This window comes from Oculina patagonica, chromosome 12 (assembly GCF_052425735.1).
Source record: "Oculina patagonica isolate OP01 chromosome 12, crgOcupat, whole genome shotgun sequence".
NCBI lineage: Eukaryota > Metazoa > Cnidaria > Anthozoa > Scleractinia > Oculinidae > Oculina > Oculina patagonica.
The window spans coordinates 23,837,842-24,084,606 of NC_135769.1; the positions used below are offsets into that span (position 1 = coordinate 23,837,842).

Sequence of the window (246,765 nt, forward strand, 5' to 3'; positions counted from 1 at the left end):
CAAATATTAAATAAATAAAATGAAGTAAAAACTGTTTTCAGGAATTTACAGCATGGAAGAGCAGTTTTATGAGATTAAATTTTTTGACTGTGTTTCAATGTTTAATTTTACCACGGTTTAATTCTACCACATACATCTGTTTTACCCTTTTACAGTTTCTGTTTTCTTATCATATATCTATAATCATATTATTTGACCCATATCATTTTAAGGTCATTGCCCCGAAATAAAACTGAACATAGATTTTTAACCAAACTTCGCCTACTGGTTTATTACTTCAAGGGAACTTAAATTTTGAAATAAAAAAGGGGGTCACCAGATTCGTTTAGGAGCAGGACGACCATGTATATTCCATATAATTCCTTTATAATTCCTCTGCGAGTACTGGCAAAGTACACTTTTTTAGCAATAATTTATTTTTCAAACACATGAATTGATCTGTTTTCATTTTACAGAAAGAATTTGATCGCTACACCCAAAATATGAGAAAAAATTGATAGGTCACCAGGCTCGTTTAGGAGAAAGTGACAATTTACTTCTCTCACGGACTAAGCCGCATAGAAAAAAGCCGCCATTTTGTTGTTGTGCTCGCGCGCGCGCTTATTAAGCGTAAAATTCTGCGCAGTAAGGATGCGCAATGCAAAACAGGGCAATGACCTTAATTGGTATAGTTGAATTTAGTCAATGAATCAATAGAATGATGTGGAATTAGTCAGGATATTAAAGCATTGTTTTTGTAACACCATTTTGTTGTACATGTATGCACTACTAGAATGTCCATAGCAGAGAATTAGACTCAGATAGGAGTAATAGCTATATGATCAGCTCTAGGACAGTGGATATGTAATTTAACTTGGGAGAAGTTGGTTTATGACCAGAACTGCATTAATAGTTACAGTCAAACTGGATGTCATTTCCATACAACTTAAATATTGATTGACAGTTCAACCCTCCAAGTTTATTTTTTTCCTTAGTGGCTATTTGGCCACCGACTGCTCAAGTTTGGTCGCCAGTGAAAATTTTAGTCGCTAAATTAAGGCTACGCCTTCTATCCTTCTTCTCAATTTTAGTCGCCAGGCTGGCGACTTTAGCTACAATTTAGTCGCTGGCTTCAAAGTTTTAGTTGCCATGGCGACTAAAGTGGTCTTAACTCAGAGGTTGCAGGTTGCTTAAGCAACCTGCAAATTCAATTCAAATGTGCTTGCTCAAGTTTCAAAGTTCATAATTTTGAGTTTTGAGTTCCAGCTTGGTGTATAAACTGAAATAACACCAAGTGCTTCAATAGCCCTATGGTTGACTTTTCATCAACAGATCATGAAAACTAGTAACAGGGTAAGTTCACATTACCAAACTGAGAACCACATTTCAAAGTTCAAATTTGCTCTGCAAGTTGCAGCTTATGTTTTCAAATTCTGAGTGTCGTTATATCCTTGTTTTCTTTTGGTGTTACCACAGGCAGCCCAAGCTAACGACGAGAGTCACAGTACTCTAAGACTCAATTTTGCTGTGTCCTGTTCTTTCTTGTTTGCCGGCTTCTCAAGCCAATTTAAAGTGATTTGGATGAGTTATTGCTTTGCAAAATTTTCAACACGTGTACTTTATTAAATATTCCAAAGGCTGGAAACTATTTTCAACAGCTTCTCACTCGAAGCGAAATATCTTCCGTAAAATTGGTCAAATCGCTACAGAATTTCCACCACCGTAATCCCCGGTAATTTTTCTTTCCTACTGTTGTCGCTTTGGTTCCGAGTGCGCTAGTGAAGCGTAGAAAATTCTTCCAAAGTGCGACTTTTGCTTTTTTTGTTATGCGCGGCCCATCAAACCAAACACAAAATGGCGTCAGGTCAACAAAATTGACCTCAGCTGTGGAGGGGCAGGAAGTTATCGTTACTTACTCCAAAATACGCTGTGAGACCCGGAGAGGTCAATTTTTACAGGAAATAAAAATCGGCGTTTAAGAAATCAGTGCCGGTGATTTTCTATTTCCTGTAGAGAATCGACCTCTCTGGGTCCCACAGCGTATATTGGAGTTAGTGATTATATCGCCATGCCCCTCCACCGCTGAGGTCAATTCTGTCAACCTGCCATTTTGTGTGTGGTTTGATGGGCCGCACATAACAAGAAAAGCAAAAGTCGCACTTTGGAGGAATTTTCTACGCTTCACCAGCACACTCAGAACCAAAGCTACAATGATAGGAAAGAGAAATTACCGGAGATTACAGTGGTGGAAATTCTGTAGCGATTTGACCAATTTTACGGAAGATATTTCGCTTCGAGTCAGAAGCTGCTGAAAATAGTTTCCAGCCTTGGGAATATTTTATAAAGTACGCATGTTCAAAACTTCGCAAAGCAATAACTCATCCAAATCATTTCAAATTGGCTCGAGGAGTTAGCAAACAACAAAGAACACAACACAGCAACAGTGTAAGTCAATTTTATTCATAAAGCGTTCGAATTTATACATCGTAAAACAAAATTGTTTTATTTCCATACAAATCCTCATAAATTGAGTCTTAGAGTACTGTGACTCTCATCCTTAGCTTGGGCTGCCTGTGGTGTTACATTGTACCTGTGTGGAATTTATCCACCTCAATACGGAAAGAGATAATTTTCTGTTTTACATGAAAACCGTTGTCATTCAACAGTTTTGTGTTTGTGTTATTGATAGTGATGGTCAGGACAGTCAGATATTAGAGATTAAGTAAAGAGATAAACAGAATTGAAACAGAAGACACCAAGAGACTTACAGAAGTTGAGGAACAGGAGGATTAGAAGACGTTTGTACAAAGAATCTTCCAGGGCGACTACGACTACGAGGAGTGTTAACCTGCTGAGTAAAATATAACCATGCCACAAAGAACTGAGACAGTTAAAGACAAAAAGACTCAAAGGTTCCAAGAAGCACCCCATAATTTAACAATGGAAGGAACATGCTAGAGAGGAACTCAAGAGATGTTCTTTATTGTAATATATTTATTTTATCTTAGTGGCAATCTTTACAATAAACCGGTATTACTCTTTAAAATAAAAAATAACATCACCACTGGTGGCCTTTTCTCGCATGCAACACATTAGGCCTTAGAATGCAACATTTAGTTTTGTTATTATGCACCTGAGAGGGAAAAAGGTTTTAGTTTTTCCTAACAAGGTATGGCCAGACATGGCCATACAGAAGACTAAATTTTCTTTAGTTTTATGCTAAACACTTTTAGACCTCACAATATCATGTAAGCTTTCACAGTTCACTATGGATGATGACATAAGTGATCTGCAGACAGTTTAAACCACATCTACTCTAAAAAAACAACATCATTTTGCTTTTTATTTCTTATACTAACAGTGGCATTGTTTAATGGGAAAAAAGCCCTTTCAGTCAGTATCCCTTGAGTGTGGGATGAAGGGTGGGGTGGAGCACGGAACCTGGGAATAAGGGGGCAGGAATTCTACAGGAGGCAGGAGAAGAGCAGACAGGAAGTGGGATTCCACTGCAGAAACCAGAAAAAAAAAAACGGAAAAGATTTTGCAATATTGCACAACATTTGCAATAGGAATAGCACCAAGTGGTGGAAACAGAAAGGGTGGGAACCAAGAGTTGAGGGAATGGAAAGCAGAATTCAAAAATTCAGCCCCTCTGTTTTTCATACTTCAGTGAGGACAACATACCTGATTGAGAAGTTGCCTTCCTAAGAAGTTTCCAGCAAAAGTCTTGATCTTATTTCCAGCATCCTTTTTACAACGGACGTAACCAATCAGGTTTGCAATGTTTAGAGAGAGACCAACAGCAACAACCAGCTGTGAAATAATCAACAGAATGTGTTATGACCGCTTTTCTGTATTCCATGCATTTAATGCAGTGTACTGGGTCACACTGGGATCCACTGATTATAAGATGAATGATCCTGTTGAATTAGCACAAAATCTTTAAAAGCCAAGTGAGCAAGTGTTCTGTTTCCATCTCAGGAATTTGATATTTTTAAAGTTGGAATCTAGTAACAAGCATGAAACAGTCGCCAGTCTGTCAAGACGTTTCTTAACTTATTATAACTATGGTAACCGTATTCAAATAAAAGCGATTCAAAGACTTTTTTAAACCAAAATTAAGGGAATAACATGTACCGGTTATAGAATATGTGATAGACACTGGTCATGTTCTATTCCAAATCTGAGTTCATTTGGTTCTTAGAATATAGATGCACACACAGGCTTGAAAGGGAAAACAAATCTCTCTTTTCAGCTAACAAAATACCTAAAATCTTAGGTTTTGGACTGATATCCTTGAGTCTCTCCTAAAACAAAATGATAAGGCTACTCACCCTTGTTTTTTTATGAGCGAATAGTCAACTTACTCATAGAAAACTCAGGCATGTTGTTAATTGTTAAATATTAATTCCCTACAAACATCTTTTAATTAGTAGTTTACTCACCAGCCACTTAAACTTCAGTGAAAACAATGCAGCAACCAGAAAGAACATCCAAATGAGAGGACAAATCACCAAACCCAGCCAGAAAACACGTGACTCAGCAGTGGTCACATTTTTATCATTCTAGTAGTCCAACACAAAAGATTTTTTTATTGTGGTGTTAATAAAAGCAATTTTAAATAGAATTAAAAAATGATAATACTATAATTATTTCTACAATAAGTTCATAAGTTAATTTCCTTTGCCACTTGGTTTAATACTACAAAAATTTAGCACAAGCATTAACTTGTCTGAACTTTATTTTAAGGTAACAAAACCAAAATCAAAATTCAGGCTTATTTAGACTAAGCATAATCATACCTAAAACAACTGGGTGCAGTGTATTTTTAAGTTGTTGTACAGTTATTAACAATTCGCCATTACCAAACAATTTGTTCTTCTAGGTAAAGTAACATACTGAGAGAGGAAAGTGTTTTTCTCCAGAAATTTAGAACGGCCCTAGCCAGTGTTGAATCTAGTTGTGGAGGCAGTGTGGCAGAGTGCCCAAACACAAAAAACCAGAGGTCACGGGTTCAAGTCCCGTTCCATTTACAAGTTGGTGTTGTTCTTGGTAGTCCAGAGTTCAAATCCTCGGCTACATTTGTAAAAAGCCAACTGGACTCCCTCCTGCCAGTTGGGATTTTTAACCATGTTATGTTTATTTAAAATATTTGTTTCAGTGTTTATTCACATTGGCCCTGAAAAGCCTCGGGGAGTGGTCAATTAAGTACCGGTATTTATCTTTAGAGCAATTTTCGACTGAGTGTCGTAAAACCAAAACCAAAGCAATCACTCTGGCCAATCACAGAAGACAAAGACAATCCAGTGAACCAATCAAAACTCAAAGCAAATACATGTAGCCGGCACGAAACGCGGGGAAACTGGCGCGAGCAAGTCACAATTGGTTTTGGTTTTACTTCTGCTTGGTTGAGAAAGTGGCATGAGTTTGTTAAACCAATCACCAAGCATAGTAATGCAAAACCAAAGTAAATGAGAATTACTTTCGACAGTCAAGTGAAAATTGCTCTATCTTATCTTTTCTGCCTAATGACTAACCATCAGGCTAAAGCATAGGTGTACGAGGCGGGAGGGGAGGGGGGCTGCAGCCCCCCCAGTGCCGAAATTTTTCGGACAAAATGCTTAGAATTCGGGCAAGAAGACTAGAGAAAAATAATAGAAAATAACCTGACATATCTTAACATTACATTCAAAATGAATTGCATCAACAGAAAGAGTACTGGAAAAATACCGAACTTTGTGGTTCAAAAGTCTTAATTTCTTAATCAGCTTTCATTTCCTCTCGCAAATTGCTATAATCATGTTCGTAAATTCTGTATGACACCTCAATTGGATTCAGTTGCGATCATTTTGAAGTGAGTGGGAAATTGGAGAGGGCGACCAGAAGTTAGGATTTTCCATAGCTTGAGCGTTGAGTAAACTGGCTCCCTAAAAATACTTCAATTTTTGCTGAACTAGAGTGAATAAATAATTTCCGAAAAAGATTCCATAAATTGCATATTGACATATTCGGGAAATGCCACGAAATTAATTAAGGAACTATCGTTTCCTTTAAGCAAGCAGGCAAGGTTTGTTCACAACTATTTCAATGCACGTTTTATTGTCCATTTTATATGCCCATTTATTCGGCTTTCAACGCGTCAATTTTTTCGGGCAATAAGGTCTCCGCCCCTCCAGGTCCAAAGGTGCCCGTACGCCTATGGGCCAAAGTGACAACTTATCAAAGGCCTAGCTAGAAATATAAAATGCACCTTTCTTGACTCAAACACCCAGTGGCTGTTCCCATCTTCGTCCACATAGTTCCACCATCTAAGCCCCACTAATAATCGACCAGTGACATTCTTGACTGTCCAGAAGTCAAACGACAACAGCAACACTATGACAATAAAGTTTGTTATAAAACTCTCACTGAACCATCCACATAGGAGATATGCAATGATTGCCGCCACTCGGAATAGAAGGTGAAAGGCTGTTACCACAGGTCTTCTAAAAAATTAAATTAACAAAAATTGTTGAAATTAAAGTTGGCAAAATAGCTTTAGAGTGAATTACTGCTGGTCATTAAAAATATTAAAATAAATAAAGAAGAAAGAGAGAAATTGAAGTACCAGGTATTCCTTAATCATTTCTAACGTGCCCCTTTTACATATCAAAATCTGTCAGATCTTTAGAAAAGAATTACTGTCCTTTCTTTGGATTGTGTAAGGGCGTGTGTAAGGGCGCTTACACACACATTTATTTAAATGTGACAAAACATAGCACTTGTTGTTTCATTTTTCTGTGCTGCCAAAAACGTGAAAGTCTGGGAAGTGAAATCTGCAGACTGCAGACCATTGCTTAAAATCCCATACCCATTGTTTTGCGAGATAAGAAGCAACAGTCTTAATTCACAAACAGTCAAACAGTAGTTCCTCCATAAAATATTCTAACCATTATTTTGACATTTTGTTGATCTCTTGTCATTTGATGCTTCATGCTTCATTTTGAGTATTAGGAATAGCGATTCAAGGTGCAGACAGCTTACAGATTTACCCTTTCGGACAGCATTTCGGCTGAAATATGCAGATTGTTTAAATGCTGAAGTTCCCTGATAAACAAGTTTATTTTATTTTATTTTTATAATATGAAGCCGATTTGTTTGCATTAAAGACACAAATTTACTACCTTATCTTGCATTGTAAACGAACCTTACTATACAAAATGGCAATTCCATTTAAAACCTCACTACTACAAACCTAAATTTCTTTTTTCTGTTAAAAATTTCATCATCGTCTCCAAAATTTAACGCTACATCCTCAGTAGCGTCTAAATGGTCCTACAAAAATGTAAAGAGGAATATCTTATTGACATTTAGATCTAAAATTATAGATAAAAGCATAAACAAATTCATAGGAAAGCATGAAAAACACAAAAACATGCAATTTACACCCACCGTGTCCGCCATCTTGATAGGTAGGTACTTCATATATGGTAATTATAATGTACCCAAATGTGGTGTTTATAATGTACTTGAGATACTCTGCTTACTCGAGAATCTTTGCTTACTCGAGATTCTTTAGATTCTTTACTTACTCGAGATTCTTTGATTACTTGAGGTGCTTGGGTTACTTGAGGTGCTTGGCTGACTTTAGGTGCTTTGATTACTTGAGGTGCTTGTGTTACTTGAGGTGCTTGGCTGACTTGAGGTGCTTGGCTGACTTGAGGTGCTTGGGTTACTTGAGGTGCTTGGCTGACTTTAGGTGCTTGGCTGTCTTGAGGTGCTTGGCTGACTTTAGGTGCTTGGGTTACTTGAGGTGCTTGGCTGACTTTAGGTGCTTGGGTGACTTGAGGTGCTTGGGTTACTTGAGGTGCTTGGCTGACTTTAGGTGCTTGGGTTACTTGAGGTGCTTGGCTGACTTTAGGTGCTTGGGTTACTTGAGGTGCTTGGCTGTCTTGAGGTGCTTGGCTGACTTTAGGTGCTTGGGTTACTTGAGGTGCTTGGGTTACTTGAGGTGCTTGGGTTACTTGAGGTGCTTGGCTGACTTGTGGTGCTTGGGTTACTTGAGGTGCTTGGGTTACTTGAGGTGCTTGGCTGTCTTGAGGTGCTTGGCTGACTTGAGGTGCTTGGGTTTCTTGAGGTGCTTGGGTTACTTGAGGTGCTTGGCTGTCTTGAGGTGCTTGGCTGACTTTAGGTGCTTGGGTTACTTGAGGTGCTTGACTTACTCGAGGTGCTTGGCTGACTTCAGGTGCTTGTGTTACTTGAGGTGCTTGGCTGACTTGAGGTGCTTGGGTTACTTGAGGTGCTTAGGTTTCTTGAGGTGCTTGGGTTTCTTGAGGTGCTTGGGTTACTTGAGGTGCTTGGCTGTCTTGAGGTGCTTGGCTGACTTTAGGTGCTTGGGTTACTTGAGGTGCTTGGCTGTCTTGAGGTGCTTGGCTGACTTTAGGTGCTTGGGTTACTTGAGGTGCTTGGGTTACTTGAGGTGCTTGGCTGTCTTGAGGTGCTTGGCTGACTTTAGGTGCTTGGGTTACTTGAGGTGCTTGGCTGTCTTGAGGTGCTTGGCTGACTTTAGGTGCTTGGGTTACTTGAGGTGCTTGGGTTACTTGAGGTGCTCGACGTACTCGAGGTGCTTGGCTGACTTCAGGTGCTTGGGTTACTTGAGGTGCTTGGCTGACTTCAGGTGCTTGGGTTACTTGAGGTGCTTGGGTTACTTGAGGTGCTTGGGTTACTTGAGGTGCTTGGCTGTCTTGAGGTGCTTGGGTTACTTGAGGTGCTCAACGTACTCGAGGTGCTTGGCTGACTTCAGGTGCTTGGGTTACTTGAGGTGCTTGGCTGACTTCAGGTACTTGGGTTACTTGAGGTGCTTGGGTTACTTGAGGTGCTTGGCTTACTTGAGGTGCTTGGGTTACTTGAGGTGCTCGACGTACTCGAGGTGCTTGGCTGACTTCAGGTGCTTGGGTTACTTGAGGTGCTTGGCTGACTTGAGCTGCTTGGGTTACTTGAGGTGCTTGGGTTACTTGAGGTGCTTGACGTACTCGCGGTGCTTGGCTGACTTCAGGTGCTTGGGTTACTTGAGGTGCTTGGCTTACTTGAGGTGCTTGACTTACTTGAGATGCTTGGGTTACTTGAGGTGCTTGGGATACTTGAGGTGCTTGGGTTACTTGAGGTGCTTGGGTTACTTGAGGTGCTTGACTTACTCAAGGTGCTTGACTGACTTGAGGTGCTTGGGTTACTTGAGGTGCTTGGCTGACTTGAGGTGCTTGGGTTACTTGAGGTGCTTGGCTTACTTGAGGTCCTTTATGTACTTGAGGTGCTCCATATTTTTAAAACCGACAGACGACAGATTTTGATTTTGTTCATACTCTATCAAATAAGCTTTTGAGCTTTAAAGCTTTAAAGTTTAGTACCTGCAGGTTTCATTTCAAAATTGTCTATATAACTCACTCTACAAAATGATTTTAATATTTCCTTCAAAAGCGCAACGATAGGCCCGTAGCCTTTTTTTTTTTTGCCTCGGTAGGTTCTTTTTCTCTTGAAACTGACCAAACAGTTGTAGACGTAATTTCGAGGATACAGCAGAGTGTTTGCTTCCATGGGGAACTTTATTTTAGATACAAACTCTTGAAAAGGCCTTCTTTTTTTTACTATATTGAGATTTTAATAGCTTTGGCAGCACATAAAGTCTTATTCCAGTCCCTGAACTCTCCCTTGCGCATGCAAATTTTCCTTTACTGTCTCTTTGCGCGCCTGGGTTCAACCCCTATAAAGGGCGCTCGGAATGGAAAGTCCAGGGACTGGACTATAAATGTCTAAGATTTCACAACAAAGCAATGCACTTTTTTTCACTTATTTATATATGACTGGATTTTTGAAAAGCGGGTCAACAACACACAGCCCTGCCTGGCACTCTACCAGGAAAATCACAGGCTTTATCAGTCAATCAAGGCAAGTCAGGCGAAAAAGCTTTGCTTCAGCCGGAGACCACGTTTCCAAAAATCCAGTCATATATATAAACGAGCTTTTCTTTAACGTCACATATCATTGTACATCAATTACATGTTAAGCTGCATTTTTGACAACTTATACCTAGGGGCACCCCACTCAAGCTTTACAAGGCGTGCATTTTACCGCATTTCTACTATTGCTCCTCTGTCTGGCATTTTTGTTGCGCGCCCGATGCGGACAAGCTTGAAGCACTAAATAAAAGATTCCTTGGATTCATACTTGTGGATTACTTGTCCCCATACAAGCAGTCTTCTCAAGAAAGTCTCATCCACCTGACTCGCATCCACCTAACATTAGCCAATGAACGCATTCAAAATTTCCTGATGTTATAATACAAAAGCCGGTTTCCCCCCATTCTCCAGCTTACATGAAAAATATGTTTTCACTTCGGTCTTCCTGTTGCGATCTACGTGGCAATAACATTTTGTCCCTTTGTAAGCCAAGGACAACGAGTTTTGGCCTTAGTTCTTTTTCATATTTCTCAGCTAAACAATGGAATGCGGTACTTAACTGTATTAGAACAAGTGACTTTACAGAGTTCAAAAGCAACATTCAGGGAATGACTTTTGTTTAGACATATTTTGCTTATTTATTGGTTCTTTTTCCGCTATTTATCTGTAGATTCTAGTTTCTTCAATTTTTGTAACGTATTTTAGTGTATTTTTTTTAATTTATCGAAGATATTAGCTACTTATATTCAGTACATTATAAGCTACTCTAAAATTTGAGAGAAAATAGAGTCTATGTATGTATGTATATGCTTGCATGAATCCAGAGTTTTCACTTGCGCAATGCGCCTTGAAATTATCGCGAAAGGGTAGAGATACCAGTAAATATTGCTTTTCATTCTACCTTGAAAAAAGCTCCAGAACGGAAGAAAATACGATTGCTGAAACGTTTGTATGCCCTAGAGTTCTAGCCTATAGGCTGGGTACGCCATTACCACTGTTACGTATCATAGGTTGTTGTCTAAAGGGTGTGAGTGAGCTCAGCAGCCTACTCAGTTTCGCGTCAAGGTGCACAGGGGTATGATAATGGGTGCATAGAAGAGCAAGGTTATACAAGCGACATTTCCCATCAATGCTTGCATTGAGTTGCCACAACATGCAGATGTTGATAAGTTCAAAAATGTGACTTTTGTATACTAGAATTAAATTTTAAGCGTTTTGCTTAGCCCTACCCTTCCGAATTCTCAGAACTTGTTGAAATTTGTCAATCGGGCTGCAGTATATATTGAAAACAGTGGAATCAATATGAGATGCATTTGTGCCAAGTTCAGCCTTCGGTAATATTCTGAAAACCGAAAATGAGGGGAATACAGGTGAAAGGCTTACTAGTTTATTACGCGTTTTTTCGTGTAAATAAATACAAATAAAGACAGTGAAAATTATTTAAAGCGGACAATATACTGTATCATTCCGCAACCCCGGACCTTTTCAGTCAACAATAACGTAATCGTGTCGGCGGACGCACAAATAGCAGAATACTGCAGCCAGGCTGTCGCTCATCTGAATGGATACTGCTTTCTATAATCCTAAAGCTTTCTAAAAAACCCTCTTAGTAATCAGGACACTTTAGCAAAGAAATGCTCCTCTTAATAAACAACAACAACAACAACAAGCAAGGTTTTGTTTCGTTTGTTAAATTTCGGCTTTTCATTGAGTATTTTATCCTGAAAAGTAAAAATAATTCACGATGCTCGTTTTTGTATGTGCGCGCGGAAGAAAATTTAGTGGTGAACAGTAAAGACAATAGAGTGTTTCTGTATCGGAACTATCGGTCTGATAGTTGCCCCTTTGAAATTTGATGTTCTTGAAACTAGCATATTAGCCCTCGAAGCTATTTGTTTCAAGAACATCAAATTTCCGCGGGCAACTATTTAACAATTAGACGGCGAGCTCGAGGTTTCTAAAGCCGGTAGAAACCGAGAGCGAGCCGTCTAATTGTGTTAGCATAACCCACTGACCGATCTATTAAACACAAAATATAGCTAGAGTTGATTTATTGAAGGTTTTGATTGATAAAATCAGCGAAGACTAAGCGCGCGCTCCGAGAGCCTTCTACGGATCGATAGTATGCACCTGTTAAGCCAATCAGATTGCGCGATTACCAATAGTAGGTTAGTGTGGTTATGCTAACAGCCGATAGTTCCTCGACAGAAACACTCTATTGTTAAATGGTATATTAGCTCATATGCCATTGACCACAGAGATCCACGATTTCGTAGCCGATACGCGTCAACGAAAACAGCTGGGGAGCTTAAATATTGCAATTCTCTTCGGTGTTTTTAATAAAACAATTATTCCATTCGCGCTTGTTGGATATGAGATCGTTATAGCCAACTCTGCGCTACGCGCCTCGGTGGCTATCTACCATCCCATATCTATCGCGCGGTCGTGGAATAATTGTTAAATACGATGGGCATCTTGTAGGGTAAGTGCTTGTCGCTGGGTTTATATTTTCCGATTGTTTTTGTTCCTCGGCCAGCAACTGAAATAACATTTTTAAAACATATTGCGTAAATGGCCAGCGTCAAGTGACCTGCATGTAATAAAGGTTTTCTTGCACAGAAGTAAAAGTGAACATGATGAAGTAGGATGGGATAATACAATACAAAAAAGAAAATACAATCTTTCTTAACGTGGTCAGCACGCTTAGCAAAAAAGCTAGTTTGCTGGTGCACCACGAAATAAAAATACAAAAAATAGAAAAATAAAAACTTCTTGGAAGTGTGGTGAACAAATTATTCTATGACACGAGCGTAAATTAAATAATAACGCTTCGCCCATTCGGAAAAGTGTGTTTCGGTGTTCCCGGTTTTACTACATGTCGTAAACGTTAGAGTCGTTAGAGCTCTTGAACCAAATTTTTGAAGATAAGAAAATAATAAGGCTTTACATTGGAAAGAACCCAAGCCGAATGTTACTGTGAAAGGCAACTTCAAACACTGCAACACACGGGTGTAAAAGCAGCTAATAAAGAAAAAAGACAAGTGAACTGATAAATGTAGAGAAGGATAGGTAGTCGTTTATGAACTGTATATAGGTGTGTTTTGTTTGGCTACGGACACGGTGGGGTGGGGTGGGAGGGGGCGGTAAGATGAAATGAAGAGTTTAAATTAATCTTTGAGACAACACCCAAAGACAGATGCGCGCCAACCGTTACATTAAAAGACACCAACTGTCTCTTGGTGATGTTACGAAAGTAGCTAAGAATATTTTCTTTGTGTCTGGGTGTTCAGGTTTAATGCATGGCACGTGAGTAGTGAGAATTACTTAACTTCCGCTTCCTTGTCGCAGACATGTGTCCTGCGAACACAATGGCTTATACGTATGGGCTAATCAGACGAAAAGCCTAATTGTGTTTTAGGCTTGATCCTTCAACATTTAAAGCGAAAACGGCATAACAACAATATAAATGACCAACTAGACTGAACATGATTTTTTTCTAATAAACCAGTAGTTGATGGTGTAGCTTTTATGCGCGGTAATCGCTCAATATATTTTCATATAATCGGCAAAGAAATACATAAACAATTACTGATTTGACGCAGACATCATCCCTCCCGCCCACTTTTCATTATTGGCGTGCCACAGTATATCAGAAGTTAACGTCATGAAAAGTGCGTTCAAACGAAGAGGCATACTTAGGAGAATGGAGACACTTTTTCTTTTCTTCTTTTTCTACCACTGGCTTTAGTTTTATTCCACATTCCAAGCATCAACAGACCCCTCAACAGTATCCAGGTTGATTCTCACACGGCAAAATATGTAAATGATCTTGTGAAGCAGTTCAGAAAAACCACGACTGTAAGTCAGTTTGACCACGTGATTTGTCCACCACGAATTGGGAGAAACCTGGTTAATTTTTTTAAATAAATAGAACGGACTAAAGACTAAACAAATTATACAAAAAAAGAACTTGCAGGCCTTGATGTTTAATATATTAATATACAAAACCCTTCTTATCAAAGGCTTAACCCAAAATCAAACTGTAAATCGTGTTCCTGTGGAAAAAAAACGCCCCACGGGGAAAAGGCATCATGCGTCAAGGACAGCAAGGGACAAACCCGTGGTCCATGAAATGTTGCAGGCCATTCATGTACAACGTAACAGATTGCAGATGTAAAGGGTGCAAAAACTGTTCAGCTGAACTGGACATTTCTACTGTTTTTGAAACAAGTATCCCTGAACATGTTTCAAACGTGTCTTGCAAATGTGGGCAAAACAAATCAAAAGAATTGCCAGAGTTCGTAGCGTGCAAGGATGGTATTAGGAAATCCAAGTGCCCCTGTTGACGTGTTAAGCAAAAGTGTGGGTTTCAATGCAAATGCGTAAAATGTGGGAACCCCAATGAAAGGATAATGAGAAGGCGTGATTGAAAAAATAATAACATCCAACAGAAAAGAAAGCGCGAGAGAAGGAGCGCTGAGTTCTCGGCCTCCCAAGACATTCTTCCGGTGACCATGGACCACGTACGAGACGTGTTAATTATACAGCGTATTGTCGCTTCTAGGAGAAACCACAGTGCCGCGATCGCTAGAAAATATAACTGGTTTGTTCTGAAACAACTTGTTAACACGAAAATTTGCAAAGAAAGCAATTATACAGTAAGCAGAAAAAGAGAGTCACAAGTTTCTATAAAGCTGAATACATTAATCGAAAAGCCAAAAATTTGAATGTTACTATCAAAGTGACAATTAATTTTGTATTAAAAAAAAATAAGAAATATACCATTTTATAATATTGTTGATTTATCTTTTTAAATGGTCGAGGAAATGCGCGCGCTGTGATTGGTCAATTCGAACTCATTATAGTTCCATAAAGCACGCTGCATACGTCACGCGCGTGCTTTATCGAGTCAGCCAAACACCTGAAGTAACCCAAGCACCTCAAGTCAGCCAAGCACCTCAAGTAAACCAAGCACCTCAAGTAAGCCAAGCACCTCAAGTAACCCAAGCATCTCAAGTAAGTCAAGCACCTCAAGAAAGCCAAGCACCTCAAGTAACCCAAGCACCTCAAGTAACCCAAGCACCTCAAGTAACCCAAGCACCTCAAGTAACCCAAGCACCACAAGTCAGCCAAGCACCTCAAGTAACCCAAAGCACCACAAGTCAGCCAAGCACCTCAAGTAACCCAAGCACCACAAGTCAGCCAAGCACCTCAAGTAACCCAAGCACCTGAAGTCAGCCAAGCACCTCGAGTACGTCAAGCACCTCAAGTAACCCAGCACCTCAAGTAACCCAAGCACCTAAAGTCAGCCAAGCACCTCAAGTAACCCAAGCACCTCAAGTAACCCAAGCACCTCAAGTCAGCCAAGCACCTCAAGTAACCCAAGAACCTCAAGTAAGCCAAGCACCTCAAGTAACCCAAGCACCTCAAGTAACCCAAGCACCTCAAGTAACCCAAACACCTCAAGACAGCCAAGCACCTCAAGTAACCCAAGCACCTCAAGTAACCCAAGCATCTCAAGAAAGTCAAGCACCTCAAGAAAGCCAAGCACCTCAAGTAACCCAAGCACCTCAAGTAAGCAAAGCACCTCAAGACAGCCAAGCACCTCAAGTAACCCAAGCACCTCAAGTAACTCAAGCACCTCAAGACAGCCAAGCACCTCGAGTAACCCAAGCACCTGAAGTCAGCCAAGCACCTCGAGTACGTCAAGCACCTCAAGTAACCCAAGCACCTCAAGACAGCCAAGCACCTCAAGTAACCCAAGCACCTCAAGTAACCCAAGCACCACAAGTCAGTCAAGCACCTCAAGTAACCCAAGCACCTCAAGAAACCAAAGCACCTCAAGACAGCCAAGCACCTCAAGTAACCCAAGCACCTCAAGCAACTCAAGCACCACAAGTAAGCCAAGCACCTCAAGTAACCCAAGCACCTGAAGTCAGCCAAGCACCTCGAGTACGTCAAGCACCTCAAGTAACCCAAGCACCTCAAGTCAGCCAAGCACCTCGAGTACGTCAAGCACCTCAAGTAACCCAAGCACCTCAAGACAGCCAAGCACCTCAAGTAACCCAAGCACCTCAAGTAACCCAAGCACCACAAGTCAGCCAAGCACCTCAAGTAACCCAAGCACAACAAGTCAGCCAAGCACCTCAAGTAACCCAAGCACCTGAAGTCAGCCAAGCACCTCGAGTACGTCGAGCACCTCAAGTAACCCAAGCACCTCAAGTAACCCAAGCACCTAAAGTCAGCCAAGCACCTCAAGACAGCCAAGCACCTCAAGTAACCCAAGCACCTAAAGTCAGCCAAGCACCTCAAGACAGCCAAGCACCTCAAGTAACCCAAGCACCTCAAGTAACCCAAGCACCTAAAGTCAGCCAAGCACCTCAAGTAACCGAAGCACCTAAAGTCAGCCAAGCACCTAAAGTCATCCAAGCACCTCAAGTAACCCAAGCATCTCAAGTAAGCCAAGCACCTCAAGACAGCCAAGCACCTCAAGTAACCCAAGCACCTCAAGTAACTCAAGCACCACAAGTAAGCCAAGCACCTCAAGTAACCCAAGCACCTCAAGTAACCCAAGCACCTCAAGTAACCCAAGCACCTCAAGTAACCCAAGCACCTCAAGTAACCCAAGCATCTCAAGAAAGTCAAGCACCTCAAGAAAGCCAAGCACCTCAAGTAACCCAAGCAACACAAGTAACCCGAGCACCTCAAGACAACCAAGCACTTCAAGTAACCCAAGCACCTCAAGTAACCCAAGCACCTAAAGTCAGCCAAGCACCTAAAGTCATCCAAGTACCTCAAGTAACCCAAGCATCTCAAGTAAGCCAAGCACCTCAAGACAGCCAAGCACCTCAAGTAACCCAAGCACCTCAAGTAACCCAAGCACCTCAAGTAACCCAAGCACCCCAAGTAACCCAAGCATCTCAAGAAAGTCAAGCACCTCAAGAAAGCCAAGCACCTCAAGTAAACAAAGTATCTCGAGTAAAGACGTGGCAGTTCGACGGGCACTACGTTATGTAAGTTTGAGCAAAACGTCCCTAGCTTCTTGGCGCACAATATACTTCCCCAAAACCAAAAGAATTAAAAATGTAATGATTAATTTCCTTTTAAATTCAGTTTTCCAGTGAAGTACTGTTTAGCATTGCAACATCGCTTCAATTGAGATTATTAAAATCGGACAATTTATTTTATTTCTTTAGACTTTAAAACATCTCAGTGGAAGTTGCAAGTGCGGAATATAAACTATTTCCAAAAAATTGGGGGTTTCTTTATGGAGTATACGAACTGAGTCGATACTAGGGTATACATGGTGGAGTACTGTACTTAAAATAGTTCATGGTCAACCCCAACATGTTTTTTATCCATTGACACCTGGAAATTTATTTTTAAAAAAATCTCACTTAATCTCCAACCTACTTAAAACGCCACTTGCAACATGAAGGCATGCCTTCCTTTCCACTGACACAAATGTAAAGACAGTGCTTCTCTCTGGCTCCGAAAGCTGGAAAACAACACAGGACGTAGTTAAAAAGTTGAGGGTTTTTATCCACAAGTACCTCCGTATTATATTGGAAATAAGATGGCCACAAAAAAAATCCAACCTGGAAGTACGAAACATCTGTAAACAAGAGGACATCATGGTGAGCTTAACCCGCAGGAAATGGAGCTGGATTGGGCATGTGTTGAGAAAAGAATCGGGGGATGTGGCTAAAGATGGGTTATTTTGGACACCAGAGGGAAAGCGAGCACGGGGAAGGCCTAGAACAACCTGGCGAAGGTCGGCCGAAAAAGAACTTAAGTCCCTGCACCTGACCTGGAATGGGATCCGGAAGGCGGCACAAGACCGCTCCCGCTGGAGAGAGACTGTAGAGGCCTTATGCGTCCAATGGCGCGAAAAGGATCGATGATGATGATGTTCAAACTGTGCGATATTTTAATAAGATAATTTACAAAATTTTAATAATACTGTATGAAGTCTAATTGATTCGTTCGTGCAAAACTCCAGCGTGACATATTAATTTTGTGTATTTGTTCACGAGTTCGATCTATTGTTAATTTTTAGCACTCGTACAATTGCCGATCAACGACTTTGACTTGATAATGACATTCGGCTACCGTCTTGAAAGTGTTTTATTCGGAATCCATAGGAAATCGATTACAGTCAACTCTCTCTAAGACGGACACTGTCGGGACCGGCCCCAACTGTCCGTCTTAGAGAGTTGTCCGCCTTATAGAGAGTCGAAGTAACCTGACACCAGAAATTTTGAGATGATAAAGCTAAACAGCTATGCACAACGGATACACGTCTGTTGTAAGTCGCTTACTTTAGCAAAACCTAAAAAGTGGAACAAAAATACTATCAGACTGGGATGAATTCGACTCATTTGCTCGTTACAAAGGGTAATACTGTAAGTATAAAACTACCTCTTTACTGCCCATACGCAGAGAAGTAATACGTTATAGTGGATTGTTTTGGTAAGTTTAGTATTCTAAAGGCGCTGACTTACTATGCTATATGTGGATACCATGTTTTGAAGTATTCACTTAAAAAATAACTTTTTGTGCGTGTCCGTTGTCTGTCTTAAGGTGGATTTCCACTAACGCATTTTTGTTTACGCACGTTAACGCGCATAAAAATTATAAACGTACGTAAAATGAAATTTTACGCGCGCGATTACGTGCGTCGAATTTACGTTGTCCAATTTCCAATGCCACGTTGTTTCCAGGTATTTACGCACGTGACGCGCACGTTTACGCACGTAGCGATTTTGGGGTTTTGAAAAAAGTTGAACCGAGTTCAACTTTTTTCGCGGCTGTCTGCGGTTACGCAACGATTTACCCAATCATACTTTTGGATTTCGTCACATGATACCACTTACCATATGTGGAAAACCATTTTGTTTTAAATCGCCCATCGATTTACTTGGGAAAACATTCAGATGTAGAAACACTTCTCATCGAGAAAGTCTTAACATTTCAAGAAATAATCTATAGAACTGACTACAGAACCAAATTACACGAACGCAGTAGTGAAAGAAAACGCCTGGCATCAGGTCACGTAGGCTTTGAACCGGGAATCCGGGAAGGTCGCCTCAAATCTTCTTTTACTTGATGGTGTCTTTCGGAAGTATTTATAAAATGCCTCTTGGTCATATTCACGCATTTCTTTTTCTAGCGTGTGGTACAAAGTGTTTTCATGGCAGCCATGTTGGAAGAGTCAAACAACAAGATATTTGCATAAAAATGTTAATGATTTTTTCCCAAAAGAAAAACAATTTATTGTTTCACTCCTCCAATATGGCCGACAATCACGCACTCTATTCACCAACTTGATAATTCAGTATGGCGGGCATTTACGCACGTTCAACGCGCGTAAATGCCTCAAGAGTCCTCATGGGCTCGATGAGGATGAGTGAGTGAGTGAACGCGCGTAAAAAGGAAACGCTTTTTATTACTTTTTACGCGACAGAGGAAATTTGCCTACGTATCTTTTTTTACGCACGTTTTACGTACGTAAATATTTACGCGTCAGTGGAAATCCACCTTTAGAGAGGTGTCCGTCTTACAGAGAGTTTTGTTATAGTAAAATGACTGAAAAACAGCAGGGACCATAACCAGATGTCCGTCTTATGGAGGTGTCCGTCTTATAATGGTGTCCATTAAGAGAGAGTTGACTGTAATATGAATTTTAGTTGTACAAAAGTCGAGTATCAGAATAATTAAATCCTTTTGCGTTATTTTCTACCCTTTTTTAAAAAGCTTTTAAAAGATGCAAGTAATTATCCGCGATAACACCAACCTGAGAGCCTAAGAAAGTATTAAAAAATTATAAAAACTGTCAAGAACCATGAGGCATTTAACAGAATTAGTAAGGCAAGAAGCCTTTTTCAAGAAAAACAAGTAATTAAAATCCTTCTGTCGCATACCCCCCCCCCCCCCTCCGGGCAATTTCAAGTGGCTGATGAAAAATTGGACCTTCAAAGCATGAGACGGGCGTCGGCCGTAGGCGGCTGGGTTGCCAAATAACCTTTCCGCGGATGGAGTTTGATTCTAATGTGTGCGAGGTTTGATTCTATGGACAGAGGATTACTCTCAATCAGGATTGGGGCCGAGAAATTTCTACTAGAGAAATTAATATGGGGCTTTGGTTGCCATTATCTTTGCTTTTTGTTTGTTTCCTTCATTTTCTGATTATCTTTTTTTCTCAGTTTATCTTAGGCGCATTTGCTGTGTTCGCAGGCTAACTTTTTCTTGACTTTAGTTCTTTCATTCTGTTTTTAAAAACTAATCCCCAGGATTTTATCTCAGAAAAAAAAAAATTCATCGTCATTTTTTTTTAATTGCACGAGAAAGCATTTTGCGGCATCTAGGCTTGAATATTAATGAAACAGGCTAAACTCAGTCATGTCACTCGAGTGACACAGTCCTTACATGAGATGGTCCCGAATACAATTTTAAGCACCATTATGAGGAGTGATAATGCAGACTTTGTAATGCATGATATACAGGCAAGAAAGGGAAATTCACGAACGCTTTTAAGCTTCTTGCAAGTATAGTTATTACTTATCAGTCAAATAGAGAGATGCTTGTAGCCTAACTGTCCAAGGCAAACAAATAAATCCTGTATTATACCGAGGAAACGGTTCTTGTTCCGGAATCTCGCATTGAATGACTTTGCAGCAGTGTTTCCCAGCCTTGTCTTACTCTGTTAATCAACTTCTTTACGTCATGCAGAGTTCACTCCTTGGTTGCATGGTCGTTGCAGGAATGTAAAATCGCTCCAAGTCTATGCTACTCCTGGGGGGGTTGGGTACTGAACCTTCTGCTTCCCGTACCTTTTCTGCCGCTTCCCGCCCGTTTCCAAAGTTGTTCCCTCATCTTTGTCCCCTTCTTTTGCAAAATATGACGAAATGTTTCGAATTGGGAATTCTGCTTCCTCAACTCTCTTCTCCCGCCCCCGCCACTTTTCTCCCGGGCTCCCGCCCTTCTGCCCCCCCCCCCCCCCTCCCTCCACACCTTCTGGCCAGGAATTCCTCTTGAATATTTACTTCCAACAAAAATTGTATAAACATCGAATAATATAAGAACAAAGATACGGCTATAGTGCACATTACACGTCAACTATCGTGGTAGCCTATGTTATTAGAAGTTAATACAAATTTTCCCGGGAATATGGAGCAGTACGAGCTCGGTCTTATTAAATTAATGATTAAAATGAAATAATTGCAGTAGCCTTCCACCGAGTGGGTCTTGGTTTTTGCAGAGGGCGGAAACCCGAAGAACACGGGGGGATACCCTCGAAGAAAGGACGAAAACCAACAACAAACTCAGCCCACACATGACAACGGGTCCAGGAATCGAACTTCGGCGGGCCACATTGGTGGGAAGTGAGCGCTCTCGCCATTGCGCCCAGCCTAGTCCCTTGGTCAAACCTGGACCCTACTGTGAGTCGTGACGTCACCGACAGACACTTTTTCAACTGAGCGATAAATATTTCCACAAGAATGTCACGTCTACTCTTAGTTGGTTAAAAATCTTAAATATCTCTTTTAATCCATGTAATTAAACAGCTTTTTCTTTCTTGCAGCGTTTTTCCTTCACAAGTGTTAGCGTTAAAAAGTTTACACTTTTACACGATACAGTAAAACCAAATACAACCAACGAATTCCATTGCGGTCGTCACGCAATTGCGTTCAAAGCGTTGCGTTACGACAATAATAACAGTCTCCAAGTAGGCTTCTTTTTCAATGGCTCTGATAACAACGCCAGTGTAAAGTAGTCCAGTTCTAGCCCTCTCCCCGTCACGCAACGCTACGCTCGAGCGTAGCGTTACAGAACTAAAAACAATAGCAAGTATTTCCAATGTTAGAGAAACCATGTTTTGGTCTTGCATCTACTTAGATCAGAAATAGCAACTGTGTTCGGACTAGTTCAATCAAAAATTGCAACTATGTTGATTGGTTCAATCTAACTAGCAACTCTGTTCTGATTGGTTCAGTCAAAAATAGCAACTCTCTTCTGATTGGTTCAATCAATAAGCTAAAACGCCGTGAAATCAAGTGGCCGAGAGGGTAGAAAGTTTTCTCTGATGTAAGCCATGTTTTCGATACAGTCGAACCGTCCGTAAGTGCAAGCAACCACTCGAAATGTCAAGCCTTTGAGGTCGCTTACGGGAGGCGATCACTAACGCGAGGTCGAACCACACGGGATCTAATTTTTGAGTCAATTGAGAGGCTGATTCCATACACAAATGTTTCCATAAATCTAAAACACATCTAGTAATGGTTAAAGAGATTTCAGTGCGGCCAGTGCAATTCCCAAATACTAGCAGTGTCACGATAAACCAACAGCCACTCGCGAACATTGAATATGAGAAATAAATATTCTATAAATTCCAAAACAAACTTTGAGCCAGAGTTCGGATTATATGAAACTGTCGCTTACCGGGCGTTTAAAAACAACAGAAAATTTTAAACCCTCAGCGTTAGAGTGGTCGCAGTCGCATACGAGACATTAAGATTATAATGTTTTTACCAGAAAATTTTGGGTATTTTGGAAAGCGGTCACACACGACAGGGAGGTGGTCGCACAGGGAGGTTCGGCTGCATTCGATAACATGAACTTGTCAAACGTCACAGCAAATGAGAAATAAAAAAAAATCACTTTTAAATGTCCTCTGTTCCGAAAACAACAAAACAAATCATTTTCATTATCGAAGAGTTCTGAATCACAGAATATAAAGCAGTGACCATCACAGAAATTGTCACAAGCTGTCACAAAACTGCGCGAAAACCGGCTAAACTGGAATGTCTCAGAGCTTCAGCAGTACAAGAACCAAGAACGACTGACAATTTGATTCAGTCTATAAGCGACACATGGAAATTCTCGTTAAACGTTCCCGACGCAGCTTACTTTTTGCGCAGCAACTGATATCTCGACTACGAAAAGTGAAACTTCAATAACTGTTGTACTTCAAAAAATATCTCAATCTGCGATCTCTACATGAACTGATACGGTTCATCATTAGTGTTTCCATTTAAAAGCAAGCCATTAAATAGCGCAGCTTTTACTTTTAAGATCATTTCACGGGTGGAAATTCCGTATAACAGTCTAGAAAGGCTGCCATTTGCCGAGAATAATGTCTTTAATGGCATCAACGTATTGTGCAGGAACCCAGTAGATCCAATACCGAGAAGCTTCTGTTGGTCCCAGCTGAATGGCCTGCAACAAAAACAACAAGTCCGTTTAAACACCAGAGAAGGAATACAGCCGCTTGCTAGAGCGATTTTCACATTATTGTACTACACTTAGTGAGTTAAAGAACTCGCGCCACTTTCTCAACCAATCAAAAGTAAAACCACAACCAATCGTGACTCGTCACACACGTTTTCCCGCGCTTCGTGCCGGCTTACCATAGTTAGTAGACTATGGCTTAACGAAGCATACATGTAGCCCGGACATGTAGCCGGCATGCAGTGCAAGAAAACGCACGCAAGCGAGTCACGATTGGTTTTTGTTTTACTTCTGATTGGCTGAGAATGTGGCCCGAGTTTTTTAAACCAATCACTAAGCGTAGTAAAGAAAAACCAAAGCAAACGCAAATTGCTTTCGACTCTCGTAGAAAATCGCTCTATAAGTCTATTAGCGGGCTTTTTGATTGACTAAGATAAACCTTGATAAAAAGGTACGTCTTCGAATAATGTTGGGTCTTGTTGCAATATACTGTGGCCCAAGGAACGTAACATACATGTTGGACAGTTCCACACGGTTTTTCAAATGTTGGAAAATATAAAAAGAACAATTGACTTGAACAAAACTTGCTACCAACATTTTCCAACAGGGTCATCAAACGGTTCCAACATTTTCACTCAACACTGTTCCGTAACAATTCGGTAATTGTGAAGAACAACCCCCCTTTCCGCTGTGGTGCTTTGTGTTTGTCGGTCGTTTCGGCCGCGCGCCTTGTCGCCCCCGCGGCGGCGGCCACCCTTCGCCCCCCCCCCCCCCCGGGGGGGAGGCAACAATTCTATTGGATGAAAAATTCTGTTGGGACGTTTGAGCAGGGCTTTAGGAGCTCTTCTTTCTTTTCCTCTTACCAACATATGGTATCCATCATGGTCCTCAATTGGTTCTGATATTACATTTTTTATTGATCCCATTGGTATCTTTTCTGTTCGCTCTGTGCAAATAAAAGAAAAACAACAAATATTAAGTAACTTTTGTTTTTCATCACGAGCTTGCAAATTTGGATGTACAGTATATACTAGTATCATATTGAAAAAATGCGTCTATTGAAATGTAATGCAACTCCAATTCTGTAGTTTGGTTCAAGGAAATATCTGATTTCCCTATTCACTGAGGGACATCAGAAATTCCAATAAGGAGGGGGGGGGGGGGAGGGGGTCTCAAAAGGCCAAAACTTTTATTAGGAAATTATGAAACAAAATGGAACTTTTAGAGGGGTGGGGATTAAAGCAAAAACAATTTTCTGTAGGGGAAGAATGGATACTTTTTGGAGCAATACATTATGGAATGTGAGTATTTTTTTTCTGCCAAACCTGAGAGGAATAAATGTGAAATTACCCACTTCCTGTCATGCCCATGATATACTATAGTCCCTAATTTGGCATTTGGCACTGTCTAATTTTATTAACACTGGACCAAAGCTTAGCATTGGTTAGAAGTTCAGAGAGCCTTTAACCAGGAAAGACAGCCAGCAAACCAATGTGACATACCTTTTGTTCCAATCCAAAGTTGATCCAACTCAAGTTTGAAAGTTAATCTGACTTTTCCTCCATATTTGTTGTACATTCCAGCAATTGGAACAGTTGGTAACTTTTCCTATAAAAAGCGAATGGTACAGATTACACCTGTTCCCTATACCTCTTCCCAGCTTTTGGTCAAGCAGAAAGGTCACTGTAGTCATTTTGGATGCACCTTTTACAGTCACACAAAAGAACTTTGTGTCATACATGAGTTGATTTTGTTTTTTTCTGATTCCTCCCTTCATCTTGCGATCACATGGGGAGAAAGGACTTCATATGTCACTGACTCAAAAAAAAGATTTCATTAAAGCTACATGGCATAGGCCTGTATATTTTGCTGCTTACTCTGAAATGAGGTAGAGCCCTTTGAAAAACTGAAATAGAACATGCTCAGTGGTAAATACAGGATTTTCAGGCATGAAAAGGCATGATAAGCTTTCCCATTAGTGAGATATTGAGGGTCCGATCCAGGGCAGTATTCTATTTGCGGGCCCAACAGAGGCCCGCAACCCTAATCTTGACAGTGACCAGTGGATTGCATTTTACGCGTGCGCGCCACGTTAATAATAGGCGAACAGAAACCGGAAGTTGAAAATTTTGTTCTTCTACTAAGAACGATCGGAACGCGAAAAATGTGTCAATCACGATAGTTTGTCATAACAACAAAAGAGAAAAATCTCTTCTCCAAGGACGATAAGAATGCGAAAAATGAGTCAATCTCTCAACAGTTTGTCACATAAGATCTATGCTTCTGTCACATGGAAGATTGCAAACATTACAATTTGTAGACGTTGTTTTATAGGTGCTGCTTTTGAGAAAATTTGCTGTGATTCTATCACAGATAAAACAACGGCAAAGCGAATGATTCCAGCAACGGTTATTCTCGTGGAATTCGTTGTAACACTGACAACATAGCGAGTTTATCATCCGAGGAAAATCACATCTCAATTGACACCACGTGCTCGACTACACTTCACAATCAACTGTCAATCAAAAAACAACTCTGACTGGTTCGCAGCCAGTTCGCGGCAATTATTAAAGCGTGACGCGTTGCTCGGAATAATTGTCTTTAATTTTGTCCAGTGATTTTTCATTAATCGCACCACGTTAACAAAAGGCAAGCACAACATAGCGAGTTTACCAACTGAGAAAAAACACATCTCAGTTCACAACGAGTGCTCGATTACACTCCACAAAACTGTGTAATCAACAACATAGATTGGTTCGCTGCAATAGGAAATGATAAAAACATGCATTCCTTGCGTGACGCGTTACTTGGAATACCATTGTCTTTTGTCCATTTTATCATTTATTTATTGACACTGCCATCTAACATTACGCACTCTCGTACCAGTCAGTGCCTTTCAGTTCTAAGTGCGTCAAGGCCCGCACTTTCTAACCTGTGGTTACCACTAGTTTAAGTATAAGGTGCCCCTAATATGGGAGGCACAGTGGACTAATGGTTAGTGTGCCGGACTTCGAATCCAGGGGTCCAGGTTCCAGCGCTGGCCGGGGTCACTGTGTTGTGTTCTTGGGCAAGACACTTTACTCTCATAGTGCCTCTTTCCACCCAGGGGTATATATGGGTACCAGCGACATAATGCTGGGGAGGATACCCTGCGATGGACTAGCATCCCATTCAGGGGGAGTAGAAATATTCCTAGCCGCTTAATGCTACAGAAACCGGGATAAGCTCTGGCAGTATGGGCCGCATGGCTTAAGACTTCCCTTTTTAAATGGAATTCTAGTCCGTCGCAAGGCCATTTCAGCATTTTAGAACATGGAGTCAACAAAACAGAATTACTTTTTTATTCTTGATTCCTGGCATAACGTCATCTGGTTTTCCTTTGTCTAAAACTTTTTTATGCATCTGAAATGAGACAAATGACACCCATTTCTCAGTGTGCCTCTTCAACTAAAACATACATGCAAAATGACTGGTTTGTTATTAATAAAATTGAAAGAGAAATTAAAAAATGGTTTTAATGACTTGAACCTTTTGTTTACACAGAGGTTCCTTTGTGGAAGCTGTTAAAAAGGAAGAAAAACAAAATTAGACAATGAAAAGATATGCATTGGGTGAATGATTAAATAAATTCACCTAAAGCAAAAATTTAAAATGCTAAAAGGATTTTCATATGAAGTGTCAGCATGTGCTCGATCTAAGAAGTACATTAGTCTGGCAATTATCTCCCATCTCACCCCACCCTACCTGAGGCTGTTTTCTCTTCTTTTAAAGCCCCTGGGGGAGGTGGAGTGACTTTCATGACATCATTAATGGTTGAGCCTACAACCATCATTTTCACTCCATTGGTGACATTTAATTCTCTTAATGTTTTGCTGCCATCCTTGACAAGCCCTGTAAAACAAAAAGAAAGGAAATAAATAAATGTTTCTCCCCTTAAGGGCCCGATTATATGACGAATTTCAGCCCGGGCTGAAATTTCAGCTCGGTTTGCCGGGCTGGAATTTTGTTGCTATTACATGGAGAATTTCAGCCCGGACTGCACACTTTTTAAATTGAATAATTATCATGGCCGCCATTTTCTTTCGTTGAAAACCACCACTGCACATCCGCAAGCTTACTTTCAGCCCGGGCTGAAATTGAAAACGCGATTACATGAGGTTTTTCAGCCTGTTTGCCTGGGCTGAGATGTCTAGCCCGGTTTCAAAAACCCAGGCTGAAATTTGCCAGGTAATCAGGCCCTTAGTAGGTTACTACTTGAAGCAACCCAACAGCGTTTTTCTCATATTACCATTTACACAAGACCACAACACTGTGACTCCAGACAGTGCAATCAAACCCAGACACTAGATCTGGAATTCAAGACACTGACCATCAGTCCACTGCATCTCCCACACTTGGAGCCACTGATGGCCTATCAGTGCTAATGCTCTCATCTCTGTAGTATGCTACCACATTACAGTAATTACTTGCACAGAGAAAGAGGTATTTTTAGAGTTAAGTGTCCAGTTCAAAGGAGAATACCACAAATTAAAGGACCTAGCCAAGTTAAACTAGCAATCAAAAAAACTTAGGAAACATTTGACTTATTGTTACTAGCCATTACCTTTGTACATCAGCTTTTGCATTGACACTGGTAAACCTGTTTTAAAAATAATGTATTCATCACATATATAACAAAAATGTGAAACTCACTCACAACACAGGAATGGGGAAGCCTGGGTGAGACTTATATAAAAGTAACAAGTAGGTCAAGAGTCGGCTTATTTTCTTTCTTTTTTTCTCTGGGACTGTTGCCCTAATTCCAAGCATTTTACCAGAAAAATGGTTAAAATTTCCGCACTGGGGGGACTGCAGCCCCCCTCGCCCCCCACCCCTCTGCAACCTCTGCCTATGTTCAGCACTGAAGTGTGGAGGGGGGAGAGAAGACCCTGAGACCTTCTAAATTTTCATTTTCTTTTTTTTTTTTTGGGGGGGGGGGCTACAATCCACTCCCCTTGCCCCTCTGCCCCCCTACTCCACCACCTATGGCAAGTAACTTTTCATCTCACTTGACCGACGAACAAAGATAAGGCAAGTTGTCTGCCGTCTAAATCATAAAACAGTAAACTAAGACATGCAAGCAACAGCCCTAGGCAAGCAGAGAGCTGCTTAACAAATTTTCATAGAAAATTATGAGGATTGAATTTTATAGAACATCTAGCTGTCATTTAAAATAAAAGTTAATACTTGACTATCAAATCATATCCCAGGCCATTCTTCAATGTGTCCTGTTGTTGCCAGGCAACTTAAAAGAATGTCTGCTATTTAAATTAATAACATAAATGATTGACCAGAACAACAATTACACAGACCTTAAACCCTTTGAGAGAGAACATTTCACAAAGAAAAGTTTAAATTGCTGACACATTATCAAAACAGATTTTGTCTGATATTGATCTAGATTTTGCATAGATCTGGTAGAAGTTTAAAAATACCTGCAGTGCCACCCAACCCCTACCCATGTCCAAAAATCCACCCCAAGTCCTGTCCAAAAATTTTCAACACCACTTCTGCTTTCATAGTCACACTTTTTTACCGCAACGTGTTAATCCAATAATAATTTTAGTGTTTTGACAGGTCTAATTTGACTGTTAAATAGGAATGACGTGTAAAGACTGCGGATTTAAACAAAAAAAACCGTGATATTTACGTTATTATATACATTCAAAAACAATGTATAAGTGTGAGCCCAAATATAATCAAACCTGTGAGATTTTCGATGTGTTGTTTTAGACTATCAGCTGTTTCGTCGACGGGAAAAGTAACTTCGTAATTTTTCTTGTTCCAGACCACACGGAAATTTGCAGTTTCTCTACACGACGTAGCTTGGTCTTCTTCTGTCGTGTCTTTTTCTTTCTCCTCCACGCTAAAATCCTCTTTTGATTTTTCGTTCATGTCTTCGGTTTCATTTTCGACATCAGCACTTTTTGGACAACATTTTGGCCGACAAGGGTCCAATTCCGAAGATCGGTCTGGTTCTGCCTCTAACTTGTCCTCCGCATCTGGGACTAAAATCAAGAGAGAAAACATTTTTAAACAGTCTGTGTTAAAAAACGTTTAAATTATACAAAATGACGATTTTTGCAATTCATTTTAATTCAGTGCATCGGGAAAAAAATCAACAAAAAAATTACCAGAGCCTTCTTCCGCCATGTTTGTTCTCTCTCAAAAGGCCATGCGCGAAAGGGACGTGTTGATTGCGGGCGCGGATAAGAATCCAACATGGCGGACAAGACGGACGTTCCGGAAAATGCACCCGAACGTAAGCTTGATTTTGCCTTGTGTTTCATGATTTTAACCAATGTAATACGTGATTTTTTGTTAACTGACTTGACTCTTTTTCCTTTTAATGACAGACTGCCCAGGAACGGGGAGTGAACAGGCTGGAAAAAGCAGTGCGTGTCAGGGCTGTCCAAATCAAAGTACTTGCGCCTCAAGCAAACCGCTAGGACCAGATCCAGGTAGTATATTGACACGTAGTAACATTTAGAAGTGTAATCTATATTTTACGTTACCGAACTTACGTGTTACATATTATGTGTTCCCTTGAAAAATTTTAAAACTTAATAAATGCATTGTCACTGTCGACCCCTCGTTTGATGTCGTTTTAACTTCATGGGGGAGGGGTGGGGGTTAGGGCGTGGAGGTGCTGGAGGGACATACCTTAAACACGTGCTGATTAGACTGATTGCACGCAGGATGCAAGTAAACATGATGATTTACCTCTAGTCAAGAAAATCTGCTCTAAATCCCCTAATATCTGGCCAGGCTGCATTTTATGGGGACGCCAAAGATCTTTGGTACAAATTTTATAGGGCCTTGGCATAGACTTAAAAATAAAATGTTGGCATATTTTCAGTGTGGGATGTACACAAGGCACTCTGGCTAATATCCCAGTGATATCCCTAGGAATTCTATTGGTTACAATACACCAGGTTATAGTCTGTCATATATCCCTGGGGGGGGTACTCCCATATAAGGGCTAAACGGGTATGTGCTACTCAACAGGGTACCATTACAACACAGCCACGGATTATTTGTGTACCCACATTTTGTGGGTCGATTATTATTCATATATTCGTGCTATTGTTCTTTCTCATTGATAATTCATAATTCACAGACCGATGCCTTTCCGAAGGTTCACGAGCGCAAACGCTTTGATGATAGGTGCGATGTTCTTGTTTTGTCTTAGATTTTCACTTGATTGATTTTTCAAACCCTATTTGTAACGCAGACGTAAAAGTATTTTAAACGAAAACACCGCAATGTGTGGCGCGAGCTGTCGAAAACACGCAAAAACATTCCAGTACTAGATGATTTTCGTTGATAAATTAGCTTTTTTTACGTTGGCGCATATTCCACGTTTACCTTTAAATATATTGTTGACAGTTCACTTTGGTCATGTCGTAATGTCGGCATATTTATATTCAGTTCATCGAAGTCAAAATAAACATTCGCAAGCGAAAAGCGATTGAGATCGGTCGATTATAAATAAACCTGTTGAATGTCAGGATATTTATATTCAGTTAATCGAAGTCAAAATAAACATTCGCAAGTGAAAAGCGATTGAGATCGCTCGATTATGAATAAACCTAGTGAATGTCGGCATTTTTATATTCAGTTCATCGAAGTGAAAATAACCATTCGCAAGCGAAAAGAAAATAAATAAATTCATTTGACAGTGTTGGATTGTGATTTTGTGTACCAATAGTTTGTTTATAATTGAAAATAAGCGAGTGAGCCACGCAGAAGAATGTTCGTTATTATTTGCATAATAACTGATAACAAGAATTTGTCTGTTGTTATGACAAGTGCAGTCAATCGAATCCAAACAAACTTATTTCTTTTTCGTTGGTATCTGACTGTAACGTAAACTAATACGGCGATGATAGACAAATAACTACAATAAATTTTGGTTTTTCCGATTTTTACTCTGACTTCCAGTTTGCAAAAAGCGAAACTCAGTCAGACGTGACGGATCCCCGGAGGCAGTAAGTTGCGTTTGTAATTTACCGAATAAATCGTTTCTCTGGAAATACTGAACGCAAAATTACGTTTAAATGCTCATTTTCAAGCTTGTAGAACACATCTCAATAATAAATCAATATAATCTTTCCTAATCTTGTGCGAAACGTTTTTAGATGGAAAGAGATGGGATTGCGAGGTGAGATTTTTTAGGGAACACACCACTTGAAAGAACAAAAGGATACGCACTTTCGGGACCATAATTAAGCGTCATTGTCGAGTTCTTTTGAAATGCATGCAAACAATTTCCCCTCAAAAGTCACAAGTCCTTTTCATTCGTTTGAACCCGATATCTCCGAAGATTTTCAACAATTACTTCGGAGCAAACCCGAAGCTTGCCGACAAGTAAATTACCGAGTCTTCGGTGTCAAAGACCAGCGGTATGCCTCATTTCTGAACAACACATTTAATCCGTGGCTGAGATGTAATGCTATGCTTTTTGCCTATCTGACTCTGGAACTAGGGTATAAAAAACACCCTGTTGACTCTGGAACAGGGTCAATTTTTCCCCAGAATCCTGATTTAACACGATCAAGCTTCCCTATCGCTTTATCTCCAAGCCACAGACAAAGTCAACTGAGCGCTTTGTGATATATGCTAATGTTTTTTTACTTATCTGTATACATTTCTCACCTCAAAGCATCAATAAAATATGTTTTCTAATATAAAAAATTGTGTTTCATAAATACTTTTCACTGTTTTAGCTGTAGCAGAAGTAAAGGAACGAATGTCATCAGTCAAGCACAAGATCCTGGTACTGTCTGGTAAAGGAGGAGTTGGAAAAAGTACCTTTACTGCTCATCTAGCACATGGGCTTGCAGCTGATGACAGCAAACAGGTAGAATTCATTTGATACTCATATCATCATTAGTTCATACTCGCAAGTAAATATTTATTCTTTAATACTTTTAACTAAAATTGGTGACCTTCTGTGTATTTCAGATTGCTGTGTTGGACGTTGATATCTGTGGTCCTTCTATTCCCAAAGTGATGGGTCTTGATGGAGAACAGGTAAGATTTGTTGACCACTGGGCCTAAAACATGTGATATACATACAGTTGAATCCCGATAACTCGAACCCTCGGTAACTCAAACCTCCTGCTAACTTGAACCTTTTTCGATTCCCCTTCGAGTCGTTTTCTTACTAATTTTACCCTCAGTAACTCAAACTCCCAATATCTCCAACCTTTTTCGATTTCCCTTGAAGGTTTGAGTTATTGGGATTCAACTATACATATGAAAGATATGGGTAGCAAAAGTGATCTTTGTGGTTGTAATACTACTTAATGTGAGACAGTTCTGTGACGTTATATTTAGGTTCTAAGTAGAACAAAGGTCATTGCCAATGTTGAGCCAGTATGTCAAACTAATTAAACTGGAAAGTTAATCTTATTTTTTTGTTCACAGGTACACCAAAGTGGCTCAGGATGGTCACCTGTGGTAAGAATGTATTTCAATGTAATTGTGTTAGGTATTTTTTTTCTTTGAAAGCTTTTCACATATATCATTAATACATTTTTATAACCTTTATGGTTTTAATCTGCCTTGACGAAAAATTTGGTTTCTAATGAGTTACTGCTGTTGTGTTGTTTGTACATGTTGTGACTGGTTTGTTCCATTCAGTATGTAGAAGACAATCTTGGTGTTATGTCTGTGGGGTTCTTGCTAAGCAGCCCTAGTGATGCTGTCATCTGGAGAGGACCCAAGAAAAATGGTAAGTCTAAGTCCTTCTATATTCTCATGGGAGGCTTGGTGACTTAAAATGGTTAGTGGGCTAGACTTCACTGGGCTTGAGACTAACTTTTTAACTCACTGGTTTACTGGCTAGTGACATGTCAGATTTTACTAGCCAAAAGTTATTTTTCACTAGTAAGGTATATTGATTTCTATCAAGAACAGTTGACTTTTCCGAGTTTTTCACTAGCCAAATGGCTAGTAGGAATGCTAAACCTGGTAGCCAAAACCTAAATTTTAGTAGTCTTTGGCTAGTTGGCTACCGTTAGTCTTGAGCCCTGCTTCAGATTGAGTGTCTGGGTTCAAGCCCAAGCCAGGATCATTGTGTTGTGTTCTTGGGTATGATACTTTACTCTCACAGTGCCTCTTTTCACCCACGTATATAAATTAAATGCTGGCGTTTGGGTCTAGTGGCCCATCAGGCTGTAGGTTATCCTGGTTTTGGTCAAGTGGATTATGCAATCAGAATGCTGTAAGCAGCTTCTCAACAAAATCAATTTTTATTTGGGCGGGGGGGGGGGGTTGCACTCTTGCTACAATTTCTTCAGCCCCCTCTTTCTGAATTTTCAAGATCTACCCTGTGGGAGATTTGCAAATGCAAAAGCCTCCTTTGATCAAAAGCCAAGGGTAATTTAACATACCCCGGTATTTAGACTAAAAAATAGATTCAATTTATAAAATTTATATTAAGAAAAATGGTTGCATTTTTTATTTTCTTTGAGTTGGAAGTGAGAAAAACTTGGGTCAAATTTACCTAACCATATGATCATTGTCATATCTGTCATTATAGGTTTGATTAAACAGTTCTTACGTGATGTTGACTGGGGTGAAGTGGACTTCCTTGTTGTGGACACGCCCCCTGGCACCTCTGATGAGCACCTGTCAATCGTGCAGTACTTGAGTAACACATATGTCGATGGAGCTATTATTATCACAACTCCACAGGCAAGGACAAAAATCAGTTATTAACCTTTTATCTTTAAATGCGTGTCTTTCGGAAACTCAGAAGTTATTCCTGTGTTTTTTTTTATGTTTCTCCTGTCTATGTAATGGTTAAGAAAAATTGAACACCAGGCTGATTTAAACACCATTTACCACAAGTGTATTGCCAGATTTTTAAACTTTTGTAGGTTGTCACACCTTTGTTTTTGCTGCAGCATTTATGCCCCTTCCCTCCTGCAAAGTTCATTTAATTTGTAAATAAGCATTTAATAATTAGAAATAGCTTTTTCATTTCAGGAAGTATCTTTGCTTGATGTACGTAAAGAAATCAACTTTTGCAAAAAAGTGAAAATGCCTGTGATTGGAGTAGTGGAAAATATGAGTGGTTTTGTGTGCCCAAAATGCAAGGTAATGGTGTTAAACACAAAAACACTTACAGCTGAACAGTTTTAGGTTTAGATCCCTTATTTATCTTTATGGATCACTGAAGAAAAAAACAATGTGTGCAATGTTGTACACGACAAATTTGCAGCATGCCCACCCTGAAACTACTATTGCAGTCTTATGTGCAAGGTGCAACTTAGAAATTTAATGCAATGTTGCACCATGTGTCCAGGCCTTTAGTCTCAATTTTCCTCAGTGTTAACTTTTCTTACATTATATTTCTTTTTTGACTCATCATAACCTCTGTAGTGCCGGAAGAAGATATTACTAATAGGCTTGCTTCAATTTAAAAACAGTCACGCTAATGTGAACAGTGTCAGAGAAATTTTTGTCATCTTGGCTGGCTTCCTTGTGTTGTGTCTTTGGGCAAAAACTTTTTTCTCTCATGCTGGCTCCCTTTACCCAGGTGTATATTTTACTGGCTTATCTTTGTTGGCGAGTTCTAACAAAAAATGTGGGGGAGGGGATAAACCAGTGAGATAGACCTACATTTAAGCATCCCATCCAGGGGGGTGGGAGTTTCAGTACAACATATAATTTTAGGATATGGACACTGGATTAAAGCATCAGCACTGTTGAGCCTTCAGCTCCCCCAGATTTATAGGATTGCAAAAATGTAACCCTCCCAGAATAAACATGTTTTTTGTTGTTTTATATTGACACAGAAAGAGTCGCAGATCTTTCCACCGACCACAGGAGGGGCAGAGAAAATGGCGGCAGATATGGAAGTACCTTTCCTGGGCAAAGTTCCTCTTGATCCTAGGATAGGACGCTGCTGTGATGAAGGGAAATCATTTCTGTCCGAAGTACCGGAGTCACCGGCTGCTGATGCTTACAAACAAATAATTCAAAGTACGTGTTTGTACTTACAGTTTAAATAAATCACTCAGTTGAAGTGAAACTGGAATCGTTCTAGGGTCAGACGAGTTTGCAAAACCTATTTTCATACGTTACGTAGTGAATCTCGCTCTCTTCAACTAGTGTGTGATTGTAACGTGAATGAATCTCGCGCTCTCTTTGTTTTGTGTTGGTTTGTCATGAGTAAATCGCACGCTCCTGTTTTGTGTTTGATTGTTACGTTCAGTTACTAAATCTCGCGCTCTCCTTCAGTTGAATTGCGCTCTTTGTGTTTTGTGTTTGTTTGTTACGTTAGTGAACCGCGCGCTGTGTTTGTTCAGTGTTTGTTTGTTACATTAGTGAACCGCTCGCTGTGTTTGTTCAGTGTTTGTTACGTTATTGAACCGCGCGCTGTGTTTGTTCAGTGTTTGTTACGTTGGTGAACCGCGTGCTGTTTGTTTGTTACGTTAGTGAACCGCGCGCTGTGTTTGTTCAGTGTTTGTTTTTTACGTAAGTGAACCGCGCGCTGTGTTTGTTCAGTGTTTGTTTGTTAGGTTAGTAAACCGCGCGCTGTGTTTGTTCAGTGTTTGTTTGTTACGTTAGTAAACCGCGCGCTGTGTTTGTTCAGTGTTTGTTTGTTACGTTAGTAAACCGCGCGCTGTGTTTGTTTGTTTGTTTGTTACGTTAGTGAACCGCGCGCTGTGTTTGTTTGTTTGTTACGTTAGTAAACAGCGCGCTGTGTTTGTTTGTTACGTTAGTGAACCGCGCGCTGTTTCATCAGCGTTTGTTTGTAACGTTAAGGAATCACGCTCTCTCCCTTTTTTGTGTTTGATTGTTACGTTGCTGAACAGCGAGTAATGAATTTACGTTACTTTCCTTTACAGAAATTGTGGATTACTGTGGAAAGACACAGGGAGAAAAGTGACTTGATATCGTTACGGATTGAGGAGAAAATATCCACCGTTTGGTGATATTGTGCGAAAGTGATTCTCAGATCGATAGCGACATGGACATCAACGCGGAAAGCTTTCTTGGCCGGGGATAAAGAACACCAAGAAATCGCGGCGAAAGAGAAGAGGAGACAATTGGAAAACCGGTTTACAAACTACTATTAAATACTTCATGGACTAAATTAATAACTGCCCAAATTATAACAGAAGTGAGACGTTTTCCTTTAGCCTGCAGCAGTTCAGTTAGGGAGGTAGACAGTTGAAAAACAACTTCTCATTCTGAAACACCCATGAACTGATAAGCTCGATGAAGAAACACTTATCCTCCAATGCCCACCGGATTTGAAATGAAGCAATGTACAACAAAGCTGAATGAGTCTATTCACTAAGATGGTGCTCAATGAAATTTGGGTGTGCAGTTTGCGTTCTTCGGTCATTTCTAGGAAGGTAGGTAGTGATTAGAATGGTTAAGAGAATACAGAGAGGTCGTGCCATCCAAAGTGCTTATACAGTTGTCACGCTATATCTGAATATAATTTCATTATGACAGGTGATGGCAGCAAAGAACTCCAACTAGGGGATATTGTCTAGATGTGCTCTCAACTTCTAAGGCCTTACGTTTAAATGTGTAACACTGTAAGGAAACTCTAGATTTTAAAATTGGGACTGTTAGTGCAGTGGCATATTATAAGAAATCATCTCAAAGAAAAAACTGAAACATACAAATGCAAAGTTAAATAAAAAAAGCTCGTCTTTTGATTCACCTTGAAGAGTTTCTTTCTTATTCTATAAACAAGAGCTAGAGCGCCCGCAAGTTTTACATGAAACTCTAAGATATAATTACTTAAGTGCATAATAATTATGTAATCCGAGTATATATTATGTAGTTGTAATTTGTAATCCGAGGGCCGCTTGTTTGTCAGTAGTTTTTACTGTTTGCCGTTACCCTCTTTTAATAAAGTTGATTGATTGATTGATTGATATTATCTTTAGGGGTTTAAAATTATTTTGTCAAATCTCTGAAAAAGGGCAGTTAAAAAATGTCAAAATGCAGACAAGATGTGGAAAGACAAAATCAATGTGCCATTATCCTAAAACACGTAATTATACAAAACGACTAATAAAGTGGGATGATTCATTAGCACTTTCCACAGAAGTCATTACTGATATACAAGTAAATAATAAAGATGGTAATTTTGTTTTTCTTTAAGCTCGGCGATAAATGATAAAGATGATTTTTTTTCAACAATGACACGAGCATAAGACAAAGAGAAATTCTGAGTCCCCGACGGGAATCGAACCCATGGCCTCCCAAATACCGGGTTGGCATCTGGGAGGCCATAAGTTCGATTCCCGTCGGGGACTCAGAATTTTTCTTTGCCCCATGCTCGTGTCATTGTTGAAAAAAATTCATCTTCATCATTTATCACCGAGCTTAAAATTTACCATCTTTATTGTTTACTACACACTTGATGATTTCGACATTGCTGATCCTAGCAGTATGCAGGACGCGTGTCACATATCAACCTAGTAAATGGCCCAGCTCACCACGAGTCTCTCGTAGCTCAGTTGATTAGAGCGCCCAACCGGTATCTGGGAGGCCATAGGTTCGATTCCCGTCGGGGACTCAGAATTTTTCTTTGCCCCATGCTCGTGTCATTGTTGAAAAAAAATTCATCTTCATCATTTATCACCGAGCTTAAAATTTACCATCTTTATTGTTTACTACACACATGATGATTTCGACATTGCTGATCCTAGCAGTATGCAGGACGCGTGACACATATCAACCTAGTAAATGGCTCAGCTCACCACGAGTCTCTAGTAGCTCAGTTGGTTAGAGCGCCCAACCGGTATCTGGGAGGCCATGGGTACTACTCTCGTCGGGAACTCAGAATTTTTCTTTGTCCCATGCTCGTGTCATTGTTGAAAAAATTCATCTTTATCATTTATCACCGAGCTTAAAATTTACCATCTTTATTATTTGCTACACACTTGACTTAAGTGCATACCTGAAGCCGAATTCCCGGTTATATTGCCTAAACCTTGTCAGCAGTTTTCATTTAAGGGTTATAAAGACTTTTTAATTTATCAAACCTCTAAATAGTGCATCTAAAACTGTCAAAATGCAGACAAGATGTCGGATGACAAAATCTATGTTCCTTATCCTTTTTCACGTTATTATACAATCACAAAACGTGTAGGATTCATTAGCACCTTTTGGTTTCCTCTCACATAACTTACCACTAAAGTCATTACTGATATACTCATTTCTGAAATGGCATAATGAACTTATTTTAAAATTAAGGCCAAGTAAAAATAAAAACAAATGTTTCGCGTCCCCGCCCGCTTCATTTTTTGGGGACCGCCTCTCTTTTTTATTATTTGTTATTGGATAAGTTGGAACGAACAAAAACCAACGGGCGTTGATTTCACTTTGTACCTAGTTCTTCTCAATTTTAAAAGTACAAAGAAAATTCTGTAAGACATGGCATCTGTCTGCGTTTTATTACGAACTCAGGGCAAAATTTTAAAGCCCCGGCACGCTAGGTCCGTACTGGACAGGTCAATTACCTTGCAGGATTTATTTTGCAAGTTCGCTTCTGGAGAATTTGACGATGGATGAAAAATAATAAATAACAAAAAAAGCGCTCGCCCGCTCTCTTTTTTTTACAGAAATCCGGACGAGAAACATCTGTGTTTTTTACTTGGCCTAATGCAAATCGTTTTGTACAGCCATTTCAAGCACGAAAAAAAAATATGCTGAAGCATTTTCTACACAGTGTTTCCTGCACGGTTATAAACATTTGAAGCTCTTCTTCACAATGTTTCATCGTAAAAAAATCCTACTCTTATTGAAATGTACTGTTTGAAAAATACCCATGGTGACCAAATCATAAACCCCTGAATTTCTGCTGCCTTCTCTGGTCGCTTACTAGTAAAGGAGATGTAAAGCCACCATGAAAAAGACTGAGGCGGCTCAGAGGTGAAAGCTCTGAGGCGGTTGAAGTCACGAAGACCTTTCTCGTTTCCAGGGTCCTTCTGCATCCCGTCTTCCTTTAACTTACGGGGATAGGATGGAGAAGGATCCTAGGAACGAGGATTTCCTGTGATAGGAAGTTTACGTTTGAGCTGTTAACCGGCTTCACCCCGTTTCAGGACGACGGGAAGTTGGTCGGTAAATCGATCCTCTTTTGCTGTCATCTTGACTTCCGGGATATCCAGTGTCTAAACACTGCTTCAGCCATGCAGTGAACATTTCCGCCATCGCTCTATGACCTGAGAAGAAAACCAAGACGAAAATAGCGAGTTTGATCACGTTCAGCTTCAAGTTTGTTGATATCGATCAGTTTTGCATGCTATAAATTTATTGTTGGCATGCGGATGTGAAATGTGAGCAAAAGGAACACGAATTGAAGTTTGGTAATCTTTGAACTTGCCAGTCTTGTTTGAAATGCAGACGAGACGGAAGTTAAAGACCTAAAGGTAAAAAAGTTTTAATAAACGGACCAGTTTTAAGATTGCACGGTCACTGTCAGTATATATTATTAATTCAAAATAGAAATCAATTTGCATATATAAACTGAAGTTTTCAAATTGTTCGTTTTCATATTTTTTTTTTGTAACTTCTAAGCTGCAAACTGGCCAAATTTTTAATGGTTTTAAACATTATAGTTAAAGTCGTTTTGTTGCTTTCGGCTGTTTCGTTCATTTCATTTCTAGTTTAATTAGTTTCATTTTGCTATTTCGAGTTGTACAAGCCCATAAGGGCAATTGCGATGCCACTTTTCCGACGCCAATTTTGCCCGTTTATAGATTGGTGTTTATTCAAATAACTATAAATTTAAATCAATCTGGCGGTGTGTTTTATTGTGACAACTTCCATTCCGCTTTCCTTCCAAAAAATGCACTCTTTTAAAATCAGGCACCGATCTTTGATTCCCCAAAACCCCCAAAAACGCAATCTGCAAAAAAAAAATATTAAAATAAAAAGACTCCCAAAAATAAAACCCCATCGAGTACGTGTCCTTCTATTTTATTTAAAAACTAAAAATAAAAGCAGTAACTTTGTTCTTTCTAACAGTGAAAAACACATGTTAGGTTTACACGCCGCTTTTGGTCTGCAATTAAACCGTCACAGGATATTTTTTTGGCCGCAATTGCTAAGTATTCACATTTCGCAATTGGGAATAACGCAGGTGGCGGCTGTTACCAAGCGGCCGACAAATCCCGGGGGGGGTACTGAAAAAGTTTTGTACGGGGAGGCTCCGCCCGGAGATCCAACCCCTTACCCTTTTATATACCATTTTGATAGAAAAGGTACCCCTTTCGTATACCTTTTATTGCAAAAAGGCACCCCTTACATATACCTACACGACATCACATTTACCTAAAACGGGAAGTTTTCTTGCAAATTGTCATTTTTATGTAGCGCTTAATAAATTAAGACGATACAGCCAAAAGTTGCGTCTGCTCGAAATATTTATTGTAAAGGCCTTTTAAAATATCATTATGGCAGATTTCCCTACCCTTTCATATACCTAAATTTGTGAAATCTCTACCCTTTTATATACCTGTAGCCTGAAAAAGGTACCCCTTTCGGGCGGAGCCTCCCCGTATAGGCCATTATAGGGAGTACCCCCCCCGGGCGACAAATAGACCGAAAATGCATACAACAGAGTTTTTGACAGCGCCTTTAAACTTTTTACAAGTTCACCTTTTTAAAATTATTTTTATTCTAGTGTATAGTTCTGTCTTGTCGGTTTTGTACGCTTGATAGATTTAAAATGATTTCTCCAGCAGGCTTCGGTTAAAAAAGAAAAGCCTTTCGTTTTCTGACATAATTTATTACTTGCAATTTATATTTTGTAGTTAGCTTAAAAATCAGTGAAAGTCTTTTAACCTGATTTAGTATTTTCGAATTTCTTTTGATATAGAGCCGATATTTTTGCCCTAGTATTTTAATTAAGTATAAAACGACCTAGAAAAAAATGTATTTTTGTTAATGAAGAAAATTTTTTAAATCGGTTGTGTTGGTTGGCCCATCTGGGAGGCCATGGGTTCGATTCCCGTCGGTGACTCAGAATTTTTCTTTGTCCCATGCTCGTGTCATTGTTGAACAATTTTTCTTTATTATTTATCACCGAGCTTGAAATTTACCATCTTTATTATTTACTGTATTTTTGTTGTTAAAATGGTTTGTATTATTGCGTGACGCCTTATGCGGCGGGGAGCAGGGATTAGCACCAGAAACTTTCACTTTAATATTTTTAAAGAAACTGCCTCAAAGCTTGGACTTTATCATTAAACATAACCTAAACGCAAGTTTTCGTGTTAGCTTTTACTCTAATTGCCCCGAGGACATTACCTAGGCCCTGTTAGGGTAAATTCCGACAGGACACGGCTCTGAAACGGCGACATGAAGGAGCTGAAATGACGACGAACGACAGGATGCTCCCGTGAAATAACGACAGCGACAAAGAAAAAACAAAATCGACAGCGACATTAATAAAATTCACTCCATGTTCTCTTTGTACCGGCTCAGAATAAAGGAAAACCCGTCTTAGCTACTTCAGTTTTCTGGGGGGAGCATCTCCCCAGACCCCCCTACGAAGGTGTCTCCTTCGGCGTCCCCAAAACCTCCCAAATCAGAGTCAAAGTCTCGCTCTTTCCCAACAAATCTAAATGAGAGATCCACGAATAGGGAATATTATGGTGACAAAATTATGAGAACGCATTATTTCGTGTTATGCACTCCGGACTCGAACATTTCCTACACTATCAGTGGCTATGGACGAATTCGAAATTCCGACAGCGACATGCGAACCTTTTGAAATTGCGACGTGAAAAGATTTGAAATTCAGACGGGGGACATGAAGACCCCCCCCCCCCCCCCTAACAGAGCCTCATTACCTGCTGGTAATGGAAACTAGCTCGAAGCATCAATTAGCCCTATTGTCTTCAAATAAGCTGTTCAATAATATATTTGAAGAAAATTGCCGAGAGCAGATCAGTAGAAGAAGAAGAAGACGAAAGATCAGTCTAACTTAACTGCACCAGATCCGAAGGAAAATATTTACGCATTGCTAATCGGCGGAAGTGGATATCGTGCCTCCTTTGTTTATTTTTATTTTAAATAGCTAATTGGATTGTTCTCAGCGGCCAATCAGCAACGCGTTAGGTCCTATATCTTTGGTAAATACATCTCTAAACACGAATAATTTCGACTTGGTGATTCAGTGAAGACATATAGTGCGCTCTGAGTCCACATTAGTCACAGAGAACACATCAACTTCAGCTCTATTTTGCTATCGCCGTTTCCCCTGGACTTGTCATTATATGATGCATTGCTTAACCAGTTTACTGGCGATTTTCGTTTCGTGTTTGTCGCTGGCGAAGTCAACGGGAGAAGTTTTCCGCGAATATTGCGTTGTCGGCGCAGGGCCCGGAGGTGAGAATTGACTTTAAAATGTTATCTAAATGAAAGTTCTTCCTTGTATTTAAGCTTAATATGATATTAAACTAAAACGCATTGGATAATTGTATCGTGCTTTGTAAATTTCGCTCGTGCACTTGTTGATTATTTACATTTGTTTAATGTTTTCCTTCAGGTCTTCAAATAGGATTTTACCTTGAGCGAGCTGGCCGTGATTATATAATCTTCGAACGGGATGGACTGGCAGGTATAGATCTAATATATTTTACTAAAATATACATATTGATACTTATAAATCACGCTTTTAATGTTTAAATACGAGCTAGTCTAAAACCCAGCTTGATCACGTTCGGCATGGTTGTTGATATCGGTTCGTGCTAAAAACGTCTTATCGGCATGCGGATGTGAAATGCGAGCGAAAGGAAACTGAGAATTGAAGTTTGATAATCTTTTAACTTGTCAGTCTTGTTTGAGATACAAATCGTGACGGAAGTTTGACTGTTAAATATAAAGGCCTAACGGCAAATTAGTTTTACTAAACGAATCTCGACCAGTTTTAAGATTGCAGCTCACCTTCAGTTGTATTTAAAATAGAAATTCAATTGCACAAATTGAAGTTTTATCTCTTCTGGCTTGAACAGTTGGTGATCATTTCTGGAATATGCCTCATAATTGGACTGTATAGAAAAAAGACACGCTTCAATTTAGATTTGAAGCCAAAAAAAACAGCTGCAATTTAGAAAGTGATAGCGTATTCATATTATTATAATTTCAACATGTTACAGATTCCACGCTTTAGCAATCGTTTCCTAAGAGCTCTTTACAATGAACTCATTAAAATCTGCTTGGATCGCTATTTTGTGCATCACCGTTTTGTTTTATTGTAATGGCGACAAGCCACAATTACTTATTTGACTCCGTGGTGGCTAGTTTTCTCTGGATGTGTGAAATTAATACCAGCAGCTGATCGATCGATCGTTCGATCGAACCGAGATCAACCGAAGGCCTTGGTAACAAAAATATCAATTTCATTTTTTTTTCTCACGGCGATAATTGTTTCCTTCAAGTGGTTTCTCTATAAAACCCATTTTTATCGTAGATACTATAAAATAGAAATTGCTACTCTGTAATAGTTCTTGAAGATGAAGATTTTTATGTTGTATCGCAGTCAGCAAAAAGTGACGTGTTAGTAAATACAGCACTGACAATTTGCATACTTAGGAAAGCATTCGTACCGTGAAGATATTAAATATAATTATCTAAACATTTTTGATAATTTACAGTCATTTTCTCTCTCCGTGGAAATTATTAAAAAACCAAAAATTGCTTAGATCCTCTTCAGAAAAAAAAATATATGCCATTATCATCAAAGATTTTTGGCAGATGTTTCAGTGAAAGTAAACAGTTAAAATTCCCTAGAGCATTTCAATTATTAAATAGAACCAGCCTCCTCAGGCTCTTTGCGCTTTTGCAAAGGCCAGCTAGAGCAAAGTGTGAACGACTGGGGATGAGCGCAAACTGCAAGGGACCATCGCCATTTTCCTCGCAATATATAGAGAAACATCTGGAAATAGGGCAGAATTATAGAACAGTATACACATTATTTTTCTTCATACAGAAATTTTAGTAAATATTGTATTATTAGCTTTCTAATTTTTTGAAGAACAAAAACACCTGCTTCTATGTTATCTACACCTGCACAGCTGCTGTTTTCCCTCACTGTACAATTTTTCTTTTTATGCAAAATAATAACAATAAGTTTCAGAAAAAAAATATTATAATAAACTCTAGTATATTCTTTGCAAGATGATAGAAATGACATAAAATTTCTCCCGTTCAATTCTTGCATGACACTTGAGTAGAGCAAAATATAAAGAACGAGCCATTTGTTTGATTACTTTTTTAATTTTAGTTTATTACTTACCCAGTATTATTATTTACTTTAAATTTTTTATTGTTCTTTGGTTTGTTCACAATAAAGCAAGCTCAAAATATCAATTATCTTTAGTGAAATTAGCATAATTTATTATTTCTTTTCAGTTTTATTTCTGAAATATGAGACAATATCTCTTTCCACTTTCAGAGCCAGATAATGTTTTGGAAAAAAATTATTTTGTAAAGATGATATACTAGATGCATATCCGTGTTGGGGGAATTGAATAGAAAAAAAGGCAATTTAAAAGAACACATATTTTAGGGCGAATTTACTTGCAACATACACATATACATTTTATACCGGTAGCCGTCACTTTTTTCCTGTTGAGATGTTTTATTGTTTTTGAGCAAAAAAAACAATAAAAATTTCTTAAGGCAAATGCGACGGCTGTATGCATATGCTGCAAATAAATCCACCCTCAATAGTACATGTAAATTGTTTTAAATTACACTTTTCCTAATTTTCAGGGGCATTTTATGTGAAGTATCCCATACATAGAAAGTTAATATCCATCAACAAAAGGCATACAGGTATGCAAAAGGTCACAAAAATCATTGAGGTTCATAGTTCATTTTAGTTGAAACTAACTTCAAGCTAGTTTGATATCCTAGTGTATTTTTCTTTGTTGAATAATTATGGTACCGGTTACAAAAATCTGTAACAAAAGAGAAATACAAATCAAGGTAGGTCAAGTCTCCGTTAAAGCCTGTTGGCCCATCTGGCCAGAGCTTATCCTAGTTTCCATAGCAAAATAATAATGCATGAAGATCCCAGGGGGGGTACTTGCAGTATACATGACGGGGAGGTCCGACGTATTTTTTTCGGTTGAAAATTTACACCCTCGGTATTTTTTTGGGTCAAGAGATCTGTCATATATTTTTTTAGGTCTTAAAGTCTGTTTTATTGAATAAATCAGTATAGAGGTGCTAGGTCTTGTACTTTTTGGGGTAGAAAATTTTGATGTCAGGTATTTTTTTGGGTGTAAAATTTCAGGCTCATGTATTTTTTGGGGGTCGCAATATGAAGCTCCGTCGGACCCCCCCCCGTCATGTATACTGCAAGTACCCCCCCCTGGGATGAAGATACTAGGAGTATTTCCACTTCCCCTGGATGGGAGGCTAGTCTGTTGCAGGGTCACCCCCAGCATTAAATTTGCTGTTACACTTTTATACACCTGGGTGGAGAGAGGTACTATGAAAGTAAAGTGTTTTGCCCAAGAACACAAAGCATCACCCTGGCCAAGGCTTGAACCCAGACTGCTCAATCCAGAGTCCAGTGCACTAACCATTAGGCCACTGTGCCTCCCATGAATACAAATCACTGAATCTTAGTTTAGTGACGTGAAGTTCATTTAAGCTACAACATTATAAGGCCCTAGTAATATAACTGGGGAGGGGGGCTTATTTGTGGTTGGGGTGGTCTTATTTATGTAATATTTTACAGTGTAATTTTTTAACTTTTTCTGTAAATATTTTGACACTTTCAGGAAAAACTAACAAAGAATTTAATATGCGGCATGACTGGAACTCCCTTCTAAGTGATGACGAGTCTCTTCTGATGACACGCTATTCAAAAAAGTTCTTTCCAGATGCTGATGACCTGGTGAGCTAAATTCAGTTCGTGTCTTATCCTAAAAATAATGATATTGCAGTCTAATTGTTGCCACAGAAAGATGTCTAGTTCATGTACAACACTTACTGTTTCACTGATTTTGCTGTCCAGTTCAGAACTGTATGCAAAACATTTTAGGGGAAGCAGGGATGGCGCAGTGGTGAGAGTGCTTGCCTCCCATCAATGTGGCCCGAGTTTGATTCCCAGACCCAGCGTCATATCAACCCTCCAAGTTTACTTTATTCCTTAGTGGCCATTTGGCCACCAACTACTCAAGTTTTGGTCGCCAGTGAAAAATTTTAGTCACCAAATTAAGCTGATGCTTTCAATCATTCCTCTCAATTGTAGTTGCCAGGCTGGCGACCTTGGTTCAAATTTAGTCGCCAGCTCCAAAATTTTAGTCGCCATGGCGACTGAAATAGTCTTAACTTGGAGGGTTGCATATGTGGGTTGGTTCTTGGCTTTACTCCAAGGGTTTTTCTCCGGGGTTTTCTGGTTTTCCTCCCTCCACAAAAACCAACACTTCTAAATTCCAATTCGATTGGGAAACTGTGGGTCACAGGTTTGTTAGTGGCAAGACTATGAATTACCTGCACCCTCCTAAAATAAAGAGGATTTATATACATTGGTACTGTACAAAGATCTATACTCATTTTGGTTTTAGAAAGATACCCTTTTCATGTCTTAGACTATAGCTGCCGAACATTTTTATATTTCCCTCTTTATAAAACCCAACTAAAGTATCAAAAATAACACCCCCAACCAATAAAAGCCAAAGAGATCTGGTTTTCATCTGAACCCAGTGTCAATAAAACTTCCATTGAGTCTTCTCTCTGTAAGTTAAGTTAGCTTGTGTAAAGGGGAGAGGGGGACAGGGGGGTCTGAACCTCCCGCGTCTTGTACCTCTTACTCCCGCTTTCCATACCTTTTTTCCCCTCTTACCCCTTTCTGTATTGTTTCCCTCCTCCTTGTCCCATTTATTTTCCGAAATACAATGAAATGTTGGAAATTTTTTCAAATTTCTCCTGGTTCCCACCACCTTAGGAATCCAATGCCTGCCCACTCTTCTCCTCCCAGGGGGGGTACTCCGGGATCAAAGTGACGGGGATGATCGAATGGAGGCAAAACTCAGGACCCAAAAAATCCCTAAGTCTCCCGACATTACCCCAAAAAATCCATGGACCAAAAACAAAAAGGCCCCAAAAAATCCCTAGTCAAATTACCCCTTAATTGCCAAGGCCACGCCAAGGCACTTTAGTTTGATTTTAATACCCAAAAAATCCCCTATTTAAATCAAGTCACCCAAAAAAATACATGCAAAAAAAAAAAAAATCCCAGAATCGAAAATTGCGACCCCAAAAAAATCCTTTGCACATCCCCGTCACTTGGATCCCGGAGTACCCCCCCCCCTGGGCTTCTCCTGCCTCCCACCTCTTTTTTCTTGGGATTCCCCCCTCCACTGTTTAAGCCCCTCCTTCCTATTCACTCATAATTATCTAGTACCTGACCCTCACATGGTTGATATAAACCATGTTTCATTGTAGGTCCAGTATTTGAATGACTATGCCACCAAACTTAAATTAAAAGTCCAGTACAACACAAACATTCAGCATGTGTCAAGACAAGGAGAAGGCGAGCAGGCTCTGTTCTACCTCAAGGATCAAAATGGCACTCAATACACATGCAGGAATCTTATTATCAGGTAATGAAAACAACAGTTTTCATAATTTATGTGGGTGTAGTGTGGTGGCTTTACTACATTGTCACGAGCCATGGGAGGAAAAGGGACTGCTATATGAATTAAGGGATGCCGTTGCTTGTTGACTTGTTGTGAGAATGAGAGATCAAACACAATTTTCTTTTAAAAATATATATTTTATTTACTTAATTAAGTTGTTTTTCTGTTCCGTTAGTACTGGTATATCAGTTGAAAATCTTCCCAGGAAGTTCAAGGGATTTGAGTACACAGAGGTATGCACATTGCTACTGAAGAATGATCATGATTTAGCCACCTCCACAAGAATTTCACATAAAATTGTGGGCTTAATTTTTGACACCTTAAAACTCCTCTCCTAGTTATTGAAAATGGCAAAAAATTATCACATCACAGATTTGGTGTCCTTTTAGTTGTACTTTGCTGCTGCTGTACAGTAGTTCAAATATAATGTGGTTTGGTTAGGTTGCCCATTGATCTCATTTGGCTGCATGATTTTGTGGACACTGATGGTGAATGTACTTTGCAAATAAATGGCTTTTTTATTCTTTAGAGTTACTCTGACATTTCAATAAACCCAGATGACTATGAGGGACAAACAGTGCTTATCATAGGAAGAGGTGAGACAGTAATACCATGTCATTGTTAAGTTGTTCATCATGAGTCTTACAAATGTGGGAGGCAGCGAGGCATGCAAGGCACAAATCCCTACTCCAAATAAAAAGACTAACTGCAAGCTACACCTTAGATATCTGTAGGCTAATCGGAGTGCCATTTAGGCTAACCGAAGTGTTATTAAGGCTAACTGGAATGGATCGCATGCCTTGCTGCCTTGCTGCCTTGCACTTTGTAACGACCTGTTTATCATGCGTTGTATTATAAAATTATTAAATTTTCTTCTTTTTTTAGCTTTGCTAGAAAAAGATTCCTATTATCTGCATACGTATTCTGTTATCAATAGTTTATACATTTTAGTTCAAAAATCAAAAGTTAATAATAGAATAATAGATTAATTTTATTCTATTATTACTAATTGCAGGTAATTCAGCATTTGAGACAGCAGACAGCATAATGGGAGCAACCAATTTAATTCATATGTTTGCCAGGTTAGTTGATTTTAAAAGGTAAACTTGCTGCAATTTTATCAGTAGAACCTATAGCTACAAGCAAGTTTAGTTTTCAGATTAATTTCCTGTGCAATTATTAGCCATTTGCTATAAAATTAATACAATTAAGTACCAATATTATTTTTCACTTCACTATAGATCAAGGGTTCGCTTATCATGGGAAACACATTATGTGGGTGATTTGAGGTAGGTTCTAATCAGCTGCTTGTTTTTCAATTTAAGTTCACTTATTACTGAATCGTGGGGGGGGGGACAGGGGGTGGGAGCCCGGGAGAAAAGGGGCGGGAAGCGGGAGGAGAGAGGGCGGGAAGCGGGACTCTTAAGGTGGTGGGAACCGGGAGAAAACGAGTGAAATCTCGTAACATTTCATTATATTTCGCAATAGACATGGAGCAGACAGGAGAGAACAGCTAAGAAAAGGGGCGGGAGGCAGGGAGTAGAAGGTACGGGAAGCGGGAGTAAAAGGTACGGGAGGCGGGAGGTTCAGACCCCCCCCCCTGTCCCCCCCCACTGAATCAGTGCTTAAATTGACCCCTGCCTGGTTTTCAGCATTTTTGTCAGTGGCGTAGCAGCTCTAAGCTTGTAATTCTACTGGTCCTCTAGTGTGGCAGTTAATATTGTTTTTGGGCTGGGGGCATTGTTCCTGTTGTTTGTTCTATTGTTCTCTCAAAGAGTAGTAAGCCAATCGTGTAAGACCTTGTGAGAGCTGCTACCTGACCCATTTTAGCAGCAAACCCCAAAATATTACCAGCACTAAATAAAAAATTACAGTAACATAAATATAATTATAGATTACTTTATAATATATTTTTAATATTTTTGAACAATGCAAGTATAAACTGTCCTGAACAACTTATAAACACAAGCTTGAACCCATTACCTCCAGATCCAGAATCTACATGAAGTAACTGTAGCAAGTTAACTCGGTACAGCAGTTTAAAACTTGGATTTAATGTTGTGATGAAATAATAAAGACCGACTTATTGCACAGGTCTCCACTGAATAATTATTTGAGGCCTATAAATTAGAGTTACATGAGCAGGGCTGTCGATCAGGTCAACCTTTTTGGACAGCTCTTTTTCTGGTGCATGCCTGTCCACTCTGTCAGTCTTTATGCATTATATAAATCTATCCACTCTATAGAGTTGTTAAAAACTAAGTGAAAAGTTTATTCCCTTCTTCCAGAGCTGTGAACAATGGAATATTAGATACATATCAACTGAAATCTCTTGATGCATTGTTGGGTAGGTCTTTGAATTTGACTGATTTTTCAGACTTCTTACATTACTCACTAATATCAAGTGAAACCCTTTCAGTCCCATACCATAAATTCTGTATTTAGCCTCCCACGTTGAAATAAGCCACCCGTAATAAACATATTACCTTCCTCTCTCTTTTAAGCCCTCTCCCCCCATCAAATTTGCTTGGCATAAAAAAAACCCTGAGGCTTATGAATTCCAGTACCTCTCTTAATTGATTGCTAAGCATTTCTAAATTACAAAGATATATATATCTGCTAGTTATGATTTTCTTTATTTTAATTACTCTCTGGAGAAAATTTAATCCTTATGGTCACTGAAAGTTTGAAGGTAATGAATTCTTTTTTGAATTTTACATTGCTAACATGTTCTGTTTTGATGAAATGTTTTTCTCACAGAGGCTCCTGTAGAGGAGATTGCAGTTATCAAGAAAGATGGAAAGCTTTATGTTGATGCTTTTGATGGTACTGGAGAGAATATTGTAACCGCTGAACAGCCATTTTCAGATAGTGGAAGAGCACGTAAGTAAACTGCACTATCACATTGTGTATCATTCTATTTGTTGCACCTGCTACAACATTTATTACACTCTGTGGTGATAAGAAAAAGAAAGACGGAAATTAAGCTCAGTAGTGAAATGAGAAAAATGTTCACAGTGTCGTATTGAGCAGAGAAAAAAATCAAGAAACAAAGTAAAAAAAATCTGAGTTCCTACTGGGAATCTACAAATGAGAATTCATGGATTTATATAGTCATGTCACAAATGTGCGTACATCTGGCTTAACAAATTTTAATCATTTCTTTTACCAGCTGACAACTTTGCTGTGCGAGAACCTTATGATCGCATTATTAGATGTTTGGGTTTCAAGGTAAATGTGACTTTGATTTTAAAACAGGACCTTATAAATGTATGTATGTGTATAGCCAATATTTATGTGCAAGTCTTATTGTCATAAAACACCTGTATGCCTGAGGGGAGTCAATGTTTGAATGTGCTTCTTTTGTTTGTTCTTAGTTTGACTTCTCAATATTTGACAACACAACTAAACCAAGACCATCTAAAGGAAAACGTTCCAAAAAGTATCCAGCTATTAAACCAAGCTATGAATCCACATCTATACCCAGACTTTATTTTGGTAAGTTGAACCATCTGTGAATGCACATTATATAATTCTCTCTTTAGCTAGCTATTTTGGGTGTGTCCATCAGAAGGTTCAAAGAGACTACCCCATCCCCTTTTTATTTACTGGAGGAGCATGCCCCAACCCCTCCCCCCCCCCCAAGGGACCTATGCATGTCCTTCAGAATATGATCACCATCTAATTCTCCCTAACAATTACAATGCTCTCAAGAAGACAGGTGACGAGAAAAATAAAATTTATCGACCAAGGATATTGTCGTTTGAATGACACGTAAGTAACACCAAGTTTTCAGAACTAACATTACAAAACTAATACTGGTTTAAAAACTATTAAGACGGATTCCGCTGAAAGTTCGAGCAATAAGTGCGAAAATTAAGTACCAAAAATCTACTCATTGCACGGCAACATTATGTATACTATTTAAAAGGTCTAATCGAAATTCATTTGTCTTAGTGACCCCGCAATTAAATTCTAAACCATTCTCGAGAAAATTAAAGTCAAACCTCGAAAAAATGTATTAAACGCGCGCCATTTTGTTTTGAACTGGCGCAAGACGTCCGTTTTAACTGAAATAAAGACAACTTCAAATCCATTTTTCTCTCGCTGGGTCAGCTTGAGTGCTAAATTTTTGGCAGGTTTTTGTTAGCTGTACTAAAACTGTTGCCATGCTAAGAGGTCTTTTTGGTAACTTCATTTTTGCCTGTATTGCTCGAAAATTGTGCGGAAACCATCTTAAATTTTTTTACAGTACATTGTGGCTGACTTGTAATTTTGAGTCCAGTTCTATTGTCTGTTTTCTTCTGGAAGGTGCAGTGGCCTAGTGGTTAGCAATCTGGGCTGGGTTGTTTGAAAGGCGATTAACGCTAACCCAGGATTAAAAGATGATCGAGGTTTTAATTTCTCTTGTTAAGAAGGGTTTTCCATAGCTAATGTTTTGTGAAGTTTGAGATTGGTCCACGTCAAAACTGGGAGAGAGATAATATAAACAGAAAGCCTCAAAGAAATGTTAAAAAATTGAAACCAAATTTCACACTAATCCTGGATTAGCTTAATCGTGCTTTGAACAACCGGGCCCTGGTAAAGATCAAGTGGTTAGGGTTCAGCCCTGGCCTGGGTCACTCTCACATTGCCTCTCTCCACCCTGATGTATAAATGGGTACCAGCATATTTAATGTTGGGGTATAACCCTCCGATGGACTGGCGTCCCCTCCAAGAGGGTGTAGAAATACTTCTAGTCACTTAATGCTATGGAAACTGGAATAAGCTCTGGCCTGATGGGCCGCTTGGTTCAAATCCAGATAAACCTTACCTTTATTGTCTACTTTACAGCTGGTACAAATACTCACTCAGTTGACTTCCGCAAGTCTGCAGGAGGATTCATTCATGGTTATCGATACACTGGTACGTGGAAATTTCTTGTTGAATGAGCTAGATAACAGATATTAGATATTATTGATTGGCTATGCCACTAGAGAACTATTAGTAATAGTCATTGAGTAGCAATCGAGCGTGACTCTTTCTTTCATTTTATTCCCAAATAAATCTTTCTTCAACTTGCATTTGCTAACTTTATTATTGCTTTTTCTGTCACACTAGTTGGGTGATTCTTCACCCTCAAGGGCCACGGGTCCCGTAGCCCTTGCGGGCTATGGGTCTAATTGTTAAGTAGACGACTTGCAATGAAGTGTAGATGACTTACTAGAGAATGCATCAAGGATACTATGAAAAAGAAAAAAGTAGTGGACACTATAAGGTTCTTGGTCAAAATGGTGGCCAGTCTTCCAGGAAAAGGCACAGAAATAAATTATTTTAAAATGTAATTTTGTCATTGTTTCTTTCTTTCAGCTCGTACACTTCATCGTGTGTTGGAGTGGCGTAATCATCAAGTCACGTGGCCTTACATAACAGTTCCGGTGGCAGAGGTTGTGAATGTGATTATCAAAAGAATTAACGAAGCCTCGGTTAGTTTCAAAATAATGTCTTTTTAGTGCAGAATGCACTATTGTGATGGTTTGGTGGGTTGGCGTTTGCTAAACCCCTAAACCACTAAACCACTAAACCACTAAACCACTAAGCCACTAAACCGCTAACGCGGTGTAAACTTTTAATCACCAATTAATTAATTAATATCAATTAATTAATTATTTCTGTAAAGGGGGGAGGGGATGGAGAGCACCTGACCGTGTGCCCTTGGTAAATCGGGGAGTCCATTACGATACTTACAATTGAAGAACTCAAGGTATATATTTGTTTCAGAAAGCACTATGCTCTCCTTGTGGTACAATTCTTTCTGGAAAAAATACTTTGTGCTAAACGCATGCGCAGATCAGTCTTCATCACGAACATTGCGTTTTTCTTCTGCAGAAGGATTCGTGTAGACTCCGTGGCCCCAAGTTAAAACCACAAATTAATTGAATTAGACAGTAAGGCGTCATAGCAGATCATGTGAAATATTTCTTGATATGGCAATGCTGTTTTCTTAGAAAAGGTGATCTAGCATCTCATAATTAATTGATAACCTGATAACATCTGTGTTATAATCAATGTCGCCTTCTTTGCAGAAAATAAATCACGTTACCATAAACATCATGTTACATCCGTTTTTGACAAAAACAAAAGTATCTCGTTTGCTGTTTCAATAACAAACTGAAATTCAAGCTATCGAAAATTAAAATAACAGTGACGTGTTTAGAAATTTTGTATTAAAGCCTAACGTGGTGTGCTTTTCAATGCGGTTGAATTCCTGTAGAATCCGTGGCGTTAATTTAATTAGACTTAAAAGGCATCACAGCGATCTGCGAGAAAAAAACAACAATATCATGTTACATCCGTCACTTCCTTTCCTTTTATTTGTTCTCCATCGGTTGAACTAACCTCCGTTTTATTTTGTAAAACCTCTGCCGCTTTAGTGTTTGAACATGCTTTCGTGACGGTTCCGACATTTCTTGAAAGAAATCTTCACACTACGTGCTTCTCGGCTTCATGCTTGAGTGAGCGTGTGACGTGTTCACAGCGCTTTCGTAAATCGTAATTAGGTATGCAAAAACTTGCACCGGGATTTTCGGCGTGAACACCTGATAACCAGGAAACAAATATCCTAGCTGTACTGCGTTTTAAAAACCCTTTCGAAAAAGATGTTTTTTGATTAGATTTGTTCTTTAGTTTTGAGAATCGTCTTTCGTGCAGTTTAAACCGTAACTTAATTAAATTAAACAAATGTCATCGATGTCGCCGTAAAACAAACAAAAAACAAGAGTTTCATGTTACGGCATTTTCAAGGAAAACAAAAGTATTTTGTTACAAACGAACGAAAGTGTCGTGTTACGTTTGCAAAGATTAACGTAAGGAACACCTAGGAAAGAATACAAGTAGCCTGTGAACAGTTTTTCCGAAAGTAAAGTAAAGCAAATAAACACGAACATATATAAAACATCATACTTTCAATTGTTCCATATTGCATTCTGCACTTACCAAATCATCGAGATTTTTTTCTATTAGTCCCAGGAGTATTTTTTTGTTTGGATGGATGGCTAGTATTATAAGCTCAAATCAACTAGCTTATTACACGAAAATTTCACGAAATGATCAAATCAAATTTCTGCATTTTTCTTAAAAAACTTGAAGTCGCAAAAAAGAAAGTGGTTTGTTTAAAAAAGAAAGTGTTAAACCGACTAACCAACTTTCAAAATCACGAACTATGCAACTTTCACATTAGTTTTGTAACCCTGTAAGTGAGTTTCAATTTAAATCAATAGCCCCTTAGTTAATCGTAAGTAAGTGCTTGTTTAATGTATGACTAACTTTATTCTAATGACAGGGTATTTATCAAATGTTTGGAGTTCTTGGAGAAGTCATGATTTTACGTGAGTATGATATAATTCAGTTTGTGAAGGTTTTTGAACCCAGCTTTTATATTCTCGGTAATCCGACTTTAACGAAAAGTCTTTAACTGAAAGGATTTTCAAAATGTTTGAAAATTTTAGTTATAATTTTAAGTTTCTCTCGTTTTGTTATAAACGTCCTCACTTCACTAGTAAATTGCGATTGCCTGAACTAGAAACCCCCTAGCATTTCTCTCCAACGCAATGCACCATCAAAGGTGTTGTAAACTTTAAACTTTTGTTGTTGCCTAAATTTATTGAATTTTTGGAATTAAAAATAGGGAATCAGTGTAGCACAGTTGACCACAAACTTGATCTTGCATTGTGAACTAGAACATGCGTGTAGTGGTTCAGTTTTCTACGGCATTTCTAATGACATTACCAAATTATTTTGCAAAATCCTTCCTTTTAAAAGTTTTAAGAAAACAAAATCCTCACTGTTGGCTTCAATTCAAGTATTTTTTAAATCTTTGAAGTGAGTACAATTAAGTAAAGGAGGATATATAGGACTAGTAAATGAATAATAAACCAGCATTGAAGCATTGACAAATTTCTCTCTCTGATGTGTTCGTCTTCAGGCGAAGATGGAAATGTAGAGTATTATGAAGAGTTTCCTATTAGACTGGTACATCAATTTGAAGGTAAGTGATAGTGGTCTGCCATAAGTAGCCTTATGCTCCAGTCAGAGGAGCGAAGAGGATGAGTGAGTGTGAGTGATAGTGGTCTGCATACCATACCATTCGGTGTAAATAAGAGGCGTGCATGGCTAAGGGAAAAATAGGTCAGAGCTATTTTTCCTCAGAAAAAAGGGAAGCAAAAAAGAAAAAGAACGATCGCAGCTTCTCCTTTTCCCGATGCACCCATTTCCCTTGTATGCTTCTGGCAACCACCACCTCTATAAACTCGACGTGCCCCTGCTGCACGCTAGCCTCAAGCTTCGCATACCTTTTCTTAGCTCGTCTGCATGTACTAAAACCCGAAACGAAACGAAACCAAATCTAACCAAAAAATAAAAGCAAATTGGAGAGGAACTAACCGCAAGGAAACCGGAGTGAAACTAACCGCAAGCAAAACGGAGTAAAAGCTAACCGCAAGCAAATGGGAGAAAAAGCTAACCTTAAGCAAGTCGGAGTGAAATACTATTGTTTCGTTTCACTTCGTTTTGGTTTTTCACAGTACACGCCTCTAGCTGCAGGCTTATAGGTTGCTGGTCTGTCATCCACCAGTATGCATTCTTAAAATTCTTTAGTTTAGTTTTGTTATTTTTTAATTGTAGCCCATATCACAAGGTTGAAGCATTTCATGTGAAAACTATCAAGTTGTTAATTACATTATAAATATCAATCTGTTCTGTTTATAGAGTTCACTGGCCGTCCAGCAGGTCCTATGATTGTACTCAATATGGAGTATGGCAAGGATTTCTCTGGAGCTGGGTGAGTGAGAAGTACAGAGAAGATTCAGAAACAAACTATTCATAATGTTATAATAATAATAATAATAATAATAATAATAATAATAATAATAATAATAATAATAATAATAATAATGGTTTTATTGGTAACATTTCTACAGAGTAGCTCTTCGTTTACCAAACTAACCCTAACCTAACCTAACCTAACCTAACCTAACAAATAAAATGATATTTACAATTAAAACTCTATACTGTACTACTATGCTACTATACTATATACATTTCTACATTTAAAAAATACTATGCTATATACATCTAAGAAAAAATAAATACAAATAAAAATAAATACAAATAAAAAAGCTACAGGAGATCAATCTGTTGGTTTAGTTTTTTTTAAAAGGGTAGCGCTTTGCTTCCCTGCAAAATGCATCATGGTCCACAGTGTTTTTAAGGCTCGTGGGAAGTTTGTTAAATAGAGTAGCGGCATGATCTTGAAAGGTGTTAGATATGTACTATGTTTGCAGAACAGAAATGTAGCTAAAGACCATGAAGTATTTCATTGAAATACTTCATAATCCCAAAATAATGTCGTCTCCCAGAAAGACGACCAAAAGTAGCGGCCCCTTTTGCCTGCTAGCTGGTTTTTCAATAGCGACGGAGTCGGAGTTGTAATTGGAATAGTAGGAGCGTTTACGGCCTAGTGAAAATCAAAACTCAGAGTCATATAAAGCTCGACAGAATCGGAGTCGCAAGGATCAGAAGCGACGGAGACACTAGCGGAATCGGAACATTGCTTACGACTTCGTCGGTTTGATTTTCGCTTGATAATGATATATAGCGCATTTTTCATATATATATGTTCAAATGCGCTGTACACATACTGTAATTCACAAGGCCAGACCACAACACCGGGAGCTTCGTGCCCTACTCTTTGCGAATAGCGTGTGGGTTCTTTAACGTCCCCTGTGATAAGACTGAAGATACAGAAGACGGGACCTACGGTTTATCGTCCTTTTCCGAGAAGACTAGAATGTCTAACCATTTGCAGATGTAATTACAAAGGCAGCACACTCTCCTCAGTTATTTTAAGACCCTGAGTGTTGGTCCGGTCTGGGGTTCGAACCCACGACCTCCCGCACAGCAGTCCGGCGCTCTACCAACTGAGCTAACCAGGCGGCGGTCGTAACATCGTAACACTCTGCGCTTCTGCAGATTATGACTCCGACTCTGTCGCTTAAATCAGAAAGTAACGGGGCCATTGCTTTCGGATTCTATTGTACAGTGGAACCAGTAACGTACCTGGTATAACGAACGATATTGTTCAGCCTGGCCCAACGGCGTTACTAACAGTACAATGTATGTAAACAGAGCCCCGGTTTAGCGAACCACCCTTAAAGAACCCGTTTTCCCAGCCCCTTGTTATTTCGTTATATCGAGGTTTTAATGTACTTCCTTCAGCTAATGGAAAATGAATACTTTTTGTTTGTGTGTGGTTAGTTTGAATCTTTCTTCTCTTATATTTGTGTTGTGATTTGTAGAAAGGACACATTTAAAGCAGATCGTGCCACAGGAGAACCATCTGAGGCTCACAAGTCAAACTTTTTGCATCCTGTGCTTTACTTCTACAAAGAACCTCCTACAGGTACTATCAGCAACTGCGTGCTTTCTCTTCAACAAGAGATGGCTATTTACGATTTGTTCACCAGCTTTATAGTGAAGTGCAGCATACTTTTCCTTACTAGTGTAGCTTTTTGGTTTTGTTTCAGCTTACTGTCACTGCTCTTCTCATTCTTTTCCCTCCTCTTTCCTTTCACTTTCCTCCTCTGGGTTACTTTAGATACTCTTTATCAAAATTTTGATTCACCCAAAGTGAGTTTCGATGCTACTAGACAGCTTTCTTATATTCTTGCTAACTCAAACACTAATACAGTACCCGTAAACCCGATTTCTCGAACCTCCCGATAACTGAAACCAAAATTCGTTTCCTTTGCATTCGTTTTACTCAGTCGAAAACTGCAATTTAACCCCCGATATCTCGAAATCCTGATTTCTCAAGCCAATTTTCGTTTCCCTTGGAGGTTCAAAACATTGGAATTTCACTGTAGATTTTCCTTGAAATGAAGTTGAAGCAAGCACACTCACATATCCACAATTTAACATTTTTTTTTTATTCTTCAGCCCTGCCCAAGGAAACAAAAGAAGTTGTTCTTCCCAGACCAAATCGCATGCACCACATCGTGGAAGACTTCTTGACACTATGGTATGCTGACACAAAGTTGTCTAGCGTTGCACAAAGCAAAAGAAAGCAAACGCTAGTTTATACAACTTTTAAAGTTGTTGCTATTGTTGATATTGCAGCTGCCATTGTGATTGCTGTTGGTTGGTGCCCGGCCGCCCTTAAATCTTTTTCTGTGTTGATTTTTCCCCAGGACTGCACCAAGCTCACATATTCTTCCTCTGCGTCGATTTATTGAAAATGTTGTTGACAGTGATCTTCGTTCATTTTTTGCTTCATCCTGCTTTAAGGTGAGTGTTAGTTTCAATTAACGCGGTGTGTAAGAAATTTCATAGCCCCTCTACTAACTATGGTATTACTTAACTACTGAGAACGTGGTGACACACCTATTTCCTTGACAGTGCCTTGCGCAATGAGTAGTACAAAATACACTGACACGTAAATTAAGTCGTTTTTTCAATCTTAAAGGGGCTATGTTACGCATTTTAGGCAATTTCAGCACTGACCAACTGGTCATAGAATTAACTGAAATATCACAATAACGGCTTAAAACTGTAAACGAATTCAAAAGAAACACAGAAAGGCCAAAAAGGTCACGAATGGGCAAAATTAAAAAACACGGATTGCGTTCGGGTAAACTTGAAAAACGTCGGCCCAACTTTTTTCAAGTTTATCTCAGTTTGTACGGAAAGTGTTATTTACAATGCTAGAGAATCATCCTCACGGCTTGTTTGTTATGTGGCCGTGATTTTGCCATTAAAAAACTTATGATCTGCCAATTTGAAGTTTAGAGTTCTTAATAAACGAAGATAAATAGAATTACCTAAAGTACCGTGACCTAGCCCCTTTACAGAAAGGCGCCCAAAAGTGTGACCACTTTTAATTTATTCACATCTTTCGTGCAGATTTAATCCAATCAAAAGCCGTGGATAGCTTGCAGTTGACTTCTGATTGGATTAAATCTGCACGAAAGAATGTGAATAATTAAAAGTGGTCACATTTTGGGCACCTTGCTGTAAGGATAAATTTAATCATAATGATTGTTTTGAAAGTCAAACTGTGGAGTAGGCTCACTCCCCTTTTTGAGATGGCTGATTATGGTTGCCAACGACAACACGTGGACGCTTTCGTGGACAATTTGAACAAAGGCATAAAGAACCTCTGATGCTTAAAGTGCTAAGCAATAGGCAGTGCATTTCTCCGGCTTATAGGAGCCCATGTACCGCCCATGTAGGATGTTGAACGAACAGTTGTAAAGACTGTAAGTTACTCTCTTGTCAGAGTGTTGTAAAAACCTGTGGTGTACGTTTTCGCATTCCGCTTTGGGGTTTACAAACTCTTCTCTAGAGTACCGGCACATCCTGCGCTTTTATCCTAGTAATAGTCAACAGACACCGACCAATCATAACACGCACGGAATCTAGTTTTATTTTATAAATGTTACATAACCCAAAGCTATCATTCCTTCCGTCTTCCAGATCATGATGACACAAGAATCTGTGCCAGTAAATTGCCGTAAACATTACACAGAAGGTAGGATGCCTTACGAGATGATTTCATTCTCACTTTTGCTTAGACAGGCATACTTAACTGTATGTCAACTTAACTTTGCCCTTCAGAAATCAGAGCTGTTACTTTTGGTGGACTTAATTAACGTTAATTGACGTTATCTCGTCTGGATAGTCTTTTACAGTATTTGAAAGTAATCCTACATGCTTGATAAAATTCTAGTAAGCCTTGAACTTTGTTGTAAGATTACCATTTTCGATTGCAACATCAACAGAGACTAAATGTAGCCGAAAGTTTTATTTTCCGTGCAACCATTGTTTGCAGTGTCTGTATCTAACGTTTGTTGTGTTTTGTGTTATTTTCTAGGTCCAATGTTGCCAACTCCAAAGTTTCTCCAAGACACTTTACTGCGGAGGCAAGGAGAACGAATTGAAGTGGCTTAATGCATAATGCGCACTGCGACCCTCCTTCCTGGAGCCTCTCTGCTTTTGATGTTTTGTTTTTTTTTCTTTTGAAGCGTGGCACTCGATTTAAGATTAAGTTATGAATAAGTCGAAAAGTGCCAGACGAATTAAAATTCGTCTTTTTTATTTTTGTCTGTTTGTTCGTTTGTTTTTTACCCTGGGAAGGAGGTTGTCGCACTTCCTAACAATATGTCTACCTTAAACTCTGACAAGAGCCCTCGCGTCCTAGGTGCAAACGTCCCTCAATTTTGCATAGCTGATATTTAGTTAAGCCTTGAAGAATATGGTTATAAGCTTAGCGGTAATTGTAAGCAGAGAGGCTCGGCATTTTTTTGACTATCGCAGAGCTTGTTTTGCATTTCACTCGTTAACGCAATATATAAACAGCCAGTTTTAAAGGGGCGATGTCACAATATTTTACGTCATTTTTCTGATGAACAAAAGTACTTTAAAAAATTTTCCAAATAATAATTTATTTGGTTAGAAAAGCGCCAAATAACTAACTGTAAACCGAAAATGAACAAGGATGGTTGAAACTGAAAAAGATTAAGACAGATTACGAACGACAAACCGTGAAAAAAAATTCATTGGCAAAATGTTTCAAGATGCGTAGTATGTGAAGCAGTCCCTTTAACTTTCATTTCTAGATTACAGACTAAATTTGGTATTTCATACCGTTACGGTATGTTCAGTTTCGATTTGCCGGATTGACGCTGAAAACGTTATTTGCCCTAAAAAAAGAACATTTTTAGACTCAGAATCCCATCCAAACATTTTCTACACCATTTCCTCTATCGGCAAAAAAATATTTTTCCATATTGTGAATGAAGAAATCTTTCCAGAATCTAAGAATAAAAATTTTAACTTTATATTTCTTCCATGATGGAAGGAATAAAACAAAATCATAATAATTTAACCGGTAAGTTTAAAACCTCTGGTTAATTTACGCAATTAATGAGAGAGTACGCCCATTTCACACTAAAACGTCTTGGAATGAAGTTATTCTAGTTTAGTTTAGTTTAGTTAATTTTCTTTGTCGCACAAATTTACATTTACGAGAAAAAAACAAAAAATTTAATAGCAAGAAAAAAAGATACAAAAAACCGTGCGACAGGAGGCAGAAACAGGGCAAAGCCCCAATTGACATCGACCCCCTGAGACAAGTATCAAGATATAAAAATGTTTCACACTATAAGAAGATACAAAGAATTTGAGAAAGAAGCCTAATAGCCAGAAGATTATTAGTGGGCTACGTCAATCAATTGAAAGACTATCTAAATAAATAATTTTTGTTTCTCGACTTATTTAACAGTTCATGAAAATTAAATACATAGCTCCAAACTTAAGTTAAAGTATTCATACTGCTATAAGCTCAGAGCTCCTAACATAAGTAAACATTATTCACTCGAAGCTAGTAACTTAAGTTAAAGTATTCATACAGTTCACCAAGAGGTATCGAGATAATCATAACTTTGACCATTTCAAACGAAACACAAGAAATTCGAAGAAACCGATCTTCCAGTTTTAAAGTATGTTTTAGTTTATTTCACGTTTATACCACCAGCTTATAAATCCCATGTGATGAAATTGTGTTCTTGGTTTTTCCACATGAATCAAATGGTCATTATTTTGTCACTCTTTCAAAGGATTTGTTTTCCTAAGAAATGGTTTATTACTGAACGGAAAAAATAAAGTTTATACAGTAGACTTGTCGTTATTGTACTTCTCTTTATTAGACTTGTAAACAACAGAGAGTGTGAGTTTCTTCTCCGGGGGGGGGGGGGGGGTGCTCCTTATAATGGCCTACACGGGGAGGCTCTGCCCGAAAGGGGTACCTTTTTCATGCTTCAGGTATATAAAAGGGTAGGGATTTCACAAGTTTAGGTATACGAAAGGGTATAGAAATCTGTCATTTAGGTTTTTGAAATGACTTTCAGGTATATGAAAGGGGTACTTTTCATTAATAAGTATAAAAGGAATTTCTGGCAAAATGGTATATAAAAGGGGTAAGAGCTCGGGGAGGAGCCTCCCCGTACAACAAAACGTTTTTGAGTACCCCCTCCCCCCCCGGGGGAGTTTCTTCAAGAGAGTATGAAGCAGGCAAAAGCCTTGCGAATGTGGCCTTGTCATTCTCGTTCCCTCGTGACGACCACTATGGTTGGGGAAACCAAGATTCCAGTGACGAGCTTTGCCGAAAAATAATAGGAAAACGCATTGAAGTAATATATCAAACACGAAGGCAGTGTTTCATCGGGATATCCAAACACCAATAAGAAAGTTGAAAATACGATGCGCAGCGGAGTATTTTTGACGAAATTCGAGGTGCTTGGATAGCCGATGAAACACTGTCACGAGTGTTTGATATATCTTCTCAATCGAAACATAAACCAAGGAGTAAACGGAGAAATAAAATCGTAAAAATCTATGCTTATTAAGATCGGGTATCCAAACCATGAGTTTGAGAAGAAGTAATATATCAAACACGAGAGATGGTGTTTCATCAGTATTTCTAAGCACTGAGATGATGGCATGCAAACTGATCATGATCGTTGATATCTAATTGGCGTTGTGACATGTAGCGCTGTTAACTGCGCAAATTTTTGTTAAGTGAGAAAGCAATTTATTAATTTCCTTTTGGCAAAAACCAGTTTTAAAACAATGACTGCTCGGTTATAAGCTTATTTTAGCTTCTTGTTTATAGTGTACAGTAATCGTCACAATCTCACTACATTTACAAATCGTGACCATTTGGAACGGTAAATTAATAACTCCCTGCGTGGTCTTCAGACTACTTCGGGATTTCGCAAGTCTTCGGGCTATCTACGGAAGCTCAGAAGACTTCAGGCTGACTACGGGAATATCCACATCTTGGGAACACCCCCACCGTGTCAACTTTGAATAGAAAAGTAATAGGTGCTCCTATGAAGTACAATATGGGATCAATTGTACTGCTCTCGTCTCATAATCAAAGTCTCTTCGAGATACCGACGTTTTTGCATGAAGTATGAGTCGAAGGTTTATCCTGTGCATTGTTCTCGAACTTATCATTACAGTTTCTTTGTAGTTTAGTTTAACAATTTCCTATCTTCGCGGAGGAAATGCAGCCATATAATTTTGTCAAAAAGGCTCGTCCGCGCCGGATACACAATCCACAACAAAATAAACAGCAAATTCACCGAGATCTGACATTCTATACTTAAAATTGCAAGGACCTTCGAGGAGCGAACGGCAGGAAAAGCAAAAAACAGAAAATGCGTTCGACGTTTTTTTGCGACGCCATATTTGAATTGTTATAGGTAGACCGCTGTTCAAGTGTTCAAGGCGATCGACGAGCTCCACGAAAAAGACGAAAAAAATACGGATATTTTCGACTACTCGGAGAAAACATGCGCATGGGTCTTGGCGGGTGACGCGGGCGCCGGGGGTGTGGAGGGAAGGAAGAGATCGGTAGGGCGAGGCGTCCTCGAAGGGGGGGCCCGGAGCCCCCAATATGGTGTGGGGGGGAGAAGGTATCGGAGTTGAGAATAAAGTTGAAAAAAGTCTTGAGAGTTAAAATATGTGTTCAATTTTGTTCACTAACCCCTCAGCTTGAAACAAGCAAAAACGTCGAAAAAAACGAGTAATTTTGTTGAGTGTACTTTAAATTTTGGAAGATTTTAAAATACATCGACTAAAAATGTTGCTAAACCATAGATGAAACAATTTTTACCAAATTGGCTTTAATCTCAGCTTGGAAAAATATCTTAAGTTAACAAATTACATTTAAAAGGCCTATCTATTACTTTAAAGTACAAATTACACAATTCAGGATGTATCAATATTTACTACAAGATATATTGTCCAAATGTAACACTATCTACTTCCCTCGCTAAGATGAATTTTTTTTTGACATTTAATTTGACATTTTAATAGCGTACATAAGTACTAATACTCTAGTACTTATGTCCTTGGGTATCTCCCCTTGGGGATTATAACCTCCAGTGGGTCCCCCTGTGGGGATATAACATTTGCTGCCAAACATTATAATGTCTAGCATAATTCTGAAATATTTATTCATTACCCAAAGGGTTACACGCTTAAGATTTTACAATGCATTAAGCTTTTAAAAAGCATTTGCTTATCTTGAAACAAGAAACCACAAATCATTGCTTCACTCATGCAGGTACAGCCCCCCCCCGGGGGGGGGGTACTCCCTATAATGGCCTATACGGGGAGGCTCCACCAGAAAGGGGTACCTTTGTTCAGGTATATAAAAGTGTAGGGATTTCACGAGTTTAAGTATATGAAAGGGTATGGAAATCTGTCATTTGGCTATTTAAAAGGGCCTTTAATTGAAATATTTCGAACAGACGCAATTTATGGCTGTATTATTTCAATTTATTAAGCACTACATAAAAATGACAAGAACACGTCCTATTAGTCCACACCATGTCTCTTAGGTATATGTGGGGCTTTCCACAAGTTGCTCGTCAACTTTTTGGCAACTTTTCATATTTCGAGCAACTCTTTCCCCTTCGAGCAACTTTTTTCCTCTCAAGCAACTTTTTTTCTCTCGAGCAACTTGTTGCACTTAGAGCACTTTCCAGACCGAAGATCTCCGAAGATTATCCGGGTGTTGTTCAAAGGCCATACGAATGTTTCCGAAGATTTACGAAGTTTGCCGAAAAATTTTCGAGGAACATCTGAAGACGTTTCAACTTTCGGCTCATTATCGAGTGCATTAAAATATTACAAAGCTCGTCAGGAAACATGATGTCATCGACATCTTCACGATTTTTCTCAGTTAAAAAAAAACCTTTTTATTTAACAAGTTTTCCCCTTGATATGTTATTTAGATACTTCTTTTGCTGTAAAATTGCAGAAAACTGCTCAGAAATCTAACCCTCAAAGGGAAATTAGCATATATTTAGAGAAACTCTCTCTTGATTAGAAGCAGCGTTTTGGATTTTTTGGAGCAACTTTTGAGCAACTTTTTTTATCAGAAGTAACTTTTTTGGATTTTTGCAGCAACTTTTGAGCAACTTTTTGAGAAATTACGGGCAACTTTTTTGGAAATCTCGAGCAACTTGTGGAAAGCCCTAGGTATATGAAAGGGGTACCTTTTTTCAGTTAAAGGTATACGAAAGGGGTACAATTTCTGTGAAAAATGGTATATAAAAGGGTAAGGGGTTAGAACTTGGGGCGGAGCCTCCCCGTATAAAACCTTTTTGAGTACCGGGGGGGGGGGGGGGGGGGGGTGGTACAGCAGCAAAACTCATGTGGGTTAAAGATGTCAATCTACATTGTACATTACTTCCTTCCTTTTAAGCACTTGCAAAAAATTCAAATATTCCAATATTTAAATACACAAGTTGTATATTTCTCAGCTATGTGTCTTGCTTCAACAGAAAAAAGTTTGAAATAATTATTTTAGAAATATATTATCATGTATCATGTCACATGCTAATGAGGACTGCACTACATACATGAACATTATTACATTTGCCGTTGGCAGTTGTTTTGGTAGACATCATAGTGCTATGAATCAAACTTAACTAAGCTAGTTCCAAAACATCTGCAGTAAATAAAATATTGAATAACTATCAATAAATAACGAAGGATGTTTTGAAAATTCTACTTAATTTTTACGATTAAGCCATAACACAAGTGCAGTCTATTAGGCTTGTAGTGCATCAACTAAGATGTACATTCCAACCTGAACCTCTCTCCTTCGCATAGAGGTTTTCGGTGGGGAGAGTCCGCTGTGCGAAAAGAGTGCAGGCGATCTTTTGCGCCTGCACTCACCTTGCCCAGCGGATTTTTACAACGCCCCATCGGGAACCTCTGCGGAGGAGAGAAAACCTGAACCATTCTAATCTAGGAAGGCCTCATCTTACCTGTAGATACAAATTTATTTCGTTCTGAGTGCACACAAGAGGCCAAGTTCCTGAGAAATAAAGCCAGGATAAATTCCAGTGCAAACACCTGGCAGATACATAAAGCTAGAATAACTTTCTCTTTGCATTCACGCAAAATAGGACTCAGTTGCATTTCACAGGGGAAATTAAAGGAACGATAACACTTTCATTCAATTTGTTGCTGGTATTACATTGCCCTTGATGTAAAAAGGTTGCAGGACAAAATCGTGTCCTGAGGACAAGACTTTTAAATGAGAATTTGGAGGGGTTACAAGTAGCTTATAATACAAGACTTGTGCCACTTGTGTGAACTCAGACCTACCATAGAGTCAGGTGTGAATATAATGACAGATTATGTATTTTCAACTACAAGTTTCTTTAAATTAGCAACATCCTCAAGAACCTCTTGAAATATACCCTTACTGATCGACCAAAAGCAGAAAGATGCCACTAGTTCTAAGTTTATTTCAAATTATGATTGTTTTGTTACAATATTTGCTGATGAGTGGCCAGCTGATAGTGATCTGCAATAGCATTTCTTTCAGCTATATACTGCTGTTATGTGCAGTTCCTTGAAATATCCATACCCACCCCATGAAAGGTCATTGGTTATTCCAATGGGGAGGGAGGGAGGTTTTTGAAGGAAGAATGAAACTTAAATGGAATTTCCAGGTGGGTGGGGTTGAATAAATAAAAACCCTTCCATGTAAGGGGTGTGGATATTTTAGTTAATACATTATATTCCATGGTTGATCAATTATTGATCAGATTTTTTTTTGAACTTTCAACCCTTTCAAAACTAACGTTTTGAAGCTACCTTCTCATTAATTATGAGCTCTAGGGCAAGGGACTGACAACTGAGTTACAAGATCTCAATAATAATAATAATAATTATTATTAATGAGATTAATTAATAATTATTATTATCTAGTAGTAAGAGGTTATCAAACACTTTGTTCCCTGTCTATGTTCCACTTGACCCACAGGCATCCTTGGTTCTTGTTAGTGTCAAGAACAGCAGCCCGGTTTTTCCCTTTGTGACTCAACATACTGTTCAATGTTGAACTTAGGTTCTGTTGGCTTCTTGAGGTTTCTGTGTTTTATGTCCCTAAAAAATATACAATAAAACGTCATGGAAAGTTGTTGTTCATTATGTTTATAAGTGTATAAATGGACTTATGGTACTTTGTTTTGTAGGGTTTTTTTAAATTTGTTTTAAATTGGGGAATTTAATTTTTTTTTTTTTTTTTTTTTTTTTTTTTTTTTTTTTTTTTATTTTTTTTTTTAATTAAAAAAAAAAAAAAATAGGATACAAAATATAATTATTATATAAATTATATTATATAACCAAGTCTAAAAGTGGAGCTCCACAGTGTCAGTCAAAAGCCTGTACTGAAATGCACCAATCACAGTCAACCATAATTTGTGCTCTTATAAATGGTGAGACATAATCTCGACCACATCACTTGATGACTAGCAGTACAAGCAGCTGAAATGTCGTAGTCTACATCTCAAATGGCAACATCATGAGGCAAAAATGTACTACAAAGGTCACTTAGGGGTGCGAAGGTAAATGCGAGACTTTGCGAGATGGGGAGACTGATATCTTCCTGCGAGCCCGAGACGTTTTTAGCCTTGCAAAAGAAATCAAGACTCAGAGAAGGCGTCAAAGAAAAATCGAGACGACGAGACCCCGATGGCTAAATGCGAGACACGCATTTTTGTAGGACCATTCACCACCCCTTCACTTCATTGCCCAAAAAGAGAATTTCATTAAATTGAAACCCATAGCAAAAACCAACATAACTGAATTACATCCCATTAGATTTAAAGTAATTAACCCCTTGAAAAACAAAAAAAGTACTAATTCTTATACATGTGGTTGAACCAAACTTAATAGTAAATTTTTTAAAAAGCTAATATAACATTGTGTTACCTGGCAACAGCCATAAATGCTAAATCAACATTCAGCCCAGACTTTGCACTTGTTTCCATAAATGCTACATTATGATCCTATAAAATGGCAATTATTACGTTTAAGAGAGTGTTATTAGTAAGTAAAAGAGGAAAGTAAAGTCTACATTCAAGCCTAGTGACCCGTCAGGCTAGCTGCACTTATCTCTAGTATTTCCAGTATCTACCAAGTGACTTGAAGTATTTCTACCCTTTCTCTGGATGGGATGCTAGCTTATTGTAGGGTTCCCTGGGCCCGGTGGGGGGGGGGGGGGGGGGGTCCTCCATTTTTTTGGGGGGGGGCCCGTTCTTTGGTTCGGTTTTTTTTTTTTTTTTTTTTTTCCCACCCCCCCCCCCCCCCCCCCCCCCGGGGAGGGGAACGCCCATATGAAAGGGTGGGACACTTACTTAGGGGTGTAAATTTTAGATTTTTGGTCTCATTTAGGTGTTTTGGGCAAAGTTCCAATATTTTAGGCCTTCAAGGTCTCCTTTAGGGTTGCAGGGGTCAAACAAAGCTTGAGCCACGCCCAGATTGGTCTCTTTTGGGGGTTTCTTTAAAACATCTGAGAGCATCCTGCTCCAATGGGGGTCCCCCAACAAGGGGGTTACCCCTAGCATTGAATTTGCTGGTACCCATTTATACACCTAGGTGGAGAGCAGCACTGTAGTTAACACAACAATGTTACTACAGATTAGTTACTACAGTAAAAACTCGCGTATAAGAACCTAGGGCGCTTTTTTTTTTCCTCAAGGTTAGCCTAAACAGGTTCTTATATGGAAATGGTATTTAGTGTTTAAAATTAGGCTAACTAGGTTCTTAATTAGGTTCTTAACTTTTGTTCAAGAAATAAAGTAGAATTTTTAAATGATCTGGTCTTTAATGTCCGGTAACAGTATTCTTGGAGGCTTCGGTAAGCAAAATTCTATACTATTTTAATCTGATCCTGTTGAAATCAAACCCATACTGTAACCTTCACTAGCTATAATTCCCAATAAATCTTGTATACAAAACAACATAACATGAAAATAAGAACCTGTTTTAGAATTTTAGCCTAGAATGGGGTTCTTATGTGAAGGGTGCTTAAAAAATGAAATTTTAGGGCCTTACAGGGTTCTTAAATGTTAGGTTCTTATACGCGGGTTTTTACTGTATAGATCAATATTGTTTTCCTGGTTGGACTTCATACAGGTTAGGTTTCTTCTTTTGACATTAGGATTCAAATTATTCAAAATGCATATTATGTAGCTGCCTTCAATTATTTCACTATTCTAACTTAGTCTGCCAACTACACGTAATAAAGTCACAGACCTTAGCAAGCTTTTCTCCTTGTTCCCTTGTAACAACTCTTTCTTTGTTCATATCCGCCTAAAACACAGAAAACCGGGTTATAAGTGAAATAAACAAACAAAAAATATTTCGTTAAATGAATGAATAAACAAATAAAGGGAAGTATAAACAGAGGAAGATGCGGTGGCCTAATGGTTAGTGCGCTCGACTCCGAGTCGAACGGCCCGGGTTCGAGGCCTGGCCGGGGCGCTGCGTTGTGTTCTTGGGCAAGACACTTAACTCTCACAGTGCCTCTCTCCACCCAGGTGTACAAATGGGTACCGGCGAATTTACTGCTGGGGGGTAACCCTGCGATGGACTAGCATCCCATCCAGGGGGGAGTAGCAATACTCCTAGTCGCTTAATGCTACGGAAACCGGGATAAGCTCCGGCTGTATGAGCCCCATGGCTGGGACACAGACTTTACCTTTTTTTTTTATAAGCAGAGAAAGGAATAAAGTAATGAAGGAAGGAAGTAATGAACAAAAAAGCAACCAAACAAAGGGAAGGGGAAACAAAAAATGAACCCATGAACAAAGAAGTGAACAAAGAAACTAGGAAACACTGAGAAAACCTGAGAGAAGGTGTTTTCAGTAAGAGAGGAAAACAGCTTCATTTTATTTCATATGTTTTACCTTGTTCCCTAACAGCATTATAATTACATCTGATGATGCGTATTCATATATCTCAGCCAACCAAGCCTAACAAAAAGACAACAACAGTTTAATTAAGTTTCATCTACCTCTACAAGGTGACATTGTTGCTGTTTTCTTTCAAAGAAGAAAAAGCATTGCCTGATCCCTCAGCAATGTTACCCTCTAAAAATAGTGGAGGGGGACAGGGGGTCTTAACCTACCGCCTCCCATGCCTTTTACTTCCACTTCCTGTATTTTTTACTTCCCTCTCCCACTCCTTTCCGTAGCTCCTCTCTCCTCTTTGCCCCATATCTATTGCAAAATATAACGAAATGTTGCGGTTCCTGCCAGTTTAGAAATCCTGCATTCGGCCCTCCCTTCTTCCACTTCCCGCCCCTTTCCTCCCAGGCTCCTGCGCCCGTCTCCCTCCACTAAGGTTCAAGAGGGGCAGAGAAGGAACATTAGGGGTGGAGACTTCCTTTAATGAAAGAGCAATGGTTCAGTGGAAAGTAAAATATGTACATGGTAAGCCAATGTTTTATGATCAAACATAGAAAAAATTGTTTTTTCCTCAGGGGGGGGGGGGGTACATTAGTAAAGAAGGAGCTTGAAAAAGGGATGGACACTTACAAATCATAGGGGTGTATAACTTTAGAAACAGAAAACTAGACACTTAAAGGTACCCATAATAAATATAAAATGAAATTAGTGAATTAAAGAAAATAGTGACTACAAAAAGAGAGGCAATTAATATAACTTACCCTAATATTCTCGAAGGAACTTTCACTGGTAACATCATAAAGCAACAGTAGTGCTATAATAGTATCAATTTACAAATATCAGACTCAGCTGAAACACAATGCTTTCAATAAATTTTAGGTAGGTGGCAGTTCTAGTGTCAGGCACCTCTCAGATAGGTAATATAGGAAACATCATAAATTTTTAATAGTCAGCAATTCACAATAGAATACCCACTGAAGGATGCAGAGTCTTGCTGGGAACCCTGAATTACAAGCACTAGCTAATCCACAAATTTGTTGAGGCAGCGTGGCAGAGTGGTTAGGGCACCGGAGGTTCAGGGTTCAAATCCTGTTCTGCCCACTACCAGGAGTTATTTTATGGTATACCAGAATTCAACTCCTTTATTAAGCCATGCTTGTTAATAGCCAACTTGTTCGCCTCCTGCCAGTTGAATTTTTAACCCTGTTTAGTTAATTTGTAATATATTTGTTTCTTATGTTTGAATGCTTGGCCCCATATTAGCACTTGTGCTAAATCAGTTACCGACGGTAAACAATTTTTTTTTTAATGAATTAAAGAGCTACAACAGTTAAGAGTCTCTTAAGTTAACTACTTGCAGATGGAATATAAATTCTGTGTGAGTTGAGTGTCTTTGCACTGTTATGGATCCATATAAGTACAGTGACATTTCTGGAGTATGATACAAATAATGTACATCCATATTATATCATTTTGCTGGGCAAGAATTAACAAGAGTCTCTTATATATATTTAACTCTTATTAGACTGGTCACAGTCCCCTATTTTTGCGTGTTTGCTACAATTGATTGCTGAGTTTGACTTTGTACCATCTTGGTTTTTCATGAGTACCCGTTTTTCATTCCTGAGCACAATAATTTTATTGCAACTTGGGGAGAGAGCAAAATACCTGTGGGGACAGGGGATGGTGTGTGTGGTTGCACTTGGGAATGAAAAACCAGGATGGCAAAAAGACGAACTCAGTGATCCATTGCAACAAACATAAAAAAAATGCGGGACTCTGAAATTCACCTTCACTGTTTAACTCGCATTCTTGTTGGAATAAGACCAATTATTGGTCTTATAACAACATTAGTATTAGCCTTACAAAACACACATTCAGGAGCATGTGACTCTTCAGTGACTTGAGCATTGTGTTTTGTTTATTTTCTAAAAGAAATTGGTGACAGGTTGTTTACAAAATTTATAGCTCGAGAGCCTTGTTATACATACAAATCAAAAGTCGAGTTTTATTCTAGAAGTTCTATTGCATCGTCATGGCAGATGCTTCCTATTATGTGCAAATTTTCTGCACAAAAGGGGGGTATACAAAACCTGGCCATGCATAAGCCCAAGGTCCTTGCATGGCCCACCCTGTGGCCTGCTCTATGGTAGGTAAGGGTAAAGTCTGCAAACCAGCCTGTAGCGGCCCATTAGGCCGGAGCTTATCCCGGTGTCAGTAGCATGAAGCAACTAGGAGTATTTCTACTCTGCCCCCCTCGATGGGATGCTAGTCCATCACAGGAGTTACACACCTGGGCAAAGAGAGCACTATGAGAGTAAAGTGTCTTGCCAAGAACACAATGCAGTGCCTGGCCAGAGCTCAGACCTGGATGGCTCGATCCAGATCTTAACTAGAGTACAGCACACTAACCATCAGGCTAGTGCACCTCACTGTATGGTAGCGGTAAGGTAGACAGTCAGGTAGACTAGAGGTATATGATATAGGGTAGGCCACAGGGTGGGACATTGCCTAGCCCAGATTCCGTATATGCCCCCACAAAAGAGGCATCGCAAGTTCAAGACACATACATGTCACACCAAGCTAGGCTGTCATTACATTCTGGAATTCCCATTGGCTTTTACGTTTTACCCCTAACAGCTGTTGGCAATATTAATTTCTTTATAAACAGTTGCTATCAGCTGTAACAGGTGTTACACTCAGGTTATAACCCATATAATTACAGCCCTATAACAATATTCACTATGTAGTTAAATTTTAGATATGTACATGTATTAACTCAAATAATGTAAACTATTGTGATACATTGTACTAACCTTGTGAGTCCCTGTAGTAAGCGTGAGTTATGCTGCGGAACCTCTCTTGTCCAGCAGTGTCCCAAATCTTCAAATTAAAGTTATGTACATTGTATAAAACAGATCATCGAGTATATCCCTAAGTTAACCAGTCAACTACAATAATTTTTATCATGCTCTTATCACTAAAACTATGGTTGACCAAGAGGTGGTAATTATAATGTCATTAATACAATGTGCAGACAGCTGGTGCCAGCCTGAAAGAAATAACCTGCCTGCTAATTTATTTTTTTTAAATATTAATAGGGCAACTGCTAATATTACGGGACTGTTGACAACTGTCAACTGATAGCCAACCATCTACTGGATTGTGCATTAAGAAGCATGTCCATTTTACATTGAGTGATTAATAAATGTTTTATCATTACTACTTTGACAAGAGTTTTTGATAGCATTTTGAATGGTCCTTTCAAAAATGTTAGTCTCGCAGAATTTAAGCCATTTTAAGAAGCCTCAAACTGTCTTTCATTTTTCTGAGACGCCTTTTCAGGGTCTCGTTTTTTTTTTCAAGGCTAAGAAAGTCTCGGGCTCACAGAAAACTGAGTCTTAATACTTACTGATTGTCATATTTATCATTCAACACCTCTGTTAAAGTAACCCCTTTAAATTCTGCAAAGGGGTTTGGAAACTCTGCAGAATGGGGTGTGTACAAATTAAATGCTGGTGGGTAACCCCCAAATCGATGAACTAGTATCCCATCCAGGAAGCACGAGGGGGGGGGGGGGTAGCAATACTTCTAATCACTTCATGCTACAGAAATCTGAGTTAGGCACTGGCCATATGGGCCACTAGACACAAACTCGGACCCCCTCCATTGATGGCCCCCTGCAATTACAATCCCTGTGTCTAAAATTTTAATAATAGGGATGTACATGTTCTGGTCAATTTTACAATGAACCAAATTTTTTTCATACTTTCACTGAACAAAAAATTATCTTTTATTGTAAAATTATGCGCAAGCTTGAGTGCTCAAATAAAATGACAATATTTTTATTCATTGCTATGAAACGTTAATAACGTTAATAGCTTACAGACACCTGTCTTAATTGAATGGTGATAAATACCGAGAATTATCGACTTACATCAATATTCTTCCGTTTCTCATCCCATTTATACTATATTTGGATGAAAAATATCATCAAGACAATAGGGCGCAAAAATAAACAACATAAAATTTTCAACATTCTATCAAAAATAATCAACGAAGATGATGAGTTTAAAGTTGAAATCAAAAAATTACTAAAGCATACTAGTGTTGCTATACATACACAACATCTCTACCTGTAGTTTTACTTTTGTGCCATCGACTTCCACAATTTTATTCTACAAATAGATAAAAACAGAACTGATCTTACATACAAAGACATAAGATTACATGCCACGAGCAAAATACAGAATGTAGTAGAATTTGTAATGTAAACATCCAGCTGCGTTCAAATACGACGAAAACTGTTCCGTTTTTAAAAGTTTAATTTTTCGTCTTACCTTGTAATCGATTCCTACGGTAGAAATAAAGGAGCCGGACAAAAAAGCCCCATCTTTGAACCTGACAAGCACACATGTTTTCCCTACACCGGAATCACCAAGCAACATAACCTGCAAGAAAAATTAACAAGTTTAAAAATGCGAGTGAGGTTAATATAACTTAAGTTTGTCGGCGAAGTTGTACGTGCATTAAAACACAAGCACAAGATATTAGTCGCTTTTAAAATAGCAGCTGAGTCACTTTATTCGCAGAATGGAAAGTTTTCCATCATTACTAATTTTAAAAACTTTGCAACGGCTAGCGAACAAATCAGCTGGACAAACAGTTTATGGCCATTTGCGTTTCGAATGAATTTTCGAGCGACAGAGAGACTCGAACGCAACTTTTAAAATGCGCGTCGCGACGAATACTGATTAAAGTCACAAAGTCTACGGAAAATAAGCTAAATGAATGAAAATATTACCGCCAGAGAACGAAACAATAACCATTCTCGTTTGTTGTTAAAGATTTGTAGTTTGCAAATCGATTCGAACCATACGTACCTTGCAGGCGACGTCAAAATTATCGCTGGCCGGACGTTTTGGCCCATTTTGCAAGTAAGACATGGCGATTGATGTCACAGATCAACTCCAAAGTGGAGTTCCGGTATTACCGGTGATATTTCTCTGCTCGCTGCAAGCATATATATAAACACTCTCGAGGTTAATCTTGCTTTTGGGTAAATTACAGCATTTTGATCGCCAAGGCATCGCGTTCATATACATTTGCATAATAAGTGACGTCATCACATCCTTCCCGCGCAAATGGGCGCAAATGTGGGCGGGGCGGGAATACGAGAGATTTTGGAAATATTTTGGGGTTCGTCACGCAATCTGTACTCGTGAGGAAAGAAAACTGCGTGACAAGCCCAAAGAACGTCTTCTATTAAAGAGAATCGTTGTGGAATCCCTTTTTTTCTGCCGTTTTAAGTTGACCGCGATCGAGGAAAGGTAGAAATTCGGGATATCGTATTTTCCTGTCGTATTTTCAAGGATTTGTCTCGCAAAAGAAGCATCGCTACTCGCTAGTCTTCCAAGATTTTCCGGCTGAGACAAGCGGGAGACACGCGTCGACAGTCGCTATAAAGTCCTGAACATTCTCTATCAACCACTGTACTAATACCATTAGAATTACAAGATAATCCTAATTTTTAACCGTCTCGGTATTTTTAAAATAAACATTTGGCTCACTTAAGAAACGAGAAGGACCTGGGAAAGAGTAGTAAGAGATTGACTACAAGGACTGGAAGTAATATGGTGATTTTCTGCTCCTTCATTAACAAAAGGCTCAAGTTTATATACTTACGATAGACATGACATACAATGGGCTTGAAGAGTCTTAGACTTTAAATACAATAAAATATGGGGCTTGAGCTTTTTTAAAACAATAGCAGAAAAGGCACAATTTACGGATTCGAGAAAGTTTTAACATTTTACGATCAGAATTGTCAAAAAAGGAGCAAAAACGGTTAAAACTGCAGTATATTACCCAATATGGACAAAAAAGATGCAATTTATTATTTCCGCTGTATAAATAAACTTTAATTTAAGTTCCAGTTTGTTTTGGAGGTAGAGGAGAAAGCTTGCCTTTTGGGCCACCGAGATTCGTGTCCCACACCCGGAAGGGTAAAAGTTCACTTTCCGATTGTTTCTCAAACCTTTTTTATTTTTTTCTTGTTTTTTTTTTTGCGCGTGCTGTGACTTTTTCTCATCGATTAGCTGGTTTCCAGACCGGTTTTGAGCGTTTTGGAATTCAATCCAAAAGAAAGGCATGCGCATCCGTAATGCATGCAAACCAAATCATTTTTGCTTCGTGATGACTTTAGGAGCGTTACAAATTGCCGAAATTTGCAACATTTGATTCACACCACCTCGAGTTTGTCAAAGTTTGTCTTAGCTTTGCAACATTGGTTTTTAGGAGAGAGGGGGGACGGGGGCAGACCAAAAAGATAAGATGGGAAGTCCACAGGAAGCAGACAGAGAAGGGCCAGAAACAGTATTCTCTAGGTGAAAAAATAAAACCTTTTTACAACATAGCATAATATTTTGCAAGAGAAAAAACACAAAAAGATTTGAAGGTGTGTACGGGGTGTGACCGGCTCTCTTATGGTATCTATAAAATCAACATTTATTTGAAAGTAGTGGGAAGAATTTGAATGCTGATCACAAGTCAGAATAGTTTCTTTTTATTAATCGCAAAAATTGCTTTATCTTCTCTGTCTGAAAGGAAGTCTGCACCCCAGAATTCAGCAGTTACCTCCTCTGTTGGTATTTTGTTAATATAAACTGAAACATGCCAAGTTAACAAGTGTTGCATACATTGTAACTTAATATTAACCTTTTTAATTTATTCAATTATTCAAACTTTTTTCTTGATTATTCAAACCGAATGGCCCACCCTCTTGCATGACAGTCAATTAAAATGATCAAATGTTGTCTTGCAACTTCTGTTGTCATGTCGTCCAGAAATCTGTCACGTACAAGGTCCATTAAATCACTGAATGTCCTTGAAAAGTGGGCATGTAAGCGTGGTCCAAGCTCTAACAACCAGTCACATAAAATCTCGCTGATATCAGCTGTTTCTCCAAAAGAGGAAGGTTGCAAAAGGTAGCAGGATGCCATAAGGATGCGAGATTCAAATTGGAGTAACAGCTTCCTCCAACTGATTTTGAGAATTTTATAATAGAAACAACACAGAAAATTATAAATATTGATGGATTCTGTTCTAGCAACCTTGTCTCTGCGAGAGCCAAACTCCTGGCTCCTTTTTTTAAGCTTGTTTGTGAGAGCTGAAAAAAGGTAATCCCTGGCAAAGTCATTTCCATCTTCTGATCCAGTAAAGTAACAACTCTGAATTTCATGACACAACTTTTTGCGCAGTCTGTCATCATGTGCACTTTTGCAAACATCCAGGATGATATTATCGATCTCCAAAACAACAGCATCTAGATCACACAGATCACCTTTCTTCTGGGAACTGGAATGTTTAGTTTGTGAGCCATTTACAATTTTTTTTTGTTTGGTCTGTTTGTCTTGCTTGCTGGTAGAGATGCCTGTCCTATCGTCACAGAGACGTTGATTTTGGATGGTAATCCTCCAATCTCCAGCTGACAGTGAAATTGCTGTAACCTTCATGCTGACAATAAATCATTCAAAACTCATAAAAATTCATGATCCCATGTCTCTTCATAAGTGTAGCAACTCTTGTAAAGTTGTTATTCTGCTGGTTTTTTAGGGTAGCAAATGCTACTGTTTTTTTTTGGGCTAAGGGCATTAGAGCAGGGGGCCGGGGGATCTGAACCTCCCACCTCCCGTGCCTCCGGGGGGGCCCCCCATTTACTCCTGCTTGCCGTATTTTTTACCCCTGCCCCTTTCCGTAGTCATTCTCTCCTCTTTGTCCCATGTCTATTGCAAAATATAACAAAATGTTGCAAAATTTTACTTGTTTTCTCCTGGTTCCCACCACCTTAACTGCTTCCCACCCTCCATTCTCCTGCTTCCTGCCCATTTTCTACTGGGTTTCCACCCCCCTGTCCCCCTTCAGGGCATAATTGTTCCTATTGTTTGTTCAATTGTTCTCTCAAAAGGCATTTTTGCCCCCAAAGTCCACAATCCTTCCGTTCTGCACCAGGGATCAAGACCTCTGGCCAGTCCCAATTTGTGAGCATGCACAGAAGGGGCGCAAAATTATGGTAAATGCGAGACTTTGCGAGACGGCCAGACTGATATCTTTTCTGCGAGCCCGAGACCTTTTTAGCCTTGCAAAAGAAATCGAGACTGCGAGAAGGCGTCAAAGAAAAATTTGAGACGACGAGACCCCTGAAATTTGGCTAAAATTTTGCGAGACATGCAGTTATTGAAGGACCATTCACCACCCCTCACAGAGTATTCATTCTGTTTTTTCAGCCAATCAGATTTGTCAGATTTGACAAAAAGTCCATGAATCACGCACTTCTGGATAGTGGACTCTGGGGATGAGAATGCTTGAAAGGTAGAGAGCATTAAGTGTAAGATCTTGCAAGAGCTGCCACCTGACCCACTAACATGCTTTCCTTAAGCTGCCTTATTATAAAAGAATGACTGGCCCTAGCCACCCTTCTTGAAAGCTTGCGGATCTAAACTCCTGCACTTTTACGCTTATTGATGGAAAGAATTAAGGTGGTCCCACTTTAATTTGTCACAATGTTAATTAAAACTTTCAAGAAATTGACAAGGATTGAGCTGGTGCCTATTTTAGAGGTCATCGCATCTGAAATGACTTATGGCCAAGGCCCTAAGTGGGCATAGGGCCGGATCGCATCTGAAATAAGGCAAGGAAAATCCCCTCTTAGCCTGAAAATAGGAAATGGGTTTCAAGACTCAGGCACACTCCTACAAAAAAGTCCAAAGCAAGGATTAACATCTACACCTCTTAGCAAAATAGCAAGAGGGTCCTGAAGGGGGTGGGGGAGAAATTTAAAAACCCATTTCCCAGCCCAAATTTTACCCAAATCCCATATCCCAGCCTCTTGTTTTCCCGATTTTCCAAATCCCAGTCCCAGTTCTATTATCTTGTTGTTTGTGATTTCCAGTCCCAGTGACCCAAATCCCGTTTGCCTCGGGAAAATTTGCCTAAATCCCAGTTCCAATTTACCCCTACTGAGGTCTCTCTAGCAAGCTTACAGGGGTTTTCTCAACACCAAGATATTTTAAAAAATTTTATCGGACTTGGTGACTTAAATGAGGGGTGCAAACCTTAAATGTTCATTAGCTCATTACAGAAATTCCTGAACAATTATCTGAACACTTTGTATGAATTATACACAGAGTTTCGAAAATTATGCAGGATATTCTGTCGAGGTATGTTACTGAACAGTAGGCTCTATTGTTGTTCTAAGATGCAAATAAAGTTGCGCTGTATTTTGAGTTAAATGCGTTCTTTCCAACCTTTGTCGATGGCTATATAATTTTGTTCAAGAAAACTCAGCTCCGAATGTGGTCATCTTGGCCGGAAAGCCACCTATTGTGCGACTCATTTACAGTGCTTTTGTGTGGTTGTATAAAAATTTATAAAGCCTCAAACAGAACAGCAACTAAATTGAATTAAATACTGCTTTCTTCAACTTACTTATTGAGGTCCCTTCTGAGTCTGATCATGTCAGCTGACATCGGTGCCAGGAATGTTCGGACCTTGAAGTCTTCTCAATATTCAGACGTTGAACTCAAAGCAGTTCCTTCAAAAGCAAATAACTCTGCACTCGTTGTAAGAGAACGTTAAGTGAGCCAAGGAAAATCCTTAGTGACTTTCGCAGCCTCCAAAGTTTTGCTGCTTTTGCATTTTCTTCTAAGCACGCGTTAAAATAAACTGCCGACTTTGTAGTTCCTAGGCCTCTTTGCCGCGTTGAAAGTCAACCGTCCCGTTTGTGACGTCAGAAGCGCGCGAGCACGAAGGGAAGGGAAGGATAACACAATAAAAACTGTTTTTTAAGCTAGAAATTTCTGTAGAAGTTTACCGAGGTTTCGGCAATACCACCTTCATCTAGCCTGAATTTCAGACATCCCTCTGTGCTCGCCTGCTTGCCAGAAGGGACGTCTGAACACATTTGGGCCTAATGCCGTCCGGTGACGTCACTACACTTTGGTTTTAATTCATGCGGAAAAGTTTCTGTCGAGGCCATGAAATTGTGAAAGAAAAATCGCTTCAATAAAAGATTACAGGGTATAAAATTGTTTTAATAGTAAACTATTGAAAACTTGAGACAAATGAATGAGATTTTAATCAACTGCAGGCTATATTCTTTTACGGAACCGATTTAATCGTTAATTGGTAAATGTAGAGCTACTCTGTAGAAATGTTACCAATAAACCGTATTATTATTATTATTATTTTTTTTTTTATTATTATTATTATTATTAATCTGAACTGATTTGCTTTGTCTAGCGATCAAAATATAATATGTTACGCACCCGACAAATACAACACACTCGTGAGTACTTAAATGAATCAATTTAGACAGTTACAGAGGCATCAAGAAACGGAATTCAATACAAAAATATCCTACTTGACTGTGGGCACTGAGTTCAGAAATCACTGGCTCATCGAGGCTGCAGGACATAAGTGTCGAGCGGCTTTGTTGACAAAACAAGAATGCATATAAATTTGGCAAAACACTGCATGTCGAAGCGACGAATGCCGCCAACTTAAAACCTACCGATTTCCATTACTATTCTTCATCCGTAGGTAAACTAATAAAGTAATAAACTCAAGGTAAATGACTATAAATTCATTTCTGGGAAGGTGAACTCTTTCGAACTCTTTCCAAACGTTTTCAAATTACAATCCTCGCGCGATAAAATTCAGTCATAATTTCACATAATTATGCAAATAATTTTTAACGGCATTAGGCCCAAATGTGTTCAGACGTCCCTTCTGGCAAGCAGGCGAGCACAGAGGGATGTCTGAAATTCAGGCTACCTTCATCAGGGTGAGCAAAAAACTAAAAGCACCGATCGTTACTTGCAGTCGTATGCAAACAATACGAAACTGTTCGCGCGCGCCTTGATGTACACGCGCGCGTGAAGACGATTATCGAAAGAAATGCTCCAAGAAATCGCGATAAGTCCCGAGGGGAGCGAAGATTCTGAATTTAAATTTAATACCGCGACATGCGTCAAAAACAGTTTTAGCTATGTTATTTTACGGTTTAAGACGCTAGGCAGTTGTTTAATTGCAAATTTTAACAACGTTTGCCCTAACCCGCGCTCGAACTGCATGCCAGCGCTTTTCCTACTCCACTATATTACTGTACTGTTGGGAAGGTAAGGGAAACGAGCACAAAAATCATCCATACAAAAAAAAATTGATAAAGAGGAAATGTTCAAAGTTGTTGATACAGTTTACAACACATAACACCCTTTGTTCGGGAAAGACATTTGCGGAGGCTCGAGCGTTTTATTTGAGACAAAAAAAAACGATGAAAGGGTTATCCCAGAAAAGTCTGTTGTTGAAGCATTCTGAGGCACATCAAATATACTTTTCGCTATTTCCATTATCTACCGTCGAAAACCCTTACGGGTTTCTCCTACCGTGTGCCGGGTGCCGGTGTCCTAGCCGATTTTGTCCCCCCTGGATTTTGTCCCCCCGGACCAAATCCGCTAGCGGATATTGTCCCCCGGACAATATCCGCTAGCCGATATTGACCCCCGGGAGACAATATTCGCTAGCGGATTTTGTCCCCCCTTCGCGAATTTTGTCCCCCCGTCAAAAGTGATCATACTTCGCTATCGTACTCCTGGAGTCGTAAACGAATAAAAGAAAAGACGATTAAATGTGAATACGAATATTTCATGAACATTGAAAAGACGAAATAGACAAGGTAAGTCTCGGTGTTTACCAAACACCGCATTGAAAAAGCTATGTTTTTCTCAACACGGCCCGAAGCAACGTTTTCCAATCGAAAATCAAGTTTCATTTTTGTTGATCCTAGGCTAAAGTGCAGAACCAAATTTACAATTGCTCTTTTTTGTTAGTTTGTTGTATACGTCTGAAATTATAATAAACAATGTTCGGCTAACAAGTCCCAGTGTCAAGTTTGTTTATTAGAATAAATGTTCGGTTGAGTGAATTTACAAAAACCTGAAAAGATACAGGACAATAAGATTACTGGACTCTAATTACATTGTTTTCTTTTTGTTTTTACTCTAGACAATAGATTTCTTCTAAATAGCTTCCGACATTAAACAGTTTTTCGTTGCCGATGAAACAAAGAGCAGTTTTCTCGACTTTTGCAGCGTAAGAAGTGTTTTTTGTAGCATAAGCTTCGTTAAAAGTTGTAAACTTGAAATAAAAAGATTTCACAAAAAGCGCAAACGCGAGTTTTATCCCTTCTTTGAATTAGGTGTGAAACTAGAGTAAATACGTGTTCACGGTATGATAATTATTCTTATAACGGAAGTGTAAAAACACATTTACTGTTGTGTGTTTAATATTCTCTCGTTGTCTTAAGTTTCAAATTAAATAAAGTTGCTAACAGCGCGGTTTTTTTTTTCTAGTTTACTCCACTTTGAACAAATTATCATTATGGAGTTACTGCATGGACAATTACTCGTTCAAAAAGACTAATTACATTGTCTTTTTGTTTACATTTCACAACTTTTTTTTAAAAGAGATTCCGCGACTTCGTTAAAAAGTTTTTTTTGTAGCAGTTCCGATAATGCAAGTTTGTCGGCTATTCAGTAGCTGCCTGCGCAAGCGTGTAGACAGTGGTTAGAAAAAGAGGTTCGCCTAAGGCGCAAAAATGAAGTTAACTGTTACAGTTAAAAAGCAAGTTAAACAAGTAAAAAATATGCTTACCGCGTATTTTACTGATTTGATAATTCATTTTCATTTTGACTTCATCATTCAAAGCTTAAATAACAATTGTTGAGGGGGGGACAAATTCGGCGAAGGGGGGACAATATCGGCTAGCGGATATTGTCCGGGGGGACAATATCCGCTAGCGGATTTGGTCCGGGGGGACAAAATCGGCGGGGGGACAAAATCCGCTGTGACACCGGCTGACTTCCAACCTATCATTCTTTTATTAAAAGTATCTTTAGAGCAGTTTTCATATTGAGTGTCGTAAAACCAAAACCAAAGCAATTACACTGGCCAATCACTAAGAACACAGACAATCCAGTGAACCAATCAAAACTCGAAGCAAATACACGTAGCTGGAACGAAGCGCGGGAAAACGTGCGCGAGCGAGTCACGATTGGTTTTGGTTTTACTCCTGATTGGCTGAGAAAGTGGCGCGAAATTTTTAAGCCAATCACTAAGCGTAGTAATGCAAAACCAAAGCAAACGCAATTCACTTTCGACACTCAAGTGAAAACCGCTCTAAACGAACAATGCCGAAAATGCTGTATCTACAACATTTTAACAAGTACTGATTAAAGGTCTCGCGGGAGATACAAAACAGGAGGACTTCTTGAAATACTATTTACATACAGACAAAGTCACTCCTTCCACAATAATTGTCGCTGGACATCATTAGCAATATTTCTCTCTTACATGTCTCAATTCCTCCTGGTCTCGTTAAAAACGTTTGTTCATCCGAGCCTTTAATTATGTCTTCACACGACAATCGCTATAGATGACGTCTCTTTAAAATCGAGGCAAAGACTATCATTGAGTTTCCCTCTCTGATGAGAGTATCTGCATTAGGATTACACGCGCATCTTTGTTTCGCGCGCTTTTCTCGAATGACTTCACCACCAAGGCACCAATAGTGTGCAAAGATTGTTCTCACAAATGTTCCAAAGAGCAATCTGTTTTGAGTGCCATGAACTCTTTCCCTGACTGTTCCACCGTTGTTCCCATGGAAGACAAATGCAGTGAGTGAAACTGCAGTTTTGAATGTTTCATTAGAAACGCAGATAGTGCCCACGGTTCATAATTCCAGCATTTCTATGTCGTAAAGTCCAACTTTCTCTGTTTTGGGTAGAGGTTTTCGCTTCTTAAAATGCTCCAAGAAACTATCTAAAGTGCGTAGTTTGTCGTAAGTGCGGACCTAAGGAAAATTAAAATGGTTAGTAAAAAGAGCTTTCAAAAAACTTCAAAATATATTGTAGCTGACCTAAAATGATACAAAATAAATTTTCGGCAGCACTTCTGATGCTTTCGTCAGTGTAAATGACGAATTTTTATATTCTGACAAAGGCAGCAGAAGCGCTCAGGAAAATGTAGTATTTTATATATCACTTCATGTCAGATACGATTGTTTTTAAGGATTTTTATCACAAACACTGACCGCCCAAATAGTATCAAAGAGCTACTAATTACAGCTTCAAACTGAGCCTCCCCTGAAACACACAGACCCTGCCCATTCCCTGACATACAGAAAGCCTAACCTCCTCCTCCCCCCCCCCCCCGCTAGGCATACAGATTCCACTTATTCTCTATCAGGCGTACCACCACACCCCCCCCCCCCCCCCTTCGTCCACACAAAGATTCCACCAATTTTCGGACATACACATCAATACTAAAGGGGATAAAATGCGCCCTTACCTGTTGAGCGACAAGCTTGTGACAGCTGACCAGTAATTCGTGGGCTTCGGGTACGAGAACCAACTGGGTGTAATGAGCGTTTAACAGTAATCCTGCCCAGTCCAACACCTACAAGATTACACAAAACGTAATACTGGTTTAATAATTTAGGAACTAAAGACAGCTGCAAAGAGATCACCAAAGGATACGCACAACCTGGCCTTTTAGCAAGTCAATATCTTATGCAACCATAGTTAGACTATGATGCAACGATAAGGCAATTAATATAGAGCGGTTTTCACTTGAGTGTCGAAAGTTAATTGCGTTTGCTTTGGGTTTGCATTGCTACGCTTAGTGATTGGTTTAAAAATCTCGCGCCACTTTCTCAGCCAATCAGAACTAAAACCAAAACCAATCGTGACTCGCTCGCGCACGTTTTCCCGCGCTTCGTGCCGGCTACATGTATTTGCTTCGAGTTTTGATTGGTTCACTGGATTGTCACTGGATTGTCTGTGTCCTTTGTGATTGGCCAGAGTAATTACTTTGGTTTTGGTTTTACGACACGCAATTGAAAACTGCTCTAAATGCTTGATGCACATGTAATAACATGCAACAACAGCACTTTGTTGAATGGTTACTGACTTGTCCAATAGAAAGTCTGCACAACAGGCTACATGCTATACATTCACGAGACGATTCTGCCAACGAGGGAAATGGTGTTGTGTTGGAGCCAAAACTGACTGCAGACGTTAAATAGAGGTCCCCCGCATCAAGCAACCGCACCTTTTCCACAATAGGATCGAAACGTATCACGTTACGACGAAAGCACAGCCAAAAACTGTAAACAACAGTCTACTTGCGGTGTCACTCAATGCAAAAGTGACGTAAGTTGTCTTTATTAACAGAACGTCGGTTTACCTGTGGGTATTTCAGCGTCTTACAATCAACTTCGTCATCAAAGCCTTTCAGACCATGGTGCATGAGATACATAAGGAACTTTAACAAGAGCTTGAAAAAAAAATTAAGAAAAGAAAGTCAGAGACAGCCAAATAAGCAGACGAGAAAATATTTAGCTTTTATTTCATGCGGCAGATGTTAGAGCCAATCACAAGGCTGGAAAACCATTGCACATTAGGCGGTACGTTATGTGTTGTACGCAATAGTATTTCTAGCCTGCAGTGAAGGCGTTTTCCGTGGGCGCGCGCAGTACTAGTTCGCGATCGAGTAGATGTTGGATGAGGATGAGGGCAGTGAGAGGTTTGGAAGCGAGGAAAAACGCCTCACTGTCTTTTCAGCCTAACCTTAGTCCTACTACCCTAGGACTCACCCTTGGACTCCCTAGGACACGTTTCTCCTATCCCCAATCCCCTCCCGAGTAAGAATCCAAGATGGCGCCCGATCAAACTGCGTTCGAATATGCTCGTTTAATACGCCTGCTTTGCAGGCTACAGTATTTCCCGCCACAATTTCATAGCATCCGTCGTTTCCCGCCAAATGTGTCGCGTCCGTCACAGCTTCTCATCTTTGTTTTCCGCCGAAAGGTCGGCATGGGATAGTTTTAACATCTCACTCGTCAGTAGACAAGAGTTTTTCTTGTACAAATGGACGCCTTTGAATCGCCTCTCTGATAGGTGTGTGGATAGTCAGAAATCAAGTCGCCCGTGGCATATTTCACAGTGCACCTTTCGAATGCATTGTGCACATAGCCCAACGTAGCCAAACAATAAGCTACGTAAAAGAGAAAATATCTAGAAGTAGTACACTGTACCAGTAAACAAAGTTACTTACAATGGCGTCCTCAAAGGAGAGCTTCTTTAAACTGGTCTGAAGGAAAATATCATTTACAGGGTAGCTCAATATTGAGCATCTAGTTATAGGTCAAGGAGAAAAAAAGCTGCAACTAAAGAAATGTTGTCCACGTACCAGTTAATTCTAAAGTCACTTCCAAAATTAATGAATGGCACTAAAATAAAGCAAAGATTTTAAGGGCTTTCCTAAAAAATGACGGGGATGCTCGCGGAATTTTTTAAAAAAAGCCCCAGTCTCGAGACCCCTTAAATAATATATCCAGTGTTTTTTAGGATACAAGTACTTCGCCGTTGTCTTTCCCAAAGGCATCCGGCTAAAATCGTCATCTTCTTGTGATTCTTTTGTGACATTGTTACTTGATCCTTTGGGGAGTGTTGCATCATCTTGTCTGTGGGGTGAACGAAAAAGAATAACTAGATTATTTTAGTAATTGTAAACTGGAGTAGAGAGGAACGTCGCTACATCTGGGTTGTGGTCTCTTGTAGATTTCAAACTCCCTGAACCAAAACCTTAATAGCCAGAGAACTGAGGTTTCTAATTTCTAATGCAAAAATTTCGATCACATAGCCGCGCTTTATCGAAAACTGTTTCTCATCAGGCAAGCCTACCATGTTGTATTTCTGAAGTGTGGAATTATGCACATTCAAGGAAAAGAAACAAACCTTAAAATGTGTCGCACACAATGAACGACGGTCTCTTCAGATATCCCCTTGATATTCTCGTAGCACTCTTTAAGAAGCTCCTAAAAGAAAATCACAGTCAATGCATAAAACCGTCTTAGAAAAAGAGGCGCGGGACTACGTCTAAGATCGAACACGAAGATTTCCACGCTGATGACGTAATTTTACAAAGACCTTTGTGATTGGCTGCGTCTTGCACGCGATTATTCACATCAAAGCAACAACCAATCAGAGTCACTGTACGGGTATCTGTAGAGCTACGTCATCAATTCGTCATCAGTTTGGTATTTTTCGGATCGAATTTCAGGTACCTCTCGAGCGAAAGGAAATTTGAGTATCCGAAGTTAGATAGACCTCTATTGAATTATTCGCAGTTTCCATATGTCTTTAGGGCTCTTTGAGTTTTTGAGGTGAAACTGGTGATAGTGTACCTTTAAGGACTGGGCTGTGCTACGGGCTTTGTAGGCTTGACTCTAATAGCGATTTAATTAACACATAGAGCGGTTTTCACTTGAGTGTCGAAAGTAAATTGCGTTTGCTTTGGTTTTGCATTGCTACGCTTAGTGATTGGCTTAAAAATCTCGCGCCACTTTCTCAGCCAATCAGAACTAAAACCAAAACCAATCGTGACTCGCTCGCGCACGTTTTCCCGCGCTTCGTGCCGGCTACATGTATTTGCTTCCAGTTTTGATTGGTTCACTGGATTGTCTGTGTCCTTTGTGATTGGCCAGTGTAATTACTTTGGTTTTGGTTTTACGACACTCAATTGAGTGAGTGAGTGTGAGTGATACTTTATTTAACCTCGGAATTCCATCAATTACATTGGTTTTCATGAAAGCCGAGTGAGATTTAAAAATTTAAATAGAGTTAAATAACACATAAATATTAGAGTGGGACAAGCTATCAATAAGAAGATAGTAACATATCAAAGTCAATATCTTCCAGTCCTCTTTTAAAGGCTGCAAGAGATTTAGCTGACTTAATTGAATTAGGCAAGGAATTCCACAATTTAGGACCAGCATAAAGAAAACTCTTCTTCAAAAAATCAGTTTTCGGTAATGGTAAATTAATATTTAATTCACTGTTCCTAATATTGTAAGGATTTCTTGCCTCGACTTTGCAAAATCTGTCAGTTAAATAGGATGGGGCTTCACCAGTAGAAATTTTAAACATTTGAGTGGCCTTACGCTTAGCTCTTCGGGTTTTTAGATCAGACCACCCAAGTTCCTTTAAAACATCCTTTGAGCTTACATCATAGGTAGCCCTTAAAATAACCCTACCAGCCCTATTCTGTAATTTTTGTAATCTGGTTGCTAGACCTTTAGATAAATTATCCCATACCAAATCACAATAGTCAAAAGATGGCTGGATAAGGGAATTATAAATAGTTATAAGAGTATCATCATTAACGAATTGCCTTATTTGTCTCAAGCCCCCGATTGCAGATGAGACCTTTTTTGCCACGTGGTTAATATGAGTGGACCATGATAAACGATCATCAATATAAACACCAAGAGATTTAGCAGAGTAGACACGTTTTATACTTGTATCACCTAACCTGATCTCAGGAGAATAGCCAAGGTTGGCAAGATTGTAATTAGAGCCAATAATAAAAAATTCTGTTTTAGTGGTGTTTAAACTCAGTTTGTTTGCTAAGAGCCACTTGAAAACTGCTCTAACACATAAACACATAAACAGGACTTTTGTTTTAAATGAACTTACCAAGTCATTCTTTTCCACAACAAAATTCAGAAGTTCTTTACTGCAACTGGAAAATCAAAACAACACCTAAAACTTCTAAACTGAACGTCAAAACTGCTTTATAAGCAAAGGGAAGCATTCTAGGGTGAAAATTGTACCATGTAATGTTTCTCTTTCTCGACACAGGACGCTTTCTACATTTTGGATCCTTGCAGGATGCATGATTTCCAGCCGTTTTTCGAGAAAATGAGCCCGCGAAGACCGGACTCGAGAAGGCAGCAGAAATCGAGCCTGTAACAGACTGAGTAAAGAGAGGTTTCCCTTTGTGTTCTCAATTCTTCCCCGGCAAGGGAAACGTCTGACATTCGACCTTAATCCCAATTAGTCGTAAGATCGTAAGATCAAAGAAGCACCACAAATCTTCTAGGAAAAGCCAACACTCAACGCGCAGGTCAAATACGCTAGAAAAAACTTTCTGTTTAATTTATTCATTACCATTGTTATTGTTTTATTTATTACCATTATATTTATCATTGTAACTTTCTTAGCTATATATATTCTACTGCAAATTTTGCCCCGGGGGGGGGGGGGCTCTGTATATTTTTGGGTGGGGGTGTGCCCCTGGGACTCTGAAACCCTTACCCTAGACCAGACCATGTTCAGCTGATTTTGCAACCCTTAACTTGATCAGCCACTGAAAATCCCTACTCTATCCCAGACTTGGTTTTTTTTAGAACAGTATCACTATTAAGTGTTTTTAATTGAAAGCCATCTGTCAACAACGTTGTCGCGATGATTTTATTAACGTTTAGGAAAGCCCTTTTCTTTTCCGAGTTTTCGGATGTTTGCGAGGCGGGTATCTACAATACCCATACAGAATCCTGTTCACAGGCTACCAGCGTGGTCACAAGATGAAGCATTTGCGTTGCCTTTTCTCCTTCACACAAATTTGTTTATATTCTTTGCTTATAAGCGCGATGAAGACAAGTCACATAAAGATTGGGCGGAAGCAGATGTTGTTTCCTGCGTGTCCTCTTTCTCTTTGTCATTTTTGTCGAGGAATCCTTTGAAAATCCTCCTTGAAGAGGAGTTAATTACAGAACCCACGCTTGTCAGAGGTATTTCAGTTGTTCTGGCTCCATTCATTTTTGTCAGGGTCATAGCATTTGATCTCTCTCTGGTAAGAAACTGGTCGGCTGACCCAAAAAATGTTTGCCACTTTGGCCAGAACATACAGCCTGTTGTCAACTGACAGGAGTTGGGGAGTCGACCAAGGATATAAGCCCAACTTTGAAGTAAACTGCCATTCATTTGTTGCTTCAATGAACACTTCACATCGCCATGCTTCCGGCAAGCTTCCCATGAGATTAGTGCCACCAGCAATGAAAATTTTTCCGTTCGCTGCAGCACCGGTAGCAGAGCTCCTTGCAATTTCAATGTCAGCTACTTTGTCCCACTGGTTTTTGCGAAGGTCATACCTGTCAACATCTCTGAGGTAGTAATACCCTGTTCGACGCCTTTCTACGCCGCCAATAAAGTAAATAAAATAGTCCTTGGCTACAATGCAGACATCTCGCCTTAAATTCATATGATCAAATGACGATACGTCTTCCCATGAGTTTGATTCGGGTTTGTACTTCGTGATAAAGGAAACATGTTTTTCCTTTTCACAGAACTCTATCTCTGTATCGAGAGGGTTGCACATGCCCGGTCGCAGACCATGGTACTCACACGGTTCAGATACCAAAGCGTACATTTCATCTTCATTTGCAACAAATATTTGTTTGAAATCTCTTTCTTCTTTGCATGGTAATGCCATCCAGTTGTTAGTGTAGGGATTGAAACTCACCATTCGGCATCAGTGGTTAGGAGATGCAGTCTGTATACCATAGATTTTACCATGACAAGGGGTAAAATTACTATCCACAAAAGAAAATGGCATCTTGCCTAAACTGCACCACTGGTCATCACGCGGAAAATAACACTGAATATGTCCACCCTTCAATGGACTACAAGCTACTATAACGGGCACCTCTAGGCACTTTCTAGGGGTGACAGGCAGATTGTCGTACTTTCTAGACTCAATCAACCTTATAGCGTCCTCCACAAGAGCCAAACAGTCCTCATTGTCATTCACAAGGTCATTTGTCGCGATATTACTGCATAGAAAGTCATGCGATACATAAACCAATCGAACGTGACTAAATAACGCGGAAAAATATTTCTTTCGCTTGCTTTTGTCATGATCAATCCATACTAGGATGATCTTAAACACATCTTCTTCGGCGGTTACATTTATTTCATCACTAGAAATCCACATTTGGAATTCATTACTCGACATACTTAAAACCTTTTCGCGGTCGGCTTCGTATAAAGTGGTGAAATTTGCAAGGATGAATTTTTTGGTCTTAGAAACAAGTTCTTCGCATTGATATTTTTCGGAAAAGTGGTAAGTGGAAATGCAATTTGAAGTGTACATTTTCTGTAGTAAAACTCCCACAGCGAGAGTTTTTAAGTTTTGAAGGAATAAATAATCGGCCACAATTATCAGGTCTCGGGCATTATCTTCAGCCAATATCTGAACATTACCGGTGTAAATAAACTCCAGTGCATTTCCCATAACAGACTGGGAAAACATCTCCAGCCGAACAACTCCTTCTTTAGACTCCTTCATGTCGCTGTTTAGCAGCTTTTCGAAGAAAGGACTTGCCTCTGAAAGAACTTGTCTGTGAGCTTTGAACTGTTTGCCATCTTCGACCACCAAAGTAACCTCGCATGGCTGATCGAGTGCCACTGTGTGTTTGCTTGGAGTACCATGCTCAACAGTATTAGTAATTTTAAGCAAGGTCGCCATCTTCATGCCAAAATAATCTTTGTTTAGATCTCAAAGTCTTGTGATGACAACGTTTATGGCAAGAGCCGAGAGCGAAAACCACACGAATAAACTTCGAATGAGGCCCTGTTCGCACTTAACCATGACGAAAAATAGAGTTTGGCGTGGGCAAAAAAATTGAAGATTTCGTGGTGACCAATTCTTCGTTTTTGGAGTCCTGTTCGCGCATTAACATGAGAAATTTTTCGTGTGACTGATACACTCTTTTTTATATATCTAAGAACAACTAATTTTCGTTCGAGGCTGAACGTCCTTAACTTTTTAAAAGATTTGAACCCGAAAATGCTCTTGTTTTTTTAAAAAAAATTTAAACCAAGTGGTAATGCATGCAGTAAATTCATTCCTAATCGATATGTACATGTTCACGTCACCAATGAATGAAGACAATGTAGGTCAGGATTTGATTAAAGATTTGTTCATTTAGTACACAACAAATAAAAAAAAAAAAATGAATTCGTTCTTAACCAAATTTTAGCCTTGCGCATGTTCGTAGGTTAAGGTTCTTATAAAAAAGAATGTATGTCAGTTAAGTTTTAACTAAAAACCAAGATCAATTGATGAGACATTTCATCTTCGCAGACATTAATCGACAGCAATTTATATAAAACTCACGATTTTGCTCCACACTTTACTCTCCAGTTGTTCGAAATTTTCTTTCCACAAATCCACCAAGTACTGCTCTTCTTTATGAAGAAATGTGGACGTCGTGGAACCGCTCGAGTTTGTTTCAAATACCCCCGGGGGCCCCCCCGGGGAAATACCACGGATCGATGTTGTTTCCTCGGATACCTGGCCTGCGAATACAGCCGCCTCTCATCGCTCCCGATCAGAGGCGGCTGTATTCGCAGGGTATATCCATCTCTAGCTCAGACCAAATGGTGGGAAATAGCTGCTATTACAGTTCTCAGTGGCGTGACATACAAACGAGGCGAAAGGGTCATTCTGCAATGTTTTAACCGATGTGTTGACCCTTTCGCCTCGTTCGCATACCTTCTCAACAAATGAATATATTATCGCAGGCTCAACTGCAATAACAGCTATTTCTGTCACGTACCCTGCATATAATTTGTTGCAAATTATGATGCCCCGACGAAGGATGGATGTCAAGAAACAAAGGGGTTTTGCCTGGCAAAAATTCACAGCCTCCAAAGCCAGTCGACGGCATCTTTGAAGCTTGGTGGCACTTCAGAAAAAAAGCCTGACCAACAAACTTTTTGGTATTTAACTTCTGGCAATTTTTTTTTGTTTTTCAAGCCAATCAGATTCCATCCTGCAACGGAACTTTCAAGAGTTGCTCGTTTCGTCAAACTTGCGCAGTAAGGAACGAATACTCAAGGTATGAGATTGCAATGTTCCGGGTACAAAGCGTCACGCATGCGCATAATATGCGAGCGTACTGTTGCTAGACTTGAAAACATTTTTTAACGAGCAGCACTAGAAACTATGGAGGCTATACTGGGCAACATATGTTTCGGAAGAAAAATTTCTGTCCGGGAAGCAAAAATGTTTTTTGACCTGGGGCAGAAGCATTTTTTGCTTCCGTGAAGCATTCTTCCAGAAGCATTTTTTGCTTCCAAACGGACTCGCAAGTGCACGCAAGTTGTCAAAAAAGCCATTTAAATGCTACTGCGCGCGCTACAATTCAGTATTTGAAACAAGCAGCAAAACTTGCGTTGACTTGCGTTGGGTGGCCAAACGGTGAAAAACTTGCGTTCACTTGCGTGCAAATTTGATCTTGACCAAAGTGAACGCAAGTCGTCGCAAGTCAACGCAAGTGCACGCAAGTCCTGGCCAAACGGAAACGAAAGAAAACAAGTTGAAAACTTGCGTCCACTTGCATCTCCGTTTGGCCAGGCCTTTAGCCAGGCCAAAAATTCAAAACCGAGCAACAACCCAACCTCATACCCAGGGCCTCTCTCCTTTTTCTCCCTTGTCCTCGACGACAAGGGAGGAAAAGAAGAGAGGCCCTGGGTACGAGGTTGGCAACAACCAATCACAGACACTACACGAAACTTTGTAGAGCTACATCATCAGTATGGAATTTTTAACATCTGCAGCGCGAGAAGAAGGATTCAGCATGCGAAGATAAACGTCTGTCTTTGTAGGTGACTGACCGAAAAATTCATCCACTATTGTTAAAATGTAGGGTTTAAACTCACCTGGAGGGAACACACTTGGTTTTGACAAGTTCAGATACCGATTTTCTCGCCCAAAACTTTTTCTCGTTGACGCATCTGTTTAGGACACTGGCAATGAAATGTTGAGATAACACTTCTGTCTTCTTACCAAACTACAAGGAAACGAAAGATGAATTAAAAATGTTGCTCTTGAAAATACATTTAATTAATATTGTTTGAGCCCTGAACAAGTTATTTCTAGTAACACTGAGCTTCATTATAAATGGAAGGATGCTTATACAGTCCAACTTTTGCAATATGATCTGCTTATAAGAACTTTTCATGAATTTATTTTTATTTATCTTAATTTTTATGTAAAACACTTTTTCTGTAAAAGTATACATTTTTTCCTCTCTCTGACTGTCAATTCGGTTAAACTTCTACAAAAGTGGATTTGAATAAAATTCAGTTTGTGATTACCGGCTGAAACTGGATGTATTTTTTGTCGGTAAAATAGATTGAACTTGCTGTTTCAGTCAACATTGGGAAAACTTTGGTGCAACTGTTTTAATGGTTAGCACTGTGGACTTCGGCTGGAGCGTCAGTTGGGGTCCCTGTGTTGTGTTATTGGGTAAGACTCTTAAATCTTACAGGGCCCCTCTCCACCCAGAACATAGCTAGTAGAGGGAGTATAAATGTATGTTAGGTTAACATGACGAGATACTGGGAGAATTTCAACAATTATTACGCTGTTTCTAAGGCGGTGACCTACCTTGCCTTCAAATGGCTTATTTGCCGCTTTGATGGATTCTGGTGTTGGATTTGAGCCCTTAGCTTTGTCACCTGAAAGAATGCGTTGGAAAAATTAACAAGCACAAATTAAGAAGCTCGCAAGTATTCTGCTTCTTGCACAACAAAATGTACCAAGTAATATCGTTTTTCTCTCAGACGTTTTGTAGAATAAACACAGATGATATGTGCACAAAAGCACTGTAGAAGTCATTTAGTCTAGGAAATAAGCCTCGTTTTTTTTTAATCCTCCACCGAAAATACAACAACATCTCATAAACCAAAGTAAACTAATCCTAAAAATGTGTCGTCAGTATGATTAAGACCACAAAAGGTACTACAAAAACCGCCGCCTGGTTAGCTCAGTTGGTAGAGCGCCGGACTGCTGTGCGGGAGGTCGTGGGTTCGAACCCCAGACCGGACCAACACCAGGGTCTTAAAATAACTGAGGAGAATGTGCTGCCTTTGTAATTACATCTGCAAATGGGACATTCGCTCCGGAAAAGGAGCCGTAGGTCCCGTCTCCTGTATCTCAGTCTTCTAACAGGGGACGTAAAGAACTCACACACTACGAAAGAGTAGGGCGGCTCCCGGTGTTGTGGTCTGGCCTACACATACAGAATGTAAAGCGCATGAACAATATATATGAAAAATTGCGCTATATAAATACATTATCATTATTACACACCTTGCTTGGACAGCTTTAGTTTCATGTACTTTTCCAGTTCTGTAGAAAATTTATCAAGCGTTGGAGTCTAAAGAAGAAAGAGGAGAACCAAGTTTCAGTTGAAGTCTGGGGATAGATTGATTAATTTCGCTTTATGCTCAACAGACAAAAACAAAGAGGGACTGTTAATAGTCTACAGTTTTCAAAATTCCCGGACTTTTCCCTGATAAAAATAACATTTTCCTGAGCAAATAAATACAAAATACCAGATAACAGAAGTGGCCTCAGTTCAGCCCCCACTTCCAAAAAAAAAATCTCTTAAATCATACTGACCTGAAAAGTTTCTTTAAAGGCATTTCCAGACCTGTGGCAACCCTGATTATACAACAGTCAAGATTTTTTGCCCCAACCATGTGCCTAACCATACACTTCACTCTTATCAAAATGGTTTTATAGTGGCCATCCCCCAACAGCAGCCACTAACGTCTGCCCCATTGAAGAGTTTTAACTGTAATTACTTAATTAAAAGTCGTGTAATGTACCTTAGATGGATCTGTTAACTTTTGTAACGCTTCTTTTTCTTCGTGATCCTCCTTTACAATCGAGTCTGACCAATTTTGAAGAGCCTGTTCAAATCAAACAACAATATCAGCACACAATCCCTAAAACATGGCTTAGGTTAATGGTTGACACAGTCTACTCACCTCGCCTGGCCTTGCAAGCTTTGGTGTAACAAGCAGCTCTGGTTTACAACTTTCATCTCTTAGAAACCTGAATAGAATAATAATCAGCAAGCAGTTAATCAAAGCACACACGTTCTTGAAAGAGCACGAGTTTAAGAGGAAATAAAATTACTGATATAAAATCCCTGTTTAGTTCAATTCAGGAAGTACAGTACCTCCCTCTCTCCCTCCCTGCCTCCCCTCCCCCCAAATTATACCCTCATGGGTTTAAAAAGAAGCACATACCAAGCACTTTCTTTACTGATATAAAATCCCTGTTTAGTTCAATTCAGGGAGTACAGTACCTCCCTCTCTCCCTCCCTGCCTCCCCCTCCCCCCAATACCCTCATGGGTTTAAAAAGAAGCACATACCGAGTACTTTCTTTACTATACATCAAAGTGAATTGTGTGGTTCCAGATAATATCCATAACCCCATGAAATGTCATTGGAAATTTGGAGGGGAGGGGGGGTCTCAAAAGAAAAATATTCTAAAAGACAGTATGACAGGGTTTGTACACTTTTGTGGTTTAGAAATTTCATGACTTTCCACAAATTTTTCCACGACTTTTTAAAGTTTTTCATGACCTAAATTTGACCATTTTCCCTGGAAATTTTCAAACATTATCTTGATTTTGGGTACATTTTTATCCTTTCCTCACAAAAAAATTACCTGCCTAATATATTTTGTACAATCAATACCATTTTCCATGACTGTCCATGACCCACACTTAAATTCCATGACTTTCCAGGCCTGGAAAATGAAATTCTAAAATTCCACGACTTTCCAGGTTTTTCATGATCTGTACAAACCCTGTATGAAGCTAAAATGGAATTTCTGAAGGTGTGGAGGAGAGGGGTCAAACCCAAAAGCCTTTCATGGTTGGGGTATGGATATTTTCTGGAACAACACATTTTTGAACAAGTCAATGTTAAGTACTTACTTTGCAGTGGAATCTAGTTGTCCGAGAGCAGACGCTAATGAGCATGTGTCGATGGAGAACTGACAAACAGCCACACAGTGGCGAAAACCAAGACAAATGAAGCCAGGAATACAACACGCACAGCAAGCTCCATTTTTCCGCACATGACTAACCACTGTGCCCTGTTTTTCTGTTATTTTGTCGAGGGTCTGCCAGGACTGTAATGTACCATACTTAATGTTCCACACCATGATTACATCTAGAAATAAATAGAAAAATGCTAAGTAAAAAATTTTGGAAAAGAGCAGTGAATGAATTATTATAATTTGATAGTAAAATTATCATAATTATTATAATTTGCTGGACTCTGGACTCCTTGTTCTTGAAGCACACACAGCTCTTTCTCATTAAATACCAAACTTATACATAACATCATCGGCTGACAACAACTTTTAACTTGACTCTTAAAATGACTTCTGCTCAGGTTATTGAAATGTCAGTCACAAACTACAGTTCTTTTCAGAACTACTCAGACTCAGGCAATTGCACTATACCAACAACTGATACTCCTGGGTTCAAACCATTTACTAGACAAATATACAAGAAAGAGGACTTAGGGCAGTATTTAAGGATAAACAATCTTGCTATGAGAAACTACTGACAAAAGCAGACATACCATCGTTGTACAACAGGCGATTACAGGACATTGCCATCTTTATGTATAAAGTTAAGCATAAATTGCTGCACGAGAGACTCAGTAATCTTTTCCAATTAGACAGTGGCTTATATAAATTTAGAAAACGTGAATTTGTTCAACCCCGATTCTCTTCGGTAACATTTGGCAAACACTCTCTTCGATACCTCGGGCCCAAACTTTGGAATGCTCTCACACCTAGACTAAGAAATTTACCCTCTTAAAAACAATTCAAATGGGTTATACGTGGTCGGGACCTCACTGCGCTGGCTGCTAATATCAGTGACTGTCGGGGATGCAAACTATGTCAAGAATGACTGGCAGCCAACATAACATGACATAATTTTTACTTTTAACATAATTTTAATTTTTTATTTTAATATAGTTAAAGAAACAAAATTTTAATATATTTGTACTTAGGTTTTTTTAAATGTATATAAATATTTTATATTTTATATATATATATTAATTACGTTTTTTAGTTAGGCAGGTTAGGTGTCCACAATTAGCAGAGGGGACTTTTCCCCTTAGCTACTACAGATTTGACACGTTAATAAAGTTGTTATTATTATATTATTATTATAATGAATCCACTTTCTGTAACTTGAATTGTTTGTATCATTAAAAAGTTACAAAATGTTACAATTATGTCATCCTTTGTACCTTTTAATTTTCCATCAATCACACTGCTTCCACAGAGACAAACGTGATCAGTGTCTATTGCTGACAAAGCAACAGATCCCTGTCAAAACACAAACATGAATAGAGCCGTTTTCACTTGAGTGTTGAAAGTTAATTGCGTTTGCTTTGGTTTTGCATTACTACGCTCAGTGATTGACTTAAAAATCTTGTGCCACTTTCTCAGCCAATCAGAACTAAAACCAAAACCAATCGTGACTCGCTCGCGCACGTTTTCCCGCGCTTCGTGACAGCTACATGTATTTGCTTCGAGTTTTGATTGGCTCACTCAATTGTCTGTCTCCTTTGTGATTGGCCAGAGTAATTACTTTGGTTTTGGTTTACGACACTCGATTGAAAAATGCTCTAATACAGAAATGAATAACAACATTAGTCAGAATGTCAAAAAAATAGACCTCTCACAGCTGATTTTCACACGTACTGGCACTAGCACTGCTCACTGCTTGAATATTGTGCTCATTACTTTCCGGGGATTTCAGAGAAAAACAAAAACTACTCCCAGTCTAAAAGATGTTTGGTGCAAACAGATCTGTTTCTGACAGGAATGAGAATGACATTTCCTCCCTTTGTACATTTTTTACCACTTCAAACAATACTAAACAACACTTCACTTAACAACAAAAGGTTACCTTGTCTTTGTTGCCTTCAGTGTGCATAGGCTGTAATCTATGAATTATTCTGCAGGAAAGTGCTGACACATTTTCACTTTTGCCCAGTGGTAGCACTGTTTCTAGTTCTGTGATACACAGATCTCCATTGGACCCTGTGTCAAGAACAAATACACAAAAATCACATTCAGGATTATATACAAAATGTTGTCAACATCAAGTATTGAAAACAACCAACATAATTGCATTATTTTATGCTTTATACTCACAGTATGATGTGATGTGATGACCTTCCTCATGTATACAGCAAGACAGTGGTTCAGTGTCCTGAAATGAATAATACCGGTAGTTATTATTAACTGAGTTTCTGTTAAAATAATACACAGTTGCAATGATATTGTAGACAAACTGCCATTTTGAATGCTTTTTTCTTCTAGTGTGGACCAATTTCATCACCCCCTTACTTTCAAACACCCCCTTCCTCAACCCCACCCCACCCCCACAAACAAATGCAGAGGTTTGCTTCCTGAGGCCAGTCGCTGCAATCGTACAACACTGGATTTGGGAGGGGGGATAATGTGACAGAATGTAGCTAGTGAATTTGACGGTTAAATTTTGCAACTATAGAAGCAACATCTGCAGGAAGAAGATCATTATTGTATTGATTTTACAGTTTTGTTGTATATGACTTTCACAAATACAGCCCAAAACCTACACATGGCACACATTGTAATAGCCATACCCTCCAGAGCAGATTTTTGTTTGAAACCCTGCACTACACCCCTCCAGAAATTTCTGTCACTTAAGCTTTATATGTTCCATAAAAAGTTTTTGCTTTTGAGATCCCCAGCCCACCCCATCGGAATTTCCAATGACCTCCCTGAAGGGTATAATAAACATTTTTCTAGAGCCACACACTATCAATAATAATTAGGCCTACACTATAAAATGTACCTCTGCAGGAGGGACTAACTCAAACTCCATGGTCTTATTATTTGGGTTAACATGTCCTGATGAGCCATAATTTGTAATATTTAAAGTGTACTTTCCCTAAACAAAAGTAAACATACAAAAGAGAAACATAATTTGTTAAAGATTTCAAACATACAGTATGTTGCAAATATAAACTATTGAGAAGTGTATATGGGGTACTTCTTAGATGACTGTTACCTTTATTTCAAAGCAAATCATGATGCAAGACCTTTCAGATGAAAATGAGTCAAGTCTCGGGAGGAAAGTACAACTCGTTTTCATATGACAAGTTTTGGTTCCAGGCCCGAATTGGGAATTGCATGTTAGAAATTCAAACAAATATTTGATGTAAAATGATGATTAAGACAATGTTTTGGAATTATATCATGCAAGGAATATGAAGTTCAGGTACATATAAGCAGATAGCTATTATTAGAAAGCATCAATTTTAAATACCTACATGTACATGTGTCTTTATCGTTGCAGAATACAGTTGTTTCTGATGATGGAAAACACAACTCCAAACAAGACTGAAACTTTAAAAGTACAAAAACATTACTATTAATAATAATTATGAGTATTAAAAACTGGAACATTGGATAATGTATGGCCAAAAAACTATCTTCTTCTGGTCTTGTTTTCATGGAATAAAATTACCAAGGTTTACTTATATTTCATGGTTATTTTTGCATAAAGTAATAATATATTATATTATTTCAATTACGCTCGTTGGATATGAGATGATTAGGGTCAACATGGCACAGCGAGCCTTACTGGCTGTCTACCATATCATATGTAAAGCATGCACGAGAAATAATTGTCATAATGTAATTACAATTATTAATATTGTAGTTGTTACTTGTTTATAAATGGATCATTGAGTAAATTCTGGGGCCAAGGGTCACATGCTTTCTTATTTGAAAGACAAGATATCAGCAAAAACTTTGTCATGCAAGTTACAGTGAATCCTGTACATAACTGTGCAATTTACAACATTGGCAAACAGGCACCTGAGACCCTTTGAACAAAGAAATTGGAAAAGGTTGCTTGATCTGAAAGTAATGCGGGTCTTTACTTTCAGAATTTCACAGTAAATTTATATCATGTGTCAACATTCTACAAGAAACTTGAAAAAATTTGTGTTTGGTATTTTTCAACGAAACGTACTCTTGTGAAGATTTTGTGGTTCTCCTCCTTTTCACTTTCCTGTTCTCACTGGTACTCAGAAAATCTGCCAAAAACATTGAAGAACCATCTTCAAATATAACAAGTGGATCACTTTGCAGGCTGTTCCATACACGGAGACTGAAGATATTCTTGTCGGACTGAAATAAAGAAACAAAATACTCATCAATTTTACAAAAGGAAATCATAACTATATCATTCACAAGGCTAAAAAAAGGTTATAAAATTTTAAAAAGGAACCAAACGTTTTCGACTTGTTGTCATCATCAGGGTGATGATGAAGACAACAAGTACCCCGATGATACACTGATGATGACAACAGGTCGAAAACGTTCGGTTCCTTTTTAAAATTTTATAACCTTTTTTAGCCTTGTGAATGATATTTTTACCTTTTTAGCGAACATTATGACACGAAATCATAACTGTGATGATGGTTTGCATAATTATCTCAGCTTGATTAGCATAGATTTTTAAGATACCATAAGTTTTTTTCTGTTTATTCCTTAATTTAGTTTTGATTTAGAGACACACTGTGCTTCCCATCTATCAGACCTGAAAGTCAGTGTTTCATCACATTTCATCAAACACCAAGGAAAGAGCTTAAAAATTAGACCGCAAGCTCTAGGTTTCTACTGGCTGAAATTTAGCCCCTTGCCATTTATCAAACTCAATAGAAACTGAGAGCGAGCAGTGTAACTGTTTAAGCGTAATACAGTGACTAATCAACTTAACATACAGTCATATAGAATAGAGCGGTTTTCACTTGAGCGTCGAAATTAATTACTTTTGCATTGGTTGTGCATTACTATGTTAAGTGATTGGTTTAAAACTCTTGCGCCACTTTCTCAGCCAATCAGAAGTAAAACCAAAACCAATCCAGACTCGCTTGCGCATGTTTTCCCCACGCTTCATGCCAGCTAAATGTATTTGACATGAGGCCTTATTCATCCCATGGCATAACAAGGATGGAAAACGATGACACAGTGTCATACATTAATTTCTAACCAACCACACAACTTACTTGGATTCGTTGGCATGATTTCAAATCAGAATCGGTTTCTTTCCAGATAAAAACTTCCTGAAAAAAAGGCCAGTGGGAGGCTTTAGATATAGCACATGCCATACAACAGTTATTTTGAGTCTGGTTTCCAGTGTGTTACACAAATATGCAGGAACAGCTATCATTTCCCCTTTAAAGATGCATGCAACAAACCGTACTTAAAACAACGTACCTTCACTTCAAAGAAACATTTAAGCTTAGGACTAGCTATAATATCACAAATGCATTTTTCTCACCATCTTGTTTACAGCCATTAAGAAAGTTTTATCGACCGGATTATGAACGGCAGCACTTGTTACTTCATCTCTTTGTTCCACGGACCAGCTGTTAATAAGTTTCTGATGTTGAAGCTGTGCAATAAAATACAATTATTAAGATCTCAAACGAAAGCAGATCACATGTTCACAAAGTTACATATTTTTTGTGTACAATTCCGAATATAATTTTCGTCTTTTCTCTAGTAAATACTTGAATATAACTAAACTCACGTTGTAAGCAAGGACTCCCCTGTTGCTAAAGGTAAGAAGAAGGTGATCTTCACTTAAGTGTCTTGATATACCAATAAGCGAGCCATTTTGCAAAACTCTACAAAGCTCGAAAGGTTCTCGGAGGTCCGCCATCTTGCACGTGTAGTTTGTGAGCCTGCTATAGATGTAGTCAGCGAATTTGATATGAAACGTATGCGCCATCAATCAGCGCGCATTTCAAGGGAATCTCCTTCCAGCATTCTGCATCTTCAGTAACTCATAAAATAATGTTTCTTGAATTTTGTTGCAGGAATGTTCGAGGAACAAACTTTTTGACCATAACTTTTATCATTTTGTTATTTTTTAAATCTTGCTTATCAACTAAGACGACATCCTGTGGCCAGGTATTCTTACAGAGAAAACAAAAGAAGTTGGGATTTCACAGGTAATTAGATAAACGGCATGCAGTGCATGCAGAAGCGATGACGTTTCACTAAGGGTCTAACATAATTGAGGACGGGATAAAGACTGTTATCCAATTGCAGTGTACATTTTTTAAACCTAAGAAGCAATGTTCGTGATTGTCTAAATAGCATAGTTAGGATATTATGGAATTCAAATAAATACAGAATTAACAGTAGGCAGGCCAAGGATGCAAAGTTAATAATACATTTTCTTCGTAGATTTGCTCAATTGAACAACAGTAGATTGCGTTATATTGTAGTGTGTGACTTCCGATAAACGACATACGAAACGCGGGAGCTAGCTTTTAAGCTGCGAGAAAGGTCAAACGGTCTCTTGTTCACGACGGCCCTTATAATTATAAATGTTAGAAATTTCTGTTTACTAATTCTAATAGATCCCATCATATGTAATTAGTCTCTTTCGTTTATACATTGTAGTGTTCCATTCTAACTGCACGGGAGCATTTTGCTTTTGTGTTCTATGCAGCGATTTCTTGTTATCAAGTTAAACTTGATTTCTGTTCGACCGAAATAGACAAAAAGACAAAAAGATCGGGTCGGTCTTGCGATGGCAATAAGCGATTTCCTGACGTCATCGCTTAAAAATAATGGAGGTAAAGTTTAGCCCCATACAAGAACACAAATCACAACCACTCAAACTAAGGGGAGCTAAACATTAACTCAAAGAAACCATCGCTCTCAATGCCTAGAGACTGTAGTAGCCATAAAAATACTTGGATCTTAGACCCTCGCAACCGTGGAATAACGAAACGTTATCCTGCAAGCTAACCGCCACTTCAAACAAGATGACAGTTAGAGACCCTCTGATCTGATAAACATTATAGACTACAACATTCTTTTGAAGGCAATTAAGAATCTTTTAACAAACAAGAGCCGATAAATCTAACAAAATATGCCAGAGAGCTAGCAGACACAATGGCGTAAATATCAATGCTGTAACGGCTCCAGAGAGTCAGAGCGAGTGAAATCCTCCGTTAACAGACCGAAGGCTAACTTTTAGCAACCGGCGGGAGTCGTGTTTGGCCTGTCATTTTTAATATTTTCACTAATAAACGTAACCCACGTGACATTAATTCCTGTCGATCGCGCTTTAAATATTTACACACGATAAATGTTTTGGAACAGACAACAGAGAACGGACGTAGATTTGCTCAATTGAACAACAGTAATATTTTATTTTATTTTACTTTTATTTTTACATTTCCCTTTGTGCCTCGACAAAGGTTACGTTATATTGTCGCGTTACATCCGATAAACAACATACGATACACGCGAGCAAGCTTAAGGTCAAACGGTCACGTTATCTCGCTCTCAGTGGCCCTTTGTGGTCCTGTTTATCAAAAGAATAAAGAAATTTCTGTCTTCTAAATCTACTTGAACTAATCAAATATAATTAGTCTCTTTCGGTTATACACTGTAGTGTTCGTTTCTAACTGCACGGGAATATTTTTCTTTTGTGTTCTACGCGGCGATTTCTTGTTAAGTTAACTTGATTTCTGTCCGGGGGGTGGGGTACTCCCATCTATGGGCTATAGAGGTATGTGCCGCTCAACAGTGTATGCTTTTTTGCCACCCTGACTCTGAAACGGGGTATAGAATTCAGCCTTTCTATCTGGAACAGGGTCGATTTTTCCCCAGAATCCTGATTAAGCATGATCAAGCATAGCTACGAAACTCCGTTCCCCGTACAAAATTTTGGGGAGTAACCCCCCGGGATTTTTGTTCGTCGGTGCGAAACAGACAAAAGAACCGGTCGGTCGATGGCATAAAGCGATGACATTATCACTTACAAGTCATCGCTTAAAAATATTGGACATTGACTGATTTTAGTTATTGGAACTCTAAACTGTCTTAGTCATGTTATAAAGCCCCGTCTTACCTGTTCAGGTAGCCAGTCACAGTGCTAGATTTGGTTCATCTTGCCTGCTCACAAAGCTTGCCATCTAGTAAAACTTTTTTTTTCTATGTCTTGTCCATTTTATTATATATTGTGTTGGTTAAAAAAAGTCCATACCTCCCCTATGGAAGGTTTTTGGTTTGAACCCCCACCCCTCCAGAAATTTCAGTTAAGCTTCATACTTTCCTTTAAAAACTTTTGGATTCTGAAACCTCTCAACCCCCTCAGAAATCCTAGAAAAATCGGGAAGAGGAAAAAGACTCTTTTCTCTTCCCGATTTTTCTAGGAAGATTGAAGGAGACTCTGCTTGCAGGGTAAATAGGCCATTTCCGAGTTACCCTTGGCTTTTCCTTCAAAATGATTCTTCGTGCGAAACCATTCATATGAAAATGAGTTTGATTTGCATGAAAATGGACCTGTAGGTGAAACTCATTTTCGTATGAATGGTTTCGCACGAAGACTCATTTTGAACAGAGGCAAAGGGTAACTCGGAAATGGCCTATTAATACAAACCTTGTTTTTTTTCTTAGAGATCTGGTTACATTTGTGGAGTGGGACGTATTTAGCAGTTATGTTGCTCATTCCAATCCACTGGATTGCCAGCTCTTGATGGTTGAACAATTTCCAAGTGGCATTTATATTGACCCAGATCAGATCAAGAATGAAGTGGAGTTTGGTGGTCCTGAGGTCAGATTCATTCACTAAAAGTTCGTGTGATTACATGCTTCCTTCATAGGCACTTCACTTTTGAAGGATTAAACACAAAGCGCAAGGATGGGTTACAATGTTACAAAGCATGGGGAACCATGGGAGGGACAAAGACAATCCGTCAAATGGCTTTTCTTCTTTCTTCTTTTTTTGTCTTCCTTTGTTTTCTCATTTGCATATAAAGAGGGTCCTGAAGGGGTAAAATGGGAACTGGGATTTGCCTATTTTTATTGGGATTTGCATATGTTTTTACTGGGAAAATGGGATTTGGGTCACTGGGACTGGGATTCACAACTAGAAAATGGGAATGGGAAGCACGTCAGTACACGAAAAAAATATATATTTCAGGCTCAATAATATTCGTCAAGGCATAGTTACAATGTTGAAAACTCTGAAACGAAACCAACGCCTGCACGCAAGTGTCTTTCAAGTGGCGGTCAATTTTCCTGTCAGTGATTTAGTTAGTCAGCGGAAGAGCTATGACTGAGCATGCTCAAACTAGCGTAATCCAATATGGGCGAAACACATCCTCGTACCCAGGGTCTTCGTTCCCTTTGAACAGTGGTCTGGAAACGAGCGAGCCTGGAAGGTTCTGATTGGAAGTCCAACAATATCTGACTTCCGGATGAATTGCGCATGCTTAGCTTTAAAAAGCATGACTCAACGATCTTCTTGGTGTTTACTTCCGGCCATTTTATTGTTTTTAGAACCAATCAAAATCAATCTTGCAGCGGAGCTTTTGAGAGTCGCTCGTGTCGTCAAGATTGCGCAGTATGGAACGAAGACTCGAGGTACGAGATTGGACGAAACATGTGACGGCAATTCCTCTACTAACCTAGTAACACACATGGAAAATTGTGAATAAGACATTCCTCTGAACTGCTCACTCAACGAACTGGAGAAAACGTTAATACGGATGTGTTGAGTTGAGAATTTTAGAAAACGAAAGGGATTTACCGATTCAACCAGAAGAAATAAAAACAGGATTTAGGACAATTCAAACAACACAGTTACTGCACGTATAGTGCGTTTAAGCCTTGATTTTTCATGCACTGGGATTAACCAAAAATTTCACTGCTGGGACTGGGATTTGAGCAAAAAATAGTCTGGGAAATGGGATTTAGGCAAAATTTTGGCTGGGAAATGGGATTTAGAACCCCCCTTCAGGGCCCTCTATAAAAGACATGTCTGTGTATGAAGCAAAGGGATAACTTATGTATCATGGATCTGACATAATTATTGCGGTTTTCAGTGAAATGCGAACTCTGAAATTCAAAATACAACTAACGATTGCGTTTTTTGCTGCCGTCAATCATAGTTATGGCGACAACCAACGAACTATGAAAAACAGAAACAAACAAAATGGATCGAAATCTACCAATCATAACTGACGTATTTGACCTTTTGACCCGATTTAAGTGAACAAGTTTCTGTTTCCCAAGAGGTCCGCTTAGATGATTGACGGCAGCAAAAAGCGTAAACCGTTGGTTGAGGATTGAATTGCAGAGTTTGCATTTCACTGAAAACTGCAATAATTTGTATTTCAGTCATTGCATCATTTGCCAGGTTCCAACCTTTGTTCCAACCCATTAGAGGAGCATCTAAATAAGTTCACCTATTGGCAGGGGTATTTTGCAGAATGCAGAATGCAGTATGATGATGACGAAACAGCGATAGTATAATGCCCTAGCCAACAAATAAAAGCAAACTGGAGTGAAAGCTAACCACAAGCAAACTGCTGGCCACCATTCTGCATTCTGCGTTCTGCAAAATACTCCTGCCGTGATGTTGCCCCTCAAAAATGCTTACCAAAAGGCAACTCTAGGTTTTAACTGGAACTTGATTATAGTTAACATATTTTTTATAAATTTAAATCATGCAATATTCAATCAAAAACCTTTCTTTGTGTTTTTTGGATAGTGACATCACTGCACACAATCTGATTAATAATTTTTATGATCATACTTTATGCCATTTTATTATTTGTTATTTCTCAGGTGTTAAGTACAGAGACAATAAATGTTGAATCATTGGCTCACCATTCCTCTTCACACAAGTTCTTTGTATTTCCCAGGACAGCCTTTGATTCTAGGTGAGTCATGGCCAACTTAGAAACGCAACTGTCAAACTTTTATTTTTGTAATTACTTATTTACTACAATCTCATAGGGCTCATCAGAAAAGAAAAAAAAATTAACAAAATATGCTGGAAATTAAATCTGTGCAAGCAGAAGGTGTTTTGGTTCCTTGTAGGGCTGAAATGAACCAGAACCACACCTACCATGTACAAGCCTGGGAACTCTAAGAGGTTCATAGGTGGCGGAGCAGGGGGGCAGGGGGCAGGAGGGCTGTAGCCCCCTCCCCCCCCAAAGAAAAAAACTAAAATTTGGGGGGCTCAGCCCCCATGTTTTGGTGTCGAAAATATCTGGAGCGCAACATCAAATTGGTTTGTCAAGATATTCTGTTTTGTGAGTGAGTTCAAACATCTTCGAAACTTCCTTTCCTGCGGGAAACTTTGTTTATCTTCAGAAAAGTTAGAAAAATGATTGGAAACTTTTGTATGGCCTTTGAACAACAATCAGAGAATTTTCGGAAATCTCTGGTCTAGAAACTGCTCAGAAAACAAAAAGTTGCTAGAATGGAAAAAAGTTGCTCCAAATATGAAAACCTGCCAAGTATTTTTGGGACAGTCTTTGCCTCCCCACGTTTTAAAACAGTCTGCCACCTCTGAGGTTTTGGAAAATGACATTAGTGAGCATCCCAAGCACTTATTTGGGATCCCCCTCCCCTTCCAGAATCATTTGATTTTTTTTTTGTGAATGCATACCGTCATCGAACAAGAGATCTGTAGAGTGAGAATGGGGAGCGGGGAGCGGGGATGGCGCAGTGGTGAGAGCACTCGCCTCCCACCAATGTGGCCCGGGTTCGATTCCCGGACCCGGCGTCATATGTGGGTTGAGTTTGTTGTTGGTTCTCGTCCTCGCTCCGAGGGTTTTTCTCCGGGTTCTCCGGTTTTCCTCCCTCCGCAAAAATCAACACTACTAAATTCCAATTCGATCTGTATAGTCCTACGTCTTATACATGAGCCTCTGGCTCGGACACTGAGGGTAACCTCGTCCCGCGTATGGACTTTAAAATTGTATTTACATTTACATTTTTTTTTTTTTTTTACGGAGAGACACTAAAAACTTTATGGAAAGCAAACAGTCATATTTTGTACCTCTCTCTCCAATCTCACTCTCCGTCTTAATTAAATTCACTCCACACCTTTCGTTTAAAGACCACACATATTTTCAAACACTGAAAGCAATGTTCTATATCTGTGTAGATTGGGAACTGTAAGTGCAAATTATACCATTCCAATTCATGTGCGGTATCATCAAGCAGCTGTTGGTGCTAAATTTGCTACAGTGTCACTCTCTTCTCCAAAAATCCTTGGAAGATGTAATGGTAAGTACAATCTGTTAGATTTGTCTGTTAAAGGGAACCTCTGATGTAAAACAGTTCTGGCCAAAATAATACTTTTACAACAGTGTAAGACCACCATTTTGGTTGTTAAAATTCTTTGTTTGTTTTTTTCATTCCAATACTGGGCCTTTGATTTGTCAGTTTTTGTGCTTGTAAATTTCCCGTGCGCCGCCATTTTGGATTTTATGACATCATTGCATTGCCTCTATTAAAAGGAAGCAGAGGTTCTTTTGTGTGAAATAATTGGGCAACGCACTGACATCATAAATTCCAAGATGGTGCTGTGCGGGAAATTTAAAAGCCATAATCTTTTCCGTCTATGGTTGTCATGTTAAATGCTAATTCTCCCTTGTCTGGTAAAAATTTGAAATTTAGACATTGCCTCAAGAGCAGAAGTTCCCTTAAATATCTAACCAGCATGTGACTGCCTTTCTGCAAGGCACTGGAATAGGGGAAAGGGAATTTGTAACATTGTAAACTGCAACTAAACATTCAGCGATTTTCAGTTGAGGGAAGCATAAGCATTAAGTTAACTAAAACCAGGCAAGTTTTTGACTCCTAAGATTCCCCTCTCCTCAGAGAAAATCTCCAAGTTGTTTTTTTAATGGATGTCCTTCAAAAACAATCACCCTTAAATGTTGTACAAGCTTGTGATTGCTCAGCAATAGAAACTGACTCCCTCTGGTGAGAGTTTTTTAAGGGTGGTTCACAATACATTGAAAGAGCGGCCTTGGGTTTCGGCTTGTGGAACGAGGCAGCGGTGGCTGCCCGCGACCGTGCAGCATGGCGGAGGAGAATGTCCGGCCCTATGCCCACTTAGGGCTTTGGCCATAAGTCAAAGTCACAATACATTGTAGTTAAACGTTTAGATCTTCCCATCTCTGGCATTCTATTACAGCTAGCCCAATGAGGTGAATGGAATGTGATGGAATGTGGTGACCGGAATGTCTAAACCACTACCAGCCACCTTAAAAAGATTTTTTTGTGTGTTTTGTTTCTCTCTTACAGAAATTACCTCTCCTTCAATGAAGTGTGGAACTGCATCAATCAAAGCTCCCTGTGATGCAAAGGGAATGTCGACCTGCAGCTGGATCCTTCTAGATTCAGTTAACAAGGTATTTTGTGGGAATTGTGAAAACAGACCATATTTTTGAAATCTCTTTCCCTTTCCTCAGGCTACAAATGTATTTCAGATCTAAAAAAGCAATTTTTTCCTTGAGTATTATTTTTGTATTCGAATGAGATTAAATTTAGATAAACATTTCAGAATAAAAAAAAGTGACAGAAATACACCACGTTTCGATGTCGTCATGACATCATTGTCAAGTGACAAAAATGCTGTTTATTAGAAAGAAGAAACCTAGCCTGAACACACAATCTGATCCTCTAACCGCATATATAACACTGTTGAACCGTTATTTTTCTTGTCACTTGAAAATGATGTCATGACAACATCGAAACGTTGTGTATTTCTGTCGCTCGTTTTTTTATACTGAAATATTGTTTTTGTTGGTGGGATATTTAATTTCTCTTGTCTTTTACAGGACCCATCACAGTCTAACATACCCCTCGTTTTACATGTGCCTGTTGGACAAATTGAGCATAGATGGCCTATTGTAGCACTTACAATCCTCTCAACTATGGCTGGATGTGGCTTGATACTTTGGAACTCCTTGGCACTTACTTAAAACACTTCCATGTAAATAAGATTTATTTAAGTAAATAATAGGCTTAATGAAAATTTGTTGTAATTTTTTGCCTGGAAATTAAACATTGGTAATAAAATGTGAAAACCATATTTGGTGTCCTAGCCTTTTCTACCTTTCAGTCCACTCCTATTATTTGTTCAAAGAATGGACAGCTTTATTCATACAAAAGACTTCAGTTGGATATCTCACTTATTGGGAGGGGTGGGCAGGGGACTCCCCTATGTCAGACAGTCTTTAAAGGTAGATGTGTAAATTGAGGACTAAATAAAGCCTGTAAATAACATCTATATAATGTTGCTCCACTTTGCATACATTTTGATGAAATTTTCTGCTGGATGAAGGGAAGAAGCAGGCAGGATACGCCAATTGCTGGCTTTTTCCCGCGCGCTGTTGGTTTGTTTTCCCGTCCTTACGACCGGCTACCATATGTTTTCGCGTATTCGAGTTGTGTTTGGTCTATGTATCTACAGCGGCGCAGTGATTGGCCGTTGGCTGTTGAGAAACTTTTAAAAAGCTTCACTGAACTTCATTAGTAATTTTAAAAGAAAAACTCTTCACTTTTGCATATTGCGTCTACTTCGCGGAAAGGAAATTCCCCGCACTGGTATCTAGACTGGGCAGTGCGATGGTTTAATTTTTTGCAAACGGTACGGCAGCAAACCGCCGCAAACATCTCCCTTGCATTTAATCCTCGTGTTCGTGCACAAATTATTATTCAATGTCATTAACCATAAACCACCTGCCCCAAAAACTTTCTTTCTCGATTATTTTCTACGCTTCAGCATAAACTTCAACTCATTGTTCGTGGAACGCCACTTTTCGCGTTTTCGTGTGAAAGAGCAAGTTTCAACATAGTTGAAGACATACCGTACCAAAATCAAAGATCTCTTTGAGATATCGACTTTTTTGCATGAAGTTAGTATGAGTAGAAGGTTTATCCTAGGCATTGTTGTTCGAACATATCATGAAAGAATTCAAACGTCTTTCAGTTCAAGCATTTTTTTTTTATTTTCGCGGAGAAAATGCTGTATTTGTCAGTCGCAAAGATTTCTACTCGGCTTAATGCAGGGTTCCCGATAAAGGTTACGCACGACAGAGTTCCCTTTTGTCTCGTCACGCAATCTCAACCCCACATTGAGAAGTAAATTTTCGTTTGGATATTACCAAAAGCCGCTTCTCCTGGCGTTATTCTTTACCTTACGGCTACACATGCCATTTCTAACGACTACATTTCAAGTAAAACAGTTGCTGTTTTTTATTTTCTAATGGCCATGCATAAACTTCTAAACAGAAGCAAAAATTTTTAACGTTTACTGCTTCTACCGGAAGTAGTTTCACAACAGGCTTCAAAAACACTTGTAAATATCACTTCACACCTGCATTGAATGATTGTCACGAAATTAGTTCCCTTTAATTTGGTTAACTATTAGCAACGTTTTAGTATTATGTCACGTAAGATTTGGGCTACTCACGTTTTTAATTGTTATATAACGTTTGTAAATTTTGACAAGTCACGTTTTTTCTACAAAAACGGAAGTGTTGAAGCACAACTATAGAGTGACACTTTACAAGTCACGCGCTTTGATCACCCACAGCGGAAAGTAGTCCCCTGAGAAATTAAAACAGTCCCTTGAGAGTATACAAGAATGTGGTTCGAGATAGAACAACTTACCCACTATTCTCGAAAAAAGACCCTTTTATAGCATTAAAACGCGTTCCACAAGTTAAAATTCCAAAATTATGCTTCTTAAAAAAACTGAGAAGAAAGAATCCAAGAAAAAATTTCCTTAGTTTTGAAGGCAGGTGTTGTCAGTGTTGTGGATAAAATAATAAAAGTGGAAGGCATTGTGTCTGCTACTGAAACATAAAACACGTTTGCAATAAATCACGTTAGTAAATAAGAAATGTAGGCTTACTAACGGATACAGGGTCGCTCACTATCTTTGAAAACGATTAAAACATTTCTTGCTTACTTACTTTCAGCCCATCGCATCAGTTGAAGCATAAGCCATTGACAAGACCTCGCCAGCAAACTCGAATTTGGGCTTTTCGTTCAATTTCCTTCCAGTTGTATCTCATTAGCTTCTATCAGATTCATTTCCGCGTTAAACAATTGGCTACTAATGACCACAACAATCTGCTTGTTCCTTACTCTAAAAAGAACTGACACTGAGGTCTTCAGAGATGATAGCTTAATTACTGACGAAAACAACGAAGAGCAAGTTAAGTATTGAACTTACAGCCGCCTTCAAAGCAATAACGCCTGATATAAAAATTTCAAGATGGACTTCAACAGCACAAAAACAATCACCCAAAACAGGTCAGTGCTTCAGTGCCCGCTACATCGATCATTCTTTACCTGGGACTTAAACAATACAACTTTTGCCTGGATTTTAGTTGTCATCCTCTCCATTGCATCGCCCGTTACTATTCTCTTGAATTCATTAGTAATTATTGCTGTGAAGAAAAGGAAAGAACTGCAAAAACACTCGAACATTTTGTTGGTTGGTCTGGCTGTCGCAGATCTTCTCACAGGCGCTATAACAATGCCGTCATCTGCCGCAGTTGACATATTAATTCTCCGCCAGGTTTCGTTTGAGTATATTTGTACATTAGACTCAGATGTAAACAGAAACTTGATCATTTTTCTCTCCTCGACTTCTTTATATCTTTTGACTGTGATTGCTTGGGAGAGGTACGTGGCGATACGAAAATGGATGGACTACAAGGTTATCGTCACAAAATCCCTCCTAAAAAAACTGGCTATAGCCGCCTGGCTGTTTGCCGTGTTTACAAAGGTTCCAGCCTTTGGAGTGATTATAGCGGATGTGGACAGCCTGAGCCAGTTCATGAAAATCTGGCGTATCGGTGAAAGAGTTGTGATGGTGGTTTGTTTGGTAGTTATTGCGTATTTTTACGTGATGGTATATACTGGAGTACGCAAACGTAAAATAAACGAAATCAGCAATGTCACCGTGTTGGTAAAAGCAAAACTTCAATCTAAAGTCGCCAAGACGACTGCAATGCTAACTGCTGCACTGATTTCTTCGTTTGTTCCAATTATTGCTATTGTACCGTTGGCAAACAATTACCCAGTGTTTAGAACAAATTCTGCCTTTCGACTATCAAGGGCGCTGGTGCAGTTAAACTCTCTAGTGAGTCCTTTATTGTACTGTTACAGAGACCGTCGTTTTAGGAAGGCCGTGCTGGAACTGTTAGGAATATTAATGAGCAAACCCGAACCAATCCAGCCAGCAGTTGTTGTCACACCATTTGTCAGAAGAAAGGATCCGTTTCGTTCGGTAGAGCTGCACAACATGCAAAAACCGCACTTGACAAGTAGATCAGCTTCCTGTGATCCAGCCGTGGGTTTATATTGCGTTCACCGGCTAGCTAAACCTCATAAAATATTATTGAGGAGATCGCTGTCAGCCCCCGAGCTTTATCGATGCAGTGGTCCTCTCTTTAGTTCACAGCTGCACCAGTCATCGTCGAGCTTGATAACAATTGCTACAATCCAAGTTAAAAGTGGTGCGCCAGCTAGGAAGACCAGCCTTGTATGGCCAAATGATGCGATCTCGTCTCAAGGCGCATCGCACCCCGCCCGTAAAACACAGAGATCAAAATCCTGGGACCATAGTTTCCCCGTGAAATTTGCCAATAGTTGTCAAAACGTACAAGTAAAGACAGTGCAAAGGCCCAAAACAGCGCCATGAAACATCATTCTCATGCTTGAAGCGTAAAAATCGACTGGATTTTCACGGTTTTGAAGAACTATATAATTGTGCGATGGAAGTGTCATAGTCAATCAATTTAAACTACTACATCTATATTTCTTTACTGATGTACTTTGACACGAACTGGCAGCACAAAAGTGTAATATTTTTTCGATAATATCTGTGTTTATAACACCACGAATTTACACCTTAAAACTAATCATAAAGAAAGAATTTAATCGCTGCTTTTGAGCTTGCGTTGATAGGTTTTAGAATCTATTACAAATGTACGGCACCGGGGGGGGGGGGGGTACTCGAAAAAGTTTTGTACGGGGAGGCTCCGCCCGGATATCTAACCCCTTACCCTTTTATATACCATTTTGATAGAAAAGGTACCCCTTTTGTATACCTTTTATTGCCAAAAGGCACCCCTTTCATATACCTACACGACATCACATTAACCTAAAACAGGAAGATTTCTTGTCATTTTTATGTAGGGCTTAATAAATTACGACGATACAGCCAAAAGTTGCGTCTGCTCGAAATATTTAATGTAAAGGCCTTTTAAAATATCATTATGGCAGATTTCCCTACCCTTTCATATACCTAAACTTGTGAAATCCCTACCCTTTTATATACCTGGAGCCTGAAAAAGTTACCCCTTTCGGGCGGAGCCTCCCCGTATAAGCCATTATAGGGAGTACCCCCCCCCCCCCCCCCGTGGTACGGCAGTGCCAATTTTTATTCCCTCGTTCGTCGGTCTTTGGTTGTTCGGTCTGTTGGTTCATTCGTTGGTTCATTCGTCGGCTCGTGTGTTCGTTGGTTCCTCGTTTATTCTTATTAAATCCTTTATTCGATCTATTTGGGTAAGTCTCCATGCTTTCCCTGTGAAATTTACCCCGCTGCAACTATTAATTGAGACAGCTAGAGGGAGAGGCGCAAAAAAGCCTGGAACGTGAAACGAAGCAAAAGAAAAAAATTGTGAGGGGAAAATCAAACCAAATTTGCTTAATACAATCAATTTCGACATAGCAGTTTTCTTACAAAATGATTGTTAATTCTTTTTAGAATTTCCCCAGTGTATAGAGTTTGTCGTTTCCACTTTAATTTTATGGTTCCCTTTCACAACATGCCTGTAAAAGACATGTATCCAATGTTGCTCCATCGCATACGTTTTGATTAATTTTTCTGCTAGGTGGAGGAAATAAGCATGCAAAAACACCAATTGCTGGCTTTTTTCCCGGACGCTGTTGGTCTGCTTTCCGCGCTTACGACCGGCTACCATATGTTTTCGAGTATTCGAGTTGTGATTGGTCTACGTATCTACGGGGGCGCAGTCAGTTGGCTGTTGAGAAGCTTTTATAAAGCTTCACTGAACGCTACCACATCTAGAAAAAAGACAGCCGTGATCACAGGAAATTCTTTTTTAAAAGAAAAACTCTTTACTTTTTCATATCGAGTCTACTTTACGGAAAGGAAATTCCCCTTTGGTTATTCGCGTGAGAGATCTCAAAACAATCCATGGTTTCGTTACGATCCATGGTTTCGTTACGTCACGTGTACCGTAAATGATCTAATAAACGCCCACTTTCAAATAGACGTCTCGTATCTAATAAACGCCCCCTCTAAGGTGTTAAGTTTGTATTAGACGCCCCCTTCTAATATTTAAACGTCTCGTGTCTAATAGACGCGCCCTCCAAAAATCGCCTTATAAACCAAAGCAACACTCCGAGCCATGTAAAATCACGCAATTTATTAAGTTTCTTGCTTGAATCGGACATCGAAAAGGCCAACGATTCTAACATGGTTGACCCTGATGACGATGAAGTCATCGATATCGAACTATGAACGACATCTCCAGGCTTTGCATTAGCGCAGAACAGATTAGTCTCCCACTCACAAACTCTGTTTTCTACCTTACTCCGCGAGCAAACTACGCGTCTTATTTGTTTCGTTGACGTTGCTACAGTTTAAGTGAAATAAACTCCTCTCTCTTATAAACGCCTCATATCTATTTAACGGCCCTCCTAGGACCCCAAAAATTTAATAGACGCCCCGGGCGTTTATTAGATCATTTACGGTGTACCCTTTTCTTCAAATATTCTAAAAGCGTGCTGTTGCTCTCTCTCTCTCACATGTTCTCTCTCTCTCTCGCACTGCTTTCTAGTCTGGGCAGTGCGATGGTTTAATTTTTTGCAAATGCTACTACAGCAAACCGCCGCAAATCATCTTCTTCATTTAATCCTCATGTTCGTACACAAATTAATATTCAATGTCATTAACCATAAATCACCTGCCTCAAAAACTTTCTTTCTCGATTCTTTTCTACGCTTCAGCGTAAATTTCAACTCATAGTTCGTGGAACGCCATTTTTCGAGTTTTAGTGTGAAAGACCAAGTTTAAACATAGTTGAAGTCATGGCGTACTAAAAAAGACCCACTAACACTAAAATGCGTTTAAACGCGTTCCACAAGCTAAAATTCGATAATTATGCTTATAGGCTTAAAAGAACGGAAAAGAAAACTCCAAGAAAAAATTTGCTTAGTTTTGAAGGCAGGTGTTGTCAGTGTTGTGGATAATAGTCCTGAGTTTGATAAATAAAATAAAGGAAGGCATTGTGTCTGCTACCGTAGCATAATTAAAACACGTTTGCAATGAAACCACGTTATAAAAAAAGAACTGTAGAGTTAAGTAACGAATGCGTGGTCGCCCACCGTCTTTAAAAACGAATATACCATTACTTGCTTACTTACTTTGGTCCATCGCTCCAGGTTGAGCATAAGCCATTGACAACACCTCGCCAGCAAACTCGAATTTGAGCTTTTCGTTCAATTTCCTTCCAGTTTTATCCCATCAGCTTCAATCAGATTCGTTTCCGCTGAAAACTGAATACAACTTATGGCCACAACAATCAGCTTGTTCCTTAATCTAAAAAGAACTGAGACTGAGGTCTTCAGAGATGATAGCTTAATTCTGACTGACAAAAACAACAAAGAGCAACCGAATTTTTCAGTTAAGTTTAGTACTGAACTTACAGCTGCCTTCAAAGCAATAACGCCTGATATAAAAATTTCAAGATGGACTTCAACAGCACAATCACCCAAACCAGGTCAGTGTTTCAGTGCCCGCTACATCGATCATTTTTTACCTGGGACTTAAACAATACAACTTTTGCCTGGATTTTAGTTGTCATCCTCTTCATTGCATCGCCCGTTACTATTCTCTTGAATTCATTAGTAATTATTGCTGTGAAGAAAAGGAAAGAACTGCAAAAACACTCGAACATTCTGTTGGTTGGTTTGGCTGTCGCGGATCTTCTAACAGGCGCTTTAACAATGCCGTTATCTGCCGCAGTTGACATATTAATTCTCCGCCAGGTTTCGTTTGACCATATTTGTACATTAGACTCAGATGTAAACAGAAACTTCATCATTTTTCTCTCCTCGACATCTTTATATCTTTTGACTGTGATTGCTTGGGAGAGATACGTGGCGATACGAAAATGGATGGACTACAAGGTTATCGTCACAAAATCCCTCCTAAAAAAACTGGCTATAGCCGCCTGGCTGTTTGCCGTGTTTACAAAGGTTCCAGCCTTTGGAGTGATTATAGCGGATGTGGACAGCCTGAGCCAGTTCATGAAAATCTGGCGTATCGGTGAAAGAGTTGTGATGGTGGTTTGTTTGGTAGTTATTGCGTATTTTTACGTGATGGTATATACTGGAGTACGCAAACGTAAAATAAACGAAATCAGCAATGTCACCGTGTTGGTAAAAGCAAAACTTCAATCTAAAGTCGCCAAGACGACTGCAATGCTAACTGCTGCACTGATTTCTTCGTTTGTTCCAATTATTGCTATTGTACCGTTGGCAAACAATTACCCAGTGTTTAGAACAAATTCTGCCTTTCGACTATCAAGGGCGCTGGTGCAGTTAAACTCTCTAGTGAGTCCTTTATTGTACTGTTACAGAGACCGTCGTTTTAGGAAGGCCGTGCTGGAACTGTTAGGAATATTAATGAGCAAACCCGAACCAATCCAGCCAGCAGTTGTTGTCACACCATTTGTCAGAAGAAAGGATCCGTTTCGTTCGGTAGAGCTGCACAACATGCAAAAACCGCACTTGACAAGTAGATCAGCTTCCTGTGATCCAGCCGTGGGTTTATATTGCGTTCACCGGCTAGCTAAACCTCATAAAATATTATTGAGGAGATCGCTGTCAGCCCCCGAGCTTTATCGATGCAGTGGTCCTCTCTTTAGTTCACAGCTGCACCAGTCATCGTCGAGCTTGATAACAATTGCTACAATCCAAGTTAAAAGTGGTGCGCCAGCTAGGAAGACCAGCCTTGTATGGCCAAATGATGCGATCTCGTCTCAAGGCGCATCGCACCCCGCCCGTAAAACACAGAGATCAAAATCCTGGGACCATAGTTTCCCCGTGAAATTTGCCAATAGTTGTCAAAACGTACAAGTAAAGACAGTGCAAAGGCCCAAAACAGCGCCATGAAACATCATTCTCATGCTTGAAGCGTAAAAATCGACTGGATTTTCACGGTTTTGAAGAACTATATAATTGTGCGATGGAAGTGTCATAGTCAATCAATTTAAACTACTACATCTATATTTCTTTACTGATGTACTTTGACACGAACTGGCAGCACAAAAGTGTAATATTTTTTCGATAATATCTGTGTTTATAACACCACGAATTTACACCTTAAAACTAATCATAAAGAAAGAATTTAATCGCTGCTTTTGAGCTTGCGTTGATAGGTTTTAGAATCTATTACAAATGTACGGCACCGGGGGGGGGGGGGGGTACTCGAAAAAGTTTTGTACGGGGAGGCTCCGCCCGGATATCTAACCCCTTACCCTTTTATATACCATTTTGATAGAAAAGGTACCCCTTTTGTATACCTTTTATTGCCAAAAGGCACCCCTTTCATATACCTACACGACATCACATTAACCTAAAACAGGAAGATTTCTTGTCATTTTTATGTAGGGCTTAATAAATTACGACGATACAGCCAAAAGTTGCGTCTGCTCGAAATATTTAATGTAAAGGCCTTTTAAAATATCATTATGGCAGATTTCCCTACCCTTTCATATACCTAAACTTGTGAAATCCCTACCCTTTTATATACCTGGAGCCTGAAAAAGTTACCCCTTTCGGGCGGAGCCTCCCCGTATAAGCCATTATAGGGAGTACCCCCCCCCCCCCCGTGGTACGGCAGTGCCAATTTTTATTCCCTCGTTCGTCGGTCTTTGGTTGTTCGGTCTGTTGGTTCATTCGTTGGTTCATTCGTCGGCTCGTGTGTTCGTTGGTTCCTCGTTTATTCTTATTAAATCCTTTATTCGATCTATTTGGGTAAGTCTCCATGCTTTCCCTGTGAAATTTACCCCGCTGCAACTATTAATTGAGACAGCTAGAGGGAGAGGCGCAAAAAAGCCTGGAACGTGAAACGAAGCAAAAGAAAAAAATTGTGAGGGGAAAATCAAACCAAATTTGCTTAATACAATCAATTTCGACATAGCAGTTTTCTTACAAAATGATTGTTAATTCTTTTTAGAATTTCCCCAGTGTATAGAGTTTGTCGTTTCCACTTTAATTTTATGGTTCCCTTTCACAACATGCCTGTAAAAGACATGTATCCAATGTTGCTCCATCGCATACGTTTTGATTAATTTTTCTGCTAGGTGGAGGAAATAAGCATGCAAAAACACCAATTGCTGGCTTTTTTCCCGGACGCTGTTGGTCTGCTTTCCGCGCTTACGACCGGCTACCATATGTTTTCGAGTATTCGAGTTGTGATTGGTCTACGTATCTACGGGGGCGCAGTCAGTTGGCTGTTGAGAAGCTTTTATAAAGCTTCACTGAACGCTACCACATCTAGAAAAAAGACAGCCGTGATCACAGGAAATTCTTTTTTAAAAGAAAAACTCTTTACTTTTTCATATCGAGTCTACTTTACGGAAAGGAAATTCCCCTTTGGTTATTCGCGTGAGAGATCTCAAAACAATCCATGGTTTCGTTACGATCCATGGTTTCGTTACGTCACGTGTACCGTAAATGATCTAATAAACGCCCACTTTCAAATAGACGTCTCGTATCTAATAAACGCCCCCTCTAAGGTGTTAAGTTTGTATTAGACGCCCCCTTCTAATATTTAAACGTCTCGTGTCTAATAGACGCGCCCTCCAAAAATCGCCTTATAAACCAAAGCAACACTCCGAGCCATGTAAAATCACGCAATTTATTAAGTTTCTTGCTTGAATCGGACATCGAAAAGGCCAACGATTCTAACATGGTTGACCCTGATGACGATGAAGTCATCGATATCGAACTATGAACGACATCTCCAGGCTTTGCATTAGCGCAGAACAGATTAGTCTCCCACTCACAAACTCTGTTTTCTACCTTACTCCGCGAGCAAACTACGCGTCTTATTTGTTTCGTTGACGTTGCTACAGTTTAAGTGAAATAAACTCCTCTCTCTTATAAACGCCTCATATCTATTTAACGGCCCTCCTAGGACCCCAAAAATTTAATAGACGCCCCGGGCGTTTATTAGATCATTTACGGTGTACCCTTTTCTTCAAATATTCTAAAAGCGTGCTGTTGCTCTCTCTCTCTCACATGTTCTCTCTCTCTCTCGCACTGCTTTCTAGTCTGGGCAGTGCGATGGTTTAATTTTTTGCAAATGCTACTACAGCAAACCGCCGCAAATCATCTTCTTCATTTAATCCTCATGTTCGTACACAAATTAATATTCAATGTCATTAACCATAAATCACCTGCCTCAAAAACTTTCTTTCTCGATTCTTTTCTACGCTTCAGCGTAAATTTCAACTCATAGTTCGTGGAACGCCATTTTTCGAGTTTTAGTGTGAAAGACCAAGTTTAAACATAGTTGAAGTCATGGCGTACTAAAAAAGACCCACTAACACTAAAATGCGTTTAAACGCGTTCCACAAGCTAAAATTCGATAATTATGCTTATAGGCTTAAAAGAACGGAAAAGAAAACTCCAAGAAAAAATTTGCTTAGTTTTGAAGGCAGGTGTTGTCAGTGTTGTGGATAATAGTCCTGAGTTTGATAAATAAAATAAAGGAAGGCATTGTGTCTGCTACCGTAGCATAATTAAAACACGTTTGCAATGAAACCACGTTATAAAAAAAGAACTGTAGAGTTAAGTAACGAATGCGTGGTCGCCCACCGTCTTTAAAAACGAATATACCATTACTTGCTTACTTACTTTGGTCCATCGCTCCAGGTTGAGCATAAGCCATTGACAACACCTCGCCAGCAAACTCGAATTTGAGCTTTTCGTTCAATTTCCTTCCAGTTTTATCCCATCAGCTTCAATCAGATTCGTTTCCGCTGAAAACTGAATACAACTTATGGCCACAACAATCAGCTTGTTCCTTAATCTAAAAAGAACTGAGACTGAGGTCTTCAGAGATGATAGCTTAATTCTGACTGACAAAAACAACAAAGAGCAACCGAATTTTTCAGTTAAGTTTAGTACTGAACTTACAGCTGCCTTCAAAGCAATAACGCCTGATATAAAAATTTCAAGATGGACTTCAACAGCACAATCACCCAAACCAGGTCAGTGTTTCAGTGCCCGCTACATCGATCATTTTTTACCTGGGACTTAAACAATACAACTTTTGCCTGGATTTTAGTTGTCATCCTCTTCATTGCATCGCCCGTTACTATTCTCTTGAATTCATTAGTAATTATTGCTGTGAAGAAAAGGAAAGAACTGCAAAAACACTCGAACATTCTGTTGGTTGGTTTGGCTGTCGCGGATCTTCTAACAGGCGCTTTAACAATGCCGTTATCTGCCGCAGTTGACATATTAATTCTCCGCCAGGTTTCGTTTGACCATATTTGTACATTAGACTCAGATGTAAACAGAAACTTCATCATTTTTCTCTCCTCGACATCTTTATATCTTTTGACTGTGATTGCTTGGGAGAGATACGTGGCGATACGAAAATGGATGGACTACAAGGTTATCGTCACAAAATCCCTCCTAAAAAAACTGGCTATAGCCGCCTGGCTGTTTGCCGTGTTTACAAAGGTTCCAGCTTTTGGAGTGATTATAGCGGATGTGGACAGCCTGAGCCAGTTCATGAAAATCTGGCGTATCGGTGAAAGAGTTGTGATGGTGGTTTGTTTGGTAGTTATTGCGTATTTTTACGTGATGGTATATACTGGAGTACGCAAACGTAAAATAAACGAAATCAGCAATGTCACCGTGTTGGTAAAAGCAAAACTTCAATCTAAAGTCGCCAAGACGACTGCAATGCTAACTGCTGCACTGATTTCTTCGTTTGTTCCAATTATTGCTATTGTACCGTTGGCAAACAATTACCCAGTGTTTAGAACAAATTCTGCCTTTCGACTATCAAGGGCGCTGGTGCAGTTAAACTCTCTAGTGAGTCCTTTATTGTACTGTTACAGAGACCGTCGTTTTAGGAAGGCTGTGCTGGAGCTGGTAGGAATATTAATGAGCAAACCCGAACCAATCCAACCAGCAGTTGGTGCCAAACCATTTGTCAGAAGAAAGGATCCGTTTGGTTCGGTAGAGCTGCACAACATGCAAAAACCGCGCATGACAAGTAGATCAGCTTCCTGTGATCCAGCCGTGGGTTTAGATTGCGTTCACCAACTAGCTAAACCTCATAAAATATTATTGAGAAGATCCCTGTCAGCCCCCGAGCTTAATAAATGCAGTGGTCTTCTCTGTAGTTCACAGCTGCACCAGCCTTCGTCCATCTTGATAACAAGTGCTACATCTTGTAACATGGATGATCCATGTTGAAAGTGGTTCGTCATCTACAGCTAGGAAAACTAACCTTGTATGGCCAAATGATGCGATTTTGTCTCAAGGCGCATCACACTTCACCCGTAAAACACAGAGATCAAAATCCTGGTGTCCCCTTGAAACTTGCCAATAGTTGTAAAAACGCACAAGAAAAGACAGTGCAAAGGCCCAAAACAACGCCATGAAACATCATTGTCCTGCTGGAAGCGCAAAAATCGAATGGATTTACGATACGGTTTTGAAGAACTATATAATTGTGTGATCAGTGTGATGGAAGAGTCTCAGTCAAACAATTTAAACTAATACTTATATATTTCGTTACTGATGTACTTTGACATGAACTGCAGCTGGCAGCACAAAAGTGTAATATTTTTTCGATAATATCCGTGTTTATAACACCACGAATTTACACCCAAAACTAATCGTATTGCGTTGATAGGTGAATCTTAAATGTACTGTATTGATCAATTTTTTTTTTCGCTCGTTTCGTCGGTCTTTGGTTGTTTGTTCTACTGGTTCATTCGTTGGTTCATTCCTTGTTTCGCGTGTTCGTTGGTTCCTCGTTTGTTCTTATTAAGTCCTTTATTTAAACTACTTGCGTAAGTCTTCATGCTTTCCCTGTGAAATTCACCCCGCTGCAACTATTAATTGAGAGTGCGCGAGAGAGAGGCGCAAAAAAGCCTGAAACGGAACAAAAGTAAAAAAAAAAATTGTGAAGGGAAAATCAAATTAAATTTGCTTAATACAATCAATTCGACATAACAGTTTCCTTACAAAATGATTGTTAATTTTTTAATATTTCCCCATTGTATATATAGAGTTTGTCGTTTCCATTTCAATTTAATGGTTCTGTTTCACAATTTAGTGAGACAGAAATTTCAGTGCTGTGCTAAATAGAGCTTTAAATTTCTTTTTAGTGCAAGGATGTGTTAAAGTCAGATGACAATAAACAGAATAAACAATTTAACTATTATTTGATTCAGGGTATTTATTTCGTATCAGGCGTAATTGCTTTGAAGACAGAAATTACTAAACTAAACTTAAAAATTCGGTTGCTCTTCGTTGGTTTTGTCAGTAATTAAGTTATCATCTCGTAAGACCTCAGTTTCAGTTCTTTTAATTAAAGGGACTATATCACGGATTTCACCAGATTTTGAACAGCCAAAATTTATATTTGTGTCGCAAGAAACCTAGAATTAATACTCGATTTTATTAAAAAATTGCTCTATTAGAGCACTGAAACTGTTAACGAACATCTTTGGTTGCGAATGGCTCAGATAGAAATGAATTGCAATTTAAAAAAGTTAGGCAAACGTTTTCAGGTTGTTTCCGCGCGTCTTCGAAATATCGATAATTATAGCCGCAGCTTTATTTCTATCCACAAATTAAGGTTCTATATTCTTAAGATGTTCAAAGACAACGTTTATTTAATTTCAGAACAAGCTGATTGTTGTGATCATTAGTTGTATTCGGTTTTCAGTAGCCAATGGTTTGACGGTTTGATGCGGAAATGAATCTGATTGAAGCTGATGAAATACTGACAACTGTAAGGAAATTGAACGAAAAGCTCAATTTCGAGTTTGCTGGCGAGGTCTTGTCGATGGCCTATGCTCCACCTGGAGCGATGGGCCAAAGTAAGTGAGCAAGTAATGGTTTAATCGTTTTCAAAAATAGTGGGCGACCCCGCGTGTGTACAGTTCTTTTTTTATAACGTCGTTTCATTGCAAACGTGTTTTAATTATGCTGCTACGGTAGCAGACAAAATGTCTTCCTCTTTTAGTTAACAAAGATTCAAAACTATTATCCACAACATTGATAACACCTGCCTTTAAAACCAAGGGAATTAATTACCGATTCTTTTTCTCAGTCCTTTGAAGCTATCTTTTCAAATTTTAGTTCGTGGAACACTTTTGTCCGCATTTTATTGCAATAGGGCTTTTTCGGTACGCCGTGGCTCCAAAAATGTTTAAACTCGGCCTTGTGCACAAAAACGAGGAAAAGGCGTTCACGGACTATGAGTTGAAATTTATGCTGACTTTTTTTTAAAATTTGGTATCTTTTAGGGGTCAAAAGCTTAGGCCAAGCCCAGATTGATCTCTTTTAAGAGTTTAATTCAAAATTTCCGACGAACATCCCGTCTGTTTCATATGGGGGTCGCACTCCCCCACCCCCCGGGCTTTCGGTAGCAAAACACTGTAAACAATAACCACGTTCACCTGCACCTCTCTCCTCCGCAGAGGCTCCTTTAGTGGGGGAAGGCGAAAAACACGGTCCCCCGCGCGCTTTCGTTTCTATTCTCTCCAGGCTCCGCGCGCTTACTTTTCACCTCTCCCCATTTCCCAGCCCGTACGAAACACGAAAGAGGCCTCTGCGGAGGAGAGAGCACCTACACTACTCAGTCCATCGAAAGGATATCAAAACAAGAACGCACAGCCACAAGTCGGGTCATTATTTTTAATACATGTAAAGTTCAGTGGGCTTTTGGGGGGCCTTTGTTCCCAGAGCTAATTTTTAACTGGTAAATTGATCTCGGTACTTGACCTGTTTTGACGTACATCGTACAATAATTTTTAGCCAACACACAGTATTGCTGGCGTAATTCACTTTGTGGCAATCATGTACGCGGCAACAGTTTTTAAGCTCTTCATTTTAAATCTACTTTTACCATCACCTGGAATCACAGGTACTGTATTAAGAGTTTTTAATGAAATATCACCGTGTAGCATTTGAATATTTTTATTATGAGCCTATAATAGAGGAATTTAATAATTTAGCCTGTGTAACCGGGTGTGTAAGGAGAGGAATACAGGAATTTTCTGTACATGCCTTTCGGCCATGCGTTTTGCTATTTCACGTGAATCATTGTTGCGACACTAAAAAACTGATCTCAAATCCTGACCAGAAATCAAGAAAGGTAAATTAAAAAGCGTTTGTGAATTTCCGTGCACAATATCTTTGCATGCTGAGCTTGTGGTGCCACTACAATCTTGGACAAAACTTGTTGACACATACGTATTTCACGCATTTTTTCGCAAATGACTCGACTTGCAAGCGGGTTAAAATATCTTATCCCCCTTCCCCCCTACTCAATGTTGTTTCTTGTGGTTTGCGGCTCCACAGGCTTTGTTTTAAAAACACTAAAGCATTACCAACATTGAAATGGGGGGAAGGGGGGGTAGCAAAACTGAACTTCGTTGGCTAAAAAGGTGGAAATTTGTTAAGTGTTTCAACAGTTTTGTCCAAGATTGTAGCAATCTGTCGTATTGAGAAATTCAACTCTCTCAAGACACGGTCCTCAAGTAGGGACACATTTCGTTACAACGATACCAATTGTTTTTCAATACCCGATTCCCTCTATAGCGCGCGCCTGCAGGGAATCACGGTAGTTGTATTCATCAAACCACGCGCGAGACTCAGCAACGATGCACGTTGCTGAGTCTCGCGCATGGTTTGATGAATACAACTACCGTGATTCCCTGCAGGCGCGCGCTATAGAGGGAATCGGGTATTGATAGATCAATCAACCGTTTTTTGTTACTTTTTCGGACTGAATTGTGAAAAGGTTCACCGCGTTTTTATTAGCAACGATTTATGTTTTTGTCGGTTGAACTGTTTGTTTCTTTGTTTTGCATGGATAATATAAAAAATCATTCCTGTGGTGTCGTCTGCACGGAGTTGTTTTCCTATTCGTTGCGTCACGCACTCTCCTTTCAGTGGAAAGGAGCGTTGCGTGACGGACCAGATGCGCGAAACGCGAGTCACTTGCGTTCGGGAGTGGAATATGCGAACCAAGAGAAAATTACTCTTGGGCAGAGCTCAGCTGAGGGAGCTTATGACATGTAACGCATTTTCGTCCCCAGAGGCCGAGATCCTTCTGGTCGATCCCTGGCGCTGACCAGAAGGATCGCGGCTTCTGTGGATGAGAATGCATGCGCTTACGAACAGCGAGGAAACGCAAAGAGCCGGGTGTTGGCAACTGGACGATATCGTGTTTGCACGCTATGTTGTGCCTGTTTATATAGACTAAAGTTGTCTCTGTTAAGAGGGTTACCCTCCATACCGGGCTATCCTAGGTGAGAGAGCTTTCTATACATTTCTTTCCATTCGCTGTTTTCACCGTTCCCATAATACATCTTGCTTACCCCCCAAAATGTTTGCATAAGCATTGTTTTCAATTTCTCTTGGGATTTACAATGACGTACAATCGTCCCAAGAGCTAAGAAATTGAAAACAATACTTATGCAAAAATTTTGGGGGGTAAACAAGATGTATTATGGGATCGTGAAAAAAGCGAATGCATTTCTTCAGTGTTTCTTTGTCGGCTGATAGCTGCAAACTAGCCTGGGGGGGGGGGGGGGAGGGTGAACCAGGTGCTTGTTAGCTTATATATCAATACACTGTTCACTGATTGTGTGACTTGTGTGTATGACCTACCTTTAATTCCATTACCCCACAGAACCCAAAACAGTGGCAGAAAGAAATGTAAAAAGAATCTTGCACGCAATAAAAGAAACTGAAATTGTAAAATGTTGTGTAACTCTTAATAAAATATGTTGTGTGACTGTTTTTGTCTTTCTAGTCATGTCATCCAAGTGCTACGTGTGCAAACAAAACTGACCCTGCTGTGCTAAACCCCTACATAATTTGTTTGAAGACAGGCACGTTAATCACGCCTTACAAGAAGTGAAAGGGATTGGCAAAGAAATGGACCCGTGGCCCGGTGTGGATAAAAAATTGCGTCTTCAAATACAGATTTGTGTCCTGCAGTTTTGTTACTCTTCTTTGCGTTACGACCAGTTACAAGTCCCATTTCGAAATTTTATTTTAAATTTGCAATGTTATATTGCTCTTTAATGAAGTGTGTTGTGTAACCTGTAGCTGTGTTACTTTTCTTTGCGTTACGACCAAACACAAGTCCCATTTCTTATTTTTATTTTCAATTTGCAATGTTGTGTTACTCTTAATAAAGTGTGTTGTGTAAACTATAGTTGTGTGACTTTTCTTTGCGTTACCGACCAAACACAAGTCCCGTTTTGAATTTTTTTTTAGATTTGCAATGTTGTATTACTCTTAATAAAGTTTGCTGTGTAACATATAGTTGTGTGACTTTTCTTTGCGTTACCGACCAATCACAAGTCAAATTGCAATAGCCAATCACAACCCGACTTAATCCACCAATCACAACAAAGCCCCACCAAAATATTTTTAAAATGTAACAGTCAATATTCAACAAAATGAGCTGATATTACTACTAACACAAATGCTTTTGAAAATATTACACTTTTATACACCAGTTTGTCAAAGTATATCAGTAATAGACGAAGATTAATGGATTCTTTTTTATATATAGTGTTGTATTAGTTTTAACTGTTTGATTGTGACTCTTCCATCCCACAGTTATATAGTTCTTCACATAGGCGTACGGGCAATTTTTTGCCAGGGGGGGCGGTGAACCATTTGCCCAAAAAATTATCGCAAGTTGCCCAAATTTTTACGAAAAAGTCGAGAAAAAACGAGGGTCCTGCGATGCACTAATATAAGCTTCCATAGGCCTACATATGAAGAGAAAATATTCTCGTGCAGTTCTTGCATATGAATTTATCATATGAGCTTATAAATCACCTTAAAAGAAATAGCTATCTGCCATTTCGACGGCCGAAGATTTCAATGATACGATCTTTTCATTGTTGACTACAGATTTGGCATATGCCCTTTCAATGTTAAAAAGTGCGATGTTACTGACACGTTGCCCCATGGTGCTGTTGAGGTATGTTTTTAATCTGCGCAATGCACACAATGATCTTTCTGCAGAACACGATGTAGCAAGTATCATGCACTGCGAGGATATGTACCACATAAGGAAACTTTGGAGACATATCAAATAGAACATTCTCGTGCATTGTCTCCAGCATTTCTGAAACAGTCATGTAGCCTAACCCGCGCAAACGACGAAAACTCGCGTTCATTTTCTGCTCGGCTTTCAGAATCTCGCCGTCGGTTTTGTAAAATTTAGCAACGCGGGAGAAGCTTTCTTTATCAGGGTCGTGTTTCACCGTGACATAAATTTCTCAAATTAAGTGACCATCATTGTTTCCATTATTAAAGGAAATATGAATTTATTTGTTAAAACGTTTAGAAAAGGAAGCTCATAATAACTGCTGGCTTCCACGTACAAGCAACGCTTCTTTGGTGCATTCATCAAACTGTCCATTCACTGGTTCTTTAAATTTAACATCTCACTAGATTCCACGTTCTTTCTGGATGTATCGATTTTCACTGACGCCTCTACTTGAAATGGTGGCCGCCGGAAATTTACGTCCTACAGTTACGAAGATATCAGCGCCTCTCGAAATAAGGAATCTTGGGTAAATCTTGTTAGTGAATCTGGTCTCACATTGTCAAGAAAATAATAACCACGCCGACTTCAGGTTAAAATAGAAAATATCTATCTTTTCGAGAAAAAAAAAGAAAACTACTTTAAAAACTGGCTTTGCCCAAATTTCTCTTGCTGCCCAAAAAATCTGAGTTGCCCAAAATTTGGGGGGGCTGCAGCCCCCCCAGCCCCCCCGGCCCGTACGCCTATGGTTCTTCAAAACCGTGTCGTCAAATCTAGTCGATTTTTACGCTTCGCCCAGGACAACCATGTTTTATGGGGCTGTTTTGGGCCTTCGCATTGTCTTTTCTTGTACGTTTTGACAACTGCCAAATTTAACAGAGACACTATGGTCCCAGGATTTTGATCTCTGTATTTTACGGATGGGGTGTGATGCGCCTTGAGACAAGATCGCATCATTCGGCCATACGAGGTTAGTTTTCCTAGCTGTAGATGGCGCACCACTTTTAACATGGATTGTAGCACTTGTTATCAGGATGGGCGATGACTGGAGAAGCTGTGAACTAACGAGACGACCAGTGTATTCATTGAGCTTGGGGGCTGACAGGGATCTCCTCAATAATATTTTATGAGATTGAGCTAGCCGGTGAACGCAATCTAAACCCACAGCTGGATCACAGGAAGCTGATCTAGTTGTCATGCGCGGTTTTTGCATGTTGTGCAGCTCTACCGACCCAAACGGATCCTTTCTTCTGACAAATGGTGCAGCACCAACTGCTGGCTGAATTGGTTCGGGTTTAATCATTCCTAACAGCTCAAGCACGGCCTTCCTAAAACGACGGTCTCTGTAACAGTACAATAAAGGAGTCCCTAGGGAGTTTAACTGCACCACTGTCTCCGCCAATCGGAAGGCCGAATTTGTTCCAAACACTGGCGAAATGTTTGCCAACAGAGCAATAACAATTGCTGGAACAAACGAGGAAATCAGTGCAGCAGTAAGCATTGCAGTCGTCTTGGCGACTTTAGATTGAAGTTTTGCGTTCACCAACACGGCGACATTGTTGATTTCGTTTATTTTACGTTTCCGGCGTACTCCAGTATACACCATCACGTAAAAATACGCAATAACTACCAAACAAACCACTATCACAACTCTTTCACCGATACGCCAGATTTTTATGAACTGGTTCAGGCTGTCCACATCCGCTATTATCATTCCAAAAGCTGGAACCTTTGTAAACACGGCAAACAGCCAGGCGGCTATCGCAAGTTTTTTAAGGAGGGATTTTGTGACGATAACCTTGTAGTCCATCCATTTTCGTATCGCCACGTACCTCTCCCAAGCAATCACAGTCAAAAGATATAAAGATGTCGAGGAGAGAAAAATGATCACGTTTTTGTTTACCGTTATATCTAATGTACAAATCTGCTCAAACGACACCTGGCGGAGAATTAATATGTCAACTGCTGCAGTTAAAGGCATTGTTATAGCGCCTGTTAGAAGATCCGCGATAGCCAGACCAACTAACAGAATGTTCGAGTGTTTTTGCAGTTCTTTCCTTTTCTTTATAGCAATAATTACTAATGAATTCAAGAGAATAGTAACGAGCGACGCAATGGAGACGATGACAACTAAAATCCAGGCAAAAGTTGTATTGTTTAAGTCCCAGGTAAAGAATGGTAGTCGAGGGCACTGAAACACTGACCTGCTTTGGGTGATTATTTTTGTGCCGTTGAAGTCCATCGTGAAATTTTTGTATCACGCCTTTTTTAACTGTTTTAAAAACAGAAAAAAACTACAAAATTCGGTTGATGCATCAATTTGTTTTTATCATAAATAAAAACCATCATCTCTCATTGAGGAACCTCTATTTTACATTTGTCCTTTAAAATAATTGCGTGTATTGTTTTTAATTGGAAGGGACATGCTGATTGTTATGGCCTGCCAATGGTTTAATCGCGTTGAGAGATAGTGGGCGACCCCGCATCCGTTACTTCCTAAAGTTTTTTTATGACGTAGTTTAATCGGAAACCTGTTTTATACCATGGCAGCAAACTAAATGCCCTCCACTTCCATTTAATCCTATTTGTACATTTATTTATTTATTTGTTTATTTTTCCACAGTTAAAAATACATCAGGTAAAAATACCTATCTAAACATTATAATAATCATTACCTAAACCTGTTTTCCATGAATGCTGTGTCTCTTATTGAATGCCGTGTCTAAGTGAATTTTATATCATTCATTCTCTAATGAATGTCGTGTCTCTAATACATAAAAAATCAATATTAATTATTATCCACAACACCTGCCTAAAAAACTAAGGAAGAAATTACCAAAACTTCTTCCTCGATTGTTTTTATACCCGTTAGTATAATTCAGTTCGGGGAATGCATTTTTACGTTTTTTTCATTATGATTGTAATTTTTAATACTTCATGCCCTTTAAACAGTCTTTAAAACTCCATCGGTCCCATTCCATAAAGAAAATCTTTACTATGGGGAGCTCGGCAAACAAACCGAAATATTACTTGGCTTCACACTAGAGCTCGTAAGTATAGTCTAAGTGCACTTGGAACCTACTTTGAGTGTGAAGGGGTAAAACGTACTTACTTGAACTTTTCTTGGTGACCATGGAAACTTTCGTAGTTCAACGAAGCCGAAGTACGCCGCCAAGTAAGAACGCACTTGACCAATAGGAAATGCATGCCAAATGAAAGCGGCGTGCAGCGTTGTCACGATTTTGAAGATGATTGACAGCTTGTACCTCAAGTAATATACTTTGTCATCAAGTGTGAAGCCAGATTTTGTAAAATGCGACTTGAGATTTTCAAGTGCACTTGAGTCAAGTGCTTACTTGATACTAATATATCTTCTAGTGTGAAGCCAAGTATTAAAGTTGTTACAATGTCATCACAGACAATAAAAATATAGTTGTTGTAGGTCTCACAGATTGTGGAAATTATCTTCATAGTTTTCACAGTACAGTTGTCAATTCTCGCAAACGCATTATAAAACAAAAATATTCACGATGTGTCAAGTTTTAAGGCCCCAAATCTTTGCTGATTTCATTCACAGAGCGAATGCATATATTTATAATGCACCTATCAGTACGAACATAACAGAAAGTGCACAATGTGTACTGAAGTGGCTAGGTGTTTTATCTTATTAAAGCAGAATGCACTTTTGTGATGGTCTGTTAGGGCTGTCTTCCACTAAACCGCTATAGTGTAAACGTCAATTAGATATTTAATTAATGTAATCAATTAATTATAAATTAATCAATAGATTAATTAATTAACAATAAATTTTTTTCATTACATAATTAATATCATATAAATTAATTAATTAATAATAACAAACATAGTACTTTCGTACTGTCGTTTTTTTTAGGGAGGTGGGGGTGGGCGCTTATTCGAGGCTGGGCGCTTAATCGAATAAATTCGGTATCTACAACTAATACTTCAATGTGTCGAATGCTTGCATCGGAGATATAGATGGTCGACAGTAAATAACTAGTCCGTGGAGGACCTAAGAGCTTTCAGATCCTCTTGTTTTGAATTCTTCTGCATGTGCTCTTTGTATAAATTAATACCTCCACCTCCGTTTTGAGCTTTTTTAAAACACTCGTTTTGAGTTGATGCTACAATAATGGTAACAAACAAATGCCCAGCCATTGCTGGACAAAATATGGCCATTTTCTTGTTCTAACTGGTTACCATGGCAACAGAAATCATCTGCTTAAATACCTTTATAGCATAGCTAAACAACGAGCCAGAAGACCCCTATTTTCTTACAAGGGAATGTTAACATTTGATCTCCAAGAAGGAAAAATGCTTTATTAGTTAGATATCTGCAGCTTCAGCAAATTCACTCAAGGAACTTCCTTCCCTATTCATCAGTGAATCAAATTTGTCAAATTCATCAACCTCCCTATTGTTGAAGACCAGATCTTGTCATAGTCTCTGATGGTGTTCAGACGATAAGCTATAGTGATAACTGTGGAGTCCCCTCAGTTTCCCACGCACTACGTTCCAGATTGTTTGTTCTGTGTCTGGATCCACGTGTGCAGTGGGCTCATCCAAGATGATGAATTTGCTTCGTTGCAGCAACACACGTGCCAAACAAATTAACTGCCGCAAGCGGTCTATAAATAAAAAAGCTGCTTTACTATTTTTTTTTTTTTTTAAATGAGAAGAAACCAGGAACACAAATATAACATTCAATAAAAGTTCGTATATCATTGTTCAGGTGTGACTTGGTAGTATATTTCGCAGTATATCCATGATAGCTTGTCGAATTTGTTTCATCTTCCAACAGTAGATTACAGGGTTCAAAGATGAATTTAGAAACATCAGTGTCCACGAATAAAGTACAAGACCCTCTTCAGTGACATGTGATCCAGAGACCATGAGAACAAAAATACAATAAAATGGTAAATAACAAATCACAAATACGAGATATACATAGAATGTACCGAGCGCAGATTTCACGAGCCTTGCAGAATTCGCCATGACTTCTCCACTAGCGTGTATGGCTCTCAAGTGGCGTCGTACAACGAAATAAATCTTACAATAAACAACTGTTGTAATAATAAAACAAAAAAGCAAAATGGTGGCCACAGCTTTAGAAATAATCCCTGGAATCCACAAATCGTTTACGGTAAGAAACGCACTAAAAATCCATATTGAGACCACTGCAGCGACAACGCGCTTGTAAGTTACAAGTTCCTGGTATCTGAGATGAAGATGAATAGCTAAGAATCTGTCTACACTTATCAAAACAACACTGAAGTAGGACGTTAGAGTAAACAACGTCGAGGTTGTAATAAAAACTTTGTAGGTTTCACAAACGGCGGGTTTGCTCTGTTTGAACCACTGGACCAGTGATGCGACATAAAAAGGTTGCACTAATAAACCAACACCAAGATCAGATACAGCCAGACTCAACAGCAATGATTTCAGGGGCTTTGACAAAGACGACGTTTTTCTTACTGCATGGATCGTTACAATGTTCAGTGTTATTGCAGTGTAAGATAGGAAAGCGTTGAAGACAGCATTAGTGATGTACGACGGAGAAAGGGATTTCGCGACAGAAATCAAGGGCATACACGACAGATTTTTCATTATGTTGGTAGAACTTTTCAAAGAACAATCAATGCCTGTGTCGGTTTGAATTGAGTAAACCAGAAGCTGAACAAAATGCCTTTCACTCGGCGATTTTCACAATCTCAGAGTTCGTTTTTGTTCTAGAAATGATAACAAATAAAAGCTCACTGGTCAGTCAAAGTTAATGTTTTTTCAAACTTCGTTTCAAATTTACATAAGAATGATATGTGTCATATTATTGGTCCTCTTGATCACTTTGAATTAACTTTTTAGCTCCATGATCTTTCAAAGTGCCATGATTAAATTTATTTCTGTAGAAAAGGAATAAGCTTTACTGATCGTCCTATACTGAAACGCAAGAGTTAAGTTTTTACAAACACAAGATGGTTTATTGACTTTTCCCAGTTTTAAACCTTAAAATAGTCGTTTTTCTGTATCTAAAACTCCAGATGTCTCCGAAATGATTATCTCAAAAGAAAATTAGCTGACTTTAATTTTGCCAAGTCAAGGTGGTTGCCAGTCTCCCTCGAAGAAACGATTTAAACTTCGGCACTAAATTTTGCATCGCCTGCGAAATGTGGTTGCAATTGCTTATATTCTTCTGTGTCTTAAAGGTAATGGGCCATGCTCTGAACGGTAATTAAAAGCTCTCCAGTTAGAATATGAGAATTTATTTCTGATATTCACCTGACAAGCTGACAAGACAAAGTAAAAGTCAACGCATTGAATGTCCACGCCCCGCTGTTGCTTTAGTGCAGCTGTAGATGGAACTTGTTGAGTCCCCTAGGGCTTCATTTTAGGTCCTGTATTGTTCCTGTTTTATAAATAGGACCCCTGCCCACAACGCATAGGCTGTGTGTAAAAAAAGATCGGAAAACCGTTCACTGATTATCCATAGAAAAATATTCGGAATTGATTGAGGATTATTCTTCATCTATCTAAATATTTATTGATGTTTTAAGAGAGGGTCCATATGAAATCCATGCAATATTAAAATTTGAGTCTACATCGACCCTCTCAGATTTCCTTTATATTTTGCGTGGGGCTACATATTGAGATGATTATGCTGTAGGTAGAATATTATCGCGAAATTCTTTAACGTGTGGAAGATATCGTTGTCAACGTGCCCATGGTCGGTTTTGAGCCAAAAATACCTAAATTTTGACCCATCTTTTGACCAAAATATCTCTGTAAGAATTGAAGCTTTCCATATAAAAATACCACTGTAATTAGTATCACCTAGTACAATTTAAATGATATCATCAAGATTTTTCATCGCTCTCACGTTTAGTAGTAAACCTATTTTAAAAATAAGGTATTTCGGGCAATGCGTGACACTAGAGATTTTAGGGTAAAATTACGTTTGAATATCGCCGATGCGGCGTTATTCTGATGGTTCCATTAGCCATTATTTTGTAAAAAAATTACTAAATAATAAATTAAAGTCAAAAAAGTATGTTAAGTTCAATCGGCACGTATGATTTTAGCGTACAAAAATGTGGTACATGTGAGCAAAACATTACAAAGTTCTGAAAGTTTTAGAACGAGTTTCATAACATGATGGATAGGTCGGCTGAGGACTTGAGAAATACCGCTTACATAAATCCAATAAACCTTTTAGCATCTAAAGTGGTTCGTGATGTTAATTATCCGGCTATTTAGTGCCCATAAATACAGTCTTACAGCGTGAGAAAAGGTAAACAAGCCACTTGACATGTTCATCATCGATCGAATTCAAGCGTATCTTCACGTGCAGATTGGAAAGAGAAAACGTCGCTCACTCCTGTCTACCTGGTAGTTATAATGTTCACAAACAATTCTGCAAGGATTTAGTTTCCACTTGTCTCGTAAGCGATGGCCTCAGTACTTCACATTTTCATAAGCCTGGTAAGTTACTTTTCACCCGGGCGCCATCGGCGCCATGTTGTTTTGGACTAGTACCCAGTCTCTCAAGACTTGCCTCAGTGCTCGATCGAAACGCTGGAATGGACCATTGTTTTACTCGAAGCGTAGTATAGTACAGTACAGACGATTTCTTTCCGTGGCGCTCTCTGTCCAAACAATTTTTCCAGCTGCATCTTTCTGCAGACAATGTTTTTTGATGTCTTCAAACAATTTATGTGGGCATTTTGCTATTGCAAACAATTTTTTTTTTCAGGATTTTTGATCCCACTTGGCCACTCCTCCAAAAAAATAATGTTGCTTCCCTAACTGAATGTTTGATTTATAGTGTGGATGTCAAAACCATTCATGCCAATTGAAAGGTCTTTCAAAGGCCTTGTTAACAAAATCGAACGACCGCGCAGTTCGATTTTGTTAATAACGCGTATAATTACATACCCAATTGGACTTCACTCAATCTTTATACACTGGGGTTATATCCACCATCTCTCTAGCTCCTGTTCGTACCATATTGCAGATCAATGTGATATATGAAAAAGTTAAAGTAGCTTATAAACAATATTACTTTCAAATTAATGAAAACACTAATGAAGTACTAATAAACCTTAAGTGAGGTTCTCTGCGACAAATCGCTTCGTGTGTACTACTTCAAAAAGTCCCTGCAACAAGGCGTTTGTTCGGTGCACCTGCAGCGAATTTGGAAGAGGGAGAATGTAAACTAGTTTTTGAATTCAATACATGAAGCACTCTCATTGGTTAGTTTATATTTTGTCGCAGAAGTGCACACACGCTGCGACAAGGCTGCTTTCACTCATTTTGTCACTGCGATCAGTCGCACGAATTTAAACTGGTTTGAGTTCGTGCCTGGTGCAGCCTCGCCCTCGTGGATCATGTCTTTCGTGCGCTGTCGACATGTCGTCATGCTGACGCGTATATTTGCATTCTGCTCGCTTGCTGCAAGTAGTTTCTTTTTCGTTGCTCTAGCCTTCACTATATCCTTCTTTCTTTCATCCGTGCTCTCCAATGGCTTCGGGCAGTGCGACTTAGGGCTTTCCACAAGTTGCTCGAGATTTCCCAAAAAGTTGCCCGTAATATCTCAAAAAGTTGCTCCAAAAATCCAAAAACGTTGCTTCATATAATAAAGGTTGCTCGAAAGTTGCTCCAAAAAATCCAAAACGCTACTTCTAACCAAAAGAATTTTTTTCTAAATATATGCTAATTTCCCTTTGAGAGTAAGATCTTCAAAGCAGTTTTAAGCAATTTTACAGCAAAAGTATCTAAATAACATATTAAAGGGAATATTATTTTGTTAAGTAACAAGGATTCCTTTAACTGGGAAAAATCGTGAAGATCTTGATGACGTCATGTTTGCTAACGAGTTGTGTAATGTTTTTTATTACACGACTGAGGCGGTCCGAGGGCCAATAACTAAATCAGCCAATCAGATTACTTAATTTCCGGTCCCGCGAGGGCCGATATTTTCCAAGTATCGGACCGGGTTTTGTCCCGGATGATCCCGCACTAATTCCCGGGCGATTTAGCGCAAGATTTTTGCAAGATTTGTTTTTTGCAAAATTTTTTCCGAGTTTTTATTGCTTTGAAAATGAAATGACCCGGCTTACACAGAAATATATATAACTTCTTTAGCGCGCGTAAAAGTTTTGCCGCACATTGTTTTCCACGACATCTACTAGGTAGCAATTCTCACTACACAAAGTTTCCAGTCGTGTAATAAATCTCTTATTAACCAAGCCTGCTTGGGACCGTACTGGGCGAATATTGGCCCTCGGTCTTTTTTGTACGGACCTCGCTGCGCTCGATCCGTACTGTCAAGACCTCGGGCCAATATTCGCCCAGTACAGCCCTCGCGCGTGGTTAATAAGATATATATACAGAATGAGCCGAATGTTGAAACGTCTTCAGATGTCCCTCGAAAATCTTCGGCAAACGTCGTAAGTCTTCGGAAACGTTCGTTTTGCCTTAGAACAGCACTCGTATAATCTTCGGAAATCTTCGGTCAGGAAATTGCTCAAAATGCAACAAGTTGCTCGAGAGCAAAAAAGTTGCTCCAAGGGGAAAAAGTTGCTCGAAACATGAAAAAATGCCAAAAAGTTGCCGAGCAACTTGTGGAAAGCCCTAGTGTGACTTATAAGGGCCTCGATGTGGAGCCGTTTTCTATAGCAACCGTCCAAGCACTTACCTCTCAGTCGGGTTTCCGCTTTCGCCTCGGGGCCACTCCGCTGGTGCCTTATTCCTTTTCATTCCCAGCCAAACCCCGCCTTCAATTCGTTGCATAGGCGTACGGGCCGGGGGGCAGGGGGGGCTGCAGCCCCCCCAAATTTTGGGCAACTCAGATTTTTTGGGCAGCAAGAGAAAATTTGGGCAAAGCCAGTTTTTAAGAAGTTTTTTTTCGAAGAGATAAATATTTTCTATTTTAACCTAAAGACGGCGTGTTTAAGCCAGTTAACTAAATTCACATGAGACAGTGGTTGCTTAGCACCTGATGAGCTTCTGATTAATAGTGAAAGGAACCATTTGTTGATATACATATTTGTAGTTTTTTCGACGGTGAGATTCTGGACGCCGAGCAGAAAATGTGCGTGAGTTTTCGTCGTATGCGCGGATTAGGCTACATAACTGTTTCAGAAATGCTGTAGACAATGCAAGGGAATGATCTATTTGATAAGTTTTTAGAGTTTCCTTACGTGGTTCATATCCATGCAATGATACCTGCTACATCGTGTTCTGCAGAACGATCCGCATTCAGTGCGTTGCGCAGATTGAAAACAGCACCTGATGGGGCGACAACGTTTCAGTATGGCCAAGTAAAAAAACAAAACAAATGTTTTTGTCCCCGCCCGCTTCATTATTTGGGGCCGTCTCTCTTTTTTATTATTTGTTTTGGAAAAGTTAGAAAGAACAAAAAAACTTTAAACCGTGTTACGCTAGTTCCGTACTGGATAGGTCAATTACCTTGCAGGATTTATTTTCTGGCCTAGAGAATTTGACGATGGAAGATAAAACATTGATATTCGAACAACACAGGTATGGAATGCAACTAAATAATAATAATAATAATAATAAAAAAATAAGCCCGCCCGCTCTCTCTTTTATAAAAATCCGTAAGAGAAACATTTGTTTTTTACTTGGCCTAAATTATTACTTGTCATCGCACTTATTAGCATTAAATGGGCATATTCCAACTCTGTAGTCAACAGTGACATGGATCGTATTGCTGACATCTTCGGCCGTCGAAATGGTAGAGACAGCTATTTCTTTTAACATGTTTTATGAGCTGATATGATAGATTCTTATGTAAGAATTTTTCACTTCATTTGTAAGGTCTGTAAGCCTATGTTAGTAAATCGTATGACCCTTATTTCTTCTTGACTGTTTCGCGAAAATTTGGGCAACTTGCGAAAATTTTTTGGGCAAATGTCTCACCGCCCCCCCTGGCAAAAAATTGCCCGTACGCCTATGATTCGTTGCGTAGCTTAACAGACATTAACGGCAGAGGTCTCGATCCCTGGCGCAGAACAGAAGGACCGTAGACTCTGGGAGCGAGAACGGATCATTCCATCTCAAGTCTCCGGTGCATGCGCACAATTAAACCGGAACCATAAATGGCCCAGAGGGCAGAGGACGGCCCAGTTCGGTCAAGGCTGACGGAAAATGCGCAAGTTCTTGGAACGAAATTTAATATCTAAACTCGTTTATCAACCGCTGGTTTAGGGGAACGAAGACCCTGGGAACAAGGATCCAGAACAATTTCAACAAATTTGGAATCACCTGTATCTCTGATAGTGCTCCTACTGATTTCCTAATTTAAAGCTAGAATGACGGACCGACGTATCGACGGAATTAAATGTTTGTATAAGTGTAGATCAGCGTGCCTTTTTACAACTCATGATTCGTCTTTGCCTTGACCAGGTTGTTGAAAGTTCGTTTTCAATGACACTCAAAATCATACTCTTTCGTTCTATTTTATCTTTCCTGTAGGCAATCCTTAGAATAAATGTAAATGAGTGAAATACTGTAAATGATTTAATAAACGCCCCACTCTCAAATGAACGCCTCCCCCTGATGTGTAAAATTTGTATTAGAGGCCTCTACTAATAAACGTCCCGTGTCTAATACACACCCCTGCTCCCCCCATCACTCCCCCCCTCCTCAATAAAAAAAGAAAAAATATATTCGCTTCAAAATTCAAGTAAACGTTTCATGGAGTAAAAAACACGCAATTTTCTTTAGTTAGTTAATTGATTCACTCGGACATCGAAGGGACCAAAGGAGCTAGCTAGCCAACATGGTTAACCCTGATGCGATGACGATGAAGACATCGATATCGAACAATCTGTGAACGACATCTTTAGTCTTTGCATTAGAAAAGATTAGAGTAGTCTCCTACTCACAAAATCTGTTTCCTATCTTTATCCGGGAGCAAACTACGCGTCATATTTACATACTTGTTTGTCTATTTGTTTCGTTACAGTTAGAGTGAAATCATGGGCTCCTGGTGAAATGAATGCCCCTTTTCTACTAAACGCCTCATATTTATTTAAAACTCCCGCATGTACCCCTTAAATTAAAAAGCCCTGGCGTTTATAAAATTATTTACGGTAAGTCGGTATTAAAGGCTAATTTTTCGATTTCAGATTTTCAAAATTAAAAAAGGTGGAAAATTAAAGCCATGGCGATTTGTGGCGTATTGGATCATTTATAGATGACTCAATACATATCCCATGGCCCCTGAATGTCAGGTCCTTCTTGAAAGCACATAAACGAAGCCATGACGATCGCAATATGATCTGAGTCAGAGTGAAATTTGAGACATGAAATTTGAGATAAAATTCACAAGTCGGTCTGTCACGCAATCAACTATTGTCGGTGTTCTTCGAAGAACGACAGCACCAAAAACCACTTGTGCCGCAGATTCTTACTGGATGAAAACGTTGACTACATAATTTCTTTGCAGTGGAAACATTATATGTGAACAAAACACGCGACCGAATTCTAAAACAAGTCGGTTTTCATGATCGGTGGATATTATTTTTGATGCCTCGCCGCCAACTTGTTTTGATAACATCTGTTCTTAAATTACTATGGTGCTGGTAAATACGGCAAAACGCAGCTTACACACCAAGAAGGCGATGCCAAAAACCCTTGAAGGAAATGACTTTTATGCAATGATGCTTGCTTGTGGGGATATCTTTCAAATTGGTGCAGTACGACCAGCAGGTCGGTATGACCTTTGTGTTCGTTTGAATTTGTTTAATTTGCTTATTACCAGCCAACGACTTCCAGTAGTTAAAACTACTAACGATTTAAAAGTATTTTTATGCAAAAAGCTTCATAACGATGTTTTACTTCTTATAGCAACATTCTATTTAGTTTATATTTTACAAACTCTGAACTTATTACGATTTCCGTGCTGAGCTCATTTGCATATTGTCACGAAGTTAACACCATTTATTGATGCGAACCTGTAATTCCTCTTAAACTTAACAGAGATTTTATTTAAAAAATAGGGACACCATTTACTTGGCAATCTATTGATACTTTCAAATTCGATTGAAGAAACGCCGCATGTCTACAAACAACGACTTTTGAAACCCCACTTTTTTGATACGAATTGAATAAGGAGATTTGGAATTTTGCTTTCAGCCAAACGCAGCAAATGACACAAGTTTACTGAACGTTTTTCTATTGTTCGGGACTTGATTTGTCTTATGTAAAAGTTTCGTATCATTTCTTTTTATATTTAGCATGTAGCAGGGGATCAAACATGGTGAATATTTTTAGGTCAAATTTAAGTACTTTCCACTGTCTGACAGTTTGATTGACATTTCTCCAAACAATAAACAATTGAACCAAAATATTGTACATGGTTAATGTACTAGTGAAGTTACACAAGTGTGCCAAATTTGAGGGAAATCAGTGAGATGCGCTGTAGACTCGCCTGCATGGTTCTCGTGCGGACTCACTCTTAATCATATATCTTTTAAGATTTTAAAAAATCAATCTTGCAAGATTTAAAAATCTTGCGAAAGACTGCACAGCTGTCATGAAATTTAGTGAAAACTAGCACTTAATTGAGCATTTCTTTCAACCAGATTTTCTAGGATTTTCGCTCGTAAATTGGACCAAAATTTACAAGGGAACCAGGGTTTTCATTAGAAAGTGGGGCCAGGGTACCAGTACAAGGGTACTCAAGAGTCAGTACCCGCCTACTTTCAAATTGAACGCAAGGAAGTTTGCTTCATTGTGTTCTTTTCTGCCTGCCTGCTCTCCCTTTGCTGCCTCCCTACTTCAAAACTAAATGAAACCCATGAAGGGAACGGTTTAAATAGGAATAATTATAAGGTTCGAAATGCACCAATAACAGCCAACTTGCTTCATATAGCGACACATAATTAAAGAATCGACCTCATCGCCTGATGAAGATTAGTAGTATACAAGTTGAAACATTGCGATCCACATCTCAAAGTGACTACGTTCATCTATCTTTCAAACCCTATGAACACTAACTACATTTTAATGTCATTAACCCAAACACATTAACGAAGTTACGCTGAATGTTTTAGAAGTTACCCAAGAGTGATTGCCAAGGGATGTTCCAAACTACACTGCTGATACTTTTTTCGTAGATGTCTTACTCTCAGCCAATCAAAATCCTTTCTTTAATAGTCTGACACATAAATATTTGTGTCATTTACGTGGTCTTACGACCTACTAAAGCTTAATAAATACAAACAGTGTAAAAATAAATTTGCTTTTCTTTACCTAAGTACACCTTGCACTCATAATATACAACATATATGAACATATATGAACATATATGAAAAGGCCTACGCAAGGGGTGCATAAATAAAGAGCTGTTTTACCTTGATAGATATAAAAAAAATGCGAAAAAAAGCTTTTTAAAAGACGAAACCAGAAAAACAAATATAACAGTCAACAACATTTCGTATATCACTGTTCAGTCGTGCTTGGTAGTATATTTCGCAGTATATCTATGATAGCTTGTCGAATTTGTTTCATCTTCCAACAGTAAATTACGGGGTTCAAAGATGAATTTAGAAACATTAGTGTCCATGAATAAAGTACAAAACCCTCTTCAGTGACACGTGATCCACAGATCGAGAGAACAAAAATACAGTAAAATGGTAAATAACAAATTACAAATACGAGATATACGAAGAATGTACAGAATGCAGATTCCGTCAGGCTTTCGGGATTTGAAATGACTTCGACACTTGCAAAAACTTGTATCTGTTGTATGGCTCTTGAGTGGCGCCGTACAGCAAAATAAATCTTGCAGTAAACAAATGTTGTAGCAATAAAACAAACAAACAAGATAAGTGCCACAACAACAGAAATAATACCTGGAATCCACAAATCGGTGAAAGTGAGAAAAGCACTGAACATCCATACTGAGATTACCACAGCAACAACACGTTCGTAAGTCACAAGTTCCTTGTATCGCAGATGAAGATGAATCACCAAGAATCTGTCTACACTTATCAAAACAACACTGAAGTAGGACGCTAAAGTGAACAACGTCGTGGTTGTAATAAATGTTTTGTAGGTTCCACAAACGGCGGACTTGCTTTGTTTGAACCACTGGACCAGTGACGCGACATAAAAAGGTTGCACTAATAAACCAACACCAAGATCAGATACAGCCAGACTCAACAGCAGTGATTTCAGGGGCTTAGACAAAGACGACGTTTTTCTCACGGCATGGATCGTTACAATGTTCAGTGTTATTGCAGTGTAAGATAGGAAAGCGTTGAAGACAGCATTAGTGATGTACGTCGGATAGAGAGATTCCGCAACAGAAATCAAGGGCATACACGACAGATTTTTCATTATATTTGTAGAACTTCCCAACATATGCGACGGCGATTAAATCTCGGCACCGGCTTCTCCAAGCTTTTTTGTCCTAATTGTCTCATGTGTTTCATTTGTCCGATCAAGCCCCAGCTGTTCTTCGGAGCTGTTTGTTGCTAAGGTGTTAAGTGAGGCGCAAGACACGGGAGGCGTGAGTCACGTGCTCGAAATGGAACTGCCAATTCTCTTGTTCTGCCTGTCGGGGTAGAAAAGAAAGCTTGCAAAAGGTCCTTCAATAATTTTGACCTGCCGATACTCTTGTCTGATCCCGGCAGCAAGTAGCGCTGTAGAGATAAGTAAGACCGCGGCATGGTCACGCAACTTGGAGTGGCTTGTTATCCCAACAGCAGGGATGTGCCCCCCATCGTGCTAAACATGTGGTCGTGCTTTGTTTTCCTTTCTCTACAGTATTTCAAAAGATATTTTAACAGTGACAATGACAATAGATTTTCCATTTATGTGGAACTTTCCAGTGAACACTTAAAGGCTTTACCGATACTCGTAAGCGTTAATGTGACTTGAAGACAAAAACGTGTTTTCACAGCCTTTTAATGAGCTATAAAGATGGTCAGAAACTTTATTCCAGAAACATGCTGAAACTTCGTTTACATTTTATTTAAGTACAATATCAATTGAATTGCTAAAACAGTCTTGATCTTGCTGTTTGGTGATCTTTGATCTGTAAAGTTTTCAGGCCTCATTAAAGTTTTAAATACTTAAAATCCATTGTTTTTTTAAAAAAAAGTACTACGCTTAAGCCCTGTCACAAAGGCAATATGTTTTGCTAACGTTTCCGAGTTTTAAACCTTGTACCTAGAACAGAATTCAGTCTCCGACATAACTAATATTACGAGTCGTTCACGAGAGTGGTCGTTAAAGCACGTTCGGTCTGACGAGGCACCATGCTTAAAAAAAAAACCGTCCAATGAGTATAATTTGGATTTGGTTAACTGGAATATTTCCTTCTTGCTATCTAGTTATACCGTAAAAGATCTATAAAGACCCTGGGCAGGAGGGGGGGGCAAAATGGAGAGGGTTTATTTGAGAGGGGAAAGGGGCTCATTTCCTTCTTATAGTAACCGAAGTCACATTATGTCACTTCAAGTCACTTTTCTCCTTTTCAGTCACTTTTAAAGCCATTTCATGTCTCTTTTTCTGGGTTGAAGTCTCTTTACATCACTATTCTCCACTTTCATCGTCGTGTCGTTCCAAAAACCCAAGCAACCCTTCTGCAGGGCCTAAGAAGAACTCCTCAGGAGCAGTTTAGCCTATAACGATTAATTACAGATTGTCCAAACGAACGGCGACCTCTCCCTCAGTACCCTAACTCCAATAGATATCCATTCGCGTTGGCTGATCCATAATTCTTGAGCGGAGTCTAAAATACTAAGCACGGCACCGCCTTTCCAACAAATCGTCCGGGGATTCATTTCCTGTTGCGAGTAAACAAGAGGAGAAACATTAAACGATTCGCAACCAACCAACAAGCAGAAACACACAGAGAAAAAGGCTCTGAAAAACAAGGAGGAACTCATGAAATTGAGATTCAACGACTAAGTTTGCGAGAACATTCTTGTAAAAGGTTCAGGTAAAACACATGGAGCTGCCGATCGTATGTCAAATTAAGATTGGTTTTCACTAACCACGTAACAAAAGCTCAAGCACAACGATCAAAGTGCATTATCATTGACCTTATACTCGTGAGCTTGCGTCTCTAGTTAACACCAGGCCTAAGGAAGGTTAGGGGGGCATCATTAGTACTCTCCGAGATCCGCCGGCCAAAGTAGTCTGCGAGCAGGCACACGCGCGAGTAGCGAGGCCGCGAGAAAGAGCCTCCTTTTTGTACGCGCTTCCGCCTCAGACTTCTCCTCGCCTGCTCCTCGCCGGCTTGTTCTCGCCCGCTTGCACGCTACTTAGCAATACAAATGTAGCTAAACTTGTCGACTGTTGCAAACACGACAATTTTTTTAAAGACTATCTTTGCGACTGATGATTGACATAACAATCTAATTTCACAAGAGATCCAACAATAATGGCTTGATTTTGTAGACCAATGAACTTAGAAATTTTTTTGAAATTTTCTCAAAATGATATTTCTTTGAAATTGTTTTCCATATTCATTTGGTGTTTACAAAGTTTAAGTTCCGTAAATTGAGCGAACATTTCGTGCTTTTTATCAGTTTAAAACAAATGTCTGATAAAAAGAGAAAAACTTCATACCTTGGGTCTGGCTATCACTTCAACTTGATCCACGAGTTTGCGGTGAGACGCGGGTAATTTGGCCTGTAAACGTGACTGTAAGGCGGTCGCAGCGCCGTTGAACATGAACCCGCCTCCAATCAGAAGAACTGAGCTGTACATCTTACGTTTTGTGTCCTCGGTAGCTGCAGGAAATAGAGTAAGATGTAAGGGTAGAGGTGCTAAATAAGCTTATCTCGTCGCGCGCTTATTTCTGTCCTTTGCTAAGAGCTGAGAGCAAAAACGTTCCACTGTGAAGACGTTGCACTACAGAGGATCCGCGTATAGTGTCTCTGAAACAAATTTCCGAGTCCCCTGCAATTATTGATGCAGAAACATTACGGAGCCTGTTCATAAATATTTCGCGCATTTTCGGTGCATACACTTTTCATAAATGCAAACCGATGAGCGGAACCTGTCCCCCGCGACCTTAACTAATACCAGTCAGACGTTTTGCCACTGAGCTACAGGAGACTCGTGCAAGCTAGGCTATAAAACTAGGCGAAAAGTGTGACAATGATTCAAATCTCACTGTACAGCCAAGCTCCCAGAGGGGGAGGGGCGGGAGCCTAAATTTTTTTCAAGACATTTCAGTTAGGGTACATACAAAGAAAATAAAGTAGACTTTTTAATGTTCAGTGTTGTATAGTAACTAATCATCAACGAAATAGTAAAAATAAAAGTAAATGTTCATAAATTGTCGTGATCTACCACCATCTTGGGAAGTGGAGGGGGAGAGGGAAGGCTTAATAAAAAAAACCTTGATCTTCCAGAGGGGGTATTCTCGAGTAAGGGCTTTAATATTTTACGGTAGCTTTAGTACTTGTTACGACACCTACAAGATAGTATGCATCATCACGCTTACTCAAAAGTAGTCTACTTACGGCAGCAATTGATGCTATGCAGTATAGCTTGATCTAGACCCAGGCTCTTTTCAGAAACAAGCTTCATCTGTTTGTTACCAGTCTTCATGGCGGTCGTTAAGTCCTGATCAGGGTCTGGTACTGACTCGGTGGTTGGTCCAGCCTTTGAACCTGATGATTTACTAGACTGATCCTGGCCTCTCTGTGACTGCGGACCACAGGATGGTAATTAATGATATACTTTATTTCACGAGGGTGCATTCACGAGGGCAACATTTGGTAAACACTCTCTTCAATACCTAGGGCCCAAACTTTGGAATGCTGTCACACCTAGATTAAGAAATTTACCCTCTTTAAAACAATTCAAATGCGTTATACGTAGTCGGGACCTCACTGCGCTGGCTGCTAATATCAGTGACTGTCGGGGATGCAAACTATGTCAAGAATGACTGGCAGCCAACATTACATGACATAATTTTTACTTTTAACATAATTTTAATTTTTTATATTTTAATATAGTTAAAGAAACAGAATTTTAATATATTTGTACTTAGGTTTTTTTTTTAAATGTATATAAATATTTTCTATTTTATATATATTAATTACGTTTTTTAGTTAGGCAGGTTAGGTGTCCACAATTAGTAGAGGGGACTTTTCCCCTCAGCTACTACAGATTTGACACGTTAATAAAGTTGTTATTATTATTATTATTATTATAACAATGCAAAACAGGCAGTAATATTTAAAGCACTACATGCTTGTGGGATCGTGTACTAACTAACTAAACTAGCCTTATAGAGCGGTTTTCATTTGAGTGTCGAAAGTAAATTGCGTTTGCTTTGGTATTGCATTACTACGCTTACTGATTGGCTTAAAAATCCCGCGCCACTTTCTGAGCCAACCAGAACTAAAACCAAAACCAATCGTGACTCGCTCGCGCACGTTTTCCTCCGCTTCGTGCCAGCTACATGTATTTGCTTGGAGTTTTGATTGGTTCACTGGATTGTCTGTGTCCTTTGTGATTGGTCAGAGTAATTCCTTTGGTTTTGGTTTTACGGCACTCAATTGAAAACTGCTCTAATGCAAACTTGCTTAGGACTGACTTGGATTAGAAATATGCAACGAATTTAAGTAACTACTAACAAAATTAAAAGTTAAAAATCGGACAGCGTTTTGGCACTGATTGAACAGACAAACTGCATGTTACATGAAATCGAATTTCTTAATTGAGAAATCCATTTTTACTTTTCTACAAAATTGTTTGGGACTACAAGAGTTGCTAAAATAGTCTGAAGCAAAATTCCACAGCATAGCACCTCTGTATGTATTGAATTCTTGAAAAAATGTCTGGAAGATCGCGGACCGAATGCCTATTTACAGAATACTTCGCCATGTAACCAAATCTGAGATCGATGGGGCTGTTTTGATGCTAGCTATGCTGTAGAGTAGTTTGAATGACTGACCAGTTTTGAGTAAAAATGACGATTTGTTTATCCTTTTGGTGAATAGAAATAACAATTGAGTTCATTTTCCTTCCATCCCTGACCCGTCCCACCAAGAGGTCTCTTACAACAAATAAACAAAATCTATAGCATTTCTGGCATCTAACAATTTCTTAATAATAGACGATTAGGGACAAGTTGCTTGCGAGTCAACATTCAAAACTACATGTTAGCACCAAACTCCACCGCGGTCAAACGACAGAAATGTGTAAAAAATAAGAAAGTACTGCAAAGATAAGGTTTTAATTTTCACAGTTCAAAGTTCGATACATAACCGGTATCCTAAGGGTTTACTAAGTTTTTTGGAGCTTTACTAAAAAAGTTCTACGTGTTTGAAAATAGCGATATGCGGACTTGTCGGCGCCATTTGTTAAAGCACCTTTGGTTCGGATGCGAAACATTTAAAAAGTAAAAACACTGGTTTACCTGAGGGAATGGGATTATGCTTTCACTTGGCAACTATTTTTATCTACCCTTGCTCGTAATAACACTTCAATTTGAACAAAAAACGACGAAATGGAAAGAAAACCTGCCTGAGACTTTTGACCGCGGTGAAGCACCAAACAACAGAGACACTGAATTTTTTGGGGTCCAATCTCAGCTAGTCCTCACCTCAAGCAAGTATCTGTCGTCACACAAGTCTTCTGGGTCATCATATTGATGATCTTTAGTGTATACCAACCTTTCACCCACAATGCCAAACAATTGAGGAAAGAACATTCCCTGTGAATAAAGGAACAGTGCTTAGACTCCCAATATACAAAAAACAGAAAAAACAGTCTGTGCTTTCCATTAAGCCAAATATTTCGGAAATTTCGGTTGGAAGTCAAATGAAAATGTCCATTTTGGTTCGGTCTGACCGGAATATTAAGGGCCACCTCTGGAGGTGGTCCACCGACTTTGACTGGACCGAAATTTACCGTTCCATTTTAACAAACTGTCCATTTGTCTTACTTAGTTCAGAAGCTTCTCACAGATGGGAACTTGGAAAAAGAATGCAAAATGGAAATGACCATAAAATGTCACAATGGTCAGTTCCTGTTGGTCTGACCGGTCACACTTAGAAAATGGAAAGCATCCAGTGTCACTTCAAAGACAGGAGAAAGTGTCTTTCACATACCATAGGAGCTTCAATTGCTTCATCTCCAATCTTCAACTGGTACGAACGAGGAGTGTCAAAAGGACGGTGAACTTGAAACTCGTGCACTTGGCCACCAACAATATCCTGAGTCAGCAAAAAAAAAAAAACAGCTTAAGTTGAGAGGGTCTCTCGAAGGACACTTAGCATTGAAGGCTGCTATTGTTGCAGCAATGTGCACAGCATAGCAGGATTACTGGCAGTGGCATCCTTAATGAAATCAAAGTACTCGCTCATGGCACGCAAAATTACATACATTATTTTTTTACCTGACTAAGATGACAGAATGTTTCCTTGAGCTCATGCAGAAGAAGTACATCAAGTCTGTTGTTGATATCACACTCTTTATAGGGAAAACTGACCTTGAAAGGAACAAATTAAAAGTTTCAGTTACAATGTTAACTTTTTACTTACAATGGGGATTTGTAACTTGACCTTGATGGGAATAAACTGTTTCAGCTACAGAAAACTGTTCTTTTAAAACTTAATGTGACTTTAAGACACCTGGCTTCAGAACTACATGTATTTGTACAATATCTGAGAAAATGGGGAGAATAGACCATGAAAATGAAGTAGCATGAAACACAACATGAGGCACATTTTGGGACACTTGAGAAATATTGTTGCCACTTTTCCAATTCCACAACCAAAATTGAATTCTGTCACACATGGACAACTGTGCGCTGATTTTCCATGTAATGTGCAGGTAAATTTTCAATGTTTCTGTATAAATCAAAACCTTCAACATTTTTCCATGGTCTGCACTCTCATAGACCATAGAAATGATACCATAAAATGTCCAAAACTTTACAGTGAACCACTTGCCTAATGGCTTGTGGATCCACCGAGTTTTGAACACTTTATGGTATCATTTCTTTGGTCCATAAGAGTGTAGACCATGGAAGAATGTGGTCAGTTTGTTAAGTAGAACATGTACAAAGCCTTACATCGATGTGGAAGCTCCACATTTTACCTCAGGGATTCCCACCCGTCCTTCCCAAGTGCAAGAAAACATTAATTTTCTGTCTAATGCACATTCAATGACATGGGTATCGTATGACCCATTGTATCATTGCTTTGCAATTGTGACTACCGGTAGTCTCTTTACACTACTTACTCTTCTCAACAGCCAATAGAAGGTTCTTGTGATGTCTCTTCCTCCATACTGAAGCCACAGTCTAAAGCAGAAAGTAAATCACACTCTTAAGATGAAAGCATTAACTCATAGCACGCAAAATGATTGAGTGTGATGATGGAGTGTTTGGACTGCAGTTTAAGGTAATTCCTTTGTATTGCATTGTGCATTCTGTACTGCGCATAATTTTACACATGATTAGTGCATGCACAATAAGAAAATGGCTGCTTTTTGTAAACAGCTTGGCTCGCAAGAGAGACAAATCATCGTTTTCTCGAAAAAACAAGTACCGGGACCTGTCATTTTTTTTACATTTTTTCTCAGTCTAGCAATCACGTTCTTTCTACAAAATGAATATGGACAAATTTCTGTTGTAGAAAAAATTAATGATAAACAAAAATGTGAACTTAGCCAGTACTCATGATAATAAATTATAATTGCTGATATTGTAAAGAATTATGGGGTATATTTAAGGGCTACCTGCTCTAAAATGAATGCCAGGACCCCTCTTTTTTATTTAAAAAATAAAGTTCTCTTAGGATAAATAACCAGTAGGCAAAGTTTGAGCGAAAATCTATTGTCAGTTTTATTTTGGAGGAATGACCTTAATAATTTATCATAGAATGCAAATTTAAAAGATTTTGAAATGGAATTTGAAAGAAAAAAAAGAAAAAATAGGGGGAGGATCTAGAACAGTCACACCTCATTCAGGATTCTGCAACTTCTCTCTGGTGTTCCTGAGCCTGAAATGTCAGTTGTCTCTTAACCCACCCCAAGGGGTTAGGTCCCCTGGGTTTAGGCCCCCAGGGGTTAAGCTCAGCTGGCAGTAGACAACAGACATTTTGGGCTCATGTTTGCCTTAATGCGTCTTTCTATAAGCCAACACTGACAACAGTTTTTCATCTGAAAAAAGCACCCAACCCACCATATGATGTTCAATAGTTACCGTATTTATTCGATAAAGCGCCCTGGGTGCTTATTAACTTTTCGGACCTTGAGAGTGGGCGCTAATTCAGGTGGGCGCTTATTCGAGGCTGGGCGCTTATTAAATTTTCACCATTTTTAGCAAGTAGTAAGTTTACTGTGCTACAAAACAATGAAGAATAACAAAACGTGAAGACATACCAAAGCAAAACTTTAACTGTTCATTGAAAGTTTTTTTGTAAAATACTTGGAAAACTCAGCCTTCGAGGAAGTCTCTTAGTAGTACTAATTCAATTTCAATCGCAATTTCTGTAATAATCAATACTCATCTTGTGCACTTCAGGGGGGGTTGCGGGAGGTGGGGTGGGTGGGTGCTTATTTACTTTTCCTACTTACAGGGTGGGCACTTATTCGAGGTTGGGCCCTTAATCGAATAAATACGGTATAATAAATAATTACCGTGAACTGGGAATGACTAATCCATCTTCTACACAACATATACTTGTCTTCTCATCTCCTACATCAACCACACAAGCAGCACTCAAACCACAACCAAACACTGAAGATACTGACTCCTGTGAGTGATGAAAAAAAGTTGCTGTTATAAAAATTGACTCTGTGATTACAGATAGGAGGAGTCATTGTTTAATGGCTTGTGCAGGGCTGCAAATAACAGTCGGTCATCGGACATTGGCTGACCAAAATTTGCTCATGTTCAACGAAATCCAAAGTGTGGTTGGACATGATGTCTGGACAATTTTTTTGGTCGTAAATCATTTTACGACAACAATGAATAAAATTCAACCTTTTGTTTCTGGTGATGTCCAACCACAATTTTGTTTTGTCTGACTAAGATGGTGTCTCAGTAGGACATTATGTCCTTTCAAGTGAAAAACATTATTTGCAGCCCTGTCGTGGGTCAGGTTCTGGAACAAAAGGTCCAGGCTTGAGTCCTGGCTGAGGTCAGAAGAAATTTATATAATAACCTGAATTCTACGCGCATTTTGATTGGTTCTTACTTATGATCTATCAGAGTACAGACACATGGATGACGTCACGCGGTGGTGTGACTCGCGCGCGTGATCAGAGTTCATAGTCCAAATCAGAGTTGTCGGCAAAGTTTTTCAAACTTGCTGGGCCACAACAAAGCAAAAAAGTTCAGCTTAATTACAAATCTTCAGTGAGAAACAATACGCCAAGCATCGTTCACCTTTCGAAGCATTTAACTGGGCGAAACAAGCTTGAAGAAGACAGTGAATTATTGAACGCTTCGGTTAATGCTTACAGATTTGAACAACTTTCCAAATCGGAATAAAGGTTAGTTTTTTCGTTAACTTTCAATTGACCATTTTTCTGTTTATTCAATCGGATTATAATGCTTCGTGTTAACGAAAACTTAATAGTGAAATCAAAACAACTTAGCTCATCGGTACAGCAGCATTGCTCACACAGAAGTGTGCTGAAGTCTTGTGTTATTATATAAAACAAATAGATTTCATTTTGCCGTGCGTCTGTTCAGTAATAGATCACAGAAGACGTCAAAATGTGGTATGAACATCAGTGACCCACTCGGCTAGCGCCTCGTGGGCCACTTCTCTGTTCATACCACATTTTGACGTCATCTGTGATCTATTACTGAACAGACGCACGGCAAAATGAAATCTATTTGTTAATTAGACAATGATGTGCATAGTCAACTCTCACTATAACGGACACCCATGAGACAATTTGGTCATAGAGAATGACTGTAACACCTACTACTTGACCACATAACACCTACTTTAAAACGTCTTCACTGGCTTCCGGTATGTTTCAGGATCGAGTACAAAATGTTGATCCTAACTTTAAAGGCAATTTATGATGTTGCACCGTCTTATATCTGTAACTTGATCATGATCAGAGACCAAACAAGATTCAACCTGCGATCTTGCAAGGAACTATTGCTGCAGCCATCAAGGGCAAAGACCAAGAAAACCCTAGGAGACAAATCATTTCAAGTAGCAGCCCCTGGACTGTGGAATAAATTACCATCGGACATAAGATCGATAAAAAGCTACGATCTTTTTAAACGAACAATTAAGACATACTTGTTCAAGAAAGCATTTGCGTGTTACAGCTAGAGCCTCTTTTTTAGCATGAATTCCACGAATTTTAGTTTTAGATTTAGTTTTAATTTTAATCTTGAGTTTTTCGATTTTTATACTAGGAAAGTTTTTAATTGTATTCTTATATATCTTCATATAATATTTGTAAATTTGTTTGTTTTTCTTCTTTTTAAGTTTTAAATTAACTTGATGTAGGCGCATTTGATCATATTCACATGCTAATTTGCGCCGAATAAGTATTAAATTATTATTATTATTATTACTGTAACTATAGCAGCAGTTATCTTCAGTATTATTTATTATGTGCCAGGACTCCATCTCCAGTCAATAACAATGGGGTGTCTACGACAGTGAGTGTCCACAAGAAGGGAGAAGGGCTCAAAATAGTCATCAGGGACAAGAAGGTGTTGCTGTCGGGCGAGTAGCTTTTCACACTCACTTCCCAAATGGGCAAGGAAATAAGCAAGGTATCTGCCAACTAAATCATACCAAAAAATCATGCAACAGGCCCAAGCAAGTAAAATTTGAGAGCTGCTTGTCTGAAGGACAATCCAGAATTCAAGTTACGGGTATTTTGAAGCCCTAGGGAGTCGACTGAAATAAACAAATATGTTGCCACTGCAATTTTTACATGCTTTTCTCACCTGGTGAATGATGACAGACGAAAAGCCAAGTTTACAAAGCAAGATGTTCATCATCTCCTTGATGTGATTCTTGTCGAAAGAGTCAGGAATCACCAGAACAGCTCTATAGTACTAAAAAAATATATTATAAGCTGTTAAGGGCCCACTGACGGATTTCTCGCGCGTTGCTAAGGTGCTAAAAGAGCGCGCGCTGTATTGCGTGTACGGGTTACTCACGCTATCTGTACGCGCCAGATGTGCAAAAAAATTTCCTTTCGAGCACTTCTTCAAACTCGCCAAATAAGATGAAACAATAGGAACTACCGAAAAACTTCCTGACTAATAGTTGACTTTACATCTGAGAATCAGTCAGATTAAATTGAACCAGGAAAAGCAGTTTTTTTACACATGCAAATAATCTCAAAAGCGTACGCGTACAACTGTTGCGCGCGCACTGTTCTCTTGTCAGATGAATTACGCATGCGTTAACAAAATGATTTCCGGTTTGCAGAAAAAATCTAAATACTTGGCGGTCTTTAATTTGATTCACTTTTTTTCGACGTTATATTTTTCCGACCTGGGTCGGGAACATAACTAAGTATTCATTTGCTTAAATCATTGTTAATAAAAATTTTATGGACAAATCAATATTTTAAATCTCTCTAAAAAAATTATTTTCCATAATGAAATGAAACCCATACTTACCAAGATACAAAAACAAATAAAGACACCATGAATGATTTTCTGATAACATGCAAAACATCAAAAATTTTAGACTTTTTCTTTATTGGTCACGTGATCATGGGCGTGGTCCGATGACGTCATATTTACGTTATGGACTGAGTAAAAGATTCAACCATAACTAAACAAGAAAAATTGCTAAAACTATATAACCGTGAATGTCCCTAGCAACGGGTCCAAATATATACGTCAGTGGGCCCTTAATGTTTATATAAAAATCTGTAAGACAGATTTTTCGCAAAAAGGAAAATGTTTTAATTTTGCCTATTTCAAAAACAGCTTAAAATCTGTCTTAAGTTACTGATTTTTGTTCTATTTTGCATGTTAAATCAGAGCCAATTTGTAATTTCTGAAATTTTGAGGTGGGGTCGTACATCTAGATTTTGAGAAAATGCCACCAAAACTACTGGTGCCCAGTCCCCTCTTAATCACTTAGTCGTTCATTTTATATTAAAATTAATTTTTATTGTTCAAATGTTACACATGATGGTTGTACACTGCAACAAACAGTTATAATATTAAGAGAAAAATAAAACATTTCTGACCATTTTACATTAACGAGTTAAAAGCTGGGCACATTTATCCTATCAAAACTGTAGAAAGCCACCTTAATTTTGTTCATGCATCACAAGTATTCATACCAACCCCTAGATCTCGTAGTGGAATAGTCAAGCAGGTCTGTATAGCGTAAGCCCACAAGGTCTCCAGATCAGCGCAGACGGCAGTAAGAGAACCTCCAGGTCCATCATGCAGGTTGAGATGCCCTCCTTTCATTGGCCAATGAAGGGAGTATGGTTCATTAGGATGAATGTATAGAGCCTAAAGTAATGCACATAAAAAATTTGCCAAATTATTATCCAACTGCACTCAAATTAGTCAAAAAACAAGTAATTATATCCTACGATATTGTATAGTTAGATATTTTGAGTTAGTTATTAAGTTTCCATGGAAACACCAGCACAAGTGCTTCTAATACATTGTTGAGTGTATGTACTTGAACTGTATGTACTTGCAAATACACGATCTACTAGAGTATAACCCTGCCTTTTTAAAAAATGATCTTTTGTTCTGAATTTTATCAAAAATTCTGTTCACTAAATAATTCTGAATTCTATTCAAAATTGAGGAATTTGGCTGGCAAAATGCCCACTGCACAAAGTAGTAAATTATGTTCAAACTTTTGCCAGCAGAATTTGTCCACGTCAAACCAGTAACAAGGCAAGAAAAAGTGAAAAGAATGACTGACTTACAGAATCCCCAACAATGAAGGGAGGTTCTGAGCTGGTGTCTGTCCACTTGATTGACGACTCATCCTCGTGGTGAAGCTCAGCTGTAACCTTAACATTGAAAGCCGCTACCTGTAAAACAGTGTCCTTGACTCAGTATACAAAAAAGAGAGTAAGAACAAAAAAGTATTTTTTGGGAGATTCTGACTGTAGTGATTTTACTGGGATACCGGAGAACCCGCAGCAAAACCCTCAGAGCAAGGACGAGAACCAACAAACAAACTCAACCCACATATGATGCCGAGTCCGGGAATCAAAACCGGGCCACATTGGTGGGAGACGAGCCGAGCACTCTCACCACTGCGCTATCCCTGCTGTGATGGGGTTCCAAATTTCACTTTTTAGTCTGAAATGGGGTCACTGAATGCCAAAACTATAATTTATCTTTCTACTTATCTAAATCAGGTAGTTTTTAAATGTGCAACAATAATGGCAGATATTGTAGTAAAGTGGAGAGTATTTGTAAATAAAAAGAGACGATAGAATGTGTATTTCCCCTCTGCGTTTTTAAAGGTGTATATGTTGTGGTTTAAATTTTCTTTTTGGTTTAAAATTTTTCAAACAAGTTTGATTTTTATTTTTCATTGTCTCATATTGATTGTCATAATCTGAAACAAAGGGAAATAAAAATCAAACTGGTTTGTAAAATTTTAAACAAAAGACAAATTTAAACCATGTGCAACATAAATAATCACCTTCGGTCTGAGATGGGGTATGTAAATATTATTTACATAACACTTTAGTCTGAGACTGAGTAGCAAATCTGAGCTTTTTTGATCTGAGATGGGGTAAGGGCACCTAGACCTCAGGAGAGACCCCCCCCTCCCCCTGGCCCCATCCAAACTTTTCCAAGTACCCCTCCCCCCTCCCTGGTGTGTTTCGAACTTGATAAAGGGTGGCACTGACCTGCGAAACTGTTGTTTGATGTTTCCGTGATCCAGGTGAAGTCTTCCTTGACCAAATAGCCTGTTCAATCACACTGAGTGCAAGCTCTTTCTGTGTTTCACTGTCGGGATGATCCAGGCCATCCCTGACCAATAAGCTTTGATCAGGGAGATCAACACTGCATTGTGAAGGTTTTCTCCATGCTATGACATGAGGAATGCTCTGCGGCAGATGGTCAGTGGCACGACCCAACCACATGGATGTTGAACCAGGATGAAGAATCACAACAGTAGAGGCTTGCAGAGGCTATAATTATTTAAAAAATACAAAGTAAATTTATTAAGCTTACTTACAGAATTGCGGTCATAACGCCCCCAAGGTAAAACGCCCCCAAGACAAAACGCCCCCTATAAGACATAACGCCCCCTATAAGATATGACGCCCCCATTGTAAGAAAGCAAATTTTATTTGTAATTTTATGATAACAATAGCAGAAACATAATTTTTTAGTTTTCGATCGTAAAAACCGAGTTTATAGTGAGTGGGTTTCACCGATCCGAGGTTCTTGTACTTTCCTATTTTTGTTGTTTTCTCTTTTCATTACCTTTTTATTCTTGCCTCGTACACGTAATTGTAAAACCGAGTGAGAAAACTAAGTGTAACCTAGTTAAACTAGCGTATGCTACATAATGTTTAACAATGGAATCGCACCGTAAAAAGGTGTTACATAGTTATTCATCTTACTACTCGTTGCTCACATAGATCGAGCGATACCGATCAAGTAACAAAAACAGAAGAATCACAATTGCCATTAACGGACGAATCCCAACGCAAACAGGCCATTACATCCTCGGATCCATCTCTTCTCTGATCTTTCTCTGAATATATAAATCGCAATAGGGGGCGTCATGTCTTATAGGGGGCGTTATGTCTCGGGGACGTTTTATCTTGGGGGCGTTATGACCGGCTACCTACTTACATTATATATAATGATACATAATGTATCAGTCATTTCCAAGCGAGATCATCCCCCCCCCCTGGGCAACCCCCTGGGCAACCCCCTGGGCATTTGACTGCTACTGAGGCCCAGAGAGTGAGGAATTTGATTAAACAGAAGCCTGGATGGTCGGGCATTTGACCATCGACAAAATGTGTCATAAACTATAAAACGCTAGCAAGCACAAGGGTGTGTAGTTAGCATTTTGTTACTTTAATGTACAGTAGTTTCAACATACCCTTTCCTATTAAAATTTGCTGATTAATAAGGCACGAGTGTCCGTTTAGACCTAGCATTAACAAGACCATGCAACTGGCCCACATATTGAGGAATTTGATCATACATTTTGAGAAAAGTCAAATGCCTAGGGGTTTGCCCGGGGGGGGGGGGGGCCATGATCTCGCTTGGAATTGACTGACACATGAGCTTATTCAACAAGGATGAGATGATGTTAATAAGTCCTCCTTCTTTTCCCGTAAAGAAATTTGCCGATGTGAAAATTGCCCTTCAGGAAACACTTTGATATCAAAGATGCCAAAGCTTTGATCTCTCTGGACAATGAAACATTTCTCAGAAAGGAGTGGGGTTTGGAAAATGTTTTAGGCCGAAACATAAACGAACCAGCACTGTTTCAAGAGGAAAAAAAATGTTTTCATACCTCAACTGATTCAGCAGGTGGGGGACGTTCAATTTTCACTCCACGCGGCATTTCTGCTTTAATAGTCGTCGTCTACTTAGTGTTCTATAACAAAAGACACAAAACATGCTTACTGACGACCGCCATTTTGTTTTGACACCGTGAGCCTGCGATATTTTGCACTTGTGAAGATTGGATACGTGGTGTAACTAACATATAGTGGTTCTCAGGAAGCTAAATGATTGTTACACCACGTACCTATCGTAAAAAGCTCGAAGTGCTCTAAAATCCAACATGGCGGATGCTGGAGGAGGAGGCGGGCAAGACGAACATGTCGAGATGGTTGAAACGCAACGGAAAATGTCTGAACCAGCTCAGCCTACAAACAATCACAACGCTCAAGCACAGAAAAGTGAAACCTCAAAGAAATCGTTGAAAAAGAAAGGTGGGTATGCACTATGCTGAACCTGGAATCAGCGTAAAGTGTTTGCAGTGGCATGTAAATTCTTTTTTCTATGCATATTCGGTGTTTTAAAGTTCCGTGCCCTTTTAGTGCCATTCAATGTTCATTTGTCCATTACCGTCCTTAATGATAACTTAACTCAAAGGCATTCTTGTCTTGTGAATAACTAGCTGCTATAAAATCTCCAGGAAAGAATATGAAAACATGAATGTACTTAGTAAATAATAAAGATGGTAAATTTTCAGCTCGGTAATAAATAATGAAGATGAAGTGTTCAACATGACTCGAGCATGGGACAAAGAAAAAAATTCTGAGTCCCCCAAGGGGATCGAACCCATGGCCTCCCAGAGACTGGTTGGGCGCTCTAACCAACTGAGCTACGAAAGACTCGTTGTGAGCTGGGCCATTTTACTAGGTTGATATGTGACACGCGTCCTGCATACTGCTAGGATCAGCAATGTCGAATTCATCAAGTTTGTAGTAATGGCCCAGCTCACAACGAGTCTCTCGTAGCTCAGTTGGTTAGAGCGCCCAACCGGTATCTGGGAGGCCATGGGTTCGATTCCAGTCGGGGACTCAGAATTTTTTCTTTGTCCCGTGCTTAAGTCATGTTGAACACTTCATCTTCATGAATGTACTTGTTGAAATCTTGTCCCTGTTTATGTTGTTGTTGCAGTGGAAGTTTTACTTAAAGCTGCTGGAGATGCCCCTATCATGGTTAAAAAGAAATGGGTAGTGGATGGATCAAAACAAGTGGCATATATTATAGAATTTATTAAAAAATATATCAAGTGTGAGCCACAAGACTCACTGGTGAGTTGATACAGGATTTATGCACCAGGCATTTGACAGAAAATTATCTGCCCTGAATGGGAAGTATGGTGGCCTTTTGGTTAGTGAGCTGAACCAGAGATTCCAACCCATTTTGAAGGAAAAAAGGGAGTATTTTTAGCGCTGAAGGTGTGCGCCTCTAGGGGGTCTGGAAGCATGTTCCACAGGGAAATTTTGCAAATTTAGGTTCACTCAAGTGCCATTTCCGGCATTTTGACATCATTTCTGAGTTATTCTATAAAGTCTTTATTCTTTTCACAAACATTTTTGGTACTTTTCTTTACTTTTGCTACACTCAGATCGCAAAAAGTACAAAAAATTAGCAATTTTTCTCTTGTTTTCAGAATTTCATGATAAATCGGGAGAATCTGATATAAATCGGGAGAGTGGGAGGCAACGCATCAAATCGGGAGGGTTGGAATCTCTGCTGAACTCCGGAATGAGTGGTCCGGGTTCTAGCCCTGGCTAGGGTCATTGTGTTGTGTTCTTGGAAAAAACGCTTTCCTCTCATAGTGCCTCTCTCTGGCTACCCAGGTGTATACCAGTAAATGGGTACTGGTGACTTAAAGGGGCTAGGTCATGGTATTTTAGGTTACAGTCGAAGCTCTCTTAACGGACACTCTCGTAAGCGGACAGCTCTACTTACGGCCACCTTGTTAGAAACCCCGTTTTTACTCCCATACAAACTCTGTATTTTTACATTCTCGTAAGCGGACATTCCCGTAAGCGGCCGCGGACACTTTCCGAGTTTACGACTTAGACTTTTTCTTTGTTTTTAAGCTCCCGTAAGCGGACACCGCAAAGAAAATCATATAAAAAACCTCTGTATCTTGTATTAATCAATCAACTTCACATCGCCGTTCGTCACAATGATTTTACTGTAATTACAGTACCATATTTCAGTGTTTGTTTTGTCGTCATCCACGTCCAGTTACATTTCGAAACACCACTAACATGCATATTACCATTATGTTAGCTGGGCAAGCTCCCGTAAGCGGCCATCTATCCCCTACACTTCTAGTGGCCGCTTACAAGAACCATTCTCGTAAGCGGCCAGCTCCAGTTGCGGACACTTTTTTCGCGTCCCGAGGGTGTCCGCTTATGAGAGCTTCGACTGTAGTTCTTCTACAGATTTAAGCCGTTATTGTGATAATTCAGTTAATTCTATGACCAGTTGGTCAGTCCCAAAGTTGCCTAAAATTGCGTGACGTAGCCCCTTTAAATGCAGGAGTAACCCTGCGATGGACTAGCATCCCATCCAGGGGGATGCTACTGAAACTGGGATAAGTTCCAGCCTGATGGGCCACTGGGCTGGTATGCAGATTTTACTTAATGGGGACTTTTGGCGATCTTAAATAAACTCCCTAGCAATATTCTTCTTTATTTGTCTATTGATATTAAAATGTCCTGGAATGCATGCAATACATTTGAACGGAAAAACTTGGCTTTAATGTCCTGCCTCCCCACCAAATGAAATGCCCCTTCCACCTCCCTTTAGGTGAATTAAAATTCCTATGATCCCTGTGGTAGGCAATTTGCACTCTATCATTTGAAGTTACAGCAACCAGAATGCCTCAATTTTTATAGAACACAAATCATTTTTTTAAAAAAATAGTTTTAAACTCATCAACAATAGATGAGCTTGGGGAATGGTGCCTACAAGGAGGGTGGAGCCACGAGTGCAGCTGAGCCGAAAGGGAAGGGTATCCATTACAACCCTGTGAGGGGCAACCACCTACCCAGCACCGTCACGCTGAAAAGACAGTGGAAACACAAATACTTACCGCATACTTACCATGACAAGAGGGAGGGATGGGCCGGGAATAAAAGCACCGTAAGAACTATCCGAAGCGAAAGCAAACTCAGAATGCCTTGACATCTGAAGCCACACTGTAAGCCATGTGGGGCCCCTGCACAAAACCCCTGGCCACCCCACGCCAAAACCCTGAGAGAAACTGCTGGCCAGCATTGTTTTGCGTTTAACCTAGCCTAAATTACAAATAGCCACATTAAATGTAAAAAAGTGTGGCAGTTTTGCATTTAAAATTTTGTACACACTGGAACGGTATGACTTGTTTAATTTTAGTTTATTTTAAACTTGGTGATACAAGACAAGTTGGCACAGTGTTTAGGGCCGCATAGTATTGATGCTAACTCTGTCTTTTATTTCAGTTTGTTTATGTAGGTCAGTGCTTTTCACCAACTCCTGATCAGACATTACAGAACTTATATGACGTGAGTAACTGTTACTATTTAGAAAATGCCCTGTAGGTCTGGAATACACATGCTAAAAGCTTACTGTATTTCTGTAACTCTATAAAACTACAGAACTAGCATGAGAACTAGCATGCTAGCCTGCGCCACAGACGAAACTAAATCCTGATTTAGTCTGTCTGCGAGTCAGAGCCAAATTCCTTGTTCTCAGCCCCCAACTGTGTACCAGGATTTGAGTATGCACCATGATTGGCCAGCTTAAAAAGGCCATTGTCATATGAGCTGTGATTAGTCCCAATTGGCTAAAGAATGTCACGTCTTATTGCACCAGAAGCGAATAGTCAGTGAGAAGAAAGCGAACGTGACGGAGATAGCGAAGATAAATAGAAAAGAGCCTTTGAAGCAGTGAAATCGCAGTTTGAAATCGCTGATCTGCTTCCAGATAAAAAAAAGCCATCAAAGCTTTCTTTAAAGGAAGCGATGTGTTTGTAAATTTAATTGTAAATAAAGGTGACAGACCTATACGTACCTTTGCCAGTCTATGTTAAGTTCGGTCTTTCGACCTTATTTGCTTCTGACTTCTTTCTGAGGGTACTGTTTTATTTGGAGGCATGATGTTTTGAATAGAGCCGTAAGATTGTGGCCAAGGAAGTATTTAGAGGTCATTAGTCAGCACTGCTTGGTTTCCGTTTGTAGAGTTGAATGACACCTCTAAATCTATACTCTGCTACATGTTGTGCTAGTTCAGTTTGTTTTGGCTCAATGCTATTTGCAAGATACCGGTATGCTTTAGGCTCTCAAAATGTTCGCCCTGGAAAGACAAGATCTGAAATGTTCCATGAAAATGTAAACTACTTGCATTTTATTGACACCGGGACTGGCATTTTAATCAATACTATTGCAAGATGTAGTGTCTTATCACGGATCATCTTGGTCCGGCTTCGCCACAGACTGTTTCAGCAGTTTCTGTGTTGTAAAGGCTATGCTTCTTGCATTATTTTGATCGGGTGCTCTGTCTTTTTAGCTCGATGTTTAGGATTTTTTACCTCCCTTGTTCGTTGTGTTATGTTGGCACCACATGATTCAAAAGAAAAGAAATTTGAAATGCACTTCCGGTAATTCGTTGAGCGGTCGAGGGTCTAGAACAAGGAATTTGGCTCTGCTTCGCAGACGTTACTGGCCGGGGTTAGGTTACGTCTGCGACGCAGGCTACTAGCATGCAAGGAAAAAATTTGAACTACTTTCTTTTTTTCTCCACCCAGTTTTTTTTAAATACATACAAACTGTAGAAAGTATGTTTTGTCTGTGTCTCTATCAAGTGCAGAAACATTCTGAAATGAAATGCTCACCAATAGATTGCATATTAATTTTTTTTCCCAAACTGGTATTTCTCACTTCCCTAAACTTTGTGTTTCTGATAGAAACTGATAATGTTTCATTATTGAAATATTCCTAACTGATGATTTTTTGTTGCTGTTGTTCTGTGTTGTAGTGCTTTGGAGCTGATGGAAAGTTAGTTCTTCATTACTGTAAGACGCAGGCCTGGGGATGAAAGAAATTGCACTACATACAGTGTACTAGTGCCTAGATGCTAAAGAAATGTTATTATATTTTTAATATTGTATTAAATACACAGAAAATTCTGTAGCTAGGAAATTGAACATTTGAAGCCCCTGTGGCCCAAGTAAGATATAATACAAGACAGGGTAAAAATGTTATTTCATTGCTGAAGGCTTCTATTGTAAAAGTGCAGTGAATCTGTAAAATTTTTAAAGTAAGATTTTTGTTTAGGTAATTGGCCTTCAGGTAATACAATACCCAGCCTCAGCGACCTCATCAATGTTCAGAAATCAATCAATGATAATTTTCTTGCTTTTGAACATTGACATTGATTGGCATTGGTGAAAGTGTATCCTTTGTTTTGTGAATCCTTTGTTTTACAGCAGTCGAGGATTGCACCATCCAAAACACCAAGAAGCTGCCTTGGTGACTTTGACCATGTTCATGTAAATGGAATCACATGTAAATAATTATTTTCAGTTGGTGTTACAATGTGGTAAGGAAGGGATTGTTTCCTAAAGGCCTGGGTTGCTGCTTTCAGAATTAATTCTAAAGTCAGTGGTTCCTAAATGGCCACCAAGTTTGGATTTTGACCTCTTACAAGACTTACTTGTACTACCTAAGAATTCTATGCTCATGACATGGCACTAAATGACTACTACAGGACACAGTTCAGTAAATATCTACTAAAATAAAGTGTAACTGTAGAACACTATCAGCAAACTCCAGTATTTGCATTGCAATTTGTTTTTTTCTTACATCTGTCCTTCGAGGGAGAAAAATTAATCCCTTGTGATTTTTTTTTTAATTTTAGGGAAAAAAGATATGTCAATACATTTCAAAAATGCAGTCATTTTACCTTCAGAGTTATTCCAGATCAAAAAAAGGGATAGAATTACATGGTTAAAAGCTTCCTTTCTTAAATTTCGAATAGTGACAATAACTGAACGTGTTTTGATAATACAGTAGTATTAGTGTATTATTATTTGTGGTCAGACTGACTTCTGACAAACACAGTGTAAATATAGTAGACATGGGTAATGCAATTTAAAGAATATTTTATACAGAGAAAATTTAATAAAATTGCGGAATGAACAATAATTATTCTATGAAGTGTGAAGGGGTTCTTATCAAAGTTAGATTGTCGTAGTCTTGGACTGTTGGCAGTTTCCCTCAGATCCTCTTTGTGGGCTTTGCTTTATTATGCTTGGCTGTCTTTACACAGCCTCCACCTCTTCCCTGTATCATTACCCTGCAAAAGGGATAAAGTAAAATCTGCACTAGAGATAAGTGGCTTACACTGAATTCATCCTGTTGTCAGCATGAAGCAACTAGGAGTATTGTTACACCCAACCCCCATTCCCCCTAGATTGGATGTTAGTCTATTAAAGGAGAAGTTCACTCCACAATGGCCATTTATTTTTTTACGCTTATAAAAAGTTTATACAAAGATATGTTATTCACCAAAATTTCAGCCTCCAACGTGCGCTATAACCTTACGAAATCTTTCCCAAAACTCAACCACTGAACGCCGCCATCTTGGAGCTTGTAATGTATGCGTGACGTCAAAGAGCTCAGACTGAAGTTTGGTGGGAAAATTTAATTACTCGTAACTCCTTGTTTCTTCGTGGTGGCTTTTGTTTGTCAAAATGCCTCTTTGTGCAGATCCATTTTGCTCAAACAGAGCTTCGAGAAATACAAAAAACAAGAAGTTTCGACTATTAAAATTTTCCCGCCAAACTTTAGGCTGAGCTCTTTGACGTCACGCACATTACCAGCTCCAAGATGGCGACGTTCAGATGTGAGTTTTGGGAAATATTACATAGGGTTATAGTGAACGTTGGAGGCTGAAATTTTGGTGAATAACATATCTTTGTGTAAACTTTTTATTGGCGTAAAGAAAATAAATGACCATTCTGGAGTGAACTTCTCCTTTAAATGCTACCCTTTGCATTTCTCTTGCATCTTGCCAATGGAAAATTATATATTATATATTGTGGGCATTTTTTTGGGTATAATTTTAGTAGTGTTGGTTTTGGGGGAGGGGGAAAATCAAAGAACCTGTAGAAAAATCCTCAGAGCAAGGACCTACTCCCAGACCCACATCAGCTTTATGTTGCCGATAACTGACCTGCATTATCAATAATTATTAAATGATGTGTGTATGTATGTCACCATCAACAAACTCAAGCCACATATTATGCCAGGTCCTGGAATCAAACCCCGGACACACTGTTGGGAGGTAAGCGCTCTCACCACTGCATCATCCCTGCCCCCCCCCCCCCCCCCCACCTATCTTCCATAGAAAATGGTATCCCCTTTGCATAGCCCCAGTATGGATCCTGGGGTATGGATACAATGCATCCCATGTAAACTAATTAGATTTTCTCTTACTTTTACCGTAGCTATAATATATATTTCCACCATGAAAAAGTACTATTTTGGGCGAACCCTCCGACTTTCCCCCACTCCCGGGCAAGGTTACATTTCGCGGTATATGATACAACGTCAAATAACTTCTAACGTCATTCAGCTGACCAGTAACAAATCTTCGAACAAAGTCGAAGGTCAGTCAGCCGGTCAGCTATTTTTTGACAATCATGACTGATACAGAAGCGGACATCCTTGGCGGACAATTTGAACTTGTGCCGACGAAAAAAATATTCTTCGTGAGCCTTTCAAGGAAATCTTTAACGTACAGCAAGAGCGCAGAAGGATGTTGCCCGTGCGTTGGAAAGCACCGGTCCGCAACAACAGCGACGACGAATTTGAGTGATATTTACGGTGCAAAGGCTTATCGAGGGCCCGACGACGATCCTGCCGCTTATTTTCAAGTGTATTCTTGTCCAGTTTCTGAAAAGAAAAGAGCCAGGCAGAAAATTTGCTTTAAAGTCGCATCTGCCGATTGCCAAGAGTCGAATGTTGCTATAGCTGAACAATGGGTTCGAACTATTTTATGGTTGATCAAGGAACCTGAAAAGAATTTGAATGACGTTCAAGGTAAGATTACTGCTTAGTCACGGCATTCAACTATGTGAAAATTTCTGTTGATGATTTTTTTTAGAGAATATAACTTATGGTTAATTTATTTTTTGCGAGGTATTGATGAAATCACAGGTGGTAAATCACTGCACGGTCACGAGACTAGCCTCCGAGAGCGAATGCCGGTCACCTCGCCACCAAGCAATCTTGCCACCAACCAACTCGCCACTAAGAGAAGTCACCTCGGTTCATGGATTAAAGAACGAGGAATACACCAGTTTTGGTGGCGAGTTGGTTGGTGGCGAACTTGCTTGGTGGCGAGGTGACCGGATACCCCGAGAGCAGAGGTGAAACTTGAGCCGAAAAAGCCGTCAGCTCTCGCAGTCTACAAGTCTCCTTGTTGATCTTACTGTCTGTAAACACTTGATAAGTTAATAACGAATAATACGCATAGATTTTTTTTTTGTTTACAAGCAAAAGTAGGAGAATAGCATTTATGTGGGGCAAAATTTGGAACCACATTCTTGTCTACTCTCAAGGTACTTTTTTAATTTCTCAAGGGACTGTTTTAATTTCTCAAGGGATTTCTTTCCGCTGTGGGTGATCACTTGCGATCTCGTGGAAAAAACGTGACTTGTCACATTTACAAACGTTATATAACAATTTTAAAAGTGACATGTCAGCTTTCTTATCTCAACGGGTAGCCGGTCATAACGCCCCCAAGATAAAACGCCCCTGAGACATAACGCCCCCTATAAGACATGACGCCCCCTATTGCGATTTATATATTCAGATAAAGATCAGAGAAGAGAAGGATCTGAGGATGTAATAAAATTAATGATATGAACTACTGTAGTTTACTGGCCTGTTTGCATTTTCTTCTGTTTTTGTTACTCGATCGGTATCGCTTGATCCATGTGAGCAACGAGTAGTAAGATGAATAGCTATGTAAAGATATACTTACCTTTTTACGGTGCGATTCCATTGTTAAACATTATGTAGCATTCGCTAGTTTTACTAGGTTACACTTAGTTTTCTCACTCTTTTTTACAATTACGAGGCAAGGATAAAAAGGTAATGAAAAGAGAAAACAACAAAAATAGGAAAGTACAAGAACCTTGGATTGGTCGAACCCGCTCACTATAAACTCGGTTTTTACGATCGAAAACTGTAAAATTATGTTTCTGCTATCGTTATCATAAAATTACAAATAAAAGTTGCTTTCTTACAATGGGGGCGTCATGTCTGATAGGGGGCGTTATGTCTCGGGGGCGTTTTACCTTGGGGGCGTTATGACCGCAATTCTCTCAACGCTTGTGTGTCTGAAAGGCGATCTATAAAAAGAGTCGCACAAACAATGGATTGCGTAACTAATGCTAAAACACGAATAAATAATCACTAGCACTTACATCTTTTAAAAATTACAAACGTCAAAAATAAACTATACCAAAAAACTCGCTCTTTTCAAAGATATTATTGAAGTTAAAACAAATGCAAGAGTTGGGGGCTTCTTTTAGCTTAGGAGCGGTTAAAAATTAGGCCAAATTTGGTCGCTATAAGCGCCATTCTATTTCGTCATCAGCCCAGGTCGTTAGGGACGTGACCTCGCGTTGACAGCAATGTTGCATGAATCGGCTTTACAACATGCGATCGTATCTACGCAGTTCGAGTGGAATTTCAGTAAAAGACAGCAAAATTCTTTCGTATTTCATCTTCAAATATAATTCGAAAGCATTCACTGTATATATGGCTTTTGTTTAATCCTTCTTAAGCCCACGAAGAAGCTGTCTTGATATCCGACCCTTGCAGAGCCCAGACAAAACACAGCTTGAGTGTATGGATTTGTTTCGCAATGTTTTCTCCGACAGTAGTCGGAAATATCCGTATTTTTTTCGTGCTTTTTCGTGGAGCAATCGTAACGATACGGCCTTGAACAAATTGAACAGCGGTCTACCTATAGCTATTCAAATATGGCGTCGCAAAAACAAAGCGTCGAACGCATATTTTCCTGTTTCATTTGCTAATTTCGCTGCCGTAATCGACTGCCTCGAAAGGTCCCTGCAATTTTAAAGTATAGAATTGTCAGATCTCGGTGAAATTTGCACTGTTTATTTGTGTAATGTTGAGGAATATGTGTATAAATACGCGGTGCGGACGAGCCATTTTTGACAAAATTATATGGCTGCATTTCCTCTGCGAAGATAGAAAATTGTTCAACTAAACTGCAAAGCAACTGTAATGATAAGTTTGAAGAGCAATGCACAGGATAAACCTTCGACTCATACTTCATGCAAAAAAGTCGGTATCTCGAAGAGACTTTGATTATTTTCAAGTTACTTATGAGATATAAGGCCAGATTGCCACCATAATTTAAAAGCTAGCGGGACTTTGAATGCCATGTTTGAGGAATTGGTTTTACCAAAAGGTCTATGATAAGTTTCTTTGCAGAGACGAAACAAACTCTGTTCTTCTGATGTTTACATCAAGCTAGGTATGGAGGCATATTTAGACATTGCTTAGGGCCATATTAAAGCTATGTTTTAAATGTTCTCTTCGATCTATTTTACAGAAGAAGGGACATTGCCATCTTCCCGCAAACTACTGATACTTATCAACCCATTCAGTGGATCTGGAAAAAGTTTAAAAATCTTTTATGACAAAGTAGAGCCAATGTTGAATGAAGCTGAAATTGAATTTAATGCAGTGACCACAGGTAATTCCATTTACTTTGTAATGTACATTTGGATCCTAAGGTGGCATAACCAAATGGGTGTTTTCCATTACTAACACAGGGTGGTAAAGGAGGGGAGGGGGTTTCCCAATCACCAATCACCAGGGATGTAGCTAAGAAAGCACCATGCCAGCTCATCAACAAGCCTAGCTGGCTTTTCTGGCCTTAGCAGCTCTAAAAGTTTACTAAGTTTAAATTAGCCGTCAGCCGGCCCTTAGTGGCATCCCTGAATCACAAGCCTATTTTTCTTCAATTCACAAATCACATATATTTTTTATACCATTTCACGAATCACGTATTTAAATCTACTTTATTGAAGAAAATAAACTTTAACTGATTAGTTCATTTGCCTCGAATTTACCTTCCAGTGGCCTTGTAGCCAACTTGATCTTTCAGGCGAGCTAACAGTGCATGAAAAGACCTAGAACCCATAAATCGACCCATAGTTAAGAGGGGACCCTCTGCTAACCAACAGTTGAGCCAAAAGAATGTGCCCTTTATACCTTTGGCTTCATGATTCGTGTCGTTTGTCAATTTTGGTTTACTACAGTAACTGTAATTTAATGATTTTTGAGAAGATATTATTCTCAAATGTTACAGTGCGACGCACCTTACCGTGGCCATCCAACAAACTTTTTTACAAGTGTTATCTTGTAATATTTTACGTTTTCACTGCGTTTTGTTGATAAATACGATGTAATAAGTATCCATTTGATCGTATTCAACTTTGCAAGGTGGCACGTTCGTCAAACAAATAATAATATTTCGAGAGCGCACTTGTAAAAAAGTTTGTTGGGTGGCCACGGTAAGGCGCATCGCACTGTAATGAATGATGTGGCATATACAATTTCATTTTTCAAGGTTGGGGAGTGTTGAAATGACATATTATCATATTTTTGTTTTCTGTATAGAATATGCTGGCCATGCAGTGGAGATCATGTTGTCAATGAACCTTCTTCATGTTGATGGGATTGTGATTTGTTCAGGAGATGGTCTAGTCTATGAGGTATCTACATATTGTCATACCCCAGGTTACATTATCTTAGCCTGCAGTCAGACTCTGTTATCTTGAGTAAAAATGTGAGTCCCTTGATCAAATGCTGATTTCTTGTCACCCTGTTATATTTATTTTTTTCATCTTAGGAAAAGAGAAGCTAATTTAGAAAGTATATAAATATTCAGTTGCGCTGTACAATGAGCTAAAAAAAGAATCCATTTTATTTAAGATCTATGGGAGCGGTTTGGGGTCGAGACCTGGCCGGGGCGCTGCATTGGGGTCTTAGGCAAGACACTTTACTCTCATAGTGCCTCTCTCCACCCAGATGTATAAATGGGTACCGGCATATTTACTGCTGGGGGGGGGGGGGGGGGGTAACCCTGCGATGGACGAGCCTCCCATCCAGGGGGGAGTACAAATACTTCTAGCTGCTTAATGCTACAGAAATCGGAATAAGCTCCGGCCTGACGAGCCACTTGATTTCTTATTATCACTTGTTTTAACAATGTTATGGTTCTTTCAGTCTTTTTACATTGTTATCTTAAGCTTTAAATATTTAGTGCAGGGTTGTGAAGCATTAGCTTGTTTTCAGTATCCTTAATTGCCAAGACGTCCATTGCCGTCACACTGATGAGCCATATGCTCCTGTGATCCACTGGATTACAACAGACAGGTGTTTAACTGATAAACTGCATTGCTTGTAACGCCCTTATGTTTACATATACTAGGTTATTAATGGCCTGATGAAGCGTCCTGATTGGGAGGCTGCAATAAATATTCCACTGGGCGTCATTCCGACAGGTTCTGGAAATGCACTTTGTCTTTCTGCTCTCCATGCTACTGGGTAGGTCACATGACATCAGATTTTAAAACTACCGTATTTACTTGAAAAAAAGTGCCGCAGCGCTTATTGAATTTTCGCGTCTCAAGTGCAGTGCTTATTTGAGCGGTCGCATCAGGACTGCAGTGCTTATTAACTTTTTTGTCCCAAATGCAGCGCTTATTCGAGTAAATACGGTAATGTAGAATCATTTGAGTTTCTGTAGGCTAGAATAACTGGGAAGTAAAAGTTGCTGTCTGTCATGGACCTTGTAGAGTGCTGAAAACAATGACAGAAGTTTGTAACATTGTCAATGTTGTTTTGCCAGGGAGCCCTTTGATCTGACTAGTGCTATTTTTGGTGTTATACGTGGAAATCTACTTGATTTGGACATCTGCTCTGTGGTGACACCAACAGAGAAGCTGTACGCGTTTCTTTCAGTGACATGGGGAATGGTGTCTGATGTCGACATTGAGTCAGAGAAATACAGATGTCTAGGAGAGACAAGATTTCTTGTTGGCACTATAGCAAGAATTATTGGGCTGCGTAAATACCGAGGACGCCTTTCTTATTTGCCAGCAGAGAATACACCTGGTGGAGAGAATAATCTTGCTTTTGATTCCAGCCCTGGAGAATTGCGTGATGGTATGGTGAAGGACAATGCGAGCACCACTTTAAATCATAGGGAAAACTGTCAAGGCAATAAGACAGTTAAGGACCTGGTTCATAAAGACAGTAATGAAGGTCTTTTATGCCATGGGCCATCAAATAATTTGCTACCTCCCCTGAGTTCAGAGCTGCCACCCAGCTGGAAGGTGGAGGAAGGCGAGTTCATTCTTGGCTGTCCAGTGTTCCTGAGTCACCTGGGTACAGACCTCATGGCAAACCCTGAAGGAAAGTTTGGAGATGGTTTGATGGGAATCTTTTATGTGAAATCTGGAACTGGGAGAATGGCGCTTTTGGATCTGTTTGGAAAAATGAAGGATGGATCGCATGTTCTCAGCCATCACGTTAAGTATATCAGGGCATTTGCATTCCGTTTAGAGCCAGACACAAGTCAGCCAGGGACCATAGCAGTTGACGGAGAAAAAATTGATTATGTGCCAATTCAAGGACAAATACACAGGTCTCTAGGAAAGTTAATGTGTGTGACACCACCTAAAGTTAGTGAATGATTTAATTCATAAGTTTAAATTTATTTATGAATAATTATTTGACAGAATGGACCAAGTCTCCTTTGCAGCTGCTATTTTGGATGGAGCATTGCATGACATCCCAAATAGCAGCTGCAAAGGAGACTAGAATGGACTGTACTAGGTACATTATATTCTGTACAATTTTTAATGAAAATTTATAGCAGAAATTTAAGGGTTTATCACATTTTACCCTTTGCCATCAGCTTATATTACCAAATAAAGACAAATAATAATTATTTTTTTCTTGTTTTCCAAATTTTTGAATAAATAATCAACAGAGTGAATTATAAGATACCAATGAAGGTGCAGTCACTGCGGCTCGATAATAATTTATTATCCTAGTGCAGCAATATTAAATTAAGTCTATTTCTATAATTTAAATTCTCTAAAACATAACAGTTTTCCATAAGGGTAAAGTTAATCACAGATATTAAGCTAGCTACCATAAAAGTTTATCAAAGCCAAATCTAATATTTTAGATCATCCAATTTCTTAGCTTGCCTTAAAATAGTTCCTTTAATAACTAACCAGCCCTCTGCACACATTGCAGTCCTATGAAGGGTAATTCGTGTGACGTGTCCTCAGTGAGCTCTCTGATACAATATAGTTCACCACTAAATTTTCTCCGATTCTGATTGGTTTAAATTGATCACGTAACGGGATAGTGTTCATCCGCAGAGGGCACTATCAGCCCATAGTGCCGTACAAGAAAAAAGCCCGGATGGATAGTGCCCGCCCATGAAATTTCTTGTAAACAAGCGGGCCTGCAGACAGAAAAACCCCACTAAATACAGTGCATTTAGTGGGTTTTTTGTCTGGTTTTGTATTGTTTGTTAAATTTCGGCTTTCAATTGAGTTTTTTATCATGAAAAGTAAAAACATAATTCACGATGCTCGTTTTTGATTGGGCACGCGGAAGAAAATTTAGTGGGTGAACAATAAAAACAATAGAGTGTTTCTGTCATGGAACTATCAGTCTGATAGTTACCCCTTGGAAATTTGATGTTCTTAAAATGCTTCTCGGGCTAATATTTGTTTTAAGAACATCAAATTTTCGCAGGGCAACTATCAGCTGATAGTTTCTCGACAGAAACACTCTATTGTTTTAATAGAGACAAGCATTATGTATGTCAAGCATGCAGGGAGGCAGGTCATGATAATTATAATTTATTATTAATAGTTAAATTTTCCAAAAGAGTACAAAAAATCTACGGAGAACAGTAAGTTGTAGGATGAACTTGTAGATGATGTAAACATTGGGCGAAGAAGGGTTTAAGTCACTTATTTTTAACATATTTTTAATTCAGCAAAGACAACCATGTTATTCTTTGTTTTAGCAAGTCATTTTTTTACTCAGCAAGACAGTTACACCATTTACAACAAAACATTTTATTTCACTGTTGCTTCATGTGACGCATTTAACACCAACCTCGTTCCCAGGGCTTTTCCCTTTGTAATTTAGAAAGCCCTGGGAATGAGGTTAATATAACATGTTACATATTTACATCATACCAGCTCTAAATCATTTTTAAGTCATATACAGAATATATAAATACGTGAATAAATACTACCTGAATAATAGTGTTTTTTGTCACATCTCAATGACTTTAAGGAGGCCGGGGGAAGAAGGAAGCATTACTTTCCCTTCTCAGATTGAGTGTGCGTTTCTTAAAAGCCTGAAAGACATTTTGGGTCACACCCTAGGGACCTCCTAGCTATCCCTTCCAGTGACTACCTCGAATGAGATAAAATAATGCGGAAAAGATGAACCATTGGTTGACGGGGAACCCATGAGATCACAGACAACCGACAAGGTTAAAAATTAAAGCTTTCTTCCTCCGTCGAACGCAATTACTAAAAGGCAGGAACGAAAGGCCGGATCAACTCGAATCGTTGATTTAAATAAGAAAAGCAGCTAGACTATCTTATTATAGGATATCAACGCTTCATGAAATTTATGCGAATGTCAAATATTCGCGTTAATTTTTGTTAACGTTAATTTCCGCGCCGTTAATTAAGTGGAGCGTTAATTTCCATTATTTTGGCCTCAATTTCTCGATACAGTCAAGCCGTTCTTGATTCCTAGGAAAAATCCCTATTTTATCAGGGCGGAAATCTGCCGATGTCACTGATACTGTACATGTGAAGAACGTTCGTTTGGGAAAAGTACCACGAATTGTTTGCGGTTAAGATTATACGTCAACAAGTGTGAAATGAATGTCAGTCGTTTCGCCTACAAGTATTTTCGCCTACAGGTTGATTCGCCTACAGTGAAGTCGATTCGCCTACACCACCTGAGTTGTTTCGCCTACACAAAAGTCGATTCGCCTACACTTTTTTTCTCGAATTTGAAGACTTCATCTTTTATAGTAGAGCGTATTTCTTAAGGTTGCGATCGGGGATTTTTATATACTCGCTGGTCACGTGTAATGTTTTAATAAGTATGGACTAGGGAAGACACAAGGCCTGGGACCGAGAAAGGAAGTTCTCGCATCGCGCATAGCTTCGCGGTGCTACCTAGTTTAATTTATTGCTGTAGGAACAAAGAGAAAAATATCACACTTATCTTGGCGCGAGGCGCTAATTAGCCTTATTTGTTGAGAAACTCACAAGTATAAACAATAGAAAAGTTTTAACAAAGAAAAAAAAATGACACGTAACTTGAGCAGGCCATAGATAAACTGGTATTCATAGTTCATTAGCATCCCCAGTGACGTCATTAGCATTATATAATAAAATGGAAAAAAATATCGAAATATGTTTCGTCGCACAAGCCAAACAATGAAATAAAATATCTTAAGTTGCTTTTTGTTTGCACGCGCAAGCGAAAGTTATCTTTATGGAAAAAAATCAGCTGTTAGCTCGCAATTTACCTGTTAGCTCGCAAGTACAAACAATAGAAAATGTTTATACACTGTAATAAAGAAACAAGAAAAAAAAATCACAAGTACCTTCACGGGCTACTGTTCAACTGCATGGTTAAACAACTTACTTTACATCGATATCAAAGTCAATTAGCAATAACGTGTGTGACACAATAAAGTAAAATTATGGCGTGTGACAAATTAGAACTTAGTGTGCTCGCTCTTTATTTGTTTGCTTCGGCGAAAATAACACACACATACCATCAAGTTAAGGTAAACTTTATTAATATTGAACTTTATTTAGGTATTCCTCTCTTCTATCTTTCCGAACATAGCAAGCTTTGATGTAGGCGAATCGACTTTGGTGTAGGCGAACCAACTCAGGTTGTGTAGGCGAAGCGACTTCACTGTAGGCGAATCGACCTGTAGGCGAAAATACTTGTAGGCGAAACTACCGGATTCCGTGTGAAATAAACTTGTTCCTGTTTTGTACTTCGCGTTAATTTCCTTCATTTTGAAATGTAACCCCCTCTTTTGCGTTAATTTCCTTCATTGGGAAGTAACTTCTTTCAAATACCTTAATTAACACAAGCGTTAATTTCCTATAATAAGGTAAGTGTTTATTTCATCATTCTTGAATAGCTTCTATTCTTATTCAAATCAGCAGTAGTCCGAGTGGTTCCAGTCACAAAGGCGCAAGGTCACGTTTTGACCACTCGGTCAAAATGCTGGCAGCAAAATTATAAGGATTTGCATGAAACATGATGGAAAATTAACATCGAAAGAAAATATTATAAACAGCCAGAAAGGTTCATATTTCACATCATATGTTGTATGTGTGAAGCATTTTAACAGTGAACTTAAGTTTAAAAAAATCGGTTAAAATTGCGGTTTAGCATTCACATAGACAACATATGACGTGGAAAATCAACTCTACTGGCTGTTTATTAAAGTGATATCTTTCGATATTTATTTAACCTATAAAGTTTCATACAAATCAATTTTGCCGCCGCCATTTTGACCGAGTGGTCAAACGTTAAGCCTGGGTACCCTGTGCTCGGGTCTGACTTGTGTACTTTCCAAAATTCGATGATATTGATTTAAAATAATGCATGAATCACAGAAAAGAAACGACGAACTTCGACAACTGATCAAACCAAAGGAAAAGAAGATAGGCTTCCACAGCAACGGATTCAGCAGACTCGCAGTTCCGATTCTGAAAACTTAACAGCGCGTTTTTTCTAGATAGACACTTAATCTAAGCCCTTTAATTTCTTGTGCACCTGTCAGAAGGAAAGTACAAATCGGGGGTACCCAGTACTCAACAGACCGTTTCGGTGAATATCTGTTCGGAAGACCCATAATCGCCTACGATTTTCAGATTAAAATGTGATCAAAAACTGGACATTTCTTTAGCTCAAACTTTCGTGTCGTGGGGAAAGTAAGGCCTGTTGTTTCGGAGAGAAAGAATTTGACCGTGTTTAAATAAACATTATCTAACATTAGAGGCAAAAAAAAAGAAATGTCGTTTTGGGCATGAAAAAGGCCAGCTACGATTTTCGAGAAGGCAACAGCGGCGCGTTAATTCGGTTAATAATATTTCGTTCCTAAAATTTTCTGAAGGATTCCCTGTACCTCGCAAGAAAACAGCCTGTTTATCGGGCTGTTTATACAAGAACTTCTAGGTACTCTCCAACATGGTCAAAATCCCTTCCCATGCTTGGATCGAGCGGGACGGGGTTCACCGTTGGGGTTTTCTCTGACAACACTATTACTGAGAAGTTACCCTTTCTCAAAGGCGTTCGCTTCTCTTCTCTTTTTTGGTTTTAGTATCATCTATTCAAATTAATGTCCTTTATATTGTCCTTGGTATTGGTTAATTGATAGTAAATACAATTGAATTTTCTATACACAGATTTTTCACCAAGTTTTCATCTTTCCTTTTGTTTTATTTTACTTAGGGCCTGTTTACATGGAGGGAGGGTAACGCTCCTAGAAGGGTCAAAAGATAACCCTCTTTTCTATGTGTAGGGCTATCCCAAGGGCTATCTCCGCCAAAAAAAAAACATCGGAAACCTGAAGCCGTTAAATTCGCACGGCGTATTGTAGTCTTTGGACCTCTTTTATACATAAACAGTTTGGATGCAGGGGACCACGCAACGAAGAAAAAACTGCTTGGCTTCTCTGCTGCCGGATCTCTTGTTCAAGAAATGCTCGTACCAGACGTCACTCTAAGTGCTTATAAAACCAAATTGATTTCAAGGCTGGTACAACGGCAGGAGGGCAAGATTTATTGGCCAATATTTTAACTAGCAGAAATGAACATTGACAATTTCATTATTTTTGGTTTTTTCAATTTTATTATTATTATTATATATCTTGTCACCGCATATCTTTATATAGCCTGTATTAGTTAAACATTAACCCACACTGTATTATCCAAATTCAAATTTTAGAGCCGTTATTTTCCTTATATTATAGTACTGGCCCTGAAGAAGACTAATCTTCTAGTTGAAATATTGGCCAATAAATCTTGCCCTCCTGCCGTTGTACCAGCCTTGCAATCAATTTGCTTTTATACATCTTAGAAGCAGTTCAAGATCAATGATCTCGGGCACCCATGTCCACTTCTTCGCCTTTTTCGATAGAGTCTGCTCGATTGGCCGCTTTTCTTTTCCGTTTTGTTTTACTGCGTTGCCGATTAAGTACGGCTCCGTCTGCCGAATCTTCGTTTTGGTCAAGATTTTCGTCTTTTAATTATTGGATATCAGCAGGAGAATATTCTATTCCAGCAGCCAAACTGTTGCCCTGACAATCGTTCTGACTTTCTGTATCGTACCGGCTTGGATTTGCCAGCATAGTTCTCCGAAATAATTTTCCAGGTTTAATTTATAAGTGCAAAGCCATGCGAAGTTATAGTTAGCGGCAATGTGACAATAATCTGATCGCCTTTATTATATAAACTTGACCCTCCTACGGAGAGTAACCCAAGCTTTTACATGGCTAAAAGGGTAACCCTATAGAAGGGTTACCCTCCTTCCATGTAAACAGGCACTTACTCGTGGGCTTTTAGCTTTTTGTGGTGGTGGTAGACCCAGGTGTCCTCACACCTTACCCAGAATGCAGAGAATAGGTTGCCTGAATTTCAGACGTCGTCTTCTAGGGGGTAAGCAACCCGAGGAAGACATCTGAAATTCAGACCACAGAATGGGGGGGGGGGGGGGGGGGGGCACTGTTAAGAGACGATACCTTGCGAATTCTACGTCATAGCGGCAAAAAAGCACAAATCAATAAGAATTCCGCATTTTATTAGACAAAAACCCTTCCTTCTTACAAGGGTTGTTTGTTCTCCATGTGTGCCCTTTACGAAGCAAAAGTTTTTAACAATACAACCTTGCTCGCGCGCCTACTGCGCGTATCTTCGACCTCTGCTAAGAATACCTTAGCGGGCTAGTCTTCCATTTCTTTCTTCCGCACAGTACCGGCGTAAACGTCTTAAATTGCATAAGTGTATTTCTTTGTATTCTGCCTGCTTTCCGCGCGTTTCCTAGTTTCTCGGACGAGGGGCGGGGGGAGCCTTGGGTGGGCAGGACGAGAATTTTGATTAATAGTACAATTTGTAGCTACTAGGTATTTTTCAGTCAAAACATCCGAGTACTTCTCTACAAAGCAGCAACACAGCTTTTCCTTTTGTGAAGATTCCGAACGAGATCGCCATTCCTTTACTGCACTGCTTCACCAAGCGACTCGTGAACTGACATCTTGCCAGGTTTTAACCGACCAAGCCGTCACCTCCAGTTCCTTGAAACAACCACCCACCCACCCCAACCCCTAAAAAAATACTCTCGATATAACACACCAAACACGAGTGTTTCATCGAATTTCCGAACACCGAGAAGAGTGGAATATACAGCACACAGCACAGTATCTTGGACTAACATCTAATGTTCGGAAAATGTGATGAAACACTCCCGAGTGTGTGATATAATTTAATATCTGCTCAATCGAAACTTAAACTAAGGGGAATTCCGAATACCAAGAAATAAAATCGTGAAAATCCTATGCTGATTAATATCAGATTTTTATTTCCTTTTCCTTGATGTGTTATGAATGGTTATTAGTTTGTTGAGTTTCTTTGACCACTGCAGTTTTTCCCTCGTCTCAAAACGTCGAGTTCACCCATGTAGTAATTTTATGTGCACCTTACAAGTTCGCTGTTGCAAGCCCTTTTTTTTGAATTGTTAAATTCCTCCTTGCAAGCCCTCCAAATATGCTTCTGGTACAAAAATAGGCCCAGGGAATAATCTCAATGGAGACTCATTACACTGGTATGGTTTTTTACAATTTTAGCTCACCAAAAAGTTTGCTAGCACAAAATCATATATTGGCATTTTCAAACCACTTGGATTGACTATGCTTTAGCATTCCCACAAGAGGATAAAAAAATGAATTTTCGCATTTGGTTTTCGTACCTAGTTTCCATTGTTCTCCTGGATAAAGAGATGTACTGTTTGAGATCAAGGCAAGCCAGAACTCTGACCAAAATTAAGTGCACTAATCACTAGACTACTGCACCCCCCCCCCCTTCTTCAACAATTGAACTGAACTCAACTTTTTAGATAGTATGAAATATGCAATGCGACCAATGCCTTTCTCTTTCCTCTCTCTGCAAACTACTTTCGACAACCCTGTCAAAATACCAAATCACCTCGCTATTGTTTTGGTATTCTTAGAAGGTTGAAAAGAAGGAGTATAAAATAAATACCATACATGACTGCTGGCGATAGACATTATCTGCAGCGCACAATGTTTTGTTCAAAAATTTTTCCATATGGATGGTTTTTTGGAATTGAACCCCCACCCCTCCCCGCTGAAAATACAAGTTCAGCTTCACACAGTCACTTTCCTTCAGAAATGTTGGCTTCCAGAACCACACAATACAAATGCCTGAAACCTTTAAAATTCCGAATTGCCTGCAGTAAACTCTTCAAAAGAAATAACACATAGGGGAATTTATTCTGTTTCAAACTTCACTTCATCTGAAAAGAAAGTTTGAAACAAAGAACAAATCAGCAAACATCATTTTGTCACTCCCTTGAGACACATTAATGTTGGTATTTGTGCAGACTATAACAAATCCAAAACCTTTCAAGACATTTTTCTGCAAATCAAGTAAATGTCAGCTGAATTTATACAAATTCAGATTGATTTCTTTTGTATCATGATTTGGCACCAAACTTTTGTAAGCTCGAAGTCTAGATGGTGGACAATTTGGGAAGGAACTGTAAATATTTCTGCATCAGCAGGCTAGGTTTGTTTCCAGCTACATGGTGGTCACTTTGGCAACTTCACAGATGGCAATTCAAGGCCAAACACTAAAAAACATCATGTCATGTGGTACTGAAAGAATTTATATGAAAAAATATTAACGAAAGAATTCAGAGAAATTGATGAGTAAAGAGCAAATCTAGGAAGTGTTTGAATTTTTCTTTTCAATGTTGGAAGGCACATGACCATTCAAATGAATGCTTGTGAGAAGCTTACCCTTATGGCTGTTTGTTAATTTCTTTTTTTCAATTTTTCCCAATTTGCAAGTTCAGAAAAGAAAAAAAAGTTCAGAAATGCTTAAATCATATTTTGACACCATGACAGTTGTTTTTTTTTCCTATTATAATAATAATAATAAAAATTTCATTTGAACAAATACAATTTTGTGTTTTTGAACTGTAGTTGGAAACAAACCAAGTGTTGTAACCCTTTAAGCCTCAATACTTACATACAAATTCTCCTGACTAGCCTAATAAATTTGCTTAAGTGCTAGTTTGGAGAATTAGTATAAATATCAAGACAATTTCCATTAAGTGATCATTTTCTCAGTTCTTTTGGCCTGCGTGATTGTTTAGGTTATGATCACTCTTTTGGCTTAAAGGGTTATTGCAGTTTTCAGTGATATGCGAACTCTGAAATTCAATTCTCAACCAACGGTTTATGCTTTTTGCTGCTGTCAATCATCTTAGCGGACCTCCCAAGAAACAGAAGTTCACTTCAACTGGTCAAAATGTCACGTCTGTCACTTGTGATTGGTAGGTTTTGATCCATTTTGTTTGTTTCTGTTTTTCATGGTTTGTTGGCTGTCACCTTAATTATGATTGACGGAAGCGAAAAATGCAACCATTGGTTGGATTTTGAATTCCAGAGTTGGCATATCACTGAACACCGCAATAATTTAGTTGAACAAAATGATTGATGATCAGCAACCAATCAGGAAACTGGACAGCAACAGCGCCAACTAACAGGAGTCTGCAACAGCATGGGCTCCTCATCAACGGCAGAAAACAGCAAAACACTGCAGCCGTTGTCACAGCATGACCAGTCAACCCGCACAGCAAGTATAAATAAACTGCGCCTACAGGAAAGGCCAATATGACAGATTTAAAATCAAATACATTCTAAATTGTCAGTTAAAATAGTAACTACATGCAGCAACAACTTGAAGTCTAAGTTACTTAATTGTACAGAAGAAACACTAGAAAATAACTAGGAACAGGAATCCATCATCGAGAGTGTGCACTTCACAGGTTATACCAAAATTGAGCTATATTTATAACAGATATGTCATTCGTGAAAACCACAAATAATGTTTGAACAAGTATGGACAAATTGTTCAATGAAAGTTCTGAATGAAGCGTAATATAATTAGCAGACAACACATTTAATAGATCAATCTGGACAGCCAAATGTTGGATTTTGAATATAAAATATGTGCACATGCCTGATCATGGACTACTGCTAGGATAACATAAGATTAACATGTTTAAGTATTGCAGTGAAACACACCAACAAGTACCACTTTTAGTTTACTCTTCACATCTGCGCTTCCTAACAATCCAAAAACTAGCTGCACTCTGTTAAAACTAACAGAAAATAGCTGATGTAATCTGTGAGCTATTGTTCTGGGCCCAGTTGTTTAAAGGGTGGATAGCACTATCCATCGGATAAACCACTATCTAGTGGATAAGTGTTGACAAAATAAACTATGCTATCTACTGAATAGTGATTTATCCGCTGGATAGTGCTATTCACCCTTTGAACAACAGCGGCCTGGTGTTCAGGTAAGACATTATCTTACTAAATTTTTATCAAGATGTTAGTTTTTATGTAGCACAAAGAGATCAAGTAAGTCAATAAAATAAACTATGTATGTCCACAGTTGTGTTTCACCTGGTTGATAATTAATAAAAAAAGTGGGCAAATTTAAGGAAATATCCTATTTTTTTAGCTTTTAAATGTGAAGAAACCTTTTCCAAGTCTGGGCAGTGCAGTGTGTTTCACCTAAGGGTTGCAGCATTGCATCAAACCCTGGAACTAATCTTCTATACTATTTACATTTGCTAAAAGAGGGAATTACTTTGTGATAGAGCTTGCATTATTTAGTTTTTCTTGTTTCTTAGCTAACCAAAAATGCAGCAAGGATACTGTGTAAACTAATGAAAACCCCTTGCCAAGGATTACAAGACTGCATAAATCATAACAAACTATTTGACCAATTTAGCCCCAAATTAATTTGCTGTTATTGGTAAAAATAAAATGATGATTCTTCATAATGCATGTACATGTCTGTACAATGTACCATAGCAGCAAGACACAAATGCCCTTTTCATCCAACTCAAAATAAGCCCTATGGCAACATTATGGGTCAGCACAAAACTGGGAGGGCATTGCATCTTATAAAACAATGTAAAGTTGTGGCTGCTATCATATGTTTGGTCTAGCACCATAGCATGGCATCTGAATCGTGTTACAAGTGAAGTAAGGATCTATAATCAAGACAGCACTATCAGCTTACACTTTGCAAAGGTTCCTTTTTAACTTTTGGCAAATTGTACTTGCTCTTACTTATAAACATCGTAGAAATGAAGTGAGAGTTTTCGTATGTAATCTATAAATGCAGATTATGGACTGAAGAAATACCTATGTCATTTGACAAAATAATAAGGAAGTTTACTTGCTTTTTAAACACCATTCAAAAATGTTAACGAAGTAGCCAGTACTCTAACATCTATTGAAAATATTTAGGGAGGGAATCTTCAGGTTTGTAAGAACCATTAGGTACGTTGTCTCAGTAACAACAATTTTTGTTGTTTCTGTGATACATACTTACAGTTTATTGTCACAAAGATCTATATGAACAGCAAACATTCCAGTTCGATATAAGGGAGTAGTTAAGAGGCATGTGTAAGATCAAAATTACATACTAAAGGTTTTGAGTCTCTACCTAAAACAGAAGGACGCCCATTCCATTCCCTCCATGCTCTGCAACAAAAGCTTACTCCCCTTCTCCAGAACAGCAACAAAGCCTGGAAGAAAACACTTAAAAAAAACTGATTACTGCACAACAGCCAAAGTAAAAACAGCATGGAATGCCTAATCACGCACATCGTTTTCTGCTCCATCATCGTCAATATTTGATTGGTCGTTTTGTGTAAAGCCATCATTATCCCCGTCGACATCTCTGCTTCCCTGGTCTGGAGTCAAGGACCTTCTTTGCTGGGGAGACCTAGAACGAGATCTCTTATTCTTCGGTGACCTTGAATGAGATTTAGAACGAGACCTGGAACGAGACTGTCGTGGTTTTGAACCGGACTTTGAACGTGATCTTGAACGAGATCTTCTACGTAGTGGACTTTTGGAGCGAGAATGACTATCTTGTTTCCTTGGTGACCGCGAGGAACTACGACGAGTTCTGCGTGGTGAACGGGAGCGAGATTTTGAGCGGCGATAACGAGGAGATCTGGAACGTGAGCGACGTACCCTAAACAAAACAAAGACCCAGTGAGTATTTTATTTTTATGTCCATAAAATAACTTTTCTTGTGAAAAGATAAGCATCAGTTTAAATCTACTACAGTTTAAAGTTATGCACCTATAAATGTTAAGCCCGAGGGGGGGGGGGGGGGTCGGGCTAACCACGGGAATTTGATCGTGAGGTCGGTCCACAGGGTAGGGATTTTGATCATACGTGATGGCCCCAGGGTAGGGATTTTGGTCGTATATGATCCCCTGCAACAAGGTTTGAAGGACATCTGACCACCTTTCATTGCTCCGGGTGGGGATTTTGACCAATTATTTTGTCCCGTGGGTGCGGAATTTGAATTTTTTTTATAGAAAATGTAATCCCCACCCCTTGCCCGACCCCCCCCCCCTCGGGCTTAACATTGATAGGTGCATTATTTTAAAATAATGATCAAATAGATATAGGACTCTGCTGGATGCAACAAATTTGTTTTATTATGAGTAAAAAAAGTAAAATTATTTCACGTGAATACATTATTCTTTCAAAAGTTCATACTAGAATTTGGCCTGTGAACGAGTACAAACTACAAAGGTTAGACCCTGAACAAAGCCACCAAAGGGAGCTTGGGTACTTAACTCTGTAGTTCCAAGTGTCAAAACACAGCACTATTTTCTTGTCGGTGCCCAGCTACCAAGGGCTCCGATCTCTTTACCTTTGTATAATATAAAACTTAGTGTAGTAAAGTAAGGTAAAGTAGAATATTTATTTATGTGTCAATGGATTAAGTCTTTACATAAACGAACTTACTTATTGGGGCCACATAAGCTTACCTAATATTTTTCTAGATAATTTTTGCAAGTCTTGAACTAAAACCTTACAAAATCGTTTAAGAACAATGATGAATGATCTTTCTGAAATCAAGTGCTCAGTAATCTCTCACACCTACAAGGCCTGGCATAAGCTTATAAATCTTTACCTGCGTCGCGGAGACCTTGAACGTGAGCGATAACGCGAACTGCCGCTGTAAGCCGAGCTTCTGTAACGATTATTTCGGGTAGGTTTATAGGATTCTGAAGGTCTTCCGTATTTTGCCATCTGCACTCGGATTTCCCGTCCATCGATGATAGTTCCATGCAAAGAGTCCATTGCATCTTCGGCATCGCGTTTCTCGTAGAATCTGACAAAAGCAAACCCTCTGGATTCTTGTTTGTAGCGATCGCGAGGGATGTAAACGTCGCCCAGGTCGCCGTATTTCGAGAATACATGCGTCAGATCTTTTGCAGTCGTACGGTAAGTGAGGTTGTCGACTTTTAAACTTGTCATTCCCTCAATTTGAGGTGGTCCTCTGCTACTATCGAAGCTCATGGTTGTCGTGAAACTCCTTCAACCCCAACAAAATGGCGTCTTCTGCGTTCCACGTGTTATAAGACACACTGAGAAATAATTGAGCCCCCCTCCAGTCTTTCGTAATGACTTGTACCCAGCCTCGTCCCCAGGCCATACCGCGCTATGCGAGTGAGCGGAGGAGGACTGGAACCGAGCGCGATAGCGCGAGGCCTGGCACAAAATGGCAAAAAAGTCCCAGTTTAGCGAGAAAAAGTCCCAGATATAGCTCGACGAAAATATACGTTTTTCTGCGAGGAAAAGAAAATATTTCTGGTTCATGAGGAAACTGCATCCCTTTTGAACATTTGTGGACTATTTTAGATGGCGGAGACGAACTGTAATGCCGTTTTTTTCCTGCCTTGCAGAATGGTATTGGTCGTATTTAATAGAGTTAAGAAAATTATTCTGTTATCATTGTTTTCGTTCACTACTCGTAGTGATACATGGGTCTACATGTATCTAGAAGTTCTTTGTGGTAAGCAAATTACGTTCCCCAGGTACTAGTAACTGTGTTAGTTTTATTTAAACCTGAAAGGCGTCGATCTCAATGTTTATAGAGCTAGGGTCGGGATTTTTGACCTTTGTTGTTTACAAATTTATGTGCGAAAACAAAGAAACAATTCAGCTTACTTGAGAGAAGAGGGCTAATTCCCCGATGCATGTATTAAAGCTTGTCATTGATTACCTGTAATTTTTTATTTAGCTTTTTAGAGAAAGAAAAAAAATAATCTAACTCTCGTAAACCAAAACTTTATTTGATCTTGATGTAGCCTGTCTTTTTCTTGTATACTCTGGTTCATTTCATTAGCAGGAGATGTTAATCCAAATCCTGGGCCATGTTCAGGTTATATATAACAAGTATGCTTCAATCATTTTCGTCAATTCAATGAGCTTATTAAATAAAAATTACAGCTGGTCATGACTTATTGCAGATTCCAAGTGTGAATTGATAACATTTCCATTGTGTAGCACCACTAAATAGCCAACAGTTCTTGTCAGCCCAAAAGGTGTGGAAATTTATTTCAATTTCCCTCAGTTGCAGAGTTAGCATTTCAGCTGAAGTTTATATATTTTGCTGCCAATTTTCGTGTAGTTTTGACAAATTTACCTGCTGAGATGTTCAAAAAGAAACAGAAGTGCACTGCTTTCCCCTTTAGACAAGGTACATACTGCATCATTGTAGACATAGCTCGTTTAACAAAGTATGATTCTTCTGCTATTCTCTCTGACATTTACTTGCAAAGAAACACAACACATAAACACAATATATATATATACTGTGTTTATATGTTTATTTGCAAATAAATTAAAATATCAAAATATATGTTTAAATATTGTTTGAACCGCTCCAGAAAAGCTGGTTACTGGGGCTTTTGGACCAGTTTCTTTTTAATTTGTGAGCCCCATTCTGCATTTTTGATAGCCCAAAAATATTTGTATTTTTCCTCACATGGGTACACTGGCTATTTTTCCCATTCCTTAAACTACCACCTTTTTAACTCCTACTTGCAGAGATATTAAACTGAGCTTGACTGACACACACACACACACACACAAACACAGTACAGTATACAAAAGTATTTACATGTATTCAACTCTTGCAATATATACTAAAACTAGTAGTTATTGGAATTTAGGGGAGTGCATTTGGTAGGGTGGGGTGATTTGGGGAGGAGGCAGGGAAAGCTGGAGGCAGTGGAAAGTGTTATATTATGTTTTCATATTCTCTTGATATTTGAGGTCTGCCCATAGAAAATGTATGACATTGCCAGCTGATGAAACCTGATCTGCTTGTACCAACCCATCTTTCTAAAGCATAAGAGAAGAATAAAGCCTTTTGATTGATTGTGCCAAGCTAAGTGGCTAAAGGTCTTTAATGAATCCAAATAGAGTACATTGTATATCTAGAAGATACTCTGGATAATGTTTGTATAGTAACAATAGTAACAATATAAATATAACATTAACTAACAGTAACAAACGACTTTTAAACTGAAATGAAGCCATTCTAAACATTTTGATACCAGTCCATTCGGAACAGTTTTTTGTTTCCTTACAATCATAATCTTGTCAATGCTTAGTGGCCGAAGGGAATTTGGGATGTTATAGAGTCTCACAAGTCTGAAGTTCACAAGAGAGAAGTTGAATCTGTTAAGCAGCTGAGTTGACACATTACAACTCGGTATCGTCAACAACAGTAGGCGAATTGCAGCGTTTGTTTCCCAGAAAACAAACCACTACACAGCTTTCTAATTTTCTGATAAGTAGCTTAAGTCATATATTTCGCTACTGATACTTCGAATAAATAGTTACAACTTCACTTACCTTGGATAAAACTGCGAAAAATATTCGAAAAAAGCGAAGGCAAAGGAACAAACAAAGCACACACGAAAGCACAGTTGAAAGTACTGATGGATATCAGCTTTGAGCCTTTTATCTTTTCACCGCTGTTGTTGTTGTGTTAGCGAGAAGCAAAAATACTCATCATACAACTTTCCACGAACGACCACTATTCTATCTCCGTTCACCAAGACACCAACAGAGAAATCGATCGATAGAGACAGCTCCCATCGCCAGTTACAGTTTTAATAGTGGAACATATTCTTTAAGCTCTTTAGATGGTACAATTTGCTGCGCATAAAAATCGGCATTTAATTTTTCTACCTTAAATAAAAAATCTCCAATTACTTCAGGAGTTTGCTGGCAGACATGGATGAAGGAATCCCAGCGTAATTCTGACGCGTTTTTAAGTTCTTCAAGAAGTTGACTGAAGTTCAATCGTTGGACAGGCTCCGCCATATTGGATTTGCCGTTTATTGCCAGGCGTCCTAGGCGAACTTCCCCGACAAGCTTGGCGGGCGACGTCACATCCAAATTCGCCGGGGACGACTGGGGACGAGGCTGACTTGTACCCAGTTTCCAATGATCAGTACCGCGGTCGGCGGTACGCAGTCAGTCAGTTTTGTGACATGAAACAGTTAAATTTTAGGCATTTTAACACTAACAGTAAAAAATTCACTGTAAACAGTCCATTTTAAGCTCTATTTTACGAAAATCTGTCAAATCTACACACCCTTAAAAAGATCAAGAAAGAAACATCAACATCTAAACATTATTCATATTCTCAGTGAAAACACCAGGTGAGAAATCCGGTTAAAACGAAAAATATTTAGGCAGCGAGAAACATCCGGCCCAAAATCTGCCTCTGTTCGCATTCTACACGCGTGCATGTATCGATTGCATCTACCTGTGAACGCACGCGCTACAAACAAGTTTTTAAACGACGTCAAACGTCAGCGTTTCAGGGGTCAAACTTTGAAGTTTAGCAAACTGTAACGGCAACTTTCGCACCGAAAGTTCAGCACATTTCCGTCCCGAAATGGCGGAAAGATAAGATATATAGACTTCTTCTGAGAAACTGATGCTGATCTGTGTCGATATGCATAAACGGGTTCACTTGAATCATTTCTAGTGTAAAGTTTCGCCCGTACTCAGTGTTTATGGAGAGTATTTTGAGTGCAAAAGTTTGCGCTACGGTCTGCTAAACTTCAAAGTAAAAACTTTCCGATAAAGAATGATTGGGGTGACGTCTTTCTTAACAATGGCTTGATTGACACATGATTTGCACCGTTTCCCGGCACCGCTTTGTCTTCAAAGAAAAGTGCCAACGTTCTCCCCACTACCTACCCCCTCTGCCGACATTGCCCCTGCATGCTGCAATGAAAATTATTAAATAAAGTCGCCTCCTAAAACGTGATATAAGCAGAAATTCAAGCGATAGAGTGTTCAAAGGATTTTTAATCAGACAAATAACGAAGTACTCCTAAAAAAATTTCAATTTCTTTTTTCCGTTTTCCATTTCCTGTTTTTGATATTAAATATGTTTTGACGTCAGTTTCTCAGTAGGACTTGGGCTGGACACCATTTCACTGATCCCAGCTTACGAGTTCCTTTAGCAAACACTACTTAAGACAGTACAGGGCGCATATTTCGCATAGAAAACAGGATGTTGAACGATTTTGTTTGCATCATCGTCCTTTGATGTCAATGACTGATGTCTATAAAAACCTGGCAGTCGATGTTCAATGATCTGGTACAGCGACATTTACTTTAGTCTTATATGACAGTAGCTGTGTCTGGTACAAGTCTTCTTAAGACGAAAAACAAAATATTTAGCAGGTCACTTGTCTGACCGTTTTCTGATGTAAGTAAAACAATCTTTCCGTTTTTCGTTTTCCGTTTTCTGTTTCCTGTATTTGTTATATGATGATGCTTAGTGACGTCAATTTTATCATCAGTATTGTATAGATGACACTAAGAACGAAGATGTTCTTGGCTAGAAGTTAAAACGTGACAACACGCAGTACAACAGGATACTGTTATTATCCCTATCTGATCCGTTGACGTCAATGAAAAGATCTCAATAAAAACACTGACAGATAGTGAAAGTACAGCGCTATAAAGAACGAATTAATTAAAAAATAATAATAATAAACTTTGTAATAATGTTAAAGGCAACAAATAGCAGAAATCAATCCACTAACTGGGGACATTGTTTTTAAGACTTATTAAAATTTACTTTGATACCAGATACTGATTATAATAACAAAAACTTGAAAAGCCTATAAAATATGTAGCAAATTTCAAACTAAGGCCCTGTCCACATGAAGGATAGGCCAACCGGCCCACTGAAACGGCGTTTTCAGTCACCGAAAAAGGAGCTTTTTAAAAACGCTCTCCAAAGTGGAGAAATTTGAAAACGCACTAGTGTGGATGGCGAAAACGGAGCTTTTTAAAAACACTGACGTCAAATAGTCATGTGATCTCTGTCAAAACAAAGTTAGCTTAACAATAGCTCCGTGCATGCGTTGCAACGCTGCGTGCAATGATGCATATCGTTTTCAATCTTGACCCGGGTTAATGTGGACAGGGCCTAAAACGTGACACCACGCGGTACAAGGTACTTGATAAACAGGATACTAATTCAAATTAGTTTTTCCCTGATGCGCTGACGTCAATGAAAGATACCTCTAGCTATAAAAACAAGTTAGTGAAAGTACAGCGCTAGATCGATGATTGTTGATGGAGGGGGCGACATACACCACATGATGATACAGGCCGGGTTTGTTACAAGTCTTCCTGCAGAAAGAAACAAGGTAAATGGTACTTGCGTACTACACTGGTCTAACTGCTTTCTAACAAAGTAAAACAATCTTTTAAGAGCTCTGAGCTAAATGTTTTAAGAGTGACTCCCAGTGAGAAAACTTTAACAAAATACCCAGTTGTATTTTAAGCTTATTCCAATGGAATCAGCTTTTTGTGACGGTCCCAAATTCAATCAGGTTTTCTTCAAGTACAAGGTTGTATTTTAAGTCATTCCAGTGGAATTAGCTCTGTGTGATGGTCCCAAATTGAGTTAGTGTTTCTTCTTAACTGTCGAGCACTATCTTGTACAAAATAGGTGGGAGAGGGGAGCAGTGATGTTGGTAAATGGTTCACTGAAATTATGAATAAAGATCAATCAATGAAGATTGGGGGAACATAGTTGACTCTTATTAGGGGGGTTTTTTTTTTTTTCCTTTTGTGTCTTGAAGTATAGTTAGTAATAATGTGCCGCTGCCTGTGTTTGTTGATGTTTGTTTGTGTTGTTAGTATTGGTGTTTTTTGTTATGTCTTCACTTTGGATGTGGATTCTGTACTGTTTTCGATATTTTTTAAATTATTTTTATTTTTCCATGGAACTACAGTGTAGTTAAAATTTATTGACGATAGACAAATGCTTGTAGTCAGTCAACATTTTGGACATTTCACCGTTTAAACGGTGAGTAAGATAGGACTGGTACAGAGTCGATCAGAAGGAAACTTCCGTTTCTTCAAAATTGCATCTGTAGCATGTGTAGCGCGTTCGCTAGTTTTATAAAACAGTTAAAACAAAGAAAGCTCTCAGCTCTTTCATTTTCTCTTTTTGCTCGCTCTCCTTGCGCTCCCCGGTGATAAGCGAACTTCCGTACGTAGACCAGAAGCAAACCGACGGTTTCGAGACGGTTAACCCAAATTAAACAAGGATTATAGCGGTGTACATATACCGTATTTATTCGATTAAGCGCCCTAGGCGCTTATTAAATTTTTGGACCTTGAGAGTGGGCGCTTATTCGAGGTGGGCGCTTGTTAAATTTTCACAATTTTCAGCAAATAGTAAGTTTATTTTTGTAACAAAACAATAAAAAATAACGCAACGTAAAGGTGTACCAAAGCAGAATTTTAACTGTTCATTGAAAGTTTCTGTAAAATACTAAGAAAACTCGGTCATGGGGGAAGTCTTCTTAAAAGTACTTAGTCAGGGATTTCAATAATCAATACTCCTCTTGTGCACTTTAGTCTTTTTTGTGGGGTGGGGGGTGGGCGCTTATTAACTTTTCCTACCTTTTAGGTGGGCGCTATTCGAGGTGGGCGCTTATTCGAGGTTGGGCGCTTAATCTCCCTGAAGCATTCACAGCTTGTTTTTTAGGTCCCGCAGACTAAGAGGTAAAAGCCGCTTCCAACGAACATTCGCTGCTTTGTCCTGCCCTCTATCTTTTTGTTTCAAAGGCTTACAAATCAGCTAGCATATCATCCCTTCAATATCCCAAATAGTTTAAAGGAAACAATGTACACCAGGGCCGCAACTAGCAAGAGGCATATTTGACGAGGCACCGTGCCTCGTCTAAGAAATTCCTACAATCCAAAGTTAAAAATAAAATCTGTTTTGTTGGGATAATGACCCAAGCTGAACAAGATTAATTTTTCTCAAGAAATACCTTATGACAGATGTCGAAGAAAGAGTTCCAGTGCTGCTATATTTTAAAATTTACTGGAGGGATGCCCCAGAACCCCATTGCAAGATCTTGCCTCGTCGGTGGCAAAGTTCTGGTTTTACGGCCCTGTACACAAATTGCCACTTTATCCTTGTGCATATGTAAGGAGGCCTATCTAACTCCTATTGAGCCATCATGGTGTAACCGATGACGCAACATAAACCGGCCGTGCCTATATAGGAGGACGTGTGCAGTTGCATTTTAGATTTGTCGAGTTCTATATATAGCTGCGAGTTCCCGTCGTTTATTTCCAGTAGTCTTCACAACAACTAAATGGAAAAAACTAGTTAAGAACTTTCAAAATTTCCACTTGGCATTGTCCTTTTAGCCAGCAAAACATCGAAAGACAGCAAGCAAGAGCAACGAAAACGAACCAGAACAGGCGTGTGGCGCTTCCCAATTTTATCCAAACATGAGCTGCAGCAAATTTTGGTGGAAAGGCATTCAACAGCAACTAAAAAGGCCGCAAATGTTTCAGTGGCATCATTCAATGGTAACCATTTCTCTGTATTTTCCTTTCTACATTTGTTCAACTTACGAAAACATGTTAAATTACGTAGCCTTTAGCATACAACAGCAAACAATCCAAGACTCGAAAACCTGTCTTCGCGGACAACTTTGTAGTCGCTATGTTCATGATGTTATAAAATAATTAGTTCATGCTTTTAGCTTTGCGTATATCGAGTTACGGATGGACGCGGGAAGTTTGGAGAGCATTCAAGAAGCTAGAGATGCTTACGCATCTCTCGTGCTCTCCAAACTTCCCGCGTGCATCCATTTAACAATTATCCTGGAAATTGGGGGTTTTTCTCTTGTTTTTTGGGGGGGGGGGGGGGGGGGGTGTGGGATAAAAAGGTTTCAATTTTTGGGGGGTATTTTTTTTTTTTTAAATAATTATAGAGACATTTTTGATAGAAAAATTTTTTTGACTATATATCTTCTCCTCTTTTTTTTTTTTTAGTAAGAAAAAATAAATAATTTTTTTTAACGGCGGCGGCCGCCGCAATAAAAAAAAACTCGATATACGCACGCTAAACACGAACCAATTCTTTAATAAAACGGTCTAAACCGACTTATTAAAACGCCTGAAGAACTTTTTATTTACTTTTTGCTTTCATTAATTTAGTCGCGTCGTTTGGGGTGAGATGTTGAAACAGTTTTAACTTTGATTATTTAAATTCCTGTGAAACCCCTGCTCTGCGGCGTACTTTTAAAAAAAAAATCAGGGAAACTTCTGCTCTGTTTACTTAAGTTGGGGTAGGCCTTTCTCGATTATCTAGTTTTTTTTGGTTTTTTGGAAGGTTTTTTTTTTTTTTTTTTTTTTTAAAATTTTTTTTTTTTTTTTTTTTATTTTTTTTTTTTTTTTTTTTTTTTTTTTTTTTTTTTTTTTTTTTTTTTTTTTTTTTTTTTTTTTTTTTTTTTTTTGCCATGCGTCGTTTTTCAGTAATCGATCGAGAAATTAAAACAGTTTTAAGTGCCTGAGAAACTTCTGCTCTGTGTCTTTAAGTTTGTCACGTTGTTCTTAATCAGTCGAGAAGGTTTTATTAGCTGACTTAGTAGATTTTTTTAGCTATTTCTTAAAGATCTTTTTATTGTTTAACTGACCAAGTCTAGTTTTGTCAGTCGAATGCTTATCAATGGGCCAGTTGGTTTGGGGCAAACCTGGAGGGCCTGGGCACAAGTTCTGCTCTCGCTTCTTGAAACACTTACCCTATCTCAGATAAAAATATAGGATTTTTATTACTCCATTTCACACCGGACACGCCGATAAATTGATACCCTATTTTCGCCTTCTAAAATTAGTTCATGTGTCTGATACATTATCTCAGCTACTCGGGAATGGCTTCCGTTTGCTTCAGGGAAGAGCTTCAAATTCATCTATGCTAATGAACAATTGGCTACTGATTACGATCGCTTTTCTACTTTTTTTTCTTGGGCACATTTTGGTATCACAAACTATCACTGGAACTGTGGTTGTTGTTCGATTATACCGTGTCTCTTGTGCTCGAATTTTCTTCTCTTTCAGAAGCTACTTCTCTTAGTAGCGAGTATTTTAGCCCGGGATTTTAGCTTGACATGGATGTCGGAAGTCCAGCCGAAAAGCTTTGATATTTTCCTTATATTCTCATACTGTTCTCATTAAATATGAACTGTAATACGCCTGTTTAGCTAGACGAGATTGTAAATAACAGTAAAGCGACAAAGAGGGTCTATTAAGCAGGGGGCCGTACAGTCCGCAACCGCCATATTTTGTTCTTCCTATAAAGCAAATTGATAAATTGCTTTTGTTTTCTCCTAAAGACCGAAACCGCCATAATTTCTTGACGGTAAACCGCGGCCAGATAAATGCAAATGTTTGTTCCCGCAAACGTACCGACACTCAAAATTGGCCAAACTGCCAAACCGACAGAGTATAATGGTCTATAATGGACCCTCAACAAACGCATCCACTTCAGCGCTGAATCAAACTGCTTGCCAAAAAGGATTTTTGTAAACAGGAAGTCTCTGAGCTCACGACGCATAATTTACAGCACTCGTTAAATTTATATTTGCCAAGTAGTGCTTATGCTTTTATGGAATAATAATAATAATAATGGAAGGTGTCTGCGTCAGTCATAAGAATCGCTTAAATAAATATTCTTTAAATTTTCTTTTATATACTTAGAAAACTGCTAGATTAGGCAGTTGTTAATAAAAAATAGTGAGAATAAGGCACGGCTCTTATAAGTCTTACTGTGTCAGTGCATTTGTTCTGAATTTTTCCCAGGCTGTTGATATCTTTTTTGATTACTGAGATATGGACCGAGAGTAGCTAGATGAAGTTGATGGCTCGTCCGCAGATGACAGAATCTATTTCGTCTTGCGCTGAACAATTTATATTGTAGTTCTGTTGTGAAAGAGTCAATAAAATCATGGATTTAACTCTGGATTTAAAACTTCAGTCAAAAAGTCAGAAAATAAAATGGAAACTTCTGAGACAACGTGCGGACATCGAGTAAATGACTTACTTGAATTTACAGATGTTTGAAAAAGAAAATCCCCTTTCAAAAACTAAACGACGACAATTTCTACTACAAGCAGACGAAGCATCTTTAAATTGTCGCAGTTTGTTATTTTACCATTCTAGAAATGCAAAGTCGCAGCGCATCCGACACTTAATGCATCCGGTTGTCTTTTCTGTACTAAGCCGCTCTAATGATAGGAGCCTGGGAACGAGGCTGTGGAGAGGAAGCCAGTGATATCATCATTTTCCTGGGGAAGATGATGACGTCACTAGAGCATCCGGTTTACAAGAGAGCATCTGTTGTTTTGCAGAATTTTATGAATTTTCCACTATAAGTAGGTTTGCAAAACATTTGCAGATCAGAAGCTCAAGATCTCTCCGTCTCTTTGGACTGTTTCAGGAATTAGCTTCGTTTTTGACAAAAAATGGCAGCCTCTTCTCGTGCTGTCTGCAGAAGCCTCCTCCTTGAAAAGGTATTTACCACGCATTTAATACGTACAATCATAAACAACGGTCAAGTTTCGAATAAGTGCGGGGTTGAGGCTCATGGAAGAATATTTTACTTAGGGTTTATTTGATTTTATTTCAAAATGAGGCCAAAAATTTGAAAAGAATCAGATCTAGAATAAGCGGAAACTGAAAAAAATCGAAAATGCAAACGTACGGCTGAGGTGCAGATTCATTGCTATTTCGCTATTTTAACTTTCGACTAATTTTACACGTAGAAATGATTGTTCAGCTCTGAGCGCGTTGGCGGACAGTTTGTTAGTCATTATTATCTTTGACTGATTATCTTGCACTCCCAATGTCAGCTAGCTAAACTTTTTTTTGTTTGATGCGACAACTTAGAAAATTTGTTACAGAGAAGGCCCTTAGGCCTAGTTTTGACTAGCGACGCAAGCATCAGCTCAAAAACGTACAAGGATTCATAAATATAGTCAATACTGATAAGCTATTAGTATATAGTGAGAACTAGGAGTCACATCTTGTTCAACACAGAGCACTATCGGTGTACTATATAAGTGTTTGTGTGGATCTAAAATACGATAAAAGCAGTCTTTTTCCTTCGCAAAAGTTGTAAATAAAGTCAATAGAAGCGTTACACAACATACTTGCTGTCTTTTTATGTGTTTTTATTGCCTCTGGAAGGCTGCAGGAGGCCATTTTGGGCGAGGTTTTTTTAAAGGTCGAACCCCGTTCTCTGTAAATTTAAATACACGGCTAGTACATGACGCTTTGTATTGGGCAAATTTAATTGGGAAGAGAAGAAACTCGCCCGGCCCATAACGGCTTCAAGAGCTTTCCAGAAGCAATAAAAACGAATAAAAAGACAACAGGGTTATAAACATGGCATAGCAGACAAATTCGAGGCTATAGAAATGACGCTGTACATAATTTTTTGCGCACCAAATTAAAAAAGCTGTAGTATAAAAATATCATGACTATTTTTTTCGATTGCTGATTATCTTGGATTTTTAGATGGTTAAATCTATTTCGTCTTGTACTGAACACGTTAAACCGAAATTTTGTAGTAAAAGAGTCTCGATAAAAGTATGAACATGATTCTGGACGTTAAATTTTGGCTCAAGGAAGTCGGAAGTTAAATGCAAGCTTTTAATAGTCTTTAGAAAACGTGCTGGCATGAAGTGGATTGTTTAAGTACAGATGTTTAAAAAAGAAAATCCGCTTTCCAAAACTAAACGACGACAATGTTTTGTTTATATAGATTTTTCAACGTTTGTAAAGGATTCAAAATAGCTCTAATCTATTACATGAGTACCCTGACACTTTAGTATGAATTTTCTTTTAAGAACAGTTTTATAATTCCGTGGTACATTTAACAATGTCTCTTTCAATGAAAAAGTGGTAGAGAATCATATAGAAAAGTGTTCAAAATAAATCATATATTTTCTTTACAAACTAAACCCCAGTCACTTATTCAACTAAAAGTAAAACGGAATTTTAGTAAAACAAAGAAAAGGAAGCAGTGCCGATTGTGATTCGGTGCAATTTTTCAAATATTTGTAATGATCTGTTTTAGAGCATTTTTTCTGGTTATTACTTCTCTGTTATTCTTAAAATATTATTATCAACATTATTGTTACCAATATTATATGTTCTACAGGGCCGTAACTAGCCGAGAGGCAAGACGAGGCACTTGCCCCGTCTAGATTTTTGCCGAAAATTAAAAACAAAATATGTTTTGTTGGGAAAATAATTCGCAGTTGAACAAGATTGAGTTTTCTCAAGAAATGCGTCATGGAAAATGTCTCTGAAAGAGTTTCAGAGCTTCTAGATGTCAAAATTTTCTGCAGGGCATCTGGGCATGCCCCCAGAACCCCCTAGCAAGTTCTTGCCTCGTCTATGGGTAGACTTGCCCAAAGTCGTCGTTTTTTTTTTTTTTTTTTTTTATAAATTTTATTGATTCGGTGGGGGGGAAAAAAAAAGCAAGGTCTGGTTACGGCCCTGTTCTAGCTATCACAATTTTGACTTGCTTCAAGTGAACTAATTTAGGCTTAATAATCCACGAAAGCATAAGAAAGGCTCTCCCAGGGGTTTCAGAGACCAAGGGAACATAGCCACTGGGAATTGGATGGAAACAAGAGAAAAATATAACTGGGACTGAACACGGGAACAAGAGCATACATTTTAGGGATCAGGGGACACCAAAATCGAAGAAATACTTTTAGGGAACACGGAAACTCAAGGAAATTTTTGTTAGGAACAAGGGAACATGGACCCCCCCCCCCTGGGAGGTCCTCATAAGAATAGTTCGGCGCGTCATGTGTACAGCAAGAGAGATTCGCCTAAGATTAAGCGGATAGACGCGACATCACCGTCTCTATCGCGCGAAACTAAAATGCCCGCCGAGATAGTGCTACTCGCAGTAATTGATGTACATCGGAACTATGTAAAACAACTATTCTCTCATTTCTAGCCTTTTCTAACAATACAGTGATTTGCTGTTCGATTTGACTCAGGTTTTTTTTTGTGGGGAAACTAAAAGTTTCCCGGTTGTATATCGTTTAACTGAAGGAACGTGAAGGGGAAGGAAAGCACTCTCTGTTGTTTAGAAATATATGGAACATTTAAGCAGCTATTCAGTTGAACGGAAGAACTTAGCTCAACTAAATTCCTTCTTACACGATAGCATGACCACATTGCTTTTGATTTTGGAATGTAAAACCCTGAGAGCCAAACGAATTCTGATTCCGCCGTAATTATCAGACCTTAGATTGTTTGCCACACTGAGGAATTCGATAAAACTTTCAGGATTCAATTTTACATCCTCACCAAACAAAAACTACACAAAAAAACTCATGCTATTTAAATCGCCCAGCATTCGAAATCCTCCAAAAATCCGCAAAAATAAATTTGAGAAACATAAATTCTTCAAGTGTTCTTGTCCGAGTCCAAGAGATTTGTATTTGGCGAACAGTATAAAGGAACATGTGTACCGTGAAGGCAGCATAATTAACCCTGTCAGGTATTTATACTACTGTAGGTATTTTACCTAACCCGGTCAGGTATTACTAGGTATTTTACCAAAAATGGCAGAGCTTATTTTTTGAAAAGAGCCACGATCTGAAACATTTTTTAGTGTGCGCTTTGCGTAAAGTTCTACGAAGCAAAGCAAGTGCGTCACCTGATATTGTGAAATGGACACCAATTAACAATTCAACAATTTATGTTGAAGCCAAGATGCGCAGGCTTTTGGAAGTTATGTTTTTTGTTTTCTATTTTTTTTATTTTTGAGCGTTTGACAATTACCACGATGTTTTCGGTTTTGACCCCCTTTCACTGATGACGGCATTTCCTAGTCGTTGGGATTTTAGGGGATTTTACCCGTCATTCAAGCGTCACGTACGCAGGCATGCACGATCATGTCCGGCTATGCTCGCCTTTGCTCTTAGCATAAATAAAAAATTTTCTTTGCAATCACTGACACACAGCAGCGGGATTCTGTTTGCCCTAAAGAGAAAAAGTCCTTTCACACAGATCATCACGAAAACTGCGAAAACGATCCGAACGGTTAGGTTGTGTGTACGTTTATATCTTTAGACCAGTTGATAAGTATGGTATCAGGTTACAACTTACGTGATAGCGGTCACGCAAGGTCAAGGGGTAATATTTTTAAGTATTCAATCATTGTTTTTTGGCTAGAACGCGCTGTTACTTTATTACACTATTGCGACATTGCGCTGTTACTCAGTTAAATCATCTCTGAGACGGAGTATACTGTACATGTTTTTAGTTTTATGTTTACGACGGTCTGGTTTGTTGATATTTCTTACATATCATGGCATTAGCTCAGTGCATTGCTATATTTTACAAAGATTATCTTCGTTCACAATAGAAATGCTTCATAATGGGTCAAATGTTGCAAAAAGTAACCGAAAGAATTGTAACTTCATTCCCAACACGATCTTGTACATGTCTAAATGTATGTGTTATCGTGACGTTTTAGTGACGTCATCACCCAGATTCCTCTCGATCTTTCGGTTATTCGATCGCTGGCTAATTTTGGACCCGTTACACAATCACAATTGGGAGTTTTACCGACTGGTGTTTATAGAGCTCAGTTAGATTGTATATAAAGCATTCCATCTTAGATTGTTATAGTCAAATCACAAAATCAGCGACCATATTTTAAACTGTGTCGAGAATATTGCGGAAATTAGGAATATGGCAGATAATCGGTGCGAGAATTGTATGGAACTTCAGCGATCGCTTGTCAGGACTTTAGGAGAGAAACGTTCGTTGCTTTTAAGATTGCAAAAGGAGCAGGCACGAACAAGAAAACTCCTGAAAGAGGCAGAAAAAGCAAGAAAGAGAGATGGGGAGGTATGCGGTCTTATTTTATACGATTACCGAGGGTTCGAAATTATGGCAAAGAAGAAGTTGACCGATATAAAGCTATTGCGTAACTCTACATTTAGAAATCGTTTTCTGACCGGCATTTCGCCTTCCAGTAGTTACAAAAAACACTTTACAGTTATTTAAAGGCCTTTTGCTGTTAGTCCGATATATCGAATATGGTTTTTAGCTGTGGTAATTTTCGTAAAGAGCATTTTTATTGTTGACATTTCACTGACAAATGTCAGCTAACATATTCAGTGTTCATCAAAAACGCGCGAACCGTTTGAGCTTACTTTATTTTTGACACTGGCTTAGTGAGCTTTTCTTAACAACTAAAGCTCAGAAAGCTTGTATTTTTCGACAAGGTGTGACAACTAGGTGTGAAAATCAAGAATGGTTGCTGAATCGCAGGCATTGTTTGAATAAACCTAATTAATAGAAAATTCTGGATCGTTTCCTTTAGGAGCAGTCAAGAGATGTTTCAAGGCCTGCTAGCGAAGGTGGCGGAGAATGCTTAGAATGGCAACTAAATGAGGTAAGATAAAATAATAATAAAAAATTTAAATATATTTCTTCGTCACTTGTTTACTACCCTGAGTATAATTTCGTACATCCTTGACATGTTGATTGTTGCGTGACAGTCGTACACAATACTTCACGAAACAAAAATTGCTATGGATTTCGCATATTCTGTTGTTTTTTCACTTTCACTCAATAACCAGATCGCATTTTTACATGAAAAATCCACGATTTTCAAAATGTACGTGAACGTGCATATATCCTTGAAAAAAAATTGATAGTGGGAATCTTCACATTTTCTTAAGAAGGATAGTCATAAGATGACAGGAGTTGATCCTTACTTTTGGATGACTACTCAAATTATTGTAATTAGAATTTTTTGTGGCGTAATATGACCATCGATTTTCGTGGCCCATGGGCAGTCAGATTGCGTGGTTTCACTGTACAAAGAAACACTTAGTAAAGACAGTGGTTAAAACCAGGAAGTGACTACAGGTATTCAAAACGGTCTCCAGGGAAGTAACTTAAGTTCAAGGTCATGATGACATTTTGTAGGTTTCACATTACAGCCAATCAGGGCAGTTTTCACTCTATAAGGGGATTTTCTCTTGAGTGTCGAAAGTAAATCACGTTTTCCTTGGTTTTGGATTACTACACTAAGCCATTGGTTTAAAAAACTTGTGCCACTTTCTCATCTAAACAGAGGTAAAAGCAAAACCAATCATGACTCACTCGCGCACATTTTCATGTGTCTCATGCTGGCTATAAGTATTTGCTTAGAGTTTCGATTGGTTTGCTGTCATTTGTGATTGGCTTGACCTGTTTTTACAATACTCAATTGGAAACTGCAATTTTGCATCGGCACATAAGACAAAAAAAAAAAAAAAAAACAGCACAGAAGACCAAGTACCTACATTAATTTTTGGGACCTGATGTAAACTTACAGATTCCCCCTCCCACTAGTTTATATATGAATCTTCCCCACTCACAAAAACTAAATTTTTACTCAATCTGATGCGATGCATGTAATTTATCAAGTGGGTGTTAGAATAATGATGAGATAGGCAGATTCTTCACAAAATTTGTAGATGTTGATATCATTTAAATATAAATTTCCTTAAAAATATAATGACCACAACAACAGCTGTGCTGAGTAAGCAAAGTTTTGGTTTGCCTGATCTTGCCATCTGCATACAAAGCAATTTGTCAATATTTAATTGTTAAACATTCAGTTCAAGAATATAATTTCCTTAAAAATATACCGGTAATGACCACAACAACAGCCATGCTGAGTAAGCAAAATTTTAGTTTGCTTGATCTTGCCATCTGCATACAAAGCAATTTGTCAATATTAAATTGCTAAACATTCAGTTTAAGAATATAATTTCCTAAAAAAAAATATGACCACGACAACAGCTGTGCTGAGTAAGCAAAATTTTGGTTTGCCTGAGCTTGCCATCTGCATACAAAGCAATTTGTCAATATTTAATTGTTAAACATTCAGTCTAAGAATCAATCTATAGCTAACAGGTATTTCTCCTCAAGAAAATCTAGCAAAATTCAAGATTTTACTTATTTATCTTGTTAGCCAGAAAATGTTGATAGTTAAAGGCCAAATTAAGTTTGTTTATTTCAAATGACATTGTATTAATTTTGGTTCTTTTATTTATTAAGGTTATAGAAGTCAACAAAAAGTGGAAAGAAGATTATGACACTTTAAAGATAAAATACGAAACGGAGTGTGAAATTCATCAGAAGGAACTGGACTTAACTAAAGAAAAGCTTGTTAATTCAGAAACACAAGTTCTTGCCCTTGGAACTGAGGTTACAAGGCTTGCAACCACTCTGAATGAGTTCTACCAAAGATATGGAGCTTCTGGAGGCAGTGCATCATTGTTAGATGTGGATGACTATGAAGTATTTAAACATCAGGTGTGTAAAATAACATGACTATTTTACGGTGACTGTCTGCTACAAGAATGGTAGTATATAATATTAGTAATTAGTAGAAACTCAGCTGTGTTCTATTGGAAATCCGCAAATCTGATTGGTTCTCCCACTGTTTTCTATTTGCCGATAGAAAACAGTTGCGGCGCGTAGCTCTTTAAGCAGTAAATTTTCTTGATTTTCGCCTTCAAAGTGCACAATATTGTAGGTTTTGGACTGCAATGAGGCCCTCCGGTATTGCGCTGCAAAATATAAGAAAAAATTTTTAAAATGTTTTTTTTCCATTTAAAACCGCGCTTTTTTAAAAAACCAACGGAACCCCCGCTGCAATCCTTTGGAGTTTCTACTAAAACAATAATTAGACTACTCGCCCACGTTTTCTATGAGCGATAGTCAACTCGGCTGTGCCTCGTTGACTATTTGCTCATAGAAAAGTCGGGCTCGTAGTCTAATTGTTAATTAAAAATGGTGTTATTAACTGATATATTACTATTATTATTATTATGACAATTTAATATTATTATAATAACAAAGTACCAAGGTACTGAGAAAATGTGTTCATTTGTATGGGGATTTGTTATACAAGGGTTCCGTTTCAGTACATTTTGCTGTTAGTAACTTGGGCCAGGGGGAAGAAATCGATATTGTTCATTACACTGGGGACTTGGTTATAAAGGGGTTTCGTTAAATCACGGTTCAGTGGTACTTTCTGCCCAGATCGATGCCATTTATTATTTTTTATATCACTTTGTTGGTGAATAAAGTTACTTGATCATTCTGGGACAAATAGAAATAAAGCCTGATACCTCAGAACCTAAAAATAATTAAGAATGTGAGAATAATAAGAAAAATATTAAATGTACATTCCTGCTTGCAGATACAAGTATACAAGGAAGATTTCTCAAATGAGAGGAGAGATCGTGAACGAGCACAGAGCGAGAAAGATTGCCTTCAACAGCAGCTTGCTGATGCTCAAGAAATTATCGCTACATTGACACAAGAGGTGAATAATTCAAACTTTAGATAGTGTTGTCAGATAGTTTTAAAGCTTTGCATGGAGCCATAATTTTGTAGATCAATACTTTGAAACTCCACCAGTGAAATTTGTTTCGGAATTCATTCACTTATTCACATATCCCCATCCTGCTGGCTGGAACAAAGGGTGACAACAAGAGTGCTCCATTCCAAGTGTAGATGCAACTGGATGCCACTGAATTCAGAATTCATCAGTGACATTTACATATGCATATTTTATAGTAATTCTTCAGTCTATCCATTGGTTTGTTAAGTGGCTCACTTGCTGCACAAGCATTTTCCAGCTTATGTGGTACGAAGCAACTAGGAATACTGTAGTCTTCTCTATTCCGTAGTTTCCCCTGACTGTGTTGTGATTGAAGGGGGTCTGCCTTTGTTCTGAGCAGCTCAAGTCCACATGAAAGCAGTCATAATATTAATATGATTTAATCATTCTTTTCTTTTCTTGATTTTCAAAGGTTGAGATTTACAAGAATCGGTTAAATGAGAGCCGAGAGGAAACAAACGGGCTCCGCCGCCACTCTGATCCACACCTGCACTCGTCTTGTCCTCAGCTACAGATCATTTACCCTGTGAGTGAACCTGCTTCAGCCTCTCAGTGGCAATGGAGACAGGAACAACAGAGAAGAGTAAGTGTTATCATATAACCAAATTATGAACCCCTTAGTCTCAGGCCCCGTCCACACTGACCCGGGTAAATTTGAAAACGCATCTTTTTTTCCCTGGTTAGGCCAACCGTCCACACTGAACCGGCATTTTCGGTCACCAAAAACGGAGCTTTTCAAAAACGCTCACCAAAGAAGCGTACCATTTTCAAATTTACCCGGGTCAGTGTGGACGAGGCCTCAAGCTCAGCCATAACTGCTAGCGGACATTTCCTATTGTTGATCATGGGAAATTACGATTCTATAAAGGCTATGTTCTTACCAGAGTGGTCCCAAATGATTTTCAGACTGGACCAAGCTAAGACTGTTCAGGATCAGGTCTGTTTACTCATGATCAGTACCCTTCCTGTCAGGAGAGTCTGTTGACATGGGACTACGGGTCTGTAAACACTTCATTACCAGATCAACATGAGCAAATCAGCTGTTCCTACCTGCAGTTACTCATACACAGAATACACAAAGCTGTCTCAGACGCGATACTTTTGGAACAGGTCTCATGCGAGCGAGCACAGTCAAATTCACAGTTGGTCTCAAAACAGCCTGGTCCAGGTGTCAACACAGGGCTGGCTGATCCAGTTTAAGATGACCTGGTAGAGTGCTTCAACTTTCTGGTTGTAAGTAGTAGTTGGAGGGGTAGGAGGCAGGAGCCTGGGAGAATTAGGGGTGGGAGGGGTGTGGGAGGCAGGAGAAGAGAAGGCAGGAAGCCAGATTCCCAAGGTAGTGGAAACTGGGAGAAATTGAAAAAAATAATATTTTGTAACATTATGTAATATTTTCTGAGGCAAGGAACCACTAAGTAAGGGGCAGGAATGGAAGTAAATGGTTTGGGAAGTAGGAAGTTCAGACCCCCTGTTCTTCCACCACCAAGTAAGAATATCTTCATTATTAGCAGTAGCCAGGTTAATGTACCGGACCATCCTTTAAACTCATCTTCTGCATTTTTTCTTTAATTTTTCCAGGGAATCCTAACAAGAGGTACAACCCATTACACTGCACCCCCAAGTCTGTTCTATGGAGGAGATGTAGAAGTGGACAAAAAAAGAACTTGAGTTGTAAATTAATTAAAGTGAAAACATAGCTGATTACACTTGAACCTCCTTATGATCTAGACAATTTTATGTTGCCTCCAATTTTTCACTGAATTTTGGTCAATGAAAAGTGCTAATCCTCATAAAAGTTTAAAATACAAGTGAAAAACTAGTCTCCTTCACAGCCGCTATTTGGCATGTCATGCAACGCTCCCCCTTTTTGCGTGACATCCCAAATAGCAGCTGGAAAGGAGACCAGTCTAGTGGAACACTGCAAGCAAGTAAATTGATTATTCTGACATATTTGAACATAATTGTCAAATAGCTATGAAAATGTTCAACTCTTTAAGAACTGTATTAATTGAAAAGACTTATAGTACCTGTAAAGTGATGGTGCAAGTTAATCTGTTAAATGACATAATTTGTACTATCCAATTTCAAGTTCTCACTAATGAGGTTCAAGTGTGTTATTATATAACACTATAACATGTACAATATACATTTTGATGTGTCTTCCATTGTATGTAATTAACCTCATTCATCTATACTAAATTACCGGTATATTAAATTTATTGTTTATAATTTATTTTCAATTAGCTTTTTTAAAACATAATTTTGGGCACACTCCCTAGACATTTTGGGAGCAGTGGGTATTTGACCTGTTCAAATTCCTTGTAGACACCTTGCCTTAAACCTGTATTACGTTTTTTAGTAGGACTCATGAAGAAGTGTAACTAAATAAATTTCCATTGTCTGGTTTTACTATTATGTTTTTTAAAATAGCTGGTTAGTATAAAACATGGATTGCGGACTGTGCATGGACTGCTGACTGCGAACTACCCTGTCTGCAGTCCGTAGCCTGCATTTTATACCGCTAGTCCCTAGTTAAGGACTAGAGACAGGATTTCAATTATTGTAATAACTTCTAGTTACAAATTAGCAAAGCAGAAGCATATTTGTAAGTATGCAGGACATTGTCACAGTAGTCCTCATTGAGGAACCTGTGATCAATATTTGTGTTTGGCATCATGGGCTTGGAAAATTTCCAGGCATGAAAAATTAGACTTAAAACAGTATGACAAATGTACCAATAATAGTATACTCATAATGTAAATATGTAATATAAATTAATCAAAACATTAAGTAAAAGCAGGTTTAGTTATAGAATAATTTAAAACATTGTATAGCTGTCGATTAGAAGAATTAGAGACTCGCTAATCTGTACTGGTACATTAAGATGCAAAGCTGGACTTTGAAAGTGAGCAGGTATTGATTGTGAACAATCTGTTGTTCCACTGAATACTTTGACTGTAACCTTTGTGTAATGAAATAGAAAGTAATCCATGCTGTTTTAATTGGGGTGCTTTCTTTTTTTTAGACCATGCCACAATTTCGGGTATGGGTTGTTCAAAGGCCGACTAACATGAACCCAGGATTAAAACTTATTGAGGGTTCGATTTAATTTCTCTTGCATAAAAATGTTTTCATTGTTTATGTTTTGTGGAGTTTGTGATTAGTTGACGTCAAAACTAGAAGATAGAAAATACAAACAGAAAAACCTCACTAAATGTTGAAAAACTGAAATCAAAATTCATTTATTGTGCTTTGAACAACGTACCCGGCGCTTAACAGGTTCAATCTTTTAACCTGCAATCAGGCATTTTTTTTTCTTTCCTCCCACCGTGAAAAAAAAGCGCCTGATTGATGCATGGTTATCTTATTTTAACGATGAAATTCTTGGTAATTTTGAACTCGTTGGTTTTTTTTTAGCGTGCGTATGTTGAGGAAAACATAATCAAGGCACATTCTTTACTGTAGACATTATAATAGGACAATAATATTGTTTGTCTCTGACAAAGGTTTTACTTTTGGACTAAACAATAACAATAATTTGATGCTAAGCATCAGGAAGTAAGTTATTTTCAACTTGATCGAGAAACAAAACTTGTAATCCCACATGTCAAAAAAATAAAACTGTTGGCATAAATTAGCAAAGTGAAAGTGTCTATTTTCTCTATTATTTTAATTCTTTTTTAAATAAACCAGAGAAAAATCTTTGTTTGTAGTTTTACATTATTTACAAGATTAAACCTGAAAACAATAAATATAGTTTTCTAGCCTGCAATACATGCAGCTGCCCCTCATTGCTCCCGCTACTACGTGCGAAAGTAGTGGGAGCAATGAGAGGCGGCTGATTCGCAGGCTAATAGTTTTCAGGTTTAATCTTGTAAATAAATAATATTCCCAAGATGTGTTGTGCAATTCTGACAGCATTCATTGCTTGCATCTATTAATTAGCATGGCTGCATGGCACCCCTTTCACAGACAGATAAATTGTCCCTTACTGTCTTAAATCAATAATGATGATGACGACGATGATGAATTCATAAAGGGATGTCTATCCACATTCTGGTCCCCAGAGCCACTTGCCCTTCTTAGCCGGCGAGAGGGGCAATCGGCTCTGGGGACGAGAATGTGTCTGACATCTTAGTGTTGCACTTTCAGGCTTGATGGCTGGGCTCATAGCCTGGAGGACGACTTTTGTTTGAGTTTGGCACAAAGTTGCAAGTTACAAGTGGGTGACCAAACAATAGTATTCAGTAGTTTATTCACAGGAATCAGTGACTAATACGCCAGTCATAAAGTGTTTCTTAGCAAATATCTGTTTCCTGATAGGATGTACCCACTTATTTGCTACAATGCAAAATATTTGTAAATCTGATAACCATGCTGTTGTTTCTCCAGGAACAGAATGTTCTTTGTTTAAATTCCTTTTGGGAGTGTTGCTCAGTTCTTATCCGGTTCAAAATGCTTCAAATGAGGGCTAAGAAATTTCCCATAATACCGGTATTATTTTTTATCTCACCTTTTCTAATGTGTGGTTCCAGAAAAATATGCCCCTACCAGTACACCCCTAACAGAAGGGATTGGAAATTCCTGGGGGAGGGAGGGGTGTGAAAGACCAAAAACATTAAGGAATGCATGAATTTCCAGAGGGGAAGGGTAGCGATAGGGGGGTTTCTTGGGAAAAATCCCTTCTGTGTGGGAGGTATGGATAATTTATAGAAATACACAATGGGACTTGCGGTATTATCAGAGATTCCAACCCTTTGTGAAGGAAAATAGGGAAGCTGAAAGTGCAAGCCTCTAGGTGGGTCTGGGGGCATGTTCCACTGGGACATCTTGCAAATTTAGGTTCTCTCAAGTGACATTTCTGGCATTTTGACATCATTTCTTAGTTATTCTATAAGGTTTTTATTGTTTTCAAAGAGATTTTTGGTGCTTTTCTTTACTTTTGTTACTCAGATTGCAAAAAAGTACTAAAGATACCGGTAAGCAATTTTTCCTTGTTTTCAGAATTTCATGATAAATCGGGAGAATCTGATAAAAATCGGGAGAGCGGGAGGCAACACATCAAATCGGGAGTATCCTGATAATGAAATTGCAAGGGTTGGAATCTCTGTGTCATCTTGTCAGTATTTGTGTGAACTGAGAGCAGCAGAACCCCAAAAGTGATCAATACTGTTAAAATACATTTTAATACATCCTAAGAACTTGTTTTACTTGACATTGTTCCTAGTATATAATTAACATGGTGTACTCTTTCCTACAATTAGGTTCAATCAGTGGGCCCACACAAGCAGATTGAAACCTTTTATTGTAAACATTTTAATGGAGTCATAGAGTTGAAAAATAACGATACTGAATCACTAGCCTGTGTACAGCCATCCCATTTTTTTGAGGGGAGCGGGACGGCTGTACACTGGCTACTGAATCACATGAAGAAAATTACAATGCTGAACAAACCTAATCTTATTAAGTGTGGTGTTATTGTTGATCAAAACAGGGAACCTGAGCACTTTGAAGAATAATTCTTCAAATTTCCCTGTTTTAATCAACAACACCAAAAATAATACAAAAGGCAACACAAACACGGCTTCTGTGGGCTTCCTGTGATTCAATTTAATTTCAAATCTCGTTTCTAATGTAAACAGTCATTTATATTAGTAAAAGCTTTTTAAATACTTCACGAAAAAGCCAAGTTTGAAGACTAGGATCTCCTTATTGTTTACATTAAGTACAGTACGCTAAGATAAGAAATGATTTTCACGCGGATGTAATGTACTATTTTGTTTGAGAAGGCTTTTACATGTACATTAGATATTGCATATTACAAAACCACTTCTTTCCTGTTTTTGTTTTTATTTTCTTATTTTTTTTTTTGCCTTAACTTAACTGAGTCAATCATGACTTGGGTTGTCCCAAAACACTCTTACTTCTCAAAATGAAATTATTTTGCAGCCAAACAAATCGTGGCCATTTTTGTGAAATTAATAAATTTAAAACCAAAACCTAATAAATTTTATTTCCAACAACGACGATTGTTAAAAAAACTGACGTGCCACCATTATTATGTTGTTTACACTTAGCAAGTGGCCAAAAAGTTAACAAGGGTAAAATGCAGTCTTCGCTGCACTGTGAGCAGACTGAAAGAGACCATGTTTTGGATCAATTTAGGTTTCTGGGAAACTGCTCACCTACCCCTCCCCAAACCTAACATTAACCATTACTTATCGCTTTGGGCAAAATGTTAGGTTTGGGGAGGGGTAGGTGAGCAGTTTCCCAGAAACCTAAATTGATCCCATGTTTTCTGGGTAAAGAGTAGTGTAAATTTATTTATACACAGTTTTGTTGGAAGTTTATGGGATTGTGGTTATGCATTAAGGGGGAGACCCTTAACTACAAAATGGTTATAAATCACTTCTAGCTGTCATTTCTTGGACTCCCTTAGTACCCTGGGTTTATTTTTTGGTCCTGTTTTGTTCCATTGAAGGTTGCCAGTAGTCATGACCATATTTGGTAAGTCGCATGACCAGAACACAAAAACCCTAAAAACTTACACAGCTTACATTTTTCCCTGTTTTTAATCGGTCACCTGTGTGACCATTTAAATGAAAGCTCCCAAAGAGTACTTTCATGTGGTACATATTGTTTATTGCGGTGACTTTTAAGACTGGACAAACTACCATATAAAGTGTCACATAGAACTGTTTATTTCAAGGAGGCTAGAACGTTTACATCTGTGAATGAAACCCAACTGTTTGAGTATTTTATTGAAAGCATCCATGTAGCACTTCCATATTATACAAAAAACTGTCCTCTAATGATGTTGTTTGCCGATGTGTTTTGTTTATGTCATGAACCCAAATATAATCCTTTTTATTGTTCTTTTCTACAAAATAATTTTTAGATTATAATCTTCTCCAACCAGTATCTTATAATTATTTATTACTTTCTGGAAGTTAAACTATACTAGACAACCATTCAGTTATTGATTACAGAATATAAATTAAAATTGATTCAATTTGTTTTAAAAGCGGGACACAAAGCCCAAAATCCCCGCCTTTCATTACAATGTTCACTTCACAGCCTTTCACTTTATAATGTTTCAATGTCTGAGATAATGTTTTCTCAAACAAAGAAGTTACTTAAAACTGATATATACTTCATGTATATAAAAGGTTTTTTACTCACTAGTTACTTTTTAAGGTTTACTATCTACACGTACGCCTTATATTCAAATTAATTTGACATAAATTCCAAAAGGCTTAAAAAACTCTGAAATTTTGTGAAATTTCAATTATGGTTTCAATGGTGTGGGGTATGTTTCTAAAATGTTGTGTTAAAGCTGTCCATGATTTAGCGCTAAGCTGTCAGTAGTAGTACCTAAGTGGTAAAGATATAACAATCTGATCCGGCCAACATGTGGGCAGGCAACATGTTAATGGGCATGCCATTGTGTGCTTACAGAAAATACCCATACTCATCTCACAGAGGGTCACTGGAAATTTTGACAGGGAGTGGGACCTCTTAGGCCGAAACGTTTAAAGGAAGGTACGAAGCTTTACTAGAGTTTCCAGAGCGGATGGAGGAGGGGGTATGCTCAAGCCCTCTGTGGAGGAGGTGCGGTTGTTTTCTAGAACAACAAATTGATAAAATTGACGGGAGTGCCCCCTCCCTCCCCTGGACACATAACATTACAAATGACACATGAAATACTAAATGTCTCAGAGTGCCAAATGTCATAATTTGATAGGTATCTTAAAATAGAATGTTCATCAAATAAGATCTTAAGATCACATCATAGGAGGAGAACCAGGTGGCGATGATGTTGGGGAACCGCTGGGAACTAAACCATCCACATGCGATTCAAGTTCATTCCATACTTCACCTACCTATAGTAGTGATCAAGAAAACACATTATGAACAAAAACGTTGAAAATGACACAAAATGACTTTAACACAAAGAATTAAGTAAATTTTGCTTCCATTTTATTTTGTGGAAGGCTTGGAGTGGAAGAGGAGAGTCCAGAAAAGCATTTAAACTAAGTTAACCCTCAGACATACAAGCAAATTCATACTCCACCATAATTGTAATTGTACAAGGGGGGGGGGGGGGGACAAGGGGGGGGGGGTGGATGAAATCCCTCCCCAGAGTTTTTGTTCTACTAAGGCACAGCAAAATTATTTTGCTGGGGGGGGGGGGGCAGGGGGGGGATGAATGGAACCCCTCGTTCTATTAAGGGATAGTGAAATTATTTTGCACTGAGTAGAAAGCCTGTAGCTTACTATACAAGATGACATAATTTTTGTTGGTTGTGACGTCATATGACGTCATGTGACGTCATTTGAGCCACCATCTTAAAAGAATAACTTAACGTTAATTTGACCTGTAACATTGGCATGTATTAACAATACCAGCAATGTCAGCACCCAAACAAACAAAAGCCAATGCAGGTATTTTTGACCTGAATGGAGGGTTGGAGGGTCCTGATGACTATAAAAATTAATGACAAGATGATGCCTCACCTCTTTGTGACCTAGTATCTGTGACGCTACCATTTTTTGTAAGATAATAGCCAACATCTTCATGTTAGCATGAATCAACTGTGTCTCCAACTGTAGACAGTGGAGGGAATAAAAGTTTCGGTTTTCCATGTTGCTGATGTCTGTCTCTTGTTCAACTATTTTGGACTCAAGCTGATCAACAGCATGTTCTTGTCCCTTTGCTTGGGCCGCAATCTGACGCTTTTTGATCTGCTGCATCTTGTGAAGCGAGTTTTGATGGTCTTTTAACACTCCCTTTTCATGTCGCTCGCAGAGGTCCTGGTATAAAAAATTAATCACCTGTTATAATCCATCAAATATTTTCCATGCGTGCAGCAAAATGGGGAATATCAGATGACATTTCTCCCAAGTGATATTCCCCAGTTTTCAAACTTTGCGATTTTACTTCGCACATTAAGTTTTCATTCTAAGTAAATTGTAAAAAATTGAATAGGCCCGAACATTATCAACAGACTAGCAACTTTTTGCACACTGGCAGAATTAATTTGACGTTTAAAATTTTTGAGAAAAGGTCTCCCAAATTAAGTGGCCTTGCTTAAAAACTATTTGAAGGATAATAAAAACAGTAGCCTCCATTTGGCTTCAAAAATGCTAATATATTTCCTTAGACATAATCTGTTCCTCGAAGATCACACTTTTACTTGAGCTTTTCTCTCGAACAACTGTTCGCTTCTCGGAACAGATTATGTGCGGAGACAAACATTAGTGCATATTTTTGTGCCAAATGGAGGCTATATTGGCCAAGACCCAGTTGTTCAAAAGGTGAATATCTCTATTTATTGTACATAGTTCTCCAATTTTTTGTACTATTTCAAAACGAGTGAGCCGATTCAAACACGAGAAAACAGATGAGCACGAGGCCGCTGCGAGGCATCGCTGGTGCCAGTTGAATGACTCTAAAGAACATATATGATGTGTTTTCCCTCTATGCCTGTTGTATTGCAGTCGATCATGTTGTGAGTATCAGTTCGCTGCACCTTGAAGCGCGAACGAAGGAAAATGTTTGCCGCGAGGAGGCCCCGAAAACGAGGAAAAGACTGCGGGAGAGAGCAGCACAGAAAAATAAGTGGGAAAGGGAGAGGAGGAGTCAAGAAGAGTGAGAAGCAGCCCTAGGAGAAACCGAGTGAGTCCGAAGGAAAAAAGGGCTGCAGTGCGACACGACAGATCCTGATGTAAAAATGAGTAAGAGAAGAGAGAAAAACAAGGACACCGTCTGAGTCCACTCATCCCCGACCCGGGGGCGTGGGGCATAACGTCATGAATTATTAATGAGTTTGAGAATTATTGTGTAATAATATTTTTCAAAATGAAGCATACCATTTACACCTCCTAAACTCACTTTATTAAAAATAATTCCTGTTTTCAACAAGTTAATATTAAGCAGATATTCCATACCTTGTAACTTGAAGTTAAGTCCAAGAATAAGGCTAAATATTCAACAGCCCCTGTATCTTCTCTTTTAAACTGAGGAGCAATAAAATAAATTATTATTCCACTCATGCTTTTGAAATATGGAATTGTTATAGCCAGCTCAGCACAACGTGCCTCGTTGGCAAGATGAGGATTTAAAAAATCTTTGCGGGACCACCTATCCTAAATTTACAGGAGCCAGTATCCCTACCGCTGCAGTCAGTTTAAACATGAATTTTCTGTGAATTAGAAGAAACCATTCATATTGAGACGAATGGTATCACTCATAAAACCTGTCCTTAACTCACCCAGCTGGCTCCTCTTTCCGATAGCTTGGAGTAGTAAGGTGTGATTCCAGTGAAGCCATGTTTAAGGTTGCCCCATGTGTTGTCATTACCACTTGCCCATACTGTCGTCGGGTGTGGTTCGTTGCTAAGAGCACTGTAAAGGTAATGATACAAGTTGTCTGACATAAATATTTTCCTCCAAATTATTTATTACTTTTAATTAACTAAACTTTGAAACAGTGAAGTGGGCAATTATCAACAAGTTAAAACAAGTTCCATCCTGAACAACCTGAGTGAGACAACAAGCATCATCGTCTCTTTCATTTGGGATTCCCCCCACCCCCCACCCCAGGTATTTTATCTCCAAGCTGATGATTTTCTCTATTCTTGTTATCACTCTACTTCATAAATTGCATTTTATTCATTGTATGGAGACTAATATGGGAGGAGCAGTGACACAATGGTTAGCACGCTGGACTCTGGATTGACTGGTCCAGGTTCGAGCCCTGGTCGGGGTCACTGTGTTGTGCTCTTGGGCAAGACACTTTAACTCTTCAAGTGATGTATAGATGTATAAATGGGCACCAGTGAACTAATGCTGGGGGGGGGGGGGGTAACCCTAGCGATGAACTAGTATCCCATCCAGGGGGAGTGAAAATACTCCTAGTTGCTTCATACTACAGAAACCGGGATAGGCTCCAGCCAGTAAGATTGATGCAGACTTTACCATGGAGACTAAAACTGATTACTTAAGCAACTTATAGTTTCTTACAAAACTCACGTAAGCTCCTTGGCAAATTGAAGCATGTCAGAAGAAAAGCCTGTTAATGAACAAAAGAAATGTGGTCAAGATCTAACTTAAAATATCTTACAAAGCAGTGCAGTTCGGTCATGAACATGACTTAAAAATATCAAAATGTTGTTGTAGTTATTTTGTACATTAACACAATTCCTTGAAAATTTTCATTTATGCAAAGGCACGCAAAACACTTACCGGTAGTAGTCAATGGGTTAATAATATAACAATATTTTTTCTATCTCACAGTTAAAATGGCATTTAACCCTTTGGAGCCTGAATTAATTTTAATGAAATTCTTCTATTTTGGACCAGTCATTATACTTTCTCTATCTTCAGTTTCATCTGACATATCTAAACCAAATTTGGATATGTGAGAGACAAGACATAGGGCTATCTGTCAATCATCATTTTATAAGCTTTCTATGGTCGTTCGGCCATTCGGTCTCAAAGGGTTAACAGATAACTAACCCAGTGCTCTTGCAGTCATCCTGTCAGCAATGTCTTTTAGCTTTTCCACACTGTTGTGAATGGCCTGAATTTGTAATCGACTGCTTTGGAAGCTAGCTTGTGTATCCATGGGAACTAGTTCCTAAACAACAACAACAACAACATAATACTGAAAGTTAAGATTAATAAATACCAACACTAGATGCAGTATTTTATTTTTTTCATGACTATTACCCGGGGGGAGGGGAGGAGCATTCCCCTTATATGGCCTATACGGGGACATGCCCCTGGATAGGTATGGTTTTTGACCCCTTCCGGCCCTGAATGAGGTATATAATTTCAAGCACCTCTGTCCTAAACAGGGCCTTAACCCGTCCTAGACAGTGAATGGCTGCAAGACTGCTGTCGAGTATTTAGACTGTTTTCGCTTTCACTTCAATGAAAAGCATTTATTTATTTTATTTGTTTGGATTGGTCTTTGCATTTCAATGCGTCAAACATCATGTCCGTATAGGGTGGTGTATTAGGGTGTTTTGGAGGGTGTTTTTTTTTTTTTTTTTTTTGGGATTTGTGGCTGTTGTTACTGGATTACTTCCACTGTAGTTCCCTAACATAAATATTAAATAATTGTTACCTTAGCTTTTGAGGCAAGAGGGCTGGACATAAATTCATCAGGCATTGATTTGAACTGATCCTTCAATTTCTGACCAATATCCTGCAAAGTTAAAAAATGCTTTAATGCCTTATCTATAGGTCTGGACTGGCTGCATTTTTTTCTGCTCAAGCTCACCTATGAAAACATCAGCCTCACTTAAGTCAAATAATTAACTCCTTCAAATAATTACAACTAAAGTAATATTCCTAAAAATGTCTGATAACAATGGAACAAACACAAAAAATATTGCCTTGAATCACACAATTTATTTGTAAAGCCAATATCAGGGTTAAACCCAATTAGGCGACAAAGGGAAATTACAGATATGCATGGTTGCCACAGACATCGTTTTTCAAAATTCGGTGAAAAAAAAAATTCCCTGACCAAATAAATACAAAATGTCAGATTATAGTAGTGGCCTTCAGCCTCCAAACATTACTGAGATCACTTTGACCTGAAATGTTTCTTCTAGCCATAAATGGTATTAAATCAAAAATTGTTATAATTTCAATTTTCCTGACATATCTTCAAAATGTCATTTTTTTGACTTAAAATAAAATTCCCTGACTGCTCCCTGACCTTCAAGAATTTTATTTTTCCATGACCGTTTCCTGACCTGTGGCAACCCTGATATGATTACATTTCTTTCTCTTCCTCACTGCATGCTACTCCACTTCTATCTCCAAAGGATTTCTTAATGTTGAAAAACAGAAGACTTACTGAGCCCTTTACTGTAAGAAAGAAGTTGACAATCCTGTCTTCACAGAGCACTGGATGCCTCACAACAAGCATTAAAAAACGCTTTAATGCTCTCTTTCTGGCCTCAATGAACTCTTTGCTTGCTGGAGATAAAAGAACAAGAATTGTCTCTCAAGCAGTGTTTCATCCCATTTTCAAACACCAAGAAGTGAGTTGAAAACACAATGCAAAGTGGAGTATTTTTGAAGAACTTCACTGAGTTGTTTGGAAAAGTGATGATATATCTTCTCAATCCAAACTTAAACTACAGAGAAAATAAAGAAATAAGATCACATATCCAAACAATGGTTGCAGTTTTGATTTCCTTTGTTTTAACTTGACAAATAATTAAATAAGGAGTTTAAAAACTACAAATCCACTGTGAATGAAGCCAATAATCTTTCTTCAGTGCGTCATATTTTTTAACATTTTTCTCTTGATTGTTACAGCCTCTCTTCAAAGAACACAGACCCAAACAACCACTTTTGTATTATATTAAAACAATTATCTATAACATACCACCCATGAGCTTCTTTGGAGGAAGTGCTGGAATGAGACGATATGGAAACCTCAGTAACAGCATGTCATGGAAGGCAACAAAGTCGTTGTAACGCCTATTTACCGTGCAGTTATGCCTCTGAAACAAGATGAGCAATCAAAAAATAAATTTCTGTAAGTGAATCAATAACGCCTTCAAACCTCTTTACTACAGACGCAAAACAGACAGCAGTGTCTGTATTTATAGGTGTCCATATTATAGAAGTAAAAAATGATACAAATTCTGGTTTCTGGTTTCATACGATCCCATCTTTTTCTGGAAACAACAGGGTGTCCAGATGAGAGTCCAAACCAAAAGGGGGTACAGAAGGGGGTCCAAATGATGGGGGCTCCAGATCAGATGGGGTCCAAATGAGGGGTCCAGAATGAGGTCCAAATGGGGGTCCAAGGGGGTCCAAATAAGTGGTCCAGAAAGGGGTTCAGATAGAGTCCAAATGAGGGGTACAGAAGGGGCTCCAGATGGGGGTCCAGAAGGGGGTCCAGATGGGGTCCAAATGAGGGGTACAGAAGGGGCTCCAGAAGAGGCTCCAGATGGTTCACGTTTTGTACCTATCCCAGATCTTACACATTAAAAATTCTGTTAAGCATAAGACAATTGGGAATTAACAGGTCTGGGTGAATAAACAGGTCTTCAATTTCTTACCCTGCTTGAAACATGATACTCATTGTGCTTTAAGATAATTCCTTTCTTTTCTGGCACAAGTTCCACGTCAACTGTGTCCAAACTCGCAAGTTCGTCATAGTTGTAACCCAGAACATTTGGGTTGTTTTCGCGTCTGTGCCGCACACTGAGAGTTTTGAGATCTGACAGGTCTCCTAATGAAGGCTTTGGTAAATCTGCAGAATATAAACAAATATATAACTTGTGACTAGAAATTAAAACACACATAAAATAAAGGTCATTAATATACTGTATTGTTTTTAATAACAATTTTGGTGTACGTTTATTGTGAGATAGGGGGTATAACAATCTCTTTTAATCTCTCCAGCTGTTTTTGTTGAGGCATATTGGCTACCATATTTGTGGTCAATGGTATATGAGCTCATATACCCTTGCCTGTTAACCAATCAAAACTCAGTTGCAATATACCATTGCTAGTTTTTAATAATTTACAGTGCCGCTACTGTAACCGGGGTCACCCAGACAAAGTTAACCAATCAGAAAGCAGAACTGAAACAAAAGATTTCTACTTTTTTAGCTTCAGCCAATGAAATGTCGAGTACAGAACAAAGAAATTTCAACTTCTTTGTTCGCCACGAAAACAGATCGATACAAACTTTGGCCGTATGGCGGCGCTGAATTTTCAATTAATTTCACTTGCATCCGTTTTGAACTTGAGTGGTTGTGACAGCAACATTTGGAAGGTAAATATTAGCGATGTTTATGTAAGAGAAGTTCGAAACTGTGTAAAAACGGGGAAAGAAACGACCGTATCGTCTGTGTCAATGGTGCGTGGTGGAGTTCGCTCGTGACAATTTCAAGTTTTCTCTACGGCATCAACCGGAGTTTTGGTAGCTGTACCATTTGGAAAATAAATACACGTGATGCTAGCGAAGGAAGACATTCTGCGCTGTATAACGTACCAGTGAAAGCGACGGTCATAGGTTAGGCAAAGTGCGTGGCGTATTTGCAAACAACAAAGCACATTACCAGCGTGATAAATTTAGTTTTCTGCGAAGTCCGATCGTTGAGTTCCACCGAAAGCGTATCGGCCGTATACATCCGAAAGTTTCGGCAATTCAGCTAGCTTGAATAAACACGCAAAAACATAAGCTTCATGAGTGAACAAATTGAAATTTTATTTTTATTTACTCAAACGACAAAACTTGAAATTGTCACGAGCGAACTCCGCCACGCACCATTGACACAGACGATACGGTCGTTTCTTTCCCCGTTTTTACACAGTTTCGAACTTCTCTTATATAAACATCGCTAATATTTACCTTCCAAATGTTGCTGTCACAACCACTCAAGTTTAAAATGGATGTAATTGAAATTAATTGAAAATTCAGCGCCGCCATACAGTCATAGTATCGATCTGTTTTCGTGGCGAACGAAGAAGTTGAAATTTCTTTGTTCTGTACTCGACATTTCATTGGCTGAAGCTAACTTTGTCTGGGTGACCCCGGTTACAGTAGCCGCACTGTAATGATTTGTTGATGCATATTACCATTTTGTGTATATACATGTACTCTTTTCCCACAAATCCACTAAAATCCACATGGGCCCTTTAAGGGGGCTTCCCAAGATTGACAGCAGGTGCCTGTGTATGTAATCAGATTGTGATTTTGCCAACATACAGCCGCACAACATGTTAGAATATAATGATGGCAAGGTGTCCAAAACATTGATACAGTATTTGTCGCAAACACTGTACCAACGTTCTGGACACAAAAGGTGTTCAACATGTTGGTTATATATCGTGTTGGTAGGATATTAATAAATATAACTAATTCTGCCAATACTCTGACATCTTTGAAAGGGATCTTTTAGCTTACGTTTTTGTGTGTGTGTGTGTGTGGAAATAAGTCATACCCTGCCTTACCTGAATCAACAAACTGCTCCAGTGCTTTCTCAGATATACTTTTCCCTTGCTGGGCAAGTGCGGTTAATGCTAATGCTTTGTACAGTCCATCTCTGGTAACATATCCGTCTTGTCTGGGATCTACAGCTTCCCAAATCTGTCCCAGAGAAGAAAAAAATCACTCAATTATAGCAGCTTTCAGTGTTTCAAGCACAAAGACTATCTTTTCACATCCATCTTTCGACATTGTCTTCCAACACGCTGTTTGAAAAATTAGAATCAAAACCGATGAATATCCGTGTTGGTTTCATGCAAACGAGCCCACAAGTTCAGAAGATCATGCTAGCGGGCTGTGGTTGGTGTATTTTGATCCGTTGTGTTTGATTAGCACATCAAAAGATGGATGTCGAAAGATAGCTGCTATGCACATAACACTGTTTCACGTTGGTGATGAGCATCCCAGTAATTCAAGTATTTGGTTATGAATTGAGAGGCTCGTACAGGAGGGATCTCTGACACGGTTCACAGGTAGAAAAAATAATGAATCACGGATCACGAAGATCAAAATTTTATTTTCCCAAATCACAAAAATAAGCTAGTTACATTATTTTTTGTCCTGTTCTTTCGTAAAGAAAAGTGGTCAATTTGAAAAAGCAAAGTCGAGCAAGTCAAAAGAAGGCTGCATATTCGTGCTAGTTTCTGCTGCCTCACATTGGATGTTTTCAGTCATCGTAAATCTTCTGGAGGTCTCGCGACTCAAAATCACGTGAAATAAAGTGGTTAAATCAGGAATATCAGTTATTAATTGAAGTTTTTCACGGGTCACGAAAAACCTTTGAATCACGGATCACAAAAAATAATTTCTTAAATTCACGTTTCACGGAAAATTAAATCAGCTAATCGCGCATCACGAGAATACCCCTGTACGACCCTCAATTGAGGAACATTGCAATAATAACACCTCACAATTATTTAATATGACACTATTAATTAACTAACCACCAGGTAGAGTCACTAAATAGCAAATTATCAATAGAAATCATTTACAAATGTACCAACAGTTTTTTTTTATTCAGTGACCATTACTGTTGTTGTTGTGATTTTGGCTGATTTATCAAGTGACTATACCTGGTTTTCCATAAAACTTATGCAAACAAGGAACACAACAAAATATTATTAAAGAAAGAATAATATTGACACAGATAAATTAAAGTTAATCTAATATAGTTACAAGAATTATAGATGTTACATACAACTGATTCACCCCATTCACACTACAGCTGTACTATAATAAACTCGGCACTGACAATATTTTGAAAACTAGTTATTATGGTGGAGTCCATAATTAAGTTTAATGATTGATTATTAACAAAATCTGCCTCATGCTGAGTTTATATTTCAATTTGAGTCATGCGGTGGGACAACAGGAAATCCACTGATATTATAAACAAACAAGGTGGAAATCTCTTTCCATTACCCAGTTCAGCATGGTTTCGGATTACAAATATTGAAAGGTGTGACTTTTGTACACGACACAGTAATTGTGTACATTTGTGATTATAATTCGAATTAATAGTCAGTTCTTTGCTCGTGTTTATAGACGTGGAACACAATCTTTGATCGGTTCCCCGTCGCTAATCATTTCCTTCTTTACAGAGACAAACAAACTATCAAACATTCTGTAACAAACCTGAGTAAGCGATTGTTTAGGAAGGCTCGATTTCATCAAGATCTTAACAAACATATCACGTTCAATCTTCTCCTCTTGATTCGGACATACTATCTGATACACCTCGCGGTAAAACGAGGGCACGGATCCTGCAGATTCAACCAGACAAATTTTATGCAAGCGTTTGCAGAATAACGTTCACCTTGCAAGATGTAAGTTTTCAACACAATCCACGTGAAAGAGTACAAAACAAAGATAACAAATCACAACTCACCAAAACTCAGTGCAGCCGCCATACTAGTATCCTTCTCGTGTATCAAACATGCAATGCGCGCCTCCCCCTTGGGTCACGTGTCCTTCCCAATTTCAAGATGGCGGACGAAGTGCTCGAAGCTGACATTGCATGTCTGGATCATTATGATTATTTTTTCCGTCCAGATCTTCTTTCCGGGAAGGTAGCGTTCATCACTGGAGGTGGTTCGGGTATTGGTTTTACTATTACTGAAGTTCTGATGAGGTATGTGGCCGAAAGATGCATTTATTCAAATCTTGCGCAGCGCGCTGCGCGCAGAGACTCGGAAAAATTATGTCTTATATAGGTTTTAGGTCGATACGGAGCTCAGTCTAAAAAAATACAGAGCTTCATGGCTCCATATCAAAAAGTAAAAAGCTCAGTGATTTCATGGCATTGCCAGCAGTTCTCGGACTCCAAGAAAAGAACAACCTTTGGTTGGGTTTTCACCCGGTGGTGGGGCGGGGGTACTCCCAAAAATGCCTATACGGGTATTTGCCGCCCAACGGGTCGTGATTTTGGGCTCCCGATCTAGAAAGGGGTATCCATTTTAGAGAAAATTTCTAGAATAGGGTAGGCTAGTTCGTCGTGGGTATGATATTTTGAACGCACGAGAGATTCAAATTATCATTTCTAAAACAGGGTGCTACTTTAATTTGGAGACCCAGTGCCCTAGCGGATTTGGTCCCTCCTGAATTTGGTCCAACGGACCAAATCTGCTAGCAGATCTGGTCCTCCCGACCATGTTTGCTAGCAAATTTGGTCTGGGGGGAGACCAAATCCGCTAGCAGATTTGGTCTGGCCTCACGAATTTGGTCCCCCAGCAAAACTTATGTAACAAGTGAAAAAGTAATCAAACCATTTTTTCTGTACACTTGGGTTCATCAATGAATAAAAGAAAGACTAATTTTCAAGTTAAAGAAATATAATTTCGATGCGAATATGGAGGAAGTACGTCCCAGTGAAGGTTTACATTAAAGTACCTGCATCATACCCACCCAACATACCCACCCAAAACATACCTGAGTACCCCCTCTTTTACTTAAGGTTAGATGGTGTAGTTCCATTAATTATCCATACCTCCCCTATAGACCCCCCCCCCCACCTCTCTGGAAATTCCAATAAAAAATATTACACTTCATACATTTCTTTAAATTTGTTGGTATTTTCAAGAACCCCCCCCCCAGGAATTTCCATTCCCTTCTGTGGGGAACTATGGACATTTTTCTCGAACAACATCAAATGTATTATTTACTGGTATGTGTAATATTGAGGCATCACTTTATGTCCCCAATGATTTTTACATGGGCAATGAGTGATCTTGGGCTAGTTGTTCAAATAGCAGATAATGCTTTTCACTTCATGTTTCACTACTAACACTGAATTTAATAACTAATGAAATATATCACAAATATGTTAATCAATTTTTTTTTACCAAGAAAGGTTCATCATACAGAATTTTGAACTCAAGGAATTGAATTACAATTTTGGAAAGTTTTGAAATTTCACCTGATTTCTGACATTTCAGTCAGTCTGGTCACTATTTCTAAAAAGATTTGTAATTTTTGTTTTTATTATTATTTTTTGTTAGACACCAGTGCTCAACTGTGATTGTGGGCCGGAAATTTGAAAGGCTTCAAAAGGTACCCAAATTCCCAGTGTTAGTAGAATGGAGAGATTTTCAATAGAATGTTGTATAGTAATCACTCTGGCCAGTCACGAAGGAAACAGACAATCCAGTGAACTAATCAAAACTCAAAGCAAAGATATATAGCTGGCATTAACATGCATGTTAACACATGTTTGCTTTTAGTTTTACTTCCGATTGGTTGGGAAAGTGTCTGAAATAAGGTTATTAAATCAATCACTAAGCGTACATGCATACTATTGAAAAACAAAGCAAATACAAATTACTTTCAAGAGGGAAGCAAATGCTTTGTGCGTTGAAGGGCAAAAATTATGCGAAAAGGGCAAAAATTAGTTTGTGACGCGTTATACTGTGACGCATAAAAATAGCTGGAAAACACATGTGATTCGTGAATTCTGCTGTTTCAAGCATACGTGACGCTAAATTTGGTTAAAACTTGTGTGTGAAACTGGATCGAGACACACCCTTTGCTACCCTCTTTCAACACTCAAGACGACAAGTGAAAATCGCTCTGACTACTAGTCATAAGAATATTAAGTGTATCTCATTAATAACCACCATCATGTTGTTCACCTTTCAGACAGCTAAGAAACTAGAAGATTTGACAGGACAGAAATGTCTTCCTGTGAAAGTGGATGTAAGAAAGGTACAGTGAAGAGACTAAAGTTAAAATTAAAGTAAACCAGCAATTATTTTTATTTTAAAAATTATCACTGTCAAAAATTATCCTCAAACTTACAATGTGATTACACAAAAAAATATCAGTCTAAAAGAAAAAAATGTCTGTTTTCTTCTCAAAACCAATAATCAAAGAATATTTTCAACAACAACAAGCTTTATTTCCCCTTTTGTTTTTCAGATATATAAACACATATAAAATTTGCAATAAATAAAGATAATAAAGATTTAATGATGTTTATATCTCGACAACATTTCATTCAATGTTACACTGTTGCTTAAAAATTCCTCCATTCAGTTCAGGATCTCAACAAAATATTTTATACTCATGAGCCATGAATGTTTTGGTAAATTTTCTGGTTGTAGGCTCCACAGAAACAAACCCAATTACCCATTTTGTTATAAATAATGATTTGTTACATGCGATAACTTTGTCTAGTAATTGAAACATCAGTGCCCAAGACACTATAGCACAATAAAATATTTTGAGTTTAATATACTGTACATAGTAGAAACTTTAGCCGTTGCACCTCTATAATTAACTTTTGGACAATTACTTCTTCATTCTTGCTAAATTTCAGTTTTACTAAATACATTAAGCTCTAGGTGCAGATATTGTAAGAAATAGCAGTAAATCCAATTCAGCTTTTTTAACCACATCTTTAATTTGTTTGTCATCAGGTGAATGAAGTCGAGGCTGCTGTAGACTTGGCACTGAAACATTTTTCAAGAATAGATATCTTAGTTAATGGTAAGCCCTCTTTCTTAGTTATCCGTGGGGCTAAAGAGTATTCAAGGATCGAGGTGATGTTGGTAAGGCAATATGGAAATCAGTTTGGAATATAAATTGGGATACAAAATGAATGGGGAAAGTTACAATTAGGATTGAAAGGGCCTGACTACTTTTTCAGCTTGTTTTTTTTTATCTTAAATATAATTCAATCATGACTATAAACGTCCCTCTTTCCTACCTCTTAGTAGAAACATGTCAGGTGTTGGCCATAGCCAGTGGTTTGGGATATTCAATATACTGGAGATGTAATTGGGTATACGTATGTTAACACGTAATTTACTTGGGTTAATTTGGTAGAGGTATCAAGTTTAAAGTGTAAAAACCTTTTCATTTATCTGTAATTAAGAGCATAATGCTTTTTCTTGCAGCATTCTTATTTTAGGTATATTGGGTAGATTTTAGGTATCACACAAAATGTAAGCTACTCCTGTTATAAACCCAACCTGACAGCAGCCTTATGAAGTTGTATATAGGCCCAGCAACATTAATTTTACATCATCAAAAAAATTATTGGTTGTACCCCGTCCACCATTTCCTGGCTGATTCTTGTCTTGTCTTGCCTTATTAGGAGCAGCAGGAAATTTCCTTTGTCCTGCAAGTCAGCTCTCTTACAATGGAATAAAAACAGGTAGTTATTTATTTATTTATTTATTTATTTATTATTTCTGTCATAAGTTTATATCTGCTGACAGTATTACAGTTGTAATGCAGCGATCTACAAGGGCCACCCAGGGAATAAATAACTTTCCTTGTAGAAAGGTGGCTGTTGAAGCGAGATTTCAATAAAAGTAAAATTATTATCATTGGCTGTTTGGATCGGCATACATGGTTTGGATAAAAAATCCTGGGCTGGATCGACATAATTTGATTTACTTGTCTAGTTATTTCCCCCATTTGTGAGACAGGGCCAGGTTTTTGGTTTCTGAAATTGATATTTTTATACCGGATGGGGGATTAGCCCCATGTTAAACCCTTAATATCATAGGTGACAAATTACTCCTTAATTTTGGCGCGAAATTTTAACGTTAATTTATAATTTCACATGTGAAATTATAAAATTGTCATGGAAACGTAGTTAGCGACAAGATGGCGTCCGGGATAAAAGATGTTTTAAAGCTTAAACTTTGTATATTTTCGTTTGAATTTCATCTTAGCCAGCTATATTTGAAACTTTTTGTCAATAGCAGAAAGGAATCGAACAAAGGTTTTCTTCAAAGACTAAAAAACTTGCGAACTTAAGCAAAATGTATGCTTTCAACTTTTCACGCTCGGAGTTCGCGATGCAGTATACCAGTCAAAACGTAAGATTCCAAGCGTAATTTGTCACCTATGATATTAATATGAAAATATCAAATGTTATACTCGTGAAATTAGGAAATAATTTCACTTGCATTTTGTCAAAAAGGCTCGGGAAATTATAAGAATTTTGACAAAATGCAAGTGAAATTATTTCCTAATTTCACTCGTCACCATTTGATTACCCATACAAACCTGGAGTGCCAGGGTTTTTTGGTGCATGGTTTCGTCAGTATGTGCTTATGCCATCGGGTCTGTTAGTAAGTCCATAAGATTTTCTTTGGAATAACTGCTGACCGCCACGTCTGAATTTTCTGTAGTAACACGTAGTAAAAGAGGAGAAGAAGGGCTGAGCCCGAAACATGTGGAACATTGAATTTTTTTCGAAAGGCACTAAATACTCATATAGTAAGAACTTTGTTTTTATTTTTTGTACTCTTACAAGTGTACACACTGATTTTTTCTTTTTACCACGTTGTCAGAGCATATACGACATTGCAGGCTCGTTTTCTCATGTCCAAACAAAGAAAATGGCATCTGTTGCAGACTCTTTCGAGGCAATGTTTTTTCTCCGTTAACGATTAAAAGACATCTTTTGAATTCTAAAACAAGTGGACATTGAGGTCTTGATGTCTTCGTTTCCAGGTTGTTTGTCATGGAAGAAATTTGCAAGACTTTACCCAAACTACGAACTTGAAATGGAGTTCTCAGAACTTGCATGCTGAGCTAAATGCAATTATTGCAATAGACACTTAGAAAAAGAAAATACTATTAAAAAAGAAAATGTAAAAAAAAGAAAAAACAAACAAAAAGAAAAAAAACGTGGTATTGTGGATTCGAACCCGGAGTGGACCGCACCAAGGGTAACTTTACTGACCACCAGACAATGCAACCAGATCACTTGAATTACAAGTGATCAATTTTAAGTGCAAATTGTGTTTCCCACACAAAGAGATGTTAACAGTTAAAAGGCGTACTAGAGTGCATTGAAGGTCAACCAAAATGAAGACCCGCGAAACGTATTTTTTCAGTAACGTTTTTTGACATATTTTCAATGTTTGTAATATTTTTTTTCCAAATCGCAAAAATGAAACACCGGTAAATACTGTCTTTTCAAAATTGCGAAATTTAGCATCTGCGAAATAAGTACCAATAAGGTACTCTCCCATAAACCTAAAGAAACAACTCCTCTCTCTTCATTGTCTTTACCACATGTTCTCTTAGAGGGCTTTTATCTGCTGATGTTTTTTTTCCCTAAGCCACAGGGTTTAGTTATTTGAATTTGCTGGAGGCTTGCATTTTGCCATTATCACTCACTGGAGTTACTGCAATAACTATTAGTTTTTTCTTACAGTTTTTGATATAGATGCTTTTGGAACTTTTAATGTAAGCAAAGCTATCTACAACAAATGCTTTAAGGTGAGTTTTCTTTTGTTAGTTCAGTAATGGAAACACAATTTTTTGTACCTGGTGAATGTAAGTTAACAGATGATATCATTTAATATAATTTACTTCAAATTAATATTGCTGAAAATCATTCTTAAAAAGATAATGTATGGAAATTAAGATTCAAGTGTATTACTCTAGAGTCCTAATGTAGACTAAAGTGAAGATATGTGACCAATGTTGTACATCTCTCCCAGTCACTTTGTTTTTCTCTTATCTTTAACATCACATGAGCATACCATAATCATTTGAAAATTAATACAAAAACATTTTACAGTTAGGAACTTGCGATTGCCTAATGGTCCAAGTGACTTACAGTCAGACCTCTATTAGGCAGCCACCCTCCATTAAGCGGCCACTTTCCAAAGTCTCGATTTATTTGTCGTTAAACTGCTGTACTTGATATCTCTATTCAACGGCCTGCCACCTTTTTGCTGTTGCAAGTGTATTATTTTAATATATGTTTTTTTACCTCCATAAAGTGGCCAGCAAATTATATTTCCAAGCGAAATGGTGAAATATCTTGAGCAAAATTTTTTCACATACTAACTGATGACGCAAAAAGGCCCAAAAAGGAACTTGTCAACGATGTTTTGCATATTTTTCTGTACATTATTAACCCAAAGAAATACTGTACATTTTAACTACGTGCCCTCTGTGTTAGAGCTAGAACTATGCATGAGCTGGAAATGCTCTTGTTCCACGAGTTTTAATAAAATCATGTTTACTGCAATTCCTATCCAATTTATATTGAACCTCTATTAAGCAGCCATTTTGCAAAGTCCTGAGGGTGGCCGCTTAATAGAGGTCGGACTGTTATTAAAATGCAGCTTGATTTAAATCATGGGTGCTTTCCATTTTGGCTGAGGCACATGGGCCACAGATTTTTAATAATTGAAGGCCTAAGCGCAAGAAACGCACTTTGTGTTTTGGCCAAATTAAAAAAATGTCACAAACAACTCCAAATTTCGCACGCAAGTTTGTTTACGTGTGCTTAACATTGATCTGTATTCAAATTCGCTGAATCTAGCTTCGTTTCTTAGAAATTACGTATGCAAAGAACAAAGGCGTTTTGCAAAGCTTACGTTCTCCACAGTCAGCCAGCAGCATGAGTTTTTCGACACATCGCGTGTAAATCTTTCCTTCTAGCGTTATTTAACTGTCCGGGGAGGTTGAAAAACGTGTCAGAGCCATGATTTTAGTTCCTATCCACCATTTTGAGGATTCGCTTTAAGAAAAGGACTGGACTGAACACATTGTGACGCGATGTCACCTGATAGGCGTCACATGAGAGGAAAGAGAAAAAAAAAAATGGCCGTTTGTTCCTGAAAATCATTTGAAGCCTTTGGTTAGTTTTAGCGTAAGTGCTGCTGCCAGGTGGTTGAAGGACATCATTAAGTCTGAATACCCGTAAGTTTACAGCATCGCTCGAAGAACTGAGTGATGTTTCTGCCTTTGTTTTGTACAACAGCGCTGTTTAGCGCTTCGGAAAAAACGTTGCACAAACCGAGGTAGTTTTGAGCCTGGCGGCATAGAGAGTCTAAAACAAGAGGTTTCTTGCCGGGAACTTCGTCAACGCGAGTTTTGCAGGATCCGCTTGGGTACTGCCGCGACAAAGTTGCCGAGAAGTGACCTGGTTTTAGACTTAAAAAAAATTCTTTATATGTTCCCCAGGGCACCTTCCCTTCGCAAAATATTTTCTGTGTCTCATTAAATATTCATCAACGAATCTATCGATTCGTGCGAACGAAAACCTCATAAGTTTATCTTGTTTTCGCGGGATTTTGTAGATGTGTGATGATGTAAGGAGTGGAGATAGAAGTGAGAGCAAGCCGGCGGCACTCAACTGAAAGCAAAACTAGTATAATGTGACAACACGAGCAAACGTATTCAATCAACAATCAGTCTTTACTTCACTTTCACCTCGGCAAATTACAGCTAACGGTAACAGAGTAAAATAGTCTTGCCCGTAACAACAAAAACTAGATAACTGCAAACAGACTGCAGAAAAGCTAGCTGCAAGCAAACTGGCGTGAAAGCTTACTGCATTAAATGCGCGATCTATAAAAGGTTGAGGCTGACTCACTCTGATCCTAAACTTAACTTGAAAATGGCTTAACTCCCTAATCCCTTGGGGTTAGCGTTAAACCTTTTTTTTTTTTTTTTTTTTTTTTTTGCGTTAGGGCTAGGCTTTTGCGTTAGGGCTAAGTCTGTAACCCTAATCTGAAACTCTAACCCCGACCCTACGGCCTTGGGGTTACCTTTTGCGTTAGGGCTAGGACTGTAACCCTAAAAATTTAGCTGACTTCATCGTCTTGAGAAACAAAAGGTTTCCTTTGTTTATCGTTTGTAAAAGAAAAGTCAAAAGACGCCGCGCAAGCAAAAACCTTGTCTTTTTGCATGTGTTATTTTTCGAAAACGAAGGAAAGACCAGCAAAATTAAATACAGGGCAGTGTTGAGCACACGTAAACGAACTTGCGTGCGAAATTTGGAGTTGTTTGTGACAATTTTCAATTTGGCCAAAACACAAAGTGCGTTTCTTGCGCTTACGCCTTCAATTATTGTATTATTTTATAGTTTAATTGTTTTGTAGTTTAATTTTATTCTTTTGTAGTCAAATTTTATTTGTTTTTTGGTTGGAGTTTGTTAGTTACTTGCTATAGTTATAAGCTAGTTATCTCATTTAATTCCAGCTCATCTTGATGGTGTATTTAATCATTGTTGTTTGTAGGATAACGGAGGTGGTAACATCATTAACATCACAGCCACCCTTCATTACAATGGACGCCCTTTGCAGGTCAGTAACCAACGCGTCGGTGGTGTGTCGACCAATAAAGAGTTAAAACAATCGCAAATCAGTAAATAATACCTACCGGTTAGTATAAAGTCAACTTACCTGGCTAGTGCCCAGTCAGGCTGAATGATAAAGTTGCATGGGGACTAGGTTGTTATTGCACGAAAACAAAATGACATTGACAAAAGCATTCATCAGACTGCCGTAATTGCAGCTAAAATGTATCAAATGATTACGGAATTTTAAAAAAATTAATTAATGAGACAGAAAACGCCTAACTCCACAATTGTAAGAATTAATTTCAAGGGAGAAAAAGTCACCGACATGTAAATCATGTAAAGAAAAATAGTCGCCAATGCGTCGGCCGACTGTCGATTGTGACACACCGGCTGATGGGTTAACTGACGCGTCAATTGGATCTGATTCTTTACCTTTATCCAAGTTTGATTGGTGTATAATTCAAGAATTGTGAAGCAAAGTAGCCAATCTAAAAAAGATCCACGTAACAAGAAGTTTGTTATTTTTTCTGCAAAAGGTTCCTTCTGTTCAACACTTGCTGCTCCCCAACCCTGTCAACATAAAAGATACAGAAAGCTTAACTGCTGATTCATTAACCACAACCTTGTTCCCAGGGGGGGTGGGGGTGGGAAGAGCGATACCCTGAAATTGACCAAATTCAGCCAAAAATATGTGTTAAAATCCTGTTTAGTCTTAATTTATTATATTTCTGTTTAGTGTCATGCTGGTAGTGCCAAAGCTGCAATTGGTAAGTTAAAAAAAATATAATATTTCATTGCGGTTCAATTGTTTGTGGTTTGATTTTTTTTTTGCCTTTCTCTTGTATATACATAATCCCATTTATTTTATTTTATTTTATTTATTTATTTATTTATTTATTTATTTTTTTTTTGGGGGGGGGGGGTTACCGCCATAATATGGGCTATATAGGTATATGCCACAGCATAGGGTATGGGTTTGAAGTTCTCCAGTTTAGTGAAAATCTTTAGACTCTACTAAAAACTATTGGAAATGAAAGAACTGCCTCAACAAAGTAGTGTTATTACATTCAGCCAGGGAACAGCTAGCAACAAACAGTGAAAATAGAGATAAAGGAGACAGGCTCCAACTGGCGCTAGCTTCATAGAGAAGCACAAGTTAGAATGGAGTAGGGAAGGGCCTCAAAGACCTTCAGTTATATGCCCTACGTGGTGAAAAACTATAAGAAAACAAGAGCTCTTAGAGCTTACAACTGCGCTGGTCTCGTGAGCACTTTAGGGGAGCCATGTGGGGGGAACAAAAAATGCACCCCCCCCCTCCTCTTATCCCCTTTACCTGCGTCGAACAATGTTGCGACTGACAAACAAGATGGTAAGAAAACACCTTGCGTGACATTTCATGGTTGACTAGTTCCATCCGAAATTAAATATTTTTCTTATATGCTAATGCTGGTCAAATTTAATTCCCACGATCCTGATCCGTGAAACAAAAAAATCTTTTCAATCAGCATCCAGTGTTGTCTTGAATTACGTTTAAAGATTGAATAACCAGCTCCGAAAATGGAATATTGGAGCAAATAATAAAAATTTACCTGTGTTTTGCTGAATGGGAATTCCCCGGGGAATTAATTTAGCAATGACGTAACCCTTGCAAGTCAGGGTTTGTCTCAGTGGTTTTGCATCAGATTTCAGAAATCCTCTAGATGACACAGCTCCAAAAAAAAATAACGCTAAAAAGTCAAACATTTCACACTTAACATACTAAGTTTAGACCAGAGGATTTGTTTAGTTTCCGTTTGTGGCAGATTTAAACCTTTCAGAGCATTGCGTGATTCTTGCCGATCAGTGCCTTGTGAAAGTAAAAATTTGCTAACGCCAGCACATTCCAGGACACAAACGTAATGTAAATAAATGTAAATTCTTGCCCGCTAAAGCGTATCTTTTTAAAGCGTGAAATTTTAGTATTTTCTTCGATTCAAACTTTTCAAAATACTTCACACTGAATTTTGTAAGGAAAGATTAATGGCTCCGCAAAGATTTGAAAGGAAGCTGATAATAGCTTTGAAAAATTACGTGACTCGAGGTCTAGCCGGTCGAAAGTGAAACTTGTCATGTCAGCACATTCTTTTACACCAACGTAATGGTATTTATTCACAGATTCTGGCCCGCTGAAATATATTTTTCTTTTGACGCATGAAAATTTAGAAATTTCTTTGAGTAAAACGCTTCAAAATCGGACATTTCATGCTAAACATGCTTATTAAGACCAAAGCATTTGAAAATTTCCCATTGGTAAGTTTTTTCTAGCTTTTAAACCTTGCGTGACCCAAGCCCGGCCGAGCGGGGCATCAGTCTGGTCACTGAGAAAAAACAAGAGCTCTTAGAGCTTACAACTGCGCTGGTCTCGTGAGCACTTTAGGGGAGCCATGTGGGGGGAACAAAAAATGCACCCCCCTCCCCTTTCGGATCCCCTTTACCTGCGTCGAAAATGTTGCGACTGACAAACAAGATGGTAAGAAAACACCTTGCGTGACATTTCATGGTTGACTAGTTCCATCCGAAATTAAACATTTTTCTTATATGCTAATGCTGGCCAAATTTAATTCCCACGATCCTGATCCGTGAAACAAAAAAAATCTTTTAAATCAGCATCCAGTGTTGTCTAGAATTACCGTTTAAAGATTGAATAACCAGCTCCAAAAATGGAATATTGGAGCAAATAATTAAATCAAATTTGAGAAGAACACTAGACCTGTGTTTTGCTGAATGGGAATTCCCCGAGGAATTAATTTACCAAAGACGTAACCCTTGCAAGTCAGGGCATGTCTGTCTCAGTGGTTTTCCATCAGATTTCAGGTATCCTATAGATGACACAGCTCCAAAAATAAATAACGCTAAAAAGTCGAATATTTCACACTTAACATGCTAAGTTTAGACCAGAGGATTTGTTTAGTTTCCGTTTGTAGCAGGTTTAAACCTTTCAGAGCATTGCGTGATTTTTGCCGATCAGTGCCTTGTGAAAGTAAAACTTTGCTAACGCCAGCACATTCCAGGACACAAACGTAATGTAAATAAATGTAAATTCTTGCCCGCTGAAGCGTATTTATTTAAAGCGTGAAATTTTAGTATTCTCTTCGATTCAAACGCTTCAAAATACTTCACACGGAATTTTGTAAGTAAAGATTAATGGCTTCGCAAAGATTTGAAAGGTAGCTGATAATAGCTTTGAAAAATTACGTGACTCGAGGTCTAGCCGATCGAAAGTGAAACTTGTCATGTCAGCACATTATTTTACAGCAACGTAATGGTATTTATTCACAGATTCTGGCCCGCTGAAATATATTTTTCTTTCGACGCATGAAAATTTAGAATTTCCTTTGAATAAAACGCTTCAAAATCGGGCATCTCACGCTAAACATGCTTATTAAGACCAAAGCATTTGAAAATTTCCCATTAGTAAGTGTTTTCTAGCTTTTAAACCTTGCGTGACCCCAGCCTGGCCGAGCGGGGGCATCAGTCTGGTCACTGAGAAAAAAACAAGAAGCTCTTAGAGCTTAAAACTGCGCTGGTCACGTGACCACCCTAGAGGAGCCATGTGGGGAAATAAAATATGAACCGCCCCCCCCCCTTCCGATCCCCTTTACCAGCGTCACGTCAAAAAATGTCGCGACTGACAAACAAAATGGTAAGAAAACACCTTGTGTGACATTTCATGGTTGACTAGTTCCATCTGCAATTAATTATTTTTCTTTTATGCTAATGCTGGCCAAATTTAATTCCCACGATCCTGATCCATGAAACCAAAAAATCTTTTAAATCAGCATCCAGTGTTGTATCGAATTTCCGTTTAAAGATTGAATAACTCACTCCGAAAATGGAAATAATTAAATCAAATTTGAGAAGAAAACTAGAGCTGCTTTTAGCTGAATGGGAATTCCCCGGGGAATTAATTTTACCAGTGAAGTAAGCCTTACATCTTTGTCTCAGTGGTTTTCCTTCAGATTTCAAAAATCTTCTAGATGACACAGCTTCAAAAATACATAACGCTAAAAAGTCGAATATTTCACACTTAACATACTAGTTTAAGACCAAAGGATTTGTTTAGTTTCCATTTGTAGCAGATTTAAAGCTTTTAAAACATTGCGTGATTCTTGCCTATCGTCATCAAAGCCTTGTGAAAGTGAAACTTACCACGCCAGCACATTCCAGAACACAAACGTAATGTAAATAAATGTAAATTCTTGCCCACTAAAGGTTATTTTTCTTTTAAAGCATGAAATTTTAGTATTTTCTCTGATTCAAACGCTTCAAAATACTTCACGCTGAATTTTTGAAGTAAAGACCAAAGGATTCGCAAAGATTTGAAAGGTAGCTGATAAAAGCCTTGAAAATTTACGTGACTCGAGGTGTAGCCGATCGAAAGTGAAACTTGTCATGTCAGCACATTCTTTAACACCAACGTAATTGTATTTATTCACAGATTCTGTCCCGCTGAATTATATTTCTCTTTGAAAGCGTGGAAATTTATCATTTTCCATGAGTCAAACGCTTCAAAATCGAATAATTCACACTTAACAGTCTTTAATTTGTAAAGACAAAAAAGAAGAAAAAGATCAGAGGATACGCAAAGTTGTCAAAGTGAGAGTTGTCATGTCAGCTAGCACATTCTTTGACAACAACGTAATGGTATTGGGAATTTCCCTAGCATACCGAATGACGTAAGCGTTACAAGTCAGGGCATGTTTGTGAAGGGAATTTTTCTTTATATCTCTAAAATCCTTTCAATGGTACAGCCAAAAAATAGATTACACTTAAGAGAGAAATACTTCACAATATATTTGTTAAGTAAAGACCAAAGGATTCCCTTTACATTACGTGACTCGATGTCTAGCCGATCGAAAGTGAAACTTGTCATGTCAGCACATTCTTTAACACCAACGTAATGGTATTTATTCACAGATTCTGGCCCGCTGAAATATATTTTTCTTTCGTGGCATGAAAATTTAGAATTTTGTTTGAATAAAACGCTTCAAAATCGGACATCTCACGCTTAACATGCCTATTAAGACCAAAGCATTTGAAAATTTCCCATTAGTAAGTGTTTTCTGGCTTTTAAACCTTGCGTGACCCCAGCCTGGCCGAGCGGGGGCATCAGTCTGGTCACTGAGAAAAAAACAAGAGCTCTTAGAGCTTACAACTGCGCTGGTCTCGTGAGCACTTTAGGGGAGCCATGTGGGGGGAACAAAAAATGCACCCCCCCCCCCCCTTATCCCCTTTACCTGCGTTGAACAATGTTGCGACTAGCAAACAAGATGGTAAGAAAACACCTTGCGTGACATTTCATGGTTGACTAGTTCCATCCGAAATTAAATATTTTTCTTATATGCTAATGGTAGTCAAATTTTTTTTCACGATCCTGATCCGTGAAAAAAAAAATCTTTTAAATCAGCATCCAGTGTTGTATTGAATTACCGTTTAAAGATTGAATAACCAGCTCCGAAAATGGAATATTGGAGCAAATAATTAATAAAACCAAATTGAGAAGAACACCATGGGCGCTTTCCATTCGACCAAACCTTCTGGTTTCCGTTTCCAGAAAATTCCAGTGGCAAATGGAACAGCATTTTCAACTTTTCCGGTTGACTGCACTGAAGGCAAAACAAAATTTGCATATGATCAGGTTGTGCGTCTAATAAGGAAATTTCTACTGTGCATTAACATAATGCACTGTGGCTGGTTTCCTGCACATATAACTCGATAATTTTGCAAATAAAAAGCATTCCGAGCACTGAAAATAAACTCCATGAATGAAATCGTGGCCACAAATACAGGAACCTTTCAAAAGGCACACTACAAGCAACGAGCCTGCACGCGCGTTATAAATATTTGTACATTTCTTTGCTGCGCCTGCAAAACAACAACGAAAAACAACCGAGTTCACCTAAATTTTTTATTTGGAGTTTCAAGAATGCTTCCTTAACACATATAGCTGCTTTCAGCTGCACAAATCGCTAAATTTTCTGCCGAAGGAACTTAGGCTGAGTGTAAAATGGTAGCTTTTTCCAAAATTTCCGGAAAAGAGGACAACCTCGCAAGGTAGACCCAAATTTTGGAAAACAATTTCCGGGAACTTTCAGTTCCATTTGATTTTGCTTCTGGAATTTCCGGGGTTTTCGGTTGAATGGTTCGCATTTCGGAAAGTCAACACTTTCCGGATTTTCTGGAAACTTTCCCAGGAAATTTCTGTACCTTTCGTCCTTGTTCCGAAATTACCGGATTTTTTGGTCGAATGGAAAGCGCCCCAGACCTGTGTTTTGCTGAATGGGAATTCCCCGGGGAATTAATTTACCAATGATGTAACCTTTGCAAGTCATGGCATGTTTGTCTCAGTGGTTTCCTTCAGATTTCAGAAATCCTCTTGATGACACAGCTCCAAAAATAAATAACACTTAAAAGTCGAACATTTCACACTTAACACGCTAAGTTTAGACCAGAGGATTTGTTTAGTTTCCGTTTGTAGCAGATTTAAACCTTTCAGAGCATTGCGTGATTCTTGCCGATTAGTGCCTTGTGAAAGTAAAAATTTGCTAACGCCAGCACATTCCAGAACACAAACGTAATGTAAATAAATATAAATTCTTGTCCGTTAAAGCGTATTTTTTTAAAGCGTGAAATTTTAGTATTTTCTTTGATTCAAACGCTTCAAAATACTTCACACTGAATTTTGTAAGTAAAGATTAATGGATTCGCAAAGATTTGAAAGGTAGCTGCTGATAATAGCTTTGAAAAATTACGTGACTCGAGGTCTAGGCGATCGAAAGTGAAACTTGTCATGTCAGCACATTCTTTGACACCAACGTAATGGTATTTAGTTACAGATTTTAGCCCGCTGAAATATGTTTTCCTTTCAAAGCAAGAAAAATTAACATTTTCTTTGAGTAAAAGGCGTCAAAATCGGACATCTCACGCTAAACATGCTTAGTAAAAACCAAAGCATTAGAAAATTTTCCATAAGTTAGTGGTTTCCTGCTTTAAAACATTGCGTGACCCGAGCTGGTTTTTAGCTCTTAAACCTTGCGTGACCCGAGCCCGGCCGAGCGGGGGCATCAGTCTGGTCACTGAGAAAAAAACAAGAGCTCTTAGAGCTTACAACTGCGCTGGTCTCGTGAGCACTTTAGGGGAGCCATGTGGGGGGAACAAAAAATGCACCCCTTCCCCCCCCCCTCCTTATCCCCTTTACCTGCGTCGAACAATGTTGCGACTTACAAACAAAATGGTAAGAAAACACCTTGCGTGACATTTCATGGTTGACTAGTTCCGTCCGAAATTAAATATTTTTCTTATATGCTAATGGTAGTCAAATTTAATTCCCACGATCCTGATCCGTGAAACAAATCTTTTAAATCAGCATCCAGTGTTGTATTGAATTACCGTTTAAAGATTGAATAACCAGCTCCGAAAATGGAATATTGGAGCAAATAATTAAACCAAATTGAGAAGAACACCAGACCTGTGTTTTGCTGAATGGGAATTCCCCGGGGAATTAATTTACCAATGACGTAACCCTTGCAAGTCAGGGCATGTTTGTCTTAGTGGTTTTCCATCAGATTTCAGAAATCCAAAAGATGACACAGCTCCAAAAATAAATAACGCTAAAAAGACGAACATTTCACACTTAACATGCTAAGTATAGACCAGAGGATTTGTTTAGTTTCCGTTTGTAGCAGATTTAAACCTTTCAGAGCATTGCGTGATTCTTGCCGATTAGTGCCTTGGTAAAGTAAAAATTTGCTAACGCCAGCATATTCCAGAACAAAAACGTAATGTTAATAAATATAAATTCTTGTCCACTAAAGCGTATTTTTTAAAGCGTGAAATTTAAGTATTTCCTTTGACTCAAACGCTTCAAAATACTTCACACTGAATTTTGCAAGTAAAGATTAATGGATTCGCAAAGATTTGAAAGGTAGCTGCTGATAATAGCTTTGAAAAATTACGTGACTCGAGGTCTAGCCGATCGAAAGTGAAACTTGTCATGTCAGCACATTTTTTAACACCAACGTAATGGTATTTAATCGGAGATTCTGGCCCGCTGAAATATATTTTTCTTTCGAGGCATGAAAATTTAGAATATTGTTTGAATAAAACGCTTCAAAATCGGACATCTCACGCTAAACATGCTTATTAAGACCAAAGCATTTGAAAATTTCCCATTAGTAAGTGTTTTCTAGCTTTTAAACCTTGCGTGACCCCAGCCTGGCCGAGCGGGGGCATCAGTCTGGTCACTGAGAAAAAAAAAAAAAAAAAAAAGGACGTGCAGAGCAAGAACTGCGCAGCGCAGTTAAAAAAAAAAAAAGGACGTGCAGAGCAAGAACTGCGCAGCGCAGTTAAAAAACCCGTTTGCAGAGCAAGAACTGCGCAGCGCAGTTAAACAGCAAAAAATGTTTGCTTATTTATGTCATACAGTACCTTTCATTGCATGTGTTTATACTCTAACAACCATGAGCTAACCATTGCTCCATACATTTACTTTGCTTTTTAGAGGGTATGATGAGACATCTAGCAGTTGAATGGGGTCCAGATGGTGTGCGTGTTAATTGTGTTTCACCTGGAGCCGTGAGAGACACAGAGGGTTTTCGTAGACTAGGTAGGATAAAAGAACCACAAAATCTGGCCTCCTTAAATTTTATTTATAGGAGAAGCCACAAGCCAAGCTGCCCACACTGCCGGAGCTTATCGTGTTTTCCGTCGCATTAAGCGGCTAGGAATATTTCTACCCCCCCCCCCCTGAATGGGATGCTAGTCCATTGCAGGGTTCCCCCCAGCATTATGTCGCCGGTACCCATTTATACACCTAGCATGCATTAAATTTAAGATGCTTTGTTTGTCTCCTAACTGAAGGACAATTGTTAAGGTTCATGACAGTCACTTCGTATTGATGCTGGCTCTTTAAAGACTGCACATCATGACTTGGAAACCAGAGGGATACTTAAGGGTAGAGGATATCGGGGGGGGGGGGGGGTATTTTTTGTAGTTCATTAATGTTTGCTGCTATTGCTGGTTTTCACTGTCACGCAATCAAAAAATAAATTCGAAACCATTCAACTACAGAAGCTATGAATTTCAAATATTATAGATGATAAATAGATAAACAATTTAGTTTCGGGTCTGTACGGTGTACCGTTCGCGAGTTATTTGCCAAACCTTTCCACGCAAATTTATAAAGCTTAGTATGGAGACGCCATAACTGTGTCCTTCCGGGGGACACAGTAATGGCCGCCGTCGCCCGTGATGTCAGAGAAACCATCTGGAACTCAGTTCTGTTTACAACAGCGGCTATCCTTGGCTTAAGAGCTAGTACACTTTCACATAAACACCACTTATTATATCTGAAATGTTCAATCTGCACAAAATGGAAAGGAAAGGCCTTTTTTCAAACAAAACAGCTATGTCACGGCACTCAGCTTGATGTCACATACGACCGACGGAGAACTCAAATATTCAAAATGCTCTGTTTTAAAAACGAATGACACTATTGATCTGGAAATTATTATATATTATTATATTTTTAGTTTATCTTTCGCCTAATGACAACGAAAATTTAGCAGGCCTAGTGAATTTTGATTTCAGAATTTTATGACGTAACATGAAAACCAAGAATTGGGAGTGCAAAGCAAGCTCAAACAGATGTTTTTGTTTGGGGGGGAATGTTAGGTTACATGTTTTTCAGTGTTGATTCAATTATTATAGTATTTTGAGGCATTTACTTTTATCTGACATGCTCTATGTAGCCTTTTTACACAGTTTTTTGATAGGGGTTTTAAATCAAACATGTTTGCACGCACCTCGCTGTCACTTTTTTGCTCTGTTACTCCACAATAACCTTGAGTCAATTTTATTATAGGAACCAAGTATTTAAACTCTAAAGAAAATAATTCTCTTCACAGGTGGCAAAAGCGTTCCACCAAACTATGTCAAGAATGTCCCTTTACAAAGACTCGGGACTCGTCGAGATGTGGCAGATGCTACTCTCTTTCTTGCCAGCGGTGCTTCAGATTTCATCACAGCCAACACATTGATTGTTGATGGTGGCAGTTGGATGACAAACCCTGTTTCTATGGCAACATTAAAAGCTCTTAGCAAGCTCTGAATCATAGTACACATGAGTACAGCATAAGCCATTAGTACTACATTAGTACTACAGAGTTGAAAGTATGAGTTTTGACGACATTTGAGTTGTTTGGATAGCCGATGAAACACTGTCTCGAGTGTCTGATATATCTTCTCAATCGAAACAAAAACCAAGGTGTAAACGGAGAATTAAAATGGTAAAGATCTATGCTAATTAAGATCGGGTATCCAAACCACCGCCATTTGATGAATTTTTAATGAGTTTGAGAATTACCAAGAAAATCTAATAATGATCAGTAGTGCCAACAGTTGGCACCAATTTGAAAGAAAACTATTCAAAACCTAAAATAATTTATAATATCACAGTCAAAGTTCTCTTTACAGACACCTGTAAGGAGACGTTTCCCATTGGAACCAAGTCATATATTATAATCTCTACCTTTATTCCATAACATGGACACTTGGCTCTCACTGTGTAAAAAGAGTTGAGTGCTGTACTGGTTAAAATAAAGAACTGATCAAGAATTAATTTGTTTCATTTGTTTTACTGGTCACTTTTTGCCATATTTTGCAGGTATCGAAAACAGATTAAAGCAGTTGTGGTATTGTAATGGTTTCTTGTAAGGGTGAATAGGCCCTTCGCATAACCCTACTGTCACGTGACCTTTTCGAGAATAGAATAGGAAAATAAATGCAGGCCCCAATTCACAGGCTATGTGGGAGGCACGGTGGCCTAATGGTTAGCGCGCTCGACTCCCGAGTCGAACGGCCCAGGTTCGAGGCCTGGCCCGGGCACTGCGTTGTGTTCTTGGGCAAGACACTTTACTCTCACAGTGCCTCTCTCCACCCAGGTGTATAAATGGGTACCGGCGAATTTACTGCTGGGGGGTAGCCCTGCTATGGACTAGCATCCCATCCAGGGGGGAGTAGCAATACTCCTAGTCGCTTAATGCTACAGAAACCGGGATGAACTCCCGCTGTATGGGCTACTTGGCTCGGACACAGACTTTACCCTTTACATGCACAGGCCACTCGCGGCTGCTTTTCAGTGATGTGTAAATAAGCAGATGTAGTCTCCTGGCCGTAACGCAAAGTGCCTGGGATGTTTGTTGGAAATGCAAAGTGGGGCTCAAAATTAATTTCCTGTAACCCTTAACTATGGTTACAGATATACATTTCCGAAGTTGTTTGTTTGAAAACTGTTGTTCAGGGGCGTAGCCAGCCTATAGGCCCGTAGGCCCGGGCCTACAAATTTTTCGACCCGCTCGTATTTTGAAAAGGTACAATTAGTAAAATTCAGGCTGAAACGCTTTCAAGATGAAATACAAAACAATTTGTAACGTACCATAGCATTACAGTTGAAGCCCGGTAACTCGAACTTGGATAACTCGAACACACCGCTAACCCGAACTTGCTTCCATTAACCTTGGATTTGATCTCACTTTTCAGTCGTTTTTACTCGGTTAACTCGAACTCGGATAACTCGAAAACCCCGCTAACTCGAACCAAATTTCGTTTCCCTTGATAGATATTTGGGTCAAATTTACCCCGATAACTCGAATTCCAGTTCTTGGAACTTGCCATGGTGCCCATTGATTAGAGCAATGAACAGATCGCGTATTTGACTGCCATTTCCCACTCTTATCATAAGCATGTATAGTTGTGTTAGAGTTTATGACGAGATTAGTTCAATATGCACTGTACTGTTTTATACTGAAGTGCTGAAAAATCAGTAAACTATCAATTATTAACTTGGCAAGTTAAATATTCAATCAACCCCGATAACTTGAAACCCTGCTAACTAGAACTGTACAGGCCCGCAAATGATCCCGACCCGCAAATGATCCCGGGACCGCAAATGATCCCAAATTGGACCGCAAATGATCCCAGTACCGGAAATGATTTGTGTAAATGATACAACAGAATACTTGGAATGGCGTGGACTTTATGAATCGTCTATGGATGTATTTTTATAAAAGACCAAGTGCCTCAGGCATAATAAAACGCAACGATTAAAAACGGTGAAAATAACCCGCGAAATAACAAAATTAACATGTGGCTATCTAAGTTTTTCATTTAGAAAACGCACCTAAAAAATAAACATGAATCTTCGAAGACGCCTCTGCTGTCTAATTAGTCACTTCCTGGCAATGCTGCCTCGGTAGACCCGAGCCTCCTTTTCCTCCTTTTCCGCGCAAAATTTCTACATGCGAATTTTGGAGTTTATGACAGATTTTGAAACCGTTATTTGAAAACACATTTTCCTTCACAATTCGTTCTTGCAAATATAAAATGAAATACAGTAAACGGTTACAGCGTCTCTGAGCTGGGTAAATTTATTTGCATACCGCACGCATAGAGCTGTCAACTTTTGCACGTGCAAATTTCTTACTGTCAATTAATCTGTACTGAAAGCTACGCGAAAATGAAGTCAGTTTTTGAGAGAATTTTTAGTTGCCTGTGTCAGAATTTATTTCAGTGACTTGATGAAGACATTTAAAGAAAAAAATAACCACAGATTTCGAAAGAGAGTAGCTCGATAACAAGAGTTGGAGATTGATATGATAGAAATCAGCAACAAAACTCAACTTTCTTCCAGACTTTACGTCTAGACATTTATAATGTCGCTATGAACGCTGCGTGACTGCGTGTGAATGGCTATCAGCTTAAAGCATTTCGCCGCAAATAAATCATCCCTTGATTGGAGAGAGTTCATATTTCTGTTGGTTGGATTGTTAAACTTTATGTCACGTTTTAGGTTACTAATCGGAGCATATTTATCAGCTATATTGATACAGTTGTGGTTTTGAATTTACTTTAGTAAATCGTTCAAATACGGCACATTCTCTCGCGTTAATTGTTTTTCTTATTGTTGTATTATTAATAAAGAAATGGATTAAATAAATTTAAATCCCCTGTCCAAATTCTTTAGTCCACGCATATCCAACTTTTACGGTTAGGCGACTGTTTCCGGTCCGAGGATCATTTGCGGTTCAATTTTGGGATCATTTGCTGTCCCGGGATCATTTGCGATCCAATTTGGCAGGGTCGTAACCAGGTATATTTTTTTATCGCTGATCCCAAATTTTAGCTCTAAATTTTGATTCCTGATCCCTAAAATGTGGCACCATTTGATCCCTGATTCCATTCTGATCCGATCTGATTGGCCGATCCGGATCCCATGACTTGTGACCCGGGATCCCGGGTCCATGATCCCGATCCCGAGGCTGCGATCCCGATCCCAAGGCTGTGATCCCCGATCCCAAGGCTGTACAGAACTGCTTTTGGTTTCCCTTAGTTCGAGTTACTGGGGTTCTACTGAATATATATTCGCAACTACCCTTTCGCGATGAGATCAAGGCACATCTAGCACTGAAATGCAAACTCGGGAGCTTTCTAGACTAGTCAGGTGACAGACAAACGCACAATTGCATCCGCCAGAGAGGACGAGTATACGGTTTATGTTGAATTGAGTGAAAAGTGGCGCAGTTACTTCCTGTTATAATTAAGGTGCTGTAAAATACACATAAGATAAGAACAAAATGAAGGAAAAGGCATTTTCGAGAGTCTTAATCCAACCAAACCTTTCTTGGCGGACCTCCTCCGGCCCTAACACCTCGAAGAGCAACACTTACGATTGACCAGGCCTACAACTTTTCAAAAAGCTGGCTACGCCCCTGTTGTTTATTTTAATACTACGATTATAACTATGTATATATAAAAAAATATTAGAAATCTAAAATTCCACATTTAACCAAAAATGTATAGTTCAATCCATATTTTTCACACTAAACAGAAATATATTTTAAGATAACTACAATATCTATCTATATAAAAATATACTATATTTTTGTAAGTCTGGAATGCAAGCGCACTCTATTAGGCACTATTACTAAAGTACTTAATTTATTTGGTGAAGCTTTGAATACAAATTACAGTTGTGACATAGCTAAGCCTTGAATACAAGCACAGTACTGTAGTAACGTCCTAAGTTTAAAGTATTGAATGCACTGTGTCGTATTACTGGTCATACTAGAATACGAGCATACAGTGCAATGTAAACGCACTTAATAAATGTTGTACACAAATCTACTAAATTAAAACACTGCTTTAAATACACATCTTTCAAAAGTCATCAAATTGATACATCTAAAGTATATTTATATAAAAAAATATTTGCAATAGAAAGTTCCACATTCAACCAAATATATATATATTTCAATCGTAAGTTTATACTAGACAAGTAAATTTAAAGATTATTAAAATTTCTAGTATACAAGTTCTAGCTAATATTAATTAAAAGGTTTCAAGACGTACCCTATTTTCTCGATTAAATACCGAGTCAATGCCAGTCTCCAAAATGGAGTTTTTAAGTTCTTCAAGCATTTATTAGAGCTGTAGGTATAATGAAAAGATATATATCTCAAAAATCATGAACAAAAAACTGTTGCTTCATAAACACTGCGCGTGAATAAACCGCAGTAGTCAAACAAACACCGGGTCAAATAAACGCCGAGGTCGTTAAATCAAGAAAATATTGTCAACGGGCATATCCTTTTTTCTCTTTTTTTTGTCAAAGTGTCAAATGTGTGACACGTAATTTATCTGCTGGTCCCAACTCGCACAGAACATACTGAAGTGTCTTCGAACAATTCGAAGAAAGGATAAGAACTTTGCCGTTCGTTTACAAGTTCACTATTATTGTTCGTTATTTTTTTCAAGAAGCAAGAAGTCATTTCTCTTCCAGCTCTTCAGTAGCAAATTATCTTTAATAAACTGTTTTCTCAGACGAAA

At 38.8% G+C, this 246,765-nt stretch overlaps 20 protein-coding genes across 24 annotated transcripts in view; 7 read left to right on the forward strand and 13 right to left on the reverse strand.

The window, feature by feature from the left end:
• LOC144632187 (peroxisomal 2,4-dienoyl-CoA reductase [(3E)-enoyl-CoA-producing]-like) overlaps positions 1 to 136 on the reverse strand; it is a 10,994-nt gene extending 10,858 nt beyond the window's left edge. Inside the window, exon 1 of the mRNA XM_078490786.1 lies at positions 112 to 136. Within this exon, the coding sequence (XP_078346912.1) occupies positions 112 to 136 (25 nt within the window). The remainder of the gene's footprint in view (positions 1 to 111) is intronic.
• The window catches only part of LOC144632326 (Golgi apparatus membrane protein TVP23 homolog B-like), a 43,700-nt gene extending 36,391 nt beyond the window's left edge, over positions 1 to 7,309 (reverse strand). The window contains exons 1-5 of one of the 2 annotated variants that reach the window (XM_078490949.1): positions 7,210 to 7,309; positions 6,230 to 6,461; positions 4,425 to 4,544; positions 3,664 to 3,792; positions 2,748 to 2,830 (exon numbers count right to left, since the gene is read on the reverse strand). In XM_078490949.1, coding sequence (XP_078347075.1) covers positions 2,748 to 2,830; positions 3,664 to 3,792; positions 4,425 to 4,544; positions 6,230 to 6,461; positions 7,210 to 7,247 — 602 coding nt within the window. In that variant the 5' untranslated portion in view covers positions 7,248 to 7,309. The remainder of the gene's footprint in view (positions 1 to 2,747; positions 2,831 to 3,663; positions 3,793 to 4,424; positions 4,545 to 6,229; positions 6,462 to 7,209) is intronic. The other variant, XM_078490950.1, reaches the window with a different exon arrangement.
• Positions 7,310 to 21,911: 14,602 nt separating this feature from the next.
• Positions 21,912 to 29,345, reverse strand: LOC144632312 (ubiquitin domain-containing protein UBFD1-like). Its single transcript, XM_078490934.1, has 9 exons — positions 29,315 to 29,345; positions 28,886 to 29,188; positions 27,745 to 27,780; positions 26,886 to 27,032; positions 26,670 to 26,701; positions 26,478 to 26,543; positions 24,644 to 24,749; positions 24,005 to 24,087; positions 21,912 to 23,129 (listed from the first exon to the last, which is right to left on the reverse strand). Exons 1-9 carry the CDS (start codon positions 29,331 to 29,333, stop codon positions 23,019 to 23,021), a joined length of 903 nt encoding a protein of 300 aa, XP_078347060.1. The 5' UTR covers positions 29,334 to 29,345; the 3' UTR covers positions 21,912 to 23,018.
• Positions 29,346 to 29,365: 20 nt separating this feature from the next.
• LOC144632304 (cytosolic Fe-S cluster assembly factor NUBP1 homolog) lies at positions 29,366 to 36,217 on the forward strand. The gene is made up of 10 exons (XM_078490926.1): positions 29,366 to 29,442; positions 29,537 to 29,641; positions 31,910 to 32,043; positions 32,148 to 32,216; positions 32,613 to 32,645; positions 32,829 to 32,919; positions 33,730 to 33,884; positions 34,179 to 34,289; positions 34,991 to 35,177; positions 36,047 to 36,217. Exons 1-10 carry the CDS (start codon positions 29,403 to 29,405, stop codon positions 36,085 to 36,087), a joined length of 966 nt encoding a protein of 321 aa, XP_078347052.1. The 5' UTR covers positions 29,366 to 29,402; the 3' UTR covers positions 36,088 to 36,217.
• Positions 36,218 to 41,166: 4,949 nt separating this feature from the next.
• On the forward strand, positions 41,167 to 62,549 carry LOC144632266 (FAD-dependent oxidoreductase domain-containing protein 2-like). 2 transcript variants are annotated; one of them, XM_078490874.1, is made up of 23 exons: positions 41,170 to 42,563; positions 42,724 to 42,795; positions 44,952 to 45,014; positions 45,971 to 46,086; positions 47,640 to 47,797; positions 48,009 to 48,066; positions 48,363 to 48,429; positions 48,849 to 48,915; positions 49,075 to 49,122; positions 50,122 to 50,180; positions 50,594 to 50,716; positions 51,006 to 51,064; positions 51,211 to 51,331; positions 52,667 to 52,738; positions 53,183 to 53,298; positions 55,155 to 55,200; positions 55,797 to 55,859; positions 56,579 to 56,651; positions 58,168 to 58,271; positions 58,808 to 58,889; positions 59,059 to 59,155; positions 60,344 to 60,398; positions 60,741 to 62,549. In XM_078490874.1, exons 1-23 carry the CDS (start codon positions 42,452 to 42,454, stop codon positions 60,815 to 60,817), a joined length of 1,908 nt encoding a protein of 635 aa, XP_078347000.1. In that variant the 5' UTR covers positions 41,170 to 42,451; the 3' UTR covers positions 60,818 to 62,549. The 2 variants fall into 2 exon arrangements, with proteins under 2 accessions (XP_078347001.1, XP_078347000.1); XM_078490875.1 differs by lacking the exons at positions 56,579 to 56,651; positions 58,168 to 58,271 and having other exon boundaries at positions 41,167 to 42,563.
• Positions 62,550 to 64,540: 1,991 nt separating this feature from the next.
• Positions 64,541 to 75,809, reverse strand: LOC144632327 (ras-related protein Rab-37-like). The gene is made up of 9 exons (XM_078490951.1): positions 75,534 to 75,809; positions 74,991 to 75,101; positions 74,787 to 74,828; positions 73,467 to 73,533; positions 71,412 to 71,464; positions 70,651 to 70,716; positions 69,998 to 70,054; positions 68,672 to 68,748; positions 64,541 to 67,843 (listed from the first exon to the last, which is right to left on the reverse strand). The coding sequence occupies exons 1-9, from the start codon at positions 75,594 to 75,596 to the stop codon at positions 67,744 to 67,746; spliced, it is 636 nt and encodes a 211-aa protein (XP_078347077.1). The 5' UTR covers positions 75,597 to 75,809; the 3' UTR covers positions 64,541 to 67,743.
• A 1,385-nt stretch (positions 75,810 to 77,194) lies between these two features.
• LOC144632320 (uncharacterized) lies at positions 77,195 to 80,471 on the reverse strand. The gene is made up of 2 exons (XM_078490942.1): positions 80,137 to 80,471; positions 77,195 to 78,165 (listed from the first exon to the last, which is right to left on the reverse strand). Exons 1-2 carry the CDS (start codon positions 80,175 to 80,177, stop codon positions 77,406 to 77,408), a joined length of 801 nt encoding a protein of 266 aa, XP_078347068.1. The 5' UTR covers positions 80,178 to 80,471; the 3' UTR covers positions 77,195 to 77,405.
• A 2,966-nt stretch (positions 80,472 to 83,437) lies between these two features.
• Positions 83,438 to 103,268, reverse strand: LOC144632260 (nucleolar protein 11-like). Its single transcript, XM_078490868.1, has 22 exons — positions 103,041 to 103,268; positions 102,789 to 102,902; positions 102,514 to 102,570; positions 101,475 to 101,632; positions 100,768 to 100,843; positions 100,290 to 100,385; positions 99,605 to 99,662; positions 99,357 to 99,490; positions 98,692 to 98,770; positions 97,356 to 97,593; positions 96,396 to 96,462; positions 96,234 to 96,317; positions 95,713 to 95,779; positions 95,008 to 95,078; positions 94,278 to 94,408; positions 89,247 to 89,292; positions 87,507 to 87,586; positions 87,122 to 87,232; positions 86,824 to 86,902; positions 85,954 to 86,043; positions 85,057 to 85,164; positions 83,438 to 84,559 (listed from the first exon to the last, which is right to left on the reverse strand). Exons 1-22 carry the CDS (start codon positions 103,239 to 103,241, stop codon positions 84,440 to 84,442), a joined length of 2,265 nt encoding a protein of 754 aa, XP_078346994.1. The 5' UTR covers positions 103,242 to 103,268; the 3' UTR covers positions 83,438 to 84,439.
• On the reverse strand, positions 90,000 to 91,077 carry LOC144632324 (kelch-like protein 15). Its single transcript, XM_078490947.1, has one exon. It carries the CDS (start codon positions 91,075 to 91,077, stop codon positions 90,349 to 90,351), a length of 729 nt encoding a protein of 242 aa, XP_078347073.1. The 3' UTR covers positions 90,000 to 90,348.
• Positions 90,994 to 92,085, reverse strand: LOC144632301 (kelch-like protein 3). The gene has a single exon (XM_078490922.1). It carries the CDS (start codon positions 92,083 to 92,085, stop codon positions 91,084 to 91,086), a length of 1,002 nt encoding a protein of 333 aa, XP_078347048.1. The 3' UTR covers positions 90,994 to 91,083.
• On the forward strand, positions 103,226 to 111,317 carry LOC144632321 (GPI alpha-1,4-mannosyltransferase I, stabilizing subunit-like). The gene is made up of 6 exons (XM_078490943.1): positions 103,226 to 103,464; positions 105,932 to 106,088; positions 108,107 to 108,201; positions 109,437 to 109,558; positions 110,585 to 110,691; positions 111,121 to 111,317. The coding sequence occupies exons 1-6, from the start codon at positions 103,307 to 103,309 to the stop codon at positions 111,262 to 111,264; spliced, it is 783 nt and encodes a 260-aa protein (XP_078347069.1). The 5' UTR covers positions 103,226 to 103,306; the 3' UTR covers positions 111,265 to 111,317.
• A 23,103-nt stretch (positions 111,318 to 134,420) lies between these two features.
• Positions 134,421 to 135,299, reverse strand: LOC144633507 (adenosine receptor A3-like). The gene has a single exon (XM_078492358.1). It carries the CDS (start codon positions 135,297 to 135,299, stop codon positions 134,421 to 134,423), a length of 879 nt encoding a protein of 292 aa, XP_078348484.1.
• Positions 135,300 to 144,134: 8,835 nt separating this feature from the next.
• LOC144632311 (beta-4C adrenergic receptor-like) lies at positions 144,135 to 145,502 on the reverse strand. The gene has a single exon (XM_078490933.1). The coding sequence runs from the start codon at positions 145,077 to 145,079 to the stop codon at positions 144,156 to 144,158; it is 924 nt and encodes a 307-aa protein (XP_078347059.1). The 5' UTR covers positions 145,080 to 145,502; the 3' UTR covers positions 144,135 to 144,155.
• A 511-nt stretch (positions 145,503 to 146,013) lies between these two features.
• Positions 146,014 to 160,331, reverse strand: LOC144632270 (actin-related protein 8-like). Its single transcript, XM_078490879.1, has 13 exons — positions 160,172 to 160,331; positions 158,538 to 158,822; positions 157,596 to 157,703; positions 156,991 to 157,164; positions 155,626 to 155,736; positions 153,336 to 153,451; positions 151,935 to 151,995; positions 151,087 to 151,179; positions 150,800 to 150,904; positions 150,292 to 150,402; positions 148,199 to 148,385; positions 147,297 to 147,460; positions 146,014 to 146,509 (listed from the first exon to the last, which is right to left on the reverse strand). The coding sequence occupies exons 1-13, from the start codon at positions 160,220 to 160,222 to the stop codon at positions 146,354 to 146,356; spliced, it is 1,722 nt and encodes a 573-aa protein (XP_078347005.1). The 5' UTR covers positions 160,223 to 160,331; the 3' UTR covers positions 146,014 to 146,353.
• A 98-nt stretch (positions 160,332 to 160,429) lies between these two features.
• On the forward strand, positions 160,430 to 166,313 carry LOC144632340 (autophagy protein 12-like). The gene is made up of 4 exons (XM_078490970.1): positions 160,430 to 160,595; positions 161,290 to 161,426; positions 163,617 to 163,679; positions 165,151 to 166,313. The coding sequence occupies exons 1-4, from the start codon at positions 160,445 to 160,447 to the stop codon at positions 165,208 to 165,210; spliced, it is 411 nt and encodes a 136-aa protein (XP_078347096.1). The 5' UTR covers positions 160,430 to 160,444; the 3' UTR covers positions 165,211 to 166,313.
• Positions 166,314 to 167,773: 1,460 nt separating this feature from the next.
• On the forward strand, positions 167,774 to 175,525 carry LOC144632275 (sphingosine kinase 1-like). 2 transcript variants are annotated; one of them, XM_078490885.1, is made up of 5 exons: positions 167,774 to 168,218; positions 170,770 to 170,913; positions 171,843 to 171,937; positions 172,657 to 172,772; positions 173,077 to 175,525. In XM_078490885.1, exons 1-5 carry the CDS (start codon positions 167,819 to 167,821, stop codon positions 173,921 to 173,923), a joined length of 1,602 nt encoding a protein of 533 aa, XP_078347011.1. In that variant the 5' UTR covers positions 167,774 to 167,818; the 3' UTR covers positions 173,924 to 175,525. The 2 variants fall into 2 exon arrangements, with proteins under 2 accessions (XP_078347011.1, XP_078347012.1); XM_078490886.1 differs by having other exon boundaries at positions 170,773 to 170,913.
• A 6,299-nt stretch (positions 175,526 to 181,824) lies between these two features.
• On the reverse strand, positions 181,825 to 187,024 carry LOC144632322 (uncharacterized). 2 transcript variants are annotated; one of them, XR_013566881.1, is made up of 3 exons: positions 186,578 to 187,024; positions 185,084 to 185,620; positions 181,825 to 183,214 (listed from the first exon to the last, which is right to left on the reverse strand). XR_013566881.1 is itself a non-coding variant. In XM_078490944.1 (2 exons), exons 1-2 carry the CDS (start codon positions 186,964 to 186,966, stop codon positions 185,233 to 185,235), a joined length of 777 nt encoding a protein of 258 aa, XP_078347070.1. In that variant the 5' UTR covers positions 186,967 to 187,024; the 3' UTR covers positions 183,235 to 185,232. The 2 variants fall into 2 exon arrangements, 1 of the variants encoding a protein (XP_078347070.1); XM_078490944.1 differs by lacking the exon at positions 181,825 to 183,214 and having other exon boundaries at positions 183,235 to 185,620.
• Positions 187,025 to 201,360: 14,336 nt separating this feature from the next.
• On the forward strand, positions 201,361 to 208,900 carry LOC144632314 (uncharacterized). Its single transcript, XM_078490936.1, has 6 exons — positions 201,361 to 201,690; positions 202,169 to 202,240; positions 203,899 to 204,156; positions 205,049 to 205,174; positions 205,665 to 205,835; positions 206,831 to 208,900. Exons 1-6 carry the CDS (start codon positions 201,532 to 201,534, stop codon positions 206,918 to 206,920), a joined length of 876 nt encoding a protein of 291 aa, XP_078347062.1. The 5' UTR covers positions 201,361 to 201,531; the 3' UTR covers positions 206,921 to 208,900.
• Positions 208,901 to 210,415: 1,515 nt separating this feature from the next.
• LOC144632278 (sorting nexin-8-like) lies at positions 210,416 to 223,253 on the reverse strand. Its single transcript, XM_078490888.1, has 13 exons — positions 223,171 to 223,253; positions 222,918 to 223,045; positions 221,249 to 221,384; positions 219,346 to 219,539; positions 218,664 to 218,781; positions 218,127 to 218,248; positions 217,386 to 217,466; positions 216,773 to 216,893; positions 216,287 to 216,326; positions 215,527 to 215,659; positions 215,204 to 215,272; positions 213,770 to 214,066; positions 210,416 to 213,135 (listed from the first exon to the last, which is right to left on the reverse strand). Exons 1-13 carry the CDS (start codon positions 223,190 to 223,192, stop codon positions 213,037 to 213,039), a joined length of 1,560 nt encoding a protein of 519 aa, XP_078347014.1. The 5' UTR covers positions 223,193 to 223,253; the 3' UTR covers positions 210,416 to 213,036.
• Positions 223,254 to 223,267: 14 nt separating this feature from the next.
• Positions 223,268 to 242,966, forward strand: LOC144632316 (peroxisomal 2,4-dienoyl-CoA reductase [(3E)-enoyl-CoA-producing]-like). The gene is made up of 10 exons (XM_078490937.1): positions 223,268 to 223,413; positions 224,780 to 224,831; positions 225,417 to 225,482; positions 226,196 to 226,265; positions 226,876 to 226,935; positions 228,958 to 229,022; positions 231,782 to 231,847; positions 232,580 to 232,610; positions 240,383 to 240,487; positions 241,788 to 242,966. Exons 1-10 carry the CDS (start codon positions 223,268 to 223,270, stop codon positions 241,988 to 241,990), a joined length of 864 nt encoding a protein of 287 aa, XP_078347063.1. The 3' UTR covers positions 241,991 to 242,966.
• Positions 242,967 to 246,765: the final 3,799 nt, after the last annotated feature.

Bases quoted from the DNA above. Each gene is read 5' to 3' on its own strand.
- LOC144632312 (XM_078490934.1), bottom strand. The intron at 26,702-26,885 runs GTAGGGTGGGGT...CCTTTTTAACAG, and splicing joins AGAAGAGAAAACAGCCTCAG to CTTCCACAAAGGAACCTCTG. The intron at 23,130-24,004 runs GTAAGAGGAAAA...TTTTTGTTGCAG, and splicing joins ATGATGGATACCATATGTTG to GCCATTCAGCTGGGACCAAC.
- LOC144632304 (XM_078490926.1), top strand. From the start codon at position 29,403: ATGGCGGACAAGACGGACGTTCCGGAAAATGCACCCGAAC. The intron at 32,044-32,147 runs GTAGAATTCATT...TGTGTATTTCAG, and splicing joins CAGCTGATGACAGCAAACAG to ATTGCTGTGTTGGACGTTGA. The intron at 33,885-34,178 runs GCAAGGACAAAA...TTTTCATTTCAG, and splicing joins TTATTATCACAACTCCACAG to GAAGTATCTTTGCTTGATGT.
- LOC144632266 (XM_078490874.1), top strand. From the start codon at position 42,452: ATGATGCATTGCTTAACCAGTTTACTGGCGATTTTCGTTTCGTGTTTG. The intron at 42,564-42,723 runs GTGAGAATTGAC...GTTTTCCTTCAG, and splicing joins TGTCGGCGCAGGGCCCGGAG to GTCTTCAAATAGGATTTTAC. The intron at 58,272-58,807 runs GTACTATCAGCA...TTTATTCTTCAG, and splicing joins CTACAAAGAACCTCCTACAG to CCCTGCCCAAGGAAACAAAA.
- LOC144632327 (XM_078490951.1), bottom strand. From the start codon at position 75,596: ATGTCTTACTTGCAAAATGGGCCAAAACGTCCGGCCAGCGATAATTTT. The intron at 75,102-75,533 runs GTACGTATGGTT...TTTTTCTTGCAG, and splicing joins ATTTTGACGTCGCCTGCAAG to GTTATGTTGCTTGGTGATTC. The intron at 74,829-74,990 runs GTAAGACGAAAA...ATCTATTTGTAG, and splicing joins CCGTAGGAATCGATTACAAG to AATAAAATTGTGGAAGTCGA.
- LOC144632320 (XM_078490942.1), bottom strand. From the start codon at position 80,177: ATGTCAGCTGACATGATCAGACTCAGAAGGGACCTCAATAA. The intron at 78,166-80,136 runs GTAAGTTGAAGA...ATTTATTGTCAG, and splicing joins CTCAGAAGGGACCTCAATAA to CATGAAGGTTACAGCAATTT.
- LOC144632324 (XM_078490947.1), bottom strand. From the start codon at position 91,077: ATGGTGAGTTTCAATCCCTACACTAACAACTGGATGGCATTACCATGC.
- LOC144632301 (XM_078490922.1), bottom strand. From the start codon at position 92,085: ATGAAGATGGCGACCTTGCTTAAAATTACTAATACTGTTGAGCATGGT.
- LOC144632260 (XM_078490868.1), bottom strand. From the start codon at position 103,241: ATGGCGCATACGTTTCATATCAAATTCGCTGACTACATCTATAGCAGG. The intron at 99,491-99,604 runs GTGAGTATAAAG...TTCTTGACACAG, and splicing joins TCATCACATCACATCATACT to GGTCCAATGGAGATCTGTGT. The intron at 85,165-85,953 runs GTAAACCGACGT...GTAATCTTGTAG, and splicing joins AGACGCTGAAATACCCACAG to GTGTTGGACTGGGCAGGATT.
- LOC144632321 (XM_078490943.1), top strand. From the start codon at position 103,307: ATGTTTCTTGAATTTTGTTGCAGGAATGTTCGAGGAACAAACTTTTTG. The intron at 103,465-105,931 runs GTAATTAGATAA...TTTTTTTCTTAG, and splicing joins AAGAAGTTGGGATTTCACAG to AGATCTGGTTACATTTGTGG. The intron at 109,559-110,584 runs GTAAGTACAATC...TCTCTCTTACAG, and splicing joins AATCCTTGGAAGATGTAATG to AAATTACCTCTCCTTCAATG.
- LOC144633507 (XM_078492358.1), bottom strand. From the start codon at position 135,299: ATGAAAAATCTGTCGTGTATGCCCTTGATTTCTGTCGCGAAATCCCTT.
- LOC144632311 (XM_078490933.1), bottom strand. From the start codon at position 145,079: ATGTTGGGAAGTTCTACAAATATAATGAAAAATCTGTCGTGTATGCCC.
- LOC144632270 (XM_078490879.1), bottom strand. From the start codon at position 160,222: ATGCCGCGTGGAGTGAAAATTGAACGTCCCCCACCTGCTGAATCAGTT. The intron at 157,704-158,537 runs GTCAGTGCCACC...ACTGTTTTACAG, and splicing joins ATCAAACAACAGTTTCGCAG to GTAGCGGCTTTCAATGTTAA. The intron at 150,403-150,799 runs GTATGTGAAAGA...CTTTATTCACAG, and splicing joins AAGCAATTGAAGCTCCTATG to GGAATGTTCTTTCCTCAATT.
- LOC144632340 (XM_078490970.1), top strand. From the start codon at position 160,445: ATGGCGGATGCTGGAGGAGGAGGCGGGCAAGACGAACATGTCGAGATG. The intron at 160,596-161,289 runs GTGGGTATGCAC...TTGTTGTTGCAG, and splicing joins GAAATCGTTGAAAAAGAAAG to TGGAAGTTTTACTTAAAGCT. The intron at 161,427-163,616 runs GTGAGTTGATAC...CTTTTATTTCAG, and splicing joins GTGAGCCACAAGACTCACTG to TTTGTTTATGTAGGTCAGTG.
- LOC144632275 (XM_078490885.1), top strand. From the start codon at position 167,819: ATGACTGATACAGAAGCGGACATCCTTGGCGGACAATTTGAACTTGTG. The intron at 170,914-171,842 runs GTAATTCCATTT...TTTTCTGTATAG, and splicing joins ATTTAATGCAGTGACCACAG to AATATGCTGGCCATGCAGTG. The intron at 171,938-172,656 runs GTATCTACATAT...TACATATACTAG, and splicing joins GAGATGGTCTAGTCTATGAG to GTTATTAATGGCCTGATGAA.
- LOC144632322 (XM_078490944.1), bottom strand. From the start codon at position 186,966: ATGAGCTTCGATAGTAGCAGAGGACCACCTCAAATTGAGGGAATGACA. The intron at 185,621-186,577 runs GTAAAGATTTAT...TGTTTTGTTTAG, and splicing joins TCAAGGTCTCCGCGACGCAG to GGTACGTCGCTCACGTTCCA.
- LOC144632314 (XM_078490936.1), top strand. From the start codon at position 201,532: ATGGCAGATAATCGGTGCGAGAATTGTATGGAACTTCAGCGATCGCTT. The intron at 202,241-203,898 runs GTAAGATAAAAT...TTATTTATTAAG, and splicing joins TAGAATGGCAACTAAATGAG to GTTATAGAAGTCAACAAAAA. The intron at 205,836-206,830 runs GTAAGTGTTATC...TAATTTTTCCAG, and splicing joins GACAGGAACAACAGAGAAGA to GGAATCCTAACAAGAGGTAC.
- LOC144632278 (XM_078490888.1), bottom strand. From the start codon at position 223,192: ATGGCGGCTGCACTGAGTTTTG. The intron at 218,249-218,663 runs GTATGTTATAGA...TTTTATCTCCAG, and splicing joins TCCAAAGAAGCTCATGGGTG to CAAGCAAAGAGTTCATTGAG. The intron at 216,894-217,385 runs GTAACAATTATT...GTTGTTGTTTAG, and splicing joins CTCTTGCCTCAAAAGCTAAG to GAACTAGTTCCCATGGATAC.
- LOC144632316 (XM_078490937.1), top strand. From the start codon at position 223,268: ATGGCGGACGAAGTGCTCGAAGCTGACATTGCATGTCTGGATCATTAT. The intron at 223,414-224,779 runs GTATGTGGCCGA...ATTTTTTGTTAG, and splicing joins ATTACTGAAGTTCTGATGAG to ACACCAGTGCTCAACTGTGA. The intron at 229,023-231,781 runs GTGAGTTTTCTT...TGTTGTTTGTAG, and splicing joins TCTACAACAAATGCTTTAAG to GATAACGGAGGTGGTAACAT.